The sequence below is a fragment of the Rhynchophorus ferrugineus genome, unplaced genomic scaffold (genome assembly GCF_030347505.1).
Source record: "Rhynchophorus ferrugineus isolate W39M unplaced genomic scaffold, kcgeb_rfMv2 rfM9, whole genome shotgun sequence".
Taxonomy (NCBI): Eukaryota; Metazoa; Arthropoda; class Insecta; order Coleoptera; family Curculionidae; genus Rhynchophorus; species Rhynchophorus ferrugineus.
Window position 1 is genome coordinate 28,704,629 of NW_027472588.1, and position 234,688 is coordinate 28,939,316.

Sequence of the window (234,688 nt, forward strand, 5' to 3'; positions counted from 1 at the left end):
ATAAAATCTGCATAAAAATAGCGCCCTCTCTGCAAAAATTCAATAACTTATATTACATATTACATTATATTTATACAGAATGCTGTAATACCAGGAAATGCGATAGAGAAACCTGTACCGAAATATTACAGGAATCTGCCCTGACAAATAATTAAATATATTATAGGCATCTGTATAAAAATATATTAATGAAACCACATAAAACAGTTAACTGTACCAGGTAACACCTAAATAGTTTTTACAGAAACCTATAATATATTTCGAATATAACACTAGTTATACTACAAAAATGTCAAAAGTTAGCAATGGTCAAAAAAGTAATCGATTGAACATAGTAATTATTAATAATAATTTAACACTAACATTCAAAAGGCTTGAGTCATCTAGAGACACAGAGACTCAGAAACATCTAGAGACTTAGAAAATTGAAAAAGTCAACCCTAAGGCTGTTGTTATATTAATATACATTGTTTTTGCAATCATATTACAACACTTGCATTACAGATTATAAACAAAACATAAAACCATAAATTAAAAACATGATTAGTCCAAAAAAATAGTTGTGACTGAAACCAGTATCAACTGGTTTTCGTTCCATAGTTTCAAAAAACTAATAAATATTAAGATATAGAGAAATCTCCATCATTCAATAAATCAAAAAACCAATTGCTTTATAATTCAATACATGAATAAAAATATTGCATTTCCTATAAAATATATTTAAAACAAAAAACCATTTTTTTTCTTTGGGGTCCCATCTGTGTCAAGAATGCTATACTAACATATAACATAATATCATCCCACTGTTACTGACATCTATTATTCACTGTCGAACTTTATAAAATCTGCATAAAAATAGCCCCCTCTCTGCAAAAGTTCAATAACTTATATTATATATTACATTATATTTATGCAGAAAGCTGTAATACCAGGAAACGCGATAGAGAAACCTATGCCGAAATATTACAGAAATCTACCCTGACTAATAACTAAATATATTATAGGCATCTGTACAAAAATATATTAATGAAACCACATAAAACAGTTTTTACAGAAACCTATAATATATTTCGAATATATACACTAGTGATACTACAAAAACAGTTTAAAATTACAAAATATAGAGAATACTGTTATTTATGTGTAAGTAGAAGTTAAAATATGCAATAGCTCAATATATTTACAATATCTCTACATTACCAAAAACAAAAGGTACTATAAATTCTAACATCCACAATGATTATGTCAAAATATTATTGAGAAGGAAACTGAAACACACAATGACAAAATTTATTAAGAATAATTATATCAGCACACAAAATAATGTCATAACTGGATATCATCAATAGCGTAGAAGTTCTGGTACCCAAAATTTAAAAATGCACAACAGAAGAAATTGAAAATATTAATAAATAAATAGTGTGTGTATGTCAGGTGTCCATATTATTTTGTGTATCCCCTGTATTTATATTACATACATTTATATTTACATAAACTTATGTTTATATTAATTTTTGTTTAATAAATTTATGGCAAATATATAATATATAAATATATGTTCTAAGTATAATTAAATAAGAATAATTAATTGTAAGAAATTAATTAAGAAACTCTAGATTGAAAAAATGTTTAGTCAGAACATGAGCAAAATTGATATGCTTAATAGCCCAATACACAAAATTCTTAGATAGAGATATAATTGTAATAAATGTTGGAATGGCAAGGATAATGTGTAAAGATAGCAATGTTTTAATTATATGTTAATTAATATAAATCACTGACATAACATTTGAGGATAAGAAAATAAACTTAGATAGGTACACGCCTTCATTGGGGAGATATTAAACAGAAAGCAGAGAAAATTTAGTAGACTAGAGACTACTTAGTTAACCTGAGACTAGATGTGACTACATTAAGGAAAGTTAGGACCATTAGTGATTCCAAAGTTCCGCATTATGCTGCTACTATAAATGCTATATTATTTCTTAAAAATAAAGATTACTATAAAACTTCAAATATTTACCTCTTAAATATTCCAAATTAGTACAAAACTGACTCTACCAAAATAATCAATGGAACAGTGGTTCATAATAAAATGATTCCACTAATATCTAAAGGGCATAAAAATCTAAAAGGTATAAACACTGTAATTCTATAAATATGTTCGATTTATCTCACCTAGCTGAAAATAATTAAACATTATACTTTTTACTTGTGAATAAGTTTTGATATTTAAACATTGTTCTTATGTTTTGCCTATTCCTAAAAATGATCACAAAATTTGCATAATATATTATAAATTACATATCGCTATTATTGTTTAAGTATTAGTATTTATCTTACCTGAGTTTTCATTCTTCTTCGATGGCCCACTTCATTAACATTCACATTTAGTCACATTAATTATTAATTATACGTAGGAATCGCGTTCAAATCGGATTAATTTACCGCTCACTTACCTAGAACAAGAAAAATCATATCGTAAGATGTCATTAAAGCACTGAAAATTATTGTGATATAAATTAACATCATAAAGTTAATACTATCCAACATGATCAACAAGAATTTTAAATTCAAGAGGTGAAATCCAAAAACCATTTCCATTCAAACCGATAAATTAAATCTATTTGCGGATAATACTATACTTATAACGTAAAAAGGAAAGAAGTACCTTGAGGCATCTGGAAGTTAACTGTAATCCAGCTGTAGTCCCCAAGTTCGTTCCAAGCCAGTACCATTTGCGGCCTTCCTTGAACACGATTCCAAGAAACAAATATCCCATGGAAAGCGTCCAAAAATGTCAGCAATGAGACAACTGAACAGGTCAACTGAAAAATCCCCGGCCTACCTTTAACCGTAAAACACATTTTTTTTAATCAAAATTAGTTTTTTTATTCAACATAATTCCCTTCAAGGGTGATACACTGATTATTGCGACCCTCTAACTTTTCGATACCATTTTGTAGTACGATTTGTTCTTTGCTTCAAAATAGGCCTCGATTTCGGCGATCACCTCTCATTCGACGAAAATTTCTTCCCAGCGAGCATTCTTTTGAGATCTGAGAACAGGAAATAGTCACTGGGGGCCAGATCTGGAGAATACGGTGGTTGAATGGATTGTTGCCATAGTTTCACTGACTTGTGACACAAAGCATTGTCTTGATAAAACAGCACTTTTTTTTTCTTCAAACGCGGCTGTTTTTCGGCGATTAACGGTCCAATAACGCTATGTAATAATCGCTGTTGATGGTCCTGCCTTTTTCAAGTCAATAAAAATTGTTCCATGCGCATCCCGAACTACAGACGCCATAACCTTGCCAGCCGACTGTTGCGTTTTCCCACGCTTTGGAGCGGGTTCATATGATGCAGTCCACTCGGATAACTGTCGATTGGAATTCGGAGTGAAATGATGGAGCCACGTTTCATCCATTGTCACATATCGACGCAAAAACTCTGGTTTATTACGCTTCAACGTTAACTCGTTATTCGTAAACCGTTATTCTTCAAGCACTGCTCCGAATCATCAACTCGTTGTTGTTTTTGGTCAAAAGTGAGCTCGCGCGGCACCCACTTTGCATAGAGATTTATTACGGTCATTCAAAATCATTTTGTTTTTTTGGATTTTTTTAATGTTTTCGTCGGTAGCAACCACTTTTGGGCGTCCACTGCGTTCACCGTTTTCGGTGCTTATTTCACCATATCTAAACTTATCATACCAATCCTTGGTGGTTGATTTTCCTGAGGCAGTGTCCGGAAAATCGGCGTCAAACCAAGTTTTTCCTTCAACTGTATTTTTTCCCTTCAAAAAGCAATATTTTACACGCGAAATTCCTTTTTATCCATTTGTTTACAATAACAAAAGTTGCTTCACTTAAAACGCTATAATTCACAAACTAATGATACGACAGCTGTCAAATTTATACACGCATCTTTTGAGACTTAGGGCTAACTAAAAAACATATGGATTTAATTCTATTAGCGCCATCTACGTATCAGGCCGGGGACTTTTAAATTGACTTGTTAAGCTGAATAGTTAGCAAGATAATGATCATCGCTGTTTATTCATCGAAAGTTACTATAGTATCGGCCTGGAACCGCGACGCGATTTTATTTACACCTCAATCTGTAACAAATCAAAGTTATATATCAAAATTGGACGCAAAAATGTAAAAGAAATGAATGAATGACAAGAACGAGTGGATGACAAGAACAATATGAAGAACGGAAGAATTTACCTGATCTTCCATACATTGCTTCAGTCCTAACCCAATATATACGTATCGTGCACTTCGGGTGCTTGAGATTTTTTTGGAAATTCGGACGATCCCTACAAAAATAATTAATGACACGATATCGGGCTCGACGACGCCCTTGTTTTCTCGAGGGTTGAATCACGCCTTACTAACACTGTAAGCACTTACGCTGCTCACACGAAATGTCCTAGAACAAAAATAAAACAACATTTAAAATTGATATGTTATAAATATGAGCGAAAAACTCACCTCACTTTTCTGAAGAAGATGCGGGGATATGCTGGCTCCGATTAAGAAGCTTCAACACCAGCCCAGATCAAAACAACGAACTGTCTGAAGTCAATCTCGCAATGGAAGCTGATTTCCATCGAAAAACTAGCCACATACCGCTCATTGTCAGAACTGAACCGGCGCTAAAACTGTTTTTAATTTGAATAGTGCAAAAAAAATGTGCTCGATCAAAAAGAAAATAAACAAAAACAATGGATGATTTTACCGCGCCGAGGGTCGTGACGCTGGGCACGATAATGCACAATCCGGATGGTCACCACGGGCCTCCCGACATCCTGGGCAAAAATCTTCAACGAATTGATCGCGTGACTAGTCCTGATGACCGCCGAGTCCCACATTATCACCGGAAAAGGAAGAACGAAGATCTATCGAACCACCACCAATGACAACCTATACTAGCCCACTCATCATCTATCGGTCGAACTCACGGTTCCCCAGCTGTAGGAGACCCGCAAGGCGATCAACTAGAAGTTGCCGAAGCAACGGGCGATATCATACAACGTATCAAAGTCTGCAATGGCCTGCTACCAAGGGAATGATAATGTGCACCAAGACTAGGACGATCCAGGCTTGTCAGCCACATTACCGCACCCAGGGAGTCACGCGCGCAAGACACGAGGTTTGTTTAATTTTCCCGTACCTGAAAATAGAAAAAAAACATAACAATATTGGAGGAATTCGGAAAGGAGTCCGTTAAATTATTACGATGCATGTCAATTTCGCATTGACTCAGTGATGAGTATACACTAAGGGCAATTCCATTAACAAATATAGAATAATATCAACTTACCCGTCAGGGAGCACAGAAAACCACTATAAAATACCAAAAAATAACGAAATCGGCTAAAATTACGGCATTTTTAAGAAAATAAAAATAATTAAAATATTTGGAGCGACGGTATCGAGTCACAACGAAGGGTACTGTACATACAATAAACGAACAGCAATCGTACTAGTCGACATCGATGTGCACCGTTGTCAACAATCCCGGAAAGATGTTCATTATTAAATTCAATATAATCAAATGCATTTTTACATTAATATTTCAGATATATCCGCGCTAATTTCAGATATTAAACAAATAATTGGAAGTGTAATCAAATTCAATTTTGTTTAATATAAGTAAACATTTTATTTGTTTAGAACAAAATAATTATTCATAGTGACAAATATACAATGTATAACGGCAACATTGTGCACAAACCACAGGGTTGAAAAAATTCATGGCACACTACTTTTCCTTAGACAAATATGCATTTTTTATAATGCCATCTTAAGAAACTACACTATTTTGAACAACTTTGAATTTTTATTCATGGGCGTGCAAATAATATAACTTGCATAATACATTATTTTAAATGAATTTATTCATCTTAGGCTTTAAACTTTTTAATAATATTAAAGATTTTTTTAATAATTTAAATAAACTCCCCGCATTTCTAAAACTTATTAAAAATTATCCAAAAATTATTTTAGGAGTTATAATAAGTCTTAAATCTAGTAAATTATTTTTTAAATATTAAAGTAAATATTTATTATGTTTAAAATTTGTTAATAAACAATTTGTAATTTTTATGTACTATATAATCAAAATATTTATGCTTAGTTGAAAATATACTCCCAAGTAACTTTGCCTGGCAAAAATTGATATAATTAATTCTTAATATTAATAAGATCAAAATGTCATTTAATATTAAAAAAATAACTTTCAAAGTAACTTTATATGTTGACGTACAGTTAACTCGATTCTAGGGATATTAAGTGTGTATAAAAAATTAAATAAAGGTATTTGAATTACCTTTATGAATTTGAATTACCTATGAAGAAATTATTAAGATACAATATTAAAATATGAATATCTATAACTCGAAGAAAATATAAATTATTAAAAATAAATAATTTTAAACACAAACTGTTTCTGTTCAGTTATTAATTCTTGTTATGTTATGGCTTGGAACATAACATGCTAAGCTACATGCCTCTATGACCTTTAGCATTGTAATTATTAAGTATTGATGATTATCCCACATCCCACAAGAGAATAAGCAGTCGATAGTAAACAGTAGTTTAAACTAAACCGTCAATAGTCGTTTTCAGTCGATAGTTCTCAGCACTAGATAATATAGATAGCAAGAGATTTAAAGATAAATACCAACCCACAAAATATTGAGCATATCGATGTTTTGTATACCAACCGAAAGAAATAAGTAATATAATTCATTTGTTTAATTCTATTCATAAACGAAAACATTAATATGTATCAGGTGTGTATCATTTGTAGAATAGCATAACTTATGCTAAATTCAAGTAAATATTTGTGTGATAAGTTGGAACAGTTTACCATATATTATGGTGTGTACAGACCATACATTACTCAATGCAGTTTACATATGGAAAACCTCAAAATTGTCAAAGTTGTCAAAAACTAATTGACATATAATTTAAATGTCAAGTATGGTGTGAAGTGAACGCAGTTTATATCCGAATTTACCAACATTATAGTGTATACAAATTACCTATATAATGTCTAAGCATAAAAAAGATAAATTGTACGGAGCCGATGATAAGTATGCCGAAATAAAAATAGAAGAACCCCCACCAGTTTTAAACATTGTTATTCCCAGTGATGAAACTGGAGAAACTGCATCTACCTCTGGGAATGTACCATTATTTATCAAGAAGTTATGGAAAATGGTTAATGACGATAATGCTGAAGATATAATTAGTTGGAACAACAATGGTGACGGGTTTGTTATACATGATCAATTAAATTTTGTGTCGAAAACGTTACCAAAATATTTTAAACATAACCATCTATCAAGTTTTGTTCGACAACTAAATTTGTATGATTTCCACAAAATTCAAAATGTCGACAAGGATGAATTCCAATTTAGCCACCCATTTTTTATGAGAGATGTTCCTCAATTACTACCCTTAATAAAAAGAAAATCAACTGGTAAGTAATATGTGTTCTTGTATTCACTATATATAAAGGAATTTTTTTCATTAATTACATCTTACACTAGATATTCTTAGTACAATCTTAATTTACAAAATAATTTATTACTACTGTTCTGTTGTACTTGCATTAATACACAAGCAAAGCGAGTATGGGATTAATACATCAGTATGTATTTCCCAATATAAAAGAGTTGATGAAATAAAACATGTCTAACTAAACCTTTATTATTAGGTAGGCCTAAAGTTGCCTCACAGCCAGCAGAAAATTCAGAACTTCAAATTCAAGAAATCATGACTGTCGTTGAAGACATTAAAAACAAAAATGATAAGATTTCTAATGAAATGTCCCAATTGCGACAAGAGAATGCAGCTTTATGGGGTGAAATGAACTCACTACGAGTCAAATATTCCAAGCAAACTAAAATTATCAATAAACTTATTCACTTCTTAATCACATACATGCAGAAACATCACAATTCAAGGAAAAGTGGAAGGACTGTGAGTTCAGAAAACTCAAACAAATACTTAAAAACTGGGCCAAAAATCATGGAGCTTGATTATAAATATAAGAATAATCCACATGAATTTTGGAATGACTTTGATAGTAAAAATTCCCCTAGCAGTGAACATCAGAACTATACAGTCGTTGAACCTAGTGAAGATCAAATGGAAATTGGTAAGCATTTCTTTCATAAATACTATATATAAAGTATTCAATTCAGATCACAATTACAACAACTAATTAATTATTAATTAATAATTCTCAGTATACAAATAAAAAACTGAGTAATGATTTGATAATATTAATAAAGAATATCTCAATATTTATTGTCAATAACACATTATGGTGGTTACAGATATGAACAAAGTGAGTCTGACTCATTAAACTATCTAAATGTTATGTCCTAATAAAATCTACTATATTATCTTTACTACTAGTCACAGTTTATCAATCAGAAAAATTAATGATTATATGTAATATCTTCTGAAACTAGAACTAGATATCCAAGCTATAGCTTTTTATAATTCATACAGTTCGAATTCCCACACAAATATTTTAATAACTATTCAAACAATATACATTATTTTGGATGCCCAAAATCATATATTAATGTGTAAGATTACCGTATTAATTTATGATGCACATTATATAATCACTATATTATTTTCAGGAGAACAACCTCAGAGAAGCTCCACTCCTTCTTCCAGCATGTCAGTTTCTTCCGCGATTGAGGAATTACTTTCTAATGGAAGTCCTTTCTGTCAACCCTCTGAGGGGTCTATGGAGCAGCTCCCAACCATTGATTTCAACGTCAACAGTCCATCTTCTAGTAAGGCATCAAAATCCGCGCTTCAAAGGACCAACAGTAACAAGGATAATTTGGGCTATTTCATTGATAATTCACAAGTAGAATTGAGCACTATTAAAGAAATGCTCAAAAATATGTCCCCAGATGATATGGCCAGCCTTTGTAAGCTGATGAACGAAAATTATAAAGGACAGGATGAAGCTACCACTTCAGAACCAAATTTGGACATAAACGACGAAATGACGGAAAAGGATCTGTTGGCCTTGACTGAAATGACACCATCATCAGAAGCTACACTTCAGCAAGATGATCTTGATATTCCCATGGAGTTAGTAGATGAACTTCCCAATTTTGATAAAGATCCCAGTGGCTTAAATACACCCCAAATTAAATTAAATTTAAATTCATCTCCACTAGATCATGCGTTGCAGGCTTCACAGCTAAATAAAGCACTGAATATGCCTTCACTCTCTTCTGGGTCTAATATTGCCAGTACTGGGTCTACATGTAATACCGACACTGACTTAGACGCCACCGAATTAAGTTCACAGTTAAATACACCACAGTTGGAAGCTGCATTAGATACTGATGATATTCTAAACAATATTTCTGTTGATCAATATTTTAACATGGATTAAGGGTAGTTTTAAATATTTCACATATGTTAGAGTGTGATGAAACAAATTTATTTTATAGGTTCTAAAATCAGTATAGGTACTGAAATGTCTTATAACGGTAAATCTTTGTTATGACCATTATTTAAGATGTATACTTATATTAAATTAATATTGCATTTGAATAAACCTGGTTTTCTGGATAATTTGTTGTCCGTGTGTTAATATTTTACTTTAAAAAAATTACCACTGAATAGTTCGGTCTAGATGAAGCTCGAATATAATTCAAGATAATGAATATAGAGGGCATTTACTTTAATAATCCTGTATATTTTTAAAATAAAGAAGTTAAAAAAATGAAAGCATTATTATTCTTTTTACACTGAATATTTGATGAATAAATAGTAGACGATATGTAAATATGATGGTGAAATAAAACGATCGGTGGAACTGCTTTTGATTATTATTTTACGAATTATTTTCGACATTTGCTGTAGTTCACGTAAATAAATACTTTATTTTAATTCATTTTAATAAAATAATTGAGTAAAATCTAGAAGTGGTAATACATACAAAACGCTATAAGTAAATCACAGTTACTTTACGAGACAGCTAATCAATAAATATATCTACTTTCTACCAGGGAGTATTAATATTACAAATCAATAGATTGGTATTTTTCTTGTAATGGTTTTTCGGCACATGTGACAAGTCTTTAATGTATCGGCGCACTTGTGACACGTCCCATGTCCACAAAGGAATACCACGTTTCTTTTTCTCTCCATGCAAATACTGCAGATATGACTCTCCTCGATTTCTGCTATTTTGCATTCCAAATATCTCAATCTCTCCGCGCTCGGTTGCCTACTTTTTACTGGAACAGATCTGCCATCTTTAGTAACTCGTCTTTGAACAAATTCACTGCACACCAAACATTTCTTCATTCTTGCCGAGCAGTCTTCACAAGCCGGCTTATGGCCACACGGCTCCAAAGTCACATTTTCATCTGATATTTCAGAACAGACTAAACACTCAATCGGATTATTCAGAATTACTTCATTCTGATAATGATGAGTCTTGTGGGTGGGAGAATTATCTTGAGATGTACCTCCTACATCTATAAATTTATCAATATGCTGTCGGGATCTTCTCGTCACTTTGGTTTCATCAGATGTTTGGTTTTGTTTGGCAGGACTATTATCGGTTAAGTTATAATTATCTACTCTAGCTTCATTTATAGATAAATTTTCCAGTTCTTGTGGGTTCAGTTCTGTTGGATTATTGTCATTAGTTGCAGGTATATAGCTCCTTAATAGTTCTTCTAAAATTGAATCGTCTAACAAACTCAGTGCAGTTTGACCTTTGCTGTTTACACTTTCTATATTGATTCCTTGCGATATTAAATAACAAGCAATGGATATGCCTAATCTATTTTCAGTTGATTGAGGGATATTTTGATAAATCGCATATATTCCCGGACTAGTAGCTTGATTTACGTCACCATCTAAATGACTTCTCTTAATAATGACAATATGCAAGGCGGTATCGTCATCTTCATCCTTGGCATTAATATTTGCCTTCAATTTTATAAGAAGCTCAATGACATCACAATGCCCTGAAATACACCATAAGACAGTTATAAAAGAGATTTAAAGATATTTGAAAGCTAAATACCTTGGCTAACTGCCAAAATCAGAGCAGTTTGATTTCTATTATTTTTCAAGTTTATTTCGGCTTGTCCTATGCGAATTAGCGTTTCTACCACATCTCTATGGCCATTTAGTGCTGCCAAATGCAAAGCTGAAAATCCATCATCTTTTTTTACATCCACCAATTGTCTGGCATAACCTAAGAGTCTCTGGGTCGCCACATTTTTTCCTTTTAGAGCGGCATGATGGAGAACATTAAAACCCCTCTTATTTCTCAAAGTAAAATCAGTTCCTAGAATCATTAGCACAATTTGACAACAATTAGAAGCAACAATAATGCTCATTACCTGGAGCCATACAGAGCATATCTATGGCTTGAACACAGTCCTTTCCTATAGCGTCATGAAGGGCTGTATCGCCATACAAATCAACTCTGTTTGGGTCAGCTCCTGCAGCCAACAAGAGCTGAGTGCAACGGGCTGGATGCTTATGAGCTGCTACATGCAATGCGGTACATCCACTACGATTTGAAGCGTTCAAATCCGCACCAGATTTTATCAGCAAATCAATGATCTAAAAAATATATCACACATAAAAAATTAACTCATGAATACTACTAACATTAACCTCTGCTTGATTTCCAAAAGCAGCATAATGCAAACAACTATCGCCATCTGTATCACTGACATTTACTGATGCTCCAGCTCGTAGAAGAAGTCTCACAATTGCCACATGACCCTGATGGGAGGCAACCTGTAAAGCAGTCTTTCCGTTACTACGCACATCAACGTGACTTCGAGGAGATTCTTCTAATAACCGTTGCACCACATCCAAAGCGCCTTGGGCTGCAGCGCGAACTAACTGGTCAGCCGCAGCATTCGCTGGCGTATCAGAATTCGCTTGAATATGAACCGCTGGAAGCCATCTAACTACAAACCAATACTCAATAAAAATTAAACCAACATTTTTTCAGCCACTTACTTGAAGGTTCTTGTCTTTGATTTTGATTTGCATGCATTGTATTAGCTAATTCAGCTGCACTACCAGGTACAGTTCTAACACATTGAGGATTCAAAGTCCAAGCATGACCATCCAACTGCACTCTTAAATCTCCATCAGAATATACCTTTAACACCTTGCCCAATTTACCCAAAGACTGAAATAACGTATATTGTAATAAATGAAAATGTTAATACATTACATTCATTACATTTTTCATTATTTCAATCCACTCTCCATGTCCTTTCTGCAACTCTTTAACCTTGTCAACATCTGTTATTAAAGTAACAATATCCCCAACTGCAAAACTATTAATTTTTCTCAACGTCATAGGATTAAATGTCCAACGATTATTGCAACCTTCATACTGTACTCTAATATCACCTTTATCAGTAACACGATGTACTGTACCAATTTTTTCAACATACTAAAAAAATTAGTACTTACTATAATAGATAATCTACAGACATATATATGTATATGTGAAAAACGTATATAAAAAATGTCCATATCTACCTCTGCCATTTTTGGATTCCAGCCCCCATGACCATGTTGCATAATTTTCAGTTCATCTACTGAAACTGATACTTGAACTTTATCACCAGCTCCAAAAGGCAAAGGTCCCATACGAGGAACTCTAGCTATTGGCTGTTCTAATTGCTGACCTTAAAATGTATATTTAGTTCTAATAAAATTTTCGCAACTGTTCTGATCATATTATTTGTTAATTTGCTGACAGTTGATTATTTTTATACATTTTTGAACAGAGCTCATTTATTCATTTATTACAATGAACATTTATTATAATGAACATATAATGATGAACAAATTATATCTACAAATATTTAAGTGCCCTTCACTTTCTTATGGCTACAAAGTTAATAAAAGGTAAATAAAATATAGGTAAAATACCTAGAATTGGAAGATGTTCAGGATAATAAGTGCCTCCAGAGGACGGTTCCACAAATTTTATATCACATATTCCCTTATGACCTAATCTGTAAACATTTGTTGAACCAGTAAACCACTTCACATTTGCAACAGATCGGCTGGTTTCATTGTCCCAACCTCTAATATCCAGAACCTGACCAATTTTGCCTTAACAGTAAATGTCTGAATTTATTGTCTGAACTCATATATATATTGGTTTCACTTACCTTCACCTCCATCTTGGTTTCCCCATTCCCAATTAAAACCTCGAACTACTTTTGCTCCAACAAATATACCAGCCAGTTCACATTTCCGACATTTTAATCTTGGTGGTAAATCATATCTATAATTATATGAATATAATTATTAAGCAACAAATATAATTATTAAGGACAAAAACAACTATAAGAATACATTACCCTAAAGATGTTGCAGAATCAAATCTCTTAAAGGGATGAGTAAGTTCATGTTTATCACCATGGTAACACAAATAACAAAGGTCATAATCATAACAAATTGTACATTTGTAGCGCATTCCACTGATTCCTCTATTATCACAACCATCACAAACAATATTAGGATGCTTCACACCTAAAAATATAATAAATCAAAATAGAACCGGTATTATTTTATTATATATTTAATATATACCAATTTGTGCATTATCAATAACCCTCAAGTCATACTTGCTTGTATAACCAACTCTATAGTTTGTTCTTGTTCCATTATCCCACTGAACAACAACTGTTTTGTCAGGGGATCCCAGTGTGCCTGGCTTTCCAATCTCACACACAGTGCCAACATGACCTTCTCCACCATCTAAAATTTCAGTTGGAAAATAATCAAATACATGAAGAACCTTACAGCTTACCTTGATTATTCCAATTCCAGTCGGGACCACGCACTATTCTAACCCCCGGAGTCAACATTATCAATTCTCGTACCAATAGTGATGCTTAGAACATGAAAAACATCAATTTATAGATGGATAAAAATGGACAAAATAAAGCCATTTAGATTAAAAGTAGTGTTTTTCTAAAAAATAGCAACGGCTATTAAATAACAATATTTAGGTTCACTTTTTAAAAACATTGATTTATGTAAATATTTTAATAGACTAAATGATAAGAGTTAAAAAATAGATAAACCATTATATTATTTACACTGCCATTTCGTTCATTAAATTCTGTCAATTATGTCATTTTTAGAAGTAAATACATAGGTAATTTTCAAATTGATATAAGCAGAGATTTAAAATATAATAGGAACAACAGATCCATCTTAAAATAAATATAAATTATTTATCTAAATATACAATCCAATAAGTAAATATTGAGAATACATCACCACAGATTTTTGGTAAAGTCATTAACAAAGCTATTTTACATTTAAAGAAGAAATGTAGGAGATAAACAGATTTAAAACAAGGAAAACTGTACATTGAAAATATTTAGTAATTAATTACTATTTTAAAATGTTATGTGAAGAATGATAACAAAATGTGTCCAGTGTATTTGTGCTTTAGTTATTTTTATTGCTGTATATTTTCCTTCACGACATGCCAGGCATTATGACTACATACATTTAAAAGATGTAATTAGTGAATTAGTTTTTAACATAAACAATAAGTTTAGCCAAGAGAAGAATTGTGAATATGGAGCTTTAATTTTAAACAATACAGAAATTATTATTGCTGATGTGACACAAACAAAATATTTTATACCACCATTAATTGGTGGTGAATTTATTCCTCAAACTTGTAATCCTTTAGTAAAAAGTGCTATAATTGTCCCATATCGAAATAGACTTGAACAGTTACAGGTTTTTATTCATTTTATGCATTTTTTCTTACAACAGCAAAATATTCATTACAAAATTTTTATAGTTGAACAAAACAATACTTTACCATTTAATAGGGCTGAAATGATGAATTATGGTGCAAAAATTGCTATTGAAAGTAATTTTCCCTGTCTAATCTTACATGATGTAGATTTAATACCGCTCTCTACAGGTAATATATATGGATGTTCTCACAGACCAAGGCACATGTCTAGCAGTCTAGATACTTTCAGATATAATTTACCATATTTGACATTATTTGGTGGTGCAATATCAATACTCACTAGTCACTTTAAGAAAGTTAATGGAATGTCAAATTTGTTTTTTGGTTGGGGAGGAGAAGATGACAATTTTTACAACCGTCTAGAATCTCATCAGATACTACCATATAGATTTGATCCGGAACTGAGTAGATATACTATGTTAATACACAAGAAGCAGTCAAAAAATGATAAACGTTTCCAAATATTAAATAAACCGTTAAATATTGAAAATGATGGACTAAATCGATTAAACAGAAAATATCTAGTGATTCCAGAAAATTTGTTTACTAGAATTGTAGTTAATTGATATTAACAAGTTTATATGAGTTGAAAATTTCATTATTTGTAATGTATCAATCAAAAATGTATTTAATATGAACCAAACTGTATTCTTATGTTTAAAAGTATTTATTAATTCATGTGAATCAAATTTTACTTTTGTATTCAGAACTATTTATTATTTTACAAATTGTATTTACCTATATAACATGTATAAACATATTTATTAATAAAAAAGCAGTAAACTTTTAGAGGCTCTATTTATTACAACTTTCTATTAAATGAAATAATGAAAACCACAAAGAAGCATTGATAAATAATTACTCTGCTTCAACCACTCCAAACGTTCCTTGTAGCAATTTTCCGTTGTTCAAAAGATTTGGCTTAAAATGTTCCTTATCCGCGACATAAGCAAAAGGTAAACGCATAACCCAATATGCAGATTGTGTCAATTTAGTTGGCCCATCTGTGGTGCTTATAAAAATTGGAGCTCCTGGTACTGGTTGTATCTATTATACATATATAAATTAAAGATGATATGAATATTGTTAACTTCTTTATAGACTTACCTTTGGATTCAGTGTACAGTATACTGGAGCTTTTGGTGTAACGACATGCAATCTCATTAACTGGGCTATTTTGTTTGCGCGACAAGAACAAGGGTAGTATAATGGCATATCTGATTCCGCAATTTTATGTCCTGTATCTTTCACAATACTTCCAGGAGTAGCCTTTAGCATTCTATCCGGCGCTGAGAGCATAAATCTGAATTGAAAACCTGTTATGACGTGATAAGAATATAATTTATAACCTACCTATGTCCAGAAGAACATTCATATTCGATACCAATAAACACTTTTACTGTTTGAGGCATAATAGTGTTTGTCGGTCTTCCCCTTCTGCCCCTGTTGGAATATTTTCCTATTGTAGGCCACGCCTTTTTTGATTTTGAGCCAACAGTCACATCCCAAGGTAAAAGGTAATTTGTTGAAGTAAGAAATCCTGGATGGTATGACTCTGACAGTCCTTATAAGATAATGATCAAAAATTTATAATAACAACCTTTTTTTTCTAAGTTACCTAAGTTATGGCTGTATAATGATGAAGCACCCAAACACACTAGAGACCAACTGGAAAAAACTGGCAACAGACTTGGGGGTGAATTTAAAGTTAGCATGCCAGGTAAATATTCTGTTGTACTTGGTTGTCTAACAATAGCTTTCTCTGTCTAAAATAAAATTGATTAAGAGAAAGATCTGTAAAAAATCTTTTCTATAAATACCTCTGGAGTAAGTTGAACACTCCTATCTGAAAGTGTTGCAAGTTCCTCATTTTCATTCAATGTAGCTGCTTTATATTCTTGAATGGAAGGTTCAAAAATTGGAAACTCAATCCTGTCCAACTTAGAACATTGACATTCTTTAGAAATTTGTTGATAAAATATACAGTTTGCTTGCATTGGTGTATATGGATCTTCTCTAGCCCCAATTTTTCTACCACAATCACATACAGCTTGAAAAGTTAAAAGAAATAGAACCATTATAGCAAACATAGTTAAAAAATATACTCACATTTATAAATAAAACCACTCTTATGTTCTTCATCAGGACTGTGTTTTGGTAGCTTACATGGATTTCCAGTCATTGAAGCTGCTTCACATTGTTGTCTACCATTTTCCCAATGTGTCTGGCAGTCCATCTCCAGTTGAAGTTCATAATGAGGATATTTAGGACCTCTAGCTTGTGCTCTGTAAAAATATACTAAACTAGGATTATATAAAATTAGTGCATTTTTACCTAAATAAAGCCATTGCTAGGCCTAACCGTGCCTCATGCTCAGCTTTAGCATAATGTGATGGTAATCCCTCTTGGTATCTTGCAACCGCTAAAGGCAACACTTTCAGACACCTTTGGTCAGAAAATCTGGTATCAGTACATAACATACTAACTGACATCTCTTCCTTTATCAATAAATCATATAAACATTTACTGGCAGCAACCCAATTTTCCAAAATAGGTAACTCGAAATATGGAGGAGGATGCTGATGTCTACCAGAACTAACTATATCATCAAATCCTTTTGTTTTAGCTTGTTGAATATGTACTTGTAAAAATCTCATAAAATCTTTTTCAAAATACGGTTGGCTCGAAAATGGTGCTTCAACTTGCATAGCACCACCAGGCTGACAGTCTTGAATGAGTCCCTTAACTGCCTCAGTTAATCTATCTTTTAAAGATTCATCTGCTACATAAACATACTCATCATTAGGTGGAATGGCAAATAGTGATGAGCTATATAAATATTAAAGAAAGTGAAAATTTATTTAAATTATTCTAACATTACCCTGATGGTGATATTATTCTAGTTTTCTTCAATATATGATAAATCCTGTCTTCCAAATTGTGCTCTAATTTTTTAATACTAATATGACTTAAATTTCTAGATGTTCTTTCAAAATAAAATATAATTCTTGGAGTGCAAGGTCGCCCATTTCCAATCCACTGTGTATTTAATTTATTTAACGATTCTAATTGTTCACATATCACATCAAAGTATTTTTTACTAAAATATACATATATACAATTAAACATTGTCAGCAAATTACTTTTATTGTCTTACCTGAGAATATCTAAAGCTTTAAAATATTGTATATAGCTTGTATCAAATGAAGAACCAGGATGAGACAATATAACTATGTGACTTATATAAAGTAAATACAAAAAATAACGACAAAATAAACTCTTTACTCCATCATAATTAGCTAAAAAGTCTTCTTTAACATTAGTTACATCACTAAATGAACCTATCTCTTCCATAAATATATCAGTATCCAATAAACTGTATAAATAAAGGTATAAAGTTTGATTTTCTTCATCATAATATCCTTTTATAGTAATCTGAAATAACCAAATATTTAAAGCTTTTAATGACAATATAGTAAAGTAAAATAATTTTAATGAAAAACTAAATCATACTTTACTAGATCTATGGTTATTAAAAGGAAAAATGCGACCTATGCTTTTCACTTTTAAACCACAAGTGTTAAGAGAACTTTTACCAATTACTGAAACTACAACAATTTTATCAGACGATATTGCAGCATCTCTAAAAATATAGTAAATTTAGAAAACATTACATTCATTAAAGTAAATTTAATGAATTACTGCAGATTGCTAAAGTTGGGAATATCGAACGTGTTTTTCGTCTTCATGTTATATTTCACAAAATATTGAGAATCCTCTGTGTTTTGTGTTATATTTATATACAAATTTGATATATTTTTATTTACTCAAGACAATAAGGTTACTCTAACACCTGACTTCTTATGAATAAATATGACAGTTACAACATAAACATATTAATTAGAAAATAAACTATAGAATATTACATTATTCTACTAAAATGTAAGTAAAGCGCATAAATACACTCCACAGCTTTATAATACTGCTAAAATTAACAGACATATCAGCTGTTTTATAAAATAATTTTCAATATTTCCCGTTTACTTCAAGACGTTTTATGTCAGTTTAATTTTACCAACGTCAATATTGTCTACTTTATTGTTTGTTAACATGGAATGTATCTTTTAATGCAATTGTTACAATTTTATTGCTTAAATAAGTTTAATAATGGCCTATTTTCATTATCGATGTGGAGAGAGAATTACTTTAATTAATGAAAATACAACTGCTATTCGCAATGATAGTGAATTTGATCATGGATTAGTGATATCTGCAGAACCCCTTATGAACGATGTTTTATTTGAAGTTATTATAGACAGAAAAGTATATTGTGAATTATAACTATTAGGTGTTTGCTAAATCCATATGCCTTTAGGTCAATTCATGGTCAGGCAATTTAGAAATTGGTATTGTTGATGTTGATCCTCTTCATTTTGATTTTCCACCATGTGCTTCAAAAATTCAGTCCACATCATGGGTAATCTTCTAACATCTTTTAAAATACATTTTATAATAGACAAACATTATTTTAGATCATGTCAGGTACTGCTGTATTTAAAAATGGAACTTGTTTAATAGAAAGATATGGATTTGATTTAGATAAATTAAACCAATTTGATAGAGTAGGTTTAGTTAAAACAGCAGAGGTATGCAAGAACAATGATCTAATTTAAAAATTTAAAAGTGTATTTTGTAGGGAGATTTAATATTCTATATTAATGGTGAATCTCAAGGAGTAGCAGCAGAAGGTTTACCAAATGTGGTATATGCCATAGTTGATTTGTATGGAAAATGTGTACAAGTTAGCATAACAAGTCCTACCTTTAGAGAACACAACAATGATGAATGTTTAAGTGGTAGTTCAGTACTAGCTATAGAAAATGATGTCTTAAATGTTACTTTAGGTGGAGATCTTAGTGAACTGAGTTTAAGCAGCAGCAACAGTTTGGATATTAGAATGGACATGAATGTTAGGTAACTTAACAATTTTTAATGTAACTTACTATGAAATGTATTTGCATCTTATTTTTTGTCTACAGCGTCAACATACCTGAAGATAGCGCACGTCTGGACAAGATGAGGTTTCATGAGCGTTGTGGTTCCCTTGTTAAGTTGTCAAATAATAATAGAACTGCAGAAAGGCGCAGACCTTTAGATGAATTTAATAATGGAGTTGTTATGACAAATAGACCTCTTAAAGATGGTGAATTGTTTGAAATTCGTATAGACAGATTAGTAGATAAGTGGAGTGGAAGTATTGAGGTATAATAAAATTATATTTTGATTATAAAAAACAATGTAGGTTTAAAAAGTTAAAAATTCTATATCTTAGCATTTTAAAAATTTACTATGTTGATTAACCTTAATGTAAGATGTAATTAATAAAAAAAAATTATTAACTAACATGAAGCTACCATTAACTTTATTTTGTTTTAGATGGGTATTACTACTCACAATCCAAATTCCCTTGTTTTTCCTGCAACAATGACAAATATGAGAAGTGGTACCATTATGATGTCAGGATGTGGAATTTTAACAAATGGCAAAGGTACTAGAAGAGAGTATGGTAATTTTAATTTAGATGAGCTTAGTGAAGGTGATCGAGTTGGCATGATGAGGAAGCCAAATGGAAATTTACACTACTTCATAAATGGATTGGACCAGGGTATTGCCGCACAAAGAGTACCTTCAACGGTGTGGGGAGTAATTGATTTATATGGCATGACAATTAAGGTGATTTAAAAATAAAACTCGTTTGATAGTTGTACATCAATATTTTGCGCAGGTATCAATCGTTGAACGTGATGAACGAGAAGAACAAAACTTAATCACTAGAAAAAATACGCGTGATCAGCAAAGCATCGCGCCTGATCCACAACCCTTGCCTGATTATTATGATAGGTTGACTTTTCATTCCAATTGCGGCACTCACGCCGAGGTTATCAACAATGGTAGAACTGCTCATCGACCGAACGCTTCAGATGATTTCAATAACGGCGTGGTGCTAACCGCACGGCCGCTAAAAACTGGAGAATTTTTCGAAGTTAGATTAGACAAGGTCGTCACCAAATGGGCGGGTTCCATTGAAATAGGAGTCACCACACATAGTCCAGTTGATTTAGAATTCCCGTTTACTATGACCAATGTTCGGTAAAGTTTTTCAATAAAAGTAGTTTAACATGCTCTAACAAATCTGTAATTATAATTTTGTTTTATTAAATATTAGAAATTAACAATTTTTCATAGAACATTACATATAAGAAATATTAGATATAGCATTTCATTTTGGGTGTTTTATTTATTGGCAAGTATTTAAAACGTAATATACAAAATTAAAATATCATCCATTGTAATTAATAATCTTCTACAGTGTTTCTTTTCATATACTTAAAAATAAGCAATAGTCAGAATGTCTTATAGAACAAATATGGTAGGGATAGCTAAGAGGTTCTCAACCAACTTCATAAAGTGATCAAATGTCATCAAGCAAAATTTGTCTTGTTTTGTTTTTGTATATTTATGATGCTTTTGCACAGTACATAGTTTAATAAAATTTATTATTATTCATTATATTCAGTCAGATAATGTTGGTTTCATCTTCCTTTTTAATCATATCTGCTCACGCACACTATTTTCAAGATACTGAAATGAAGAGTCTGATTCTACTTAAAAATAAAGGCAATAGCTCCTAAAAATATTGCTATGCTAGAATATAATTGGTCATTTTTAAAGCAATAAATAATTTTTATTTTTGCGAATATTTGATTGGCTTAAGATTTGACTTTTAGCGATACACTAATATTAAATAAAACACAAGAGGGTTGATCAAAGTAGTACCACGATTCAACCCTGTATTTAAAATAATATTCAGACATCCCTAATGATGTCAAATACTGGTTCTGCATATTTAGTGCTTGTTGAGAACTTTAGCTACCGTCATATTTAAATTTATTGTAATATAATATGGTATCTTTATTACTATTGTATTTGTAGATCAGGAACATGGATGATGACAGGAAGCGGTATAATGCACAACGGAACTATAATTCAGGAACAATATGGGGTAAATCTGGATAGATTACAAGTAGGAGATCGAGTAGGTTTAGTTAGAAAGGAGAATGGACAATTGCATTTCTTTGTTAATGGAGTTGATCAAGGAAGTGCAGCTAATAACGTTCCAGAAAAAGTCTATGGTGTTGTAGGTAAGGTTAAAGCAATAGATAAACGCAGAGCTTGCAGTTGTGAATTAATAATTTCACATAATTTTAAAAGATGGGAATCGAATATATTATTTAAATTATGAATGATTATTGAAAATACATTCTTAAATACAATATATCACATCGGCTTACAAGAAGGTTTAATTTTATACGCCTGGCAATAAAAATTTAAGTTTACGGTTAATAATTTCTTATATTGTAGATTTATATGGTCAAGCGGTCGGGGTTACTATTATAGATATGTACGACTACGCTTCTCCTGATACCATAAATTCCAGTCTTTCAAATGCAACACTTTATAGGTAAATATTTTTTATAAATATGTTAACATATAGAATAACATTATTTTAGTGACTTACGATTTCATCATGTTCATGGCAAAAATGCTCGAATAGTGAACAATGGTTTAACAGCACTACGACCGCGTCCTCTAGCGGAATTTAATGACGCTATAGTTTTTTCAAATAGGCCCTTAAAAGATGGTGAATTATTTGAAATTGTTTTAGATAATATTGTGGAGCGATGGTCTGGAAGCATAGAATTAGGTTAGTATAAAAAAGCGTATGCGATTTGTTATGTGTTTAACATTCAATGATACGTTAGTTGCAAACCTATTAACTTTTGTGATTTCAATTACGCTATTTAGACGCCCTCTGTACTTAAGACATTTAAGTGGCGTTTAAGGGAATAGTCGTTGCGCTGTTGTGTTGTAAACTTAAATTTATAGAATGAATTACTGCCAAAAAATATCTTCAATAAGGCAACAATTAGTTAAAAATATTTAAGATTAATTTCACGCACTTTATAATTTCAAAAAGAATTTAAAGGCTAAGTCGACACTTATCGACGTAAATTTAAAAATTAATTTTACGCAAAAAAAATTATATTGACAATTCTTTAACTTTTTTGCCGTTAAGGTGTTACAGCGGTGAGGCCAGATGACATTGAATTACCAAGTACAGCGACGGATTTAAATAAAGATACGTGGATGTTGAGCGGTTCCTCAATCATGATAAATGGTAAAACAACAAAAAATAACTATCCGTGTGATTTAGATACTCTGGCAGCTGGTGTACGGTGCGTAAAATTTTTTATAGGTGAATCTGGTTAAATATATTTAGAGTAAAATAAAATGTTTCTAGTTTGGGAGTTTTGCGGTCTACTGATAAATCATTAGAGTTTTTCAAAGATGGTGTATCTCAAGGTCCCGCATGTGTAGTTCCACATTCTAGTATTTATGCAGTGGTAGACTTATATGGGCAGTGTGCGAGAGTTAGTATACCGTGTGCCGCTCCATTAGTCCCGTTAGCTTCAGCAGGAATGGATACATGCCCAAGGTATTATTTTCTTTTAATATTTAAAATGTTCGGATTTCATCTATTTTTAAAAGATTACTATTGAAATAATCATATGATGTTACAGGTCTGACACTTCTGTTTCTTTGCAAGCTACTAATGTTCTCCATCACAACACTGAAATGGATTTGCATCGATTTTCTGAATATCACGATAAAGGTGTCTATTTAAGTGAAAACGGCAGGGTTGCATCTAGATCGAAGGAATATAATAGCAGTATTGTGTTTAGTAGTACTAGTTTAACTAAAGATGAGATATTTGAAGTTTCTATATTAGGATTATGGAGACATATGGCTGGAACTTTATCGGTTGGCATAACTGAAACTGCTCCAAACGCAAACATGAATTCTTTTCCAGTAGACTCTTGTTATCTAACAGGTGGTGTATTTTTGACGTTAATTAGTTTGGTGATTAATAATGCAATTCCAGGGAACGAATTGAGATACAAAAATCAATTATTACAATTATTCACACCAAGTTTTAATTGGCTAACTGTAGGTGATAGAGTGGGCATCCTACAAACACAAGATTCCGCAATTAAGGTGAAACAACGTCATACATTATTCTAGTTCTGTAAAATAACAGTTTATTAATAATAGATCTTTATTAACGGGGAAGAGTTACCCTTACAATTCCCAACCATGGGTGAAAATGTTTGGGCGATGTTTGAGTTGAAGGGACAATGTTGTGAACTTTCTGTAACGAGTCATAAAGCACCACTACTTTCTCCAATGAATAGGTATGGCAATATTTATTAAATTGCTTATTTATTTTTTTCATTAAAATATTTGCTTATTATCATTTTTAGTGCGCGTTTGCAAGATAGCTTAGAAATTGTAATAGACCAAGAACAAGCACCTTCAGAACTAGAAGAGTGCAGTGTAGCAGTTGAAGAAGGGTATTTGAGTAAGCATATTAGAACATATAATGAGGATAGATGGTAATTTTTTATCGGTTCTAGAAGCTTCATTACGGCATTTTCTGGCATCTGACGGCCGTCATGAGTTTCATGAAAATCATGGTCGGAATATCGAATTGCAATGCGATAAAACTGTTGCTCGACGAGTAGCCTCATATAACCAAGGAGTGGTGGCAGTTACACCAGCGCTGGAAACAAACAAAGCGGTTCAAGTTGTTTTGGAACATTTGGATACTCACTGGCAGTCTTCAATAATTGTTGGGGTTGTTGCTGGGCCGTTGGATCGATTGATATTACCTGTAAATGCGTTGGCATTAAAAGGCTGTAGTTGTATCGTCGCTAATGACTGGATATCTATTAATGGCGTCAAGGTAATTGAGTTTTTTATGATGTCATTTGATCCATGTGTCATAATTGATTTCTAGGGACGATCAAATTATGGACATGTTTTAAACACTTTAACTCAGGGTGATTCAATAGGCGTAATGATCACAGACTCTAAGTATTTCAAATTAATCGTTAATGGAGTTGAAGAACAGAGCTTCCCGTGGCCATATCCAACAGGACAACCGGTGTATGCAGTGTTTGATCTATATGGACAGTGTCAGAAAGTACACAAAGTTGAACTTAAAATTGCCCGTAGATGCCATTTTTTCCATTGTAGATACGCATATTAACTGACCAGACGAAGATGACAGATGTATCCTCATCAAATACAGAATGCGAGAAGGCTGATTTGGAACAGGGTGAGAAAGAACGGTGTGAAAATAATTTAACTCTGCCTATTCCGAGTACTAGTTTGACCAGCTCAAACAGCGTCCTTAAGCCGTCACCGACCACCAGTCCATTGGTATTATGCATGCTTAAAGAAGAATGCGAGAACTTCAAGAAGAGACTTCTTCCGGGTAAATTAAACTAAACCGCACAATCACATAATGTTATTAATTTGTTTTGTTCTAGATCACTATTTTTCGTCTGAGGAGGCTATATGTTTTTGCCAAAGTTGTTATCGATACAAAAATCAAGTGGATGATAATGAAGCCAAAGAAAATGTTCCTACGGGTTGGGTGAAATTTCCATTAAAAAATTTAGCTAATGTTAGTACAGATAAATGGCATATAGCATACTACCCAACAAAAATTGGAGCAGTAAGATGTATTCTAGATAAAGGACAGCCTTTAACAAAAGGTAAAATATTCTCATTAATGGTTGGATAGACAGAGCTCTGAGAAAATTAAAAATCAGATATGAGAAATAAATTTAGGTTTTTTATGACAAAAAAGTGAATTTTTCGATATATTTTAGAAAGTAAATTTGGAGATACATCTACATATAATGTATAAACTTATAAAATGGAGGAAAAACTTCCCGTCGAATCATCTTCTAAAGAACATGGCCTCGGCTATCCTCGAAAAAGTAGGCCCAGATGGAATCGAGGAAAACCATCCTAAAAACTCACCAACAAGCAACTTTAAGAGCTTGCCAATATCATTAACTCCAACCTAAGGTTAAAGCCAAGTCAAATCCTTCCAACTATAGGCCCATCAGTCTGATTAGTAAACTTACCGAAAACGCGGTATTACATGCTTTTAAACAGTTAAAAGTTTAACAACTTTTATTAAACAGTTTCATTGACGCGCACCATATAATCCCTGACGAACAATTCGGCTTCCGTGCAAACACTCAAGCCTCCAACAAGCTGCTCACATCGTAGCAACCATCTATCAGGCACTTATAAAAGGTGCGCAAAGCTGGAGCCATCTTTCTAGATGTATTCAAAGCTTTCGATCAAGTATGGCAGAACGGTCTAATCTTTAAAGCAAATCAACTATCCTTATTCTTGATCCACTCATACTTGAAAATTAGGTCCTTTCAAGTAAAGATCAGCGGTGCAGTCTCCTCTTGGAAACAAATCTCTGCAGGAGTCCCGCAAGCATATTATGCAGATGACACAGATTTCTTCACCACCGGCTACAGTCCTGACGCCATCCGCGACAGACTCCAAGTCCAACTCAACCAGGCGATTGCGTGGTATAAATTCTGGCAACTGGAGATCTGCAAAATTTTAATTTTCAAGATAGCAAACTGTGTGCATAATAGGCACTGGAATTTTTACAGTAGCTCAGCTATAGACTATCGGAATTTGGAGTCATCTAAGCTTGGAGAACTATTCGATACAGGGTGTTAAAAGGTCGTGAAAGGCAAACTGGCGGACGAAGTTACCGGCGATACTCACAAATAATTGAAAGTTGTCGAGATAAGTGCCACCCACATATATCTTTTTGGCCCACGGTCTCGGCACTGGATATTCTAAGATATAAGTCTGGTGACGTCATACTGACGTGTGACCAACTTGGACACCATCGCTGAAGGCTGGTCATACCTAGCCTGGCTATTGGTGACACTGGGATGATGTTGCTTTCCTTCGGAAGGATCGACCTGTCACTTTTACCTCTACGATTACTCATAACGTCACTTTTACCATACGATTGGAATAAGTGCATTGAATGGAATGGAATTTCCGTATAATTTCGCAAATTTATTGAACAACTAATTTATAAATATTTAGATTTTAGATAACCTTTTTTATTTTCTCTAAATGACCATAAGTATTTAGTATTTTTATTACAAATTAACTAAATTACGAGCATTGATTTGATTTTTAGGTCAAGTGCAATGGTGCAATTTCACCGCTAAAAAAGCGGACGATGTTCAAATAGTTTTCTATCCATCGGTGGACTCTTGCGCTGTCACTCCTCATGATTTGGGCAACAAAAAAGTCTACACGACGTTTCAGATCTACGTCAAACCGGGAGCATATTCTATAGCTCGTGAGAAGGACATAGTAGAATGGAGCACTAAGGAGTCTGGTGCAATGGTATTAAATTCTCTCTTACTACAAATTAAATAAGTGTACACTGTATTCCTTTTTTAACTGTGATTTATTTTTTATTTACTAGTCAACACTATATATACTCATATATATATATATATATATATATATATATATATATATATATATATATATATATATATAGAAGAATACTCTTAAAATAATTACCATTCATTGAGTAAATAGCTATATATTTATCAAAGCCAAGAGTTAGTTTTATATACTTCTTTAATGTTATATGTCTTTATAATTTAACAAAATGTTTTAGAAAAACATGGTAATTTAGATTAGGTCATTATTTACTTATGAATGGCCTGAAAATTAAGTAGCTATCAATTAACCTTTTAAAAAAATGCGCATGCCAAGAATCAATTCTGGTCCATTACAAGCGATAATCGTGATAACGTTAAGCATAAATGAAGAAACAATATAGTAGACAGTGCTTGCTAAGTAACATGTGACTATACAAATTTTATTGACTGTAAAATTGTTATTAAAAACTTAATAATATTATTACATTAGATCTATGTTCATAATGTAAGAAAGTACAAGAGATTTTCACACTTAGTATGTGTATTAAAGCAGTCATTTTATGAAGTCAAATTTTTAATGGTTGAGATTTTCAGAGATTATTTTCTAGATGTGTTAGATTGAATGTGTGTTTTTGGTAAGGAATAAAATAACCTTAGCTTTTCTCAGACTAATGTCAAATCGTTAAAATTCAAACTAGGATTATAACATCTTGTTTTTTATGTCAGTTTGGAAACCGGCTTTTATATATATAAAATTCTGCAGTTTGAGTGGGACTGATACAATCTTTTACTTACTGGTAGTTTTTGTGAATTTATTGCTCTTTGCCATTTTGTCTTGTCATTGATCTGTCCTTAACCTTGTTGACAAGGTAATTGGTTCTATCTGCTTAAATACACTAAATCTATCGGTAACATTTGCCTCGACAGGATTGCATTGCTCTTGGGGAGGGCTTGAGTCTCTTAGTCAATTTCTCTGAGTTCTTCGTTAAAAATAGATTGTTTCAAAAGTTTGATATAACTTGATTATTGTATTTTTTTAAGAGAAAGACACTTGCTTAATATTTTTACTTGCAATAAAACTTTCTGCGCTGGATATACATACAGTGAATTTTTTCTGGGGAATATATAGCAAACATTGCTTTATATTTAGAATCTCATATACTTAGAGTTGAATGTTAGTGTTACATCTATCAAATAAAGGCTTTGCAAAATGTAACAAATACAAACGTTATATTTTATAGTGAGTGAGGACTATTAACGATGATGAAGTTTTGAATATTAGTCGATAATTCAATTATTTAATAAGTATAATCTGTTATATCAATACTGTTTGTTATTATCTTGTAATAGGTTTTTCCAATTACATTTTATTACAACGGCACCTGCAACTTGCAAGTTGAAGCTTAAAGCCTATGTTAATCGGCGCTGCTTAGTGTTTGCTTTTGACTATTCCTATAATTCATTACATTAATAAATCTTCGATCATCTTTATACCACTTTCCTTTAAATAATAAGTGGGCCTGATTTGATTTTTACTGGCATTGCGAAAATGATAATCTCTCCCTAGTTATTTATTACATAACTGGGTAAAAGTGCTAATTTTATTGATTATTTTTTGGAACTTCCTGCCAAATCCGCTATCATTGAAACTGAGTACCTTTAGACTTAGTTTTTAACGATTTTTGTATGAAGAAAAATATATCAGCTAGATCACAAACTCTTTTTATGACACTATAAATAATGATATTTTGGAATAATCATTAAATGTTGATAAAGTTATATTTGAATATAATTTGTAGAATACATAAATGAGGCAATAAACATGTATTCAAAATTAAGCATCTTTTATTTAACTTGTGATATTAATCACCCTATACATTGATACTTTGGTATTTTAAAGGCCTATTAAGGGATTAAATTTTAGATCATTTTTATTAGCGTTGAGGACTTTCGATTGAAGTTTGAGACTATTTGACTATTTTCAGTTCTACTAGTTTAATTCGAGTGATTTTTAACATTCTGGCTGCCGTCCTAGCCGCGACCTTGACAAAAATATGCCGAATTTAGGCTTATATAGATTTATATGTAATATATATAGTTTTATGATATTTTTGGTAGTTTGGATTAGACGGGCTTACATTATATTATTATACATTACATTATGTTATAAAGACACATCTAGGCTTTTTTTACACAAAATGTATTTTAACTATGTTATAATTTGCCAAACTAGTTAAAATACATCTTATTTTACTGACTGTTTTTTGTTTCGATGAATACTCATTATATATCTTCCCAGCACTTTTATTTGTATGAGTGTGAATAATTAGATATTTGATTTACAACTTCAACTAACAATTATTAATATTGCATATTGGTTGCACATTGGTTTTGAAAATTTTTGTACTTAAATTCGTATAGTTTGGTTCGCTTCCATCTTCTGATGTCCTGTGCGTTGTCCAATAGTTGTATTGCTTCCACGTTAGTATCATTTAGTAATCATCTTTCGTGTTTTAAGGCGAAATCTTGGATAATTTCGCAAATCTATTTGATTTCCAGGTCACCGTGCAGTTCTTCGTTGGTTACGTAGTGATAGGCATTGGTAATTAATCGAAGAATTTTGTTTTGACAGCGTTGGATGATTAGTTGATTTGAATTTTTAGTGCAGCTTCGTATTCGCACCCCATAGGTCCAAATTGGCTTTATGATTGTCTGATAAATCAATCTCTTTGATTTTAGATCAAGTTGACCAGTATAGTTGTTTTATTTTGGTTCTAATGTGTTTTGCATTTCGTCTTACATGATGCTGGTTCAAGAGATGATGACATTATAATTTACGTTTATTTTAGAATACCATTTACGACGGCTGAAGTAACAAGTTATCATTTATTTTTCTTATAAAAAATGTTATATTATTTTTAGTCACGTCAACCTCTTGGATTTTTAGTGATTGGGCCTACAGCTTACATTAGTCCTCGGCATTAAGCCTGCCGACTGGCGAGTGACCAACTTTAGAAACCATCCCAGAAGACATCCGGCCTTACCCAGCCTGGTTACTGGCGTGACTGGGATCATTTTCCTTGTAGTATTTTACACTCCTGCCTAAGACAGTCACAAATATTAAACAATTATAAACATAGATTTTACGACCATGCCCCAGCAGGATTCTAACTCACGACTATCGCAACAGTACGAGGATCGTCCTGTCGCCTTTACCACTGCTCCACTAAGCCGGATATTTTTCTTATAATATACATTGTTAGTACATTTATTGCTAAGATATTTCCGAAGATTTCGTTCCAAAAGCCAAATTTAATTTAATCATATTATATTATATGTACCTGTTACAAGTATTCTTGTAGTTGGTATCTCCAGAAAGATTACAACCTTCGAGTTATCACATAGTTGGCAGTTAACATGTTTAACGGAGATAAAGTGTGTTCCCATCTGCATACGTATTGAAACTTGCATGTATCCGTTGGATTATTTCTTATATAACATAACGTACCTAATCATAAATAGTACTATTCAATATAAATAAAGATATTTTATTTTCAAGTAATCATTAAATGTTGATATATTTTAATATAATATGTAGAATACATAAATGATACAACAAACATATATTATTATAATTATTACACATTTGTTTCACACGACCTATATTAACGCATTATCCCCATACTCTGACATTTTGATCCCAACTACAGCTGGCTAACGCTATTCCGTTGGTTGCTACAGAAATAGATGTAACTCTGTTATCATGGCCAGATAACACGCCTAAAATGAAAAACAAATGCTTATTATGAAACGGTTTCGTTAGGGGCAATTTATTTATTACGTAATACGATTTGAAGGAGTGGGTTCGACCATGTTTTATTTTTCTCAACAAGGTGGTGAAATAGTTTTAATAGTTCTTGTATAAAGATCACAACAATGCACAAAGTACCTTTGTAGGTACAAATAAACATCCCTAAATTGTTTCTTTAACATACAAATCGGACGAGTATTTTATTTTCTTTAGATTCTTTTGTTATTAAATAGCAGGGGGGGGGTCCGTCCTATTGTTATGTTTTCTTACAGATGGTAAAAAACTGGCATAAATCGTCTTACGTACTAAAGTGACATTTTATAGTACAGTTAAAAAAAAAATTACATTCCCAATGTTTAGACATTTAATATTATAATTTGGAGAGGAATTAAATTTTTACAGTAATTAAGCCTGTTACGACCAACAAATTGATGACATTCAACTTTCTTGAAACTATTTGTTTTAAATTTCGTATCAACTTTCAAATTCCTTTTTTGCAAACACAGTTTTTTTCGTTTTCTATTAGAATTGATGTAGTTGTTATATCGACATTTATTAGAGAAACATTTAAATGTAATTGTTTTATAATTGCAATTATTTTATTAATTTAAATAAGTGTGTGAGATTAAAAGTCACCAAATAGCACTGAAGTGTTATACCGATTGAACTACGAGAGAAGACTGAAAAGTAATGCACATATGTATGTATGCTAACACGAACAAAACAAATTTGATAAAAAGTATAGTAAAGTACAATTCTTAAGTTTCAAAATCATGTATTACATATTTACATTTCGCTTTATATTTCAAGGAGTAATATAGTAGTTGCTCTTAAGGTCTCACTTAAAGTATATTTCAAATGTGGCTGTTTGTTCACTCTTGTGAAAGCGTTCATCTAATTGTTGGTTCCTTTTGCAATACTGATTCTGTTATATAGTCATACAATTGCTGAAAACTGATGGAATATGGCCGGCTGTATTTCGGACTCAATGGTATATATTTAATAACGTAGTTTATATGTTACATACTTCAATATAGTTTACGATATGCTTTAGGATGATTTGTCGGTAATTTTGAATCATGTTTATCATTCTCGGCAGAGATCGAACGCCATCCCATCCCATTGATATAGATTAGAACACATTTTCATATTTCCGTTATTCAATATATACTGCAAGATTGTAACGCATTAAAACTCCATACGAATACGAGGGTTGTTATTTATAATTTGAACCTTGAGCCTGTTTATATTTTAAATATTAAGTACTGTTATGCTCGATCTGACCTTTCAAATTGAAAGTTTCATATTTATAACCATAACTTTCACGTTTTATCATTTGAGTACAACTCGTGTTCTTTATGGCGACCTCGTAAACATGTTCGATGGACTTTTACGTGCATTGATCAACTTAGTTCGACTTTTGGCCATGAAGCCCCCTCTTTGGTTACTGTGAAATGTTGGCATAACGAATTTAATCGCAGACACAGTTCGCTCAGGTTCAAAATGTCGTCCAAAATCAGTTGTTGTGCCATAAAACGTTGATGCTGCGCACTTACGGTAAGAATGAGTCATCTTTAGTTGTGAAAAATTTGATAGAAACATATAGAAAAAGATGTTCATGTTAATTGGCGCAAAGAAATAGACAAGAAATGCAATCGTGGTGCATCAAAAGCTGTGTATAATATCTACACTGGTGACGAATACTGGGTCTATGCATATGAGCTTCAAACAAAGCAACAATTGACTGTATGGTTCTTCTAAGACGAATCAAATCCGAGAAAAGCTACACATAACAATGTGAAGCACTTAAAATAGTAAATGTAACGTAAATGTTTCTTCGGAACAACTGGTTATTTGGCAACCGTACCGTTAAAGCAACGTAGAACGATGAATTCTAAATAGTACGCAACCATCTGTTTCCAGAAGTGCATTGTTTGAAAAACCAAATGGCAAGGAAAAATAATTACTCATCATGACAACGCTAGCTCTCACACATCGACTGAAACAATCACCTATTTGACTAGCTAAAAGGCCGAATTGATGAGTTGTTCTCAGTACGTTCCTGATTTTGGCACAAAGTGACTTTTTATTCCCTATTATTAGAATAAATTGCGTGACCAAAGTTTCCTGAAGAAGCTGATGCTTTAAAAACATGTTTTGGAGCTTGTGAATCTCAACGAGATCCAGTTAGAGCAAGTGCAAGTGCTGATGTAATAAGCCGAATCCGCCAAGCTACAGGAGCTATTATTCTTTCAGATGGTGCGTGTAAAAGAGAGGAAATATTACAATCAAGACTAAATTTCGCCACTTTCGAATGTTTATCTTGCCAATCCCTTTTGTATGGCTCCGAGATTTAGATACCGTTACAGTCTGATTCTATTCATTCTATTCGAAATGTTTCCCTCCTAGATCACATAAGAAGTGAAGTAATTCATTTAAGATGCGACAATCAGTGCACAAAAGCTTTGAACATATGTTTCAAAGGAAAATTGAACAAATTCCTTACTGACTTTTGTGGCGAAAATGACTTTTTGGGTGGAAGATACAGCAAACATCTCAGAAAAAGGCATGGTCCGAAATCACAGAAAACTATCTGAAAAATAGGAGGCTAACATTGTTCGAGGTCAGAACAGCAGCATATTGGTTGAGAAGTAAACACTCCCCCAAGCTGCTGCTGCTATAGATTTATGATGATGCTGTTTTGGAAGTACCTCATTCAGAGTGAAAAAAGTGAACGAACATTCAAGTCCATGCAAAGTGCCTTTTCGTTAATAAATTACTGTCTTTTAATCATTAGGCTCAAAATATAATTCCCCTTTCGCATGCAGGAATTATATAGTTTTCATATGTCATTTGATGAATTTCTGGAACTTATTTCTTCTCGTTCTATATACAACAATGTGCACATTACTTTTCAACTTACCCTCGTATACGAATTGTACCGTCAAAAGTTACATTTAAACATTTTTAGACATAGGGTTTGTCAATAAAAACGGGTCGATGTTTGCAAAGAAAAAATAATTTGTAGCGATAAAGGGCATTTTGGATTAATGGTTGTATTAACAATTATAATTACTGTATAAGAAAGGGCCTCAATTGTGAATAAGGTTTATTAGATGAAAACGCATCCACAAAAATGTACTGTTTAGTCTGGATCTTAAGCCGATTGCGTCATTGTTCCTTGCTTTCTCATATATTTAAATGCGAGCGCTAGAAAATGACGTTAACAGATTTATTTCGGTCCAAACCGAACTATAGTGACGTGGGCGATATGTCGTTCGAGTAATGATGCTACATACAGACCGGGCCAACGAAGGACAACGAATGAGATTCGGCGTTAGATACCGAACATTCGTTAGCCTTCGCTGAAACGTACATATTGCCTTTGTTGTTAGAAGCAAACGTTCGTTGGGCGTGAATCCGTATATTTCAACGGCGGTGGCGATTATAGTGTGACCGTGTTGAAAGAACGATGATTACTTGACAACGATCTAATCATTCATCCATTTTCGCACTTAACAGGTCAATTGAAAAGAAAAAAGACATATAGATGGCACTACTATAATTAAATCCTTAAATGTTTTTTAGTTAGCCCTTGAGTGAAGTAATTTTTGTTATTGTGAAAAAAAATGGATAAAATGGAATTTTGCGTGTTGATAAAATATTGCTTTTTGAAGGGAAAAATACAGTTGAAGCAAAAACTTGGCTTTATGCCGAGATTCCAGACACTGCCCCAGGAAAATCAACCATCAAGGATTGGTATGTTAAGTTTGGACGTGGTGAAAAAAGGCGACCAAAAGAGTTTTTTACCGACGAAAACATTTGAAAAATCCACAAAATGATTTTGAATGACCGTAAATTGAAATTGAATGAAATAGCAGTCACTCTTAAGCTTTCAACTGAACGTGTACATCATATCAATCACGAATATTTGGGTATGAGAAAGCAAAATGGGTGCCGCGCGAGTTCACTTTTAACCAAAAACAACGACGAGTTGATGATTCGGAGCAATGTTTGAAGATGATCAAGAGTAATAAACCCAAGTTTTTGCGTCGATATGTAATAATGGATGAAATATGGCTCCATTATTTCACTGCAAAATCCAATCGACAGTCATCCGAGCACACGATGAACCCGCTCCAAAGCGTGGAAAAACGCAACAGTCGGTTGGCAAGGTTATGGCGTCTGTATTTTGGGATGCGCATGGAATAATTTTCATTGACTATCTTGAAAAAGGAAGGACCATCAACAGCGACCATTAAATAGCGTTATTGGACCGTTTGAAGGACGAAATCACGGGAAAACGGAAAATTTGAAGAAAAATAAAGTGCTGCTTCACCAAGACAATGCATCGTGTCACAAGTCAGTGAAAACGATGGCAAAAATCCATGAATTGGGATTCGAATTGCCTCCTCATCCATCGTATTCTTCAGATCTGGCCCCCAGCGACTATTTCCTTTTCTCAGATTTCAAGAGAATGCTCGCTTGGAAGAAACGTTCGTCGAATGAAGAGGTGATCGCCGAAACTGAGGCCTTTTTTGAAGGACAAATTGTACTATAAAAATGGTATCGAAAAGTTGGAGGGTCGCTATAATCAGTGTATCACCCTTGACGGGAATTATGTTGAATAAAAAAAACTAATTTTGGCAAGAAATGTGCTTTACTATGGTAGGCCGGGGACTTTTCAAATGTCGTGTTATATACTTACCGTCCACACCGTATTCGTCGATTCCATTCATTTATTTTGATGTTACCGACACTCTACAGATTGCAAGCAAATGCCAATTTCGTTGGCCGTCGTCAAACCGTCTAAATAGAACTAAAAATAACCCAACAAACCCATTGGCCCGGTCTGCACGCAGCATAATAAAATACCACCATACCACCATAAATACCATAAGATGTGATAGTATGGTGAATTGAATTGTCATTTGATCGCGCTACAATTTTTTGTGGAGTTTTCTGAAGTCGCAAATCCCTTAAAGTCAAATTAATCCAGAACACGCACAAATTCAGCAGGATATATGGGGCAGTCATTGAAAATTAGATTATTCGGATCCGTGTCACCGTGAGAAGCTTCGGTAAGCTTTTGAATGATGTTGTAGTCCAAATATGAAGATATTTTGAAGCTTGTTTCATTCCGTGGTAATCGATCCGTCTTTATTGAAAAACTCCACATTTTTACTATTTCACCTTTAAATAATTTAAATTTTAACTTTTTTTTTTAAATTCAAATTAAAATTAATAGTAAACATATATTTTGTTTTTTATTGGCCTATAAATAAATTTTCAAGGATTTTTTAAAATTTATAGCTTTATTGAAATACCGAAAGGACGATATATCTTTTGAGCGCTGTTCATCGTGACCTAGATTCATATGTCGGATATGTCGGAATAGGTAGTAATCAGAAAGAGCAAGGTCTGGAGAATATAGCGGGTAGGGTAACATTTCCCAATTTAATGTTTCCAAGTATAATTTCACTCGTTTTGCAATATGTGGTCGAGCGCTGTCATTTTGAAGAATAACATTGTTGTATCTTTGCTCGTATTCCGACCGTTTTTCGCGCAGTGCTCAAACTCATGATAAATAATCGATTTGTGAATATTGTCGAAAAAGCTAATATAACACTTTTAATCTGAATAGACATATGAAGATATTCAATCCAGGTGCGTATCCCATCCCATGCAATTTTTATTTTAATTTTATATCTCAACAAAATCACAGCTCGTTGACGATATAGTGAATCAACAGCATTAAAATTAAACAAGATACATAGAAGTTTGGCTCGCTTAAAGACTTTTAAGGTTTAAGGTTATTTGAGCGTAACCGATCAAGAATTCATAAGAGTGTATCATAGAGTGAGAGGTGAGAATTATAAAAATCAGATAAAAATATGATTGCAGCTAAACTAGTTGCTAAAATTCCAATGGATGCTCTAATGGATGAAACCCGAGCTAATTCAAGCAGAGGCAATTTGAAAAGACTAGATATATTGGTTCAGAAAGATTTATATAATATTCTACAAACAAAATAATTGAGTTTCACAGGTACAAAACAACAAGTGATGCTACGAGTGTTGAAGTATGAGTAAATTGGGGGTAAATGAGGTCAAAAATAGAGTATGTATGATATAACACATTCAAACCACAATCTTAGTTCCTGGGTACCTACCCTACTTTAAAGAAAGATGAATTTTTGTCAATTATAATACATGAAGGATAATATAAAATGTTAAAAGAATATAGCCATGAATGTATACGTGTGTATATATAGGCTTAATGCATATCGATTTGAATTGCATTCCTTGAATGAATTGAGGGAAGGAAACCCTTAAGGAAACAATGAAGGTATTTTTTTACTGCCGTGCGAGATGTATTATTGAGTAATTTTAAAGATGAATGGATGCTTGTCTTTTTAAAATTAAATATGTTTATAAAAGTTTAAATAACTTAGACATAATATATAGACTTAAAATAATAAACAGTAAACTTAATTAAATTTGAACTTCAGTTTCAAGTGAGACTTTAAGTTAATCTGTGAATATATATTCCAATTGTACTCCTCAAGTATACGAATAATTTACAAGATCTATAACTTTGGTTTGTTATTGTAATGTTTATATATTGATAGATAATTATATATTGTTTTATTTTTTCTGTTGTCCTTTCAAAATTATTTTAAAGTGAAAGATGTTTATAAAAGGTTCTTCATATTATATTTGTTATATTATAGTGGACAAAAAATATACCAAAATATTTTAACTTGGGCCTCATCAGAAATATTAGGTTAACTTGTGAATTCAAGATAATTTATACGTATATATACGTATAATTTTCAACAACTGGTAACGTTGCAAATTCAAATCATTGAGCGCATGCTAGGATTCTCCAGAACTAGACTGTTGTTTTAATACACAGTCACATCTTCTGTTATAAATTCGTTAAAATTAATTTATAGGCCTAATAAATAAAATCGATACCTAAAATGTAAGTCTCTAGATCAGATACCCCTAACTTTGTTTATTAAAAGTGAGTGATAAAAAAGAATTATTTAAAAAAAAAATTGATACTATAACTGATGTCTTACAACATACGTTTTAAAAATGTGTTTACCATTATGATTGGTTTTTAGTGTGTCCCACATGTGAATGTTGTTATCATCGGAGCCACAAAATAGTATTCTTCCACTGAGTGATAACGCACATGACGTAAACCCGCTATTCGCTGGTGGTTTATACTGGGCTATTTGTTGGTCGGCTCTTAGATCGAACATCCGGGCTGATTTATCTTCAGATCCAGTAGCGAAAGCATGTCCACTTGGATGGAACTGAAACAGTATTGGAAACAAATAATTTGTCGCCCTTATAATAGGTTTTAGAGGAGTGCTCCAACATTAACAGAGTATAGTTTCATACGTTGATGAAACTGCAGTTTCATTTATTTATTCATATAATTTATAGACAAATTAACACTAAAATTAGATAAATACAACAAGTTATATATCAATAAAAATGTATAGCGAAATTGAAATGTTGATTAAATTTTCTAATCTGACTAATCTATATAAATAAAGATGACATACACGTAACTTCAGAAGCACTACATACAATTGGTTAATTATTTTTTGTTGTTTTTGTTATTACTAAGGCAAGGTTGTGCAAAAAAGTGTTTAAAAAAGCTTACGAAAAAGTTTTTTTACATTTAAATCTCATAATATGAAGAGAGTGGGGCGGAAGACGGTAGACAAAACATTGACATATTGATTTTTTTAAAATTGGCTTCCGAATATAAAGGCTCAATTTTGCCAGCTTATTAAATTAAACAATTCTATTAAATAAACATATTAACATAAAGTAATATTCAAACGATTCGAAACAAGGACGGTTCTGAGATTGTTTTAAGCATAAACTGCTTGATAATGTGTATGATTGAATGAAAGTGATATAACTCACTAAAACGTGACTGCTTGTGTTATTGCCGAGATTCTATAGAAGCGTCATAAGCGACAGCAAAAGTAGTACTTTGCAAATAAAAATCTCTTCGGATGGAGAAAATAAAAAATTGATACACTATAAAGCATTACAATAGATTAAGTATCTATAGCTTTTCAATTTTTTTTGTACATACGTCATCAAGATGTTTAATGTATTGCCTGCCGTAATTTGTAAATTCGTTTTAGAATCAGACAATATTTCCTTTCTCATTTTATTCTAGTCAAAAATAGACACAATGCTGTCTGACTGGTTCGAACGCGTAAACAAATGAGACTGTCAAATTAGTCCGGTTGTCAGATGTATGCAAAATTCTTGAAAGCAATAGTAATAACTACTCTAACCTATAAACTTTTGTGTCTGTATAATTAACTGTAGTATTTAGATGTACTATAATGTTAAATTAAATTATATTTGATAACATTTTTGTTGAATTATTTTATTTAGATTAGAATTTTTTTATATGTCAAAGCCAAACTGAACTAAAACTTAGAGTTCATGCGGCAACATTGCGACGTTTTAACATAAATTTATATGTAGTATGTACAAAATAACTTTGATTAGACTATACGTATGATCAAATGTTTGTATATTGTCTTTAATATTTTATTAAACGATAACACTATAAACAGGACAATTTGTTTCATTACGTACACCAAAATATGTTAGAAGAAATTATGAAGAAAGTTTGTATTCTCACGTATTTTCCGTATGCTATGCCATCTTTGACATTCGAATGACATGAAACAAAGAAACTAACTTATATAGGTGAATTTGACGTTCTTTCTTCGTAAATTTGGTTGCGCTATGGTACTTAGTGCAGTAAGTCACTGTAACGATGTAGAATTTATTGTACATGTGCGCTATTGCATTACATTAGGTGACAATACTTGGCAGTATTATACATCCATGCTACTACAGCCAGCGTAAATACACTCTTTCAGCATTCCAAACCCCTTTTGTTTCAGTTCATTTCTATGTTAAGTTAGTTTGAGATCAGTTTAGTTGATTATCGTAATTTATCTTCAATATGATTCCGATTCCCCTTGAATATAAACATATTACAGCGTATTTTTATTTATACTTCTTTCAATATCCCTTACAACTATTTATCTGTTAAAAATTGTTCATTTTAGAATCACATAAGGGCATTTGGTTTTAAGCGCTATTTACAAGGGTATGATGACGAGTCTTTGAAATATGTTCTCTCAAGTAGTTTGTTTACAAACGTCCCTTAAACTCATCTTTTTTTATGAATCCCGTTAGGACATTCGTACGAGTTGGTAAAAGTATACGGTGACTCGGCTTCTTTCATGTTAACCATCAAAAAGCATGCAGAAACAGTGGTAAAGGACGTCCAAAAACAGTAACCATACTGGAAACCGCCGAGAAAGTGCATGCCATCGTGTTGGATGATGGACAATTGAAGATGAGCAAGATAGCTGATGCTGTTATCGAAAGTTACTGATAGAAAAGGTGTAAAATATCTTGCATAACTAAACATTGCTTAAAAAAGTTTATAGTTTGAAAAAAGCAGAACAATTACAGGCGCATTTAACTACAACGTTCTTGGCGAGCTAGATGCTAGAATTCACGAGACGAGTTGGCATGAAAAACAAAATATATTTCACCAAAACAATGCAAATGTACATAAAGGTGCATTGGCCATGGAGAAACTGCCTAATTTGACATACAAATGGCTCGGCCATCCCACCCTTTTCTCCTGATCTCGCGCTATATGTCTTCCATCTGCTCTCAAACTTGAAATTTATTTTTGAAAGCGCTTCACATCCAGTGAAGAAAGTCAGAGGGTCGTATATAAATATTTACAGAGTCTTCTGGAAAGAGAACTTATGTTAACCTATTTTGATATTATTCCTTAGACCCTCCTAAGAGTACTTAATTAATATGCTCATAGTTCTCAGTAGCAGTAAACCTCTTAATCGGTAAATGCTACATTAGTTTTTGAGAAATGCTACACTGGTGAATTATGTACGTATCTTTTTTCAAATACTTAAAAATGTTCCAAATTATACGTTTTAAAACTTGTTACACACATTCTTAGTTCTTCCCGAAATCTTGCTTGCTCCATCATCCCTTCAATGTTTGTTTATAAAAGCTCTAATTCGATTTAATTTTCAATAAATATGGAAAACCTCTGATACGTTATTAAATATGTACTGTTGACGTCATTAAAATTGCTTATCACAATCAGTGCTATGTATGTGGTACGTTTTGCACTTTGGCTTTTTACAATTTTTGATATTACGCCAAAGGTTGACAGCATCAAGAATTCGGTTGTTAGTAATGTTGTTGCATTCGGAGAGATAGCATCCGACTTATATGAAATGCACCCTGGAAAAATTATTATTTGGTTTGGGTTTTGGGTTGCCGAAGACTTTGTTTCACAGTTTCCTAGTACCACCATAACTGTGCTCGGCAAGGAGCACAGTTTGGTATCAATTTTACCGAATTTTGGTAAAATAAATTGGAATGTTAAAATGCTAAACAGATGTGGTTCCAATAAAATAGTGCTACTTGCAAGATGGTCCCATTCAATAGTGAATATTTGGGTTCGAGCGCTCTCAATAAAAAACCCTTGCATTAAACCATACATACGCAAACTGAATTAACATCAGCGGTGTGCCCGAAGAAGGTTTGTTTTGGCTTAGAATCCCGTATATCCCAAAACCTGCAGGTTTTATCCACACTCCCCGTCACAAACGTATTACCATCGGGAGCCAAACTAATGGAAACCACGTCACCGTTGTGGGCGATGAAGTCGCTGATCTTCCTTCCCGTCTCCAAGTCCCACTGACATCTGCAACATTTCTCATCGTCGCTGCATTGAAATTGTTTAAGTTTGTACTTACATTTTCATGTCACCTGAACCGGTGATAATAGTTTTATCATCTAGAAACCTGCAGGAACTCAAGAAACCATCATAGCCTGCTAGTTCTCTTGCCATTTTTGCGACTCCCGATGCGTCTCTGTTATTTAGATCGTACACCGTACACATATTGTCCATGCCTCCGCAAGCTAAATAAAGGGAACACTGATCCCTAGAATACTCCTTGTTCCATAGACTTACCGACAAAATTTCCGGATGGTGCAAACGCCACACTCATAACCCAAGCAGATCTCAACGGTATAATCTGGACTTTATTACCCGTATAAGTATCCCAGATTATCAATTTCCCATCTAAGGAACCCGTGACACAATGTCTGCTATCACCACTATAATGTACAGAATTAACTTTGTTCAAATGACCTTTCATCATTTTTCTCGTGATCAGTTTAACTTTAGGAAGATCTTCCACAGTTTCGCAGGCACTGGTTAAGTTTGTATCGGCACATTTTTGTTGTAACTCCTAGATCAAGAACAAAAAAGTCAGTAACAAATGAGAACCGACATAAATAGTTTTTATTACCTGCAGATTTTTATATAGTTCCTCCAGTTCTTTGCGTAGCGCCGCTGTCTCAGGATCGCTTTTTGGTCCCATAATTTAAGTTTTCAAAGTTTTCAGGTTTAAAAAACACTAACGGCCCATGAAGGTAACTCGCCCTATAGTCTTATGTTAGTTTGCCGGACGAATCTATTAATCCTGTTAGTTTAATGGAATAAATGTCGTATTTGAGATGGGAATCCTTATTTTTAATGTTAACCCAATTTTCGTTATCGATCAGGATAGCTATGGTATTATGTTGTTATTACATTTTGGTATTAGCCAATACCAAATTTATGTAATATTAGAAATATTGGAATTATTAGGACCGTTTTGATGAAAATATTTGTAAAGGAATTATTTAAATACTTGACACCACATCACGCGTACAATTATCTTGACCTAACAATTGTGTGTATATATCTGTATACTATAAGTTTAAAAATATTATATAGAAAATTAAAATCGTTTTAATTAACAACAATAAAGAATAAATTATGTCATTTACATGATATAGTTTATTATGTACGGTAAGGTATATTATGTACAAAAAATAAATATATAGTCCGTTCAATAAAACAGTTTAACATCTAAATTTATAACATTACCAAATATAATTTACTCTAAGATTATAGTATGTTTAACGCATATATTATAGAAGGACTTAGGCAGTTCATTGTACAGCTACAGTAGTTTGTAGGTTAGAATTGTTTTATTATATTTACATTGAACTATTTTCCACACTACCTTTGACGTAGAATTTAGGCGTGATTTCTAGACTTCGGCATTTTCAGTAATCATAAATATTAAGCAGCGATTTAATGTATCAAAACAAGCAAAGTGCCAAAGTAGCCTTTGCCATTTTATCACCTCTAATTATTATCTCTAATGCTTTGAAGAATTTAATAATCGGGTGAATCAGGTATCAGGTATCAAACAGCATTATATCTCTTTTTAACTAGAATAAAATGCGAAGAAATGTAATGTATTATTTTAAAATTAATTTGCAATCTGCTATAGGCAATACATTCGACATCGCGATGACGTGAGTTCACTGTTATTTTGAACAGACTATATATTTCATCTTAAAATTAACAGGAATGAAATTAGTCTTTTTTCTGATATTTTTAGTTAATTCGTGAGGGATATAAATGAAACTTAATAGTTTGCTAACTCTTGTAATACGAAGGCGGTTCGATAAGCAATTAATGGCGCTACTATCGCAACAGAAATTTACTATCGTGTAGTACATTCTCGTAGACGGCTACTGCCGATATTTCAAGATGTGCGACCGTGTCCACGGGTTTTAGAAAAATGGAAAAAGAGCAATATCGGTCCATGATTCGATTCTTGTTTTTGGAGGGGAAATCGCACAGCAAATTCAAAGTCAAAGTCAAAAATTAGTTTAATGAGTTTCAACGTGGTTGTACGTCTATTTTGGATGTGCCATGCTCATATGCCCCGAAAACAGCTATTACGGAAGATAACTTGACAAATTCACGATGTCGTGCACACCCCCGATTGAATGTGCACGAAATAGCTGAGACAGTAGGCATCTCAAAAGACCGCGTGGTTCATATTTTTTGGGCATGAGAAGCTGTCGGCGCGATGAGTGCCGCGTTTGCTCACTTTGGCCAATAAGTATTGCTGTGATACGCCTTCAGAGCAGTGTTTGAGGCTGTTTAAGCACAATCGGAAGAAGTTTCTGCGTTGTTTCATGACCGTCAACGAAACATGGATCCAGTGGTACACACTAGAGACCAAGGAACAGTCTAAACAGTGGACTTCACCTGGCGAACGTGCTCCGAAGAAGGCGAAGACTGTCCTATCGACCGGAAAGGAGATGGCCACCGTTTTCTGGGATTCAAAAGGTGTGATCTACACCTACCCGGAGAAAATCGAAAACCGGGCTTCATTTGGCAAAGAAAAAAGTGCTCTTCCATCATGACAACTGGTGATGAGGTCATGACATCGCCGCCACGGAGGCCCACTTTGCAGACCTCGAGAATACGTATTTTTCAGGCGGGTTAAAGAAGTTGGAGCATCGCTGTGTCAAAAGTATTGAGCTAATAGGAGAGAAATAAATCGCTACCTTTCCAATATCTTCGTTTTTCTTTTCTAGGTTAAGTACTTATAGTAAATTGACATTTTTTGGCCTTGTGATCTTGTTAATAATCATTGAAAATATCAAGTGAATTGGAAGTGATAGATGTTTGAAGGGAATGGGCGAGACTGAAGAGATGATTGGTGGAAAAAGAACACCCTCACCTTGAAATATGCTGTCCCATATAATAGTTTCAAGAGTATTGCCCATGGTTCTTTTTATGACCAATCGCGTGCTATTAACATGGATCACTTTGGGGAATTCAAATTCGGAAGCAAAATGATTGGTGAACCTGTTAACTATTTTTATGTCGATATAAGAGCTCATTCCTAATATGTAGAAAAAAAGGAAGAAAAACTGGTAGAGGGCGTTGTAGATTGTCTCGAGTACTTGTTCAAAAGTTATAAAAGGGCAGCAATGAAAATAAAGTCTCTTTATTGTTAGTAAAAAAAAGTAGCCAAAGAAGTCATATCAGACTTGTTTTCATGCTAAACATTGTTGTTGATTGCTTCTGTTGGGCAATTATACGATGGGAAACCAAAATTGATGAGTGACATGTACGAAAATCTTTCGATTTCTGCTAGTACATCTAATTCAATCTACTCACTCCTCCAGTTGCTTTTCTTGCATGTCAGTCCCCGCTTCCCGTTTTTCAAAATTTTTTCATTTGACCACTATATTGTATTATCCCTGCTTTCATCTGTTCCTCACTGCCTATTTATGGGACAACAACAGTAATAATAAGTTAACAAAAATTAGTAAATAATCGGCAGATGTGGACATAAAACATGGAAATAGAAGGTCTGGAAAGTGTTATTCAAAAGAAAATTGATGTAGAAGACGGAAGAGGTAAAAATATGCCAATTACAAATAAATAAAATGTAAATGACAATTTTAAATATATACATATGGATAATGAGCAAAAAATGTACGTCGAACATACAATTCAATTTTAAGCCCTCCATAGTTAGCGTTTGTATACAGTAAGAAACTCAATAATACTACATATATATAACACGTGTGTAGCGACCGCTATGATTCGTTAGGCAACCACACATTCGCCAAAGTGAAATCAGTTGATTGGCAATGCGTGTGGTTTGGTACCATGTGGTCAGGAGCTATAAAGGACTAGACTACTTCCTTATAAAAAAAACTCCATCTCACCTGCGGCCTCAGTGTCCTGCAAACCAATTCATTTTTAACCACAAGCCACATCAATCAAAAGCCAATAACTGACCCACCTGGAACAAGAAAAAAGTTTCTCTCTTTTCCTTTACTATTGATTGGTGGTATTGGTGCAACTTTTAGCTTATCGCAATCCCATTATTTTTCCATTATCCGGTCGATCATGTAACTTCACAGCGAAATAAAGAACTTTAGAAATGACACAAACACATTTATCAATTTTTGTTTGGCAAAGAAGTTATTTATTCAAATTCACATTAGGTATAATATTTATAGCTTTCAAAGTCTACTCATATTAAATTCAGGAAATTGTAGATTGAAATTTTGTATCCTGCGTCGAAATTGTCAGGAATAAATGATTTTATTAAATTCGGTTTTTCTGACAGATTTGAAAAATACTCTCATTGTATACAATTTCCAATCAAAAACAATATTGCTTACAAATAATTCATAGTAACTCATAACATAATTATTCATCGGATAACTTGATTGTTTCAAAAATTTAACTTTCCAGTAAATGAAAGAAATAAACAAAACTTTATAATTCTAATCAGTACATATGTGTCAGACATAATCCTAATGGTTAAGATCAACTATAAATAGCAAAGCCATACTATTGAAGTTATCTCAACATTATACTCAATGAAGTTTCTTGTAGATACATCTCAAATTCGCCAAAGTGTCAAATTCTGTATAGTTAAAGCACCATATAACTAAAATATTAACGATAGTTTTGATATAAAATAGTATTAAAGATATATAACCCATAAAAAAAAGAAAAACTTGGTTAAAGTAAGAACTATAAATAAAAAAATGTATGTACTTTAAGTACCAAGTATCAACTCTATTTGAAAATTTTTAGAATATTCAAAATTACTTTTCTGTTGTAAATTATTTTGAAATAAAATTAAAAATCGAAATGCAAACAAAACCTATTTAATTTGGTTCTACTTCAACAATTTCAGAATAATGGTTTCTTTTTCCGTGTTCGGATGTTAATGTAAGCGAAGAACCGCGTAAACAAAAAGATAAAAACGTTTTAACTGTATCATTGTCGTTGAAAAACCGCAACTCCAAAAAACACTGTAGAAAATATTACTTTCTCCTGATTGTCAAATGGTTCAACCAACTATTTTATTTATACACTGCATACGGCTTAAAAAGTGTAGAATCTATGAAAAAAATTAAAACATCTAATTTTAAAGAAATTTAAGGTAACAATATTTTTCTTACAAAAGACAATAAAACATCCCTATACAAAAATAGGTATGATTGAAACATATGTAATTAACACTAGAAGAACACTTCAATCGGAGAACAGTTTATTATCTATTATTTGGACCATTTACTGCTACTACAATACTTCCCTGATTTTTCGATTTTTTGTTACATTATTGATGTTCAACCTAATTTAAGCATAAAATCTTTTTTCTATGCTTTTACTGTAACATATTTTACCTGAACTATGGTGCAGGTTCAGTTATGCGACTACTAACATAGAAGAAAGATGTTTAAGTCGCAAGTAATTCTTTCTTTCTTATTTACTTTATGGCTGTTTATTAACCGGCGTAAGTTAATTTGTATATATCTACATATGTCTAAGAAATGTTCTAAAATGTAGTATTTTTAGATCACTCCGTAGCGGGACAAGAATTTTGTGAAAAGTCTGACCGTGGAGAGACGGGATGTGAAGATGTCGCTTTTAATAGATACACTAATATTGACGAAAATATTGACACCTTAGGTAAATATTTTAATTTTTTAAAAACTATCCATCCTGTACATATCCTATCACTTCTATTCTGGTCATATTATCATTTTGGACATACTGTGTTATACTATGTCTGATCTCTTTTTAATTTAGAACATTAAAAGGGGAAAGAGAGTGTTCCTCTACAATATTGGTTATATTACAGATGTCAATGCATTTGTTTTCATAGACGGCTCGAAAAATGGTTGAGTTTTGAGCACAGATTTTAATTATTTTATTTTTTATCTGGTGGTGGTTATTTTAAAATTATCTTAACAAATATTTAATTTTGATAAACAATTTGTGTAAATTACAACCATGAAGGTAATGCTTCAGCATATACCCTTTCTATTATTGTTAAAATGCATTTACGCTGTTGAAACTGGTAAGTTATCATAATGTATTTTATTACACTTTAAAGTAAGAAATTAACTTATTTTTAGTGTTATTACAATATTTTTCTAGAATTTAAAATAATTAAGTAGTATGTTTTCAGTCACGTACACAATTTCATACCGTAAAGCATGCCGGTCTTAACATTTGTTTATTTATCGTTATTTTTAGTTTTATGGCATTTACTGGAATATTCAGTTTTAAAGAGTTGTAGATCTAAAATTTTGTCGGAAATGTTATATTTATACATGACTGATCTAATATTCTATGCAACTCTTTTTAGGCAACGAATTGTCTGTGATAAATTATTAATTGGCAGTGATGTAATCTTTAAAGAATAAATAAGCTGTATCGCATCTGTTTTTATTAGAGCATTTTACCAGATCCGGAATCTGGATCAGTATTCGTTAGGAATACGATATGCCACGCGTATGAATTCTTCAATTTCAATGACCTTTACAGTATTTGTTTAATTTTTTTTTTATAATTTAGGTCACATAAGATAAGCATGTTATCATTTTTGGTTTTAACAATTAAATAATCGCCAATTTGTTTTTTTTACAGACATTCTAGTCTTTACTGTTGCCACAAATGAGACTGATGGTTTCCAAAGATATATATCATCAGCCAGAACTTTTGGTATTGAACCTATAGTTCTTGGCCATGGTGACATTTGGAAAGGGGGTGATAATATAAAAGCAAATCCTGGTGGAGGTTGGAAAATAAATCTCTTAAAAAATGCTTTGCAGAATTATGAGAATAAAGAGAACAAAATCATTTTATTTACTGATGCTTATGATGTGATATTTATTGGAAAACTGAGTGAAGTAATTCAAAGATTTAAAAATACTGGAGCTAAGGTACTTTTTGGTGCAGAGCCATATTGTTGGCCTGATGTTGAATTAGCACAGCAATATCCAGAAGTGGATAAGGGTGCAAGGTAAAAATGAAAAAAATTCATAAATATTCAAAATGGAAAAAAATAATAAAAACTTGTGAATTTGTTTTTTAGATTCCTCAATTCTGGTCTATTCATGGGTTATATCCCAGAAGTTATCAATATTCTAAACAGAGCTGAAATTGAAGATACTGGTGATGATCAATTATATTATACACACGCATTTTTAGATAAAGAATTCAGGGAAAAAAATAGTATTCAATTAGATCATATGAGCAATATTTTTCAGAATATATTTGGATCAGCAAGTAAGAACATAGGAAAAATTAAAACCTTTAACTTTAATGTAAATATTTAAGGCAATCTGGAAATTTTGTCTAATAATGATAAAGATGGCAGTGCAGAAACATTTTCTTTAAAAAATGTTCAAACCAATTCTGAACCTTTAATTGTCCATGGCAATGGGTTATCAAAACTAACATTAAATTATTTGGGCAATTATTTACCAAATGGTATATGGAACTCATATGAAGGTTGCATCAGTTGCAAAGATGGTGAAATTGATCTTAAAAAGTTTTCCAAATCTGAATGGCCAATAGTGCATTTGTCTATTTTTATCGAAGCAAACACTCCTTTTATAGAAGGATTTTTTAATAAAATTTACAGGCAGGAGTATCCAAAGGAAAAAATACATTTGTTTATTCATAATATGGTATGTAATATTTAATTATTCATATAAATATATCCAATGTAAATTATTATAGCAAGTATAACTGGATAATTTTATCTAACCACTGTTTAAAATAATTATAGATGAAATATCACTCCAGTCATGTGGAAAATTTTATTCAAACTTATGGATCTGAATATTCATCAGTAAAAGAAATTAAACCAGAGGATGGATCACCAGAATGGACAGCTCGTGATTTGTCTGTGTATGTTTTGATTCTCAGTTACTTATACATTTACAATTAGCTTTTTGTATACATGAATGACATATCACCTTTAATGCTATTGCAGGAGTCAATGTTTAGCAAAAAATTGCGATATATACTTCGCCGTTGATTCCATTGCTCATCTTGATAATCCGCACACAATAAAATTGCTGATTGAGCAAAATCGTACAGTGGTTGCACCAATGCTCGTTAGGCCAGGCAAAGCTTGGAGTAATTTTTGGGGGGCTCTGACAAAAGATGGTTTTTATGCAAGATCAAACGACTATATGGATATTGTCTACAATAATAAACGGTAAGTGTTTTACAATTTAAATATATATTTGATCTATTGAATAATATATGAACTACAGCATAAAGAACAAAAACTGATAAACTATATGGATATTAAATTAATCAAATGCTATACTGAAGTCAGTTTTGAAAGATCTCCTGTCTATGGAATACATATTATCCGCAGTACATTCATAGAGTCCTGCATCCATTTGAGTAGCAGGGTCAATTTCGAGTTTGCTTTTGATTCTGTCCTGTCCTATTTGCCATTCGTGAATCTATAAATTATTGTTAAATTATTTACTGCAGTTTTTGGTCTCCAATTAATGTAATTTGTTGCTCTATTATAAAATTCATATATAGTTGGCTCAGCAAAATTTGAGATAGAGGAGTAGCGTGTGAATGTATTACTTGTAATTTTCTACTTACATGTAAATATTGATGCGTGAATATCTCGCTGCCATCTTTGTACCAAGTAATGTGTGGCCTGGGGTTACCTCTGGCGACGCAAATGAAAGCAATTTTATGGCCCAAAACGTATTCATAATCAAAATGAGATGCCAATATTATTTTAGCCCCCTAAAATTGCAAATATACTAAATTAGAGGAAGAAATTCCTTGTACACGAGTTAAACTTGCGTTATTATTGTTGTAATACTTGTCAGACTCGGGATCTCGGTATTTTCCGGTGATCGGAAGACCGATTTGAAACTAGAAATAAGATTTTCACTATTACCGAATCAAAAAGGAGCAGTTGGATTTTGCTTACCTTGGATTTTGTTCTGCTTCTTGTTCGTCCTCTTCTCGATTCGATGATGCCCACGAATCCTATCAGCAAGACCAGAACGAGAGGTAACGGCAATTTCATTTTGGTTATTTCTGAGCGAAAACCGGTTTCAACTAATGCGTCCGTTGCTTATCCCCAATTTTCGCTAATCATCGCCGTGCTCCCCTTCGTCAGCACAGATTGAGAACAATTTGTATCAATTTATTAGGATCGCTTCTTATATGGGCTCCTTTAAACATTTTGCATTCTATTGAATAATAGGTGGTTTGCGTTTGATGGAAGATAACTAGATCGTTTCGGTACTTCTTCGGTTTCCGACGCGGCATCGGGTATTTGGTGGATTTAAACACCATTGACCCATATATATATATATATATATATATATATATATATATATATATATATATATATATATATATATATATATATATTTACTTTTGGTTATTATACCAGCAAGTTGTTATATGTTTCTAATAATAAAATTATTTGACAAAAAGGCAACATTTTTCCAGTTCATGTGCTAGTTATTAAAATATATTTAAATAATTAATAGTAATAATTGGTAGGTTGCCTGTATAACTGCACACATGATCAATACTATCTATTTAATATAAGAATTTGTGAATTTCAGGAAAGCTTTTCAATGTGTGATCTCAACTTTCGATTAATTAACGACGAGTTATTTCGTATAGGCAACTAAACCAATTACTTAATGATCTTATATCTAACGATTGCATTAGTTTAAGCATTAGTTAACTGTCTTAAGTTTGCTCAATTCTTAAATCAAATTACTGTGGATAATGTTTATCTATGATTTCAGCATAATTATTATTATAATAAGATCAAGGTGTGTGAGGAATATTTTATTATGTATCTGAGACAAGCCTACATCAAAAAGATAAAAAGGGAATAGAAAGATAAAAAGGGAATCAAGTGATTGCGTGAGGGATATATTGATTTAATTATTTTGATTATTAGTTTGGTTTAACTTGTTTAATGGTATTATAGATAGTATTTTAATTATTTTACGAATGGTTTTAATATAATATTGTTTTTGTTGGTAATTTAATAAAACCCCACTAGAATACAAAAATACAAGTCATATTATTTGTAAGTTGGGTATGTTTATTCCAGGTCATCTTTTCGGAAAATTATAACGCCCAATAAAACATCATTTAATTTGTGTACAGGGTTTTTGATATTTGAGAATATTATTTTATAAAATGATTATAAAAAACCTTATTTACAAATATTGCCGTATTGGTGAGAATCTTAACTAGTATGTAAGCATAGCGTAATCTGTCCGGAAAGCTCTGTAATCGATAGCATATTGATTGTTTGCCTGGCATTCATAAAATCCCGCATCTTTCTGGGTGGCTGGATCTATTTCCATTTTGCTTTTTATAGTGTCATTTCCCTCTGTCCATTCATGTACCTGAAAAACGTAACATGAAAAATAGAGCTCGATTTAAAGTATAGCTTTAATTATTACTTGAAAATATTTATGATGATAGAGTTCTATGCCATCTTTAAACCAAGTAATTTCAGGCCTGGGTAAACCTATAATTAATTATTATAAATAATTGTTTAGAATCGTTGTAAATTTATAAGTGAAATATCAGAGAGAACAACATCTATACGTTTAAGATTACATCAATAATTTTTCGTAAAATGTTTACCAGGTTTTATAAGCTAAATATGGAACAATACAATCAAATATTTTTATACATTCAGTTTACCTTGAGCCATGCAAAAGAAAGTTATTTTTCTTCCTAACATATATTCGTACTCAAAATGGCTGGATTTTACTATTTTTGCACCCTAAAATATATACTTTTATTTAGATAAGTATATAAATAACGGCACTCTTGCCCACAAATCCACTTACGTCTTTGTTTTCATAATATGTAGCAGACTGTGGACTTCTGTGTTGAATGGTAACGGGTATTCTTGAACTATACAGTCTTCCTTTGCCAAAATTAGCTGAAACATAGTTACTACCCGTATTATACTCGAATTTTGCTAAATTACGAAGCCTAATTTTACCTCCCGCTTTTCCTCCGCCACCAATCCGTGCTGGGGAACACAGGGAGGTTGTAATGATGACCGCGGTACAAACGAAAACCACAACCAACCCTTGCACTTTCATCGTAAACTCGTAGTAAATGTTGTTACCTAGAATAAATTAGGCCAGTGATATTCATACTGACGCTCTCAATATAAATCACTCGACCGGCAGTTAACGCAAGGTCCTTATGAGTTTGTTTTGGCGAAGATGTTTATAGACCTTGTTAAAGTGTTTATTACGGCTTTTTAGCGAAGGGAAGTTATTAATAAGTCGGTCGCATGAATATTGACACTCTGGGTCGGTCGAGTCATTATTATTCCTTTTTATATTAATTTATTTTTTATTTGTTGCTATTTTTCTAAAACGGTTATGATTTTTAGGGGCCTATGGAACGTACCGTTTATTACCAACGCCTATTTAGTAAATGCTTCTTTACTAAGATCCTACGACTCGACAAAACTTACGTTCAGCCTACCGAATGTGGACGCCGATATGGCTTTCTGCTACAGTTTACGAGATCTCGATATCTTCATGTATGTTTCGAACAGAGTAGATTTCGGCCATTTAATAAATTACGAAACCTACGAGGTGACCAGAGCCGAACCGGATATGTATCAAATATTCGAAAACGAACAAGCCTGGGAAGAAGCCTTTATTCATCCGCAATACCACGAAAATTTCAACCCAGAGGCAAATCCTAAACAGGTAGAAGAAGTAATAAGATTCCATTGTTTTAATTTAAACTAATCTCCAGCGCTTTACAGCCTTGTCCCGATGTGTATTGGTTCCCAATAGTTACACGCAAATTTACGAAGGCTCTGATCAACATGATGGAAAGTTTTGGCAAATGGTCCTCAGGTAAGAACGAGGATACCCGACTGGAGGGAGGTTATGAAGCTGTACCCACTCGTGACATCCATATGAATCAGGTAGGATGGGAACGACACTGGTTGTATTTCTTGCAGAAATACGTTAGACCTTTACAAGAGCATGTTTTTACTGGGTATTACCATAATCCACCAAGAAGTTTAATGAATTTTGTTGTAAGGTATTGTTATTATATTATATATTTAAGAAAGAGCATCCTCTAGAATTTTTTTCGTAGATATCGTCCTGATGAACAACCATCTTTAAGACCTCACCATGATAGTTCTACTTATACAATCAATATAGCATTAAATGAAGCCGGTAAGGATTATGAAGGTGGTGGATGTCGCTTCCTACGGTACAACTGCAGCGTGGTTGACACTCAAGTGGGTTGGATGTTGATGCATCCAGGAAGGTTAACACATTTTCATGAAGGACTTCTAGTTACCAAAGGCACCAGATATATTATGATAGCTTTTGTCGACCCATAAATACAAAAAAAGACTTAACAATTTAGATTTAGATAACACAAATATAATATTTTTTTAAAAAACGAATGAAAACAAAAAATGCATCGACGAGATTTTTATATTTCTGTACCTATAATATGATGTTTAAATTGTTTGCATGTTTTTTTTAAAGAAAATTTAACTTAGGTTTAAATATGTTAGAGCTCTTGAGTTCATTGATTTACACTGCCATTCAAGCAATAGATCTGAAGTAGATCTGGTTTAAGTATTGTGTATTAATATTTTAAGTTGATAGGTACTTAAGTTACTTGCAGTGCTTTGAATTTGTTAATAATAGTCTAGTTACTCATGTATCATGTCATGTATTATTATTGATCGAGTATATATAATTTTATAACAATTAAATATATAACATTGTTCATTGTGTATTTTTTTATATATATATAATTTCTACGAATAATTTTTTTACGATTTCTGATTAAAATTTGCTTAATAAAATTATAATGGCTAGACTAATTTGATTAATCAATATCTTAATTCAGCATTTTTGAATAATCTAAGTATATGATGTTGAATTAGATGTGATGTAAATATTATAATATTTAATGTCTCGGTCTTATCTTTGCTCTAGTCTTGACACAGACATTATACACTATCACTGTGTCTATTATCATATGTCACTATAGGGATAGTTTTTGTGGAGTTAGGTAAAAAGAAATCTTAAACTTAGAATTGATCTGGGGAGCAACGCTCCCCTCAAACCAATATTAAGCACTTGCTATAGATTGATGAATCGATATAGACGCATGTGTGAATCAATTGGATGTTGTCGATGTAGTTATAGTATTGTTAAGATTTATATTTTTTTCTTGGGTGATTTATGTAAAAAATATAAATTACATTTTGTAATTTCCATTATAACGCCCATATTGTGATGTGAGAAAATAAAATGACTGCGTTGAGTTTATTAATTAAAACTATAAGTGAGTGGGGCTTAGTATGTGGTATTACATACTTAGCCTTAGTGACAGATTTACATTTAAATCCAGCGTCTGTAGAGGAGAGACATTACTAAGCAAAAAAGGTCTCATAGTGAACTATGCAACAACTACAATAGCCTCTATTAAGATTTTATCTCAGTATGGTCATGAAATCATTGACTCTTAATTATAACATAAGCAGCGATGGTAATTATTATTCGATTATTGCATTAATATCAAAACACGTCAACTTTCAGATTCCATTAGATACATTTTTGTAATAAATTATTTTTGATAGATTTCATAGTTTCATAGTTACGAGAATAGCTCTTAAAACCTATTGGTTGCAGAACACATTATTTTTAATGTGCGCACTAGATAATTTAAGTGCTTTTGACTGGAAGAATATGCGAACAATCTTGTGTAGTATATTAGAATCTGATATTTATGATTAGAATATAATAATATATTAATTCTATATTATATGTAAAGTTAAAAGTTATGAAAATTTGATTATTATTAAATATAAATATTTTTCAGGAGTTTTTTTGCATTGAATGATATATGACAAAATTTTGGTGTGCGTAGAACATTCATTGTTGGTTAATAGGAAAAACAAACTCATATCACTTGTTCCCTTAGAAATTATTTATATTTATTCTGAATACCAAGCAGAGATTTTTCTTTTAAAAACTACTTATATTATATTTAAGTATTTTGCTATGACTGTTATTATGAAGTAATAACTATAATTAACATAAAATTAATGATTATTCATTTAATGTAAGAATTTTTCTTAAGAACGACCTTCAACAGTTTATTTGTAATCTCTGAAAATAACTCTTTGCTTTAATCGTGTTCAAGGAAAATGCGTTAGTATTTCTATAAATGGAATACTTAGATAAATTAGCTTACATTTGCATTGAAGTATTAATCAATACTCTGATATATCTTTAATATTTAGGCCACCAGCAATACAGTATGTATTTCCTAAGTTGACACCATTTCACTGACAGTTTGCTATATATCGTTATAGTGAGCGGCTCGGTGAGAAACGGGTTGGTTGCTAAACAGGGTCATATCTCACGTTTGTACAAACATAAATAGCGCATCTTAATAAATGTTTATTCCTTTAAATTTGATAAGACAATGATACCCTAAGTGATATATTTTGTGTGTTAGTGAATTGTCCTAAAAGGTGGACATGCAATTATACTGGATGTACTTTTAAAACAAGGTAAAAGGCACTGATGATGATAAACATTGTTTTGTCGCTTATTAGGTCATCAAGTTAATTTTATACCTATCCGAAATAATTTAATTCTAAATAATAAAGTCGAAAAGGAAGCTCTTGAAGGCTGTCGTTATTTATTTTATTATCCATAATAATTCTATAATGAATGATAGTTTTACAGAAACATATTTCTAGGTAATAATATATGTTACAGATAATGAAAAAATTAAGTGCATTTTTATTCAAACCTTATCGGTATCAGTTGAAATTTAAATGTAGTAATGTATACAATGACATTTGTTTTTTGTTTTAATTTCTTCGTTAAGCTGATACAAAATATTTATTGTTTATTTTTTAGGAAAAAATGGCAAATTATTGGATTTGTGCGGCTCTATTTCGATGCCTTCTTCCATTACTTATAGGTTCATGTAAGTAGATTCAGACTGTTAATTTATTAAATTTATTTTGTACACTATAAAATATCTTTAATTATCATGTAATCATTATTGTTACACATCATTATTTATTTACAAATATATTAAAACCGGCGAGAAATTAACAAGAATAAAGTGAAATATTCAAAAACAATTTATATATTTAAGATTTTTGAGAGTGCCACTGTATCTTAGTGAATATATTATGACCTTTGATAATACATGTATTGGATCATTTCTTTAAATTTAGGTATTACATACATTATATATATTTTATCTGTTACTAGGTGTTATAAATACATTTTATAGTTTTTATTTAGATACTACTATTATTTTATTCAAGTTAATTAAAATGTTAAATTAGAGATAATGAACTATAAATGAAATCATCTCTTTTTATACATATTGTTGTTATAATATTTTTGTTGTGGTTGTTTTATTTTTTGTATTCGGAAAAATTGAATTCTAATAGGTTGACAGGAAAATATTTTTTGTGAAAATTGATTTACAAGGTTCTAAAGGTAATGTTACATTTATATATTCATATTTTTATGTATATTTATGCTTTATCAGTGTTTTATCTATAGGAATATATATTATAAATTAATGAAACTGTTTTAATTATATTGTTTTAATGAACTGTTCCCTTTCATGTGGATTTTTGTTCATTTCATCTACAGAGAAAGAATGATTAAGTTAAATATTTTGTCTAATTTAAGAATTAGTTATTAGTGTCAAAATCGTTATAATTAGAATTTATGAGATGTTATAATTAATACCGTAACTCAACCAGTTACTAATTAGATTTTTTAATTCCAATATGACTGCCTTGGAACAATGTAATTTTTTAATCCAATTAATAATTTATTAACAGATTAAAGTATGCATTGATATATATTGTAATAAATATTACTAATTTATTAATAGAAGAGAATATGTTTATATGGTACATAATAACACTCGAATGGAAAATCTCTGGTCCCACCAATCAAATAATATTTTTATAAGCAAGCTTAATAGTTTTTTTAATTGCTTTTTAATTCAAGAGAAGTACAACCAGTCTAATATTTCTTCAAGTTTGTGAAACATTTTTATGGAATGATTATTTTTTATCATTTCATTTATTTTTCATTGTTTTTTAACTAATTATTAGTAAAGAAGGCCAAATAGTAATCGTTAATAAGAAGTTAATATATTATTTTTTGTTGGCTGTAAGTTCACGCAGAACCACAATCAATTTTAATCTTTCTCTTATTCCCAATTTTTTTGTGAACCATGGTTAGCATATTCTTTTGATATTTTAAGCTTCAGTATATGATTCAGTAATTCTTCTATTTGTCTGCCGAGAAAAGAGCACATTGACATCGCGTTTTACGCTGACGACACTGCTTTCTTCACGGCCTCCAGGTTTGAGGTTACAATTCAAGAACACTTACCGAAGCCGTTCGATCATGCGGTCAAGTGGCTCAAATTCTGGAGGTTGCAAATCAACCCTCTGAGAACACAGGCCATCAATTTCCATAAGAAGCTTTACACACTGCGCGTCTTGCAACTTAAGATCGACACCGCAACGAGTCCATGGCTGGATAACGTCACGTACCTTGGTCTCCACTTCGACCGACGGTTCGGTTGACATTCCTAAATCCAGAAAGGTTCGAGAATAGCAAACCTGTCATATTCTCTGATCTGCCCTTCTAGCAGACTTCCCATCTCCATCAAATGCTTATTTTACAAGTTGTTAATTCGGTCCGTACTCATCTACGGATGTAATGTCTACTTCAAGTTTGTTACACCCAACCAGGTGAAACGACTTCAAGTTTTCCAAAATAAGCTCCTCAGGAGGAACTTAAACGCTCCATGGTTTGAAGGTTTGACGCTCCAGGCTGGAACGACCTCATCCGTTACTGCAGTCATAACGTTTGCCCCATACGACAGTATCCAGTCGTGTGTTAACTCAAGTTCGCGAATCAATAGAGTCGGCAATATCCCCAAATTTAATACAGAGGTCAACTGTGAGGCAGTTTCGGTTTAGTGTATTGGATAAGCCCAGAGGCAGTCCCACATAACCCGGTCCAACTTGTCACTCCAGGGCGAAAAGGTATGCGTCATGCATTCCACCGCCTGGTTTTAGGCCAGACCAAAAAAAAAAAATTTCTATTGGTCATTCAAAGTAATATAACCAAGTATTGTAACGTTAAAATTAGGCAATGATCGTTGAATCTGGTATAGAATCACTATAATGATGAGATCGCTATGAGTATGGTAATTCTTACCATTTGATAATTTTTTTTTGTCAAAAGTCGTTTTTTATCATGTTCGTAACGCTATGAAATTTAAGCTTGTTGGTGTTTAAGTTGGTGGCTTTAAAATATAGTGAAATTTGTATTAGAGATTACTAGTATGATTATCACTAGTACTTATTTTGTATGTATTTGTTCACCTTTATTTAATAAAATTGCTTTTTATTTTTTTTATTTTAAAATCTCCTTTTTATCAACGAAGGTTTATCTAGACTTGCTCTACTGTTTGTATAACGTGGACTCCGAACCACGGTCCTCAACATTAAGTCTACCGACGTGCGAGTGACCTACTTAAAAATTATCTCAGATGTCCGATCTTGCCCAGCTTGGTCACTGGTGTGACTGGAATCATTTTCCTTCTTGGATTTTACACTTTTGCCTAGGACAATCACAACTATTAAACAATCACAAACATAAATTTACTACCATGTCCCAGCAGTATTCGAACCCGCGACTATCGCAACAGTAGGAGGATCGTCCTGTCGCCTTTATCACTGTGCCAACCAAGGCGGCAAAATTTTGTTTCTACAACTATATTCAAAAGTATATTTCAAAACAACATTTCGTTTACCTTATAATGAATAGCTTTTTAATAAAAACTTTTTTTTTAAAGTAAGAACATATTATTTTTATATACTTGACATTTTCTTTTAAAAGCAACATATACGACTAGGACTCGGCATTTCATCGGGATATATAAAAGAATACCCACATTTTCTGAGCTATAACACAACCTACGGGTTTCATTAAAGTTAAATATATTACCTTCCCAGTGAAATGATAGTGATTAATTCTGTACGACTATTATTTTCGATTATAGGAATTGTGATTATGTAATTTTCTAGGTTTTGCTTGATTCATCAAACGAAATTTAAAAAATATATCAAACCGGTTCGTAATATTTATAATAAGATATTAATTATGCATACTTTATATGATTTTATTAAAAAATACGTTGGAATTTGCTATATTTATACGACAGAATATTTTTGATATAATAATAGGCACTTATTTCCACCATAACATCTTTATTTGAGCTAAATCAGTTTCAGTGGAGCCTTATTTTGAGGATTTCGGCTAAATAAAAATAACTGGGGATCGGATTTGGCGCGTATAATGAATGGACGACCCATACAATTTTCAATTCATTCAATTTGGCATCGAAACTTTTGAAAAATAAAACGAGATCTAACGGATTATTTATTTTCCCGAATTTGTTTCGTCTTCTTCAAATTAATGCTTTTTGAATGCAATTCGTGTATCCCAACTATCAGATACATTTTTATATTATGGAAATATCACGTGAATATAGTGACTGTGTCTAATAATTGAATTCGTTATTTAAATGGAAAAAGCTTTTTTCTTCTGTAACCTCGTTTTTTCTACACCCAGTTGTTTCAGTTGTTGGTTTAAGTGATTACAATAGTAATCTGAGTTTATTATTGTTTTGAAATTATAATAATATAATAATAATACAAATAAAATTAATTTTATTATGTGCTTTCATACAATTTGATCAGCAATCATCTATTGGTGAAATTGGATCAAATCAGTGTATGGAGACACTAATTACAGAAAGCTCAAAGTTATATTTTCGAGTTTCATTATTTGAAGACATCTGTCGCCGAAGCCCATCAAACAGTTTTAGAAATGAATAGTGATACTGTTCTGCTATTGTTGCAACGGTTTAAAAGTGGTGATTTTGATGTCAATGACAAAGAACGACTTGATGATCTAAAAAAAACTTGAAAACAACGAATTGCAAGACTTATTGGACGAAAACCCAGCATAATCTATCAGAGAACTCAACTCTGCTTAACTGTTGATGAATCAACTGTTTTTAGCGGTTTCATGTGATTAGAAAGATTCTAAAGGAGGGACAATGGCTACCACACGAATTGACTGAAAATGTAATTTCGACCCGTTTTGATATCTCGGTTCCAGTGTGAGACAAAAAAGAGTTTTCTGTAGAATAGTGTGATTGGTGGTGAAAAGTAGATCTTCTGCGATAATCTCCAGTGAAAAAGTCATGAGTTACTCCAGGAGCGTCATCCACATTCACACCAAAACGGAATATCATGGTTATGAAGTCTTGCTTCTTGGTTTTGCTTCACATAGGGTTTTCACAATTAGTAACTAGAATGAAACTGTTACTATAGATGTCTAGCAACACCCATTGAACAAATTGTATCGTATTGCGTCAAAACATATACAATAGCAACTCTAATGGAAAGCACCTTATGATTACCACTTGTTAACGATTCAGCATGGTTTGTGTGCCAGCCAAGTTTTGAAATATTGAATAATATATCGCCATGGTGGAAATAAGTTGTAGAAAGTAATGGAAAATATTTTGACTAATATATATTGTATCATTTTTTCTCAATAAATGTTTTTTAAATTAAAAAAGTGATCGGAATGTAGACAAGTATCTAACACGTCCCAAAAAATTGATGTCAAATATTCTGTCTTAGGTTTCTAACCATGAATTCACTTCGTAGTCGAAGACTCAGATTTACAACACTCTTACTTTTTAATCCAAGATCATGGGGGTAGAAATTTTAACGGCAATCCCATTGCTAGCGATGCGAAATTAAATTAAATTTAATCGTTTCATTAATTATAATTGTAATCCAGATAAAACATTAATATGGCATCGAATTTTAATTTTTAATATTAACGAATTAATGGTGCTCCATGAACTTATTGAACGATGGAGAACGCATCATTTTTATTTTTACGAGGGGGTCGACAGTTCGATTAAATATTAGATTGCTTTGCGGTATAGAGTTTAGAGTCTTTATTTTGACCACAATGAACGATATTTTAATTGAAATTCTTTATGATTATAAATAACTGTTACTTTTAATAAAATATGTAAAATTAAAATGAAGCACTATATCTAATATTTTAGTTACTAATGGTAGATGCTTTATTACATAGTAGCAAACAAAAACCAACATATTTACGTACTTTAAATAGTAGTAAAATATTTTAAATAAGTTTTATTTAAAACTTTACATTGTAATCTATAAAGGAATTTTGAACGTGTTGCATTTAAAATACAAAAATATAATCAGATATAATATTTTGGTAGTGACCTAATAGTTCCTTAAATTGATGAACAATGGTATGGGAAACGATGTAATATAACATATATATTATGAATTAATATTTTTTAAGTCAAGGTTTTGATTGCGAAAACTGTACATGATTATTTTTTCGATACTTTAATTCAAATAAATTATAATTCCATTTTGGGAAAACAATACTTGTATATTATAATCTTGTATAGCCCGAAATTAAATTCCGTTTTGGGATGGCAGATTGGCGTTTTTTTAATTGGCTCCTGAGTGCAAAGGAACTCAATTTAGCCAGTTTCACCTTAAATTAAACAATTTTATTAAATAAACAAATTTACATAAATTAATATGTAATTGAATTGAAAAGCGCGTGACTTTTTCTGTTGTTGTCGAAATTCCATAGAAGCCTTTAGTAAGATGTTCTCCATAAAATCATTATTTCGTATCGTTGTTTTTAAATAGACAGTAGCTAAATACACAAATCATTTGGATCCATATTGACTTTTATACCCACAAAATGAGTAAAAGAAAACGTTGTTCTGTGTGTTTTGGGCAGTACGTTGTGTTCTGATTTCTCTGATGTGTAGTGTGTTTGAGGTTTATCACCGTGGTATATTTATATTTTTTAATGTATGTTCGCCGATTTCCCTATCAATTGTGGACCGATTTTCAAAATTTTTTTTTTATTCGAAAGAGTACACTTTCGAGGTGGTTCGGTTCAGGAATGCGAAGTGGTGTGGAACCAAGTCAGGATCTGATGGGGGAAGTAGTGGAAATCGAGAGAAACTCTGAAATTTCAATATAATTATCCACCGTATTCTCCAGATCTGACCTCCACCGACTATTTCCTGTTCTCAGATCTAAAGAGAATGTTCGCTGGGAAGACATTTTCGTCGAATGATGAGGTGATCGACGAAACTGAGGCCTATTTTGAAACAAAGGACAAATCGTACTACAAAAATGGTATCGAAAAGTTGGAGGGTCGCTATAATCAGTGTATAAGTCTTGAAGGGAATTATGTTGAATAGAAAAAATTGTGGCCAATGCTCAGCTAGAGTTGAATGGATTGTGTTATGTCATGTTTCTTTAGTAATTTCCCTTTTTGTAGTAAGTGAGCATTGGATTTTGTTACTCATTTGAAGGAATTTTTAATTTAATTTTTATCCATTTTAATATGAGTTAATTAAATTCATTCTTTAGTGCACCTAGAAGGAATTATTATTTAGAATGGGTGTTGACGTAACGTAGCCTGCAGGTATCTGTTTATACGTGTTGGTTTCTTGCAAACCTGATAGTCCAGTTGATTAATTTCGTCGACTTGAAAGGTATCTCGTAATTATTATTGATTTCCATGGTGAATTGGATATTGGAAATTCAGGTGAGTGCGGAAATGGTTAACTCTTTCCATTCTATGGTACCAAATAGTATGGTTTGCATATCTAAACCAGGTAGAATGATGTAGTGTAGTGAAGTGATGGTCCATGAAGATGATCGGAAACATGGAGAGACGGGAACTCATATTGACGCCGGATGTTTGTTCCTAGAACTTTTTCTTGAACTGGAAATATGTAGATGAAAGGCAAAGTAAAACAGTGACGATTATATGTTTATGTTTATGGTGGTTTACGATTATTTATTGTTGATATAAAGATGAAAATAAATACAAATTATTAAAATGAGAAGGGTACAGTGTTACTTGAGAGATGCTTGGGCAGTTAATGGTGATGGTATACTATTAAATGATATCTGAGATTGACATCTTGGAACTGCCAGCTCGTTGTGGCTGCTGACACCATGCACTTGTTCAATACCTGAAACAAAATTTTTAGGCATTTTGTAGGCCACTATTGTCTGATCTAAAATTCTACGTCATCCAATGTCAAAACTTACAAGAACTTTGGATTTCCTGAATTGTTTCGAACAGTTCATATCTTGCCCACAATATCAACGGAGATTTTAATTTGATAGTGATTGCTCGACGACTTCATTTGTCAATCATCTAAAAACGTGCAACATTATTGTCTCTCTACCTTCGTATATTACTGGAGAGATAATGAAAGGTAATAGAAAATAATAGACAATCATCAAACCATAATTGGAGCTCCTGAAGAGTGTCTAGTTTTCAACCAATATGTTGGTGCCACCGGATTTTGCAGTATGAACTATATCATGAAAAATCCTCCAAGATTCCGTCTCAAGATCTTTGTTAGTAACACCATGTCAGTTTTTAAAAACTTTTCACGTAACTGCATCCAGTATTATGTTGAAACACATTTACATACAGTCAATGGGACTATCATAAGATGCCTGAATAAGTTTAATAATTTTTAAGGAAACATGTTCAGTTTACCAAAGTTGCATTAAGTGAGCGCCAATTTATATACTACAAAGCAGAGCGAAAATAAAAACAGCAATTGCAGGCTTTCCGCGTCTTTCCTCCTCTATAAACTAGTAGATTGCCAAAATCTTACCTACACAACCGCCATTGGGTCTAAATCGAACCTGATTTATTTGATATAAACATAAACACCTTCCCGACAACTGACAGGACACTTATGCCTCGATAGTTCTTACGCTGTTTACTATCACAACGGATATTTCCGAGATTAGGTTCGTTATTATCTACATTTTTATATTAAATTCGCTGAAAAAATAAGTCATACATCTAATAATATTTCTAGTACTGATAACCTTTACCATCCCGTTTTGTATGTGAACCGACATTTTTAATCATTGAGTGGCATTTTACCACGAATTCCCCGGACAGCGGCACCGTAGGAAAAAAGGGAGAGTCTTACGGGACATTTGAACGCATGCTAGGGCGAGGGCAGCGAACGGGAAGGGGTTGGAGGGGGGTTTGAATTGGGAGCGGCGACAAATGACCTAGACCTGCCCGAAAACTAATTAAGATTTTGCATCGTGCACGCCAAATAGTGCAAGATAACGTTTTTTTTGTTTTAATGATAAAACAGTTATCATTTACCGTAATTTTATATTCAAAATCTGTGTAGTTTTAATTCACGTGAACTAAACTTTGGTCACGTAAAAAAATATAGATTTTTCTTCAATTTTAGAGGAGAAACGTGTCAGCGAGAGAATGTTGAACGAAAAAAGACGACCGGTTTATTTAAGGGTGCGCCATTCCTACGCTGTTTGTCCACTAAATGGCCTATTGGATGGGCGATGATGAATTGTCGATATCGAAATATTAATTTAAGTTTGATAGCCGAGCAATCAGTATAAATGCAAAGTATTCGCGCGCGTCCTTTTCCAGTTCCATGTTTCATTAGGAAAATTAGTTTTTCATATTGTGCTTTCTGGTTCCCACTAATGTAATTAAAGCTGAATGGGTGCTCGTCGCTGTTATTAATTTTTCCTGATGGGAATATTATATCTCCTGTGTATTTAGTACCATATAATAAAATCAATAATAAATATATGAATGTCGGCTTGGTAGTTCAGTAGCCAAGGCGATAAAACTGTTCCCCTGTTGATGCGATAATGGCGGGTTCGAATCTCGTTCAGTGTGTGGTTATATTTTATTTATATTCTTTATTGTCGATTGAGATTGATGTTATGTAGAAGTAAAAATAAACTGACAAATACAGGGAAAATAGAAAATAAGGAACGAAGCGAGAGAATAGAAGAAAAAGGACAAATCAGTAAAGATAAGAGATCAGAAATATCTCATAATAGATGATAGATAGTTTGAAAAGAAGCAACAGAAAGATAGGAGAGTGGTATTCAAAAACAAGTCATGACGATGACAACAAGAGGTTAAGGTAAATACCAAAGGCGAATTGCAGTAGTTTGCTTTCTCATCCGTAGACTATTGAAATCTGGAGTCACCAATACTTGGAAACGATTCCTTAAACCATCCATATAGGGCATTTAATTGATATCCCTGTGAGGGATATCAATCATATATTACTAAGAAACACAGGATTAAGTGATAGTGTAAAGATAACCCACAAAGAAGGCTGATAGAACTTCCAGGCATTGCTTTTAATGTAATATAATAATCAAATTAAGGAAAAACCCTTATATCATTTAGAATTCCAAGATGAAACTTAAAGGATATTCCAAAATAGAACATTGGACAATTTTTCGCAAGATGCTAATAAAAAGAATGTAAGGGCAACAAAAGTTGATCGAAAAAGGTAAACTTTAGAATAGCATTTGATTAGTTTTGTCAGTCTTAATGTTTTTTAAATAATTCATTGCAGATATATTCTTCTTCATACTGGAAACAGGAATTCTTCAGTGTTTATTCCTGGCGCAGAGTTAGTATTTTCCTCCAAATCCAATGGCGTCTACCATGGAGAAATGAACCATAAAAACTCTGGATCGAAAATAAGCTGATAAAGAACTTGGAGGAACCATCAGTAATTGTTACGGACAATGTATCATACAATAGACAGAAATTAAGAATTGTGTTATTGATTTAAATAGTGACCTAAAAAGTGAAAGTGACTGAATAAACCTTTTGGAATGTGAGATCTAATGCTGATAAACTATAATTAACATAACTATAATTGTATAAAATCCTATTATAGAGTGTGAAAGGCTTGTGTGTGTAGATATGTATGTAATTGTTCAGAATATACATGAACATTAGGAATTTATTAGCAGATAATAAATAGTAACTAACTAGCAGATTTAGCAAATGCATCAGGAAGAATGTGGTGATTATATCTGATTTTATGAAAGAAAATGTACACGGGTGGTAACGGAAGAAACTAAGGAGAAATACCGTGATATAAAAATGACTTGATAAAGAAATACAAGTACAACAATTGTTAACTAGGTGGATTAGACCTATAGGGCATACCATTACATAAAAAACGCGCCTAGAATGCTAAGGAAAAAAGATCAATATCTTATAAGTTTTTTTTTTCTTTCATTATTTTATTTATATTAGTATTTTGTTATATCAGAGTCAAAATAAACATAACATTGCGATGTGACGGTATAAGTTTTAAAGACGTGCATTGGCTGTTTTATTAGAAAGACTGTGGGTGTACTATGTTGTGTAGAGATCAAACATTCTTTTTTACTTGTCATTTCTCACGTCTTCTCCGCGTTTTCCGTTTATTGGTTGCATTGTATATACCATCTATCCTTCCTACTCTACTGTTAAAATCTCCTAGAATGTAAGATTTTTTGTTGGAACAGAACTCTTCTTTGTTAACAATCGTATCATCTGGACCTGATTTTCCTCATCTTTATTAATAATATTCCTTTAGAATTTACAGTTTCTTATTGTGCAGACACTCCTCTCCATATATAATTTATATGCGAAAGGTTTAAAATAACAAAAATGTTTATTTTACTTTAAATTCGGCTTTAAAAGATATGGGCCGTTTTCTCGAAAGCACTGCAGTCTGTAGCCATTACACAGGAATATACGTGGTCGTTGTCCCGTTTGGACAGGTTATAGTTCTAATAAAGTTATCTTTGGGTATCACCTGTACCTTCGACCTCCAGTTTGCTTTTAAATGCAGTTGCCTATTCATAAAATTTCTATGAATTCTTCATTGATTAACAGTTGTCTCTGAAATAATTATATGTTTTATGTTTATATCGATAAAACTACTCACTGTTTTTATACATTTCGTAAATTTGATCTAAAATAGACCTAGCATGAAGGTGATCTTGATTCGTCACCCACTTTGTATGTGGACGCTTTCTTTTGAGTGAATCCAACCTTATACTGTTTTTATTTTTTGATAATTTTTACGTTGACTTACGAATATAATACACGAAAAAGATTGTGGTGGGAGCCAGCTTCAGAAACATTTAGGGAGTCTGCGTTGAAGCCAAGGAGGTTGGTGCTAAGTATTCGGTGTGATTACAAAGGAATCATGAGTTGTTTGTACTTGGCCAAGCTATTAATTTGACTAGTGTTTATAACTAATACCATTAATGCGGTTGCAATTCTCTTGAAAAACTTGAAAAGACCGATATTACTTTTTCCCCAGCCCATTATTTAGTAATTGGTGTTTGGATGTATCTAAACAAATAGACTGCTTTTTCAAATTGATTTTGTTGTCATTTATCTTTAATTTTTCTCGGTTGAGGTAACATATTGGTGATACACTGATGTCCAACCACCCGCTAGTATTAAGTTGTTAGAAGTAATAATAATTCCTGGAATTATTTGCCGCATCGTACCCTGAAAGAACATGGTAATGCCTACAATCAGCAGCAAGATACACGCAACGCAATCCTGATGCCACTCCATAACTCAAACGTTTATTTGAATTACTTATGGTTTTGACGTGGCACCGCCTACACAAACCCGTTTAACGAATCGCTTGCCAGAATATTAAAGTTTGCACTGTTAATATAATTTGGCTCTACATTGGACTGTTACTTTGTTAATCGTTAGTTCAAATTTGTGGAATTCCTCTGATTTATTTTTCGATTTGAGGATCTTACAGACATCTTAGTAGACATAATATGAGATACTACGAAGCATGTTCTTTAAGATATTTTTAAACATATAAATATTGGACATTTATCAACAACATAACATGAAACTTTTAACAGAAATGCTATTAAATGCTTTTACAACATACATATATAATTGACTTTTATATTGGTTTTAAGTTATTATCTGTTTTTTTATAATAGCCAACTGATAATTTCCTTCCAGCAGCCAATACATGTTTGGTTCAAATGTCATTGAAGATATGAAGTTCATATATTGATATATTCTGATGAATGAGTCATTTATTTGACGCATTAAACTTCAGATAGTTATGGTTTGATGGTTGAGTCAACTTTATCAAAGGTGATTTGAGATAGTGCATAATATGTGTTTGATGTTCATAGCAGATAGACCATGGGTTTCAATAAATTATCTTACCATATTCATTTACAGCATTGGTTTTGAATTATTCTAGAAAGATTGTTTAATATGCCTTTTTTAGAGAAAAGTAAATATTTTGACGTATGAATAACTGTCTAATCATGGTAATTATACGATAATCGGACCAACAAAAATAATCCAACCTCAGACATAGAAAAATACTTTACTACACTCCTAAAGAAGACTGGTCCAATTTTGCGAATTATTGCGGCCTCCCAAAAATCAGCAATTTAACTATTCAGATGACATTCTCTTTCGTTTTGATGTAGTCTTCCTTTTCGCCAATGGCGATTCAATTTGCGATTCCTATGAGGCCAATATCTTCTAATCCTATCATAACCAATAATTTCACGGAATATTTTAGGGAGAATAAGGCATTAGTAAAAATCTCATGACAGCTATGTGGAGGACTCCATTGTCGCTTGGAATAATGCAAAACAAGCTCAATTTGTTCCATTATTAGTCAGTTTAAAGCAACAATAGAATATTATAACAAACATATATCTTAGTAATATAAAAATATGTAGAGGAAAATATCCATTACAGAAATATTCATATATTTTTGTTTTGATATGCATATTCTGTGATTGTTTTCTATTCTTTGTTCATTTCTTTGTTTCATTATGTCGATATCACAGGTCTGCAAAAATGCTAAGAGCTGTTTAGGTTTTGTGATCAGAAAAAGACTTTCTTTTTGTCATAGGACGACACGTTACTTGACAATTTTGTAATCAGTAATTATGCTTCGAAATATTTAGGAAATAAAGAAACCCACAAAATGTGTGAAACCATCCTTAATTACTATAACTATGTTCAACGAGTTACTACATTAAAATTAGAAGAGAAAATAAGTCTTGAAAAATATGATTTTATTTACAAGCTATTAATGATACATAATTTTTTATCTAATATACGTCCACTAAAATACATTAAAAATTTTTCTTTTTCACAGTAAGGCTCCTCTGTACATTTTCGCTTGTGGGAGAAATCTGGAAGGTCCAATAGTAGTCTGATATCATTAAGACGCTCCATTTAAGTTGATATCTTTTCTCCATCTTTTTAATATTCTAGTGTAATCATTCACATTGCTCTTTATTCACATTTCCTAAAATTTCCGGAAAGTAGTCGAGGTAGGAGTGAAGAAAATGATGTTTGATGACTTTTGACGATTAATTTATACTTAGGGTTTTTATGATTATCTAAAAATGCTTCTATGACCTCCTTAAAAGCAATCCACCTTTATTTTTAAGGATCCGTCATGATCGTGATCAATTTTGTGTCAGTCATGAGCTGTCTAATGTGTGGTTTGACGAAAACACCTTTCTCTAGCTTTGCTTCTGAGAGGTCTGGATATTTTGAAACTATGTATTTGAAGAAATCTCCATCTTTGGAAAGTTATTTTACTAATAGCTTCATCAGTCCTAACTTTATGTGCAGCGGTGGTAAAAGAACTTTATGTGGAGGTACCAATGTTTTTTGCATGGGCATTTGGTAAACCCAGCTTGTTCGAGCAACATGTACAAAATTTTAAAATCACGGCACACCCGCCAACAATGATCCTCATATTTTAGTTTGCGAAGACCCAATTCTAAGGTCTTGTAGATTTTTTTGAGGTGAATGGAATGACTTGCAGGAATGGAAGCATAAAAACCGTCGTCATGAGACAGAACTGTTTTAAGGCTGCTTTTTTGTGAATTTATGAAGATGTTATTGTGATGTATCGTATTGGATCTTAAATGCATGCATTAAAAATCCTGACGAAATTTGTCCATATTATTTTCATTTCCGGCATACCAAAATACATAGAAAGCAGTTTACAATACTCAAATAGCTTTTTGTTCCAGACCTTTATATTTATCATTACCGAAAATGTCACAAATTTATTATTTTGTGATCTAAAAACCGCTAGAAGTTAAAGTAAACTAAATCTGATTACTAATTACTATGATCAATAATCTATACTATAATTAACTGACTGTGGTGATGGATTTTTAACAGTGTGAGATGGTGTTTTGTCCTTATTTTTTCTTTAGCAAGCCCAGTCAAACGATTATTAATAATATAATTGATTGGCCAGTGACCAACTTTAGAAATCATCCTAGAAGACATCCGGTCTTACTCAGCCTGGTTACTGGCGCGACTGGGATCATTTTCCTTGTCGGATTTTACACTCTTGCCTAGAACATTCACAAATTTTAAACAATCACAAACATAAATTTACGACCATGCCCCAGCAGGATTTGAACCCACGGCTATCGCAACAGTATGGGGTATATAACTGATTTAACTTATTTAACTGATCATACTCACAAGAAAATCTTTTTTTTAAAGTTTAGATTAATAAATACCATTAGAGTTGAATACATTACAAATTAATAACTGTGTTATAATTTGCTTGTTAATTATTAGGATTGATAATTCAATATTGATAAAAATATCTTTTTGTTTTGACGGTTGAGCTAATATTTGGGACGACTTAGGATATTAAATACAACGATTTATTTTAAACAGTTTATTTTGCTCGAGGTCAATTTATTATCCCTAAGTTATTTGTTAACATTTTTATTTAGTGTTATGTAAAATATAATCATAACTAAGGACTATCAATTTTATAATAAAAAACAGTTATCAAACATTGAATACATAGTTTTTGGGTCTAATTTTAAATTAAAAAAATAAATCGACAATATTACACGTTATTCATTACGTTAGATCAATTCATACCCCAATTCTTAAAATACACGGATACTCGATTTTTTGTTTATTTTTGTTCATAAGTTGTATTAAAATTCAGAAAATAAACTATTTCTTTTTAATAATTTCCTTTGTTCTACTTGATTGATGAAATAATATTGTCTGATTACATAATTGATATAAGAATGTCTAAATTTACGCAAATGTTTGTTTTATAATATTGAATAGTATTTTACAATTTGTATTAATGATAATTTTATTAGACGCTTGTGTTCATTTTATTTATTGGTGAAATGGGAAGTATTAATGTAAATAATTGTTGAACAATCTATCTTAAATACTAAATTCGATAGTTTTGGCTATATAAAAGAATCAGTTTTCCATTTAGAATTATTGAGTTATTCAACGTATACAGAGGCTAATTGTGGAACGATCAAAATTGCATTTTCAACATTCGTTACTTTTATTGTTTGATTTGAAGAAATCTGCTGCCGAAGCTAAAATCCTGGAAGACTTTTGGTCGAAAACCGAGTTCAAACTCTCAAATAACTTGCAGAGAATTTAACAGTTGACAACTGTTTTCCGATGTTTAAATGCGATGGGGTAGATCCAAAAGGAAGAAAAGTGAAAAAAGAAGAGTTTTCTGTAATAGGCGATGAAAAGGTGGTATCTACTACGACAATACCAATCCCAAAAAGTTATGGGTTTGTCCAGGAGAGCTATCCACATCAACACCGAAGTGGAATATTCATGGTTTTCGTTTGCATATGGTTTGCATTATTAGCAACTCGAATGGAACTGTTACTGTAGATATCTACCAACGTTCATTGAACAAATTAAAAAAAAAATCAAAAAAGACCAACAATGAAGAGTAACGGAATCAAAATCAATCCTCCCATCCTCTTGCAAGAATTGTGAAGCATATACGGTAGAATCATAGAGAGAAAAAACCAAATACCAACACACCAGTTTGGGTTTATTAATAAGCATACATCAAATGACCAGGTCCACAGAATAACAGATGTTATTGAAAAAGCTTACGAAAGTAAAAAAGTATGCTCAGCTTTATTTTTAGATGCAGCAGAAGCCTTCGATAAGGTTTGGCATGAAGGCCTTGTTCATAAACTACACAAAATGTTACCAAAGCAACACACCGAACTATTAAAGTCGTACATTACAACCAGAGGTGCATATAATAAAAAAATACAACAGTGACGTGTATAAACATTATTTCACCACAGACTGAGATAGGGACGATGGGTTCTCCTAGTTATATACCTAGATTTAAGTTATCATAAAGACAAATTGTAGGTTAGTCAGAAACGGCTAATAATAACGTAACAATTAAATAATAAAAAAAATATATGGTAGCAATTTGAATAAGTCCTACCGTACTCAGCGCACTCACCAGAAATTGCACCTTCAGATTACCATTTGTTAAGATTGATTCAGCATCTCTTGGCTGGCATACGGGTTTGAAATGTTGAAAATCGAAATTGAATCGCTCCAACATGCTTCTTTCGATATGGTATGCCCATGTTGGAGAGAAGTTGTAGAAAATGATGGAAAATATTTTGGTTACTATATATATTGTAGCAATTTTTCTCAATAAATATCTTTTTGAAAGTGAAAAAATGGTCAGCATATATCGTATGCAAGTATCTAATACTAGTGCAATTTTACTAACTTGTTAATTTGACTATGTGTAAGTGGATAGAGAATAGGAGAATAGAATGGAACGATATGCCACTTCATGACTTGGAATATGCCATAGTGGCTCGAAAAATAATTAATGATAGAAGGAAGGGTGATTCCTCAATGAATTCATGACAATGATACATCCCACTCCAGAATTCCACTTCTCCGGTATTCTCATTTGGAATGTTGTCGTTGGGTTTCTTTAGCCTATTAAAATTTCTTGATTTGGTTGAGGCATTGATACTGCAGTTATGGAACAACTATTTTAGGAATAATTCCCAATTTATTGTATTTAAACATTTAAAAACTATTTAAAATTCTCTTATTAAAGACAATGTATTTAAAGATCTTTAAAGAAATCGAGCAAATTTGGTCATTTTGATAATAAAATATACTAATGCGAATAAAACGCAAACTGGCTATGAATGTAATGGAATCGATTGAAATGACTTGGAAAGCCTTCTTGGGTTCGATTTTAATCTCTTCAATCAATTCAAAATGATGTCCACGAAAAGTTTCTTTGAGTTTAAGGCATAATCAAAAGTCTGACAGAAGTCAATTCACTACCAATGTTATGTAAAAAAAGCGCATCATTATGACGAAAAACCATGATTTATTCAGCCAATATTAATATATTTTTATCCCAATATGTAAGATTAGGAGAAACTATTATGGTATTTCTTAATTAATGACTTTAAATTTCGTATTTCTAGTAACTCTTATTCAATCAAGCCATACTATAGCGCGTTTGAAAGGCATAAATCGTTCATTCATAAAACGTTGTGATTATAAAGGTAGCGTCACTCGTTTAACCATCTAAACATTATTTCATTTTGAAATGGAGATTCTAGAAGGCCATTTTCGACAAATTTTAATTTTTTACTTCCCAGAAGGAAATAATTGATGAGTACTTAACTGAATGCCAGTGTCATAATAATTTCCAAGGCTCGCAAGTTTTCGTTTTTAAAATTTTGATGTCAAAGGTGATGCTGAAATGTAATATGGATAGTGAATGGTGGGATTGGAAAATAATTGTTTATCATGAGCTGTTCGAATTTGGCAAAAACGCTTAATCTCCACTGTTAGAAGAAACAAGCAGAATTTATTAATAGGGAAGGCATTTCCATCTATCACGGTAACTTTAGACCACACAGATATTTAGTAACTTAATGGAGATTGGCTGGGGTGTTTTGATGCATACACTGTTTATCTCGGAACTTGTCCGATTACTATTTATTCTCATCTCTACAAAGCTCTTGATAATGAAGCTGGTTAAAAAAAAATCTCGTGAAAATCACTTGCTAAATTCCACATTAACGAACAGGAAAGTGACAGAAACAAAACGTATATTAATTAATTAACGTATTATAATGTAATAATATAAAAATATAAATAAACATATGTCTATACACATATATCAGTCTATTCAAAGATTTTTTGTACATAAGCATAGAAAAAATAGAAATTTCACGGTATAGGCGACCTTGGGGAAATGTTTTGTTTAGTTCAATCAACTGTAGCGCTGCGAACGCAAATTGTGATTGGCAGTTTAAATTCCAGGTGCCGCCACTAACATGAAATGTGATTGGTCGATCAAATTGTGTGAAATCAGCATTTTCTATGGGCGTCCATTTTTATGTTTGTTGTTTGTAGGTTATGGTTTTTGTTTAGATCACGAAATTTTCGTTTTACGTTGTGCATATTTTCTGTTTTACATTAATTATTATGGGGTAATAATATAAAAATTGATGACAATACGTCAGTGTAGTAAAAGATGTAGTGTACCGGGGTAAAATTCTACTACGGAAATTAGACATCGTTTCCCAAAGAATGCTCTCGCTCCTTTCCGAAAATGGGTTGATCAAGTAAATAGTAGTAAGTTACCTGGATAAACCACAATGCAAATATATCAACGTCATGGTGTTTGTTATGGACATATTAGTGAAAAATTTAGAATTATCCTTCCTTCACGAACAGGTATTTGGGTAAATGCATATCCATCATTGGTTTTATCAGGTACATATAAAATTATCTATCTACTACATGTCTGTTTATATATTGTTTGTTTACAGAAATTCAAAAACTTATGAAGATGTTAGTAGTAATAAAATTCAATTAATCTACCAAGTTGTGCGTATGTTGTCAGTGTGATGTCTCTACATAAAGAAGTCTTACAAGAAGGTAATAATTAATATAACTGGATAATTAGTAGTAATAAATACTACTTTTAATTGTAAAATACCCCTAAAATATTTGCAATACTTTAACTTTTTAGAACAATCAGTGTTCAATCATTTTATAGTAGAGGAATTATATATTTAAATTTGATTGCCTTGTTAAGAAAATATTTGTTATGGTGCCATCAATTAAAAATTTAATTGCTACTTTTAGGGGATTTATTAACTTAAAGAAATCTATTTTGTCTAAATTTACAAATAACTACATTTGTTTAACAAATCTTAACCAAAATTGCTTAAAGATTTTTGTTGGATCTATTAGAGGTCATAGAGGTAGAAACAGCATCCTTCCCCTAGTATGTTCGAGAAATTTTTAAAAGGGCTCATCATTTCAATTTTTTCACATCATTCTCCCGGAGAAAATTGTGAAGAAGATGAACATGTTAGATAACTTATATTCTTTTTTAATGGGAGATCTAGTACCACTTGAGGGTGTTAAATCACCAGTTGAGTCTATATTTTCAGTTCCAGAGAATTTTGCTCTGAGGAAAACAAAAGTCTAATATTGTATTTTAGTCTTACTTCAGGATATTTAACAAAACTTCTGAAAAAGAGACAACATGCAATATTTGTCTATATTCTATATTAAGTAGTTCCACAGATTAAATACTCTAAAATCTAAATATTTTTAAAAAACACATACATTTTTAGTGTTTCGACTGTCCAATCCATAATGATTTTCAAGACAAAATTTTAAGTTATTCTGAGGTTTGATTGTATTTTTGGTTTAATGAAGTTAATGTAATATCAACAGGAAAGGATTTAAAGTTTACCTTCAATATATCAAGATAAGTTAGAACTCTAATAGATCCCATAAAATTGATGGCACTAAACATATATGGGAAGGCCTTATAGAAGAATTATAGATATTTTAATATTGCCTAGAATAGAGTTCATAATTGTTTTTTTTTGCTTTTTGTTTATATATATTTATATTATTTACACTTATGTATATTTGTATAGGATTTTATTTTAATAAATTAATTTTAAAATTTAAATTTGATTTTTATTTAAATACTATTGGCCAATAAATGTGACGTCACAAAATAATCAGGGGAAATGGCAGACCAATCAAAGCAAAGTATTTTCCTTACAGGTTTCTACATAACTATTTTAAACTAACCAATCAAATTCGCGTTGTCAGCGCCGCCAATGATTGGACTAAGCGAAATTTTGCCCCACTACTTACCATTGCAGTTGCACACCCCTGTACATAAGTCATCTAAATTTGTGACGTCGAAACGTCGCGATGTTGCCGCATCAACTCTGAGTTTTTGTTCAGTTTGCCTTTGACATACAACAAAATTTTAATCTAAATAAAATAATTGAACAAAAATGTATTCAAATATAATTTATTTTAACATTATAGTACATCTAAAAACTGCAGTTAATTATACAGCCACAATAGTTTATAGGTTAGAGTTATAACCTCTCACTATTGCTTTCAAGAATTCTGCGTACGTCTGACAACCGGACGACCTTGATAGGCTTAATCGTTTACTTGTTCGAACTAATCAGACAGCATTATGTCTCTTTTTAACTAGAATAACATGAGAAGGAAAGCATTGTCTGATTCTGAAACGAATTTACAAATCACGGCAGGTAATATATTAAATATCTTTATAACATAAACACATATTAAATATCTTTATGACAGTATATACAAGAAAACTTTGAATAGATTATAAGTTTTGTTAGAAATGTACATCAATAAACTAAGACTTGATAGGTTCATATTGATATAATGACTTTTTTTATATAGTCGAGTTGATATTGAGTTCAGTTTTAAATGATATACGACGATTTTGTTCAAACAGTTTATTTTGATCAAGGTCAAATTATTGTGCGTGGATCAAAAGCGAATTCGAATATTACGAATTCCTTTAGTTATATCTCTATTCAAATTGTTATCTGCTAAAAAAACATGTAATACATAAATAAAAACTGTCTCATGTACTATTAATTATCGGGGAAAGGTAAATGATAAGTTATAAGTACATTCGTTTTAGATATTAATGTGATATTTGCTGAAAAAAATTAAAATATTCAAAAAAGTGTTAAAGAACTGTTCAAACAGAAATAAAACTCATATTACGCTAAAAAAATAAATAGATGATGGTACATGTTTAAAATATGTCTATTTTCAATCAACAACCTTTGTTAAAATTATAAAAATATACATTTTCTTTTTGATTATTACAATTTTAATTGTTTTACTCGATTGATGAAAGTCGTATTCTCTTGTTAATGTAATTTTTATACTAAGGGGTTATAATACCTTGGTTTTCTGAAATATCTTTTTTGATAATTTTGTTTCAAAAACTACTGAATGAATTTAAATGAAACTTTGACTCTTTAATATATAATATTGACGACAATGTAACGCATATTGGTACTTCCACAGATATAATATAATTGGCATGCTTACAGGTAAGATATATTTCGGTTTATGACAAAACTACAAGAATCTCTATTTATGATGTTTTTTTTATTACACTGTTTCTCAATCATTTTAATTCAAACATCTACGAGAAAAACACTAGATCGACACCGAGTGTGCTCATAACGTGTAACAATCCTTAGAATTCACCATAATATATATTATGTATATGAGAATATTTTTGAATTTGAATAATGATAACTAACACTTTTTAATTGATCTCAATTTTTACTTACACATTATAATTAAACACTTATGACAGCAACAATAATTATAAAAAGTTGTTGAATTAAAAAGTTTAAGCGATACAATTATCAGTAAATAAATCATGACTACTAGATAGAAATACGTAAGAAATCAGAAAGTTGAGGCTAATTAAACCACAATAACCTGTATAAAGCATACAAGTGTTTTTTATTGATTATTATTAGTTTAAGTTAGTATAATTAAATTTTAATTTGGGAAATGCATACTGATGCACTTATACTATAGTCGTCTTGCTTGTGAATTAATCGAATTACAAATAATTAGTAGTTATAAATTCATGTTTAATGAAGTTTGTACTAAGAGTATGTTATCTAATAAAAGACGTCGCACAAATCGATCAACAAAATCCGCTTTTAAAAAACTATTTTCCTTTGTAGCGTCTTTCTAGCGCCCTGGTCAATTTCGCCTCATTTTCGAGTAAAAATCTAAAAGATATGTTGCATAATAGAGCTTAATGAATTTTTATTTTTATGCAATAAATTCCCTTATTTTAATGTGGGCTCAAGTAGTTGAGCTTTTAATGTTCAACTTTCTGAATGTCAAATGAGTCATTTGTCATTCAATCATTTGAAGTAGACTGTTTAAGAAAATGAAGCTATTTTGATTGACTTGATAAGCTAATAAAGGGTACAAACTGCTAGTAGAGTTTGTAGACGAAACTCGTTTTCATTCTCCACCATTTCGATACTTTTAAGATATCCTGCATCATTGCTTCGAAGAACTGGTCAGATGGAATATTTAAGTATATGATTTTTAAAATAAATCCGCGTGTCATCTTTATGCAAAAGTAGTAATCGTTATTGTGGTTTTGAGGTTTATTACTGTGACTTCCTGCAATCCAACCTCTTCACATTCTTGGACAATTACTACAATAGATATTTAGCAACCAATGTTTATATTTTTTTGATCGGAAACCCAACGTAAACTTTAATAATTTTTGGTATTTTATAACCTAAAATTGAATAATTATAAGTGCAGATATACAATTTGTACAAAACCTTTAACGGAATTGCTATTGTAAATCCACAGCCTAAATGCATGAAATAATCATTATAAGTTCATTATTTCCCATCAGTCGTTTCTTCTAGTAAAACGAAATTAATGTAGAAATAGCGATGTTAGATAGTTAGATTTTTGGCATAGTTAGTCTATGAGTATATAGAGGGTTAAATACGTATTTGAAATCAATTACATATTTGGTATTTGTAATTAATTACTTCTTAAAAATATAATTTGTAATTGGTATTTCAAATACCTGACGTTGAGACATTTTACAGTTACTGTTTCAAATACTTATGGCTTCAAATTACCTTTGATCATAAGTACATTTAGGGATCTTGTTAAAGAGTGGATTCATTCTGCAGAAAATAACTCTCGATTGCTTTCGTATGCAAAATGGTTATCGCTACATATATGAATCTTTAAAATTGGCAACCCTGCACTTGAACTGTACGTCAAATTGCCAAGTATCAAGTCAATTATCATCTTCATTCTAAAATGGTTAGGTTACTAGTTAGGTCAACAATTCTTACTATGGCAAATTTCTGCCTGCTTGTGTAATGCTAAATGTCTGGAAAACCTAGATTAGATCGACTGCTGGATAGTAATTTGAGTTAATTTACTGTTATTGTATCATAACTAGGAGATATATTAGAGAGATTTCATAAGTTTTTTAAACTGTCACCTGAAATAGCTTAAGCCATATTGGAAAAAACACAAAGAATTCAAAAGCTTCTAATTCTTTGCACTCTTTAGAAGCAAATTACAAAAAGAAAACGTGAAATAAAGTATGAGATTTTGTTGAGATTGTTTTTGAGGACGGGGATCTATCAGTGATAGATCAGAGACATCAAAAATGGAGTTAGTGTTAGTCAACTTCTTAAACGATAAAAACAAAGAGCTTATCCTTCTTGAACGGTATCCAAATATAAAAAAATCAGACACTTTTCAAAGGTATGTGCTTATCAAAATCTGTAGAAATATTGTTTTCTTTATTAGGTTTTATTCATTTCCAACAGGAGGTGTTTGTCTGATGTTCATGAAAGGAAATTCTGATTAATAGGCTGGGTTGGATTAGTTCTATTCTATTTACATATCCTAACATCTAACTGTATTATGAATATTAAATGAAATAGTTAAATGTATTTTATATTTTAGATACATGCAAGATAGTATTTGCCCAATCAAGGTTCTAGTATTAACTCGGAATAGGACATAGTACTGTTTGCTGCATGGGTTTCGTCAATTTATTAATTATTATAGCGTTCTATGATTTTTTCGACGGTTCATTGCTAATATTTATGTAGGTTGGCGAAAAAGTAATTCCGGTTTTTTTTATATGTATAAACACATTTATTCATATAAATTTCAAACACTAATCAGCGATATAGTACCGTTTATCGACGATATCTTGCCATTTTATAGCAAAACCATAATTCCACCACATCGCTAATCGCCTTAGCTGTTTATAGTAAAGAGTCGAATTATTGATGTGTTCGGGTCGAGCAGTTTTTGGTGTCACTGCAGTATTTGGAGCTGTGCGTGAGCCTCTCCGGGTTTCGAACATGATTTATTTCGCATCTTACTGTCGTATGTGATTCATTTTCATGGCCCGTAATAATTCGTTTCAATAATTATTACTGGTTTTCAGTTCTAAGGTAAGATATGTAATTTAAAACTTTTCTATGGTTGATGTTTAATAACGTAGAGATGTTGATAAATTAAATCTGTTGGTTTACCTTGATATTTTAAAGAATTTAATCGATTTTTTCCACGGTTGGTCGGCTAGGAAGGAAAACGAGCAAATCTATTTTGATAATTTTTATATCGATGGCGTCACTTTTATCTCTAGTGATACTAACAAGAAAAATGTTTGGACACATTACACTTATTCAAATTTTTAATATTACCTGGTGATCAAACAGCTGTATTGACTTAGCGTTATTGTTCATGTTGTTTCATTCTTCACGTTTCCGTTAGCTTCCGTTCTGTCTGATCTCATCGGCAACTAATCCCGCCTGCGCCTATATATAGATGACTGTTTTTGACAGAGTACTTTTATCATCGGTCTTAGAACTTTATTTTGACTTCGTATACATTAGTGTTGTTACATTGTTGAAAATACACATCAAAATTTAATACAAAGTGATGCAATCTAAATTAATACACAAAAATGTTTTTTGATTCAAATTTTCAAAAAAATACACAAAATCGATCGACGCTTTAATCGTTAAATTTAATATCATGATAATGTGTATATCTATTTAATAATTGACTGATCTCTTTCACATGAAGGTATACATTTTTCGGTTGTTAACTGGTTACATATTTTGGTAATTTAATAAAGGAAAATAAGGAACAATTTAATAAGGAAAATACGTACTCCTCTACATGGAGGTTTGGTTTTGGCTGTAATTTAGAAGCCTTCTTGCTCAAGCCTTAACAAAATCACCAGACGCTGATCTAATCTGATGATAGATGGAGAACCTATAAATTCTACTGATTTTGATAAATTCTGAGAGCATCTTAATAAAAATCTCGCAAATTCAACAGTATCATTTACAATTACAATTTACAGTACATTTTCACTTACAAGAAAACAACAACAAACAAATCATACCAGACCAATATTTTGTTGTAATATTCGAAGCCTTTTGTACCACATTCTTCAAATCCATTTACTTTTTGGCATAAAAATAATAATATACTCACCGACTTGGTTAGCGCAGTGGTAAAGGCGACAGGACAGTCCACCTACTGTTGCGATAATCGCGGGTTCGAATCCTGTTGGGGCATGATTGTAATTTTATGTTTGTGAATGTATAATATTTGTGATTGTCTTAGGCAAGAGTGCACAATCTGACAAGGAAAATGACCCCAGTCACGCTAGTAACCAGCCTGGGTAAAACCCGATGTCTTCTGGGATGATTTCTAAGTTGGTCACTCGTCAGTCGGTAGGCTTAATGCCGAGGACCGTGGTTCGGAGTCCACGTTAAACTGTAGGTTCAGATAAACCCGTAGTTGGCAAAAGGAGACTTTAATATATATAAATAAATACATTTTTATTATTCTCTTTTTAGTGTTAGATATTTGCTTAATAAATTACGCATTTAATTTATTAAGAATTAAAATGGGTAGGCCAAGTAAAGGTGCAGCCCATATGAGGAAAAATAGGAATAAAGAAACAATTATTGAAAATAAGGAACGCTAAAGGCCCTGGGGTCTGCTACCTAGCCTAGGTGATTTGACAAATGTTCTAATTAAACTAGAACAAAAAGTCTCTCTGCCGGGAATTGAACCCCCGACCTCCGTTTAAGATCTGAACGCTCTAACCATTACACCATAGAAGCAGTTGTGTATTATATTTCTACGACGTCTTACATGATAGGGGTAAAAAGCTTAAAAAGCAAACTGAATGACTTTTGCGCTGAACTACTTCCGATTTTCCATCACATCAGCTCAGCAATGATATTATACACAAATATCTGATTATTTTATATAAAAAAAAATATGTGAAAACTTTGTACGTGCCTTTGAAATTTAAGGATTTTCTTCGATTTTCCCTCTTCTCCTTCAGATCTGACTTGGTTACAATGGGACCACCTAGGAAGTGGATTCTTTCGAATAAAAAAATAATTTTGAAAATAGGCCGACAATAGACGGAGTAATCGGCGAACATACATTAAAAAAAATGTACAGTCGATCATAAAACCTCCTCCTTTTTCGAAATCGGTTAATTAAAAGTATCGAAGTGCATTAAACCCTACTAAAATTACTAAAATACTAAAACTAAAGTTTGAAAGTTTATTAAAAATAATTAAAAGGTTTTTTGTTCATAGCGTCTAAGAAATATCAATAATTTTTTCGGTTTCCCTATTTTAAATATATATACATTATACTTTTTTTGAAAACAATTTTTAATCAGAAAGAACAACTTTTTGTCAGCTTAAATAGTACAATAAGAACTTTGAACTTTGTAAATAAGAAAAATATTAATATCAGTTTGATTTTTTAAAAACGTCAAATCGTTTTATTTGCTAAAAAGTTTGAACAGTTGAAAAGTAACAGACCATAATCATTTGGAATAGTATTTGGATTCTGGTTAATCTTGCAGCGAGTTGTTTAGCAATTATTGCTAAAAATATTGATTTTGTAAAAGATATAAAGAATTGTGTATTAAGGAACTTTACAAAAAGAAGATATTATATGTATTATATGTATCAAGGAATTTTACAAAGAAAATAATGAAAGAAGAGTAAGTCATAGCAGCAGCATGTCTAGTACATTAACGATAATCTAAAATGCTAGCAACAAAGAAAGTAAATATTGACGATGCAAAGAACCTAAAAAAAAGAACTCTTAATTTGCAGATTTTTAAATTCCGTGAAACAAAATTATTAACGGATGCCAAAGTACCATATGTGTGTTTATTTACTTTACAAATTTGATATTTTATATACTAGACTGTCACTATTAAACATCGATATGTAATTGAATCTCGAGTGGTTTCATTCAAGTCAACTTAAACGTCCTTATATTTTAATCGATTATTCATATTTTATATAAATATTGATATAAATTATACACATGTCGAAAATATGTTATTAAGTTAATAAATTATTTACTTATTTATTTATTTTTCATATATTTTCGGTCTTCTACAAAGTGTTTTAAAATGTTTTTAATGTTTGGTTTCAACCCTTATGTTTTGAATCATCCGTTATATGTTCATATCATTTTAACATATGTATTATATACCATTTTTGTAGTACGATTTGTCCTTTGCTTCAAAATAGGTCTCCGTTTCGGCGATTACCTCTTCATTCGGTGAAAATTTCTTACCAGCGAGCATTCTTTTGAGATCTAAGAACAGGAAATAGTCGCTGGGAGCCAGATCTGGAGAATACGGTGGATGAGGAAGCAATTCAAAGCCCAATTCATGGATTTTTGCCATCTTTTTGACGTCAAATGATTTGACTTGTGACGTGGTGCACTGTCTTGGTGAAGCAGCACTTTTTTTTTCAAGAGCGATCGTTTTTTGGCGATTTCGTCCTTCAAACGGTCCAATAACGCTATGTAATAGTCGCTGTTTATGGTACTTCTTTTTTCAAGGTAGTCAATGAAGATTATTCCATGCGCATCCCAAAATACTGACGCCATAACCTTGCCAACTGACTATTGCGTTTTCTCACGCTATGGAGCGGGTTCATCGTGTGCAGTCCACTCCGATAACTGTCGATTGGACTCAAACACTCGGATTTATTGCGCTTGATCATCTTCAAACACTGCTTCGAACCATCAATTCGTCGTTGTTTTTGATCAAAAGTGAGTTCGCGTGGCACCCACTTTGCACAGAGCTTTCTCATACCCAAATATTCGTCAATGACATGATGTACACGTTCAGTTGATATCTTTACAATTTACGGCCATTCAAAATCATTTTGTTGATTTTTTAAAAGTTTTCATCGGTAACAACTTCTTTTGGGCATCCACTGCGTTCACCGTCTTCGGCATTCATTTCACCACGTCTAAACATAGCATATCAATCCTTGATGGTTGATTTTTCCGGGACAGTGTCCGGAAACTCGGTATCAAGCCAAGTTTTTGCTTCAACTGAATTGTTTCGCTTCAAAAAGCAATAATTTATCAACACGCGAAATTCCTTTTTAACCATTTTTTTTCGCAATAACAAAAGTTGCTTCACTCAAAATGCTATAATTCACAAACTAATGATCCGACAGCTGTCAAATTTATACACGCGTCTTTTGAGGGTTAGGGTTAACTAAAAAACATATGGATTTAATTCTAGTATCGCCATCTATGTGTCAGGCTGAAGACTTTTCAATTGACCTGTTATATTGTGGAGTGAATAACTAATGTTTATATGGTGTCGTTCTATATATAGAGTTGTAACCAAGTTTTGTGCGTTTGAACTTCCATAACATAACACAAAAAACATTATCTAATACAATTATTTTTCAATAAATATGGAATATTTTTCATTTACCCAATGCAAATGAGAATATTGTGGCTTTTTTATTCTATAATATATTAAATAAAATGTGATATAATGCATGCATTATATCCCTCTTATTCAACATTTTCTATTTTTATATTATGAAAATATACGTAAATTGGCTCTTTGAAATTCCATTAACTTTTCTCATCCACCAAAACAAACACAAACTGAAACTTAATTATTATTTTTCTTATTATTGATTATTTTATTTAATTAAACATTGTACATGATTTTGGCAATTAATCAAGATAAATCAAGACATAGCATTATTTATGAATGAATTGAAATAGATTCCTTCAGGCACCATTCAATAATATTTAGATAATATAACACAATAACAATAGCAGAATAATAAAATGATGTGTAAGATTTTTTATTTGCAATATTACCACACGTGTACTTACTTCCTAGTCTGCTATCTATGTTCTTAACTGCAAGAAGTTAAAGGCAGATATTCGCCTATTTCAAAAGAATCTGTGGAGAAACACATGTTCAGTTTTCAAATCTCTCAATTGAGAGTAAATTGAGCAGTAAATTTACTGCATTAAAAACATTATATTTGAGCTTTTTTCTAATTTTTTGATAGAATCTGATGTGGGATGAACAATTGCTGATTCCAATATTGAACATGTAGCCATGTTTTCCTTTTCGATAGATTAAGGCTAATGATCTGTGGATATACAGATTTTATATATTTCAATTCAATTATCGATGTCGACCTTAACGAAAGTCGTACTATTTACATTATAATTAGGAATTGCATTTTACAATTCCTACCCGGGAGCTTGACGTAGGAGCTCATAGGATATTGCCTTAAGTTGACTTTCAAAAACTATTTCTGGGCTAGAACAGAATCCCTTGGAGAATTATTCATTCTATTCGAACCTTCAAACCCTGGATACTGGAACCTGGAACTTTTGTTCTATTTTTGCCTTTATACAAATCATTTTTACCTTAAATCTTATTAAAATGGCGTCATAATAATGTATTTTTTTCAAAATTATACATAAAAATAGAGAAAAAAACATAACTATCTCCTAAGATGCAAATACTTTTTTTATTCGCTCTTAATGCCATTTTAATGTTCTTTATTACTTAATTACTCGTTATTATATTATCGGTTTTTAAAAAGAGAAATTTTAAGGAAAACATTAAAACATTTTATGCCAAATTTCTATTAACAAACTTTAGGGTAAATGATGTGGCTCGGGGAATGGAGTTAAAATGAAATGAAACAGTGGTGTTTACATTATGTGACCGTTATTTATTCAAGTAATATAAAAATGTGAAAAATACAATTAGATAAAACTGATGGCAGCGGTGTTACCTGGAGACGAGGCTTGGGCAGTCGATGGTGGCACGTCTAAACCAAACGAGGGTTGAGCACTGAATGAATCGAAATACCCTTCAATAACATCCCAGATAAACGTCTCGGGGTTGCCGCCAGCTATTCGTTATCGGGTTCTAGTTGACGCTGCTGGCACCCCGCCCGTGTTTTTAATCAATTAATCGAATTAATAATTTTAAGCAATTAAATGTTCAATAAGTTCGCGCAGTACCATCTATTTCTCAACAGTAGAACTCAAAATTGGACGCCATTTTAACGTTTCATGTTTCGTCGGATGGATAAAAACACCAAAGAAATCATCCTTAAATTAAATCTGATTTTTCAACTTTGTTTTCCGAAAATGTTTCATTTCCGCGAACTTATTACACGTTCTACCAACTGTATTTACGATAAAGGATAAATAACGCAACATATTTATGTTTATTTTCTTATAAACATATCATTAAATACATATTTATTTATATTATGTAAACTACAAAACTACTTACGATTCAAATATTTACATGATAAAATTTGTTACAGGTATACTGTTTCGACCATCACTTCTGTCAGCTTTATATTTTCTACTACTATGTTATACACCCTTCGCCCCAGTGCCTACAGAGGCTACAATGTCAGGCCATACCGGCATCTTCCTGAAGTTACTCATCGTTATTTCTACCGTAACAACTTTGGGACAATTAGGATTCCAGATAGCGCTTTTTGCTATGCCTCCATATGCCAATTTTTTAAAGGTACAGTATCTCAACAATTATGTATAGTTCTGACAGTAATGGTGATTGGTTAATTTTGGGTTTAGAAAATACGTTCTTTAATTTTGGTTAATTAACTTCACAAACACAGATAAGGGATTGTTGGAAAGGTGACAACTAGTTATTTTGAATCTGTGAATATCAAATATTTCGCAGTGTTTAGTTAAGAGATTAGTATATTTTGCAATATAAGTACGATACAAATTTGATATAAAAGATCTAATTTGATATGAAAGCCCCTAGTCCAGTAAAATCCCAGCAAGATAATCATATTAACAATGTTGATATTGGCATGAAGTTAGTCATTGACAACAAAATTGTTTAGAACTGTATATAATATTGGCTTATAAACCAGTTTTAAAGGTTTTCTTTTAATTTGAAGCTTTATTGTGAAAAATAGGTACAATGTAGTTTATTCAAAATATTTATATATAGCCGCTATTTTCCCCAAATTTTAGGCAAATCACGGATGCCTTCTTGAAAGAACGATGCATCCTGTGGAGCTATCTACGAGTCGAACAATCTTTTGGTATCTTCATAAATGAAACGCTGCTCAGACAGGTCTCGGCTCATATATTGAAACAAGTAAAAATAAGGGGGAGTAAGGTTTGGAGAATACGGCGGGTGGATTAGCATTTCCCATTTTAATGTTTCCAAATATGTATTCACCAGTTTTGACACATATGGTCGAAGGTTATCTTATAATAGCGAAGAATATTCTTAATGTGTCTTTGCTCGTATTCCGGACGTTTTTCGCGCAGTGCTCTTTGATGCGCCACTTTCAACAACATCGAAACCAGTATTCACATGCTAAAAACTATGGAGTATGGTTGCCATATGATGATGACCGTCGGCGACTTTTTTCTTCAAAATAAACTAAAAAATAAAGCTTCCTGCAAATACGATTTATTTGGTACAAATTCATACATTTTCAACGTACTGAAAATTTTTTTGTTTACACTGCGACGAAATGACACGTACTGAAAAGTGAAGCCTGTCAATGGGGCTTCAACAAGAAGTTGGTTACAAATGTACCTGATGCGATTTAATACACACTAACACGATCTGTTGTAAATCCTATAAAATTAATTTCAACGGCTTATAATCATATATATAAATCTGGACACCTGTAGCACCTAGATATACATTTCTTTGATACCGCTAAACATTGTTACGGTTTGTTTGTGAAGTTTTGATTCACGTGCGTTATAACCCAAATATAACACCCCCTTACTTGTTCCGATCATTGCTGAACTATCTCGGTGGAATTAAGCTACCTCCAAAACTTTCAAGATAAAAGTCTGATCTGAAGAATTTTGTATAGGATTAGGTGCTTGCATGTATTTTTATCAACGATATCATTTGGTGAAAATGCGATGTACCACTTGTTTACAATATCCTAAACTAACGGTTAAATTCAATGATTTTGACCGTTCTCTACATAAAATAATATTCACCAAATATGTGGTAATAAAATGACTACTACACGAACTGAAAAAGCACCTAGTTTCAACATCGCGGTTTTACTACTTGCCAGGCAAAAAAGAAAATTTTTCTGTGGCGTATTGTGACTAGCGATGAAAAGTGAATCTACTACGACAATCACAAGTTCAATAAGCTATGGGTTAGTCCAGGTAAATTGTCCACATAGATACCGAAGTGGAATATTCACAGTCCTAAAGTAGAGAAATTGGCTACTTAATACACCTTGCAAGGAATGTGGTGCGATTGACAAAGTGTTCGTAATACAAGCTATTGGAATCGAACAAAAATTGTTGGAAAAAAGACCACAAACCAAAAAAATAATGAATAACGCAAAGCCATCCTCTTTTTCTTACATCCACACTTTGTAAGAGTTGTGAAGGTTACGCTGCTGCACTCATCGGATACAGCTCCTTGTGATTACCATTATTTCAGATCGATGATTAGATAGCTGCCAAACTAATATTGTTTTTTCGACAAGGTATGCCCATTTTACCAGGAGAAAGAATGAAAATAGATTATAGATTAAATGAAAATAGAAAATCAATTAAAAAATAGTGAAAAATATTTTGATTAATATATGTTATACCAATTTTTCTCAATAAATTCGTTTTCAAAGTTAAATAAAAGTATCAGAATACATGTAAATATGTAAATATGTAAATATACATGTATATATATATATATATGTATATATATATATATATATATATATATATATATATAATATACAACACATGTATATTGCAAGCCTCAAGCTACAGTATCGAGTATAGAAAAATATAGTTTGGTTTTCTAGTTATTTGTAGTCTAAGCTAGTTTGTGAAATTCTCATTGAAGAAGAAGTACACATTGAGTTCTCCAAAAGAGAGGTTTATCGAAAGAGAACACAAATTTCAAGGCATGCATGGGTGCGTATGAACTTGAGGAAAATTTGATATAGATATTTATGAACCTCGCACCATCATTAGTGCAGTTTATATATGATTCTTCTTTAAAAAATTCTTTATATTTGAAAAATGTTACAATTCCATTGTATACAGAAAAGAAATTGATCTCCCTGCTATTATCTTTTTCGACTTTTTCGACACTTTCACAGAATCCGCATGTTTCTTGAAGGATTGATCAAAGTTGTGAATAGTAGTTGAAGGTATTTTTTTAAATAAATATGCAGTAGCATTTGTGTAAAAAAATGTTTTCAATTTTAATTTAATTTGAAAATTAATTATTTACATTTGTTCTTCACATGCTTTCTTTATTCTCTGTTAATTGATTTGACTTATATTTGTTTTCTTCTTAGAGAGATAGATGTACATATATTTCGGCCTGGCTTAAGTTAATACCTTATTTATGTACCTAGGTATTGGTATAAGTTTTATATTCAATAACAGCTGTACTTTTTCTTCGCAATAATGCAATATTGACAGTGAATCTTATTGATCTTTTTTTGTTTTAGGATTGTGAATTTTTAGAGAAACTCTTACGTCACGCAGGATTTGTAAGACTGAATAACATATCGATAAACAATGCATTTACATGGATCTCACCGGAGCCAATCATGTTAGCGACCTCAGTAGTTTTTTACGTGCTCTTTAAGAAGCTAACAACTGTAAATACCGATCCGTCCGACGAAAGCGCCACACGCACAGAGAGCGAAAGGAGAGACGATGAAATCAAAACCAGAAAGAAATATCTATCTTTCATGGTCGGAGTGGGTAAGCTGCGAGTTGTTAATGGAATGAATGGGTATCTAATTATAGCGCGTGAACTCTGTTATAGGTCGTTATGGAACACTTATGACGCTGTGTTTGGCAGGTGTCCTAAGACCATCGGTAGTCGGTGGTTTGTACTTTTTGGTGTTCCTTTCGGTGGCCACATGGTGGGCCTGCTACAAACAGTTGCGCCGAGGCTTTGCCATATTGATGTGCTGCCTTCTGCCTATCGTATTTGCTCATATGAGTGTGCTGTATGCCTACCAGTTTCAATGGCCGCAAGAGTTGTTGGAGAAGAATAGTACTTGGGCCAGGTAATTTTTTATGATCATTAAAATATGCAAAGTTAATTAGCACTGTGTTAAAAAAATACTACATCTAAAAATCCTGATCCTTTCGCCAAACGATATTATTAACAATTAGTATTGCTTGATTTAATTGTCATGCAGAAGATACTATTTCGTAAATATTAATAAAAACATAAAGAATGGTTAGTGTGATCTGAATATTAATATTGCGACACATATTTAATATAACAGTTTATTGTTCAAGCTTTTTTCTTTCTTATCTTTCTTTCTTTCTTCAGCTACAAGGTGTATGTATATGTATAAATGTGTAAAGCTTTAGATAAATTACTGGAAAGGCTCAAATAAATCATAAAACAAAACACCAAATGCTATCATATGATTAGAAGGTTCGGACCTTAGTTATATCCGTATTCATCATGGCGGAAAATCAAAACTGATATAGAACTGAGGTTAACATTTTCGGTGCCCATGAGGGGTGAACTGAGTAATTAGTTACTGGGCAGCAACGCATCTGGCAAGGATGGATGTAGAATGTGGAGTGATGTAAGAGTTTTGGGACTGTATGCATATGGATTTTAGTTACGCCAATCTCTTGGCTTTTTTAGTGACTGGACCTACAGCTTAACGTAGGTTCCAAACCACTGTTCCTGACATTTAGCCTATCCACTGGCGAACGACCAATTTTGGAATTCATTCCAGAAAACATCCCATCTTACCCAGCCTGGCTACTGGCTTGATCATTTTCATTGTCGTATTTTGCACTCTTGCTTAAGGACAATCACAAACATAATGGCCATGCGGAGCAGTTTATCTGGACTGGACCTACAGTTTAACGTGGGCTCCGAACCAAGGTCTTCGGCATTAAGCCTACCGACTGACGAGTGGCCAACTTTAGAAATCATCCCAGAAGACATCCGGTCTTACCCAGCTTGGTTACTGGCGTGACTGGGATCATTTTCCTTGTTGGATTTTACACTCTTGTCTAGGACGATCACAAATATTAAACAATCACAAACATAAATTTACGACCATGCCCCAGCAGGATTCGAACCTGCGACTATCGCAGCATCAGAAGGACCGTCCTGTCGTCCTTACCGCTGCGCTACCAACCCTACGTTTTGAGACTGTGCTGCGTCTGCAATATATTTTTAAAAGGGATGCAATGAATTGTCGAACAGTTTCAGTAGTAATAGTTCAGTAGTAACTATTTCTGATAATCGATGGGGTAAGATTGATTTTTTAACTACTTGAAGTTTCTTCATGTATCTGATGTGTCTGGACCAGATATTTGTTAAATAGCTTATTAAATAGCTGATTAGCGACTTGTGAAGCAAAACTTTGTTTATTAGAGACAACTTACTTTTTGCAGATGAGAGGGTAAAGGATGTAGGCGACTTCGTAGCTTTTAGTGATTGCCTTATTTATCGTATTGCGTAGTCCACATAGATAATCCGTAGATTCGGTTGAAATTTTTTTGTTGCTATGGAATTGGAACTTTTTCCGCTCTCATCTGTTCTCGCAATGTCTCTTTTCTATGGAATATAACTGTCTGGGTTTTCTGTCGGTTGATTTGTAATCTTCAGAATTTTAACCACTTGAAGAACACTACAAGAACGTAGAAGAATGACCAGGTCTTCGATATTCTCGTATATAAGACTATCGTGCCAGTTTTTGCCAAAAGCTTTCGTTAGGTCTAGAAAGAGAGCTCAAAACTTGTGATTGTTGCTCATTGCATTGATTTCGGTTGCATGTCTAATGATAAATGCTTAGAGCCCGTGTTGTTTATGTTGGTTGATGTTGTTCTCCTCAGTAAACCTACAGAGCGCGAAAATAATCACTTTTTTCAGTAATCTTGGAGATTGAACTAAGCAGGCTGATGGACCTGTAGTCTGATTGCAATGAGTTTGCGTCTTTTTCAGGACCTACCATTATGCGTGCATGTTTCCGTATCTTTGAGAACGTTTCCAGTCCCTTGTTCTAGTGAACCATAAACCAAGGGGGTGTTTGGTTCCACATACTGAAATACCGCTAATAATCTGAAGTAAGAGCATTACGGATAAAAGTGCATGTGATGGTTTAATCAAAAAAGTTTTTAGTTAAACAAACATAGTAATAATTTCATTCAAAATAGTCTGGAAAATATCAATTGTAATTGATTTGTAATTGACAACAGAATTAGAAATCAAAATATTGAACCAGATCTCAATATTAATTCCCGGGTTTATTAAGTCATCTAATTGATCCAAGGGGGATGATTTACTACTATATAATTACTAATAGTAGACATACTAACATACATAGTTAGCGTGTATAATTAATCGACTTTAAAAACGGAGGAAGTTCTATGTTCGTCTGTATAATTTTTTGGTCTCATTAGAACCAAGTTAGGATCTCATGGGAGAACGGGGGAAATAGAGGGAAACCGTCAATTTTCAAAGGCTCGTAGAAAGTTTTCACATATTTTTTTATTTAAAGTAATCAGATATTTGTGTATAATGTGGTTGCTGAGCTGATGTGACGGAAAATCGGAAGCCGTTCAAAGCAAAAGCCATTATTTGCTTTTCAGTACTAACTATATCGTATGAGAAGTCGTAGAAATATTGTAGGCGACTGCTTCTACGGTGTAAGGGTTAAAGTGTTCAGCCACACGTGAAGGTCGCGTTCGATTCCCAACGGAGACAATAACTTCTTGTTCTTGTTCTAGTTTTGTTAGAACATTCCTCAAATCGCTTAGACTAGGTAGCGTACCTCGGAGCGTGAAGCGTTCCTTATTTTCAATTATTATATTTTTATTCCTATTTTTCCTTATACGGGTTACACCTTTACTTGGCCTACCTGTTGTAATACTTAATAAAAAAAACTGAGTAATTTATTGACTAAAAATCTAACACTAAAAAGAGAAAAATAAAATATTTTAACAAAAAAATTGAACCGACTTCAAAAAATAAATAAGGAACTCACTAAAAGGTAAAACATAATGAAACTTAGATTTTTAACACAAAAAAAGCGTTTTAAAATAAATATGTACAAAATAATCATTTTAATAACTTAATAAAAAAAAACAAAAAACTTATTGATCAGTTTGAAGTCGATGACGAGCCTAAACAATACAAAAATAATATAATTTTGTGACATATAAAAAAAATGAAATTACAAACAAAACAAATCTAATTTGTTACTTGGCATCGACAAGTTTAGTTTAGTTGTTTAGGTTCTGTTTTTTATAGTTTTAACTAAATTTGATTATTTTTTACCTTTTAGTGAGTTCCTTATTTATTTTTTGAAGTCGGTTGAATTTTTCTGTTAAAAATATTTGTACTATTTCTTGATTGCAGTAGTATATTTAACAGTTGGTTACAATGTTATGAAATATAAGATATAAGTGTGTTTATGTTGTAAACAATAAATATTGAATCTTAAGTTCTCGCAGTTTCTAACGGGCCGCGTTAACAGGATTGCGTATGTGTATTTAAAAATATATACATATGACTGAAATAAAATTTACATGTTATTTAATGTTATACAAGTCGAGTGATATACCAAGAAAAACACGAAACACGTGTTTGCTTCGAATTATATTACGTTACTTTATTTAAAAAAATATAGTTGAGGCACCTATAATTCATCGAATATAATGTGAAAAAACATGGGAATATTCGTTTAGACTATTACATTTGAATTGTCAGCTTATTTTCGTCACGAATTCTCCTTTACGCCTTCTATCGGTGCCTGATAGATGCAATGATTATTTGAGTTTTCGAAAGGTAAAAATGTCAACCGCTACAATATCATGTGAATACATACAGTGGTTGTTCGATGGTATAATGGTGTTTGATGGGTTTTTGGCCAAAAATCCATTCACAGTGATACGCCTTGTGATGAGATGGAGCATCGTCATGATGCAACAGTTTTCTTTCCACAAATCTTTTTTTCTCTAAAATTTTAATGAAAATTTTGTCCAATCTCGTACTCTCCATTGAAGTCCATTCTTTTTAAAATGTATTAATTCTCATAAAATTTTAAAATTTGTTTGTATTTAATATAAAGAGGCAAAGTGATATTTTTAATATATGGCTAAGAACTGGAAAAATGTGGTACAAAATATTTTTGAAACATATATATATATATATATATATATATATATATATATATATATATATATATATATTGATAAAATTTAAATAATATCTGATATAGCATTTACGATAATAATGAAACAGCATGTTAACTTATAAACTGATGTATAAATCAATTAATTCATTTGTTCATATTAACCAATTAGATATATAATTTATTGACCAATTTTTGTTCTTTAAATATATTTTGAAAATAAAACTATATTACTTCTAGTGCTATATATTTTGTAAAAGTTGATTTTTTACTGTTTTACAGTACTACAGATTGATACAGGCATACCTTTAAAACTTGCTATTCGAAATCATTCTTTAATTTCTAAAAGCTTCAAAGTTATGAAAATTACTCTAATATTATTTGTATACCCAACACATCGGTTACATAAATATAATAGAAGTACTGTTGGGCTAAATAATGCAGTAGAAATTGAAACAAATGATAATTGGAAGGCACAATTCGCGGTAAATACAATAAAGGTGATAGGACTTTGGGATAGAATATGTGACTGAACATCAAAATGTCCTATAGAAATAGCATATATGAGTAGCATTTTTGTTAGGCCTATTATGTCAAAAAACTAAGGACCAATTAACCATTTCAAAACTCTTAAACTGATACCACAAAATAAAGAGGCAGAAAATGTCTATATAAATCTCCTATATATAAAGATCTAGTAGAAGGCAGGTCAAGCGGGAATATTTATAGCAACAAAATAAAAAACGTATTTTATTTAAATATTAATTAACTCTTGAATAAGGCATTTGAACAAAATAAAAAGAACATTGTCTACTCTGACAATTATTATGTGTAACAAATATGAAAAAAGTTTTATAATGTCTTTTTAAATGGGTCATATACCGAAATAATTTGGTAAATAATTAATTATAAATATGAAGCTGTAGGTACCTAAAGTGTCATTCAAAATTTCAGACCGATAGAAAAGGAATCCGTCAACTGCGGCCCTTCAATGACAGGCATACGTTGAGAATATTGTTATGAGTGCTCCTATTTAACTTCCCATTCTATATTTCTATATTTTGTGGGCACAAGTATGTTTTGCCATTTTTTTACAGTCGATTTTCTACAAACATCGAATATCGTGTATAACTGAAAATATTCCAGAAGATTTACAATGAATTCGACTTCACCATCATCAAACTACGTGGCATCAAAAACTCGTGCATATCAGTACTGTAATGCATTAAAAACATGTAGTGGAATATTTACACCACCCTGGTCGTTCGTCAAAGTCTACAATAACAGTTTACCGTGCCACAACGAAGGAAATTCTGTGTAAAAGAGCAAATTCATCGAAAACGCGAAAAACTCATGGATTTTCGTTATGTATCATGACAAGGCCTCACCACAATGTGATTCTTTCTATTTTGAAAACCAAAATCCCCATTTTGAGTCACCAGTTTTTAGTGGACAGACAACATAACAGATAATTAGCTATTAGGACTGAACTAGATTCCAGAAAATGCGTTAAAATGTTTTGAGAATTGCATGATTAGTTGTCATAAGTCTATTGAGTCGGAGGGACTTACCTTGAAGGTCATCAGATATTATAATAAACATTTTGTGTTATATAGAATAATTCTTGATTATTTTAAGCTGAAATTCTATACACTGTTACCTGTCAAATCTGACGAGCGGCTTTATCTTTTAACGGCCAATCGGACTGGCTCATAATAGCCAATCGTTTTTATCTACAGTAGTATACGCGTAATGCCTTAGAAAATATAAAATCAAGCTTTTATGATATAATCAAAGATATTATCTGTATTTTATTCAAAAATAGAATAATGTGGCTCTTCGGAAAGATATTTTTGTTTTTATTATTTTTTTAAATTCTAATTGCACGTTATATTGGGACTAATCCGATTATTCGTTAACGGATTATACATATACAGATGAGATATAATCAAGTCCGATGCGTGTGTCGATGATGATGTCATTCGTAAATTCGATTAAATAATTTTCATATTTTTGACAAACCTTGACGTTATCATTTTTGTCAATATAATCGATGATGAATTGTTAACAATTCCAATACAGACTAAAACACATTTCATTATTGATTAAATAATAATAATATATTATATAAAGTTGATAATAATTCAATTTTTGTTTTATGGATTCTTTTAAATTTGCGCAAATCTAGTAATACTTATTCAATGAAGCCTGTAGTACTCCATAGTTAGCGCATTTGCAAAGTAATCTACCACTGTAGATAAGATAGCAACATTTGTTTACTTAGTCAAATATTATTGCGCCTTAAAATACCATATTTTATTTTTTTCAGTGCAGGTTCATCGGAAATGGTATGGTGTTTATAGCAATAAGTTTTTGAGTGAACACAAGGATCAGAACTGGTTTATTCGTTTTTGTTCCAGAGATATCGATGTTAAAGATGAACTCGCTATGATAAAGTCTCGCGACATCATTACGGAACTAAACACCGCCCATAAAATGGTTTCGTGGTATTTACATAATACTAGAGAAGCTTCAGAAAGCAGTATAAAGTCCACATTGACACTTAAGAAGGTGATGCTAAGTGTTTATTTTGATTTGAAGAAATCATGAGTTGTTCGAATCTGGCCAACCCATTATTTTGACTATCTGCTGTCAACTAATGCGATGGAATCAGGTGTTGTTTCTCATTACGATAACCCTGAATCACTGGATCTTTAGTGACCGGACAGAAACTGAGGGAGATTATCTCTTATATTTCGATGCATTCACGTCACCTTGCGACGTTCGGCTACTATTGTTCCAGGTCTCCGAAAAACTCTCTTAGTGTAAAGCTTAGCTTAAGATCAGTTTTTCACCTACCAATCGACGCAAGAGATTCTAAGAAATCCAGGTTCATATTATATAAACTGGATACTTTATAACAGAGAATAGTCCTTATAGTGATATTGTATCCCGCAAGTAACAAATCATACGAAAGTTATGTTAAATGATGTTACGAAATTCACAAAAATGTCAGTATCAAAAAGGCTCAGGATAAGCACTTAAACAGTTGCCAAGAAAGGGTATGTGCCTATACAGATTACTGAAACTTTTATAATGCTTGAACTAGGTAGATCACACTCATATCTAAATTGTTCGAGAAGTTGTTCTCAAAACACTTCAAACCATTTACTGAATAAATGGAGTTCATCCGACCAAGATTGATCAAGTAGACATGTAATTGAAACTTTTTTTTGAAAAAAATTGAAATTTTTTAGCTATATTTCTAGATGTAGCCAATCTTTGATAAAATATGAGACGAGCGCCTTAAAATATATATTACAAAAACAGTAAACACACCAGGCTGATTAAAAGAACAATTTTTTTACCTAAATTTTTAAATACAATGTCATTATTGTTATCTTATTTATTCCACACTTCAATCTCGCTTTCATAGATAGCTCATCTTTAATTTGTCTTCTAATACCTTCGTTTATCTACTGCTTTTTACTTTCTCCTGTGTTCCACAAGGGAAGTAACAATTAACGAACAAATGAGGAATTATTTAGATGACCTTACTAAGATGAAAATGAGAAAGACCAAAAAATGATTCATCGATTTCGTTCGACTCAATATAATGCATCAAAACGGCTTGAACTTTATATGATTTTATAAATTCGATTAGAAAAAATATATTTTAAAAAATAATCAAACTTAGATTTACTTTATTAATTAACAATACCAATTGTGCCTTCCCGCACATCAGCTCAGCAATAACATTATAAACAAGTATCTGATTTGTTTTATTATTTATTTTTATCTGATTCCACCATCATATCCTGACTTGAATCTTGAAAATCGGTCCACTATTGACGGAGAAATCGGTGAACATACATAGAAAAATATACAGTCGAACCTCCTGCTTTTTTGAAGTCGGTTAAAAACATAATTTTCCATTTACCCATTATATTATATTATGTAAAAAATAGCAACCTTTATCTTGCAGTAGTCATTATAACATATTTTAACTTATTGATTTAGATTTATTTAAATCATACAGGATTTTTGTTAAAGATGATAATTATTTAATGCACTTTCTTTGTTCTAGATATTTTGGACTAACACCACTGAGAACATCAAGTTGTAATAATACGGACGATCCTCGAACATTCAACTTCGAGAAGGCTGAATGGGCATCGTACGTAAATCCGTTCGCCTTGTATTGGTTGTTCTACATTTTAGTGCTGGAATCGAAAGCATTGCTGCAACCAGATGTAAGATTTTTTTTTAATTATTACCTAATCAATAAAACATGTTTCAGACTGAATCTTATTTGGGATATACTTAAAAGATTTTAATGAAAGCTAATAATTTTTTACTTAACTATTTCAACTAAATATTTATCGAACGTAATGTGTTACCGTTTTGTTTAAATCTTTAAAGGCCTACTAATATTACATTAATTATTATGAAGAAATAATAATAATAATAATAATTTAATTAGTACATCTTTGATATATTATAGGTAAAAAAAACATGAATTACTAAAGCGTGTTAGCTGATAAAAATATTCAAACATTTTAATATCGTCTAGTTTTATCGGCTATATATAAAACAATTTATCCAGATATATAAATCCACTAATTTTTATTAGTACACAGTTCAAGTTAAAAACAAATAAGTTTATTTAAAAGCATGTGATGCTAAAAACCATTCAATAATACAAGTATTTATTGCAATCGTGATAATTATGAATGAAATGGATAATCACAGATCAAACGATCAAAATTGTCAAAGTCAGAATAAAATGACGTTTGCTTCGTAAGCTTGTTTTATATTGATTTAATTATATTGAAATATCTATAAAATCGATAAAAGTATGTCTTTTTTCCGAATATAGAACTGATGTGAAAAACAACATTTTTTCCGATCGATACGTTTTCCAGACCTTTTTTTAGTTGGTTAAGTAAATTTATAATTAATATTTTAGCAACGACATATGAATATATTGATATTTTAACCTCCCTCACTGAACACTGACGTAATTCGATTGCCGTTCGTTCTGATTCATCACCGCAGACTGTTGTATTTTCTAATTATATTTTATAAATTATCAATTTCGACCTAAATATGTAAATAAATACATTTTTGTACAATATAATATTTTTCTGATTATTGATTACTGTAATCATTCCATTTATATGGCATCACAGATTGGTTTTAAAATACTATAATTCTTTTTTACTGTTGTTCAATAATTAATCGAGAAAGACATTATTGAAACAAAACCCATGGATAGTGAATATTGCATAGCATTATTGGATTGGCCTTAGTGAAAAAAATATAGAAAGAAAAGTGCTTGAATGCAAAAGAAAATATCGTTTTTCTAAGACAATGCGATAAAAAGACAGTTGATGGAAACGCTAGTTAAATTAAAATAATTGTGCTCTCATTTGCACAATATGATTCAGTCCCCCAGTCCATGAAATTAAAGAGGTCTTTCTTAAATGAAGAAATAATTCAAGTTAAAGCCTATTTTCAAAGCAAATCCAAATCGTTCTACGAAAGAGACATAAACAATTAGAAGTGGGCTAAAAATCTTATAGTTTATTAGTTCTTTTATTAGTTAGTTCACATTTATTGAATAATTTTTAAAAACTTCATTTGTCTATATTTTACTAAAGTACTACTAAGGAGGCTAGTGCCTAACTAAACTACAATTTATATTTTTTACAGTTATTCTATTTTTATTTTTGATCTTAATTCATATGACAGAGTTGCGATATAAAATATAAAACAGTTTATAAATTATAATGAAGCTATTTATAATTTAATTAATTCATTAATTATTAATTTTAAGTTAAGTTAAGTAATTATAGAAGCCTAACCGAAAAGTGGACAAGCAAGTCCATTACTACTTTAACTATATCGCTATATATAAATTATTACTATCGCTTATCGTTATCGATTTTCAATAAGGGTAGGTCGATTTTGAAAAATCAAAATTGTTGTGGTGATGCAAGATAACATTGTAATATAAGGATAATTGTAAATATTATTATTTGGGATTTTTATGTACATTTCAAATTATTTAGTCAATCAATCATTTTTATAGAATTAACCGTTTTGAAATACACATCAGAGTGTGCGCAGGCAAATCACGGTCAACAGTACGTTGTATAATGTTTATTATTCATTAAAAAATATAATTATTAAAAACTCATTATTTATACTATATTTAATAAGGTTACTTTTAAATATAGTAATCCAGATTTATTGCGAAAAAAAACTATTTTTTGTGATCTTTCACTTTTAATATCCCAAAATTCGAACATGAGATTATAGGAGACCTTTAATAGATCATTTAGAGGACCAAAAACCAAATTTTATACCATTCCGAGCATATATCTTATTTTTAACTTATGTGACGACAGCATAAATACTCTAAGTTTCACCTAAACAAACCATGTCTCGTAATTAAATAAAAAATCACATCTCTCGCCTTGAATAAATCCATTTCTTTCATTAAACACACGCACAATTTCATTTAACCTCAACCCACGACAGTAGTCATTATTATTTACACCGGCCACACTGTCCTTGTCAGGAGGCATCCCAATTTCTATACTAGTGGTGAACTGTAATAATCTTTTACTATCAGCACGAACCAACATACAAAAATATTAAGTAATTTTTCATTTAATATACTACTGTGATGCGAAAATAGTAAGACGTAAAAATTGTGTGTTGTTCATAATAAAATGTTTCCTTTTTTTCTTCAATAATTCCACTCCTATTATTTGGTAGAGTGATATTCGTCTAGATTAACTCTTGATTATAGAATATCTATAATATATATCTTGTAAACTTAAGAATTGTATAAGGCATTAAAAAGTATACCAAAAATCAAATTTAACAATTGTTTCTGTTTTAATTTGTTTTTTTATTATTTACATCTTATATTCGATATGCTTAGTAATTATGCGAGTACAATCTTAATTTACAAATTAATTTATTACTACTATCCTGTTAAACTTGAATTAATATACAAGCAAGGCTTGCAGAGGATTAATACATCAGTATGTGTTTCCCAAATTAGAATGAAACTAATATATTTAAGCTAAAGTTAAAAATACACTTATACACTAAACTAGTTCGTGTGGTTTGGTTGGCTTCAATCTTCTGATTTCCTGCGTGTTATCCAGTAGCTGTATTGCTTCCACGTTGCAATGATTTAGCAACCTTGTTTCATGTTTTAGTGCGAATTCTTGGATCACTTCGTGTATCCATTTGATTCCGAGGTCATGGTGCAGTTCTTCGTTGGTTACGTAACGATAAGAATTAGTAATTAATCATAGAAATTTGTGTTTTGGATGCATTGCCATATTTACACCCCATAGGTCCAAATAGACTTTATGGTTGATTGATAAACCAATCTCTTTGATTTTAGATCAAGTTGAGAGTATTTTCCGACCAACCAGTACAGTTGCTTGACCTTGAGTCTAATTTGCTCTGCTTTTTGTCTCACATGTTGTTTCTAGGTTAACCTACCTTATCTATAGAGCAAATGATCAACATTGGTCCAAAATTAATGGTTCATAAAATAAACCGTCACATATCACTGCTATACACAAAACTGGGCTTAAGGTATCAATTTTTATCTTATTGAGATATATTTCGAGGTATACGTCAAGTGATATAATTAAGTTTTTGTCAATTCACCGCAACGCAAAATTAACATGGACAGATTTGGAGCTATTAAGCTGTATTTTCCAATCTCTAGTCCATTTGTAGATCTTATTGACCGTTACTTGTACTTTTTCTATTGTCTTAGACACAGATATTTTGCTATTATAACTGGGTCGTCGGTAAATGTTCCAAGTACTGTTTATTTTGTTGTTGGCATATCAGCAGTATAGAGCAGATATAGAAATGTTCCCAAAATACTACCTTGTGGAAATCCAGGCGAAATAGGTTCAAGTGTTAAGAATGACCCTTCATGCGAGACTCTAAATTTTCTTTCAAAAATATATGATTGTAACAGTGGGGAGTATTTTAGTTGGACTCAAATTAAATTCGAAAAATATCTATGCCTCTCTATTCTTTTATCATAGTATACTTCACAGCTAGTCGCTTATGAATACTAATGGACTAGCCCTGCTCAATGAAAAAATGTTTTCAATAATTTTAATGGATTCCTTTGTTTTTTGATATTATGATTCAGAAAATAATAATTATAAATAATATAAACAAATAATAAAAACAAATTCAAGATATGTACTTGACATATGCTTGATTGCCTGTGGTTCATTTGCTCCATATGGAGCAAAATTCGTAGATATTAATATAATTTTGAAGAACATGGATGGAAATGAAAGTTCAAGGTTAGTGGTCTCGATATTCCTGGATTAACTAAAGTGATTTACAAAACTGTCATGTTTTTTGTATTGGAATGAGATAGCAGAGCAAAGGATCAACATTGGTCCAAAAATAACGGTTCCTGAAATAAACCGTCATATGTCGCAAATCTGGGCTTAAGGTGTCAATTTTTAAAAGCTTTTTGTAAAAATGGTGGTTGTCTCAAATGGATGTAGAAAATGTCCTTATTTATCAGAAGCTAATATAAAAGTGAAAACTGCTAACTATTAACTTATATCAGCCAATATGATCAAGATGAGACAAATTCAAGCGGTTGTCTGACGAGCTTTAAAGTCCACTTCTTACATAACCATCTTGACTTTTTTATTGAAAACTTAGTGGATGGTGATGTGAGTGAAGACCTAAGTGGGAGGCTTTATCAGGACATAAAAGAGGTGGGATAAAGATATCAGGGATGATGAAATATCAACATGATACATTATTACTGTTGGTTGCTTCACAGAGTATTACAAAATGCATTACGTCAAAGGAAAAGCTATTTAATATATTTTACAGTGAAGGGGAAGGGAAATACAAAAAATTTAACACCTAATATTCGTATTTTAGTAATTTATTTTTATACCTATGCTTTTCTAATTTTTACATTTTTTTCAATTTTTTTTTTAGATGTTTTTTTTATGTCATGTGGTGAGAAAATAGTGGTTTTCTGTATACATAAGAATTTACCTAAAAATTGGTTTAAAAAAAATTAGAAACACATTTTTTACTGGCCTGTATATTTTTTATTGATTGCTATTAGGAAAAATAATGAATGTTCGGACCGTAATTTTGATGGGACGTGTCCAGCTTTCAAAGCTGTCTAAACCGTGTGCTAGTAAATACAATCCAAGGCCGAATTGTAATCAAAAAGTATAACGCGCGAAATCGATAACATTTTCTCCACAACTGTACAGGAAACGAAATCATGGATGGAAAAAATTGAGTAGTTTATTAAGAAAATAAAACCGAGTTTATGGGCATTTTGATAAAATTACGAACTCTTTTCTGCGATCGCTTTTGTTTTATTTATAATACTTTACAACCGGACATACTGTACAGCATTAAATATTAAATACAATACTACAATAAACTGGAGTTAGGTTACAAACGTGACTAGAATGAAGGAGGATGGATGAACAAAAATGTTGCTTTATGTGTAGCAGTGGACTTTAATGACGAGAATGATTGATAGTTATAATGCAACAATCTAGCAAATATTATAAATTTGAGGCCTATCTAATTGCTACATCTCTTATTTTATAGTTGATGTTCTTTTGACCTGATTTAATCACAAATTAATTGTTTTGATGAAGCATAAACAAAATGTGAACATGCTATGATTTGACATTTTATTGAATAAAATTATTTCTGTAATACAAGCTAATAAGAAAAATGTTTGTTATAGCTGTTTAAACCAATTCACTTGAATTTTATGTATTTAAGATGAAACCGTATTTGTTATCAGTTTTTCTTTATTTATTTTTAATCAACCACAATTCTCTCACAATATGACATCGATTATATTAGGTGCTTGCATCTAATCTTATAATTTTTTCACACATTTGGTAAAATACTTTTTAATTAAAACATTTTACAACATTTTCTGGCAACATGGCGTTACTGTGTCGAAAGTATGATGTTGGTTTGGCAGCGGTCCAATTCATTTTTCAATATTTCGAAACCGTATTGACTGCCATATGTCATATGATGCTGTATCGATTTGAGCAAATAGTATTCAGAAAGAGCTATGTTTGGTGAGTACGCTGGGTGAGGCAGGACATTCCATAAGAGCTGTATCAGTGTTAGCAGCTTGTAATACAGTATATCCTACTGATCCCACTATATGTACAGCACGACTTTATGACCATAATATTCTACTTTCGAACTCCTCGAATTCCTAAGCTGTCTGCAAGTTATATGAGAGCTGATACGGGTTTTCGTCTAGTAAATCTTGAAATTCACTCTCTTCAAACTTTTTTGATCCTCCAGAGGGTTCTTTCTCAATGACACCAAAATCAGCACTTTTAAATCATCGATACTAGAACCGACGATTGGGATATGATCGAGCAGCATCACCATACCTTTCTAAAAGTATTTGATGGGCCTCGGCGGCAGATTTCTTTAAATCAAAGAACATTAAATAATTCATTTAATTTTTAATTCATAAACATTTTGAATTAATTAGTAATTAATTCAAAAATGCAATTTTAACCGTTCCATAATTAGCGGCTGCCAATAGAATTAATGGGAAATCTATTTTATGTAAAGAAATGTCAAAATCATCAAATTAACAATTAGGTTTGCTTAAAGGTTCATTGTTGATACAAACCATAGATACTGCACATTTTCATCAATAGATTTTTTAAACTGATTTATTACATTACTAGTCGTTGCCTACTAACCTACAATTTATTTTTAGAATAACTTAAATCTGAGTATATATCTAGGGGGATCTATCCGGCCTATATTAATATTTGTTGTAATAATGTTTATGTATTAACACTGCTGTTTTTGTACCCTGCTATTAAATGCACGTTTGGTTCTTTTGCGTATGTGTCCTGTTCTGGTGTTATTCAAACATTGTATTATTTCGATATTGACAAGAGAATGGAGTCTGTCCTCATGTTCCATTTTAACTCCAGTTCTTTCTTTTTCTTTTTTACATGTTCCTTCCAGCGAAGTTTTGCATCAAGATTAATTCCAAGATACTTCGCGTTGTTGCTATATGGAATGATAGTATTATTTATTGTTATTGACTTTTGTGTGGTCTGATTATATGTGAACTGCACATACATAGATTTACTTTCGATGATTTTAATTTTCCAGATTTGGGTCCAGTTATTTATATTGTCACTGACCTTATAATTTTCGTGTGACTTCTTCGTTGTTGTCTCCGACAGTAAGAATCGCAGTGGAATATCAGATGTGCAAGAATTCAATATATTTCCATGTGATACACCAGCTTTAGCTTCTTTTATTGTAAAGTAGTATTTTGGCTGTAATGAAAGATATTAATAGTTCAGAGTGTTATTTTGGTAACATTTTCTGTAGCTTGTGAACAAGGCCCTCATGCCATATCTTATCGGCTTGTGCTACATCTAAGAATATAGCTGAACATACCTTTTTACTTTCATAGGCACCAACAGATATCGTTGATAAAAAATAAATAAAAACAGCTCATATATCTGAAAAAATTACCAACATTTTCTAAATTAAATTATTAATATGCGAATATTAGGTACTTTTTGAATAGCTAGAGTAAAGTTTATTGCATATTCTCTGATAAATTTTATTACTTTCTGTGAAATGACCAACAACAATCTCCTGTCATTTCATTACAATAATCACCTAGATACTCTATCATAAAGAATGATATCATTAATTTTTGTAAGTTTCTTTTATAGAGACAAAAGTAGCAACTGGTTGCTTCAGTATATTACCAACTTGATAATATTAAAATGATTAAAATATTTGTATACTTTTAAAATAATTAACATTTATTTTTATTACATATTATTATGTGATAACTTGGTGACTAATACGACTTTTTATTATTGTTTTGAGTATCAACACACCAACTAAGACTTTTATAACTAATTAATCGGCTAAATTTATTGAAAAAGCGTTTTTATCGTTGGCCTGTTTAATTTTAACATCGCTAATAGTTTTGAATAGTTCTCATTAATTTGATATTAATTTGTGATTATATTAGTGAAAATGATTAATAAAATCTATTACTATAAATTAAAATCTTTTGAGGTAACCCACATAAGCACGTTTTCTAACCCGCACTCACCCTACCTCTTAAGCAAAGTGTAAGACTAACTGTTCCGCATTTGTTACTAACCCGACTAACATCTTTATAGTTACAAAAGAAACAGGGTCCATTTTCGAGGCTGGACGGCAGCTTCCAAGGCAAACTGGGGCGTAAACTGTCCGATAAGGTGGCGAAAAAACAATTGGTCCGATCGGCGACCACCAAACGCAGGTGGCAGAGCGCCACCCGGAAAGTTCGAGTAAGCCTCGACCCTATCGGTTTGATAACAACAGCACCGTTTGCATGGAAATGTTGGAAAGGCATGAACGCATTATTTTTCCGTTTTGATATAATTCGTTTATTATTATTTAGTATTCAGAATTTTAATTTCGAGACGAAAACTAGCCAAATAGTTCTTCAAAACGGATATTGTTGAGCATCTCAGTATTATTTTCATATTATACTAATTAGTTTTAAGCGGCATCCTATACATATATTATTTAATACGTATAATTTAGTTGGCTGCCTTACCGAGAAGCTGCTTTCGCCATTAACATGCTGAATGAATCATCATTCAACAAACATTTTGACACATTCTGCAGCACTATGCCATTGTCTTTTATATACCCTGCGCGTTCGCCATTTTCTCTTATTATTGATAGTATTTTTATATATAGAATGTTTATATTGTATTTATAAACTTATATATATATATATATATATATATATATATATATATATATATATATATTCAATTACTGTAAAGTTACTTTTCAAACATTATTTTTAATTTCATCTTCGTATTTAAAAGTTATTGAGGAAATATCAAACACTACATATGTTCTGTTATATATTTCAATATATATAACTCAATAACTTTTAAATACGAAGATGAAGTTAAAAATAATGTTTGAACAGTAACTTTAAAGTAATTGAATAAGAATCAGTTATAAAAAAAAATTGTAATATTACAAGGCATCTTTATATCTCTATGCAGTGGTATGTGGTATATGGTATCTTGTTCTGAAATACTCATAATTGGTTTTAGTACTTGTACTAAATGTACACATTGTACAATATGTATTGGTATTCAAGATTTTCTTTCAACAAATCAATATATCACATGGGCTGAAGGGTCCCGGGCCTACCACATATATAGCGCTAGTTTTATTGCATTCACCGCTTTTTCAGTTAGTAATAACCTTCAACAAAAAGCTGTTAAAATTTCATGATATTCTCATAAGTTTGAGTTATTGTGCTAAGAGTGGCACTACTTTTGTTATTTTCAAAACAATGGATCAAAAACAATTTTCTGTTTGAACTTTACACTGCTTCTTGATGGGAAAAAAAGCCGTTCAAGCGAAGCAATGGCTAGAAAAATTTTACAAGAACTCCGCTCTATCAGAAACAACAATAAAATGTTGGTTTGCTGACTTCAAACGTGGTCGTAGATACACCAATGATACAGAACGCAGTGAAATTTCAAATGGTGAACCTCGTCCAAAGCGCTCGAAAGTACAACAATCGGCTGGAAAGGTTATAGCCTCGATATTTTGAGATGAGCGTGGTGTAATATTCATCGACTATCTTGAAATGGGAAATACCATAAACAGTGAATATTATATAGCGTTATTGAAGCGTTTGAAGGCTGAAATTACAAAGAATTGTGTCAGAAGTCGATCAAAACAATGCCAAAACTTCATGAATTGAATTTCTTATTGCTTCCACATCCACCGTATTCGCCAGATTTGGCTCCCAGAGACTACTGGCTGTTCGCAGACCTCAAAAAAATGCTCACCACCATGCTCACTGTAAGAAGTTTCGATCGAATGAAGAGGTTATCGCTGAAACTGAGGCCTATTTTGGGGCAAAACATAAATCATTACACTCGGGACTTTTCAGCCCATGTGTTAGCTGTTTATATTTTATTTTTTGCTCGATTTTTTGAATGTTGTTTTCATTTAAGATTGCTGTATGCGGACTATTTTCATTATTCATTAGACTTTTATTGATAAAATTGATGTTCATATTAACTTATACAGAACATTAAGTGATATACATAATTTGTAGGTTGTAACTTGGTTAATTTTGAAAATACAACTGCATTAACATAGATGCTGGATCACTTTAATTATTTGTACCATCATAGCATTATTGCATAAATCAATATTTAAAAAATGTTAAATCTGTTTGAACTATATGACCTGACGTTTTAAGAAAAAGCAGAACATAAGATTGTTGATTTTTTATTTTCCCATTCATCAACACAGTTGAATACTGGATATATGAAAATTGTGCTGATTGCATCCAAAATAATATACGTTATATGTATGATTTTAATTTTGGATTTAGTAAAATAATTCTGAGTATTTTTAGAAATTAAATCTAACATTTTTATTACATCTAAGAGATAGATGTAAAGTTTTATTAGTAATACAAATCTAGTGATCAATTTTTGAAATATTATTGCTTTTAAAAACAATAATATGAAATATACAGACATGCTCATTGGCTACTTTCACTAGTATTATTTTAACTTAACGGTCAATGTATATTTTAACGCATAATTTATGTTTCCTTTTAGGGTTCGTTCAATTCATATTCACCATAAGGGTGCATGTATTTAAATATCACTTATGTTTTATATATTTAATTTTATTTTAACCGCTTTTAAAGCCTTGCTGTCGCTGATTTTTTCTAGGCATCAGTCAGGAAACCATCTGATGATTCTGACCCGCGCGAAGATACACCAGTATGTATTCCATTCATTCTTATTCAGCTTACTGACCTGTACTTGTCATCAGGTGGTGGGTTTTAGTATTAATTATTTTCAAGAGCATTGTGATTTGGCTTTAGTGAACTGCAAATAAATTAATCGTAACCAAGATTATTGTGGTAGTAATGATATTATTAGTGTTTAAATTTGACGGATGAGTAAATATATTATGTGTTGATAGTTGATAAAAGGCGTGAGTCCGAGCAGAAGATATGGGTCCAGTAAGAGGAGTGCCATTATGCAAGATTCTACTGGAAGTGTTACCGTTGATGGAGAACATCCCGAAGACATTCCCCTGGATGACATGGGTACGCAATAACATATATTTTTTTAATTAAAATATTCAGACAGACAATATTGGACAGATAATATTAAAACCTGGCATATACACAATTTTTTTTTATCAATAAGATGTTGAGCCACCAATTGCTGTTAAAATAGCTGCAGTTCTTCGCCGAATAGATTCGTAGAGACTTTGAATAGTTTCCAGTGAAATGTTGTACCATTCTTGTACCAAAACATCCGTCAATTGGTTCAGTGTTGTTGGAGATAAAAATTTACTCCTCATTCTTTGCTCTAAATCTCTCCATAACGGTTCAATTATGTTGAGGTCTTGCGATTGTGCTCTACAAGAACGATGTTTGATAATATTTTGATGCTTCTCAAACTAAGACTAAAACTTTTCGGCTGTGCATGGGCGCATTATTATCTTGATATTTGGCAGTGTCTGGCAACAATATTCTAGTCATAGCAAAAACTTTATCATTGAGGATGTCGAGATATTTATTCATAGTATTCCGTTCAGTGATGTAAATGAGAAAACCAGCTGAATACGACGATATTACCTCCCAAATCATAACGGAACTTCCTCTACGCTCGACTGTAGGAAGTAGACAGTCCGTATTGTAGGTTTTTTTTGGTGTTCTCCATACATAAACCTGGCCATTTGTAGGAAGCATAGAGCATGAAAGAGCATACCAAATTCTTCCAATAATCAAATATCTAGATTTTATGATCGTTGTACAACTTCCTTCGACTTAGCGTTGGCTTCCATTATAAATAATTTAGCAATCGCAGTCATGAATGTTAGCTTTGTGGAGCTCCCGCCATGCCGTTTTATCGAGACAGTATTAGTCAAGTGAGTGTTGAATTCTACTGTCACTTTTGTCACGGTAGTTTTATGCTGTTTGACTACAATCCCTTTTAATCTTCGTAGGTTTCTGTCAGTTAACTTTGGGTTTCGCCCACTATTCCTTTTCCCCCGAAGATGTTTTAACGCATTTATGTATAATATATTGAAATATAACCTTAAAATAATAAATTATATAAAAAACTACAACACCTACATGGAAGCAATATTGCAACAAGATATATTATAATGTATGGTATCCATATTATTTTGTCCATATCTTCTGTCTGCATAAAAATAATTTACATGCAATATAAATTACTTTATTGGCTTTGAATAAGTCATCGCTGCTCTCTCCTGATTTATAATACCTTCAAAAATTCATTAACAACGTATTTATAGTGTTAAATATATCGAGATTTGTTTGAACCTTTTTTCTACCAATATGTCTTCCATGCCTTCTTTATTCATCTAGTTTTAATGGCGGATATTTGAAACTATTTCTAATTATATTAATCATTCCTTTCATATTATTTTTGTTAATTTTTATTTTATGCTTTCAGGACGGTCAATTCCACATTTGTATTAGGATTAATTTCGCCTTTTTATTAACATTGTTATTGATAATGTAATTAACTTCTGTTTGTTGTAACTGATGGTCTAGAATATTCAAGGAAATAAGTTTTCGTTATACAATCGTAATCAAAAATTAAAGTTCAGACGAATTGAGAGGTTTTGAAATTTTTCTAATATAGAAACCAAAAGTTTTATGGCAAAAACAGTAGATTAGCATGATTCATTGGTATTTTGTTTGTAACGTTTAAACTAAACAATAAATAAGTAGCGAGAATGTATTCAAGATCTTACTAAATGGAGATTGATTGTAACAAAGTCATTTTTGTAATAAGGCAATCCAAGTGATGAATACCAACCGACCATCATAGAGAATCTAGTGTATTTCTTGGAAAATGTTCTACAACTGATCATAAAAGTGTCATACTTGGGTACCAATATCATCATGATGGTGAGAGCCGAAGTAAATACATCATATTGCATCGGTTTTTAATCGTTTATTTGTTGAAGGCTTGGAGTATAACTTACATCAGTTGGATTACTTTTGTCCTCCTTATTTGGGCTAACCTGATTTGGCTCGTGCCCAATCAACGGAAGAGTATGCTGAGATCCAGCCCGTTCCTCGTCTTTTATGCCTGGTTTCTGTTAATATCCGCCTACATTTATTCGATGAACTTGACCGAAGAAGAACTACCTTCTGTTATACAGGGCATTAACCTATCGCAAATCGGTTTTGTGAAGGTTTCCATTTTACCATGTAACCCATTGTTGGTAAAATGCCTCTACACGTGTATGTTTTGGATAACCCTCAGACAATATATGCAAGAACGGTTGATCGAAAGGCAAAGCAGTGCTTTGGCTGATATGGTGGCTCCGCTACAACTAACTGTTGGTGCTGCTACTTCAGGTACGTATATTTTTCTTAACTGTGATAGGCTGGGTTGTAGTTTACTTTTGAGGTTCATATTATTTCGACGTTGGCAATACTTGCTTGATTCGTATGTTAATGCCAAACCTTCACTGCAAGAAGAATAAAAATGTAAAAATGATAGAGAATTATATCTTTTGAACGAAATCCTACTATAATTAGTTTGGATCACTATAGTTAGTTTGGACTACACTTCAACTTAAACATTTCCAGAGGATACATAATATAGAAGATAAATAAAAATATATTAAAATTATGGAAAACTAAAATCATGGATGGAGAACTCTTAGCGTATGCAGATGTCTTAGTTATAATAACTAAAAGAGTTATATACTGGAAAATTGCTAGAAAAATTAATGTCAGAAAGGGAAAACCTGAAACTGAGAATGAATAATGAGAAAACAAAAATAAAGAAAGTTGGAAACTTAATCACAGTGAGAGAACAAAAAAATATGAAACCGAATATTAGAATATGTAGACAAGCTTAAATACGTAGAATTCATTGTATAAGAATAACGTAAATAAACAGCGCAAATATCAAAAGAACATCTATCTAAAATGACAAATATATATATATATATATATATATATATATATATATATATATATATATATATATATATATATATAGAATCTAATAAAATCAATTATAATCTACAGTGCAGAAGCAATGACAATGACAAAACAAACTGAAGCAAATAGAACAATATTACAATATCTTCTTTTCTATATGTATTGAAATATATTGAAGATATAAAAACCAAAAAAATAGCAGAAGAATACCTTATAATAAGAAAAATAAATAAAATAGAGAGTAAAGCTAAGATTAGGACTAGAAATTATTTACTTAAGAATATTTTAAAATTATTTGTTTAGGAGTGCCAAGCGAACCCAAGAAGAAGGAAACGAAAATAATGGATGTTGTTGGTGGATATCTGAAGAAATTCCTTACCAAATTTTGGATATGGGTAGTGGCCATAACATTGTTTGCTGTAGCTATTACGGGACAAAGAATGACAGGCTTCCGGATCGTATATATGGCCTTGTTCTTAATCTTCATATTATCATTCCAGGTAGGTGGAAGCGTACAGTGTATTTTCTCATGTATCAATCTAGTAATATATCCTTCTTAATTTTAACAATAGCGTTTCAATTTAGTTGTTATCATAACTATTACTAAACCGTGTTTTAGTTTAGCAATAGTTCCATTTTTTATAAATGATAAAGACCTAAATTACAGTTTTAATTATAATTTCTACTATAATAAATTTATAAAAGAATTATAAGGAATATTATTGAGAGCTATGTTCTATAAAAGAAAAATAAATTATCTTACCAATTTAATATAATATCTTGCTTTTTTATTACAGTTATCTTTCATGGCATGGCGTAAAATGATGTTTGGATTTTGGTTGGTAGTCATTATATTTTCAATGCTCGTGTTAGTACTTACTTATACCTATCAATTTGATAACTTCCCTGATTATTGGAAGGAATATTTACACGTAAACATCGAACAGTAAGTATTTTTTTAATAACAAAAATGCAGTCTGTGTTATTATTAGCGTAAGATGATTGGATGTGTTGATAACACTTCACTCTATAAGTCTGACATATAGATGGAGCCTTTAGACGATATGGATCAAAATCAATGTCAATCTAACAGTTAATATGAAGTTATAGTGGTTCTTGGTGAAACTTTTGTTAGCTTCCAAACAAATGATGGAAACAATGTTTAGCTTTTTTTTAACTAAACAATGGGGAAAATACTTGATACTGTAAACAGTGATTTGATAATAGTTATAAAGCTTCGGGATCAAGGATTCTCTAATAATTTAAAGGCGACCGCCTCAGCATCAATATACTCAGACGCTCAGATTGTCTAAACCTGTTGATTGTTCTCGTCTTCAAAAGAGTTGTTCTTACACACTAAAAGATCGCCAGTTCAGTGGAGAGTTGGCAGTGAAAGATGTATAAAACGATTAAAAAAAACAAATCTTCATTTTGAGGAGCTTTCACGAATAAAGCGGGTTAAGTCAACATTAAAAAAAACTGGTTTTCATAAAAAGGTCTTTTGTGGTTTTTATGTAATTTAGATACTTTAGTCAAAATGTTTCGATCCATAGTCCGTAATCACGTTCATGTTCTGAATAATTTGGAGAGATTGTCAAAATATTCAGATCAAAGAGTACACATTTTAATGTTTTAATCGCTTGTAGAGTTTATTATTAACTTCTTTGGTCATTAGATATTTATTGATATAAACTACAGTATCATTTATTTTATACTTTTATTTTAAATTATATATATTAAGTGATAAAAATAATGACAACATCATGTTATCATAAACTTTTAATTAGCTAATTCAAATATTTACAAGCATTTTAAATATAATTTTAGATACGAAGGTTAAACTGTAGTTATCGCCAATAGAATAATCTAGTAAACTATGCAAAACAAATGATTATTAAATAGTGCATTATTTTAATGATGATATTGCAACTCCATTGAAAAGTTGCGATAAAGAAGATAATGAAAATCTTTAACTACAAACTTTAGATATATTGAATCTTGAGGGTTATTTTTATAATTGTATTTTAAGTTTCCTCTTTCCTAATTGGGGTTAATCTGGACTTGACCTACTGCTTAACCTGTACTCCGAACCGCGGTCTTTAGCATTAAGCCTATCGACTGCCCAGTGACCAATTTAGAGACCATCTCAGAAGACATCCGGTCTTACCCAGCCTGGTCACTGGCCTGAGTACGCTGGTTATTTGTTCTCGTATTTTACAGTGTTGATTTTACATAAATACCTCCATGCCCTGTACTCTCGCAACAGTAGGTACCAACTTAGCATCTGCGGCTATTAAGCTGGCTCTTGGGACTATTAAAATATTAATAAAATTGTTATTGACGATACCACTTTAATAATTTTGACACTCTTGGTCACTAAGAAAACCAAATATACTTTTCAGCATTTATTTGAAAACGGAATCTTGCTCATCTAATCGATCCAATCATGTTGCACTGTACATTTTTAATCATTCACGCATAATTTGAGGATGTGTAGCTTCCATGGTTCTTATCAAATATATTGAATTTCCACTGACTAGCTAATTTGTTTTCAGACAATTAGATATTGGCTTGGAGAAGTTCGAAACCAAGCAGTTGTTCGTACGATTGGTGACACCAACGTTCTTTGTTATTATTACCGTGATCCAGCTTCATTATTTCCATAAAGATTTTATGGAATTGTCCGATCCGAAGAACACCGAAGTTCCTGTTGCGGAGAACGAAGAGGAATTGAACGAAAGCTCTATGCAAGGCGGCGAAGTGGTGGAGAGAAGCGACAAGGACGATCCCACCTCTTCTTGCTGCAAGTTCGAACTCAGCGATTTCGATAGTACGCTTGATAGTACTGAATACAAACACTACGTATCGCTATATATATATTGCTTTTCAGATTTAACTTTTAAGGAAGTACTGGAGAAATGGCTCACTAGGTTCCAGAAATTCATGAACTTACTTTATATCTTCCTGGAAATACATATGCCAAGGGTGGTACTGCTTTTCGCCATGTTGCTGTGCATCTATGACCACTGTGCCTTATATATTATCCTGGTGGTGCTTATACCTCCAGCGTTAACGCTGGGCCGAATTGTGCAACTATTCACTATTTACTCCAGCTCCGTGCTGGTGTCTTTGTTCTTGTTAGCTCGAATGCTTTATCAAATTAAGTATATAAATCCGGATATATGGAACGTGACCTGTGTGTCTGTAAGTATTTTATAATTCCATTTAGAGACTTTAAAAACCAAGTATAACATTTGCAGGAGAACCAAACGGATAGAATTGTCAATAACATGCACTGGTTGGGATTTGATAAAACCGATCAGGTCGGGCGGTCCGTGCCTAGTTTAGTTAAGTGGAATATAATATATATCTTAATCGTTACGCTATATTCGGTCATACTGGTACGCCAATATTACTACCGAGTGGCCAGAGGCCAGCGACCAACCAGAGCTTTCTTTATGTTCCCGAGAATAACTCGATTAGATGCCGACAAGAGCTTAGAAAATATGTTAAAGTATCTGGCTAATTATTCTTACTTTAAATTTGGTGTGGAGGTATGTATAAATATGTAATAATGCTAATACAGAATTGTACTTTAATACCATCATAAATTTTGTTTAAAAAATATCAAGGGATATTAGCTGACTAACTTTTTCCCACTGTAAAGGTTGAAGTTAATGTGGTCTTTTTAAAATTTTGGAATTATAATTTTTGGAAAATTTTTCTTATAACATTTTTTAATGGACACAACTTGTTTCATATTGTAAGTTTCAATAGTAATTGTGCTACTTATATTTGTGTATATTTAAATATGCAGTCCAAATTCAAGAGTAGTAGGTTGGACTATTTCCTGATATTGTAACAATATGTATCATATAAATGACATAAGGAAAACAAAATAATGATAATACATGATAAAAAAATACTTGTTTTGGGTTTGCAGTAAAACACATTTTTCTTGAAAACATCAACGGCCACCAAATAGTTCTTATTTAAGCATCATGTACGAGAGAATGTATGTTGCTATGCATATTTCGAGCTTATTAACGAAAATACTGTAATTTATTAACGAAAACTAATTTTTTTCTTGATATGCGGGAGTGCCAAATCAGAGCTTTACGGAAGATGACCCATCAATTCAACCTTTTGGCCAATCAAATAGATGGTTGCTTCAGCGGATATGTGAGAGCTTCATGATTCTTCGTTGCCGCTGTTTTCTCTGAATTTCATGGGACACTTCACTGTTGTCACATGTCCAGTTGTCCCAGAAAATGCGAACATTTAGACAAAGGAAAACACCCATACAGTGGATTGTTGTTTGTTTAGGGCTCATACGCATTGATCCAAGATTAATCCAATCACCTGTGTAGATGTCACACGCTGATTAAATGCACTGCGATTGTATTTCTCGACCATTTCTTTACTCCAAGTAATACGAAAGTTTTGTTGGGATTTTATGAAATTATGCAGAGTTCAACGCGAACAAATATTTTTCACAGCTAAATATGCGGTACCTTATTGATGCTGTCATATTAATGCCTAAGGATGAATCAATATCACGGTAAGGTACATGACGATCTTGCATTATTTCGTGCATCACTGTTTATTGGCACAACAACTGACTTTGGACAACCTTCATGACACTCGTCTCAGAACGAAATTAGGGTTACATTGCCAAAAGTCTTCACCAGTAAGTCGATCAATGTACTCCGGTCTTGATAATCAACGTCGAAAGGTTAACCTTGTAATTGGAACCATCAGATGCAGCATAGCAAGCTCAGCATTGCCAAGGCTCAAAATATAAATAGCAACTATCGTATTTTACCCGTGAGAAGTATTGTTTAGCTTTTGGTACATAAAACTTTGACATAAACTTGGTAACCATAAATTTTACCTTCAAAACTTGAAGGCTCTCATTATAGAATTGACGTGGTAGTAAAAGCTCTCGGTCACCAACATTATCGGATTTTCGCTTTTGATTTGGTATCTAATGAATTATATCCAAGAGGAACTGTGTCCCATATGAAGAGCCTTTTCATCTGTTATTTATCTTGTGGGTTGGATTAAAAAGAACATGCTTTCTTATAAATTGGTGATGGAGAGGTTTTCCCATTTTCTAGTATCCAATAAGTGTTAATATAATAACAGTATAATGTTAGTTTTTATTCTATTTAGTGTTAGTATAATATGATCCGAGTCTGCTGAACTTTTGAGTTGAAATGTTATTGAGGGAAATATTCTTAATGATTTTGATAACCTGGTAATAAAGATACACAACTGTTATTGTAGTATTTGTATTCAATCATCAATTTTGTTTGTATAATCACCTGAAAAGTTCTGATGTCCGGATATCACTGGATATTCTTGTCTGATGCTAATTTTTATTAGAGAGTAAAGTTTATCTGGTAGTTATTTGTAATGTTAGTCAATATCTCCTCGCTTCTATCCTACTGTCATTAACGTTCGCAGATTACCTTATTATTATATTTGCACACAATTTGTGTATATGTATAAAAGCAATGAAATATTTTTAGATAAGTTTTATGGCAACAGTAGCAGTGATCGCTATACGCATGGATATGTACGCTGTATTTTATGCAATCTGGCTGATTGTACTATATTCCTTGAAACGAAGCACATTAGCAAAAATATGGGTATTCTACGTTATTTTCACCGCCATCCTACTTCCTATACAATATTTTATGGTAGTAGGTTTACCACCAACTCTATGCATAGGTAAGGTTTCAAGTTATTATCGTAGACAATAAAAGTTACGTTAAATATTGTGTATTATTAAAGATTATCCATGGAATCGTGAACCGTTCTGGATAAGACTACAGGATTGGGCCTATTTGGTTAATGATAAATATCATCCTAACCCCAAAAGACTGATATGGGATTTCTTGCTGTTATTCTTCATTTCCAGACAGTGGGTGGTGTTTAGGATAGAAGCCCGTTACACGGGACAGAACTATGCTGGCGGTAGTAACGACTCTATCATTCATTTGGCTGAAGATAAGAGCTTCGTGAATCCTGTTCCTGATTTTATAACTTATTGCAGGTATAATAATAGCAGTAATTATTTACTAAGTCGAAGATTATTACATATAATATTAAGTGTGTAATTTTTACAGATTTTTTATTTGATCCGTATTTATTGAGAAAAATTGGTACAATATTAATCATAATATTTTCTATAATTTTTTACAGTCTGTCATATTTCTGACAATATAACGATACCGTGTCGAAAGATTAATGTTGGTTTGTCAGAGATTCATCGATACCTTTTCGTACTTCGTCATTTTAAAACCGAGTGCTCGCCAATCCATCGATCTTAATAAGAGGTAATCGAAAGACACTTGTCCTGTGAGGATGCGAAGGAGTGGAAATGATACTTCTTCTCCTCCAGGATCTTGGTTGCCAGCCTGTAGTCGTCAGTGGTTTTGGGGTAATCCTCTTAAACATACGGAGTTCCATATGTTTAGTTTAATCCGGGAGTACTATCGACGGGATTCTTCCTTTCTTTTTTTTTGTGGTGTTGGGTTGGCCTGGGTTGGTGTGTTGGTAGTTTGTTGTTTTTTGAAGTCCACCTCACTACCTGAGGAAACAGTAGAGTTTACCTCCCTTTTCCTATTCTGTGGTGCCCGTAAGAAGTTTTGTGTTTTATCAGTCCATTTTGTCCTGTGTTTGTTTTTCCTATTTATTTTTCCTGATTTACTCTTTTAATAATTACTTTTCTCACGTGAACTTGTCGTTGCGGTCTGTATTTGCTGTATCAGTACGTGTAGCTCCGGGGCATCTTTGTTCAAGTCTTGAAGAGCTTTTATCCTTCCATCCTTCCGTATAACATCATCATTGAGTTGTTTGATTTGGAGTTTTAGTAATTCATTAATTGCTTCTGTCGTTGAATTTTAAAGAGGGTGATCTGTATTTTTAATAATTGTTCCCGTGTTAAGGATTGTGCCATTGTGGTTTCTTCTTTGTTTTCGGTTTCCATATTGAATTGTGGTTCGGTCTTTTTTTGGTTTCTTTGAAGATATTTTTAAAGAGCTCTTCATCATGGCTGACTTGGTTTACTGGGCCTTTATTGAATAAGCATTCCGCAGGCAGCCAGGTATATTAGGGTACCGACACTTTGTTGGGATGGCGATCGGAGCTCGAGACACGTCTGATCACTTCGATTGCTCGACCACTAGTGTAGACAACAAATGAATAAACTCAGTGAAGAATCATCAAAAAACGCTATTTATCGGATAAGGAAATAGGCAAGTCGTACAACACTCGACTTCAAGTTTCTGGCATGATTCACTTGAGGTTAGAGTAGAACTATTGAATTCTGTCGCACAAAGCGTTCACCATTATTAGTCCTATCCAATAGTCAGGTAGAGATGATTATCTATTTTTCAAGTCATACACCTAACCGGGCTGTTACATGAACAATTTGATAGTTCTTAAAAAGTTCTTTAAGTTTTCGTGAAGGGCGAAAATGTGAATGAAAAAGAAAATGTTAAAGAGTTCAATTAAAAAAAATTAAACAAATTGTTTATGATGTCAAATATGTCTTAATCAAACAAAAATATGTTGAGGTAATTATATGATAATTAAGTAACATAAGGTTTACATCCAGCATTATTATTTCGACGACATTATACATTATTTTCTATTTATTCGGTTCTATTAATGAATAGATACCCGACAAACATTTTTTATTAACTTAAGTAGATACTCTGATGTATTATATATAATTTCAGGTCTTATCTGGACATCGCTAAAAGATGTATATTATGCAGCTTATTCTACATTACGTTGGCAGCAGTGTTCTTAGCTGGAACAAATCGCACAAATTTGTTCTCAGTTGGATACCTCGTAGGAACGTTCTTATTTTTATGGGAGGGTTCCGATATGTACTTGAGACCTGTAAAAGAAATCATCAAGAAGTATGTTTCGAAACCGATTGGTTGATCGAATTACGAACGACAGTTTCATTGTTTCAGATGGAATTGGCTTTTGGGTTATAATGTAATAGTGATTCTGATAAAAGCCTGTTTCCAGTTAGTCGGTTGCGTATTCATTCATGAGTACGCTGGTGAATGCCATTGGCTCATGTTGTTCGGCATCGGTTGCGTGAGGAAATTCGGAAATATCGAAGATATCGCTAGCTTACCAAGTTCTAGTCAGTGCAAAGTTCCTAGGGAGTATCTTGGACTTTTTTGGGATGGCGTCTGTTTCGGGCTGCTGATCATGCAGAAACGACTGTTTCAGAGTTACAATTTCTTCCACATGATTAACGATACCAAGGCCACCACAATTTTAGCATCAAGAGGTAAGTTTTTAGTTTAAATTTATGGCATTTTATCCTAATGTGTAGAATAGTAAGGTCCGGATTAAGAGGTATAAAAATAGTTTAAATCAGATTTATTTCTAGTATTCTTCCATTCATTGAATTGAACGAATAAAATTCCATAGTGCGTAAAATTTTACGCAAAGTTTGAATTAAATAGGAAACACGATGTTTTGTAAATTACACAGGTTCAGGTTACATATGGAATCGCACATCTAGCAAAATGACCTCTATGGCTTTGCTGGTACCCTTTTGTTGCGTTTAACATTTTAGAATCTACCTTTGATTTCAAATAATTTCATAATCGGTGTTCAATCGCATGATCTAAGGAGCGCTCTAGTCATCCAATCGAGAAAATATACCACCATGATGTCTGTAGGAGTAATTTTATTATTTTACGGGCTGTATGACATGTTATATTGTCTTGTTGACCCCACGTATCATTTATAGTAATACCATCAAATTTAGTTAGAAAGAAATTGGTTGTTAGATCGTATATTGATTACTTACAATCACTGCCTATTCACAAGCCCTATCTTGAAAGAAGGAAATTCGCACCAAACATTGTAGATGAATTTGTTTTTTAACAATTTTATATGATACAATATTCCTATCATATTTTATATGAAATTTTCGAACTATGACCTCCACAATTATTTAAACAATGAAAAATCGCTCTTTTCAATAGTTTTCCATTTTAACTAACCCTAAATGTTAAATTTTCACAGGTGGTCCAAATTCAAATTTTGCGTAAAATTTTATGCACATACAAAGTTTAATATAAGGACTTAAAACGATTATATAAAACAATACTTTATCCTAGAATATATATTCTATTTAAGCTTAAGATTTTTTATACATTATAATTTTGTCGAATGTAGATAAAGTTCAATAAGATAACCTTCAACGCAAACCTAAATCTTCTGTCATTATAAATTTTTTATCACATTTACATACATAAACAATTCTCAATAAGCGGTGAATAATTAATTAACTATAATATAATAACTATTTATATTATAGATATTTGTAACCTGCTCATCATTTTTATCTATCACTAGATGTCATTATAATCTGCATTTGTAATCACTATTCATTCTTTTTCTAGTTGAATAATGAAAAGTTAATGTGATTTCAATATGCAAAATAAATATCTATGGTAATTTAGATACAGAGAACGGACAACATAATATAAATGACATATACACAATATTTATTTATTAATGATTAGTGTGGTGGTGTTGAACCACCATTTGCTTTTAAAACAGATGTAATTCTTCCCGAAATAGATTCGTAGAGCTCCTGAACTTCTTGTATTAAAACATCCATCGATTCCTTCAATGATGTTGCAGATGGACATCCATTCCTCACACTCTGCTCTAAAACTCTCAATAATGATTTAATTGTGTTGAGGTCTGCTAATTATAGTGGTCAGAAAACATGTCTGATGATATTCTGATGCTCCTCAAACAAATATTGAAACTTTTTAGCTGTATGATTCAATGGACCATCCAATCATTAAGTGTCCAGATTTTAAGATCGTTGTATAACTTCTTTCGCAGCTTAGCTTTAGCTTCTGTTATAAAGAGTTTCGCGTGAGTGGTTCATTCAAGTAATGTTGAGTTTTGCTATCACTTTTGCCACGGTAGTTTTATGTTGTCTGGCCACAATTCTTTTTAACGTTCGTCGATTCCTCTCAGATAACTTTGGGTTTCACCCACTATTGCTCTTCGCCTACATATACCTATATATCCAGATATAATTGAAAAAACTTGCCATGTAAACTGAGCAATATTTACGCGCGGCATTAATTACACAGAAGCAGTGTCACCAACATTCAGCAAAATGAAGTGTTCATATTATTGTGTCTATCCTCTGAAAGCTTCATATTTAAAAAAGTAAATAGCAGTGCCCTTCTGGCATTTTCGTATATTTTGTTTTTTTTTTGCTTTAACATATATTTACTTCTAATATATAACATGTCCTAAAATCCGGACTGTACTCATAGAAAACCTAAAATTTGTTTTAACCTGCGGTTATATTTAAGTGTTTCGAAGTTGTTTTAAAATTCCAGGTGCCGAATTGATCGAAGAAATGCGAGTGAAACGAATGGACGAACAGGTGGAGGACGAACGCCGAATTCTGGAAAAGATCAAAATAAAGATGGATCGCATCAAGGCGAATCAACAGAAGATTCAAGGTGACACACCTGATATGATTTTGTTGTTTTCTCTAATGGAAAACTGATGGTAAAATTACTGTCCCTTATGACGACTGATCAGTTTTCCGGAATTCTATTTAGCCATGTCTACCAACGATTCAAACCGATTAACGAGTTCGAGTTGGTATTCGTGATTCGGTTTACATTCATCATGTAACCATTTGGTGTTTGGTTTTTCAAACTAATATCTTTTCTCTTCTAGTCATAGTACCAATAAATTGTGTGCTTTATTCGTTATTTATTTCAAATGGCAAAGAAATGGTTTCAATTTGACAGTTATTTGGAAAAATCAGTTATGGGATGAGATTGGATAAGTTTGTGGTAAACTTGAAAGTCATATAATTATAATATACGCTCATTTGTAAAAATACATATTATCAAAACAATGTTACTTCTACTCAAGAACACTACAAACATATCGAGTCTTATCCCAAGGTATATTCAATAAAAGAAATTCTCCTTTGCCTTTTGCCGTATTAAATAGATATCTTGTATCATTAGTAAATATTAGTTAGTCTCAAAGTTATAAAAATGAGCAAGGAAAGTAGTGGTTCTAAAAAATGGGTTCTATTATATAAAGTTGAAAATCTAATATCAATAAATATGAGTATCATTAGCATTATGAACATATATAAAAATAGTATTTTAATGGAAAGGCAACGTAACAAAGATCTTAAGAAACTATGTAAAATTAATTTTTATTGAAAATACATTTAAGTTTTTGAATATAAAATATCACACAGAATATATATATATATAGGAGGTAAATATTTTGGGGGGTGCTTTACAATAATGAAGTTTAATTCGAAGAAACTAGTACAATGTTAGTTACTACATTTCCCTATCTTTCATTAAAAAATCGAACAATATTGTGCTCACTTCGTAAAAAGTCGAGTGCTGCTTGGCAAGACTAATTCATTAATTAAAACAAGTGGTAATAAAAAGTAATATTTTATGGCGTATATATTAATATTCTGTAGGAAATCATATGTTTTTATATAATTGAGTAACAAACTGCTGTTAACATTAGTTGTTAATTATTTTTAAAAATTTTTAGATAATAGTTTCAATTTAAAAACTTATAAATTTAAAATAATATGCAAAAAATAAAATATTAAGGTCTAATCAACTACTTAACAAATCTTGCATATTTAATTAATAATCAATGTTATTTGTACTAATAAATCAGTGGGTGATTATATCTCTGATCTATAAGACCTTGATAAAATTTCTCTTAAATAGATGAAATATATTTAAATTTTAAATAAAATTATTGCAAAACATTTGACTCTAATGAGTAATACAGTGTGATAATATGTAAAAATACATAAAGTATTTCATAATTCATTGATACACATACTGAAGATATTTACTAACTAATGTGAAGTGACAGCCCCACTTCCACTTCACATGTTGATAAATTAAATGTTAAAAATACACTTGAAAAGCTATGCTGGTATATTCAAATTTACTAGCTGTATTCATCAGATAACGCTCCTGTCGATATTAGGACGACTAATGGAATATCATACCCATCTACATAGTACTTTCAGTCTTATGAACAACTCATTGGCAAAATATTAGATTACTTCCAAGAATAGCTATTTTTCTACTAGATTAATCTGTTTTTCAGTATCAGTCATTGAGTTATCAACCCAATAATTATTTAAATAAAATTGTTTATACGTTGTTTTGAAAATTTCGAAAGTTTAGAAATCATTAATTATAGTAATCATTAATCAATCATAGTTTTATCTTCCATCATAACAACGCCTTACCGCATACTTCATTGATGACCTATCAAAGTTTCTAGAGCATGATTGGGAATTTATATAATTGGAATTATGTAAATTTTCTGCAGTCAATAGAATTATGTTACTTTAAAAAAAAAACTATGAGAACTACTGGATTCCGTTTTTCAAACGGCAACTACAAAAGTTTCTCATAAATGTCATCATGTAAAGCCATTTACCGAGCAAGCAGAAAACTGTTCAATAATGCTGTAAGAAATACGCAACTTTTGCTAAACCCAATATAATATAGTAATACTCATTTATTGATATACATCTCGTTATTTTTTTACCCATAAGAACCTAAACTAACCCCCAGATATATAAATATATAATGTTGGCTCTTTTTTGATATTGCTCACAAGACATTTGATTCTGTTTATTGGTACTGATACGATAAACCGATCAAACCACCTGGTAGATCACAATATAACCAGGCCGTCGTAACACTGTAACTAATACGCATATTAAAGATAACCTATGTTTAGCTAAACCGCCTTTGGCTAGAGCTAGTTCGGCTTCGTCATGTTCGACCGTCACCTCACAAGGAACGAACCCCACTGGATATCACACGCCCATCGAAGAAGAAGACGAGGACATAGCGCCCTTGACCCCACGATCCTCCATGATCCAGCCGCAGGCCCCCCCGTCCCCCTATTCCGCGGTCATGACCGTCTCTCTGGAAGGTTACCTCGAACCCCAACGCATATCGTTCTCGTCACCCCCCAATTCCGAATTGAACCCCCGTCCCCCCTCACCCGACGACAGTTTTCCGGTCTTCTCCCCGCCCCCGTACGACGAAGCTCCGCCCTACGCCGAAGCAGTTAGCGAGCCTCCTCGTGGCCCGGTCCAAAGGCAGATCAGTCTAGGTCCGCCCTGGATGCAGGGGAGCCTGGTTACCCCTCGGCAAAGCGTCATTTCGTACTCGACAAGGTCTCACTTCAGCCATCACGAATGTAATTGTTTTGAGGTTACATTTCTTGATTTGATATCTTGACTTGATTAATAGATGGAGCGGCGTATATAGCTTGTGAAATGTGGCTTTGGATATGACGAAGGAGAATTCACCAAGTTATGGATGTTACTTTCAGGCACTTAATAATCTAACACTAGAGTGAAAAATGTCACCATGTTTAGTATTTAACGTCAATTACATCGGCAACTTGGTGAATTCCTGTATTATAAATAAATATTTTTGAAACTATTGTATATAACTGTATAAAAGGCCACTTTTTACATACACTTATTGTTTTAAATATTTTTTCGTTGTAGATTCAGTTTTAGAACGTAGACCTAAGTATAGGAGAAGACAACCAAAAACGTTTAAGGAGGGTAAATGAACCATTTCTGCATACTTTTTATCGTTATTGCTGTTATCGGTAGGGTAGTTTATCGATAGAAAACAGTTTAAGGGATAGCCGAGTTTGATTAAATTATGTCTTTAATCAGTGGATTCAGGGAATTAGGAATTTTACTGTTGTTTAGACAAGTATTTAACACTTATTTATTTTCGTCGACGTTTCGTTAGTTGATTTGTTTTGTTTTTGTTTTTGATACATGTATATTGTAGACTTATATCTGTCACTGTATATTCACACTACTTGATGTTTTGCATCGCAGTTTTGCAATGTGTTATTTATTTAGTCTGCATGGTAGCAATACAGTAGATAAAAATATAAAGTACCTTTTTATGTCATTTGCATTTGGGGTTTGCACTATTTTTAACATTTATTTCGAATCAGATTTGGCGAAATATTTGTCTTAATAAACGAATTTATTTTAGCTAAGCGTCTTGTAAAAACCGTTAGTTCACATTTAATTCTTTACCTTTTTGTTTATGTTCCTTTATTTAATTGTTCTATTTTACTTGTTACTTTTAATATATTTAATTGTTTTATTTTACTATATTCATAGTTTTGAGAAAATGTAAGGTTGGAGTAAAAGTAACTTAAGTTTTTCATAATGGACGTTTGAAAGAATCTATGGAATACTCAATATATAAAGGTCGGCTCATTATGGTAATCATTCAAAAGTTATTGTGCTTGAAAAAATGGAGAATTCGGAAGGAATTTTCATCATATTTTGTTTTTTTATCTCTGAAAAGGGAAACACAGCGTAGACTAATGAGGAAATATATAATGTGTATGGTAATGAATGTTTAAGTGAACGCCAGTGTCAGAGTTGCCCATTTTCGTTTCGGTATTTTCGATTTTAAGAAGAAGAATGAGATTATTTAAAATATGGAGACCAACATAAACCATCTAGTGTTATCAGTACGGAATTAAAAATCGGGTATAAAATAGTTTTGGACTATTAACATAAGACTGGATACCAAAAGTAGCCATTTTTAAAAGTAGATTCCACATGAATCAACAGTGGAGAATTTACAAGTAGACCTAGTTTCCACTTGTGAAACGAATGAATATAATGGTCGAAAAAAAATCATGGCCAAAAGCCAGAGAAGCTTCACAAATGCTTGCAGAAAACATATGACGCCAAGAGAGCCAATGCTAACTATTTGATAGCATAGGAAAGGATTTGTTCATCATAAAGTGCTCGAACCTAACTATATAAATAATTCAATTATGTATAGTCAACAACTAATACGAATGAAGCAGCCGTTAACAGACAAAATGTCCAGAAAAGATCAATCGATAAGAAAAGTGTTGTTGTTCATCATGAAAACACTAGACCACATAGAGCTTTAAGGATTCGGCAAAAATTCAGAGAAATTTTGATGTATCCACCGTATAGCCTGTTCTTTGTTCTGGTATTCGGTGCAAAATTATCTAAATGGTGTAAAGCTGGTTTCAAAAGAGGCTTGTGAAGATCTCTTGGTTGAGTTGCAAAGAAAGTTGTTGTTATTGAGAGAAAAAAGTTGCAAAATGTCATCGATTAGCATTGGTTATATTGGTTACTATATATTGGTTACTATTTGAAATGCATATAATCAAATTCGCTTAGAAAAACATGAAAAAAAAACTGAAATAATCTTCTGCCGAACTCATTATCACATAAAATGGCTCAATAATACTGAAAATTCGATAAAATGCTAATATCAAAAAATGAAGCTTTTCAAATAAGAGGATATTGGCGAGCATAGAGCAGCAGTAAACCAGAGGGGGGTAAAAACGAAAGAATTACTTTTTCCTCAACCCATTATTTTTTTTGGATTTTCTTCAGAGAATATATAATATCTACAAACATTGTTTTTTAGTTGTCGTATATTTCTCTTAATTGTCTTGAGATGTTCAGTGTCCAGAATCGGATCCAGAATTTTGATTTGAGAGGGGAGGTTTATCAAACCATCATTTATTTGCATTCTTAGGAGGCCATGAACCTGTGAATATAGTTTGTCTTTTTATTTGAAGTTTATTTCCTTCTACTTCTACAATCTAAAATATTTGCTAATTATATATTTGAATTATATATCATTTATTTTACTTTAAAAATTACCTTGTTATGTTTCTTGGACTTTTAGAGAAGATACTTATTGTCTTCAAACATTGCTATCTGCTCAATTTTAACTTCATCTAGTTAGGTTAAACTAACACGAATTTCACCTAGTGGTTTTATTGTCTTCCACTTCTGCAAATTAAGGTTTAAAATATCTGTTATGTATAGATTTGTCTCTCTACATGTAGATCTTAGTTTGTCACTTCTTCGCATTCTTAGGAGGTTTTGGTCCTCTTAAGAATTTTCTGAATTTCTCTACATTTTTTATTTATTGTTCTGAGAAGTCCCTTTGAAGAAGTTGATTTCCCTTTCTTGCATTTCCTACAATTTAAAAACTAAAATATTTGATATATATGGATTTATTAATCTGCATTAAAAACATTACCTTGTTATCAATTCTTATACTTAAATATCCAACAAAAAAAATTAAATCAGTGCTTCAATAATTATTAGATTTATAATATTTTTATATTAATATAATTAATATTTTTTAACAAAAAAATTACAGATTCTAATGTTTTACAGGCAACATTTATAATTTCCTTAATTCAATTCAATTAATTCAACTACAAAAAAACATCCTGGCAAAAATGACCTTGTCATATTTCCTTTTGATAGTTAAACGCCTTCAAACTTTGATAATACCTTAATAAATAATTGTCGGGATAGAATATCCAACAGACGAAAACACGTAATTTTATAAGATAATTTGCCGTTAAATAATTGGAAAACCAGTTTTATTACATACAAAAATATAACATTATTTCATTATTTAAAAAGAAAATGAGCTGGAATAAAAACTTTTTATATTTCTTTTAGTAACATTATCAAGAATTATCAATAGATAGAATACAGGCAATATCATGAATCAGTTTTTGTAGAAATAATAACCGAATTTATTTATTTTAAGTTTGCTATATTAATAAAATAAATTATGATTTCTAAGTAATATACTTACAATGTAATTATACGTATATTAAAACATTCGCCAAATCTGATCTGCACTAACACCGTACTAGTTTAACAGTAACCCAGTCACACTTAGCGCTCTCTATTTCGACTGGCCATTATCTTAAACTACTTCTCCGATCTGGCTTCTGTATATCAGCTCTGTATATTTTAGATGCCGCATATTTTTCTACAGCGGATATTTTAAACCATTGTAAACAAACTAACGTCTCGAACAACGCGCATTTTTTATTCAAACGAAGTAATTTTGTTTCAATTAATTTAACAAAAATATACAGTTTGACTGAAAGTAGTTGGTTGAAGAAAATGGCCAGGGAAAGTTAGAATGTACATGTGTATTAATATCTTTTGAACTGATTTTCTTAGCTATACGTTCTGGAGATTACTACATGTTTGATGAGCTCGATGACGAGCTAGATCTTCTACCCGAAGAAACGAGGGATGAGGATGAGAAATCAGATATGCCGACCATTGGTGAAGTAAGTGGCTTGTTCTGTTTATTGTTTGTTTGGAATGATGGTATTTAATATTTACTTCTTGTCTTAATACGTTTTGAATGGTTGCATAACAATTATTAATGCATAGGGCCTGTGCGAATTAGTTTACAGTATGGATTTGTTCAGTAGAAACACATTTAGGACCATTACCGAGTAATAATTTATCCTCAAGCTTTTATTTGTGTTTTTTAACAACATTCTATTTCATTTTGCTAAAGTTGCCTCTTATTATATGTTTAATTTAATTCAAGCCTTCTGATTAGTTTGATTTATTTTCAATTATTAGAATTTGATATAAAATACATTTTTTTGAATGAATAGTATTGTTCAGCACTAGAGTCCGGATTAAAAAGCAGACAAATATAGTCCTTCTAATAAAACAGCTAACGTCCGTCAGAGATAGCGTCGAATATACTGCCAGATGCAGTTTGCAGAAATGTAAAATTCATTTTAAATACGGAGCGGATTTTTCTTTCTCATTTTACTCGTAGTTAAAAATAGACAGAAGGCTGTCTGATGCGCTGGAGCGTGTAACCGATAAGTTTGTAAGATTCGATTTGTGTTGGTATTGATCGACACTGTTCTCAAATGTCTACAAAATTCTTCAAAACATCAATGATAATAATTAGAGATTTCACAACGGCAAACGTTGTAAACTGAAATTCTTAAAAGTTAATGCGGCAACATTGCGACGTTTTGACGTCATAAATTTTGATGACGGAGCGTTGGCTGTTTTATTGGATAAATTAGTTGAGATTACCTTGAAAACAGATCATATTTAAAATAAACATAATGGATGTCTAAAATGTTTACATAATTAATTAAAAACTAATTTTTCTTATCATTTAAGTATTTTTGATTTAATGATACAAGCAGTTGTAGAACAGTATTCGATGTCATTGTCGTACCACTCATACGGATTCGACAGCCTTATGGGCTTTTTAGGAACTCATTAAAACTGAAACTGTTACATACTGTTTAAGTAGTATAAACAAATAAAACATAAAAGTTAACTTAAATAAGATAAGCATACAGAACAAATATATGTCTTTCTTATGTCTACAAATAAGAAACTATTACTGGGTATTGGCAGGAGGTACTAGTAACTTTTCTCGTCTGATATAAGATTATGTTACTTTTCCGTAAGCTACCCATTGAAGGTTAATCCGTTGTAGAAAATTTACCATCTATTTATATATGCCCAATTCAAGACGCGGATATACACTATATTGTTTTACTTGCTGATTAGTAGAATCTTCAATGTCAATATATTTCATAAGCTGATTTATTATGAGAACTTCTAGCTTTGCAACTCAGTTGTAGGTCTTCTCTTGTTTCGTTTCTGTTTCTGTTTCTTCCAGGTAACTTTCTGTAAAATTCGCATGTAATTCTATTGGTTGAAAATAATTGCTAGCTTAATAGTACATGAACATGGGTTTTAGACCGTTGCGTTTGTGGAAAAAAACAGACTAACCTATAAAATAATAACTTTTAAGCAATATTTAATTATATTGATCAAGATACTCACCTTTAAGAATGATATATCCAATCTAACTTACCTCATCATAGCACTATTTGTCTTTGCTTTTAAAATAGGCTTAAACTTGGACAAGCACTTCATCACTTGATCTAAATCTCTAACCCTGGAGTATTCTTCAAGATTTGCAACAAACGAATAATCACGGCACGCCTGCTGTGGACTATAGTGTGGGTGACAGAACAATTCGAAGCACAATTTGTTCAATTTGAACATAGTTTCCATCGATTTGTTAAACACTGCATTTTTTACTAATATCCCTACAAATTTTAAAATAACGCCAGATAGTAATTAAATTGTGATACCCTTGTGATAATTGCGATGTCCTTTAAAAGTTACGTTAGCTTTAGGGACGTTATGAGGTGGCGCCATCTGCAATAATAAGAATGCGAAAAAATAATGAGATGATAGAAATACTTATTCGAAGAAGTTATAATAATCAGCATCGTTTTCTAATCAAGGCTTTTATGTCAAAATCTTAATGCTTTTTAATCTAGACTCTAGACAATTATAAATCATATTATCTGTGCCACTGCTGATTACTGTAATAGTTATGTTCTAAAATATATCGTTGATTTCTGTTTTTATCGATAATAACCTTTATATTTGTTTTTAATATTTATTGTTTAATTTGTGTTTCTATTGGACAGTTTTCGTTTAGCTAATATAAGTTAATGATAGATCGTACTAACAAAAAGTAACGATACGATATGTATTTACTAATTATTGGTGACGAGGGACATAATCATTCCTAACTAATCAAATTAACTAACTATTTTTTGGAGATTAAGTTGGGTTTGTAGTTTTTGAATGCTGCAATAAAAACTGACATGACTACGGTGTTGCGAGAGAGAAGGAAAAGCATGAAACGGCGCTCTAGTGTGCCGCTCGCTAGAAAAAAGTCTGCGCGGTCTACCATGTCTGCACCGCTCTCAGCGCCACCTACAGTGAGTTACTAATTGAATGCATCTTTTGCTTATCTTGAATCGGTGTACATATAATTTGCTGTTAATATTTTGATTTGTTCATACATTCTAATAAAAAATATATTCTTTTTGACTACATCGCCATCTTTAGTTACTTTTTTGCATCGTCACGTTTGATTTTATTCCCTCATAGCTCATTAATTGCTTTTAGCATAGTTAAGTTAATTTAAGATATATATGTAAGGGTTTTCTATAAGGGCAGGTCGATGCTGTATTGAAAGCAAATGAATTAATAATTTTCAACGATCCGCACGCATAGATCCGGCTGATTAAAAAGTCATGATGCCCTTATTGAAAAACTCGAAACATTATACGCATCAAAAAATTACTGGGAATTTGCAATTTCAAATATTCGCGTCGATTGTAAAAACTATCATGGTATAAGTCTCCTATCAATCACTGGGAAAGTGTTTATATAGCTCATACTCAATCACGGTTGCGTAGATAAGATTTTCGCAGTCCACAAGTTTACGGAAGAATGTATTAAATGTTATAGGCGATAAAATCGGTGATTATACATTAACAATATAAATAAAATATTAGAATAAATTTATTTTGACATAATAATATTTATATCTAATAATTGTTTTTATAAAAAATGGAAACTATACACGGCCTATGAGGAGGTCTAGGCTTTTTAATTTTGTGGTGGTGTCCCCTGTAGTCCTAATCTATCTTTCGATAATATTTCAGTAATTATGCTGGCTGTAACATCTGGTAGACATCTATGAAATCTGTTAGGCTAGTTTAGAATAGATGCGCATGAGCAGCTCTGCGCGAGACTTTGTACTTTTAGGTACGACCCAGAGAAGTCTTATTGTTAAAAACACTTAACGGTAGTCTCTTGCTCCGATCTATAAAGGACTCGGTATAAATCTGTTTTCGAACGAACCACCATAAACTGCCATCCACTTATTTGAATTGTCTACAGTGTGGAAAGCGTATCATTGTTGTTTTTATAGACTTCTACTCTGCTTTAGACTCCATACACTGGCCTTCACTTGGACACCTTTGCAAGTTGAACATGTTCCTCTGAAAGTTGTTAAAGGCATTCTTCAGGCATATTACGGTGGTTCCATTGTCGTGTGCGAGTGTGAAATGATTTCTCAAAATCATTTGAGGTCCGAGTCAGTGTTCGCCAAAGATATGTTGTATTTCCATCCGTCATTGCATTCAATATAATGCTACATCTGATGTGATGTTCGTGATAATAGCGCTATATTCGCTGACACAGATGTTGAGGCTTCTAGCATTCTTCATGATATAGTTCACACTCTTACCTATACGGCTTAATAATTAATGAAGAAAAGACCAAACTATTGACAACCGACAGATCGCTTGCTATTGTAAATCTAGCTAACATCAAGTATTTGGGATCGCAATACAGTCAAAATACAAAGAAAGTGGAATCTACCGCTGAAGTAGTAAACCGACTGGGCCAAGCTGCAGGAGTGTTGGGTCTTCTAGGATGGTATGTGTGAAAGATAGTTAATAATACAATCAAGACTAAAATCCGCCTCTTTCCAACGCTTATCTTACCAATCCTTCTATATTGCCCCTGTGGTGCCAACAGAAGCGTATGATAATGTTGATGAATCTCGTTAATTTTTAATATTGTGACCTGTGTAGTGACAATATAATTAGTTACTAGTTAGTTAGTAAGTCAAATATGACTGAGTTAGTTAAGTCAAGTTGTCTTAATAGTAACGATTGCACGATGTATGAATGAAACTATAGGACGTAGAGTTTGACTTAATGTATAAGCAGAAGTTTAAACCACTAAAAGCCTTCAAAAACAATCATGATATTCAGTCTTATTAAAAACATGAGTAGGATAGTTTAGAAGATATTCCAATGATTATCGCTCTGGAAGACTCTTTTAGCGATGAAAACGCCAAAAAGTAAAGAAAATGATGCTTGATGACTGTTTAGAGAGAGAAATTTAGAGTAATAGAACATGGTATTGAGTTTTTTCACGTTTTTCATTCAACAAAATGTATATACCAATAACACTGAACAAATGTGTCAACGAATTCAACGCTAATAAATATCACACTACAAATATCACCAAGAAGACCCTGCTTCTGAATTTTTCTGAAATAAAGATTAGCTTCAGAGAATCAGTTTTAGGTCATTTGTTATAGAAAACAAAAGTAGTTAACAAATCGCTTAAACATCTACAAGGTTAATTAAAAAATTAACATATAGGCTAAGGAGCATATATAAATAAGTTTTAAAGTATTGTTTTAATATGAAGCTTTATTGCTAAAAATTGGTGCAATGTTTCCAGGTATATTTTCACCAATTTTGTGGTTACAAATGTACCCGATGCAATTTTATACACAGTAACATCATCTGTTGTAAATCCTTTAAAATTAATTTAAAGATCCATTCTTTCTAATTAAAAAAAAAAAGATTCCCCAGTATAATTCCCAGTATTTTTTTATACAGAGATATTGAATATTGCATTCGTTTTTTACTTACTTTCTTTTTGTAATTAGGTGGAAGAACCTACATCTAAGAGTGTTACGATCAAAGAAGAACCTCAGCCTAGCACTAGCAAAGATGAAGACATAAGTGAGCTCACCGAACCAAGTAAGAAAATAACTAAATTTTATTGACGCTCCCTAAATCACTATTTATTTTATTTTAGAAGAATATACATTATTGCAGAAATCCCTGCATTGGGTAGTTTTCTTGTGGGCTTTTGTTGAAAGTGGTATGGTCAGCGCGACCAATTTCCTGAACAGATATTCCAGAGATTATAGATATGTACTTAAAACTTTAGGAAAAGAACGGAAAACGTTGAAGGTAAGTCCCATTATAATTAAAAATAAATTAAATCATTATATATTTGCTTTATTTTAGTGTTAAGTTTAGGCATTATTTAAAGTGAATGAACAAGATAGTACTGACGTAAATAAATTTAATATTTCGAATTTAATTAATTTAAGTTAATAGTATATATGCATGTGTTTAAATGTAAAATATCCAATTTGATATAATGATTGTTTCAGGAAAAGACTCAATATGACGTTGGTATTAGAATTGGTTCGAATCAATTGTGGCAGCCTGCTGGATCATTTCACGACCTCATGAGGCAATCAAAGTAAGTTATCGCACATTTCTATACGTTTTTTGGTAGTGAGTTTTGTGATTGATCTAATTACACATAGAGTTTTAGTCGTTTAGCGTAGACTAGTAGATTTTTTACTTACTTAGCGAGGACTCGTCCTCATCCTCCGTTCTGGGTATGTCCAACTCTCTAGGTTTGTTCCTACATGGCGATGCTTTCGACAGGTCTGTGCAACTAAGTGTTTCACCTTTTTATCTCTACATGTTTTTTTATTATTGTGATTTTGTCTAGAATATTGACTTTTTCAGAATAGTACTTGCACTGAATATTTTTAAGCACATACTGGCATTATTATATTATTGATAAATATAAAGTTTTTTAAATAATTATCTTACTAATTAACTATAGTTTAAGAACAGTACAGAAGAAACTTGTACACACGATTTCATTTTATTATTCTCCATATAACAACTGGAATGTCTGAGCATTAAAATAGTTGTGGAATCATTGTTCATGATTGTATAATATAGTGATGGTGCCATTACTAAAGCGTACCTACTGTTGAGCACTAAATCCTACAAATTTAAATATCAGGTGGCTCAAAAGAATGTTTATATTTAGTTGATTGATTTTAAAGTCTTTTAAAATTGTTTGTTATTTATAATATGTAAAAAATTCTTGCTTATTTATATGTCCATTAAGATGAAAATAAGCTTTTTCTGAAAACAAGACGTAAGTAAATGATGAAATCTACATTATTTTATGTAGAGAAAATGTAAAACCATCGAATTTAACAGTTATTTAAGTTGTTAGTTATTTACATTGATACTTCCCATTTTCGCTGATCCAAATGCATGCAAGCACCTAAAAGATGGCATAAATCACGTTTTTGTTTTTCAAATATTTACCGGTCTCTTTTTAACTTTTATTCCAATGAGAGGAATATTTCGTACATGATGAAAACCTCAAATAATTCAACATGGAATCGCCGTTTTCATAACTCACGCACAGTCACTATGCTCCTGAGAAACGCTCTATAACGAATTCCCAAGAGACGGGTTACCGATTGACGAACCTCCACTCCTTCGCTCCGTTTGAACTCGTTGCGTCCATGCGAGAAGCTACACTGAAGTTCTTAACTTCCAAAACAGCATTTTTGCAATAAATGAATTTAATAAATCTCGCTATCTGACTCGCTATCGAAATATGAATAATGTTTATGGTTCTGATACTGTAATGAGCATTCGGGGCGAATTTCGTGAGAAAATTGAAACTGTGCATGAGCAGAACTGAATTCGACCAGAACATTTGTGATTTCTATTTTGCAAATGGTAATTACAAAAAAACGTGTCGGTATTATGAATTGTTTTTCTTATCTTTCATTGAAGGGAATTATATTTATTGATACTGTCCATAGTACAAAATTTATGAAATAATATGGAAAAAGTATTTCACAACTGGTGAGAGAAAAGATGTTTAATAATAATATCATATAAAATAATTATTAACCTGAAATAACGCAAACATTTATGTGACGAACATATCAACATGTAAAAATAACCACTCATTAAACGCACTGTTTCTACAATCGCTTCTTAGCTTCTTTCCAAAAAAAACCATATCTTTGACCTAAAATATAAAGTAAGACTCATTAAACACGGTAGATTTAGAGAACAGAGTCACTTACCTATGTTATTCTTTTTTTCCAAGATATGTCTCATATGTGATTGTTAACAAGTTTACTTTTTACTTTATAATTTTAAAAGATACTAGCATAATATCCTCTTATAAGGACTGTGGCTTTTCCATCCAAATCATCTTGCACTTGTCAGCTCTTATTTTTTCATACTACTTAGCCATTGACGATTGAAATAATTTAAACCCAGTTAACAAATATTTCACCTTCAAAATAGTAATAAAATATATACAAAGTACATCACGCTGTAAATACAAATTCATACCTGTTTATATAATTTCTGTCCCTATCATTGATGGATGAATTGCCTGATGACTCCATTTATACATTTTGTGCCACCAAATAAAGGTAATATTCTTAATTCAAGGTTCATATTCTTTATTGTATTATGTCTACCTCATGGTGAAATTTACGCATATACATTATTTTCTCTTGGGACTGAATATAACTTCCGGTGACTTTGGATCATTTTGTAATCGTCATAGAATTTAATGTTTGAAATCTCTTCACGAATCTATAAATAGAATAGTAAAGCCTAAGAGTTTTATGTTATATTCTTACCATAAACTTCAAACGAGTTGAATTTCAATATTATTCGTATTTTCTTCCTTATCATAACTTTCTTTATTATGTTACCGACCATACTTACAATAATTTAATACTCGTTTAAAAACGATTAGACGGTACATATTATTTTAGCAATAAGCATTGCTTTTTAGGAAAAGAACACTACACGTACCGTCGAAAAATGATTCACAAGACATTTTATTTTGGCATACCATTGTGAAACGTATGGTTATAAACAAAATAATACAGGATTCCTAACCAAACGATGAAAACTGTCAAATGATTTTCGAATCTTCGCGTAGACCCCGAACGTTTGCTTCGTTCAACTTTGTACTCACCATAATAGTCAATCAAGCGCAAATTTTATTTCGTCGATTCCATTCCACGCTCTAGAATGGTAATTGTCGAAAATGTGCGTGATATCATGAACATGACTGGAGTTAACTACCGCATAAGCAATGCTTTTAATATACAGATACTTTGGAAACAATTTGAAAAAGGCTGGATACACAAAAAAGACTAGATGTATAGGTGCTACATGAGTTAAACAAAAAAAAAACATCATGTGCCAAATTTTCGTCTATGAGTCACTGTTGAATCCCAACAAAACCTACTTATTTCTGAAGTAGATGGTGAATGGCGAATAAAAATCTTACAACGTCAAGCAAAAGTGATCCAACCAAGATTGAAGACCAATAATGTTTTCCTATATATTTGGTGGGACTGGCAAGAAATCATACGTGATGAACTGCTCTCCTATGTCCTGTCTATGGCGAACTATGAACTATGCTGGTGAAAAATTCGCCTCAAGAGGCTTGCGAATATCAACTGTCCCAATTCTTTGAAAATAGAGGCAAGGATTTTTATGGAAGAGGCATAATGAAATTACCTTCAGAGTGGTAACATGTTATCGAATAAAACCGGATCATTCTAACCATATATTTCTTTTTGCCGCACCTATTATTTTTTTCAAGGTGTCGTTCATCAAGTCTGCAGATTTCTCCAAGTAAAAAAAAGTAAAATAAAAATTCGTCGCAAATGACTGTAGGTCAATAGGTGATACTGATACAAAATTGATGGTGACTGAATGCTGAATTGTTAACAGATATTCAATATTTCGTTTTTGATCCAAACAACAATGTACCTTTTTCTAAATTAGCTTTCAAACACATATAACACTTTTTGTTCAGGCTTTTATTTATCACAGTTCATTTATTAATGACAGAGTATCTTTCATTTCATTTAATTAAAAAACTTAAATATATTAAATGAAATAATATTAAATATTAAATATATTAATTGATGAATACTAACCTTAACAGACAAGAGATTATAATAATTAAACAAATAGGACACATAGATTTTAGGACGTTACTGTCTAATATTAAAAATGAAGGATGCTGTTAAGCTGTGTTATTTTTCACATAACTTTCTAATTTGCACGAATTGGCCTTAATTGCCCTTAAATTATATTCATTTTATAAGTGTGATAGCAGGATATCTTAAGTTTACTGAATTGCAGATAATGAAATAGTGCATGAAGATTATTTCCACCGAGATACAATTTTCTGCATGAGTAACTTTATAGTGATAACACTGATCGTGATGTGTTATCAAAAAATTATTATGAAAACGTTACAGTTTGTCCCAATACATATATTTTTTAATTCCGACGTCCACATATACAATATTATTTGTGTTTGTGAGACGTTATCACTGGAATGCCAGTAGTAGTTAGTAGAGTGGCTGTATGCCTGTGTATGTTGCTGTGTAGGCGGAAGGCCAGTGTTCTCACCGTCCCCGAAATTCGGATACTGGCCCCAAGTCTGGAACGTGGACTAGATTCTCCGGGCTCATCGAGGTAAATTTACACCGAGCTATGTTGTCGTTTCGTCGCTTTGCACTTAGCTTCATTTTTATTTTGACTTTATTATTATTATTTATGGAATAATTTTACGGATATATAAACGACCGAACACTGCTGCGAAGGCACTTTATTAAAATTAAATGCTTTTGAAATTTTTCTCAGCTATGTAAATATTATTGAATTGATTTGGAGTAATAAGAACGTCAGCCTCTTTTAGATAGCTTTGGGAAAGTATACATTATGTAAATGTCCCAAAGTTATTCATTATTTAACATATTAAGTATAAGTAAAAAACAAAGTCCTCTTGTGTAAAAACTTTATTAATATTTTAATAACAAAATTGTAGCGAATTTGGGTGAATTTCAGTTTAAGAAATTTTTTGAGAAAATGACAGTCGATAACCGCTTCTTTTGTACTGACGTAATTAATTTAGTTTCTTCTTAATTCTCGAATTTCGATTTTTTTTTAATTCCTTCCAGTTGGTATTTTGTTTTTATTCTTCATATCTTAGCTGTTGGAATTAATTCACATCTTATATTTGTTAATGAATAATTGTTTATTTAAAATTAAAGTAAGTTAAATAAAAAAGCGTAAAATCATTGAGCTAAGTATGTAGAAGAAAGATCGCTGCAATAAATGTGAAGGAATTACTAATTGGTTAAGGATAACTTAGACACGCTCATTTATTTTAATTTTACATATTCCAGTTTCTTATCATCGCAGTTTTTATTTCAAAAAACATTGTTCCACTGATATGGCCTTTTTATGTTTATATTTTATTAAGCACAATTCGTTATTTTTACGCAACATTTTATCTTTTTTTTTGTCAATATTCTTAGGATTATAGGACTTATTTTTATTTTTAGAAGTTCCGTGTCCCTGAAGCCACCAGAGGATGAAATGTCTTCCGATGACCAACCGCCTATCGTTAAGTTGCTCTTAGCCATTTGGTACGTGATCATGAGCAGATCAGAGTGGTTATGCTACTTTGCCATCTTCCTAAACCAAGCGAAGAGGGCAACGTTCCTTTCTCTACCTCTTCCATTGATGGTCTTCTTCTGGGGATCCCTCACTATACCTAGACCGTCGAAGACCTTCTGGGTAACCATAATAGCTTACACTGAGGTATATAACGAGAAACGTTACTCTTTTGCGATTATGGTAAATTCATTTTATTTTCCAGTTGGTTGTCTTGATAAAATGCCTGTTCCAAATGGATATAATACCGTGGAATGAGGACATTTACGGAAATAATCCATTCTTCCCGCCTAACATCATCGGCATACAAAGAAGGAAAAATTACGCTAACTGGGACTTGTTATTATTACTAGCAGTTTTCTTCCATAGGTATTTAAAGCATCATTTGTTTAATAATAATATATCCAAAAAAATACTAATGAACGAATTCACCAAATTAATTTGAAAGATTTTCTATCCAATTTTCTAGAATAGAATTGTCTAATTTCAATTTTTGTAGCCCATTATTATATGTTTAAGAACAACAAAATTCATATAATTGAGAAATTAAAGCAAACTCTCGATAAATGTTCAAAGTTTAGACATGTATAGTATATAATAATAAAAGATTTCTATTATGTGGATGATGTTAATTAAAATGTTATTAAAATCTTATTCTACTGTATATAAAAGAAAATAATAATCATCATAACTGAATACTGAAGCAGAAAGATCCTAAACACGGCAATAAACACGTTAATAATAAATATATGTCACCCATTGCCTACTTATTAAAAATTCCTATATTTAATCATAAGTATCTTAAAATTAAACACCATAGCTAATAACAATATTAATTTTTCATAACTACATGCGATAATTTCATGCAAACAACTTTTGTATCTTTGCAGCAACTTGTCATCATTCTGAATGCTTTAAGCATTTGCTTCTTTACATAGAGTAGTTCTTTATAATTTAACTCCTAATCATTTAGATAATTATTTAACTGTCTTTAAATAAAAGTATTTATTGAACCACCCTCGTAAACAGATATTACTTAAATAACATGTCTGAGTTACACATTTTAATAAGTGTATTTTTCGTTAACAACATATAAAAAATAAATAATTTTCAGAATGATGTTAAAATCGATGGGTATATGGAAATCGTCGAAAGAACCACAAGAACAAGTAGCAGCTATGACCTCGGAGGGTGAATACAACCTCATTGATGGTCGCTTGGTTCCAGTAGGAACGAATAATAGCAGCTTAGCCCATCCAGTAAATAGTTCGGCATCCTCCCAATACTCCGCGAGGTGACTTATTGGAATGTATCCAGCATAAACCGATTTTAACAAAGCATTTAAACTATTCCAGCGAAAACACGAATCACAAAGAAAAAAGAAAAAGCACTTCATCGGAAACAGAACAAGATGACGAGCCAGGCGAATCCGATCAAGTGCTGTCGCTAAGAAGCGTTGAAGTAAACCAGTGCGATCATATACCAGAATCCATTAAACTCGGGTATTATACGACTGAAAATATGATATTAATATAACTTGATAACGTATGTATTTTTCTTTCAGAGCCGCCAAATATGCGGAAGCAGTACGAGTATTCTTCCAACAACTCCTTGATCCCACAGCTAGAGTAGCCGCAGATGTTTACACCTTCATGTTCTTATGCGATTTTATCAATTTCTTTGTGTTGTTGATTGGTTATTCCTCGTTTGGGGTATGTAGTATTAATATCAATTAATGAATGAAATAATTAAAACTGATTTGCAGTCACAAACCAGCGACGGAGGGTTTAAGGCCTATTTGGAAGAGAATCGAGTACCGCCCATGTTCTTATTCATGTTGATTTTGCAGTTCATGCTAATCATAGTGGACCGAGCTATCTACTTACGAAGAAATATACTAGGAAAATTAATTTTCCAGTTTATTCAAGTTATTATTCTCCATATATGGCTTTTTATTTTATTCCCTATTATTACAGAGAAGTAAGTTCCAGCCTAATTAATAAAAATATATTTTTTAAACAAATTTAACTCATCAATATAGTTTCCTTTAAGAGATATATGATAACTTTAACATTTATTAATTATAAGATTTTTTATATATTTTTAAGATGATGCATTTTTGGTATTTGTTTTTTAATTTGTATCAACATTCTGTCTCAACGCAAAATCTAAATTACTGATCAAATATGAATTAATTATTCAGCTCTAATCTTAAGGTTTTTCAAAAATTTTGTGTACAAAAAAAATTTAATTTCAATTCATTTGATTGTTTAAGAAACTAAATACTTAAGAAACTTGACACTAAGATTGTTCCATCAGAAGTGGGGACATATTAGTAACAAGATTTTCAACTGATTAGTACTAACAAAGCAATTGCAATAAGTAATGCAAAGATAACACACTAAGCTTCACTGTACTTTGAATCATTGCAGCTCATTTTAAATACATATATATTATATACGTTTTCATATACCCAACGTTTTATATAAAATCTAGTATGATACATTCACTTGATAATTTAAAAATCTCCGAAAACTTAACGCTGTTTATTGTTTTGTAAAGTAACTATTTATTATTAATCTATCACTATTATTAACCTATCACCTGGCATTTCAGAGGTATAAAAACCATTGGTATTTATTATTAGTAATTTTATTTTTCTTAGAGTATTTATGAGCTCAACATCCATATATTTAGGTGGATGGGATTTTCTCCCATAAAAAGAACAAAATTAAATCACTGAATTAAATTACTTTTTTATATTATGTATTATAGAAAACAATTTTGTGAAAACAGACAGTAATTTTTGTATATTGGCACTTTCGAGAAATTAAAATTAGACCGGGAAATTTTACAGCCAAAAATTTACTCAAACATATTATTTTTAGGGAATTTAAAACGGTTATACCGCCTCAAGTTTATTACATGGTCAAGTGTATTTATTTCCTGCTATCGGCATTCCAAATTCGTTGTGGCTACCCGTCTAGAATATTAGGCAACTGTCTATGCAAAGCTTACAGCATGGTAAATATGTTCCTATTCAAGGGCTTCATGCTCGTACCGTTCTTGTTCGAGCTGAGGTCCGTAATGGACTGGATGTGGACCGAAACTTCGATGGGTGTATTTGACTGGTTGAAAATGGAGGACATATTCTCACATATATTTTTACTTAAGGTATTACCATGGCTCTTTTGTTCATATATCTGCTAATGTTATTATTATTGCAGTGTTCCAGAAACATGGAAGACGAATACCCCCAGCCTAGAGGCACGAAAAAGGGTTATCTAGTGAAATACATGATGGGTGGTGCTTTATTAGCTGGTATCGTTGGCATAATCTGGTTCCCGTTGGTATTTTTCTCCTTGGGCAAGGCTGTAGGCGAGAGCAACCCTCCATATGACGTTACCTTGGAGTTAAGGATAGGTCCATATGACCCTGTTTATCAAATGTCCGCCCAAAGCAATGCTCTCTTCCAGTGAGTTTATTTTTTGCAGATATTAGAGATTAAAAATTTTAAAAAAGTGCTTTAATAAACGCATATTGTGGCTAACAAAAGCAAGCACTACATGAATGAACTAAAAAACGCGTGGCTGTCTGTATAGCACGTCTGCATAGGCTGTAGACTATGGCTATTTATATGTATTATAATATATTTATTACATTTTTGTCCCAATATTCTTTTTAGATTCAACGAAAGAGATTATCAGAATATGCTAAACCAATTCAAAGACAATAAAAGAGCTGAACAAATTCTGTCAAATAACTATGACGCTGGAGATGTCGTAGCGTCCAAGTTCAGTCTGGACTCGGCGAAAATATGGAGTATATCACCGCCTGATCGTATGAAAATGATCGAAGAAGTTAATTCCAGTAAGTATTGTTGCTGTTGAATACCGGTGTTTATTGTTAAGGCCCTTTTTTAATAACACTTTTTTATAGCTAAACCTATAAATATTCGGTTGGACTATAAAGTGTCACATAAAACAAGTAGTTCGACGGACTCCGGGATCATATCCAATAATAAACAAATTATATTGGGGCCGGACACACCAGAAAAACCCAATTTAGACAGAGTGAATTTGTTGAAAATGTTACAGAACGCCAGTACAGTACCGATATTACTGCAAAAAATTTTCCCGAAGTTTTTGAAAATTACCAATACTGGTGTAGCTGAACCTTACAATGAGATTTTGGCACCTGATTATGAAGGTAAATATAACTATTTTATATATTTTTTATTAGTTGTAAATATTAATACATACATGATGCATTATACTAAATTGATCTTTAGTAGTAGTAACCATTTAAAATATGCTACATAATATAACTATATTATGAAATATGCGTTAAGAGATCAGTTATAAATTTACTGCCAGCTACTCTATCACTGTTTCTTATTTAAACAATTTAGACTTAGAAAAGCCCTTAATCTAAAAAGGTTTTTTAAATATTTCGTCCATAATTGCCTTTACATATTAAATGATGTATTAACATGACACCAGTTATTATTACTTGTTATTACTAACTTCTTTTGTCGTTTTAATTTTTAGGTCACTTCACATCTAGAGCAGCAGTTTACTTTGATATTATTCTTTTAATAGTCTCTATTAATTAATTGTAGTTCAACTTAAATCAACACCTCCTTAAGTAACAGCAAAAGTCATTGAAGAAAGAGATTCTCACACATACACACAATTTTTCTCAGCACTATAAAAACTCTCGTTAGTTATCATTTATTTTATTTTAAGTTTAGATAAAAAGTAGTGAAATCTGTAATCCCTACCCCTAATATGCTCAGTTTTTAGATGAATCTGTACTGGTGTTTACACTAGCTTAAATTAAATGTGAAGAAAATCTTTACATCTAGGATTTATTACTTTACAACTCCTGTAATTTGGTTTACTTTCCATAAGTTTACAAAAACAATTTTTTACGATTGTATATTTTCTTATATTTCAGAGAATGAGGACAATCCTACAATGAGAAATCTAACTTTGGTTCTCCTGAGAGTAAACAATTCTTTGGACGACAAAGAATGGTGGCAGGTTAGCGAAGAATGTGACGATTACTCATACAAGCATTATCTTAAAGATTTAGCCTATGAAGATTGTAACTCCTTGGTGATCTACACGTTGAACGATAAAATTTTCCCGGGAACTTTGAGTATAATTACAGGCGGAGGGTGAGTTACTCAAACCAAACATGCCCAAATCGTTTATACAAACTTTCTGTTTTGATTCAGAATCATCGGATTGTACACGACCCTGGTTTTGGTAGCCTCACGAGTTCTACGAGGTGTGTTCGCCGAACAAGTCGCCAAAATTATGTTCGAGGACCTCCCCAACGTTGATAGAGTTTTGCAACTTACTCTTGACGTGTACTTGGTGAGAGAAGCGAAGGAGTTCGCTTTAGAAGAAGACCTCTTCGCGAAATTAATATTCCTGTTCCGATCGCCTGAGACTATGATTAAGTGGACACGACCTAAAGAAGAAATTGACGACGACGAAGATCCCGAGGCGAATTAATTAACCCGACAATTTAAACTTATAAAATTTACAGATATTAATGCTTGTTGAAGAACGATCGATTTGGCGGTGATGGGATCTCGACGATTTATTAAAGATTTAGATGTCGTTTAGACCAAAATGGGTTTCAAGAGTTTCGAGAAAATTATATATTTGTTAGGTTTAAACATATATACATCGTATATTTTAATTCATATTATAGATACACAAAGTTTACGAGAAAAAAAATTGGCAACTTCGCACACGACTTAAAAACTAGAAATTTTGCGGCCTTTAACAGTTTTCTGCGTGTATTTTACATATCTATTTGTTAACATAGTATAAAATACGACTTTTTGAAGCTGATTTCAGTGGCCGATACATGCAGATTTTGATAAGTTAAGTTTTTGTTTTGAGTTACCGTTTTATCATATATTTTAATTATAAGGTCAATATTTATTTTGCATTTTACTTAATTATTTCAACAAATCTCCTAGTCAAGCGTTAACTATAAAAAAATATATAAAGCCTCAGGTCAGGTCTTACTATTTAAAGAAGACTTACAAATATGCAACATTCTATTTTCTACAAAGATATTTATTATGGTCAGTGTTTTTGATAAAGAACCTAGTGTTTTCATTATATCCTTAATATTAAACAAATATGCATATACACACATATGATGGATATTTGCATTAAAATTGGGATATTTAACGTTTAAAATTTATTTTACATTTGTGGGTTTGATCTACTTGCCAGCTGCTTAATGCAACAAACCAAAAAGATCATTTATATATAAAAAATATTTTTTCTAATGATCAAACCCTCATCACCTTTATTATTAGGCCAATATTATTGCGTTAATGGATATATCTCTTCTTTTTTATATATTTATTGTCCATTGTAGTTGTCTTTTAGTTTTTTTACTGTATTTAAAATAAAAAATATATTGTATTTGTATTTTTATTGCATAAAGTCTTATTACCTTTTTTTTATTGCTTACGGAAAAGACAAAATTCACGATAAAATTATATAATAATCACTGAAATGCACAAAGATAGCTAAATCTTGTATCTGTTTTATTGCCTCGGAAGTACTTGCACTGACAATTTCTTCAATAACTTGACTCAACATTTTTTCCTTTAAAAATATGTTATAACATGAGTTAGAATCCGTTGACATGATAAGTATCGTGAGTTTTGTTAAAACATTTTAAAACTAAATACAGTCATATACTAGGTTGTCTTGAAGATATCATTTCTTGTGGCCACGGTAACTATACCTGGTTCGAAAACAATACTAACTATTCATGTCTAAGCCATTTTATTCCCTTGCCCTTGATTGAGATCAAGTATCAGACTTTTGTTTGATATGATAATATTTAGACCATATTTCGTTTGATTTCTTTCAGTTTCAAACTCGAATCTTAGTTCTTTGGCAGACTTTTTTTATTGTTGCCTGAGTGCTTGTCCTCTGCTCTTTTAGACCATGTTTGGACACCAAATTCAGCTCTGCTTGAGGATAGTGTACTAATAGGTAGTGTTTTAGCGCTTAATTTTATTTAGATCTTATTTCATTTAATGTACGATCTAAAATAATTCCTAGATATTTCGGTTTGTTTTATTTATATTCCGTTGAATAGCGATTTTAACTTTTTTATCAACCAGTTGTTCAAATGCAAATATCGTGGATTAAATATCGCGTTTGGTAGGATTGAAAAGGAAATAATTATTAAATATTGAGCTGATTGATATTGAGCTCTTGGAACCTAGATAATGCATTGATTCATCTGTCTACTAACAACAGCTAACGGGATTAAAGCAAGTCATTAAAAAAGGCTAGGATTCGTCAGTAGAAAAGGCATTGTCTTCCATGTCGCGATGGACACTAGACCACACACATCTTTATTTTTTTAAATCTTTAGTTAGCATAATATTTAGATTTTTTAGCTGAAGACATCTTGTCAGGTCGCTAATACTAAAGAACGTTTGCCTGATATGGTAAAGAGAGCGTATGGCTATAGATGCTTCACCTTAGATAACCACCGTAAGCGAACCATATTCAATATAGACGACCTCATCTTTTAGAAAGTATTCATGCATTAGTTTGTAATGACCAATTCTGAATTGGGCTGAAACTAACGTAACTGAAACTGTCTGTTAATATTTCTTTGTATCTGGACTCTGAGAGAAGACTCATAGTTTATACCATCACCATAGTTTATTATTCCCCATCAAACCCCAATTTAATAAATATTGTTCAATAATCACTGGATCTTGTCTCCATGCATCTTGCCCTTGGATCTTTAAAACCGAATCTGGATACCACAGTAAAGAGCAATCAATCATAAAGTTATCCCCTATTTAATTTATGTAGTCCAGTCAATTTTTCTTTGATATTATTTTATTTAAGGTATGATCTGGGTAATATTTTGATTTTGAAGCCGATTTCAGTAATTGTAAATCAGATCATTTCTGAACTTAATTTACTTTTTGTATATTTTTGGGAACTTTTAGTGAAAGTATTGGAGGGGTATTTTCAGGTGGTTATTATAAGCATTAAGAAAATTCTAAGTCAACTCGTTTGCAGATGTTGTGAAATATGGTCCTTTGTGCTTAGTTTTAATACTTGTTATAATGAGATAAACTGGTCTAGAATGAATTAGTATGAAAAGAAACCACCCTACTTCTCAAAGCAGGTGAGCATAGTGACCTAAACTTAACATATTTATATAAGAAGGGGCAGCTGCTGTATATCTTTTGTGTATTAGTCCTCCATATAACTAGAATCTTGTCCCGTTCTCTGCAAAAATGTCTTAATGATGTATAAAGCTGGCTGTAAAAATGGCTTGTGAAAATCACTTGGTTGAGTTTTTCGCTGAGAAGTTATACAGTGACGAGGATATGATTTTGTGATAAACAAAAAGTCATAAGTAATTAATTAATTAAAATGTATACTATTTATACTGATATATCAGTGCTTTAGATCTGAAATCTTATATTGGAACTTTGGGAATTATATGCACGAAAAATTACTAGATAGTTTTATGAATGCTATACACTTTAAAATAAAAAAATCATATATTGCTGTAAGTATAATTTATTACCCAATTGACACCACATAATGGAAGTTATATTAGTACACGTAATATGAAATACTGACCGTAACATTTAAATAAACACTATATTAAAAACAAATAAATAATAGTAAATAAATAGTTAGTATGTCTATCACAGCTTAGGTTTAATTTTCCCTGTAATTGGAATGTTTGATATACTATTGAAGAAGCGTCTTCGTCCGTCCACGTACAACATAGCTTCGTGATACGTAACCGGAACTACCTCGGGTACTATATCGGGGGCCTCCAAGGTGAGATGGAAGGAGTTGGTCGTAGACGATTTACCCGTAACGGGGTTGTACACTTCGACGACCACCAAATTCTGTATGTAGTTCTTGTACGAGAACACTACGGAAGCGTGCATCCTAATCAACGAATTAACAGCTATCGGTTGCTTGAAAGATATGTCGCTGACGTGCTTAGTCCTCGGCCTGTACTTGCAATGCATGTATCCCAAAATCCAGCTCAGTTCAGTGGCGTGACGCATGATGAAACCGCCGAAAACCGTGTTGTGCAGGTTGCGGTCTTCGGGCTGGGCCAGGACCACGTTCGAAATACAACTGTCCTTCATCCAAACGCTCCCGTAAGGCAACGAGTGCACCACGCCAGCCACATTATTCGGATCCGCCATCTTCGTGTAAATACCGTGGATTATTTTCTGTTCTTCGTCGCTGGGTATCTTCTTGGTGACCAAGGTGGTGTCGATGTCGAGTCTTCGCTTTTTCCTCTGTTCGCCTCCGGATAAAATGTGTCGCTCCCTCTCGTTCGCTGGTTCTATGGCGTTGACCGGCGTGGCGTACGAGTTCGTCGGATCACGAGCAGCCAATAGAAACAAGGCTCTGGTTATCCTTTGCCATTCTCCGTCCTCGAACTGTTCCAACCATACGACCACTTCCAGAGTAGACCGTCCGCACCAGCTCACGTGTCCAGATATTTTAATATCCTTATTAGGCTGCGAAAAGAAAATATGTTCATAAAATCGATGTTAAAATGTTATAAAACAAGCTAAGCGTGAATTTATTAGCGATTAGAACATTAAATCCTTGGTCAAGAGAGTACACAGTTGGTTCCACTTTGAAGTGTGAGGTGTGAAGTTTGTCGTCACTAATGGTTTAACACGTCAATTGAAAAGTACCTGGCCTGACACATAGATGGCGCGACTAGAATTAGTTTTTAGTTCAAATGATGCATGTATGAATTTGACAGCTCATGGATCATTAATTTGTAAATTATAGCATTTTGAGTGAAGCAACTTTTGTAATTGTGAAAAAGATGGATAAAAATTAATTTCGCGTGTTGATAAAATATTGCTTTTTGAAGGGAAAAATTACAGTTGAAGCAAAATTTTGGCTTAATGCCGAGTTTCGGGACACTGCCTCAGGAAAACCAATCATCAAAGATTGGTATGCTAAGCTTAGGCGTGGTGAAATAAGCACCGAAGACGGTGAACGCGGTGGACGCTCAAAGGAGGTTGTTACCGACGAAAACATTTAAAAAATCCACAAATTGATTTTGAATGACCGTAAATTGAAAGTTAATTAAATAGCGGACACTCTATAGATATCAACTGAACTTGTACATCATATCATTCACGAATATTCGTTTATGAGAAAGCTCCGTGCAAAGTGGGTGCCGCGCGAGCTTACTTTTAACCAAAAACAACGACGTGTTGATGATTCGGAGCAGTCTTTGAAGATGATCAAGCGTAATAAACCTGAGGTTTTGCGTCGATATGTGACAATGGATGAAACATGGCTCTATCATTTCACTCCGAAGTCCAATCTCTGAGTCATCCGAGTAAACTGCACACCATAAATCCGCTCCAAAGCGCGGGAAAACGCAACAGTCGGCTGGCAAGGTTATGGCGTCTGTATTTTGGGATGCACATGGAATAATTTTCATTGACTACCTTGAAAAAGGAAGGACCATCAACAAGGACTATTGCATAGCGTTATTGGACCGTTGAAAGGACGAAATCGCCGAAAAATGGCCGCATTTGAAGAAAAAGAACGTGCTGCTTCACCAAGACAATGCACCGCGTCACAAGTCAGTAAAACGATGGCAAAAATCTATGAATTGGGCTCATAGATCTCAAAAGACTGGTCGCTAGGAAGAAATTTTGGTCGAATGAAGAGGTGATCGCTGAAACTGGAGCCTATTTTGAAGAAATGGAGAAATCGTACTACAAAAATGGCATCGAAAAGTTGGAGGGTCGCTATAATCAGTGTATCACCCTTGAAGGGAATTACGTTGAATAAGAAAAACTAATTTTGCCAAGAAAAAGTGTTTTACTATGATAGGCCGGGAACTTTTCAATCGACCTGTTATAGGTTATAATTAATAAGTTTTATTGTGAATAAAGTCGTTTTTAAATTTGTCAGTTTTTATCTTAAAATCTAGAAGAAAATACGCAACAACTTTCAAGGAAAGCATTAATTAAGATAATCACCCTAAAAAATGCTTCATTGAGGCTGAAGTAATTATGATTCCTAAACCTGGGAAGCCACCTCATAAAATAGCGTCATACCGGCCAATATCGATCTCTTGATTTCTTGACTGACTGTAGTATCTGAAGGTCTCGATGTAGGTAATCAGTCTTATAGAATTTGGGTGCGCCCACAGGCTCAGGGCTTTGTTCTGAAAAATTTATATTTTATTTATGTTACTCTTTGCAGAACATCCCCATAATCGAACTCCGTATGTCCTTATAGGTTTCAGTATTTACTTATATAATAGCAATTAATTATGTACTGATAATTGTGATTTTCTTCCAATTAACCAGTAAATTTTTCCTTATTTCAATTTCACTTCTTTTCTTTTCTTCTTTATATGTTCCTTCCAGCGAAGTTTTGCATCAAGATTCATTCCGAGATATTTAGCGTTGTTGCTATATGGAATGATAGTATTATTTAATGTTATTGGTGCTTGCACGGTGTGTTTATAGGTGAACTGCACATGTGGAGAAGCTTGTGTCCAATTATTTATATTGACGCTTGCCTGTTGTAATTTTCGTGATGCTTCTATCAATTCCGACAGTTATAATCGCATCATCAGCAAATGTAGCCATCGTAATATTCTCCAATTGTGGTATATCAAAAGTGTATATAAAGCATTGGTCCCAGTACACTTCCTTGTGGTACACCTGCTTTAGCTTCTTTTATTGTAAGAGTAAGCTTCTTCTTGTTTGACTCTAAACATTCTGGTTGTAATGTACGATTTCAATAGTTCGGTGTGTTGTTTTGGTAGCATTTTCTGTAATTTATGAACAAGGCCTTCATGCCAAACCTTATAGAAGGCTTGTGCTACGTTTAAGAATATAGCTAAGCATACTTTTTTACTTTCTTAGGCTTTTCCAATAACATCTGTTATTCTGTGGACCTGGTCAATTGTTGAATGCTTGTTAATAAACCCAAACTGGTGTGTTGGTATTAGGTTTTTTCTCTCTATGATTGGTTTTATTCTTTTCAACAGGAGTTTTTCAAAAACCTTAGATATTACTGGCAGCAGTGATATAGGTCTATAAGCTTTTATTTCGTTTAGTGATTTCCCAGGTTTTGGGATTATTATAATTTCCGCCATCTTTCAAATGCCTGGGATATGTTTTACTATAAATGCTGTATTTCCTAAATGCTGTTCCTTTAAATGTACTCTTAAAATACTAAAGATAATAATTTTAAAAAAATGAAAGGTCGCTTATGTATGAAATATAACATCGTTCAAATATACGCCACAACTTCTCACAATGAGATGCTGAATTGAAAACCCTATATTTAATTTACTGTCTGTTAATAATAGAAAGTAGTAAGCGCCTTTAAAGTTTTTTTATTCGCGAATACTTTTTTTCTGGCCCACCCTATTTGTATTAGATGCTTATATCCATTCTAACCGTTATTTCATGTTTAAAAGACCTTTATTGAAAAACATAAATATATATTTAATAACACAATACATATTCATCAAAATATTCTATCATTTTCTATAATTTTTTTCCATCTTTCTGGCAACATGGCGATGCCATGTCGAAAGAACGATGTTGGTTTGGCAATGTTGTTGGTCAATCATTGAACTGTTTTCACATTATTTCAACATTTAGAGGCCGAGTGTCGGCTATACCACGCTACATCGATCTGAACAAGCTGTAATCAGAAGGTACTACGTCTGGTGAATAAGTTGGGTGCGGCAGAAGTTCTCAACTCTCGCAATGCATAGCCGAGAGTTGTCATGCAAGAGTATGACTTGGGAACTGTTACTCGCTATTGCTGGTCTTTTTGGCAACAGTACGTTGTTTGAATTTGTTTATTGACGTTGATAGACATTTGCAATAAAATATTCATTAAGTTTTAGCAACCCGTAATACACTTTATCTTGTTTATCTCACCATATGCACAGCAAGACTTCATGACCATGAATATTCCGCTTCAATGTTGATGTAGATGACTCTTCGGTGTTAACCCGTAACTTTTTACTCTTATTTTCGTCTAGTAATCAATGGAACCAAAGAAGGGAATTTTAGTATCTTTCTCATAGCATGTAAGCGTTTGAAAATAGTTGATGCATTAACTGTTAAGCTGTCGAAAAGTTCTCTGAGAGTGTGAGCTGAGTTTTCGTCCAATCAGTCTTGCTCTAGGTGGTACTTTGTCATTTAGGACAACATCGTTACTTGTAGATCATTAAGAGCAAAACCGACAATGGCTATATGACGTAGGAGCATGGCCACAGGTTTCTAAAAGTGTCGGATGGCCCACTAGCCAGCAGGTTTCTTCAGATCGAACAACAAAAGTAATAAATATCGAAAATGTAATTTTCGAGCGTTTCATGTCTATGTTATGTAATATGGTCCAGATTATCCAGCCAGATGGAAAACATATTTTTTTAACTACTTGACTTGTGAATGAGTGAGACGGGTTGGTCTGTTTTTACCCTCAATGTCGATTTGTATCGCCGTTCAACTAGTCGTCTCTTGTTTCCTTGAATAAATCAATCTTTAAGTGAAATAACAGATTTTTTGTTTAAAACCCTCGAATTTAAGAATTGTTTACATGCTGATTAAAACACATGCAAGTACCTCATTTTTACAAACATTGTTATACTCACTTTGGGTTGATAATCGGTAAAATCGATTCGATCTACTAATACTGTAACCAGCGTTTGTGGAAATAGAGCGTCCTTTGGCAATTTGGGGTTGTAAATGTGCTTCCTAGCAACAATTACTGTAAATTTATTAGAATTGTATTAATTTTATTTAAAAAATATTGCTTCCGAAATAGATAAACATACCAGCAAATATATCCATGTCTTCTAACAATCGTCCAAGTCTAACTGATCCAAGGAATGTGGTGTACTTTTCTTGCAGTCCTACATTATTGGCCAGTGGAATTACTGCTGCGATGTAACTGTCTTGCATCGATCTCTTCGGTAATTCTTCTTGACTTTTTGGTAAATTGTCCGCAAGCTGCAGTCGATTTGTCAGTACAGGTTTAAAAGCGTGATCAACACCCATATCTCTGGCCAATTGTAATTTTACTATATAAAAGAAAAATACTTAACTGAAATCTAAGAAAAAACAATCACATAATTCCAAATCTGGTAAGTAAGCTCTGCTTTTATCTAACTACCGAGATCAACAAAAGAAATCATCGTAAAAATGCACAATAAGTGCTATATCTATATATTTCCCAACGGTGGTTCAAAAACACATTCGAATACTACTTTCAACGTAATTTAAAATATTTTGAGCATCGTTTCATTGTTACAGATGAGATTTGGTTTCAACGGTTTCAATTAATTAAAATGTGAAGCTAATGTACCAATATTTTGACTCTGAAAGGAATTAGTACTTGGCCAACAAGCTGTTATTATTAGTTTTTTTGTAAATCCTAGAGAAATTTTGTTCGTGGATTACATCCAAACTAGTAAAACAATAAACTTAGAATATATCAATAGCCTTTTAAACTAACAATATTCAAAAATTTATAGAAAAAAAAAACAGTTTGAAGAAGAAAATATATAATATCAGCTCATCAACGTAAAAGATCGTTGATAAAAACAATGAATTAATTATGAATTGTTTCAACATCCATAAAGATTATTTGCAAACTAAAACACGTTCTGTTTTTTATAAATCTCTCTGATGGGGCACAAACCCAATTAATTAATGATGATCTCATCATGATACATGTATCTTGATATAGTATCAACTTGCATCATAGTCTTCAATGCAGCAATATTTTCGGGGTTAACAAGAATTTACTCTGTACTACCAAATTTCAACCGTGTTGAAATTCTTTGTTCCACCTATAAAATCTATATGATCATAATAAAAGGTTTCTAAGTTCCGATTCCTCACTGTCTCCAAAAGTTCTCTTGTGACAATTTCATATTTTCGATAACAGATATACAGATGGCTCAGTAACTTATTTCCTAAACACCATTCACTTAAATTTTAGGCACTAGGTTGACTTGGACAAATAAAAGACTACATTATTTAATTAAAAACCATTTGTTTTGTAGAGTAAACTAGATTCCTCTAGTTTCAATTATTGCATTAAACTTATTTTTTTGTTCTGGCCTAAAACCAGGCGGTGGAATGCATGACGCATACTTAGTCGTGGAGACTTGCCCTGGAGTGACAAGTTGGACCGGGTGGCCTCTGGGCTTACCAATACACTAAACCGAAACCGCCGCATAATTGACCCTTGTGGGTCTCTACTGCTATTGCATTAAATTTGGAGATATGGCACCCGCCGAGCGGGCAGCCGTTGTTGGGCACGAGGACTCGGCCAAAAAAACAGATAGTGAAACTAACTATAGATTCGTGAACTTGAGTTAACACACGACTAGATGCTGTCGCATGGGGGCAAAAATTTTTGAATGCAGCGACGGATGGAGTCATTTCATCCTGGAAAAGGGGAGGTTAGTTGCTTGATTGAAGTCTGCTACAAGGGCAGATCAGAGAAGATAGAAGTTTTGCTGTCCCTGAACCTTTATGGATTGCTTTCTGGATTTCTCCCAAAAACTTGACAGTTTACTTTACCCTAGCGCGAAAGTACTGTACCGTAATAAACTAATTTTTGTTCCATCGGATCCTCCGTGCGTTTATTTGCGTTATTGCGTTAAGTTTCAACTCTATACTAACTCATTTTGACGTGTTTTTAAGATGTCAAACAAACGTGGACTGTTTTTCGCGCCATCGATCATTTCAAAGGTCAGCCTCCAGGAAGTGAAATAAAGTACACCGTCAACACTTTCCACCACAGTCATCGGTATTAAACCAACCGACTGGCGAGTGACCAACTTAGATATCATCCCAGAAGATTTCCGGTCTTACCTGGTTAGTGGCACGACTGGGATTATTTTCCTTATAGGATTTTGCGCTATTGCCTTACAAGCAATCACAAACAAAAATGTACAACCATACCACAGCAGGATTTGAACAGCAAGACCGCAACAGTAGGACTGTCCCCTCTTCTTGACCACCGCGCCAACCAAGCCGGCAGTAACATATTATATTCGATATTGCATTCTACACGAATTCCCAGAAGTAAAACATGATCCCAAAGAACGGGAATCAAATTTGTGGTGTTCTTGGTGCCAACGTTTTCATTTTAAACGTTTTAGTAGGGATTTCGATCTTAGTGACCAGAAGGGCCTTGGAGAGCCTCTATAGATTGAAGATGCGAATTTGCAAACATGGTCTCGCATATTTGGTCGTCTTAAGTCATGTGGCATCTACTGCCTCCTCAATTACGATTACCTCAGTTACTCCGAATTACAAATTACGAAGGCATATGATATGAATTTACTCCCATACTAATTTTTATCGAAATCAATTCAGAAGTTAGAGCTTGAAGAACTATGCTTTAGTGTACCGTATGGATGTTGAAAAAACGTCGATATATCGATATTTTTTTCGGCGGCCGATACCGCCAGTGTACTGTTATTTAATATAGTTTCATGTTCGCACCAGTATATTTTTACCACGATTAGTAGTCCCTAACATCTAAAAATCCCTATGAGAAATCCAATTTCTAAGAATTTGTGTAACGAAAAACTCAAAAATCTGATATGCCATGAAAACCCCATATAAAAGTCATAGAAAATGGTCAATATTTCCAAAATTAAGTTTTCCTTCTATTTTTTTTTAATTCCAAATACATTTGTTCAAAATCTATAAAAGTTTAACTCAACGAGGTTTGTTATTTCACAACAGAAAAATTGAATTTCGGACAATGATAAAATATGTATTTTTGAGAACAAATAACAAAAGATAAGATTAAAACGGAGCGCGAATGTTGTACTTTTATGTATTTATTCCAACGTTTGAAACATGCAGTAGTACTTGATCGTAGAAACGTAAAGTAAAAAACAGTGTTGTAGACGGCTTCAGGTTATAATTGTTGATAAGACATGTATTTACAATGCCGTTAGACAACTCATCCTTACTTAAATCGTCACCATATTTCATCATGATTTTTCAGTACACGCCATAAACTACTTTTCTACATACAATACATTACATTAATAATAATATAAAAATAGAACTAATACATTTCTAAATCCTTCAGGAACTCAAGGTATCCCAATACACGGATATTTCAGAACAAAATGTTTCAATACATTGTTAAATACATAAGTTAATCGAAATCAAGTTCACAGAAAGCTTATAACAGAATTAATTAAGATGACATTTTAAAAATTGTTAAAAATCTACTGAGCACTAAATAGTTAAAATGATATTCCAAAAATTCTTAGATTCAATCTAAAATTATTTATTAAATGTAAATGTCTATAGAATCGTACAGACCAAAACTGGCTGCATACTATTTGTTCAAAATAATTATGTGTTTAAAATGAAAAAAAAATCTAATATTGAATGTTGATTTGTATAAATGGGTAAGTTTATTAGATGTAAATTATATATGTTACATAGTAACACATTTTTAACAGCCAATTGTACCTCTATTATATGTTCTTTAAACACGTTACTTACAATCAGCTAAAGTGTCCTTAATAGTGGTGTGTTTTCCATTTGAAGTTGTCCCATCACCACTATTGGCAGTAAAGAAATAACCCCTTGGTATATCATTATCTATCAAATTCATTACGCTTCTTCTTGGAGTTAACACTAATGGGTTGAAGGAACTAAAACATCATTTAATTAATTATTTATTTATAGTTGAAACCGAACAAAGGTCAATAATGATATAAACATCAATAATATATTTTTTCGAACAGTATATATATTGGATAGTATAAAACTTACTTTTTAAGTATTAATTGATAATTTCTCTTTGAGAAGATCCTGCGCACTGCCATTATGATTTATTATTTGTTCTAATCACCAGCTAAGTTACTGAAGGAAATTTCGTCTTGCACTTGTCATCATCGCCCCTAAACTTCAAACTGAACGTGAAAAAATCTGTTTGACAAATTTATCATTTTAAAAATCATTTAAATTTAATGAATGAACTTTGGACTTATTCTAAGAAATACTCCGGCCAAAGAGCATTTTCCTTAAATCTTTTTTTATATACATTTTTAATATATATAATATTTTAAATTTGAAATTATTTTTTTATTAAGCAATTTTTATCATCTATATTTTATAATTAAACAATATTATATTTTATAAACATTATGTTATTATTTAAATAAATATAAAATTAGAATGTAAAGAAAAAAAATTAATTTAAATTACTAAATTTAAGAACATAGTATTGTAATATAATACAAACAAAAACAATAACAATAATAATACATGTTATTGTTTACAAAATTTATTTAAATTAACACCATTGAATCACAAATCAACAATATATTTGTTTCTTTTATGATTCGATTAACACATTCATCTTCTGTCATAGAGGGTCAGCTGTTTCCGACAGATAGATCGACAGCGTGGTAAAGTGAGACGGCCATCCTACGAGTTCGCGTATATTTTTCATCAATGTTTTGAAGTTTCTATAAGTTGAACAAAGAATTTTATGAAGAATTCATGAATAGACTATATAGAAACAACCTTATAAACATTTAGTAAAATTCCTTGTGGTTTCTTTCAAGAAAAAATGCAAGATGGAAATTGAAACATCCGCCAGATTAGCAAATACTCTTTCAAATTCGGAAAATAATGATATAACCAAATGGGTGCCTCTTTCTTTAACATTAGTAGAATATCCTAAAGGTGAGCAACTAAATAAAATAATTGGTATTGTTTTATCATTTTTCTCCGTCCAGAAATTGTTATTTGCTCTTAATATTTTTAGGTGATATCATTGGTAAATTTTTAGCATTTATTAGTTTAGCACCATTTGGTATTGGTGCAGGTTTTGTAGCTTTGATATTATTTAGAAGGGATTTGCATACGGTAAGTTCAGATATATCATACTTACCAAAACTACAAATATATTTTTTAGATAACATTTTTTTTGGGAACACTTTGTTCTGAATTTCTTAACTATATACTAAAACATTTGATATGTGATAAAAGACCCATACGTAGAGAAGATATTTTTGTAGAATATGGAATGCCATCATCTCATGCTCAATTTGTATCATTTTTTGCAACATACATTATGTATTTTGTATTTATTAGGTAATGTTCTGAAAATGTATGAAATATACTATTTATATATTATTTGCTAAATTTGTAGGCTTCACCATATGAATAATAATACAATTATAGAGAATATTTCAAAATTTTTAATAATATCATCGTCCATGATAGTAGCTGTACTAGTTTGTATTAGTAGAGTGTATTTACAATATCACACCTGGTCCCAAGTATTATGGGGTGTAATTGTAGGCTTCATCTTTGCAACTTTTTGGTTTGCATTAACTTCCTTAGTATTTACTCCATTGTTTCCACAAGTGGTTAGCTGGTAAGCAATTTAAAAAGAATTACTAAGTTTTGTATTTATCTACCAAATTTTTACAGGAAAATTTCAGAAATTTTAATGATAAGAGATACAACACTAATTCCAAATGTATTGTGGTTTGAATACACAAATACTAGGCAAGAGGCTAGAGCAAGAAGTAGAAAGCTGGTCAGCATGAAGTCACAATGACATTTACTGGATGATAGTTTCAATTTCACATTACCAAGAGGAGTGGTCAGATGTCTAAGGATTTTGCTTCCCTGGAGAAGAAAGTTTTAACACCATCAATAAGAGAAATAAGAAACGACTGAGAAATTGAAACTAGTTAAGTATTAGGTAATAAATCATTGTAACTTTGTACTGCTCTCAGTGGACAGTGGATTTTGTATGATTTTGTACGTACATTAGAGGCTGAATTTTATACCTTTGTTATTAATTTTTTAATCATACTTTATATGTATCCTCATTTCTTCAAATTTTCATGTTGCAAGTGAATTTGTTTATATGAGTGAAAGGTGAAATCTATCAATTACATAGTTTTATTGTATTATCTGGATATTCCAGATTTCTTTTTCATGTATTGTATTTCAGATTAGGTTCTACCGAGAAAATATTTAAGCTACTTAAATAATTTTGTTCTTTGGAAGTATTTTTTACATGACAAATGATACATTTGAAGTAGTTAAAAGTTGTAATAACTCTACTACTATTTTTATACTTTGTTTTTTATTAATAGAGGAAATGGTTGTTATTCTAGTGATAATTTAGTTGATTAATTATAATTTAATACTGATATTTTTAAGTATAAAAATACATCCAATGTAATTTTATACATAGGGATAATTAATAAAAATCAGTTCAGCAACAAAAGAACTTAAAAATAATTTTCTTTAGAATTAAATTTATATATTTTTATTTTAAAACTGTTGTGTTGATGCTCCAAATTGCATCTTAATTCATTCCCATGTTTGATGTACATTTTGGTAATTTATTTCCTGTGTTGGTTACCACTGAAGCTGATTTGTTTGCAGTTCTTGTTTGATAAAAAGGAACATTTTCTGCGATGATATAAATACCAGGGTAACTAAAGTCTGAAGAGTTCTTTATTGTTTAAGAGAAAATAATACCAGAATGGATGGGATTAATTTTGTTGCTTTTTGTGCCAAAGAAGAATGCACATTTATCATCTCATATATTATGACAATTTATTTATTTTGTAGAGCATAGAGTTTTGAGCAAAAATTGATTACATAATTTAGGTATTGACAAACTGAAAGCGCACAAATGATATCATTTTATTTTCAACAAAAAGGCTACCACAGATGAGTACTTGTTCATCCAAAAAGATAAACTCTAAGTTTACCTTTTGTGATTGATTTTTGTGCTAAGGATTTTTTTGTTATTTAAGAAAGAAGTGTGATTCAAAAGTAGTCGATTTAGAATGCATTCTTTAGTATGTTTTTCATTATTATCCCATCAACTGTGGCAGCTGCAATAATAAATAAGATAAAAGATATTCTTAAATAAACATGTAATTTTTTAAATGTTAATAAAGTAAGTCTTTCATATATATACATATATGTTTTATTTACAAATCAGTCTCTTCATCGCTAATATCAGTAGGCTCTGAACTTAAAGTAGATCGTGGACTTGTCCATGCTATTTGTTCATATGACATATTCTCTGGAAATTCTTCTATTGGCGCTAATGTATGCTGCAACGAATTAATGTTAATCCTATAAATAATAGTCTAAGATATCAAAACCTTATTTTTAAATAACTCTTGATTTTTTCTTAGTAAAGGAAATTCAGCTTTCTTGCCTACTAACAGTTTAGTTAGCTCACTTGTTGACATTTGTTTTGTAATATTCAAATTCATACCTTCTTGTTTTAATTCAGGGAACATTATCAAAAGTGGTGTAGTCTCATTGCATTTTGAACCAAATTCTATAACTTGCAACTCTTCTTCACTCTCTGGAGGGTAGTCTGTATAAAAAATGTTATTTTACAATCATATTGTTTTAATTACGGTATCAATGCACAGCATACTTGAAATTATAAAAATATATAGACCATTCTGGAGATTTTATCTTTCTACATTTGCTTTTATGTTCCAAAAATTAAAGAGTTTTTATGACATATAGTCACTCCAGAGCTATTATTGATAACCTTAGTTGAAACATAAAGCGAAACGCCATTAAAAAGCTTAATGTTTGATGTAACAATTTTTAAGGTTTATATCGGATATGCCCCTGACTTAACACCCTCTGATGTTTGTTTCCATTCAATATGAAACATTTACCAGAATAAGCGCATCAAAGAAGGATCATCGGATAAAATTGTGATAAAAATGATATTATCTAAAAAAGAAAATTATTATATAAGCTATTAAAAATTACTTATCGACATATAGTTATTATATGTAAAATGAATTACTGGATAGAAAGCTAATAGACATATTATTACATTTTATGATACTATACAGATAAGCAAGCACTTCTATATATCAAATGTATTATTTTTTACTTATATTAGTATTCTTGAAGTTAGAAGGTCCCTTATATTGCTACGTTAAAATTATCAATAATCCGTCATCCATTATATTTTGTAACTCTTCCTTAAACATCTATTTACAAAAATGTTAAAAGTTAAAATCAAAGTTTGACAAAGTGTCAAAGTGATTTAATTGGAAAATTTGGGAATAATATTATCATCATTGCATTTGGTTCAATCTCCGCATAATTCTGAATGGCCTTTCCACCCTACAATGCGCCCAACAAGTATGAAAGAAAGAATAAAATGTGTATAGTAATCGGAATAAAATTAGGGCCTGTGTGATACGTATATAAGAACCCGCTTATCTTAAAGTTGCTAAAGCTTAAATCTAAGAATATTTACCTGATTGAGTATCTATCGACTTCAATGGTTTTACAAATTTGATCGCATTGTATACGGACATTTCATCTGAAGAACTTGAAAGATCGTTTTTCCCCTTATCTAAAAAATTATTAAAGGATAAAAATCAGCACAAATAAGTATCGCGCTAGACATTATCCCATAATTACCTATAACCTTTTGTGGATGATTAGGTGTTTCAGTTCTAGTTGAACTTGCTATAGCAGTGTCATCTTTTGAAGTACCACTATGTGGTATTTTTGTTATGACGTCTTTCTTTGTTTTTTCGTTTATTTCGTCGCTCATAATTTTATCACATTTCTGTTAAGTAGTATGGGAAGGTACCCATTTTAAAAATGTTGTCACATTGACTGACAATTATAACGAATTCTCAAACAGGAATCAAAACAGTAAAACATATGGTTGAAATATTTATTTATTTATTTGATTAACAAATTACATGATAATATATATAATTTTTAAAACGTTTATTGACTTTAATTATCAAATATGTTTTAGTTGTAGTAATCTAATAATATCAATAAACTGAGTATTAAATCAACAATATTAATAATATATACATTATACAAAAAAATATTTGGGATATATATCACTACTGCATCAATAATGAATGATGCAATTTTCAGATCTAGAGATTAGATCGAGATTACAATCACAACTTAAAAAGAATTAACAACATATGATGAATCTAATTGGAATTGATTGTGAATTAATTTTACCATTCTTTAAAGTTTAACATACAACTCTAATAAATTTTGTCTGTTGTGTAATCTTCATGTTATAAAAGCCTAAGAATTAAGTAATTAATGAGTAACAAGTAGGCGATGCGTGTCAATCGCCTGAATTGACACTTCGGTTGTCTCTATAGTCAAATTCAAGGCAATCGTATCCAAATGGCAACAACATTCATATCACTTAATAAGCAAATGCAATAAGTACAGTATAATATGTGAATATTTGGAACGTTAAGATTCTAGATAAGTTTAGGGTGCTTCTATATCCTATCAGTAAATATGCGGAAAGTGTACTATTAACCATTAACTAAAGAAGTTAATGGGCCGCAATATTATTGGAATGACTTCGACTTTTTTTTTAATGGAAATGGTTATTCTACAAGATCCACAAATGTTTTGGGAACTTTTCCAGTTTCATTGTTCCTGATACATAACATATAATCCTCATCTGGTAAGTCCTTTAATAGTACTTCCTACAAAATTAAAATTTGGTGTAATTTGTTTTATATTTTAATTAATATTATGATAATTAATAATTAATATATTAATTAACAAAAGTATTATTGTAAATATGGTATAATGTTCATGGCGAGACCCAGTTGTTAAAAAAATGGTGCATGTATTTCAAACCGTGCGCCAAAATAAGAATTTTATTATTATTTGGTGAAGATTGAAACGGTAGTGTCGCTTGTGCTGTCGATTCAATATGTTGCAACTTCTTTTCATTAACATAAAATTTAATTTCCTTGCTAAAAGTTTTGTTTTTAAACTACACGTTTCATAGTCATCAGAATCAACTTATTTTTTACTATTTATCAACAAATGAAGACAGGTTGATGTTAGATTAGTAATTGTGACGCAGTTATTTGAAGCATTCCTTGATATAGTTAATTGGGTAAAAGTATCGGAGTTCACGCTGTAAGGTCACCATGGTGAATTGAAGGTGCTTAAAGTCCCCTAGCAATGAACTAGAATTAGGAAACATTCCTGGCATAAGCATCGAAGGCCACAAAAGGCGAATCGTAGTAGTTCAATTTCTCAACCCTAGACTGTTGGAATTTGAAGATACTAAAACATGGATAACCTTTCCATACAGGCTATACCATGGCACAACGCTCTTGGCAAAAACAGTACAATTCAAATCATCAACGGCAAATTCGTGGAAGAGAGTATGAACAATAATTAACAAATAATTTAACTACAACAGTAGGTTGGCCAAACAGGGCGCCCACGTATATCCCTTTGGTCGTTCTTTTAAGGGAGAAGTGTTCCATCGCGCGACTGATGGTTTTTATTGACGGTCCTGGTCCCGATTGTTTGAAAAAAACAATCGTGTGTTAATGTCAAATTGCAAGATGTGAAGTGTAAGGTGAATAGAAATAAAAGATCCTGGAACTGATTTAATAAGTCGGCACTTCTTCCCATTACAATAAAATACGTTAAAATAAATATAATAAATAAATATATAAAAAAATAAATTAATATATATATATATATATATATATATATATATATATATATATATATATATATATTTTATCATATCTTACCTCATTGGATTTTAAGCTTAACTCTGTTGAATCTTTTGCGATATAGTCGTATAACACTCGGCCTTTACGAAAATCGTCTGTGAGAGATTCGTCTTGGAGTGTAAATATGGGAGGGTTGGAAGCACTACTGGTTAAACTACGATTACAATTAGATGTGAATAAGTACAGACATACAAATTTGAAGATTTAACAGAATAATATTGTAATGATATTTTTAGATGGTTTTCAAAAAGATACTGAAGAAATTTTTATGCGATGAAACGAAAAAAAGTGATGCTTGTCTTAAAATTTCGAATCAGTGTTTTCTGAAGTACTAATAGGCACCGATGTAAATGAATCCTCATATTTGGAGGTAATTGGTTCCAGCTCTTCACTGTTAAGGCGCAATCTGGGACTTGATCTGACAGAGCTGAAACATCCATAAATTCCAATTGTTGAATTTTCACCACTGTACCATGGACCCACTTCTTTTGCATTTTCATACGTTTATATTTAGTATTGTTTTATGATACAATACTAAATATAATTGCTACATTGCTACATTGAATTAATAAATTAATTAATATAGCAATAAATCAACATTGCATTTGTTCAATAAGTTTTGTCGCTTTATAAGAAAACAAAAATAATTTTTATTATACGAAATATTTTAATTATATTAAAAATAAAACAAAACTTCCAAATAAACTTGTTTCAATGATATTATGCAACGAATTTATGCGTATTTATTCAATTTAGTCCAAATCATTATATATAGACAATATATAATGCAGTATAGACAATAATTCGAGTTTATTGTTTAACGGTAATTCACGAACAAAATCCCTTTTACATCTGAATTGGTGCTAACATCTTCCTGCCTCTAATTTGTTTCGGAACCGAGCACCAAATTGCAAAACCCATGGTGGTAGATCTGAATCTCATGCATAACTCACAAAATCCTTCTCATCCTTCAAAAATGTTTTCCAAGCTTTATATTTGAATTCAGAATTCTGGTCATAATATTGCTCTTAGTCGAAAAAACCAACATTCCATGACTCGGAAAGGACTACTTAGGTCTACTTTTCAACCAAAGGCTCAGTTGATTTCCACAAATTTAGGTCGTCGGTGAAAAAGGCAACAAGATAACAAACCTTCTAAATCCGCTTATCTCCAGAACTAGCAGACTACCTAGTCCTAACAAGTGCTTGTAGTACAGTATATTGATCTGTATTGATTGATCAGTACAGTAAAATGAGTAGTGTTAAACATAATTATAGTTTAGTTATGACGAATGTAACGATAATAATGTGATAGTCCTAAATATTGTATACAAAACTTACTGAACAACCAATTAATAATGTTAAATGTGAGTTTATTTGATTTGCAGTGAAACTGCCTGAATATTATACAAAACTGTTACTGTAATATAATTTTTGTATTTGGTTTCTTTTATTATTTCAAATAATTTAATGTTATTTTAATATTATTGAGCACAATTTCAGAATTTGTAAGAGATATAACATTTATTTTTAATTATTTTATAACATTATCATATATAAATAAGTGAATTAAAAAAAAGAGAAAAATTGAAAATTATCTTTAAAAAAATGTTATTTTCAAGTTTTCATGTTTAATTTCTTGACTACATTATTGTTCATAAATCATGCTCCCCAAAAAATGTAATAGTCCATTTAAAATGCTCTGAAATGGATCTATGGATGTTAACTACATATTCTAATGACTGTTTTTTGTTGTATAAGCATTTTCTTAAAGTTCTATTTTATTAAATGATTCTATTCATTTTATAATAGTTATCTAACCTGGATAATTCCCTTTGTAGATCAGTCATTATTGTGGTGCACTGAGAATAAAATCTAGCCTGAGTTTCCACAAATTCATACAAACATCTTAGATGGGCTGCATGTGATGAACTTAACCCTTCTAGCAATAATTTTGTAATTTCAGTTTGTCTGTCAAATTCAGACTGAGCAATTCTGAGATCTCTTTCAGCCTGTAAAAATACATAGATTAAATTCAGATCAGTATGTGGTATTAAAACCTTAAAAATAGAATTGCTACCACTTTAGCTAGTTACTAGTTCATTAAATACCTGTTCTAGCATTATTTCTGGGGGAACATCTTCCTTTCCCTAGCCGCACAAAGCAGTTATTTTAGATATTACTCTTTTAATTATACTAATATAATTATCTAATGTTACATGTCTGTTATATATTTAATAAAACATATAAAATGTGTGTTAGTATATGTAAAAATGATTAATTATTTTAATGTGTACTTACAGTAGATTGGCCTAACATGTTTCTTGATTTCCTAACGCGATTTTTACAAGCATCCAGATCCAATCTAAAGAATATATTCATATATACATATATACTTCAAATTATTAAATATTAACCTTTTCATTTCCAAAATGCTTTGTTCTTTTAAAATTGTTTTCATTTCAGTATCAAGAAATTTTCTTAGAGGTTGTGTAAAACACATTCCAGCTGAACCAATAAAGTCTCTCTCTGTTTGACCAAGCTTTTGTTCCCATTGTCCTACTTTAATCAAAGCAGAACCATAGGTTGTCCCAGGACCAAGAGAAGTACCAGCCTCTACCATATCCAGCCCTATAATTATATTCATTTTAAATAGTGTATATTAACAACATTTTTTTTACCTAAATATTCTAAATTGCTTAATCTGGATGGACGTTGTTTTTCAATTTTTTCATATACATAATCTTCAATGCGATTTCCAGGATTGGGAATAAGTACTGCCTCAGTATTTTTGGCAATCCTTTCCGTATATTTTTTGGTGTTTTCTGCTCGTTCCCACAAACTTTCGAAATGTGCATCCAATTCCGTTTTCTCGGATTTACCCAATTTTTCTTCAGTAAACTTTAAAATGTATATATTAATAAGGAAAAAAGTTCGAATAATAAAAATAATTTAAATATTTACCTGCACTACCCTGCTAATTGCCGTTCCAGCATCTTTCACAATATTCTTGAAATTAAAATCCATAGTTGATTTAGTGCACAATAATTCTGCTTGTTTTTATTGTTTAATTTTTTGATTGAAGATAATATTGTTGACAATGACGTTCGAATTTCATCAAGAGTCATCTACTGTGAAAATGGTATATAAGTGGTGCGCAGTTCTCTGTACATGAATACATATTAAATTGCGTAGATTCATATACAAAATAAAGAGACATGTATTTGTAGATTTAAATTAATAAATTTGTAGATACATTTTTAAGGTTCAATACTTAAAATCGCGTATACAGTGGTGCGTTACGCGACCATTGCAATTTTAGTAATCTGATTTAGGTCTGCTACATTTCCAAATAATCTATCTTATATATATTTAATAACATAGAATTGATTACGAAAAATTTAGGGATTTTCTATATTCTATGTTTTTGGGAGAACATCGCATCAATATACCAGTATTCAAAAGAAGAGGATCAATACTTTGCAATGACGATATTGTACGCACCAGACGTATCATATTTTCTTTTATACTTGCACATTATATTCAGACACAGTGAAATATACGAATTTTAAATAATATAACTCATGTACATATGTATCAGACTTATCGTGGAAATGGAATTCCGTTTATGATTATACACAAAATAGGGATATTCCTTATATATTTCCTGTACAGATAAAATCACATCCGAGGCATGCGGTGCCTTCATTCGATTAAATAGTTTTTACAAGTTAGATGGTAAATGTCAATTCCTAAATGTTCTTTTACTCTAGGTGCATCTAAATCAAACTGCAACGAATTTTGCACTTCAATTAGAAGAATTAAAATATTAGATTTCATCCAGCAGGTTTCGAATGAAATTAAATGTTGTTCTCCGCATTTATTGACTTCGATAACATTATTTTCTATGATGATAAAGATAAATATCCAGTTGTCTTCTTTTGAAGACAATCGCAACCGATCAGCAACCGTAAATTCAGATTATATCATAACGAATTTTCGGTAGGATAATACCACATTTTCAATGCACGGTAATATATATATTTCGCCATTAACTGATTTCTAAGAATTCAACAACCTGGTTGTAATTTTTTGTGTCCAATCAGGATAGTTCAAAAGACGTAAACTTGATTAATTTTTAACAAATATAATTGTACAGCATTTAATCAGTTTATATTTTTGTACAGCCACCTTTGCATACAATTTTTCATCTGTTGTTTATTATTCAATTACTGATACCAAATCACTATGAGAAATCACTTACACCATTATACAGCTCGGTAAACAATTAGCTAATACCAGCAGATTAAAGGAACGCTAGATTGGTTGAAAACATCACCACTGTAAAATTTGCATGAGAATATGAAGTACTCAATCTATTTCCCGACGAAATTTGGCGAATTTTAAGTCGCCACTTAAGTGTGCATTCCTACAAGATACAACTAACTCAAGAGCTAAAGTTAATGACCATAGATAACGCTATTTGTTTGCTACCTTCATTTTGATAAGGACCCCAATTTTATTTGAAAATTATTTTAGCCACGAAGTACCAAGTGTTTTCAGCAAACTTTCAAATAAAAACATTTTTTAATACCTCCTACACAGTGTGTTTCAACCTATTTAAACATCTCATCACAATAAAACGTGTGTGTATGTATGTATATATATATATATATATATATATATATATATATATATATATATATATATATATATATATATATATAAATATGTATATATAATGGCAAAAGGAGTACAATAAAATACAAGTAAATAAAATAATTTATATTAAAACAAATAAATAACTATTTGTGGAATAAACAAAAATAATAATTTAAAAGTTAGTTTTATATTTTTTCATTTCCACCATAATATGATGGATGTTAACAAGTTGAGATCGAATGTTGGGTGCTAACAACTTGTGAAATCGATGATAGTATTGCACTAGTTGCGTAAGGGCCAGTTGCAGTAAACTTGCTCCCGTTACTAAATTGGGAAATGAAAGAAGGACTTCCCTGTTTAAATCTTCAAGAGATTTTTTCCAATTTAGCGAAAAACTTTGGACTATATCCAGCGATTTGCCCTCTAGAGCTTTTAGTTCTTTGAGTTTAGAGTGTTCAAAGTAATGCTCACATTCCTTCACATATTGAATCATCTCTCCAAAATGTGGAAACAAGATCTGTTCTGCGTATTCGCCGCTTTTTGCGGATAGTCTTGATTTGAACGTTTCAGCTTCCTTGCAATTATCCCTGGTTCTTTCCATTATGATACTAAGAATCATGTCATAATTATTGATGAGGAATATAAGTTGATCTTTGCGTTCAGTAAAAACACCTGCCATTCGAAATATAAACATTTCTACCTCTTCTTGAAGTTCAGCTAGTAAGTTATTGATCATTTCATTGGGAAAATTTTCACTGATACTGACGAGAGCTGCGCTAAATTCAGCATATCTTCTAGCAATCTAAACATCAAATTACACATTATATATTATAAATCATATTAAAAAATAAGAAACTACTTTTATACTTGTCAACTGATTTTTAATTAAAAAAATGTCTAACATTTAAGGTCTGAAGCAACAGAAATTGAAAACGATATGAGGAATATTAGATTTTAGTACTTACATAATGAGGACCTTTCTCCAAATTAAATTTCGTTACATCACAGTCTCTGATGCTGTTTATATTTAGTTTCACAATATATTCGAATCTTGGTAGTAGGCACTTTTCTAAATTATCCCAATAATCATCCAGTGCAGGAACACATCTTTTGTGACACATTATTTTATATCTTAACACCAGGTGAAAACATAAGAATATTGCTATTGAATCATAGCAACTCGAAATATATTGCTCTATATTTTTCTACAAATTATATTTTGAATAAGTACTAAATTTAATATTCTAAGTGAATGTTACCTGTAATAATGATAAAGTCTTTCCCATTATTTTGTTAAATAACTGTAAGGCTAGCTGATTTTGAACCATAAAATACTCGCTAACAAATAAATATTCTCTACAGGCATTATCAACTAAAGCATATTGAATACTCCTAAATATAGCTTCATATGAATACTATAACAAAAATATTTATTGTTTAAGTAACTATAAGTAAATATATAAATAAGAAGTTTTAAGAAGTACATACCCTATTTTTTGTTTCAGCATGCGGTACAATAATGGGAGCTTCTAGTTGTTGTGCTAGAACATCACCTCTATTACCAATAGTAAATACAGTAGCTTTATGTTTAAGGCTCTTATTAAATAAACTTCTTGTAGCAGTATCTTCTATACCCATTAAATCATCTTTAGTTGTGCTTTCGTCATACAAAAGTTTTGTGATCCTACCCTCATATGATTTAAAATATGAAAAATATATTTTACTCATAGTATCAATATATTCATTACAAATTTCTTCAGCAGTATTCCGTTCATTCATAAGCAGAAATTCATAATGACATTTGTGCTTTAACAGTGCATTTTGTGGAATCTGATAGTTAGTCATTGGTTTTCTGAATTTAGAAATTTGTTCCAGTAGATAAGTTCTTATTTTAGACATTGCTTTAATTCTCAATTTCTCAAGAACATCTTTAACATCATGACATGATTTGGTATCTTTGAAACTCTGTTCTTTAATGAAACCAATTTTGTGATTTAAAATTTGAAGTTGTGTTAAAAATTCTTTGTCTGTAACAGGTAAGTCCATTATGGCAACAATAAGAGTTTCTGGAACTGATATATCATCTATAAACTGACTCAATTGTCCTCTTATAGCCTGTCTATTGGTTAGTTCTTGGCTCATTGATATTGATTTTCGCTGTAATGTTAAAATTTCACTACTAATACTGCCTAAGTCATTTTGAAAAGCAAGTAACATATTTTCCATTCTCTCCAATATTGTATCACAAGCTGTGATCTGTGAATGTAAACTGCTTATATTTTCACTTTCCTTTATATATACTTTTATAGACTGGTTTTCTGTTGTTTTTAATTCATTTTCAATTTCTCGGGAATAGTGACGAAGATCCGTGAATGTATTTAATATATCTTGAACCACTTTATCACTGCTGGTAATACCTTGACTACTTCCTGCAACCTGTACGTACTTATTAGTATTATTCATTTTTATTGATGATTTTTATGTAAAAACACTGAAAATTTAAAAACACATACGAAAACAAATGGAATGACAAATGTCAAAACAAAACATTGAAATATCTTTAGTGTGAAAAAGAAAATAAAACGTCTCCTTGTTTGATTGGTTTAAGTGCACGTATGCGCAATTCATTTGATTAATGACACTTCAATTTAATTAGGTTATGAATTTTTTGCATTGTTTGTAAACACAAGACAGGCATAAAATGTAGAGACTTTAACATACAGATTTGAATGTTTTGTGAAGACAGAGAATATTTTCTTTATTTTCAGATGACATGTAGCTTTGAATTGAAGTTTTAATATAAATATATCAGCTTCTGTTGAAATGTTATTTTATGTTATGTAAAGGGTCGTTAAAAATGTGTGGATTAAAAAGTTGCCATTGGAGTTTTTGATTGAATACTTGGTTTGCGCAGTGGTAGTACGTATCACTGTTACGATAGTCGTGGGTTCGAATCCTGCTGAGGCATAGTCGTAAATTTATGTTTATGATTGTCCTAGGCTATAGTGCAAAATCTGATAAGGAAAATGATCCCAGGCACGCCAGTAACCAGACTGGGTAAGACCGGATATCTTCTGGGATGATTTTTAAGTGGGTCACTCGCCAGTCGGTAGGCTTAATGTCGAGGACCGTGGTTCGGAGCCCTCATTAAACACTAGGTCCAGTCCAGATAAACCCTTGTTGGTAAAAGGAGACTATAGACTTAATTATATAGATACATATAGTATTTTAATCAATGAAAATAAATTCAAAATATTAGTAGAAAAAGTATATTAATTAAACATTTTAATATTCACCACAAAAAATAATAAATATATATTTATAATCTTAATTTTCAATTATTTGTAAAAATATATTTTGTAAATAAATAAATTTTCCTTAAAATGTACTATATATCTGGTAAATTAAAAAATTTGGTTCGAATTAGGGATGTTGGTTACAGAAAAATTATCAATATATACGTATTTAAAACAAAGAGAATAAAGAATATCGATAGGATTTATCGATATAACGAACATTTTTATTTCGATTTAGATCCCATCCGAGATTCGTTCAAACGAATTTCGTAAGAGTGAGAGCTTATTTAACTGCCTGCGCGCGCACGAGTTTCCAATGGACTTCTATTATAAGTGGAGACAAGCCATAAAAGAGTCCGTGTTGTGACATTTGACGTTCGTTCAAGGTTCTAGCAGTGACATCTTTCTTTTGTAATTTGTAGTGATCCAAAATGGTAGGTTTTAAAAACTAATTGTGAGAAATATTGAAAATTCTTTAATATTTCAATAATCTTGGTTTCAAAGTTATTTAATAATTTATAATTTAATTTGTGATGGTAAATAATATTTATTTTAGTACATATTTTGTGTTGTATTGGTTATTTTCATTTTTAACCTGTTTTTGTTATGTTTCAGTCGCTGGTAATACCAGAAAAGTTCCAACACATTCTTCGTATTCTAAATACGAACATCGATGGAAAAACAAAGGTGATGTTCGCATTAACCTCCATCAAGGGTGTTGGTAGACGATATTCAAATATTGTCCTTAAAAAGGCAGATGTCGATCTAGACAAACGTGCCGGAGAATGCTCCGAAGAGGAAGTAGAAAAAATTGTGACTATCATGTCCAATCCCCGACAATATAAAATTCCTGATTGGTTCCTCAACAGACAAAAGGATATTGTTGATGGTAAATACAACCAAGTAAGTAGAGTATACATAATGTAAATAAAATTTAGGCACATTAAAACGGCCAATATTATTGTAATTTGGAATATGTTGGCTGGTAGCTTGTGCAAAAGTATAGCACAGTTGTGTAGTTTTTTAAAACATCAATCTTTGTGGACCGGTCACCTCCTTTGTGAAATCTGTGAAGCATTGTTTGGTATTTTTTAAAATGACTTGATACTGCGCTACAGTTATTCATTTTTTTGAGTAATTAAATGAATATATTGATTTTTGAAAATTTTTCTTGATATATCTAATTTAGTATTTGTTTCAATATTCAACTATTTCTTATTTGTAGTTAACATCAGCCATGCTGGATTCTAAACTTCGTGAAGATTTGGAACGTATGAAGAAGATTCGTGCGCACAGAGGTATGAGACACTACTGGGGTCTTAGAGTACGTGGTCAACATACCAAGACTACTGGAAGACGTGGTCGCACTGTTGGTGTATCTAAGAAGAAGTAATATGTTCCATTATTTTTAAAATATAATTTAAATACGAAAAAATAGCTGTTTTATTTTGTATTAAGTTATGTTCTAATGAATACATCAAGTCTATAAAAAATACCTATTTGATTTAATTTGTTTTAATGATCATATTTATTATTATATGTCAAATGTATGTATTTCGGGTTGCCAACTATTGACAGAAGCTTAACCATATTAGACCAGTAAACAAATCGTAGAGTCAAGTGAAAGGTGATTGTCGTTAAGGGTGAATAAATATTTCTAAAAACACCTTGGTTCATGGTAAATTTAAAACAAATGTAATGTCTTCTTCAAGGGTTATACGAAGCACTAAAGCTAAAATTTTCGTTTATGTATGTGCTATTTTAATAATAACAGGATTGATAGCTTGTTATAATAATACATTATCTCAGCTTGATGATGTTAAGAAAATTAGTGATATATGCCATCAACAGCATGAAAATTTGTCTACACAACTTCAAGGTAAGTACATTATTGTTATTTTCTTTTAGTAGTAAAATATATGTTTATTATTTTTATTGATGCTCTACTTTTTTATTTAATGTAAATGATTGTTTATTCTTATTTGTTAAGAGACATGTTCTATAATTTTAGTAATATCTGAATTTAAACAAAAATTAGAAAAAGTGATGAAAAATGAGATTGCAATGCATCAGAAAAATGTGGCTAGTTTAGAAACTAAAATAAATGAAGAGAAATCTAAAAGTGAAAAGGCTTCCAGTGATGCTCAGTTAAAATATAACTCATTACAACAACATTTTAATTTGTTAAAGGTATTAAACTTTACAATTTATATAAATATATTATTGTCCTTTTTTAACTTTAGACCGAACATGAAGATTTTAAAGAGGAATGCAGTAAAATTCAAAAAGAACAACTAGATGAGGTAAATAGTTTACAATCTAAATTGAAAGAGATTAAAGAGGAACTGAAAAAAGTTCGGGAATCTAGGGAAGATTTAAAGGTACTAAATTTTATATTATTATTAGAAGCTATTAAATTATTATTAGAAACTATGTTCATATAGAAACATGTTTTATACATGTTGTATATAAGGAATAGTTTAGTTAATAGCTAATAAGGTTAGTAATAGTTGCATTGATTTTAGACAAGATTTACTGAGATAGAATCAGAAAATCAGAAATTAAAGTTGAATTTGAATAAAAAAGATCCCAATGCTGAAGCTCAGGAGACAATAAACATTTTTAGTAATAAGTTCCATGATCTTGAAGATAAGTATAATGCTTTACAGGTTAGTGAAAGTAATAAATTAATTACATACTTTTAAATCTTTATTTACTCTGTTATTATTTTACTTTTTAGCAAAAGTGCAATGAAAATACTCAAAATAAGCCTGAAATCATTACATCAGTCAATAACAAAACATCGGAGAAGAGTATATCCTCATTACCACTGTTTAAAGGTGCTGAACAGCCAAGCAGTTCTACAAAATCTGGAGCTGTTGTTTCTCCACAAAGTGGCAATTTAAATGGGGCTAAACCACTACATTCCCCAAATATTACTCCAGAATCTGCCAAGAAAGAAGCAAATTTGAAGCCTCCACAAGGTGTGCCTGCAGTTCCAGTGAACAGAGAAAGTCAAAATGAGCAACCAGAAATTCAAAATAAAGAAAAAGAGGAAAAGGGTATTTCAGAAGCAAATTGATAGGCTAATTAATATACTTATATTTTTTAGACATTCAAGAGAATGCAGCTCAGGAAGTTATGGACCAGTCTCAAGGTAATGTTTTTGATGATTTGGCATTAGAAGGTGGGAAGTTGGGAAATAAGAAAAATGAAGATGCAAATTTACATTATTACGAAGATGGTAAGTTTTATATTTTATTATTACTTGCAGTATAGTGATTATTAAAACCATAATAAATAATTAATATTACATTCCCTGTAGATCTTATTGTCAATTTCTCATTTATCTTACAGATGATGATGATGCAGATCATCCTCGACAAGCCGATGTAATTGTTAGACATTAGTTTCTAGATGATGCATCTGTCATATGTATATGTTTTTTTTTGTATAAACGTGTAAGTACTTTTTGATACGTTTTGTACATATAATAAAAATTTTTATTGTTAGTATTTGGTATATGTGGTGATGTGCTGAAAACTGAATAAAAAAAGATCAAAATTATTCATGCTGTGATAAACCATTATTTTAATAAAAAAACAAAATAAGGTATTATGTAACAAAAGCATGCGTATTTATAGCTTTTGATTTGATTAATTATAGTTTTCAATCATTTAACATATTACATTTTAAATTTTATATCTATTTATATTTTTTTATTTGGTGATTGGTTGAATTTATTCAGTTGACAACACACTCCATCCTTATTTATTTATAGGTCGAACATATTTATTGTGCAATGAATTATCCTACAGTTTTAGCGATTGAATAGGATACTTAACTAATTCATTTATATATAATTTAAATCATCTAAACAAAATCTATTATGTAGTTTAGTGTCCTTTTCAACTTTTACACTGTTCACAAGCAGTGCTTATGTAGATCTAATGATTCACTTGTTACCAGCGTGCATGTTTTGTTTTTCTGAATATTACGCTCTCAAGCATATTTGCTCTTCATTAAAGCCGTTGTCAATATTTTATCTTTAAATATTATGGGTATTATCAAATATAATTTTTTTAATTATTGGAGTATTTTTTACACCCTTTTACACTCTACTATCTCCATTATGTTTTATGTAAACCTAAATTTATATATATCTCATATATTTAAAATTCTTTTTTTTTACCTAGGTACTTATATGTAGTTTGTTTGTAAGTTGTCACACTCTTCGCAGATTTTTATAAAACTCGAAGTTTTTGTGAATTTTCTCATTTTGATTGAACAAATCCTCATAAATTTTGTTGTAATCGATACTCGAATTCTTTCCGCCGTATTCCTGTGGCAATACTGTTGGGTCAATGTGAGAGTGTAATGATTCTCTGTTATTGAAGTGAAACATCACCTAAAAAGATTGAAAATTAAATATGAATGATATGACATTTTTCAATGCAATATATTTTATGCATAATATATATATATATATACTTATGTATTAATTTATGATTAACAGTTGTGAATGAAGGCAACAAACTCTTCTATAATATATTCATAATCATTCTATAACCCGATGAGCGTAAGTTATTGTGTTTAAATGAATTCTTTAAATGTTTAAATGTTTTGTTTTCGTTTAAATGAGAGAAATATATATATATATATATATATATATATATATATATATATATATATATATATAAGAATATATTACCATTTTTTTAATGTAGTCTGGTAGTAGGGGCCATATTAGTTTAATGGTAGCGGAAATCATGGCCGACTGGTTGACAACATGGAATCTGTATTCTTTCAGTGGTATACTTTGTAGCTTTTTTAATCCTATTTTAATGTTATGTGGTGTCATCCATTTAATCAACCGCCAGGAATAATTAGCTATGTCGATGATCACACAGAGTCCGTTTTTACAGTTTGGATTGCTTATAAGCAGCGATTCTATCCAGATATCATCCACAGCAACAACATCGTGTATCGTCATCTTGTTACAGTCAACGTTACCTGAAAGATATATCATTAAAGACGTTACTTGCGATATATTTTAACCGGTTTTGTTGACAGGTTACCTATTTTTACGATATATATCGGTCTTCCTTCTTTGTCGGTATGTGGCAGTGCCACTCTGATGTCCTTTTCGATTATATGTTTTTTATCCGCGGGTGTTTCACAGGTCATCCATTCGGGATATTGGAATAATATTTCGTAAAACGCTTTAATCTGCAATGTTAAATGCGTTTTAGTTTGGCACCTTGTATATTTTAAGATACTTACACGTTCAAAGGCATCGAACACCTCGAAATCAGTACTCTGCAAAAATCGTTCAAAATGCATCTCGTTGTAACTTAAATTTTTCAGCCATTTGTCATCTGGAAATATAAGATTACCTTAAGATATTTGTAAACAGTATATTTTAAAAACCTATTGATGAGGTATTGCAATATAAAGCGCTAATTGAAGCACTAATTATGATGTGATTATATTATTTATGAGCATAATTGAATGAACCATTAATCATGTTATTTTTAATTTAAGATTAAATTGTTCCGAGTTAATATTATACTGCTATTAACGCACTGATGCGATTACATATTTTAACGGGCCCATTTTATTTTTACGACTATAAACTACTTATAACATTATAATATTAGTATGACCAAAGCCAGTGATACTTTGTGAAAGCTAATTGTATAGAGACGGTTCTATTAATTTTCTTTAGTTGTATAATTAGTATTGCACTCTCCGAAGATTTGTTCGGTTTCGTATTTGGATCTCACTTATCCAAGCGTTCTTCCAGTCAAATGCTATTAAAATAATCATTTCCTTCAAAGTTAAACAATTCCTTCAAATCATTTAAAAATTAATTAACTAATAATGAAGAAGTCACCCCTTCAGTTTATTCGTGATTAGTACCCAATTTTTTTTGGGTTTGAATTTGTGAGAGTTCGTATTGTCTGTGTAAGAATAGTAAGTATTTGACGGTCAAAGGTTCATGTAATATTTAATTCTTGTTTATCATACCCATGCCCAAGGATTTTTGTTTTTTCAAAGTTCAACTCCACTTATACCATTTATGTTTATTAAGTGAAGTAATATTCTCTGAGTTTGTCCATGCCGAATGTTTTTTTCAAGTTATTATAAGTAATAAAATAGTGCTTAATCGTGAAAATGTTCTGGTAACGCCATAAAAAGCGACCTGCATTGCGGTCAATGTGTAATGTCATCTGAATAAAATGATACGTAATGTTTATTTCATATTTCAAAATGGTAATCGTTCAAATATTTGACAAACCCAACATTATTTCCTAAACATAAAAAACAATGTAGTTTTAATACGAGACAATATGTAACTAATATATCATTAAGTAATATAATTTCACTTATTACTTTTCCTGGCCAATGTTATATGCTGACTTGCATTATAATTATTTAACAATTTGATTTCACTGGTAGCAATTAGATCTTAGAAAATTTGGATGTATTAAGTTCTCCCTGTTTTTTTTTTTGTAAATACCATTGGATTCTTTATATAATGCCGTATAAAATATATTGAAAATATTTCTGCCAGGATGTGAATTTTATGTCGGAAAAGAATAATGTCTGGAAGTTGGTATTTTTTTTTGTTTAAAATTATTGTAGCAAAAATATTCATCCTAGGGATGCCGAAAAAATATCGATATTTTTGGCCGATATTTTTCGATATTATCATAAAAAAATTAAATATGTTTCTTAAACATTATAAATAAGCATTTAATTATTTCTAATAAACCTTTTAAATTGATGCTTAAATTTAAATTCTATATTTTTTTCTCCGATATATATATATATATATATATATATATATATATATATATATATATATATATATATATAATGCATTTCTTAATATTATTTTCGAACTAAGACTGAAATATAAAACTACAGATAAAATAACGATATATACGGCGGTGACTATAGATTTATTTGGAAAATTTAAATAGATAGATAATATTATTTTTTTCTTGACGCTGACATTAGGTAGTGGCGAAGAAACTTGCTGTGAGTTAAATAGAGTAAGCTTGGTAGAGACAGGAGAATAACATAGGAAAGAATAGTTGAAGATTGAGTAGAATAAGGACAATTATAAAAGGAAACAAGGCAAGCTGAACAGATTGATTATATGAGCTTTCAAATCAGCAAAAAAAAGTGATGGAATAGGAGATGCGAGAGAAACAAAATAACGACAGTAAGAACGGATAAAAGGATTGGAAACACAGCAAGGAAAATAGCTTGATGATATTTAGACTGAGGGTTGAAGAAAGATCAACATAAATATGTTTTTAATTTGATTTTGTGTTATCAATATTTAATCGTGACAAACATAAATATTAAAAACAAACAAATTTGCACACACATTGAAAACGATATCATAATTCCTGGGAATCGTTTGTGTCTCACTTGCCAAAATGTGGGATTTTTTAACATACATTATTCTTATTTGAAAATAACATTTATACAAATAACGATAGAACAAAACATTTATAGTTATTTTAAGATACAGATAGTTTTATATGGCTCAAATTAAATCTGATTTAATTTAACTAAATTTTGTACGGAGTATTTGAAATGACTCAATAATATGAGTTGGCTGTGTTAAAAAAATAATTCTATTGTACGACCGTAATCATATAATAAAATTTTACTTATCTTTCATAAATAAAACTATATTTATTTGTGCTTTATCTTTACCGGCGTCTTCAAAATTATTAGATATATTTATACATTTACGTACCATTCCACAATGTTGATAGTTGCTGTATATTTTCTTTGCTTTCGTTATCTGCCGCGCTGTCATTCTTATTAACCATTGTTGTTATTATTTTAATGTACCTCTCGACGGATGCAAGTCCAAGCCCTCTTGATGGATCGTTTTGAACGTTAATGAGGTACGAGCACCACTGAGCACCGGTGATTTGTATGCGCGGTAAGACTCCTCGTGTAGTTCACGTTTCGGCTGTAATGTAAAGGTCGTCATATACAAGGAGAACTATGAAAGTTTGCGTCAGTTACGGCTCTATGGATGATGACATTTCGTTTTCAACATTAATTTCACTATATGCTTCATGCACGGTACTTATGCCGACCAGATATTGTAACGATCAAAAGAAAGTAATAACGTAGTAATACGTCGGCTTAAAAGTGTCCGGTCTCACCTAAATACGTAATAAAATCATATAATCGCGCTTAGCGCGTCATCATTCCCTTCAAAAATATATTCTTTTCAAAAATTCCTGTTTTATCTGTATTCTTTTTAATTGTTGGTGTCATTTTCACTCTATTTGGTTTGGGTGCTTTAAAAGTGGCGATTGTTATTTACGAGGTATATCTTAGGTGTTTTATGATTTAATTATTACATATTTGGAGTATTTTAAACGCAAGAATCAAAAGTATAGATGATCCTGAGCAGCAACATCAAGAGGGAAATCGGAATATTATGTAAATTACCCCGTTGCAATTAGGGGATTGATAAAAGAAAGACTAAAAAGCTAAAACAGTATTTAATAAAATTAGTAATCAGACAAATCAAAAGATTAAAGAATATAAACAGAGTTGGTTCCTATGTATAATATATTTAAGTGAATTAAGCTCGAAAGCAGACAAAGACTACTTGCTCTTGTAAAATCAATTTGGAAATTTGACTGAAATGAATGGCTTCGAAACAACGATGAAAAAGCTGAATTATTGGCGGAACATTTAGCTAACGCATTACAACCGAATAATATAGAATCTATAATAGATACAAATCCTGATAAACAGTCCGATGTAGCAGTAAATCTGATTTCTCCAATGGAACTTGCCACAAAAATTGACAACAATCCCAATGCTAATAAGGCTCCTGGAATTGATGATATTCCATCTATGTTATTGAAAGAGCTTCCACAAAAAACATTCACTGTGTTGAATTATGTTAACATATTTAATGCCTAGGTTGCTCGAATTATGCTTAGATGTATATTACGCTCATACCTGCGATATTAAAATTATTTGAGAAACTGCTCTTTAAACGTATTAAACCATTTATAGAAATACCAGATTTTCAGTTTGGATTTTGAAATCATTCGACAATCCACCAAGTGCACAGAGTAACAGCGGTTGTTGAAAAGGTATTCGAGGAAAAGAAAAACTGCCCTGCAATATTCCTGAACGTCTCACAAGTTTTTGACCATGCTATGGCATTTGAGATTACTGTCGATTGCAAGAATTATATCTTTTCGAAAGAAAATTTAGAATCTCGTATGAAGGGGCATTCTCAGCACTTAAAGATATTTCAGCTGGAGTTTAAAAGTCAACTCAAAGTCAAGCAACTGTACTGATTAGTCGGAATATACATTCAACTTGACCTAAAATCAAAGAGATTGGTTTATTATCAATCATAAAGCCAATTTGAACCTATGGGGTGCTAATATGGGGTTGTATTAAAACATCACACCAATTAGCAAGTAATTTCTACGATTAATTAACGATACTACGTAATCAACCAAGAGCTACGATTATCTCGATATCAAATGGATTTACGAATTTACCTTATTTTTCCCCTTAAAACATGAAATAAGGTTACTAAACAGCAAAGTGGAAGCAATACTCGACAACACAGGAAATCAGATTGAAGCGAATGCATAACTGTGTTCTTAACTTTAGCTTAAGTAGTTTAGTTTTATTTTAATTTGGGAAATACATACTTATGTATTAATCTTGTAAAATAAATGCAAGTATAACAGAATAGTATTCATAAATTAATTTGTAAAATAAGATTGTACTAAGTATATCTAATGTAAGATGTAATTAATAAAAACACGTTTATATTTAGTACATATATTTCATATAAAACATTATTGTATTGGATCATTATTGGTGAAGCAAAATGGATTTTTTCTGACAATATTTGCTAAATTTTTGATTCGTCAGTTTAAATGTTCATTATAGGCATCTGTAAGGAAAATATTTTGCTGTGATATTTGATTCGTTCTTTGCTAAAATATATTACGCATGTGCGGTACGTCACAGCCCTGACGTAACGTTTCATTTACCAATGAAAGAAAATTATTAAAATTCAATCAAAAATATGAAAATAAATATATATTTAAAATGTAAATTTATCTATACAATATACATATTTGAGATTTTACGGTTATTAATTGATATTCTGAGATTTGTTTTAACAAATAGCTTTATTTAATACACCTATCTAAACAGTTGATGACTCTGTATAAACGAACTAATGAATTATCTATATACAACTACAAACAACGTGAATTTTCACTTGACTGACACTCCTATATCTGACAACTACATAACTCGAAAGTCTCTAGAAACTAGTAACATTTCATTATTGTACTTAACACATATTCCTTCTTTTAACTAAAGAAGAAATATTTACTTTAACAAAATATAAGATAAAAGCTTTTATAAATATAATAAAACAATTTTGTTGGAATCTGGGAAATGAAATATTGCCTTACCTTTATAAAATCAGTTTCAACTTTTTAGTCTCATTATTGAATGCAAACAAACATTACAATTGGTTTCCATTTTCAAAAGTTTTACCAAATAACCTGAAATATATCTGGAACTGAATGTGTAGAGTCAAGTTACAATTTTTCTGGTACATCTCTCGTTAGTAAAGTAAAGAAAATTATCTAAAGCCCTTCGAGGTGAATGGCATAGTGAACAGAATGAATACTAATATAATGAACATAATGAACTTAAAATTAGTGCTTTAAATTATTTTTCAAACATGCTTGTGGAGGGATGTATATTCCTGAATCCACGAGCTAAGTACCCTTAAGCCAATATATTTATTCCGATTACTTACTCAAAATATTTTTCTTTAGAAAAATGAACCCCTCAAAGTATGCGTTTTAATAACTAAAATTTAAATTGATGACTCTTTAACAAATTTGTTTTTAGTTGAGCATTACAAGTTTACACTTTTTAAATACTGAATGGCTTTGCACCAAAATTCCTCGTGTATTAAATTTACGGTTAATTCTTCCTTGAATACATTCAAAAGTTATTTTAGTGGAGTCGCAACTATCAAATATTATTCGATCCAAGAATAAAACAATATCTCCTGTGTGCATATCTCCTTTCGGAAGGGGATTGTTTTGTGAAATTAAAAAACAAATATTTAAATGATTATTAAAAAAATAAAATCAAGTCAGTTTGAGATATTTTAATATTACTATCCCATTTTTTAAAGATTTGAAAGCCGGACCCTTTTACAAAAGAAAACCATGCTGCATTTCTTTACTATCTGTGCATCTGGGTACACAACACTTTCTAAATCGAGGATGCATTATACTTATATTGTACTACCAACTGATATTATACTAATGAAATAAGGGCTAATAATTTAATCATTAAACCGTCTAAAAAGTCGAGACACTCTTCCCCACAGAGGACATGGAGATTTAATTTTATAGGCAATTTTGAAGAAATGTTTCGCGACTTGTTTAAATCGTTATGTTAATAAACGTGAAGGCATTTAATTGCACAGACTGATTGTTTGACTTTATATATATAGTATATATATATATATATATATATATATATATATATATATATATATATATATATATATATATATATATATATATATATATATATATATTATAATAGTGCTTTATTTGATGCTCCTCCCTCAAGTTCCTGCTGGTGGTTTAGTAAGTTTAATCAAATAACCTCTGAAGCAGAAACAGTTCTGATTGGTTGAATGCTTTCATGACGTATGGAAAATATACCCAAACGTGTTGTTCTTAGCTCGATGGACAACGTGCGCTTGTGGATTCTCGGAAGTTCAAATATTAAAGTGCTATATACCTCGATGTTGAGCTATAAATTTTGATATATTACTTGCTTACCTTAATATATGACTTATAAACAGGTTTGATCTAAATGTCTTGTATAATGTGATAAAATATACGTGATGACTATAAATATAACAGCGAATTCGTACATCTTCGTCTGATATCAGGAACGGAAAATAACAGTCGAACCGTGCATTTGACTTAATATAGTCATACTTTACTAGCTAGTTTTTTAACTATCGACTGTTTTGCGACTATCGACTGTTTCGACTATTTTCACTCGGTAGTTCCTAACGCTAGTTAATAAACTATTAAATATCATGTGATGAATACACCACATAATTGAAATGAATAGCGTTTGTTCATAGATGGTTCTAAGTAACGTTGGGAACTAAATAAAAGAAAATAGTAATTACTACTTTCAGTCAAATGCACGGTTCGACTGTTTTTTTTTAATTCGTGATGTCACATGACGATGTACGAATCCTTTCCTGTATAAATTGTGAGAGAGCAAATTTTCCAACAATAAATAATTACTAAAATATTATTAATATGAAATTAATAATTTCATTTTAAAGGAAGTAGAATTACTTTTATAATTGAATATTCTGTGGACCTGTAAAAGGGAATGGATTTTTTCTATGCAATGGAATAATACCCCACAAATATTGTATCGTATTTTAATATGTCAAATGCTATTTTTAAATAGTATATTATAATAAATATAGACAATACAACAGAACTTAAACAAAACCTAAAAATTAGAGATGTACAATAACTATAAATACTAAATAAAAATTAAATATATACCTAACCATAGAAAAAAACTAATCCATAACAATTAAAAAGCATCGCACAATAACTACTAGAGTAACTTTTTTAAATAAAATAAATGCTTTATTTATTATTGAAGGGAAATATTTTTTTAACAAAAATCTAGAGAGTTAGATCAAACCAAAAAGTCAATAAAAAAATATTACCTATTATTGTCATAAAAACAGTCAAAAGTATTTTACTATTTATAATTCACAATTTTAATCTTTTTACCCTATTACATTAACAATCTTGAAAAATATGGTTTTAAAATGCTGCTATATTAATATATAATATATTGTTATTTACAAGCAAACTGCTAAAAATATCATAAAACTATATAAATTACATATAAATCTATTCAAGTCGCGGCTAGAACGACTGAGCCAGAACGTTAAAAATCAGTCGAATGAAACTAGTAGAACCAAAAATTGTAACTAAAAGTACACGACTGGAATAGTCGATAGTAAAAAGTAGTAAAATCAGTCGAACCAAAAATAGCGACTGATACAGTCGATAGTAAAAAGTAGTCAATTACTAATCAGTCGATAGTTCCCAACACTAGTTCTAAGAATAGTCGTAAGGCGGTTCTAATCTATCTTGGAAATAAGAAACCATCCATTCCGATTGCTCACGCAGTACGAGTTAAGTGAGTAAGGACTGCTGCGATACATCTCATACAATTTTGGCCTCAATAAACTACAATGAGCATCAATGGAACATTTGTGACGTTTCATTATGACACAACCCACATGACGTTTTACGTACGTTTGTTTGTCATCTGTTCACATTAAACTTGGCCTTATTAAGAACTTTGTCAAAGCGCTCAATCGCGAAGGACCCGTTTCGAACACTTAACGATGTTGTTTCCAAAATTATCACACTCAGACATCAAAGAAGGATACTTTGTCGGATATAATATTCGAAAACTAATGGCTAGTGCAAAGTTTACAAAATGTCTGATGAAGCAACAGCATGGGCATCGTTTCAAAGTTCTGTACACGATTTTCTCGTAAACTACATGTTACCGGATTACAAGCACGTGATAAAATTGAAGGAATGACATATTTGACGAACAACGAAAGCGGCTACATTAAGATATAGCGAAAATCTAATGGCGATACCAAGAATTTCGGAACGAAGGCATTACTGTTGGACCCTAATGCGGGAAACATATCCCAAATAGTATAAAGGACTAAGTTCAAGCTCTGTTCCTATCTGATTTATAGTTTTTAATTCAATAAATGAACAATAAATTCAATAAATGAACAATAAAATCAATAAATTAACAATAAATTTAATAAATGAACAATAAATTCAATAAATGAACAATAAATTCAATAAACGTATTGAATGTTTCGAAAACTAGAACCAATTATAAAAATTCCGCCACCAATTACTTCATAAACGGCGTTTGGTTGCTCAGAGCCAAAATTGTGTTACCATAGGCTGAAAATTTACGGTCTTAACACATAGATGTTGCTGGTTTTATTACATTCACCACTTTTTCAGTTAATAACCTCTAACCTCCAAAAGAAAGATGTTAAAATTTCATGATATTCTACTCGTAAGTTTGTGAATTATTGTGTTAAGAGATATTATTTTTGTAATTTTTAAAATTATTAATCAAAAACAATGGATCAAACAACAAATTTCGTGTTTTACTTTTATACTGCTTCTTGATGGGAAAAAGTACCGTATAAAACGTTGGTTTGCTGACTTGAACGTGGTCGTAGAGACACCGATGATGCAGAACACAGTGGACGTCCAAATGAGGTGGTAACATCAGAAATCATGAAAAATCCATAAAACCGACCGATCAAAAAGTGAAGTTGCGTGACAGTAATGATATCAAAAGAACATGTTGGTTTTATATTGCATGAGCATTTGATTAAGGAAAGCTATGTTCAAAATAAGTGCCGCGTTTGCTCACTGTTGACCAAAAACAAGAACGTGTTGATGATTCTGAGCAGTGTTTGGCCATGTGTAAAAGTAACAAACCGGAATTTTTGCGTCGATATGTGACCATGGATGAAACATGGATCCATCACTTCACTTCGGAATCAAAACGATCGTCATTTGAGAGGACAGCAACTGGTGACAGGCCTATTTTGAGGCAAAAGATAAATCGTTCTTCAAAAGTGATATTGAAATGTTAAAGCGGCGCTGGAATGATTGTGTGGCTCTTGATGGAGATTATGTTGATGAATAAAGTCAATTTTGAACAAAAAAACGCGTTTTCTTTGTTACACCCGGGACTTTTGAGTCCATGGTTTACTTGTTAATTGTGAATTTGCCAAGAAATTTTCCCTATTTAATGTAATTGAGTGGCAGTGGACATATGGCGCTTTCTAAAAGGACAAACACATAAAAAAATTAAATATCCCAACAGTGAACAACAATCACCATTAACCCATTAAAATCACACTTCATATATTTTAATATATTTTATTTTCTGCTTAGTATTATAGATATAAGCTACATCCTTACATTTGAAATTTTTATAAAAAATAATTTGTTTTAAAAATATTTTAGAAAATTCATTTACAATAATATTTAAACGATTGTTATTTTGTATACTATCACATATTTGATGAGCCTTTTTTGTCAATTGTACTTCAGTTACATGCTTTGTATAAACTTTTTGCTGCCTTCGTAACCAGAGGATTCTAACTCGTCCAAGAGATGATCGCACTTCTTTATTGCTGCTAACCAGTCGTTGTAGAAGTAGTCTTTGTGAACTCCACCATACCTACGGTGAATAATATTATTTATTAAATATATTTTATATTAAATTTGATTTAATAATAGATGGCGCGGTCAATCGCCGTAATATATATTCTATCTAAAGAAACAGTGAATCACACAATATTTTCCTTCTCATTTTATTCCAGTTAAAAAGAGATATAATGCTGTTTGATACGTTCGAACACGTAAACAAATGAGGCTGCAAAAGTCGTTCGGTTGTCAAATGTCTGCAAAATTCTTCAAAATATTAGTTATAACAACTACAGGTTATCAATCGGCAAACGTTGTTTTAACGCTTTACTGGATTTAATACATTTCAAATCGCTACTTATTATTACTCTGATTAAAAATGCCAAAGCTATACAGAATACATTCACACATAGTCTCTAATCAGTTACTTCGAACAAAAACGAGATAATGGTGTGCTTTAAAATTTTGCCGGTAAAATTCGATAGAGAGGTAAACATTTTTCTTGTTAAATATTAAGTTGCAACGATTTTTATTGAAAGTATTTTTAGCGTGTTGCAGCTGCACTGCATATTAGTATGGGCACGGTCATTAAAATATCTCAAACATCAACAAATATAATCTTGGATTGACCGAAAAGAAACGAAGCGGATGACGAATCAAGATCATCTTGATGGTAGCCCTATCAGACATCAAATATATGAAATGTATAAAAACAGTGAGTATTTTTTCAATATTAACATAATTTAATACAGTGATTTCAGAGGAAACTGTCTGGAAAGTATCAATAGATACCTTAGAGATATGAGATATGGTCTTTGAGGCATGTAAAACTCTTCGTACACCGTTAGGTAATGTATTATCTAAATGGTGTAAAGATACCCCACGAATAGGTCTAGTGGAACTTCTAGACATTGCTTCAATGTTTATTAATAATTCATTGCAGATATATTGTTCTCGTTCTTCTTAGAATTGTTGGGTTAGAATGGTTAACAACATATTTATTTTGGATGAACACGATCAGGCATATTGAAGAAGAAATTGACAATAGATGAAATTGTGAACAAATTTTAGATATACTGGAAATTAACAGCTTAGTTATTCACTTGAATAAAACTTTTTGAATCTGGAATTATAATTCAATGCTGACCATTTTCAAGATAGGGTGATGAGAGTGTAAACAAATGAAGGTGAGTATATAATTAATATACGATAACTGTAGGAAGTTGTATTGTAGAATGTGAACGATTTATCTGTCTAGATATATATGTGTAATTGGTCAGAATTATAAATGAGCATTAGGTTAGAATGTTTGAGGAGTGGATGAATACTAACTATTTTGTGATTAATTTTATCAAGAATGGTGTACACAGGTAATAACAGAAGGAATAAAAAATACAGTGATATCAAAATGACTTGACAAGGAAACACACCAACGAAGGAAACAAGAATTAAACGTAAAAAGGGAAATATGCCCTCTAATAAAATGCAAAGTAAAATATATTGGACATATAATTGTTAATTAGGTGGATTAGACATCCAGGGGATATCACTACATAAAAAACGCGCCTAGAACGCTACCCCATGGGTTGTGTAGAAAAGAGTTCAATGTAAATATAACAAAACAACTCTAACCTGTAAACTATTATGGCTGCATAATTCATTGTAGTTTAAATTATTCAATAATATATGCATTAGATATATTATAATGTTAAAATAAATTATATTTGATAAAATTTTTGTTTTATTAATTTATTTAGACTAGAATTTTGTTATATATTAAAGCCAAACTGTACTAAAACTCAGAGTTGAGGCGGCAATATTGCGACGTTTTGACGTCATAAATTGAGATGACGTAGGTTGACTGCTACTTTGGATAGACTATATATCAAAGCTAAAATAAACTGAAACTCAAGTGTTCACTGCTTCATTGAACAGGCTATATAGTTATATTTTACCTCTTTGGTAAGTATTTTGGGTCAATGTGTTGGTGTAGACTTTCCATGTCCGAATGAAAGAACATTCTTTCTTTCATAACGTCCGATAAAAATGGCCTAATCATTCCTAGTGCGTAGTCAAAAATTCTTGATGCATTGACGATGTGTAGGGCTTGAATTCTGTGTGGAAAAGCACCCTGGAAATGGAAACACCAACTTTATGTTTAAAATATAGTGTAATTTAAAAATACTGCTTTAGCTTGGTGTGTTTAGTTGCCTATATTATAATTTTATAAATAATATATAAGCAAATAAATATATAAACAATAATATTAATACAACGAATGAAATGAAATAATTTAATAGTTTTTTTTTAATCATTTTATAATAATTATTTTTATCATGGCTGTATCTAATAAATACGTACATAGGCAACTGCTAAAATATGATTGACTATCGTCGGGGTTAGGTACCAAGCTTGTCCTGTACTAATATCAGCGGCGTCTATGATGCAAATTCCTCCTAAGATTTGAAATGACGGTTCTAACACTGCCATGTGCAGCATCATTATTATGGATTGGAATAATTCATTTGTAGAAATTTTGGCAGGGTTCCATTTACCTGGCACATAAATGATAATTAAAAAATACCATTTAGAATAGATGCTATATTTATTGCTTATTGGATATATTTATCATTTTTTATGTTTGAACGTTTCGATAGTGATATTTATTTGATTCATTGTTCATTGTAAATAAAGTAATTCGTTTTACATGTGATTTGTGATGAGGTGTACAGTTGGGGAACAAATCCAGAGACATAGATTACATAGATTTGGGAATCTTTATTTAATGAAAGGTGAATGAATATCTTAGAGACTTCTGTGGCGATATCGACCTTATGGATGAGGGACGCAGCAAGTATTTGCGAAATGTTGACAAAACAATATATTGAAACACCCTTATGGCAGTCATGATATTTAGACAGAAACAATAGGAAGTTTATTCAACAATGAGATAAAGTAAAGGTGTACGACAAGACAGTGTATTGTAGTATTTTCTATCTCTTTACCTAAATATGCATGCTTTATGAATGGACCACTATGACTACTATTGGCTACTGGGAACAATAGTGAAGAAGCAGATAGAAAACTTCAGCATGCAAGTAGTAATACCAGTATAAAGAAGTGGATCTAAAAAAGGCTAATGGAGTATATTAATTTTTATTGAATTCGAAGTGTAAAAAAAATAGCTTTTAAAATTAATTAATATTTTCGTCTTAAACATTTTATAACTGGTGCAGTCAGTTGGTAGGATTCCGGGGATATCTCTTTTAAATTCATTCAATTAACTGGGATTAAATTAACAAGAAAAAAAAACAGGTTGATGTTAGATTGGCAATCGTTCCACCGTTACTGGAAGTGTTCTTTGCTGTAGTTAAGTGGAGTTTAGGCAAAAGTATCACAGCTGAAGCTGTAAGCTCACAAATGGTGTATTGAAGTTGTTCAAAGACCCGTAGTGATAAACTATCCCAAGTAAGAAACATTCAAGCTTTAAAAAACACCCATAGTCCCTGGATTTTCGGCACATACTTCACAGTTCAAGGTGTAAGGTCATCAAAGGCGGACTGAAGTTCCTGTGAATTAACATAATCTACTGGAATTTAGACAGAAGCTTGTAGTTTAGAGTGAACGGCCACCAAAGGTGGATTGTAGTAGCTCAGTTTCTTAACCGAAGACACTTGGAGTTACCAAAACTTTGGAAATCATTCCATAGAGGGATACCATAGAAATTTGGACACTGTTATTTCGAAGATATTCAACCAAAAACTTTAACATAAAAACTTTTAAATAAAATAGTTTTTAAAACTATTAATTTATAGTTTACTGTTAAAAACCTTTTCCCATTTTATGATTGATATACATGAATATTTAGGTCCTCTCGGGCATAGAACTATAAAGGGACCATCAACTTGAATGGAAGCTACCCTAAAATTTAATTTTCTCCGCTTTCATGTCGATTTATCCCCATAGTTGTGGAACTGTTAATGATCATGGAGCCATATTTGGTCAAGATATTTTTGTTAAAGAATGCAGGTAAAAATGGAGTTGCAAGAGCAACGTTTGTACATTATTAGTGGTTTCAATGCTTTAGAGGTTGCGTACTAAGAGAAGTATACTACCAATTATTATTCTTTATAGATCAAGCCACCTGGTAGGTTTTTTTCAACAATTTGGAATATGTTATTAAAAAAGAATAACTAATTTTTAAAGGCTGTTAGAACATGTAATTAATGGTTATCATCTTCTTTAAAACGACAGCATTAATCTGTTACTTGATGTTATATAAAAGCTGTTTTCATTAAAGGAATACTCTACTCTCATTTAAACATCGAAGTATCTCAACTTTTCCATAATACTGGAGCAGGACACAGACTGCATATAGTTAAACTGGTTGATTTAGTGTAATTGGGTAGTAAATATATTTAATAGAAAAAGCACAGTAGAAAAAAATTAGGTCTAATGAATCCTGAAGACTAATAGATCCTTGAAGTACCTAGTTGTATATTGTCATTATAAAGACAAATTATAATATAATTAAAATAATTAAAAAAATAGATCTGGACGTAATTTAAATGTCATCATATAAACATAGATCATAAAATCGATAAAAACAACTAATTAAATTCTAAATTAAACTTAAAGAATGCAACGGTCACTTCTTTTCCGTGTTATATAAGACGGTCTCTTTTTTATTTTAATTAATGGGTTCTGCTATACTTATATCTTGTATATAGCTTATTAATATTTCCCATTTTTAATTTATATGCATTAATCCAATATCATGTATTTATAACTTCTTAGATTTATATAACTCATACGTACGATGTTATTTTATTCTCGACTTACCAAATCTAACAATTAACATTCGCCTGCCATCTTGATCGACGTATGGTGGTATGCTGAATATCTCTGAATCTCCAATTTCACAAAGTTTGTCGTAATTTAGATCGGTGAAGAATTCCGGGTAGGATTCCTTGAAGTTGCAATGGTTGACGATCTACAATCATAATAAAACATTGCGCTTGATTGACAGGAAATAAAGAGTTTGTTAATATAAATATAAATAATATTATTGTTGACAGGCTTGTATAATTTCTGAATAGTGCTACCATTCAAACAATACGAGAGTTGGTATTTATATTTTGGGGCTTGCCAATACTAACTGTTGTTACGCTCCATCTGACATTTTCATTTGGAAGTTTTTTGTTCACTGATACTATGTTAATTCGTGAACATTCTTTTTGATGATATTTTATGACTTTCGACGTGAATTATCAAGATACGATCATCGATCAACTTAATCCGTCATTTGGCGATAGAGACCCATCTTTTGTCACGGTGAAATGAATGATATATGAAATGATATTGCAGGACGGTTGTCATGTGAGTCATCGTAAGATTGATTATCTTTTTTTATTAGTATAACGAGCATTAATACGATATTACATGAACATTTAACTGCGAAAAGAATTTTTTCACATCCAAAAAGGTGCTCGTGTCAATTGATGCAAATAAATATCCAAAAAATAAAATCACGGTGCAATAAAAGTTTTGTATAACCTGTACATAGGTAATGAGAAATTAAAATATTAAATTAATCAAATATTTATTAAAAATGTATGAATCAATTAATAAAAAATATAAAAAAAACAAAACAAATATATTATTTGTTTTATTTTTTAATATTTCCCTTGACCCATCTCAAGGTATTAGTTATGTTTATTTAATTTTAAAATTCAGTCGTTCACACATAGGCAATCGAACTGCCTACACCTCATTCTCGTGTGGTCCCATTCGAAAAAAAAAACAAACGTGCCCACGTTAAAATTAATTCATTAAGTAATATATCAATATTTATAAAGACGATAGAAAATAGTAATCGCTATTTATTAATATATTTATATTAACTTATTGCCATTAACAGTATAATTTTTGACACTGGAATATATATTTTTATGTTTAATTTTTGTAATTAAGCTTTATTAATTATATGGTTTTAAGTTTTAAATTGGTAGGTTTAAAAGGTTTTAAAATATTGTTTTATTGTTTTCCAATAGAAGAAAAAATTACAGTTTGAAAAATGATGTAATTATGCAATTATGCTTCATCAATATGTAGATGGTAGGCCATATACCAGTTTATGTTTTGTGTGTGCGAGTAATAATATCACAATACCAATTTGTTTGGAAAAAGCATCAACGTACAAAATTCCCTACTATAATTTTTTTTGAAAATATTAACTGTCATCGCCGAAACTATCCCAGATCGAGTCATAATATTATACTTTATTAAGTTTGACCATTGACTTTTACTGATTTTTTGATATTGCAGAAGTTGTTGATTTAAAAACCATGTTTTGGAGGTAGCTGAATCATAGGTCAAAAATGTTATGAAGAGTAGTCCAAACCCATGCAAAAGTACTTTGAAAAACAACAAAGACATTTTAATATATATTTTAGTAATATATTAGTGTATTTCATTATTAACACTCAAAATATAAATAGCATCCCTTGTAAATAGCATAAATCAACATTTTGAGCATTTAAAGCTCATCTTCTTGAGCTGATTTTCATCCGTACTAACGCCTAAATTCTTAGATTACTATCAATCCAAAAGCCTCAATGATCAATTGATTTTGAAAGATCACCACCAAATTTATTTTTGGGGAACTACGATCATTATGAATGAAGTACTTCTATTTTACATTTTTGTGAATTATAAATGGAAGATATCACATACGGTTTCTTATACTGATGACAGTGCGATTTTTACTGTCGTAGACAACAGGCAAGTGATGATATAGACAATAGTTGGACTCAAACCCGGAACATAAAAATTAAGGAAAATAAAATTGTGCATGTATAATTAAACCGCACAACCACCAATAACGATATTCAGCTTAAAGTAATATAAATACAAGTTGTCTAGAACAAAGACCTGAGAAGTATTGTAGGCGCACCCAGATAGTACATGATTACTTACACGGAGATCTTCAGATACCGACTGTCACTCAAAAAAAAATCAAGAAAATTGCAAGGAGACTCCATTATCATGTCAATATCGAAGTAATACAACTCTTGGATAACACCAGAACAGTATACCGATTTAAAAGAATCAAACCATTTCAAACCATTCTTGTATAGTGTAGTGTAAGGAGGTACATTTACTAGAAAAACAGTAGTGTTAATACATAAACGTTATTACTCTAGAGACTAAGATATATACCTAGATTTAAGTTATTGAAAAGACAAATTCTAGGTTAGTCCTCAATGACTAGTAACAATATAATAAATAAATTTAAAAAGAATTGGATCAGCTTGGTTGATGCGGTGGTAAAGGCGACAGGACGGCCCCCCTACTGTTGTGATAGACGCGGGTTTGAATCCTGCAGGGCATGGTCGTAAATTTATGTTTGTGATTGTTTTATATTTGTGATTGTCCTAGGCAAGAGTGCAAGGCAGTAGGCTGGGTAAGACCAGATGTCTTCTAGGATGATTAGTAGGCTTAAGACCTAGGACCGTGGTTCGGAGCACACGTTAAACAGTGCCGAAAAACCCACGTTGGTAAAAAGGAGACTAACATATATTAAATTTTCTTTAAATTAATCTCTTAGATCGTTATAGAATATATATATATATATATATATATATATATATATATATATATATATATATATATATATATATATATGTATATATATATATATATATATATATATATATATATATATATATCTGCTGTACAACTTATAATCTAAATCTTAATCTAGATACTATTCTAACTTATTTTAAAGTCTATTTTCACTTATTCTATTGACTATTTTAAAAATTAATCTAGAAATTATTAAATCTCACTCTATGTGTCTATTAATCAGTTCGTATGATAATTTGCGTTTGAGTCTACGCACTTCACTGTCATAGAGCACTTTTAACTGTTTGGCGAGTGCATTGGGATGCATTAATAGTCTTTCAGAGTACTTCGCACTAGCACTTATAACACTTTAGTCTGGAACCTCCGGAGGATATCTATGTTAGATTTGCTAGTAGTATCCTACAGTCCGATACCGTAGATCCAGATTGGCCTAAGTATTGACTTATACAGCAAAACCTTGTTATCTAATGATAATTTAGATGTATCAGCCAATACATTTGGTTTAGTTTAAGCCCAAGCTGTTTGCGTTTTGCTTTTGGTTGTTTTTCTTTGTTGTTCTGGTTTTCTTTTGTCTCTTCTGTCAGATCACTGAAACTGTTTTAGGTTGGCAGGGGTTTTTGAAGCCAATAGTCGCTGATTTTCGTCTGTTTTCGGACTAATTGTTCTTCGAGGTTTCTTAAGCGCTTTTTGCTTGTAATCGAGTTCCATTCGTGCATTTGAGGGGTTTCAGTTATTGGCAGTTGATTGTTATTTCGAATCGCGGGTGATTCATTTGATGAATCGGGAGAAATATGTTGTGGATTAGCCATTACGTATTGAAATTAACAATACAGATTAATAGTTATCAGATGTTTAATTTAATTATCTTTACGCGCGTCATATTTTGCTCACTCGATTTACCGTTCCGAAAATAAGATAGAATATTCCCAGAAGGTAGCGTTTTGCTTATAAAAAATAAATTATAAATTTCACGTTCAATAGTTCACGTTTTAAATCACGTTCTCACCCTACAATGGTTGAGACTAGGTTTACACTTTTATCACCGGCACTTTTTTGACACCAATAGTTACACAGATGTTTTTTTTACAACAGAGCGTTCTGAAAGCTAGGTCTGCACTCCGCGGTGGTTTGAAGAGAACTTTTAAAATATATAAGAAAACGAATTGTGTGAACTTACCAGTCTGTGTGCCATTCTTACTATGAAATGACGGGCTCTTAGAAATCTTAAGAGATACGCATCATCGATTCGTTCGGGTTCACATTCTCCTTTTTCTGTAACAAACTCAGTGGATGAACGGTATATATATTACCATTATCAGCTATTTATTAAATGCTGCGATCATAATTATTTCTTACCAAAGATCATGTCTCGTAATTCTTCGATCAGTTGTAGCTTGAGGTTGGGATTTTCATCAATATTCTTCTCCGCCCACTTCATGATGTCATCATCTGGATTAGGTTCGTTTATATTAAATGCCGGTGGTTCTACCAGTATTTGGTCAATCTCATTCAAATTACTCTGATTATATTTTTCCGCCATGTTGGTTTTTTCCTATAATAAATATCAATTATCATTAAATTAGTATTAGTAATTTAGACAAGCGCGTAATTTTCTTTGTTGTTAATTCAGGGTCAATTTTCATTAAAAACCTTTCAAACCTAATAAACATAATGTGCTATAAACTACGATAAAACTATGGAAACGTATAATTGTACTGTTATCCTGTTATATATTTATATATAAATACTTACTATGAGTTGCTACTATAACTTAACGAAATCGTTAGTGTGGAATATTACCAACAGTAACTGATTTGCGTAACTGAGCTGAGTATTGACACTCAGATTTGTCAACACCACCACCCTGGGCCACATGTAGCAAAAATTGCAAGAGAAATTTTGGACGCGCTTCAATGGTATTTTGTATGTCACCTGATAATCTTTTTATCTGGTCAACGGTAGGTATAGAGAGACGTCACATTCAAACCTTTCGATGTGAATTTTCATTGATTTTGTAAGAAGTTTGAACGCATTTCTGATGAGAAACATAGCTGTTTTATCGAAAAAGCTCAAGTCAAACATTTCAGTTACAACGTATAAGGTCCAACGTTTACTTTTAAATAGTATAAATATATATACATATAAAAATCTATAAATATATGTAGAAGTATTTATACTTTTATTTTCATGGGTACTGAAATATGACTAACTACTCCTGTCTTGCTCCATGAATATTCATAACTAGAAAGACCGTTTTGATTTAGTTAGCTGCATGTAGTTTGTTAGTACCTGGTCAAATTGAACAAAATTGTTAGGGAGTGTCCGTCAATAATTTTAAGATTATTGAGGGAGAAACAGTAGTTACACAAGCAGAAACAAATCACTACACTCGGTCAGCGATCACAAAAATTATGCCGCATATTTTGGTAGAGATTCATACGAAAATATTGGAAAATTAATCGATCAGATGATAAAGGTAGGCACTGGCTACAAATTTTTAAAAAATTAATTTTCAAAAATAAAACAAAGATGATCTATTCATAATTTAACATAAAAACTTATTATATATTTACAGCTAACGAAGAAGGAACATATTTAAAAGGCACATTACAAAAATATATATGGAATAATAACTTGATATGGAAGAAAAACTCCAGGGATAAAGTACCCAGCAGACATTAGAGAGTTTGTAATAATAAAACATAAAGCAGGAAAAACAAAAGCAAAGCAGGGAACCAGCAGATAAAACTACAAGATCAACTAAGTCAACAACTAAAACAGAAGCTTCATATCGCTACAAATGAAATATTTACTGGATTTGTAACTAATTTATAAGGTAATTAGGGACTGATTATACTTAGTAGATTTTTGAATCTATACACTGTGTCGATTATTAGACATGTTGTTGATGGTTTAGACATGCTTTAGTAAGCCCGGCCATTTGATTAAAATTGATAGAGAACTGACTATGTTTTAGAAAAATGCATTTCTTTTGAAGTGAATGTAATGAGCCAAAGCTTTATTTTTCAACAAAACAGTGATACTAAACCTTCATGAAAATTATGTCAAGGTCTCTAGATGATAAGCTAATCGAAGAAATTTTACAGATAATGAAATGGCCATTACAGTCGCCAGACCTTTTTCGTCGAATTTGTCTGCCTATCAGCTCAGTTGTAGGAATACTTACAAATTGAGTGATCCACATTGGAACTCAATGTTTAAATAAGTTAGAGAAAAAAATAAAGCAGGAAAAGCTAAAGCAAGTGTACCACAAGGAATGTTACACTTAACACAGGTTAATTGAAAAGTCCCCCGCCTTACACATATATGGCGCTACTAGAATTAAATCCATATGTCGGATCATGAGTTTGTGAATTATAGAATTTTGAGTGAAGCAACTTTTGTTATTGTGAAAAAAATGGATAAAAAGGATTTTCGCGTGTTGATAAAATATTGCTTTTTGAAGGGAAAAAATACAGTTGAAGCAAAAACTTGGCTTGATGCCGAGTTTCTGGACATTGCCCTAGGAAAATTAACCGTCAAGGATTGGTATGCTAAGTTTAGACGTGGTGAAATGAGCACCGAATACGGTGACGCAGTGGACGCCCAAAAGATGTTGTTACCGACGAAAACATTTTAAAAATCTACAAAATGATTTTGAATGAGCGTAAATTGAAATTGAATGAAATAGATATCAACTGAACGGGTAGATCATATCATTCACGAATATTTGGGTATGAGAAAGCTCAAGTTCAAATAGGTGCCGCGCGAGCTCACTTTTGGCCAAAAACAACGACGAGTTGATGATTCGGAGCAGTGTTTGAAGATGATTAAGCGTAATAAACCCTAGTTTTTGAGACAATGGATGAAATATGGCTCCGAACTCCGAAGTCCAATCGACAGTCATCCGAGTGGACTGCACACGATGAACCTGCTCCAAAGCGTGGGAAAACATGGCGTTATTGGACCGTTTGAAGGACGAAATCGCCGAAAAACGGCCGCTTTTGAAGAAAAAGAATGTGCTGCTTCACCAAGATAATGCACCGTGTCACAAGTCAGTTAAAACATTGGCAAAAATGCGTGAGTTAGGCTTCGAGTTGCTTCCTCATCCACCGTATTCTCCAGATCTTACACCCAGCGATTATTTCTAAAGAGCTAAAATTAAAATATAGGAAAATGTATTGGTTAATTGGAAGAAAATCACAATTGTCAGTACATAATAAACTGCTATAATACAAGCAAGTATTGGAACCTATAGGGACATACGGAATCCAATTGTGGGAATGTTCTGCGAAAATTAATATGAATACAATACAAATACAGTACAATTTTCAGGACATTGTTTTCCAAAACAAAGTCCTGAAAAGTATTGTAAGTGTACCCAGATACTACATGACTGATTACTTATACCGAGAACTGCAGATATCGACTGTAACTCAGGAAATCAAGAGAATCGCAAGGAGGTATTAGGAGAAGCTCTATTCTCATGTTAATATCGAAGTAACATAACTCGTAGATAACACCATAGAACAGGATACACATTCAAAAGAATCAATTCATTTGATCTTGTGTAGTATAGTGGAGCGAGGTGCATTCAATAGAAAAACGATAGTGTTAAAACATAAATATTATTAGAGACTAAGATGAGGCTGATGTCTCCTAAATGATGGGTCCTCCTAGATATATACCTAGATTTAATTTATTGTAAAGATAAATTGTAGGTTAGTCGACAACGACTGGTAACAATATAAGAAATAAAAACAAATTCTAAGTTTAACCGTTTAAGGGTATATTCTTAAGAGGATTTTTTAAAATTTTAATTATTTTTGGAGATATAACTGTTTTAGTGATGCAGCATCTAACAACGAAACCTTAAACGCGTTTTTCTCGAGTTGTATTTTCTCTGCTGTTCTCAAGTTGTGTCCCAATTTACCATTTACTTGAAATCTGGTGTAACCCTTCTCTTTACATTCTTCTGTTTTAGAAAAGAAAAACTATAATTTCTATATTTCTAATTTTTTAAAAATTCGGCAAGTGTATTGTTTCGTTTGCAATCATTATTGACATTTTAACATATTCAAATCAATAAAAAGATAAATTAACAAAATCCTGAAAATTAATATATTTCTTGTAAGAGTGCAATGGCATTTCGATAAATGTTGAACAATGCGTATGTGTTGCATCACTCGGTTATGAAATACACACGTTTTTTTAATGTTTTATCTGTTTGTTGTAGGTTTGGGAACGAAAAAACTAATAACATCGTGCAAATTTTCGATATTTACATATTTAAAGATATTTATGCTACGAGTTAATTGAATTCGGTTGCAAAATGGCACATGCTGCACGTAAATAAATAGGGGGATTGCGTATTCGCAACTTTCTAGAACAGATATCTGGCCTTCGACATTTTTTTTAACCTGAATATAACATATTACGCCTGTTACAATATATATTATTTCAAATTAAATAACATCAATACACTAGTAATGTTTTATATCAATTACTTCTTCGAATGGTGGCCTTCTTTTGCTTGCTCTTTGTATTGCCAATTCTCGTGGTCATTTGATCTCCATCATATTATTAGTATTTTAATTTTTCTCAATGAAAATCATACATAACAGGTTAATTGAAAAGTCCCCCGTCTGAGACATAGATGGCGCTACTAGAATTAAATCCATATGTTTTTTTAGTTAGCCCTAACCCTCAAAAGATGCGTGTATACATTTGACAGCTGTCGGATCTTTAGTTTGTGAATTATAGCGTTTTGAGTGAAGTAAATTTTGTTTTTTAAAAAAAAAAGGATAAAAAGGAATTTCGCGTGTGGTGAAAATGTGGTGAAATGAGCACCGAAGACGGTGAACGCAGTGGACCCCCAAAAGAGGTTACCGACGAAAACACTAAAAAAATCCACAAAATCAATTTGATTAACCGTATATTGAAATTGAATGAAATAGCAGACACTCTAAAGATATCAACTGAACGTGTACATCATATCATTCACGAATATTTGGGTGTGAGAAAACTCTGTGCAAAGTAGGTGCCGCGCGAGCTCACTTTTGACCAAAAACAACAATGAGTTGATGATTCGGAGCAGTGTTTGAAGATGATCAATTGTAATAAACCCGGGTTTTTTCGTCGATATGTGACAATAGATGAAACATGGCTCCATCATTCCACTCCGAAGTCTAATCGATAGTCATCCGAGTGGACTGCACACGATGAACCATCTGTATTTTGGGATACGCATGGAATAATTTTCATTGACTACCTTGATAAAGGAAGGACCATCAACAGAAAACGATGGCAAAGATCCATGAATTGGGCTTCGAATTGCTTCCGCATCCACCGTATTATCTAGATCTGGCCTCCAGCGACTATTTGCTGTTCTCTGATCTCATAAGAATACTCGCTGAGAAGAAATTTTCGTCGAATGAAGAGGTAATCGCCGAAACTGGGGCCTATTTTGAAGCAAAGGACAAATCGTACTACAAACATTGTAACGAAAAGTTGGAAGGTCGCTATAATCAGTGTATCACCCTTGAAGGGAATTATGTTGAATAAAAGAAACTATTTTTGCCAAAAAAAATGTTTTACTACGGTAAGCCGGGGACTTTTCAATTGACCTGTTACACAATCTGCAGGAATTCCTTGGAAAGAACAAATTGTAATTTCTTACACAAACTTATTACACGTCATCTCTATCTCTGTTTTACCCTGGTATTATAGTAGCTTTCATATTTCCATACAAAGAGTTAGAATTAATTTATAGCATTTTTTTTTATAAAAAATAGTTTATTTAAAATAAAGTGTCAGTATGTATCTCCCAAATTAAAATTAAATTAGACTGCTTAAATTAAGAACAAACACTTAATCACAATACAAGCTCCTGTGGTTTGGTTTCTCAATAGCTGTATTGCTTCCACGGTGCTGTGATTTAATAACCTTCTTTGATGTTTTAAGGTAAACTCTTGGATAAATTCGTAAATCTATTTGATTTCGAGGTCATCGTGCAATTCTTTGTTAGTTACGTAGCGATAAGCATAGCTAATTAATCAAAGAACTGTGTTTTTGCACTGTTGGATTACTAGTCGGTTTAATGATTTAGTACAATCCCATATTTATATTCTAAAGTCCAAATAGGTATTTTAATTGACTGATAAACCTATCTTTTTGATTTGAGTCTGATTTGATTTGTTTTTTTTATCGAAACAGCATTTTGTGCTCTCAGCGTACATGAGTATTATTTATTTCAATATTCTAACATATAAATGGACATCTTGTCTCTCATTGCAGTACCGCTGCTATCTAATACTTATTACTTATACATATTGCTTAGGTTAATATTGTTTATATTTTGTAGTTGTTATCGCAATTTCATTACCTTGTTTTCAATTCCTGCTGTGGAAATTTAACAATGTTACTCTAACGTTAGTCGAGGCAAGTTTTTATCAATTTCATATTATGTTGATAATTCTCAGTTTATTCAGTACATAAATCTTTCAATGGTTTTTAACGTAACAAGAGCTATGCATATTTACTCTTCCTATTTTTTCTGTCAGTCGTTTAAATATTTGTTTACATATATTCATATATATTATACATTATTTCCTTGCATTTGTCCTTTGTACTGTACGTAATAATATACAACAGCTGGGAATCGTCGAGCATTGTTGACTATTTCCTATGTTTTGGTTATTTGTATTACATAATATTTGTTCTTAAAACAATGGGTAATTTTGATGAAGGATTAATTACCACTCAACGAAAAATATAATATTGAACTTTACTTCCACTTAGCTGTTATACGTAGTTTATTTTATATCTATCTGGTTTATCTTTTATAGTAACAGTTTTAGCTATTTAAAAGATTGCCTGTGTAAAAATTATTTGCATGAAAACATCATATGAAGTTAGTCGTAATATATTTTAATAATTAATTGCAGATATATCATGATACCATGTTAAAGAGTGAACTATTTCAAATTATTACTTGGCAAATAAAAGTGTAAGTGTAAGTTAAAGTACTTTTAGAAGTAGGCCTAACAGTTTATAAAGTTATATTCTGTGTTAGATCATGGCTGAATAATATAGCCATAGAGTGTTATGCCTTCCTAACAATTAGGTGATTGATTTGAATGTGACTTAGATAGTTAAAGTAACAGTGACTAAAGGACATTGTTGGGATCTATGTTTGTGACTCAATGCTGATAATTACCAAGCTAGTATGATGAGACTGGAAACAATTAAAGTTGGGTATATAATTAGTACAGGATAACTGTAGAACACTATATTGTATTATAGAGTGCAAGGATTTATAAGATTTGTGTGTAATTGTTCAGAGTACACATGAACATTTGGTTAGAATGTATGAGAAGATAATGGATACTAACTCTTGCAGATATAGTTAATGCATTAGGGGAGATGCAGTGATGTTATTAGAAGATAGAATATACGAAATCGGTAGAATTTTATCAATAAAAATGTACACAAATAGTAATAGAAGAAAACATGAATAAATACAGTAACAGGCTAGAACAGGCTTCCAGGGAATACCACTACATAAAGGACGTGGCTAGAACTCAAGCTAACAACTCAAATGGTGGGGAAAAGTTAAATGTAAATATAATAAAACAACCCTACACTACAAACTATTGTGGTTGTATAATGAACTGTAGTTAATTCCTTCAATAATGTATGCATTAGATGTACTGTAATGCTAAAATAAATCATTATTCATTATATAATTTAGATTAGTATTTTGTTACATATCACAGTGATAGAGGTTATTAGAGGTTATACCGACAAACGTTATAAATCAAAAGTCAAAATTGATTCCGCAACATTGCGACGTGCTGACGTTATAAATCTTGATGCATTGGCTATTGTGTAAGACGGACTATATAAATGATATATAATAAAAAGTAAATACTAACGATAAAAGTGTATGAAAAAGTAAACATAGTTAACAAAATGTTCGACTCGATAGGGTATAACTTAAGGCCATCTATTATGGATCCCTTAAAATTAATTCATATTTCAAGAACTTAGTTATTTAATTTACTGTGTCGCTAACCTGACATTTACTAAACATTACTGTGGTACTAAATTTGATTGTAGCGCTCATCGCTTTTTAATTATGTTAATGTATTATTGATGTACTACTTAATTCATTGTTTAGATATGTATTGTAAGCGGAAATAAAACGCAAAACAATAAGTAGTCATGTTTTATACTGTATTATACTGGCTTTAGTCATAGTTACAGCGTTTAGTACACACTAATTAGTAGTTGAACTAATTAGTACTGATTAAAATACTTTATCTACTTGTATAGGATTCTTTGATATATGGTAGACGACAATAATTGCATATAATATTAATAATTTTTGTAATAATTATCACAGGCAATAGTTGTTACTAACTGATACTGAAAAAAGGAGTTAGTTAACAATGTATAAGTTATAGAGGTGTAAATCTCCTATCAACTGTCGGAAAAGTCTATTAAAATCTAATAAATAAAGTATCTTCCTACTAACAAGTACAGTTATGTTAATGTTGACTTTTAGTCTAATCTGCTTTACTTTTTGTCTAACATGATGGTTCCACTTTAACCTAACACCGATATATATATATATATATATATATATATATATATATATATATTCCGAGGTATTTAGCTGATTCTGCGTAAGGAATCGGGCATACGTCAAGTGATATAATTAGGTTTTTATCATTTCGCCGCAAACCAAAATTAAAATTTGGACAGATTTGGAGTTATTAAGCTCTATTTTTCGGTCTCTAGTCCATTTGTAGGTCTTATTGACTGCTACTTATACCTTTTCTAGAGCCTTAGATAGAGATATATCTCTTGCCACTATAACTGTGTTGTCGGTAAAAGTTCCAATTACTGTTTCTTTTGTTGTTGGGATATTAGCAGTATAGAGCAGATATAGGAGTAGTCCCAAGACACTACTCTGGGGAAGCCGAAATAGGTTTAAGTGTTGAGAATGCCCATTCATGCGGGACTCTAAATTTCCTTTCGAAAAAATGTGCAAGCAGCAACTGTCCACAGTAATTCCGCCGTAGCAATATGCTCATTTTGTAGTTCATATTAGTTCCAAAGGCCATATTCGGTTATATCGCAATGTTGCCGCGTTTGTTTTGGCTTATAACATTTGTAACCTCTAATTGTTATCATTAATGTTCTGAAGAATATTTTGGCATTTGACAACAGGGTTGTCCTGTACCAACACAAATCGAACTTTATGGACTGATTCTGTTACATGTTCCGACGTATCAGACTGCATTCGGCCTCTTTTAATTAGGCTAGAATGAAAAGTAAATACCGCTCCGACTCTGAAACGAATTTTACATTTTTTACAAACAGCATTTGGTAGTATCTTCAACACCATCTATGACGTGTATTTGTTGTTTTTCTGGAAGGACTATAGACAAGATTTCCGTACTCCACCGGTTTATGGAGGAGCGTATTAAATGTGGAAAACATGCAATATTCGTTTTTATTAATTTTTATTTGCCTTCGGCTATATACTGTGGTCCTCATTTTGGGCAGTTTTGGTCAGCAGCACTCATAGATTTATACCTCTTTGAAAATATCAAGTTTCGTGCTTGAAAACGTGCGTTTGCATTACTTTTCTTATTTAATCAAAAAAAAGAAGCGGCTGAGAGTCATCGTTTGCTGGTAGAAACTTATGGTGACTATGCTCTTTGAAACTTTAAAAACATGTGAGGCTTGATTTAGAAACTTCAAAATTAATGATTTCGGTGTACAAGACAGAGAACGTTTTGGTAGACCGAAAAAGCTCGAAGATGCGAAACTGCAAGAGTTATTGGATGAAAACTTCGCCAAAGCAAAGTGTTACATGTGGCCCAAGAAACGATTAGCGACCGATTACGAGCAATGGGGAAAATTCAAAAGATGAGAATATGCCACATCAATTGAATAACAGGGACATAGAAAATCGAAAAATCGTCTGTAAAATGCTGCTTCAAAGGTATGATCGGAAGTCATTTCTGCATCGAATAGTGACGGGTGATGAAAAGCGGATATATTTTGAAAACACTAAGTGCAAAAAATCATGATTATCATCTAGCGAAGCCGACCGATCGACTCCAAGGCACAATCGTTTTTACATCATATTAGGATCAGAAATAAATTAAGATCCAAAATCGTCCAGACATCATTGACATACGTGGACAAATTAAAATCGGATGAGGCGATTAAAAAACGAACAGGATTAGCAAATAGCATAGGAACTGTGCTTCACTATACACCATAGAATATTTTTCGTAATTCGTGGGAAATTATTGGAGCTTAGGTGGGAAGTGATGTTTCATTCCTACGAATCCTTGACCTGGCACCATCTCATTACCATTTATTTCAAAGTTTGCAAAATGTATTTGAATGCTACTTTCACTAATTATGACCTACATCTGCGGTTGGTTTACGGTTTTTTACTCCTAAGAATAAATATTCTGAAATTATCGGAAAATTCAATTGTTCATCGCGGAAAATAAAAATACACATATAAAAAAGTTTAATCTCATTCATAATTTTGTTTTTTCGTTTTATAGTTTTACAGAATATGTCAGGTCTAAAAATACGTTTATATTTAAATAATTTTAGCAAATAAACAAATACATATTTAAATATTATAAGATCGGATGTAAATTTTACTATATATTTGTTTACATTCCGGCTGAAATAGACTGTTATATAACGAAATTATGTGCCGTAGTATAATGTAACAAGTATCGTTGACTTATTAAATGAATTTTTTGTTCTTCCATTCGTAAAAATGTTATCTTTTCTATATTCAAATAAAAATATTCGTCTGGACTCATTATGCGAATCCACTGACATATTATATCATGAATAATTATATATGTTCTTTTGTTTTTATTTCTTTTTTAATGCGGTAGGAGCCTGAGAGAAAGCTTAGCTTAAAATTGAATTTAATATTTTCCGGTTTATTCTCATGATATAATTATATTTTTATATTTTATTGTTAGTTTTTTTGTTGTCATGTCCTCTGTAATAATACCAAGTTAAACCTTCAATCAAATGAATAATTGCTGGTCAGGTTGATTATAAGAATCGACATTATATCATTGAATAATCGTACTTTGTTATTTTTTATATGATATATTTAATGCAAAGGAAAGTATACATTAAAACTTAAAAATCTTTATAAATCTATATAATAAATAATGTTTTTTTTTCATTTTTCAATATAATTTCCTTCAACCATTGAGCTAAATCTTTTTGTCACTACAGGGAACACCTATACTACAGTGAAAATAATTTTGGCATAAGCATTTTGTGTATAGTTATTATATTCTTTGTTCACTTTAGTAAGAAGGTTAGGTTAGCAAGACATTAGGTTGGGTTAGTGCGAAAATAGTCTTTGGAATAATATATATATATATATATATATATATGTATATATATATATATATATATATATATATATATATATAAATATATATATATATATATATATATATATATATATATATATATATAAATATATATATATATATATATATATATATATATATATATATATATATATATTTACAGAGCAAGCTATTGAAGTGATCTTGGGGTTAATATTAATGATGTTAAGTCATTAAATATATTATGTGAAGCTAGACCTGGGTTTAAAATATTGGGAGTTTAAAACTTAATTATTTATTATAATATTGTTATTAAATTTTTATTAAACTCTAGGATATTGTTCGCTTAATATTTTTTATGTAGTCAATAGTAGAAAAATATTGAACGTAAGTAAAACCAACTCTAAAAGTAAATTTAGTTAATGAGATTTACTCAAATTAGTGAGACTGGATATAATTTACAAGGTGTCAAAATAATGTAATCAGATATAATTTATGTTAATATTAGTATAATATTTGCAAAAATTAATATATTAATAACCAGTAAGTTATATATTTGTCATAATCTCATTAGAAATATCAAGTCTTCCTCATTCTAAACTGTTGACGAAGATAAATATAAAAAATATATGTCAAATTAATTCGAAAATCGAAAAATTACTTATGAGGTTTTTATATCTATTATTTTAATCACGTTTTCTCATTATCTTGATAACTATAACTCTACAAAATACCAATGAAAACTTGATTGTTTTCAATTTGAGTTTGCGATTATGTATAGTCTAAAATACGACTTACTTCTTCCTTTTGATCTTTGCATTGTAAACTATTTTTATTTGTTCTGTAACTAAGTTTTATCTAATTATTTATCTTCTACTGTTTTAATATTGAGGTCTTTTCTTATTTCTTTGATTCTCATCCTATTCATCTTTATTATTCTCCCTTTATTTCTTGAATTATTCTGAGAAATATATTGATTATTTCTAATATAACCCATATTATTTCTCTTCTTACTCTATTCTTACTTCTATTTCTTACGTATATCTGTTTATTTTTGGGATGTACGTCTTTCTACTATTTATTTTTTGCTGAATAAATGGTCTTGCAATGATCCTATTACCACAGTCGAGCCTTATCGACTACAGATTTTATTTTCTATTATTTGTGCATTTAGCTTCATGACTCTTCATAATAGAATAATCCCTATATATTTTTTCGTATTAGACTTTTTCTTTTTAAATTAAATAATCTTCTTTATGATATTTCAACTCAACTGATGTTTTTGCAATATTTATTAATAATTAACTTAATAATTATTATTAAAAATTTATTCTCTTTATGCAGCGGTATTTTGTTGATCATTATTAAATTACTAATTTTTTATTTTATTATTAATTTTATTACACAAAACTATTGAATAGCATACTCGACTGTCCGTACATATATATATATATATATATATATATATATATATATATATATATATATATTCTTCCTGACTAATGCTCACGCAATGCTATTTTTTTATGCAAGATAATTTCATCCAATATGATTTAGTTTTATGACCAATATATATATATATATATATATATATATATATATATATATATATATATATATATATATATATATATATATTTGTTGAATGATCAAAAACAAATGTGCAAACGATTTTCGTAGTAATCTTTGGACTGGCGAAATAAAAGGTCACTTTTAGAGGTGATATGAGAATAGTAATCAAAAATAATAATGTATTATACTTTATAATAAATAAAAAAATTAATTATTAATAAAGAATGTAAATGTTTCATTTTTATTTAAAGAGATAATTTTAGTGAGAAATGTACCTGATTAAATAACATATTCTCAACATATGTAAATTATTTAAGGAATACATTCTTATGATGAATATGTGAATATTTAGTTTTTTATTATAAGTTTCATCGACTATTGAGACTCCTTAATGACCGCAATAATATTTGAGTTAAAAAATATATCGGATATTCTTGTCAAACGTATAGTTTATATAGTTGTTTTGTGCCTCGTGTTTGTCTATAAAAAATACGAGACAAAAGATATTTTTATATATAAATTGTCTTGTTTACGGCAAATAGCATGAATGTATAAGTAATTGTGATGTATAATAAACATGTATTTTTTCTAGTGAAACAATTTAATATGTTTTTTTTAATAAACATACCACCAACAACGTTTATTAGCTCGATAGGTAGACGATTTGGCTTGTCGAATGAGATGCATTTTTTTCTTGGCGGACAAGGCCAACGAGATTTTTTAACGGGTTAGTTTTTGCTAAAATAAGGTGTAATTTTTCTTTGGCCTGAAGAACGTTTCATGAGCGCTTGCAGATGGTATTAAGTATTATAACCACAATGCAAAATTATAGTATACGTCTAGATCATTACTGTGTCAATGCCAAGAAATAAAAAAATCTGTAAAAAAAAAGTCGGAATAAAATTAGATTCATTTATTTCAAAATATTTAAAAAAACGCAAATTGTTTTGGATGCTTTTTTAGTTTTTGGTAAGATTTCTTATAAAGGTTTAGTAAAAAATAACAAATAATTATGATGAAGGTGTAAAAATGAAGTTTAGTTAAATAAAAGTGTTGTGTGGATACATTAAATTATAACCGATACAAATGATGTTTGGAAGGAGTAATATCTCGGTCACTGACAATGCATATTATTGCATTTGAAACACAATTTAATTGTTAAGTGCCATTCAATAATTTTCAGTAAATAACATCAACGGTTTGGTTAAATAAATGAAAGTTAATTTCTTCATAGAAGTTTACAAACAGAAAACTAACTTATTACCTTAAAAATACATAGACGAATTAGACAGTAATATCGTTTCATAGGAAAACAACCAAATATTTAGGACCGAACCATGGATAGAATGAAAATATTTAGTGTTTCTTTGCACTTTGATAATTTTTCACCTTAAAAAGATATTTATTGGTAACAAGTCATTTGAAAAGTCCCCGGCCTGACACATAGATGGCGCTACTAGAATTAAATCCATATGTTTTTTGGTTAGTCCTAACCCTCCAAAGATGCGTTTATAAATTTGAGAGCTGTCGGATCATTAGTTTGCGAATTATAGCACCTTGAGTGAAGCAACTTTTGTTATTGTGAAAAAAAATGGATAAAAAGGAATTTCGCGTGTTAATAAAATATCGCTTTTTGAAGGGAAAAAATACAGTTCCAAATACAGTTACTTGGCTTGATGCCGAGTTTCCGGACACTGCCCCAGGAAAATCAACCATTTAGGATTGGTATGCTAAGTTTAGACGTTAGAGGTTGTTACGGACGAAAACATTTAAAAAATCCACAAAATGATGTTGAATGACCGTAAATTGAAACCGAATGAAATAGCAGACACTCTAAAGATATCTGAACGTGTACATCATTCACGAATATTTGGATATGAGAAAGCATTGTGCAAAGTGGGTGCTCACTTTTGACCAAAAACAACGGCGAGTTGATGATTCGGAGCAATGTTTGAAGATGATGAGGCGTAATAAACTCGAGTTTTTGCATTGATATGTGATAATGGATCAAACATGCCATCATTTCACTCCAAAATTCAATCGACAATCATTCGCATATGATTAACCCGCTCCAAAGTGTGGGAAAACGCAACAGTCAGCTGGCAAGGTTATGGCATCTGTATTTGAAGAAAAAGAAGGTGCTGTTTCACCAAGACAATGCACCGTGTCACAAGTCAGTGAAAACGATGGCAAAAATCCATGAATTCGGCTTAGAATTCCTTCATCTTCCACATCCTTCATATTCTCCATATCTGGCCCCCAGCGACTATTTCTTGTTCTCTGAATTGGTGAATATGCTAGTTGCATTAAGACTTTCCATTCTAGCTGCAAACACTTGCAACGTTTGAGCCAATTTTGTGCTTGTATCGCTATTGTTGCTTTTTTTTATAACAATACGTGGTTAAATTGTATTCAATTGACGTCAGTAGACACAACAGACAATTAGACATACCACATGACAATGGGATGTTATTTGCAAATTAAACTATTTTATTTTTTCAGTTATAGCGACAATCCAAATACAACAAATTACATGCACTATGAAATGATTTGAGGAATTTATAATTGATAGTATTTTGTGTTTTTGTTCTCAAACCAAAATGTCACCATACAAGACATTTGCAAAAATTTAGCTTTCATTTTTAAATCAAAGTAAAAAAAATAATCAAGGTAATGAAAAATCTGTAAGTATTAAACGTACGACTGTGATTTGTAAATATGACCTTTTTTGAACGCTTTGATTAATTAGTATGTATATACAAATGTTAAACACTATTGAATTACTTAATTATTTAAGATTTTCATATCTGGAAAAAGTAAGAAGGTGTCCCCTTCTATCGTTTTATAGATATATTGCCTCTTAGTATTTGAAAAACTGCATAACAAAAGGTTCAAAATAATAACAAAATAATAAATATTATTTTAGGGCCAGAGAAAGAAACATATTGCCAACTGCAGTTGGTAAATTCGTTTAATAATAAAATCAGACTGATTTTTACTTCTTATGAAATCTAGTTAAAACCAGACTAAGATGAGAAGTAAAGATACAATGCTGTTTGGTGAGTCCGAACATGTAACCGAATCAGCCTATAAAATTCACGTGGTTGTCAAATGTCTTCAAAATTCTTCAAATAGTGACACACCTTAATATTTAGTTAATACTTGTCTTTACTCTGACTGAAAATGCCAAAACCAATAAATAGTCAGAGAATCAGAGTCAGAATCAGATTGTGCCTCTAATCAGTTACTTCGAACACAAACGAGATAATGCCAGCAGATCATTTTGACAGTAAACTACATTAGGAAGATAAGTATTGATACTGTTATATATTAAATTGCTTTTTTTGAGTTGCATGAAATATTAGTATGACCACTGAAAATTTCTCAAAAAGTGAAGAACAATATAATGTTAGATTCATCAAAGAGAAACCGTTTACATGTTAAGCAAGTGACGAATCAAGATCACCTTAATATTGGTTTTATTCGGAATCAATTTTTCAGAATTTTTAATATTGCGTTGTCGATATGATCATAATAGATAATGTAATACAACAATTGCAGAGAAATATGCAAATTTTTGAGGGAGAACTATATCGAATTTTCACTCGATATATATAATTTAAATGTTTTTTTTTGGCAGAATAGTGTGGTCGTAGAGCTTTCCTTTCGCTTTCTTCCCTATCGTAACCCATTTAATCTTATCGAATTGATATGGGTAGTGGCAAATGATTATTATAATGGACATACTAGTTGGGTTATTTGACACTTATGGAAAGATGGATAATTTATAATAACACTTTTGGTTTGGGTGAACGCAGATACATAGAAGAACTTAACAAATGGGGGAATCGTAAACAAGTGTTATTTACTTTTTTTTTGTTTAGTTTGACTCCGATATCGAAATTCTGGCTCAATGCTGATAATTGGCATGATAGAATGATAAGAGCACAAAAAACTAAAGATGAGTATATAATTAATGTAGGATGACTGTAGAAAATTGTATTATGTATAACATTTTTGTTGCATACGGGTGTAATTGTTCAGAATATACATGGAACATTTGGTTGGGATATATGAGGAAAGAATGGATACTAACCCTTTTACAGATGATATGGCAAATGCATTAGGGGAAAGCAGTGATTAAATAAGAAGATATAGAGGAAATCGGTAGAATTTTGCAAGAAAAATGTACACAGGTAGTAACAGAAAGGAATAAGTAATTATACAATAATAAGCCTGATACTCATATAAGAATTGCTTGACGAGGAAATGTGAGATGGAAACATAGCAACGAAAGAAATAATAACTAAACGTAAAATGATAAATATAATCTCTAATGAAAGTAAAATTAGTTGGACACAATTGTTAATTAATTGGGTTAGGCCTCCAGGGGATACCACCATTAAATTTTGCCTCATAGATGGCGTGAAAAAGAGTTCAATGCAATTTGGTGTGAGGATTTTTACTTTTAAATAAAGTTGTTATGTCATAAATTTAAATACCATAAGTAACTCTGTTACTATGCACTCTATGATTCTAGACTCTAGATTTGTAAACATCTAAACTTGGATTCTAAGAAATATTGTTCTTCTGTGAAATGTTCTAAAGAAATGTAGCATACTGGCCTACAAGATAAATTAATAAGGCCTCTCTCCATCTGTTCTTTCAGCTATTGAATTATTATTTCACTTTAGAACTTATTATTTAAATAAAATTCAGTTGTAGTTAGGTATATAACCCCCCATATATATTTACCCAATCAATGATCTCCCACAACTAAACAATGTTAAATATCTTGGAATGTATTTGGATTTATGCTTAACTTGGTAGAAATATATATTCACAAAATGTAAACAGTTAGTAGTACGTTGCAACATAGGCATCCTCAGAAGTTCTAAAATAAAGTGCTAGGTGCCATTGTCGATGTTCCCTATTCTGTGCCGGATTAACACTACTTGATGCCCTAGGCAATCCCTGCCTGTAGGCCCCCTATCCATAAATAAACTAGTATCAGTCTTTAAAATGTTTTTGGTGCAGTTTATGGTGCCTTCAAGGCATGACGCCTTAAATAATTGCGTAATTTGGTTGTAGTCTTATCTAATACAGCATATATTACGTGTCTAATGAACCAATTTAGCGTGATTTTTCGTTAAATCCATGAAGATTGTGATTCAAAATGTTATCTTAAAGTACTGCTTTTCAATGATCTCACTAAACAGTTAAATATGTGCGATATCAGAATAAAATGAATAATAATAAACCTAATCATGGGTCACCTATGTATGTATAGTAAGCGATAGATTATTGTACATCATTAAGGTTTAATTATGTTTAATTTATTATTAATGTAAATTTAATGTTTATTAGACAATATTTTTCAAACCTTTAGTTCGGTAAAAACAATCAAATTGAGTTCCATACAAATTAAAACCAAAAGCTGATTTGAATTGTGTTAATTAAATTTAAAAAATCTCTATGATTCAATAATATAATTTATACTGTATTAAATTAATTACATATTATTTTTAACGAAATTATTTTTTATTCAGGATTAATTAGGTTTCCTTGATTACAAGAAAACTAAAACATTATCTGTTACAATAATAAACCCCACTGTATATGTACTTGATATTGAAAAAAACACTAAAACAGAACTTGTTATGGTCAGAGAACCTTTCGTAGATGAAGTGAAAGGACGACAAAAACTTTCTCAGTCATCTCTACCTTAATATCCTTACGTAATAGTTATGCTTAATGCTTTATGGGCAAGCGAACGTTAATAGAAAACAATGTAACTTGCTATACGCTACGTTATTTTTGTTATACGAGTATTTTTCTTATTAGCTAGGAAGTAATTTGTAACGAAATAAATTTTCCCGTATTTTATTACCTTCCAGGGTTTAAATTCCGTGGTATATAATTGTTAAAATCTACGAAGGTCGTTCAATAAGTTCTTCGTTCATTTTTATTGTCGGTTGAAATAAGACACTTTTTTATTTAGAAAATATTTGTGTTTAAGTAGCTGAATATCAAATGATGTTAAAGCTTAATTTCATGAAGGTCAAGATGCTTTAGTTCCTGTGTTTGTGAGAAATTATTGATAAAATTCATGATATAAGGAAAGCTTCAGTCGACTAGAGTCCTAGTCAACTTTGAGGCTGATTTAATGGTTAAGAGATATTGTGGATTAAACGTATAAAAGAAATAAAAGATTAGACGAAACAGTAAGTAATTGAAAACACTGCCAACGTATCCAATGTATATATGATTCATTAACAAGAGCGTTTTATGTGTCGTTGTCATATCAGCCGAGCAAATCATAGGAATAGAAAATAGTTAATCATACGTATTATAAATTACTTTATTTCACCAAGATTTCATCTAAAATCATTGAATTACTACAATTATGTTCAAATTATTACAATATGCATTGAGTTCATCGGACTTTTCCTATTTCTGAACAAAATCTCAAAAACATACGTGCAAAATAATTTTAGTTTGTAAGGATTTATTTGAACAACTATTATACTTATTTATTCGTTATAAAATCTAAAATCTGATGATAATATGAATATGTTTTTAATATTTCTAATACAATCTTTTTGTGGATTTAAAAAATTGTTATTAACATAAAATTTACATATAAAAAACGTTATGAAATGACCATAACAAGGTATGAGATCATATAAATTTAAAAGTTAAATATTTTAAATATAAATAAAAATAATATAAATATTAATAATAAAAAATATAAAATAAGAGTAGATACATATATCAAGAAATACATAAAATATAAATATATAGGATCATTTTTTCTTGCATTTGGAAGAGGTGGTCAGTGAGATTCTTTAATGTTTAAAGTGTTCAAAGAACATCATTATAAATCATCAAGTAGGAATGAAAGAGCAGAAAATAGCAAGTGCTTTGATTTTGGAATGGAGATAGTTCCCCCAGGTCGATGATCTTAACCAAAGGAGTGAAAGAGGAATGTGAAAAGGAAGTTGAAGGAAATAAGGGAGGAAATAAGTTATTATTAGTGTCATCTAGTATTGGGGGAGGTCATTAGAAAGAAGATAAATCGTCACTATACCTAATGTTTAATTGTTGTTATAACCTTAGGAGAAGAAGAATTGAAAGAGAAGAAGCCGACGACGATGGGAAAAATGTCGCTCCTGTAGATGTGAGAAAGATTAATCCATAATAATGTGGGTACAAAGTTATGGATTGTTTATAATAAATGATTTTTTTAATACTTAATTATATGTTCATGCTTATATGGTTAATGTAGTCCATATAATGTTAAATTATTTCTTTAAATGATTAATAGTTTTTAATTATGTTAAAATGCTTTCCAATACAGCAAGATTTGCTGGAAGAGTTACTTTTATATTACAGTCAGTTGAAAATTGTCGTGTCATCTAATTATTATTGAATTAAATTAACGCTGTTGATACCAATATGAAAATGCTGGTTTAAGAGTTCTAGGCCAAACACAAGAACAATCTGCGATGACATTAAGTATCAGACAGAAGGTAAATGTTATATTTATTGGTTATAAAAAATGTTTTTTTTTGGGGGGAAATATAATGATCAAACGGGGGACAAAATATTTCAAACAATATTTACAGTTATATCCCACAAAATAGTAAGCAGTGATTAATTGTTTGGCATTTATTAACGTTTTTTTTTTGTAGTATAGATCTGTACATAAATGGTTTTAATAAATTAAAACCCGGAAAACATTTTAGAATAATTTTGAATTCATTATCGAAAACCATAAACATAAGTGAAGCGTAATTTAAATAGAAATATTATTAAAAAAATATAAACATTGTTACTTATTTTACGTTGGATTTATACATTACTTTTATAAAAAGTGTTCCATTACATTTGTTAAGAGTTACAAGTACATTACTAAGGCCATAGAAATTAATTACTATAAACTTTTTGGATACCACAAACAGTTATGAAATTATTATTTATTTGCGAGTAACCTTGATATTTGACAAGATGAATAGGTTTGTAGTTGGATTAGAGCTAGAAGCAGTAATATGATAATTATTAATTATATATATACAAATTATATATATATATATATATATATATATATATATACATATATATATATATATATATATATATATATATATATATATATATATATATATATATATATATTGTTTTATATATATATTTTTTATTTTTATCGAATACACAGTTATAACAATGGAGTTTATAACAAGAAAGTTCATTGTTAGAACTTTGTTTTGACAAAGTATTTATTTTAAACAAGCTAATTTTTTATTTGCATGATAATACCAGTCACATAAAATAATAAAATCTAGGCGTGTTATATTTGTTATTAACATAAATATAAAACTTGGTTCCTTTTGGTACTAGGTTTTAAATTAAATTATTTTTTGAGGAATTAATAATATTGAAGATTCGTCAAAATCTATTGTTAGGTAATTACGATTCCTACACTACTAAAAATAACAAGCTATCAAATTAACATTGATTATTTAAAGTTAAATTTGCAACAGCAGAAGTTGCATTAGTTTTCTTTCATTTAAAAGAAATGGAAATAGTTTATTTTAGTATTGTTTTACAAAATGTATGTTTCTGATACTGAAAATAAATAGTTCAAAGTTAATTATATTAGTGTTTTTTTTTTCTTTATCATTAACTAAATGAGGATTGTGTAACGATACGTAAATATGCATTTTATTTTAATATAATTATTAATATTTTCTTATTTCCGATTTAATGGTAATATTCGATATTCTTTAATATTATTAATCAGGTTGTATTAGGTGCTTGCACTATTTTGATTAACGATATCACTTCTTGAAAATGCGAAGTTTCAAAGTAAATAATTGAAAAATAACCTAACTTTTAAATTATATTGGTTTTATTAAGTTACTCGTGTATGTTAAGCAAGGAACATTTTCGACATTCAGTACTTTTGTTCTTTGATTTGAAGAACCAAATTGTTGAAGATCATCAAACTTTTTTTAAAAATATATGGTTTTGATTTGAACCCTTTAAAAGTGGTGATTTTTACGTAAATGACAAAGAACGGCTTGGAGAACCAAAGAAACTTAGAAACAATGACTAGATTTATACTAGACTAGGTTTATTAGACGAAAAAACAGCCCCAATCTTTAAAAATTAGGTAGCTTAGTAGTTGATAAATTAAAGTTCAGTCACACATTGCATAGAGTTGTGAATTATCGTTTGATTACTATTTGTTCAGATTGAAGCAACACACGGTTTTGAAGTGCTGAAGAAGTGCGAAATGGAGGGATCATTGGACCAACATCGTTCTTTTGACATGGTATCGTTATGTTGCCAGGAACTTGAGAAAACGTTGTAGAAAATGATAATATTTCAATGAATATTTTGATGAATTTACATTTTACCAATTTTTCTCAATAAAAGTAAGGCACGATCACTATCATAAGAATCTAACAGTATCATATATTTTCAAGCAATAGACCAAAATTTATATGGTCTATAGCTTGATAAGTTAATATACGCTACTCAATTTTTTTTGAAATGCCTAAATGCTTTATTAATAAGTTTAAAAAATCAAATTAGTATAAAACTAATAATAATAAAATAATTACTTAATATAATATATTTCTTCTTTAGTTTTTAATAAATAATAAAAATAATGTTTTTAATAATTAGAATAACCTTGTAGATTTAATTGTTACATCATTGTTGTGATTTGTAAACATATATTTTGGATTATATTGTTTTTATAACTGATCATAGTGGTATTCAATAGTTACTGTTCTTCCTGTAGACCTTGATTTTTTTTAATAAATGTACTACTATATTTCGTGAAACATAGTTCAGATCTTATATTCGACTTTCTCCTGGCCTCAGTATTTCTTCCTATTGCAAAAAATTATGTTTGGCTGATAAAAATGCACCATTAATAATTGTTTTTAATTGCTAAATGTATTACGTTCTTCTGGAGATAAGTTAGAAATAATTTTGTTCAATAGAACATAAAAATGATTTCTTTTGTTAGAAGTAAAGCAATAATGAGCGTCAATTTTGTTATTCTCATTTTATTTGAAATGCTGCGTTAATTCTCCGTTATCAATATGTACGTTATCTTCAATGTTATCTGTTTAAGTGTAAACTATTCTCAGTTATAAATAAATTGAGTACATCGAGTACTTTATTTTCGAAATATTTATTTTAAATTAATATTATTTTATAAGAATTATATTTCAGTTGGTTAAAGGTCATGTTACAGATTTTCAGAGGTATTTTTTTTCCAATAAGACAAGGATATGTGGATGAAAATCCAGATAAATATCATAACATTTGGTAAATTCGTAAATTAAGTTATTGGTAGCTTTTTATTTTAAGAGGTTTTCTTTTAATGCTTTAATGTTATATATTATTGAAAACAAAGGATTTTATATAATGTACTTACTGTGAGCGATGAATAACAACTAAACCCACTTCGTCACCTTCAGAACCTTATAGTGTCTGATCGGAATATGTAATTATCGGTTGTGATTGAACGAATGGTGCCTTGCTGGTTTTTGCATCGGGCAATTCAAGACTGAGCTTGGCGGTGTCCGCGATAGATTACGATGTCTTGGAGTTGTTTTGGTGTAGCAATTTACGTTTGCCGTTTACCAAGCTGAACGCTTGTACTGAACAAAAGGTTCCGAGCGCGTATTTACGCGATGTTTATGTTACACTTTTCGAGATAACCTTACATTTGTCTTGTTTTTAATCGTAATTACTCTTTGAACTACTATTGCTTCGAATATTGGGTACATATATATGCGTTGAGATATATAAAAATAGCTTTATTTTCTGTATTAGATATTGATTTATTTTTAGGAAATTTTCATTTAGACATTTGAAATGGACGCTGAAATAAACTCATGCTGGTTATTTCAAAAAATTATTTGATATAAATTGTTCGAAGATACATATTTTTTTGGTTGACTCACATTCATTTCACATCAAATTATATTGTTTTAAAGTTTTTACAAAAAGATCATAGTCTGGTCGTTGCACAAATAAAATACTTGTACAGACAACTAGGGTTGGATGTTGAAATTTGCAGAAACCGGCTTCTTCATCTGAGTCATTGTTCAAGGAGAGTTTATAAGTGACAGCAAGTCTTTAATATAAATAATGGATGATTACATATTTTTGAATGGTTGTTTATTAATTGCAACTTAAATTATAGATGATGTTTATTAAAAAATATCAGTTCAGTCTGATTTGATCGTATAACAAGTGTCATTTTGTAAATAAAATATTTATATAGATTACAAGGATTTGTTGATGGAATTTGAAGATGTTGGCGCTGAAATTCATTTTTCCAGCGTCGTAATGATACCGATGACAACTCCATAAAACTGTACCAACAATTGTATTTTGAGTGTCCTATTTTGCATGATTTGATGGTTATTTAATTGGCTAAGTACAATTAAAATTATTAGGAATTTAATTAAGGTCTTGCAGACCATAATCTGAATTTAAGAGAAAAAGAGATGCCCTGAGTCGAAATTCTGTAAGGTCCCTATGCATTTGGGAGTTGGGGACAAATTTAATTTAAAATATTTTAACGAAATACAATTTATAATACATTAATGCCAAATTATGTTACAAACCCATGAGGTGTCGATTTTGCAGCTTTGCATTTTTTTATTAATTCTTGATCGTTATCAATGATCACCGCAGTAGACATGATGGCGTTGGAAAAAACGATCTATCTTTCGAGGCTATCCACAAACCGACCCATTTTTTGGTATCTTCATAAGAGGTAAAGTGCTGTTCAGACAGGTTACGATTCATATGTCTGAATAAGTATTTTAATGTTTCTAAGTATGTTTTCACTGCTTTTGCAACATGTGATCGAGCGTTGTCATGCTGAAGAATAACATTTGTCATAACAGTTTTGTTCTTGCTCATATTCCGGCCGTTTTTCGCGTAGTTCTCAGCTCAAACTAACTGATAACTGAAAAGTAGAATGAAAAATAAATGTGCGAGATGCGATTTAATACACAGTAACACCATCTGTTATAACCAATATAATATATTATGTTGTATTTTGTATAATGTAAATATAACTAATCTTTGTTATGTAACATGCAAATTTTATAAAATCTGGTGACTTTTTGGTTGGACAGAAAACATATAATATATTAGAATTTAGAATTATCAATTTAGATGCATTTCTATAATAATGCTATTATAATTATAATTTATAACTATTATCATAAAATAGATATCACAATATATATATATATATATATATATATATATATATATATATATGTATATATATATATATATATATATATAAATATATATAACTGAAAAGTAGAATGAAAAATAAATGTGCCAGATGCGATTTAATACACAGTAACACCATCTGTTATAACCAATATAACATATTATGTTGTATTTTGTATAATCTAAATATAATTAATCTGTGTTATGTAACATGCAAATTTAATAAAATATGGTGACTTTTTGGTTGGATAGAAAACGTATAATATATTAGAATTTAGAATTATTAATTTAGATGCATATCTATAATAATGCTATTATAATTATAATTTGTAACTATTATCATAAAATAGATATCACAATATATATATATATATATATATATATATATATATATATATATATATATATATATATCGTATTCTACACATGTTAAACTAATTTCTCTTCACTTTTATCATATATTTATTTTTAGAAATTTAATTATATTTCTGAACATTTTTATAAATACAAAATAATTCTTGATTTTGAAATATAGAATTTTGTAAATGTTACACATATTCTTTTTTGTCACATTCTACAGTCTGCTATTTAACAACCAAGGGCTTATCTGGACTGTAGCTTCCAATTAATGTGAGCTTCGAACCTCGATATCTCGCATTAAGCTTGCCGCTTGTGACCAACTTAGACATTCGGTGTTACCCAGCCTGGTTACTGTGAGACCGGGATAATTTTCTATGATTTTACGGATTTTACAGTCTTGCTTTGTGGATAATCGCAATTATAAACAATCATAGGCATATATATTTAACCATGCCCAAGCAGATTCGAACCCACGACTATCGCAACAATAGGACTATCATCTTGATCAGTGCGTTAACTAAATCAGCAGGGATATTTTGGTTATTCTGGTTTTACATATTGTGATCTTAGAAGTAAAAATTATTATTTAAAAGATGGTCAACTGGGTTGTTATTTATATTTCGGGCTTAATAATAAAAAAACAAAAGTATTTATGATCGGAATTGAATTTATTGATTTTCACCATATTCTTTGTGAAAATCAATCTTCGATGCGGTGTAATCAATTTCTGTAGCGCTTTTTTTCCCCGTCTGAGGTAATTCGTAATTCCAGAAAAACAGTGGATGTGTGAGCGCATGTATTATCGCCACGAAGAATTTTTTTTGTTTAAATCTATTCCAAATGAACCAATTGTTTTGTTTCTTTGAACGTACAATTCGTAGTCAGGTGGGTAACAGTCAGTGCGTATCAGTGCGATACAACGTCAGTCCGGAGGGTCCGTATGGGTCTTCCAATGACATGAGAGATACCGAACAAAAGTTGATTGGAGAAAAAATCACACTGGGCATCGATATCGAATTGGTTTCAATGTATGGAAAACGGCAATGATTTTTACGGATAATATTTTGAAAAACAATAAATGGTATTTCGATCATCAATATTTGTTTCTTCAGTATTAGGTCAGAAATATGAATATCAACTCTCGTAAGAATTTCATAGCAATTTGTATAAATACAATAGAAATAAGAATTCATTAAATGCTTTTGTTTAAAAACCTTTTCCACATATATCGGAAGTAAAACAATACTTTCTCCTTTTAGTTTAAATGTTCGCGGCTTTCCGATTTTTATATCGGCCGTTATAAGACTGATCTGGCGACATTCGCGACATAATAAAATATTTTGGAGTGGTTTTGATATAGCAGTTTGCGTTTGCCGTTTATATATTGTTTGAATTATGATCATTAGAACGCATTTTCAATGTTTTATATTCAAAAAAAATATTTAAAGCTTTAGTATTTTAGTTTCAACCACTTTTTGAATAATATTAGGTGTATATGATGCATCGAATCAAAAGTTCGTTGCATTTATCATGTAAGGATCGTTACATCGTATTTTGATATTAATAAATAGTGAAAGTCGTTTTGAATTTTGATGAATTTCTTGCGGATAGTTCTTCAGGAAGTGATAATTGATATTTAAATAATGTTATGATATACATTTGTCGAGTTGACTTGTGGATTTTTTCCGGAAATTACATATTTGGTCTAACTGATATACAACTCGGAATTAAATTGTGGGTTTTTAAGTGTTTGAATGATTTTTGCAATAAAAATGGGTTGATATTGGTAGCCTGTGGCGGCTATGTTATTTTTGGACGGAATCTATTTAATTATTTGTTTATTATTCAGTTACTGTTGCGAAATTGCTATGGTTAAACAATTGATTATAAAATTATTAAATAATCATATATATTTTTTAAATTATTAGCCTTAGTGGTTTACAATTGTCCAGCAATAAGTATTTGTTATGATAGCTGTTCTCATGATAACTGATCTTCAATGACGAAGTCTTTAGTATGACTAGCATATTGCTAGCATATATTCAAGATAACACTCTTGTACGCATGACCAAAAAGCTTCCCTGGCCAGCACAGTCGGCTGACTGAACTTTTAAGGGGAGTTTTATAACAGAGAGTGAGGATTAGATTTCTGTCAAGGATGGAACAATATTACGTTGGAAACACATTCAGACACTCTACCAATATATTCTGCGAAGTTTTCTATTGTGTTTTAAAAGCAAATCGTGGCTGACCTTATTAATATATAAAATAAATTTTATGTATATATCAGATGTTGAAATTATTTAGTACCCTGTATGTCTACTAATCAGATTGGTTGGCCTTAAAGGTTTGAGTTTATGCACGTTGCATATTTAGCTGATTAGTATGCAAATGCATGAGATCCACTAACACATTTTCGAAGTACTTAACACAAACATTTTGAATTATACTCTTTATGGGTTCCAAAAGGAATATTGCGTTATATCACTTTTATGAATGGTACGCAACACTTTATTTTAAAATCGTTGAATAATGGCTACATTACTTGCTAACAGTACCCCATAGATGGATTCCATACGACCAAATAAGTCTAAGTACTGATTCGCAATACCTTGTTAAATCATAACTTAGATTTAGTCCAAATCAGCCAATATTTAGATTCGTCTTTATTACTAGATCTGAATTGATCTGCTGGAATGTTATTTTTTCTTTTCCATTATATTATTAACGCTTTTTATGTGTAATTTCTCAAAAACTTTGTAAATCATCGTTATAAATTTACAGGCCGGTAGGAGCTGACATCTTCTGTCTTTTTCGAGTTTGAGAATTAATTTTTCAGATGCTAGGAGAATAATTTCTCTTTATATATTGCGTTGAGTGTCACATAGCGTATAATAAGATGGACATTCAGCATTAACAATTCAGGTCGAGGGTATATTTGTAGAGGTGACGTGCACTTACCATCATTAAGTGTTTTAATACAATATTGTTCAACACGTGCTCAATATCAGCTGGATTTATGTGGCATGATGATTGAAAACTGACAGGATGTGCGTTATCTTTAAACTGATATCTGATAATCACAAGTCCTTACCAAATCCAGAAACGTTAATAAAAATAAAAAATTTCTCGAATTCTAAAAGTGTGAACTTGTGATCAAGAAGTAGAGCCTCACCATTTTCAATAGAAGTAATTGAATTGGAATGGGCCTAAATTAGTGCTTTCTCTGTGTAGCAGGAAGAACAACAACGAAAAAAAAAGAATGCTTAAAAATATCATTGCTTAAAAACAGTTTCTGCAAAGATGTATATGATGTGCAAATACATGTTTGTAATTTTTTTGTAAATCTGATGTTTTATTTAGAGAAATTGGTACAATATAGTTTAATTAAAGTATTTTCCATCGTTAGTTATGACTTTGCTTCATATTTCAGACGGCACTTAGATTCGTTGGTGAGAATATAATCGTATTTTTAAGGGATCCAAGAATCGACGTAATTTTTGCCTTCTTCAAAAGTTGTGAAATGCTAGTCCTAAGGAGTCGGGAGGAGCAATGTCTGATGAATATTGCATTTGGACAGGGCCTTCCATTTAAATATGTTCATGCAGATTTTCGCATAATAAAACAAATGTGATGCTAATATAGTGGCTAATACTTGACGTTTTTGTCTTAGATAGATTCCAGTTTGAAGGCAGAACATTTTTTAGTTGGTACAACTGTACATTTTTTTAGCAAGAGAGACTTATTTCCACCCTTAATACTGTGTATGCCTAGTACAAATGTATTGAAATTGTAATGGAAATATGTTAACCTTTTTTTTAGATCAGTTAATGTTTTAAATTGTTTATATGTAGTAGACTAATACTCTTAAAAAGTACTTGTACCTGAACGTTATCGACACTATATAACCTTTAAAGAAATAAAAACATTTTTTACTTATAAAACTTATCGCCAAGGAGATAGCAGATAAACCTGTATTATAACAAGATATACCAAATGCTGAGTTCAGTTGTCCTCATAATATTTTTTAGTTATAAAAACTAATCTGGTTAAGGTTCGTTTCAATATATATATATATATATATATATATATATATATATATATATATATATATATATATATATATATATATATATATATATATAAATATTTATTAAATATAGATAAGCTATATTTGTTGTTAAAATTTAGTATATTACTATGTATTCTGTCAAAAAGTAACATGAATTGCCCAATAAAGCACAAAATGTTTATTATTCATCCAAATGTATTGCATCGTATTTATATTTATATTAATCAAAACAATTTCCATCCATTTCTACAACTTTTTTATCGCTTAAAGTGTAACAGTTAGAGAATTCAGCTCACATCGGTCGCAGGTTTGATTCTCGGTGGAACAACAGCTTTTTGTTGTACTAGTTTCATTAGAACATCTTTCAAATCTCTTAGGCTAAGTAGCGTACCCGGGGCCTGAAGCGTTCCTTATTTTCAATTATTGTTTCTCTATTCCTATTTTTCTTCATACGGGCTGCACCTTTAACATATTTGGTCTATCAATTGTAATACTTTGAACCGACTTCAAAAAATAAATAAGGAATTCACTAAATAGTAAAAAATAATCAAACTCAGATTTTTAACACAAAAAAAACGTTTTAATATAAAATATGTATATTTTGCTTTCCAGTCACTCTTTCCGTCAATTAGCAATGTTAATCTCTGCAAATTGTAATTGAAACATATCTTAATTCACGTCTGGATATGTTTTGAACGTTAAAAATAATAAACAAGATAGGAAATTGGTGTCCTCACGAATTTAAACTAAAATATTTTGAGGAATGCTCTTTGATGTTTCAACAATAAAAAATTATTTTTGAATCGAAGTACTACTGATCAAAAATTGCTGTTATAGAATAAATTCAAGCATATAGTAATATAATTTATATAATAAATGAAAAACACTAACAATAAAGACAAATAATTCTTGAAAATACGCTTCATTTTAATGGTAAACACAAAATGGTACTTGAGTTAATTTTGTTCTTAGCTAGCCAACTACGGACTTTAGCCTTGACATCTCCCGACAAGGATTCTCTTCATACGAGGCCAGTATGTACCTATCTTCGTACACAAATTCACATGCATTAAATATATTTTTTTAGTTGAAGAAAAGGAAAAATGGCAAGGCTAACTTTTAGTGTTATATTGTAATACAAAACAATTAGTTGTAGTATAGAACAGTTAATTATTATATTGTGTTTTTGGTTAAGCTGATATTAAATGAAATTTGAATTATAGCTTCTTAACTATATAAAGCAATATCTTAGTAGTATAAAGACAACTTTGATTTAGTTGTTACAATTTGTTGGTTTAAGAAACATTAAGTTATATGAGGTTTTTACAAATTATTTCTTCAACCTTAATATTATATTTTAGATAGAAATATTTTCGCGGGGTTTTGAAATTTTGTAACGATTGGACGTTTCAGACAAGTTGAGTTACATGACCTCTCAGAATAGTAAGGTTTTTGATGACAACTAATGAAGAGTGCAGTCGCCATTGTGTTATATATACATTCTATCAGAAAACATTATTTTGAAGCACGGAAATCTATTAGGTAATATACTTGTTGCTGACGTTGTGTCTTGAAAGAAACGTACAATTATTGGTACAATTATGTTAGAAGTGTTGATTAATATCTTAGTGATTATCCATTTTAATATAACGTATTTTATTAGTTTACGATTGGTGCGATTTTAATCGTAATTGTTTTATTGATTTGTTGTATTTGCATCAACACAGAAGTAAAATGAGTGCGGAATAAATACGTATTTCCCAAATTAAAGGTTAATTAAGACACACTACTAGTTATCGCTAAATTGGAAAGGAGCCGCAAATCTACCGTCTTTATGTGGTTCCCTTCTCACTTTGGCATCACTGAACATGAAAGAGCAGATTACTTAGCTAAGAAGTGGGAGGGATCATTTACCGAAAATTTCTTCTTCTGGAGTAGAGATATGAAGCACCACTCTACTAGAATCTTTAGACATTTAGACCAACTCAGATAAGGTCTAATAAAAAACAACAAGCTTTGGGAGGTGAAAAAAGAGTATATCAGGGCCTTAACAGCACTAACATTAGCAGGCGCAACTTAAGCTTATTCTCATGTCTCAGAATTGGTCACTGCGAACTAACACATGAGTTCCACATTAAGGGAAGAAGTTCACCACTGTGTGTCGATTGTGGTTCCTCACTGCCTATCACATATACTATGCACATACTAATCGAATGCCGAAGATACAACTCGCAAAGACGGTTGGTCAACCTGGGAGAGATGATGGACCAGTGTCTTAGGCTGGAGAACTAATAGAAATATAATAGTGTGCACCTATGTAATATCATGCATGTTCGTTTGAATCTTTGTATCTTGTATCTTATCACTTTCATAGGTTGTACGACCATTATACTGTAGCATTCATATAGTCATGCAACTGTATGCTTTTACATATTTTACTTGTTATCTTGCAACATGCTTGTAATAACATTTTATACTTTGACTGATAACTGATACTGTAAATGTGTTGTATTTTGTATATTTGTGAATAAACCCTAAATAGTCTCGGAAGCTGATGTGTCTGTAATATATAAATAAATAAATAAAATAAGTTAATAGTAAAACTTATAAACTTTAAACTAGTTGGTATCGTTTAGTTTGCCTTAGTCTTGTGATCCTGCACGTTGAATTGCTCCTACATTGTTATCATCTTGGGTAAATTCCTAGATCTATTTTTCTAGATATAGGAAAATATTTCGGTTTATCCTAACAGTTAGTGACAGTCCATAGGATATAAAGAAAGAAATTTGTAGTTGCAAAGAAAAGTTGAAAATTGTGTAGAAGTGTTTATGATGATAAGTGCTTAAGTGAACTCCAGTGTCAGAATTGGTTTGGTTGATTACCCTTCGAAAATTTCAATATCAAAGATAAACTTCGCGCAGGTCAACACCCTTAAAAAGTTGATTAGATTCTTAAAAATATGCAAATAGACTTATTTCGTGTCGAGAGGTCGCTATGGAACTAAACATAACAGCATAGAGACAGCATGCACTAACAGTAAAAATTTTAATGAAGTTACCATTTATGAATATCTGCTGATACAAGAAAAAATGTATGACAATGCAGTGTAAGAAAGACCACGGTTGAAGCACAGAAGAGGTTCACAAAGAAATGCAAATCTCGCATTATTATGATTCTCTACCATCAATATTGGCCGACTATCATTTGTTCTGGTCTCAGCAAAACTCTTTTAACGTTGTAAAACGAATTACAAAAGTGGTTTGTTAAAATCACTTGGTTTAATTAGAAATGTTTCATATATAATATTTAAAAATCATCGGTTAAAATGTATATGCATGTATAACATTGAGTACTTGACATTACTATTAACATTGGTTAATTGGTATTATTGGATTAGAGCCCCAAAAACGCCCCAAAACTCTAACATTTTTAGAAAATGTTAACACAGAATTATTAACGACAACCGAGGCTAAATACCCTCCGTCAGTTGTACATTCCAAGGAATCTCAAAACAATAAGCTAATTAACAGTTACAATACCTAGAATTAAAAAAAAACGACGAAATCAATCAACAACCAAACATGCACAACAAACATCGAGACAAAACAAATATCTGGACAAACAAATAAATAATAAAAATTTTTGTAAAGATAAAAGTCGTCCTTAAATAAAGTTATGTATAGGTTAAAATTAGACTTTAAAATACAGACCGATTTCTTTGAGGAATTTGGGAAGGTTTTGAGGTAAAAACACATCCTTCAATGAATCAGGTAAGTCGTGAATTCTTCTGCGAGTTAATTAATTTCTGCATTTCACAAAACATGGGAGACCAACATTGGTTCCTCACAATTGGACACAGAGGTCTCTCAGTTCGACTCATTAGTTACCAATCAGTAGCCTGTTTAATTTTATTTGCAGATCTCTATTGCCTAAGGGGTAGCAGGGGAGTCATTTTTACTAGGCCAAAGCTTGTTTTCTTCTTCGAGCAGGTTCCATTCAAGTTGAAATAAGCTTCTACACTACACTACCGTCTATAAATAGGTAAAGTTCATTATAATATAAAGTATTTATAATATGTTGACCACTCGCAATAGTGTATTTGGCAAAGCTATCGGCCAATTCGCTCCCAGGTATGCCCTTGTGGCTGAAGATTCAGATTATTATGAAGTTGTTTTGTCGAGATATAACTAGACCGTACAATTCAAGGATCTATACGACTAGCAGATGTGAGGAAAATACATAGAAAATACAAAGCCATGTTTAAGCATGTTTATTAAGTGATATTATGAGGTTTAGGGTTTCCTTTATTGCGAACATTTCAGCTGTAAGTATAGTGAAAATAGAAAATTATAGAGTTTATTTTGAAATCTATGACATTTTTCCCTTTCTTTGATTTCAGCGCCTACTATAATACTACTCGAATAAATTTTAATTGAAAAACACGAAAAAACTGAAGTTACCCATTTTTCTAAACATTATTTGACATTTCGAAACATTATTTGTAAAGTCATACACCATGTGGACTATTGCTAAATAATAAAAAATCTTGTTTGGTAGTCGTTCTATTTTATGAACATACTCATTCTAATACAAATTGCACAACATATTATTTACTAGTGCGTCTTACTAAGCTTAATTTTATTGTTGTGTATATTGCGTATATTTTTAATGCTTATCTGGTGAATGCATCAAAAGTACAATGTTTAACATTTTTAATGGAAGTTAAATAATGCATTATAATTATTCCTAGAAGTCTGAAAATATTTTTATCGGTCTCATAGATTTAATGACATATCGTATATTAAAAATCCAATAGATCGAATAGTAGATTAATTACTAGATATAACTACCGATGATTTAAATGCATATGAATGCATTGTCGTCCCCGTAAATCAAGGTTATTTATCCAATTAGAGAAAAATTGTGATTGTATTCAATATAGTTTTACATAACGGAAGATCGGACTGTTTGAGGTTAACAAAAATGGAGCACTATATGAGTGAAGAACGCGTTCTTATTGTTTGTTTTCACAGTTCGCATATTTTCACAGTTCACAGTCAGTTTTCAGTCAGAATATTGATGTAAATTCAACATCAACTATAAAAAGAATAATTGAAAATTTGGGAAGAATGAATTAATAAACGATTCTTCTTGTGTTTCAATATATCTTAAAAACATATTGCTTCTGCAGGAAATAAAGTTTTCAGTAAAAAGAACGCTTTTCTCTATTTTGACATCTAAATTTCTGCTAAAATATTTGTCGGTATCATATGACGTCAGTATACAACTTGTAAACAATGAGTGTTGGATGCCAAATCATGAAAATCATTTATTTACTAATCATGAATTCTAAAACTAATAGTAAATTTATATATTTTCTTAAATTGACTATATGTTGATGTTTTTTCCAGTTTCGACATCCCTGTTGGATCTTTTCTTGAACATAATTTTCCTTGATTGGTCTTATCATGGATCTGCCACTATTTTATATTATATTTTACCATATCAATTACAAATCTCGTCCTGAATGTGAGAACAAGTATATGTTTATAAATTCACTACTTCATTAAATAAATGCAATAATTTTTCGATTGTCGATTACGGTCTTTATCACTAAATAACTAAATTGACTAATAATAAGCTGTTCAAATGTTGATGTGGAGACAGTCTATCAAGTATTGTTGGTGAGAAGAAGTCTAGAAACTTCGTTTTGGAAATCGTAAAATTAATGGCCAAGTAAGACCATTCTAAATGTTGGAGTTCACGTTTGTCATCAGTTCATGACGTGTCGATCATTACTCCTTGAAATTGCTGTGTTTGTTTTAAAAAATCTCACGTGTGAGGATAACACCATAGGTCGCTTATTGAGTGACTGTAGCTAGTGCTCATAATAACCAAAACGGATGATATTGATGTGTCTTATAATCCCTGACGAGCGAGTTCAGTGGATGGATGGTATAGAAGAATGCATAGATTTTTTAAATTGCTCATAGGGAATATTTTTATCACACATTGATTAAAGAAAATATATTCACTTGATCTGAATTGGCAAATTTAATAATATACATCTTAAGCTCTAGAGTATTCACATTCCTTCATAAGCCTGTTGTAAAACGCTAAGAATGAATTCCAATATTCATTATTGTTAGTGAATAAATTAGTGAATTAATGAAGTGTATAATTAATTCATTTCATAAACTATAATTTTATATAATCATCATAATATAATACAATATTTATCTTTATATTATATACTTAATACTTAATACTTGTTAGAATTGACGTTGAAGTTATTTTAGTGTCAGATTCTGGTATATTTCAACATAAGCCGTTATGCAATCCGGCGTGTTACAAAGTATTCGATTATATCGATTGTACACATGACTAGATATATTTAGGGAATCTCCAAGATGTTAGTGCAGATTTATTTTGTTGATCATTTTTGTCACGCAACCAAAAATACATTATACAGATCTGGACTGAAAATTATTGACGGATCTCATATCACAGGTCAGAAGAGCGATTGTACGAGGGGCATGGGGGAACATTTGAGAATGGCAGAAAAGGTAGAAGAGTTGGTGAGATATTTAGAAGAAGCAAAAACTTCTTAAGATACCTCAAAATAAAAAATTGCATATAATCAATAATGTAATAGATATGTTTAAAAAATTATTGAGGTATAAAAAATCGGAACAATGCTATTAACAATGAACAATTAAATGGCAAAGAAAGACTTATATATATTATAAATATATGTGGACAATAAATTGGCCAAGGAAAATACATACAATACAGAATCAAAAAGATAGCGGATGAGTTAACATAGGAAAATGGAGTTTCAGTGTTATTTATAAAGATCAGGGAAGGGGTCCTGATGTTCCCCTGATAAATTTAATGCAAGTGTTGAGAAGCTACTAGGTAGATATTCTGGCTTTAGAGGAAATAGTCTGGAAAAGTATTGT

The 234,688-nt window shown here is 31.3% G+C and overlaps 20 protein-coding genes and 1 long non-coding RNA gene across 45 annotated transcripts; 9 read left to right on the forward strand and 12 right to left on the reverse strand.

The window, feature by feature from the left end:
- Positions 1–6,709: 6,709 nt before the first annotated feature.
- On the forward strand, positions 6,710–9,635 carry LOC143202590 (uncharacterized). Of its 2 annotated transcripts, XM_076414208.1 has the most exons (4): positions 6,972–7,111; positions 7,169–7,500; positions 7,738–8,181; positions 8,678–9,635. In XM_076414208.1, the coding sequence occupies exons 1-4, from the start codon at positions 7,068–7,070 to the stop codon at positions 9,451–9,453; spliced, it is 1,596 nt and encodes a 531-aa protein (XP_076270323.1). In that variant the 5' UTR covers positions 6,972–7,067; the 3' UTR covers positions 9,454–9,635. The 2 variants fall into 2 exon arrangements, with proteins under 2 accessions (XP_076270322.1, XP_076270323.1); XM_076414207.1 differs by having other exon boundaries at positions 6,710–7,500.
- Positions 9,636–9,874: 239 nt separating this feature from the next.
- mib2 (E3 ubiquitin-protein ligase mind bomb 2) lies at positions 9,875–14,202 on the reverse strand. Its single transcript, XM_076414204.1, has 12 exons — positions 13,879–14,202; positions 13,659–13,826; positions 13,427–13,598; positions 13,235–13,350; positions 12,990–13,175; positions 12,594–12,742; positions 12,289–12,504; positions 12,060–12,234; positions 11,706–12,007; positions 11,426–11,651; positions 11,104–11,370; positions 9,875–11,044 (listed from the first exon to the last, which is right to left on the reverse strand). Exons 1-12 carry the CDS (start codon positions 13,934–13,936, stop codon positions 10,092–10,094), a joined length of 2,988 nt encoding a protein of 995 aa, XP_076270319.1. The 5' UTR covers positions 13,937–14,202; the 3' UTR covers positions 9,875–10,091.
- A 160-nt stretch (positions 14,203–14,362) lies between these two features.
- Positions 14,363–15,639, forward strand: beta4GalNAcTB (beta1,4-N-acetylgalactosaminyltransferase B). The gene has a single exon (XM_076414209.1). It carries the CDS (start codon positions 14,496–14,498, stop codon positions 15,414–15,416), a length of 921 nt encoding a protein of 306 aa, XP_076270324.1. The 5' UTR covers positions 14,363–14,495; the 3' UTR covers positions 15,417–15,639.
- LOC143202589 (nonsense-mediated mRNA decay factor SMG8) lies at positions 15,546–18,878 on the reverse strand. Of its 2 annotated transcripts, XM_076414205.1 has the most exons (11): positions 18,553–18,855; positions 18,364–18,493; positions 18,008–18,285; positions 17,732–17,950; positions 17,185–17,679; positions 16,960–17,135; positions 16,671–16,900; positions 16,469–16,616; positions 16,204–16,414; positions 15,958–16,153; positions 15,546–15,897 (listed from the first exon to the last, which is right to left on the reverse strand). In XM_076414205.1, the coding sequence occupies exons 1-11, from the start codon at positions 18,597–18,599 to the stop codon at positions 15,709–15,711; spliced, it is 2,319 nt and encodes a 772-aa protein (XP_076270320.1). In that variant the 5' UTR covers positions 18,600–18,855; the 3' UTR covers positions 15,546–15,708. The 2 variants fall into 2 exon arrangements, with proteins under 2 accessions (XP_076270320.1, XP_076270321.1); XM_076414206.1 differs by lacking the exon at positions 18,364–18,493 and having other exon boundaries at positions 18,777–18,878.
- Positions 18,879–18,899: 21 nt separating this feature from the next.
- On the forward strand, positions 18,900–29,103 carry Neurl4 (Neuralized E3 ubiquitin protein ligase 4). 2 transcript variants are annotated; one of them, XM_076414203.1, is made up of 21 exons: positions 18,900–19,173; positions 19,226–19,327; positions 19,383–19,496; positions 19,547–19,824; positions 19,890–20,112; positions 20,287–20,583; positions 20,636–21,000; positions 21,844–22,052; positions 22,273–22,372; positions 22,422–22,615; positions 22,988–23,147; positions 23,213–23,407; positions 23,493–23,803; positions 23,855–23,967; positions 24,025–24,164; positions 24,234–24,331; positions 24,390–24,715; positions 24,770–24,955; positions 25,009–25,249; positions 25,305–25,532; positions 27,011–27,347. In XM_076414203.1, exons 1-21 carry the CDS (start codon positions 19,018–19,020, stop codon positions 27,253–27,255), a joined length of 4,281 nt encoding a protein of 1,426 aa, XP_076270318.1. In that variant the 5' UTR covers positions 18,900–19,017; the 3' UTR covers positions 27,256–27,347. The 2 variants fall into 2 exon arrangements, with proteins under 2 accessions (XP_076270318.1, XP_076270317.1); XM_076414202.1 differs by having other exon boundaries at positions 18,901–19,173; positions 24,387–24,715; positions 27,011–29,103.
- A 1,693-nt stretch (positions 29,104–30,796) lies between these two features.
- Gbeta76C (guanine nucleotide-binding protein subunit beta-2) lies at positions 30,797–42,662 on the reverse strand. The gene is made up of 6 exons (XM_076413336.1): positions 42,503–42,662; positions 42,163–42,442; positions 41,945–42,110; positions 41,691–41,892; positions 38,194–38,407; positions 30,797–31,049 (listed from the first exon to the last, which is right to left on the reverse strand). Exons 1-6 carry the CDS (start codon positions 42,572–42,574, stop codon positions 30,943–30,945), a joined length of 1,041 nt encoding a protein of 346 aa, XP_076269451.1. The 5' UTR covers positions 42,575–42,662; the 3' UTR covers positions 30,797–30,942.
- Positions 42,663–47,238: 4,576 nt separating this feature from the next.
- Plod (procollagen lysyl hydroxylase) lies at positions 47,239–54,684 on the forward strand. 4 transcript variants are annotated; one of them, XM_076414211.1, is made up of 10 exons: positions 47,239–47,374; positions 47,437–47,550; positions 48,514–48,889; positions 48,962–49,155; positions 49,207–49,559; positions 49,661–49,782; positions 49,868–50,095; positions 53,309–53,633; positions 53,693–53,976; positions 54,034–54,684. In XM_076414211.1, the coding sequence occupies exons 1-10, from the start codon at positions 47,314–47,316 to the stop codon at positions 54,284–54,286; spliced, it is 2,310 nt and encodes a 769-aa protein (XP_076270326.1). In that variant the 5' UTR covers positions 47,239–47,313; the 3' UTR covers positions 54,287–54,684. The 4 variants fall into 4 exon arrangements, with proteins under 4 accessions (XP_076270326.1, XP_076270325.1, XP_076270327.1 ...); XM_076414210.1 differs by having other exon boundaries at positions 47,241–47,374; positions 53,309–53,642; XM_076414212.1 differs by lacking the exons at positions 47,239–47,374; positions 47,437–47,550 and adding an exon at positions 47,709–47,941 and having other exon boundaries at positions 53,309–53,642.
- Positions 50,101–51,057, reverse strand: LOC143202595 (immunoglobulin domain-containing protein oig-4). The gene is made up of 4 exons (XM_076414216.1): positions 50,843–51,057; positions 50,713–50,784; positions 50,503–50,652; positions 50,101–50,351 (listed from the first exon to the last, which is right to left on the reverse strand). Exons 1-4 carry the CDS (start codon positions 50,939–50,941, stop codon positions 50,193–50,195), a joined length of 480 nt encoding a protein of 159 aa, XP_076270331.1. The 5' UTR covers positions 50,942–51,057; the 3' UTR covers positions 50,101–50,192.
- On the reverse strand, positions 51,932–53,152 carry LOC143202594 (immunoglobulin domain-containing protein oig-4). Its single transcript, XM_076414215.1, has 5 exons — positions 52,907–53,152; positions 52,749–52,843; positions 52,600–52,681; positions 52,353–52,420; positions 51,932–52,295 (listed from the first exon to the last, which is right to left on the reverse strand). Exons 1-5 carry the CDS (start codon positions 53,007–53,009, stop codon positions 52,137–52,139), a joined length of 507 nt encoding a protein of 168 aa, XP_076270330.1. The 5' UTR covers positions 53,010–53,152; the 3' UTR covers positions 51,932–52,136.
- Positions 54,685–56,259: 1,575 nt separating the features above from the next.
- On the forward strand, positions 56,260–147,808 carry Piezo (piezo type mechanosensitive ion channel component). 10 transcript variants are annotated; one of them, XM_076414217.1, is made up of 40 exons: positions 56,260–56,482; positions 56,838–56,907; positions 87,395–87,606; positions 90,563–90,821; positions 90,886–91,132; positions 99,324–99,489; positions 110,092–110,142; positions 110,348–110,474; positions 112,204–112,319; positions 112,379–112,775; positions 113,673–113,869; positions 114,167–114,315; positions 115,925–116,199; positions 116,260–116,573; positions 116,630–116,923; positions 118,904–119,105; positions 119,169–119,430; positions 121,121–121,306; positions 121,364–121,692; positions 123,785–123,910; positions 126,994–127,053; positions 130,513–130,625; positions 132,984–133,127; positions 135,668–135,761; positions 135,820–135,977; positions 136,184–136,275; positions 136,389–136,466; positions 140,280–140,366; positions 141,239–141,497; positions 141,556–141,719; positions 142,465–142,644; positions 142,706–142,852; positions 142,915–143,062; positions 143,116–143,330; positions 144,239–144,524; positions 144,578–144,825; positions 145,036–145,220; positions 145,290–145,559; positions 146,310–146,532; positions 146,593–147,808. In XM_076414217.1, the coding sequence occupies exons 2-40, from the start codon at positions 56,844–56,846 to the stop codon at positions 146,873–146,875; spliced, it is 7,407 nt and encodes a 2,468-aa protein (XP_076270332.1). In that variant the 5' UTR covers positions 56,260–56,482; positions 56,838–56,843; the 3' UTR covers positions 146,876–147,808. The 10 variants fall into 10 exon arrangements, with proteins under 10 accessions (XP_076270332.1, XP_076270335.1, XP_076270336.1 ...); XM_076414220.1 differs by lacking the exon at positions 136,389–136,466; XM_076414221.1 differs by lacking the exon at positions 132,984–133,127.
- On the forward strand, positions 75,210–76,797 carry LOC143202599 (uncharacterized). Its single transcript, XR_013007198.1, has 3 exons — positions 75,210–75,578; positions 75,635–75,743; positions 75,838–76,797. It is a non-coding gene; the product is annotated as an uncharacterized LOC143202599 (long non-coding RNA).
- On the reverse strand, positions 129,176–132,514 carry LOC143202598 (uncharacterized). 2 transcript variants are annotated; one of them, XM_076414227.1, is made up of 3 exons: positions 132,203–132,514; positions 129,360–129,498; positions 129,176–129,309 (listed from the first exon to the last, which is right to left on the reverse strand). In XM_076414227.1, exons 1-2 carry the CDS (start codon positions 132,403–132,405, stop codon positions 129,393–129,395), a joined length of 309 nt encoding a protein of 102 aa, XP_076270342.1. In that variant the 5' UTR covers positions 132,406–132,514; the 3' UTR covers positions 129,176–129,309; positions 129,360–129,392. The 2 variants fall into 2 exon arrangements, 1 of the variants encoding a protein (XP_076270342.1); XR_013007197.1 differs by lacking the exons at positions 129,176–129,309; positions 132,203–132,514 and adding an exon at positions 130,136–130,271 and having other exon boundaries at positions 129,362–129,498.
- Positions 147,809–149,935: 2,127 nt separating the features above from the next.
- LOC143202600 (acyl-coenzyme A thioesterase 10, mitochondrial) lies at positions 149,936–159,394 on the reverse strand. The gene is made up of 5 exons (XM_076414229.1): positions 159,235–159,394; positions 158,962–159,113; positions 155,250–155,495; positions 155,067–155,182; positions 149,936–150,924 (listed from the first exon to the last, which is right to left on the reverse strand). The coding sequence occupies exons 1-5, from the start codon at positions 159,285–159,287 to the stop codon at positions 150,085–150,087; spliced, it is 1,407 nt and encodes a 468-aa protein (XP_076270344.1). The 5' UTR covers positions 159,288–159,394; the 3' UTR covers positions 149,936–150,084.
- On the forward strand, positions 158,764–162,420 carry LOC143202602 (dolichyldiphosphatase 1). The gene is made up of 6 exons (XM_076414232.1): positions 158,764–158,864; positions 159,836–160,152; positions 160,235–160,335; positions 160,385–160,563; positions 160,622–160,849; positions 160,906–162,420. Exons 2-6 carry the CDS (start codon positions 160,044–160,046, stop codon positions 161,033–161,035), a joined length of 747 nt encoding a protein of 248 aa, XP_076270347.1. The 5' UTR covers positions 158,764–158,864; positions 159,836–160,043; the 3' UTR covers positions 161,036–162,420.
- On the reverse strand, positions 162,361–164,182 carry LOC143202603 (uncharacterized). 3 transcript variants are annotated; one of them, XM_076414234.1, is made up of 5 exons: positions 163,912–164,182; positions 163,745–163,843; positions 162,728–162,832; positions 162,612–162,667; positions 162,361–162,560 (listed from the first exon to the last, which is right to left on the reverse strand). In XM_076414234.1, exons 1-5 carry the CDS (start codon positions 164,045–164,047, stop codon positions 162,435–162,437), a joined length of 522 nt encoding a protein of 173 aa, XP_076270349.1. In that variant the 5' UTR covers positions 164,048–164,182; the 3' UTR covers positions 162,361–162,434. The 3 variants fall into 3 exon arrangements, with proteins under 3 accessions (XP_076270349.1, XP_076270351.1, XP_076270348.1); XM_076414236.1 differs by lacking the exon at positions 162,612–162,667; XM_076414233.1 differs by having other exon boundaries at positions 162,612–162,832.
- Positions 164,163–169,178, reverse strand: EndoB (SH3 domain containing GRB2 like, endophilin-B). 4 transcript variants are annotated; one of them, XR_013007199.1, is made up of 8 exons: positions 168,992–169,178; positions 168,709–168,928; positions 168,445–168,658; positions 168,329–168,392; positions 168,139–168,177; positions 167,849–168,039; positions 166,047–166,455; positions 164,163–164,969 (listed from the first exon to the last, which is right to left on the reverse strand). XR_013007199.1 is itself a non-coding variant. In XM_076414230.1 (8 exons), the coding sequence occupies exons 1-8, from the start codon at positions 169,052–169,054 to the stop codon at positions 164,868–164,870; spliced, it is 1,029 nt and encodes a 342-aa protein (XP_076270345.1). In that variant the 5' UTR covers positions 169,055–169,170; the 3' UTR covers positions 164,163–164,867. The 4 variants fall into 4 exon arrangements, 2 of the variants coding, with proteins under 2 accessions (XP_076270345.1, XP_076270346.1); XM_076414230.1 differs by having other exon boundaries at positions 166,047–166,182; positions 168,992–169,170; XR_013007200.1 differs by lacking the exon at positions 168,139–168,177 and having other exon boundaries at positions 168,992–169,175.
- Positions 169,179–170,797: 1,619 nt separating this feature from the next.
- On the reverse strand, positions 170,798–173,247 carry Vps52 (Vacuolar protein sorting 52). The gene is made up of 4 exons (XM_076414237.1): positions 172,178–173,247; positions 171,949–172,104; positions 171,655–171,894; positions 170,798–171,491 (listed from the first exon to the last, which is right to left on the reverse strand). The coding sequence occupies exons 1-4, from the start codon at positions 173,150–173,152 to the stop codon at positions 170,862–170,864; spliced, it is 2,001 nt and encodes a 666-aa protein (XP_076270352.1). The 5' UTR covers positions 173,153–173,247; the 3' UTR covers positions 170,798–170,861.
- A 1,038-nt stretch (positions 173,248–174,285) lies between these two features.
- On the forward strand, positions 174,286–175,489 carry RpS18 (Ribosomal protein S18). Of its 3 annotated transcripts, none has more exons than XM_076414243.1 (3): positions 174,286–174,419; positions 174,601–174,888; positions 175,211–175,489. In XM_076414243.1, exons 1-3 carry the CDS (start codon positions 174,417–174,419, stop codon positions 175,376–175,378), a joined length of 459 nt encoding a protein of 152 aa, XP_076270358.1. In that variant the 5' UTR covers positions 174,286–174,416; the 3' UTR covers positions 175,379–175,489. The 3 variants fall into 3 exon arrangements, with proteins under 3 accessions (XP_076270358.1, XP_076270357.1, XP_076270356.1); XM_076414242.1 differs by having other exon boundaries at positions 174,404–174,521; XM_076414241.1 differs by lacking the exon at positions 174,286–174,419 and having other exon boundaries at positions 174,592–174,888.
- Positions 175,490–175,575: 86 nt separating this feature from the next.
- On the forward strand, positions 175,576–178,074 carry LOC143202605 (uncharacterized). Its single transcript, XM_076414238.1, has 7 exons — positions 175,576–175,864; positions 175,997–176,175; positions 176,229–176,366; positions 176,511–176,654; positions 176,726–177,047; positions 177,098–177,229; positions 177,343–178,074. The coding sequence occupies exons 1-7, from the start codon at positions 175,684–175,686 to the stop codon at positions 177,393–177,395; spliced, it is 1,149 nt and encodes a 382-aa protein (XP_076270353.1). The 5' UTR covers positions 175,576–175,683; the 3' UTR covers positions 177,396–178,074.
- LOC143202606 (retinaldehyde-binding protein 1) lies at positions 177,210–181,956 on the reverse strand. Of its 2 annotated transcripts, none has more exons than XM_076414239.1 (5): positions 181,766–181,956; positions 179,269–179,363; positions 179,064–179,214; positions 178,697–178,998; positions 177,210–178,393 (listed from the first exon to the last, which is right to left on the reverse strand). In XM_076414239.1, the coding sequence occupies exons 1-5, from the start codon at positions 181,839–181,841 to the stop codon at positions 178,211–178,213; spliced, it is 807 nt and encodes a 268-aa protein (XP_076270354.1). In that variant the 5' UTR covers positions 181,842–181,956; the 3' UTR covers positions 177,210–178,210. The 2 variants fall into 2 exon arrangements, with proteins under 2 accessions (XP_076270354.1, XP_076270355.1); XM_076414240.1 differs by having other exon boundaries at positions 178,050–178,393; positions 178,697–178,993; positions 179,059–179,214; positions 181,766–181,949.
- A 7,129-nt stretch (positions 181,957–189,085) lies between these two features.
- Positions 189,086–221,794, reverse strand: LOC143202608 (alpha-tocopherol transfer protein-like). Its single transcript, XM_076414245.1, has 7 exons — positions 221,469–221,794; positions 198,375–198,570; positions 198,196–198,290; positions 194,214–194,364; positions 191,733–191,926; positions 191,327–191,502; positions 189,086–189,405 (listed from the first exon to the last, which is right to left on the reverse strand). Exons 2-7 carry the CDS (start codon positions 198,556–198,558, stop codon positions 189,276–189,278), a joined length of 930 nt encoding a protein of 309 aa, XP_076270360.1. The 5' UTR covers positions 198,559–198,570; positions 221,469–221,794; the 3' UTR covers positions 189,086–189,275.
- Between the last annotated feature and the right edge of the window lie 12,894 nt (positions 221,795–234,688).

Coding starts and splice junctions, on each gene's coding strand:
- LOC143202590 (XM_076414207.1), top strand. CDS start 7,068: ATGTCTAAGCATAAAAAAGATAAATTGTACGGAGCCGATGATAAGTAT. Junction 7,501..7,737: donor AATAAAAAGAAAATCAACTG/GTAAGTAATATG, acceptor CTTTATTATTAG/GTAGGCCTAAAGTTGCCTCA. Junction 8,182..8,677: donor TGAAGATCAAATGGAAATTG/GTAAGCATTTCT, acceptor TATTATTTTCAG/GAGAACAACCTCAGAGAAGC.
- mib2 (XM_076414204.1), bottom strand. CDS start 13,936: ATGTTGACTCCGGGGGTTAGAATAGTGCGTGGTCCCGACTGGAATTGG. Junction 13,827..13,878: donor CTGGAATTGGAATAATCAAG/GTAAGCTGTAAG, acceptor CTGAAATTTTAG/ATGGTGGAGAAGGTCATGTT. Junction 12,235..12,288: donor GGATTGAAATAATGAAAAAT/GTAATGAATGTA, acceptor ACGTTATTTCAG/TCTTTGGGTAAATTGGGCAA.
- beta4GalNAcTB (XM_076414209.1), top strand. CDS start 14,496: ATGATAACAAAATGTGTCCAGTGTATTTGTGCTTTAGTTATTTTTATT.
- LOC143202589 (XM_076414205.1), bottom strand. CDS start 18,599: ATGAAGACGAAAAACACGTTCGATATTCCCAACTTTAGCAATCTGCA. Junction 18,286..18,363: donor ATAACCATAGATCTAGTAAA/GTATGATTTAGT, acceptor TGGTTATTTCAG/ATTACTATAAAAGGATATTA. Junction 16,617..16,670: donor GTGTTCAACTTACTCCAGAG/GTATTTATAGAA, acceptor ATTTTATTTTAG/ACAGAGAAAGCTATTGTTAG.
- Neurl4 (XM_076414202.1), top strand. CDS start 19,018: ATGGCCTATTTTCATTATCGATGTGGAGAGAGAATTACTTTAATTAAT. Junction 20,113..20,286: donor AGTGGAGTGGAAGTATTGAG/GTATAATAAAAT, acceptor ATTTTGTTTTAG/ATGGGTATTACTACTCACAA. Junction 24,956..25,008: donor TATATGGACAGTGTCAGAAA/GTACACAAAGTT, acceptor TTTCCATTGTAG/ATACGCATATTAACTGACCA.
- Gbeta76C (XM_076413336.1), bottom strand. CDS start 42,574: ATGGGACCAAAAAGCGATCCTGAGACAGCGGCGCTACGCAAAGAACTG. Junction 38,408..41,690: donor CTGATGTTAATTCAGTTTGC/GTATGTATGGTT, acceptor ATACTGTTTCAG/TTCCATCCAAGTGGACATGC. Junction 31,050..38,193: donor ACTAAAAACCAATCATAATG/GTAAACACATTT, acceptor TTTTCATTTTAG/GCGTGTTATCTGGCCATGAT.
- Plod (XM_076414210.1), top strand. CDS start 47,314: ATGTTTAAGTCGCAAGTAATTCTTTCTTTCTTATTTACTTTATGGCTG. Junction 49,156..49,206: donor GAATATATTTGGATCAGCAA/GTAAGAACATAG, acceptor TAAATATTTAAG/GCAATCTGGAAATTTTGTCT. Junction 49,783..49,867: donor ACAGCTCGTGATTTGTCTGT/GTATGTTTTGAT, acceptor ATGCTATTGCAG/GAGTCAATGTTTAGCAAAAA.
- LOC143202595 (XM_076414216.1), bottom strand. CDS start 50,941: ATGAAATTGCCGTTACCTCTCGTTCTGGTCTTGCTGATAGGATTCGTG. Junction 50,653..50,712: donor AGTATTACAACAATAATAAC/GCAAGTTTAACT, acceptor TTGCAATTTTAG/GGGGCTAAAATAATATTGGC. Junction 50,352..50,502: donor TCACGCATCAATATTTACAT/GTAAGTAGAAAA, acceptor AATAATTTATAG/ATTCACGAATGGCAAATAGG.
- LOC143202594 (XM_076414215.1), bottom strand. CDS start 53,009: ATGAAAGTGCAAGGGTTGGTTGTGGTTTTCGTTTGTACCGCGGTCATC. Junction 52,682..52,748: donor CATATTATGAAAACAAAGAC/GTAAGTGGATTT, acceptor TATATATTTTAG/GGTGCAAAAATAGTAAAATC. Junction 52,296..52,352: donor ATCATCATAAATATTTTCAA/GTAATAATTAAA, acceptor TACGTTTTTCAG/GTACATGAATGGACAGAGGG.
- Piezo (XM_076414217.1), top strand. CDS start 56,844: ATGGCAAATTATTGGATTTGTGCGGCTCTATTTCGATGCCTTCTTCCA. Junction 112,320..112,378: donor GTACCAATATCATCATGATG/GTGAGAGCCGAA, acceptor TATTTGTTGAAG/GCTTGGAGTATAACTTACAT. Junction 136,467..140,279: donor CATGGCGATGCTTTCGACAG/GTCTGTGCAACT, acceptor GTTGCTGTGTAG/GCGGAAGGCCAGTGTTCTCA.
- LOC143202598 (XM_076414227.1), bottom strand. CDS start 132,405: ATGGAAACTATGTTCAAATTGAACAAATTGTGCTTCGAATTGTTCTGT. Junction 129,499..132,202: donor ACAAATAGTGCTATGATGAG/GTAAGTTAGATT, acceptor TTTAAATTGTAG/GAAATGCAAGAAAGGGAAAT.
- LOC143202600 (XM_076414229.1), bottom strand. CDS start 159,287: ATGGCAGTGCGCAGGATCTTCTCAAAGAGAAATTATCAATTAATACTT. Junction 159,114..159,234: donor TATCAATTAATACTTAAAAA/GTAAGTTTTATA, acceptor ATGATGTTTTAG/TTCCTTCAACCCATTAGTGT. Junction 155,496..158,961: donor TAAGGACACTTTAGCTGATT/GTAAGTAACGTG, acceptor TCTTTTATATAG/TAAAATTACAATTGGCCAGA.
- LOC143202602 (XM_076414232.1), top strand. CDS start 160,044: ATGGAAATTGAAACATCCGCCAGATTAGCAAATACTCTTTCAAATTCG. Junction 160,336..160,384: donor TTAGAAGGGATTTGCATACG/GTAAGTTCAGAT, acceptor TATATTTTTTAG/ATAACATTTTTTTTGGGAAC. Junction 160,564..160,621: donor ATGTATTTTGTATTTATTAG/GTAATGTTCTGA, acceptor CTAAATTTGTAG/GCTTCACCATATGAATAATA.
- LOC143202603 (XM_076414233.1), bottom strand. CDS start 164,047: ATGAGCGACGAAATAAACGAAAAAACAAAGAAAGACGTCATAACAAAA. Junction 162,833..163,744: donor GTCGATAGATACTCAATCAG/GTAAATATTCTT, acceptor TTTTTTATACAG/ACTACCCTCCAGAGAGTGAA. Junction 162,561..162,611: donor AAGAGTTATTTAAAAATAAG/GTTTTGATATCT, acceptor AATTCGTTGCAG/CATACATTAGCGCCAATAGA.
- EndoB (XM_076414230.1), bottom strand. CDS start 169,054: ATGGATTTTAATTTCAAGAATATTGTGAAAGATGCTGGAACGGCAATT. Junction 168,393..168,444: donor AGCATTTTGGAAATGAAAAG/GTTAATATTTAA, acceptor TATATTCTTTAG/ATTGGATCTGGATGCTTGTA. Junction 166,183..167,848: donor CTACAAAGGGAATTATCCAG/GTTAGATAACTA, acceptor TTGTAATCGTAG/TTTAACCAGTAGTGCTTCCA.
- Vps52 (XM_076414237.1), bottom strand. CDS start 173,152: ATGAATAATACTAATAAGTACGTACAGGTTGCAGGAAGTAGTCAAGGT. Junction 172,105..172,177: donor ATGCTGAAACAAAAAATAGG/GTATGTACTTCT, acceptor TTTTTGTTATAG/TATTCATATGAAGCTATATT. Junction 171,492..171,654: donor TGGAGAAAGGTCCTCATTAT/GTAAGTACTAAA, acceptor TTTGATGTTTAG/ATTGCTAGAAGATATGCTGA.
- RpS18 (XM_076414241.1), top strand. CDS start 174,592: ATGTTTCAGTCGCTGGTAATACCAGAAAAGTTCCAACACATTCTTCGT. Junction 174,889..175,210: donor TTGATGGTAAATACAACCAA/GTAAGTAGAGTA, acceptor TCTTATTTGTAG/TTAACATCAGCCATGCTGGA.
- LOC143202605 (XM_076414238.1), top strand. CDS start 175,684: ATGTCTTCTTCAAGGGTTATACGAAGCACTAAAGCTAAAATTTTCGTT. Junction 177,048..177,097: donor TAAAGAAAAAGAGGAAAAGG/GTATTTCAGAAG, acceptor TATATTTTTTAG/ACATTCAAGAGAATGCAGCT. Junction 177,230..177,342: donor TTTACATTATTACGAAGATG/GTAAGTTTTATA, acceptor TTTATCTTACAG/ATGATGATGATGCAGATCAT.
- LOC143202606 (XM_076414239.1), bottom strand. CDS start 181,841: ATGGTTAATAAGAATGACAGCGCGGCAGATAACGAAAGCAAAGAAAAT. Junction 179,215..179,268: donor TGTTCGATGCCTTTGAACGT/GTAAGTATCTTA, acceptor TTAACATTGCAG/ATTAAAGCGTTTTACGAAAT. Junction 178,394..178,696: donor CAGACTACATTAAAAAAATG/GTAATATATTCT, acceptor CAATCTTTTTAG/GTGATGTTTCACTTCAATAA.
- LOC143202608 (XM_076414245.1), bottom strand. CDS start 198,558: ATGGCGGAAAAATATAATCAGAGTAATTTGAATGAGATTGACCAAATA. Junction 191,503..191,732: donor ATATTTTAGCAGTTGCCTAT/GTACGTATTTAT, acceptor TTCCATTTCCAG/GGTGCTTTTCCACACAGAAT. Junction 189,406..191,326: donor CCAAAATACTTACCAAAGAG/GTAAAATATAAC, acceptor TATTCACCGTAG/GTATGGTGGAGTTCACAAAG.